This window comes from Thunnus maccoyii, chromosome 12, assembly GCF_910596095.1.
Source record: "Thunnus maccoyii chromosome 12, fThuMac1.1, whole genome shotgun sequence".
In the NCBI taxonomy this organism is placed as follows: Eukaryota; Metazoa; Chordata; class Actinopteri; order Scombriformes; family Scombridae; genus Thunnus; species Thunnus maccoyii.
In genome coordinates this window covers 9,990,566-10,275,022 of record NC_056544.1, presented here as the reverse complement: position 1 = coordinate 10,275,022, position 284,457 = coordinate 9,990,566, and the positions used below count along the sequence as shown (strand labels likewise).

Here is a 284,457-nt window from a genome sequence, read left to right as displayed (position 1 = left end):
TTTTGTTCAGCAGCCTACATTAAATGACGCAGAAACAGCAAAAGCCATAACATATCCCATGACTTACATATTAGCACACCTCAAAGCGTCAGTATCATGTCAGTTGATGCTAGCTTTTATTGGTGCAAATTTTCAATTAAATTAGCACAAACCAGTTGACCAATAGTAAGCCTGAAGCTGTGGGGCCCCAGGGCAGTTGCCTGGGAGTTAATCCAGGCTCTGCACAGCCAGACCACCTGTCAAGACAGACAAGCAAATAACAGTGCATGTGTCCCCCCAAAAGTAAGATTTCTTCAGGACTAATAGATTCCATGAAATAACTGATCAACATCAAACAAATTTTAAGTGATAAATGCCCAGAAGTACACCTGTTTCCTCAGTGATTGTGCTTATTATCTACAGGCAAGTATGGAAGTGTATTGCTGCCACCGAGACAAAAACAAGACTACGTCAAAACCTAGTATATGGCTGGACCATGTATGGTCAATGTGCAAAATTGTGGCCAATGTGTTACAGGGATAGTCAGTGGTAGTGTATATAATGTGAATAATTATATGAAATGCTCATCTGCAATTTTAGAGTTTTTAGATTTTTTAGAGTGTACTGAAGTAGCATATCACTTATATCTTGGGGTGTTTGATTTGAAAGAGAACTTATTTTAATTTTAATTATAACTACTCTAATTATCTGTTAACTCCCCCTGCTCTTTCATCTGTTTCACTCTGCAGATGTCTTTGTTTTTCACTCTGCATTGAGTGTTTTGTCAGTGATTGTTGTTTGCGGTGCTTTAACTGTGTGCTCTCCCTCATGCCTCTATGCTCCTTTTTTCTGCCTCTTTCCTGGTCGATGATCATGGAGGCTGTGGTAGAAACTGTAAATGAAAGTTTTGACATCATTTTGGGTGCAAATTCAGGAGGCTTATCTCCACCTGGTTACTGCAGTTACAGTCAGATCAAGCGCACCTGCACAGCAGCCGCCCCACACTGAACTGATATAACAGTTACATGAGTCAAGTTTTACCTGCAAGACTCATGTTTTAATGCTGTTGTTCATTGTTTGTGATGTGAAAACATCAGAGGGATAAAAAGCTTGCGTCCTGGTATAAGTTCAATTATAAAATCCAAACGCATGTTTATCTCTCCCACTGGCTGCTGACATTGCTGTCAGCCAGAGAGTCATCCGCTTCCATCATCTTACACTGATTCATTTTGAAAGAGCAACAGTCAATCATGGATGTATTATAGGAGCTGGATACCAGACTGAAAATGGCATCCATTCAGTCTAATAAAAATTGCTCGCCTGGCACATACGCCAAAAAAAGTTTCTAGCTTTTGCTAGCCAGGTTTGCCTCCGCATTGTGCGGCCCACTGAATATGTGCAGTGGTGTTTCTCTCGCTTGCCCTGCCCTCAAGTTCCTGCTTGGCCCATAGACTTTTACAAATATAAAACCTCTATGGATCAAAAATTTATGATAGGAAGAGTCATAATTAAGCTTGTTTGCAGTTGGAGGTGTCCTGTCAGAAGTTTGACAGATGTACAACTGGGAAAAATTGGCTGGAAGGTTGAGCAGCGGAGCCGTATCCAGCTCTTATAATACATCTATGCAGCCAATGGACCATATTCACATGGTGGCCATTTTCCTCTCACGTCATGCTCAGGGTGGGAAGCTGTCAAGTAAAACTGTCTGAGAATGGAGAGATGGTCGCTTGAACTTCATTTTTTATATGTAAAATTGAAGTGATAAGTGTTACATAGACCCACAGTTGTAGTTTTACAGGAGGAAAATGGCCACTGTGTGAATATGGTCCATCCATGCGGCAAATAGACCATATTCACATGGTGGCCATTTTTGGGACCACAGTTGTAGTTTTCTCAATTTCGAGAGTCTAAGTCATTATTTACTGTAGTCGTATAGTCATTATTATTATCAGAAGTTTCTCACTATAATGAAGCACAGCATCTTTTTTTCCATCACATTGGCTTCCATGAAACTCCAATACCGGCCGACCAATGGTGTAACATCATCACTCAGTGACTCAGTCATGGACAACCTGGTTATTGGGCTGGTCCAACCAAAAAAAGCTTGGTTTCTTGTTGAAATGAGAAGTTTCTCTTTTAACAGGATATTTTTCACATTATAACACTATAAGAAGTTTAAATGTATTGTTAAAACAAGAAATGTTTTCTTGTGAAAGTGGAAAATTTGTCATAACATGAAAAATATTGTTATAATGTAAAAAGGATCTTGTTAAAATGGGAAACCAATCAATATTTTTGTCATGGTGGCAGCAATACACTGTCATAGGGAAGAAATAAAGGGTGAAGAGAAATATATATTAATGTGCATCTACCCTTTTGGGTAGATTAGGAGAAATCAGAACCAGAGAGACAATCCTAAAATGGAGACTTCAATAAGCTCTGCCAGACACTGACATCCTGTTAAAGCTAATACAGGCTAATACAACCTGGGTACATTATAGGATGTTTTAACAATGGAAGATGCATCATGCTATTTAAATCATGTGTTTAGAATCGTAACTCATATTTGAGATTCAGCTAAGCCACTTTAAACTCCTCAAATAAATGTGTGCTTGTAGTCCACCATCAGCGAGCAGAAGAAACTCCCACAAAAAAAGAGATGAACACAGCAACCAACTTAAGGATTTTTATTTTTCAAAAAGCACTGGTATTTTCATGTCAAGCAAACAATGGAACCATTTAATATTAGTACTGTTCCATATCACAAAATGAGTTATGAAAAGAATAATTAAACCACACAAATGATACGTTTTTTTGTAATAAATTAATCAGCATAACAAAAGAAAATAAAACATGCTTGTACTTCGGTGTTGCACAGGAAATATTGAAACTCCCAATGCTCAAAATTTAAGACACCTGAGAATATAAATATCAAAACAGCTTGTTGCAGCAATTATTTAGTTCCACAGTTCCTCCTATTTTCCTTAACTAAAGCTTTGATAAGAGGATTAAAAAATTACATTAATGTAAAAATTAGGCATCAATTTAAAAAACATCCGTTTCTGTACAATGTGCATATCTGAATTAGTGTGGTGACAAGAGAAATTATCGCCATTTTTCTCAGCGAGGCAGCGCAATAAAAATTAAATCCAAAGTGGATAATGCTCGTCTGTCATCAAGCCACATTCAGTGATATGAACAAATAGATTTGGACTGAGCTCTTTCAATCGATATCTGCAGTGAAGTGACAACCTTTACATATCTTTACATTTTTGCTTTACATTTCAATACCCCTTTTAAAGCCTCTGTCCCATCCAGCAGAGACTCTTTCCCTTGGTGACCAAGTCCTGCTGGAATTTAAAGACAGGGGCTGTTGGTGCAAGATTTATCCAGTAGATTCATTTACCACCATCTATTAACAACAGAACTTCATTGAGGCAGGGGAAAGGAATTCTGTTACACAGGTAGTAGTGATGTTGCATAAAGACAAGATAAGGACAAGGGTACATAACAGACCATCTAGGTGCAGCTGATAATTACATATTTCTGAAATCCAAGGCTCAATGGCTTTATAAGAATTTCTGAAAGACAGGTTTGGATGGATTTTGTACAGACACCGCGGGAAAAAAGTGTGAGGTATGTTCTTATTGTGATATTATAGCTTTGAGACCCGGAAAGAGTCTGTGTGAGAAGACACTTCCATTTGTGAGAAGAGATGGAAGGAAAAGATTTCCATTTGAAAACGTAGAAAACAGGTACATTGTGTGAGTTCATTTGTTAAACAGTCCATGCGTTCAAGGTTACTGCCAGCAGCAACCAAAAACTGTCAACAGATCAGACCTCTGGAGAGGAACCGGTACAAATTTCAAAGCATTGCATTCACTCGGATGAGTACAGCTCCCATTAAAATACCCAACAGTGAAAAGATATATGAAGATGGACTACTGGTGGTTTGACATATAAATGAGGAAGACATCTGCAGTCGTTCTCTTCGATCTTAGTGTGGATGAAACAATGTCAACAGATGTGGGAACAGCGTTGAATTGTGTTCCGTCTGGAAAAATAATAATAATAAAAAAAAATACACAAATTCCACAACAACAGATGGCCTGGATGACTAAGCAAACACTAAAATCAACAAGAACGAATTCAAATCAACAACTAGCCAGTTCTTTTTATCACACTTTCTAAAGCACTTGGACAAAAGGCAGTTTTACAAACCATTGGTTATCAACACATTAGCAAAGTTCCACAGTGCTCACTTGGAGAAGTATAGTAACAGTGCAAGCCATTACACTATTTAGCCGAATACACCTGTAAGAAAAAAGTGCCATATTGCATAATGAGTATCTGTAATGAGCCTGCAAGAGGCTCCATATATACCTATACAATGATCCAACTGTAAACATGGTGCAAAGTAGTTATGACATAGTTTAAGGCTTTCAGAGTTTCCTGAAGAAGTGTTGTTCACTGAGATAAAGGAATATGTCCATGAGCTGGACAAACAGTGTGGAAACATTAAAAAAAAAGATTCAACCTCTCTAGAATCAGACCTGGATACTGTATGTACTCGAATAGATGTTAAATATCTAAATTACTTGAGGTTTGCTTGATTTCAATGTTATCTTTTTGAGTGATTCTTCCTGAAATACATGACTGTTACTTTTTTTTTCTGGCAAGATAGGAATATTTGGGTGCCAGATTGCTGAAATGTTCAAAACTTCCACCAAAATAGTGACATATTTATCACAGCAGACGTTTTGATTTTCACACAGGTTTAACTAATAACATTATTAATGGCTGCGTTCTACTTAGGAGTGACAGCGGCCTGATATTGTGCATGTTGGTTCAATGACACGCCAACATAGAATACAACCATCGTTAATGTTATTAGTTACACCTGTTTTTCCTGCTACAAAAGGTCATAAATATCCACTAAAATAAAATGTCCACTGGTATTAGCTTTCATGAATAGCAGCAGGCTGACAATGTTCTGTTTACTCGAATATTTTTACCCATAATGATTATGATTGATATAATTGGAATTATTTTTATTACTCAGCACTATCACATGAACGCTTCATGTAAGACTCTGGTTTCTCTGCTGCTGAAACTGTGTAAAAGATGCTGAAATGCGCTCTGCTGTCAAGCTCCACACCCCTGAAGAGTGAGCGAGTTTTTACTCTGAAGGCAGCAGGCTGAAAATCAAGCTTGTGTCATCTTTTTTTCCCCCAAATATTTTTGATATCACATACACACTTTTCCAAGTTCTGTCGCTAACAAAAACGCATACTAAAAAAAACAAACATACACACCGACACTCACAGGCAATGCCATCCTATCAAGCGTATACTGTTACCCCTAATATAAGGACTACAATTCAGTATTAATTCTGCTGCTAGTAGCATTACGATTTTTCTCTACATTAAAAGCTTAAAGCTTATATACATTTGCATCAGTATTAGACATAATAGTACTGTGTATTATATGTCAGCATTTCATGAGTGATAACTGATCTAGACTTAAGGATGGCGTGCAAACAGCTCTTCTACAGTGAAGCTTGATCCACTTTCTGGCAAAATTAATATTTGATCTATAGTTATATTGGATATACAAGAAAAAAATCGACAAATATCGCCTCAATGATGATGTTTACTAATGCAATAAAAAAATGAAGGAATGTGTCACCACTAAAACTTGAAGAATATGGAATCTGCAAAGCTAAAAAAAAAAAAAAAAAACCAAAGAAAGCTAAAAAAAAGCTTCTAGTCACTGCCTCGCTACCTAACATCACAATATTGTGCTACTCATGGTAAATAAATGGTACTCAACAACAATCTACAAATTAACCACAAGAACTGAGGAGTTTTGGCTGATGATGGGTGTGCTGATTTTTACAGAAAACGTGAAAAATCCCTGCAATTTGTGAAAGTGTTTTCAGTTTGAGAAAACGAGGTTATGTTTAGGGTTGGGTCAGTTTTATCAATTCAAATCTGCTTGTTGATTCCAACTCTTATCGAATCCTGAGTGAGAACAGAAACCAAAATGTGTTGAAAACAAAAACCACATTTATTTTCAGTAGATTTGTTCTACTGTAAACATCTGTCACAAATGACAAGGTATGCTGCAATTCTTTTTGGTTATAAGATAAAGAAAAATATTAATATTCTCTGTTGTGTCATTTAAAAGAAGAATGGATGCCGTTTTACATTCGTTTTCGCTCTCTGGCCTTATACGTGGTTGTATTAGGCATCGTTTCAAATCAGTGAGCAGGACTGCTTTACGGCAATATTGGTTTTACAGGACTTTTACATCAATGTGGTGAAATACCTTTGTTTGTCAGGTATTTCATTCAGCAGATTTACCAAAAACAGACTGGTTATTTTATCTGTAAAGAAATTTTCAGACCTTGGACATAAAAATACTGCATTATAATACCATTCTGTAGTAAATATATTGCCAAGTTAGCCAGACTTTCCTCCCTGACGCATATTTACTGATGCAGTGATTACATTTCACTGTATTATTACTATTTTTTTGTGAAGCTTAGCCATACTTTAGAAAGCTAGGTCCAATCCGCCATATTGTAAACACTTCACACGCGCTTTGATACACGTGTAATTGTTGATGTTAAATGGAAGTGCAATACATCCAAACCTTACATTCAGGAATCGATAAGTGGAATCGAAAAGCACATTTCTTATCAAATCCGCAGTTCTTATGGATTCGGAGCCGGTTCCAATTCAGTACCGGTTTTCAGTACCCAACCCTAGTTATGTTGAGCAGGTGGATAGTGGTCACATGACTCATCTGTGTGGATGGAGAGATGAGGCTACTTCCCCCTCACATCCAGCTCTGTGTGTGTTGGCTTGTGTACGTGTGTGTATGTGCACATTGTAGAGTACAACACAGCAATGCTAAATCCTAATCAGTGGATCTGATTGTAGCTGGTTAACTTGAAACCACTATGACCTTCTGTGCTCCTGTCGACCCCAGTACGCAGGAAACCCTGCCCCCCGAGCCAGACCATCTTAATGGTGTATGGCTGGGCTGGGAGAGGAGGATGTGCCCTTGCTGCGTCCCAACATGGAGGGCTGGAAGTCAGGATGGCGGCGGGCGTGCTTAATCAGATGGTCACTTCGCATGAAGCGTTTATCGCACAATGGGCACAGGAAGCGTTTCTCCCCTGTGTGGGTGCGGGTGTGACGGGCCAGCTCATCGGAGCGGGCGAACTTCTTCTCACAGTCGGGCCAGGTGCATGGGAAAGGCCTCTCACCTGCAGCATGGAGACAGAAGAGCAGCGAGAACCATTAAGCATCATATCACTTATCAATAACATAGCGTTGCATCAGTGCGGAACACTGATTAAACAGCAGCAAATATTTCTAATTATTTTCATTATTGATTAATCGTTTGGTAACCTCACTAAAGCCAAAGGTGACATCTAAATAGCTCGTTCTGTCCAATCAACAGTCTAAAACTCCAAAATATTCAATTTAGTATCACATAAGACAACGAGAAGCAGCAACCCCTCAAATTTGAGAAGCTGAAATGAGGGAATATGGGGCTTTACAAAAATCACTTCATTGATCGATTATCAAAATAGTTGCAGATTAATTTGGTATCAATCCACTAATCAATTAATTGACTGATCATTTCAGCTCTAATTTGTGCATTTGTGTGTGTGCAACAGCTGTGCAGCCCTTTTTTCTTTCATTGTAATATGTCTATAAATAAAAACCAAGAGTCTGGCTCAACTGTTCCAACAATAATAGTGATTTATTTTCATTATTTCAACAAAATGGCCTCTGACTTTGTGCAAGCATTTTATAGTAAAAGATTTTCCTTAAAGCCAATATAATAAGTGGCTTTCAACAGAACTATGAAGGACAGGATGGGTTTTCATTGCTTATCAGTTTTTGTTTGTAAATGCTGGTTGGCAATGTGTGGCTGCACCCCTACAGCAAACTTCAGCTTCAGCTGAGCACATTATACACCAATTTAGTGACACAAATCTACTGTCTGCAGTACTTTTATGGAATTTAAGTGGACAAAATATTAAACTCTGTACGTGACAAAACATATCTGGGATTTAGATACTCCAGATTAGTCTTCCTAAGCTACTACTATCCTTAATCGCCTACAGTCAACATGAGTCAACCCGGGATAAGCGAGTAGGATGCTCGGTGCCATTTTCAAGATCACAAAGCCAGGCCACGTTGTTGTTGCAGAACTCTTTGTGGGCGTTCCCACCACAGTTTCTTTGAGCCGTTTCCTGTCCTTAATCCGTTTGCGCCTGCTCCATGACCTGAACACACCGATTCCCCTCATTTTGCGAATTGAAAAAAATGGCATGCACATTTCAACTCAGTAGTAGAGTTTCGGTATCATTTTGACGAATTTGCCAATTTTCAACCACCTGTATCCTTTTACATAGTACCAACAGACGACTGAAAGTTCACACTTACAAAACGGTGATTAAAAAAATGTGTAATTATGAGACATAGGGGTAACGCATCCATTATCGGACGCCCCTCTCTCTGCAGCACTTCTTGGCCGTTTTATCAGTGAGTTACACATTGCAGACAATAGAGCACATAACAACCTGTCAGTGGACGCCAGGGAAGGGAGGTGATTCCCAGAGAAAAAAAAAAAAAAAACTAAATACCAAAACATCAAGCACTGACTGCTGCCATCAACAGGATAGGCTGCGTCCGACAATGAACTCTCCTCTGTCGACGCTACGGTTTCATCTTACGTTCATTTCATATGCAAATCCAGTCGAGAGGAAGACCTTCGTCACCGGTTTTAACGTCCAGCCCAGTTCTTTTGTTAGTTTACTTCTTTGTCAGAGTCTCTAAAGGGGAGTTTCTGTATTTCCCCCTTTGTTTGGGCCACATTATCGGACCAAGGAAGAAATACGCACCACCACGCTACTAGTGCGTAATCCCCCAAAGTACAAAAGAACACAACACTTCCCATATTTACTCGATATAATGGCAGTGACTGTAAGGACGTGCATGGCACCAAGTGAGCAGAAGTTATGCACAAAGTTTAGTTGGGGTCAGACATTAATGTACACAACATATGAAGTGCTGATGCAACCATATTGTTGTTGTCTTCATACCTGTGTGTGTCCGGATGTGCGCCTTCAGGTGGGACGACTTCCCGTAAACTCTGTCGCATCCGTCAAACGTGCACTGATGTCGCTTCACCGGGGACCGCGGGGCCCCCACGCCTCCTCCTCCTCCTCCTCCCCCCCTCAGCTGCTGCTGTTGCTGCTGCTGTCCGGGGACCGGGGTGGCGGAGGGGGTCATGGTTGGGGTAGTCGGGTCGGACAACGTGGTGTAACCGCTCTCCCCACCACACGAGGAGTTGCTGCTCTCCGAGTAGGCCGACATCGGGCGGAACTTGCCGTGCAGGTCGGTGAGGATACCGGCCACCGCCATCATGTTCGCCCCCTCCAGCCGCAGAGTCTCCCGCACCTCCCTGTCCTCGCTCGACCCGTCGGGCTCCCCGGGGAGCAGGCCCACCGTGGCCGACTGGCTGGCGGGGGCGACCGGGGTGGGTCTGTGCAGCACAGGACCGCTAGATATCGATACCAGACACTCGGCAGCGAAATAATCAGATGAAGCAGTCCACGACATTGTTATCTGTCTAGTTTTAGTTAGTTTAGCCTTAAAATAACGAAAAAAATCCGCCAGGAGGGGCTAACGTTAGTCTGATCCCGACCTCGTTTTCGTCAAACTCGACGACGCAACCGTTCCCAACTGAGCCTTGTTACCGCCATACAGTGTATCAACAGTTTCAAAAATGTCAAGTAAATCAAAGAAAAGGCACAATTTGGGAGTAATAATGTGCTAAAACCGTGCTAATACCTCCAGCCCAACATGCGTGCCCCTCACTGTCTGACGGTTCATTGTGTCTGAGCCTCCGAGAAGCCGGTCAAACCTACGCCCCCTGGCCCGGACTAAGGATGCGTTCACGGTCTATCGGTTCAAAATGTATTCGGATGTTTATGTGTTTGAATTAGTGTAAAAAGTCACCAGGTTTTCTATATTTTTTAGTTATAATAAGTGCATTATTGATTCGATAAGTCACACATTTAACTTGTTGTCTTACATAAAATCACAAATTTTATTACCAAACACAAATGTACAATCTAGCACCTAGACGTTTACTTCTATTATATGACACCTAAATTACACGCATAGTTGTTTCATATTTTATCATGTCAAAACACATTTGGCATATTTAATGTTTTTAAAAAAAGCTTCACTGCTACCATCATTTCATGATTTGAGAAGTGGGGTGAAAGGGGGTTAACGGGTTTTTTCAAATAAAGTTCTCAAATACCATGTTTTTCGTGTGCTTTGAATGTAACCTGAACTCGCAGCACGCAGTGACTGACGTCGCAGCACGGGCGTGGACCGCGGCGGCGGGTGCATCGTGGAAAGTAGGTGGCAGGCAGCTTGGGTAATGATGGGGGAAGGAGATGGGGATGAAAGGCGTGTTGGGTAATTTAGTCTCGGCCCAGTTTCAAGCTGAACGTGGCTGAGTGGTGGAGGGCTTTTCTTTTTGCAATTTGGGCCAATATAGTTCTATAAATGGCCATCATTGCCCCCCTTTAATCATTACTTTGTCAACTGTTTCTATCCAAGACACAGACACTAGATGTCTCTCTTCTCTTTGCACTTACCCCTCAAGTGTGGTCGCTCCTTCTCAAAGAAGTTTATGAACCAGCTTTCAATAGATTAAAGCCCACGCTGGTTGTGTGGCTTATTGATTATGGTCATATTGAAAGTGTGTATATATGTGTGTATCCTCAAATAATCTCCAAGCAAATATATAATGTAAAAGGAAGGGTACAATAACACAAACACTTGTTTGTGGCTCTGTTTTGTATGCTGTTCTATTATTTTATATTGTAAGGTGTTCTTGCTATTTTGTCCACCCCTTAATGAGATACCCAGGCCATCTCTGCAGAGAACCTGTCAGATAACTGTCTCACATCATACAATATGGTGCCAGTACACTAAACTGAATATTCTGTCCATATGTGGCTTGTGTCTAATGTTAGTCCAAGTTAATGGGGGAGGTTTAAGGAAACCTAATTTTTTGGTGGGGGCCGGTGTTGTGTCAAGTGATTGGCTCAGTGGATGTTTGTAGCTCCAGCTTGGAAGGTATTTCCTGATTGGTTGCTGTGAGCAGTATGGGTCACTGTGGAAGCCCCCATACAAGCGTGGTCATTCAGTGGCTGTGAACAGTGCTTGGTTTTCATCTCGCTTACATGTGGAAGCTCGGAGCCAGACAGACCTGCAGTGACTTGGGGTTGCTATAGCTATGTCCTTGCTTAATTGTCTACATGTTACATTCATTTTTCTCCTGCTACATGGTGAGTTTTATGGCTTTTGTTGTGAGTACTATTCATTCTTTGTGTGTCATTTCATTTGTCATTGAAAGAAAAGTGAAAGACTTGCTAAGAGTCAAGATGACATCCATGACTGCTGGTGTTCAGTATGAAAGTATAACAGGCTTTCTTTGAGAAAAGTTGTTCTTTTTTTGTCATTATCTGTGAGATTTTTTGACTTGACTTTCTGTGCAGTAGGTGATTGCTTTCAGACGGAGCCTAATCTCTGTGATTCAAGTTGTGCTGGTGAGAATTCAGTTTGTTACTTATTGTGCAACATCAAATTTGATGGATGCTTACTGAGAAACACTTTAATAATGATGCAAAACAGCAAATTACTACATCACAATAACTGCCTCACTGAAACACATTTTTCTTTGAATCTTCTTCTCATTTTTTTCATGTCTGTAGAGTTTCCTACCTCTGACTTGTCCTATCAGAGAGGGGTGAGGTATACTTACAGGTATAGCACAACAATTACCACAACGCTACATGGCTCCAACGCTGGCAGGAATGGACTGGCTTTGGACTGTGTGGTTGATATTGACGTAGTTTCCAAGTGTCATCTCATGATGCAGGTCAGCTTTCATGAAATTCTTTTTGAAAGAGAAAAAGCATTCTATACGAAGTAGTGCATAGATTATAATATGATAATTAATGATTTTGTTTCCTGCACATCTTTGCCGAACAGATTAGGAATCCACAGATAAAGCGGCTTTCTCCTCAGAAGGAACATTCAGTGCAGCGCTTAAAAAGCTTGAGGTAATATACAGTAGATTTCATACAGTTTGGTGTGTTTTCACAGTGAATAGTAAATTAATGAATGCTTGCTTATTTTGCATATGTGTCTTCTCTCTGTGTACAGCGCTCAAAACAAACATTTAGCCCAGATCATTTTGGAATGCTACAACTGTTTTTCCTATGAATGTGATACTCTGTTCAGATGCTTGACTTGTCTGCGTTCTCGGGTCTCGGGGGGCTCATCTGGTGTTTTTGTTTCCCAGGGAGTCACTGGAGAGAACACGCCTCAAGTTCTCCCTCCAGGGTGGAAAGGTCACGGCCCTCTGTCTCCAGGAGGGGGAGCAGGTGTGGGCCCTCAACATTAAAAGGGCCCTTCTGAGCATGCTCCAGACCTCCCGCACGGCCTCCAAACAGGAATTAGAAAAGGAGGTTAGGGTTGATGTTCCCTATAATACACATTCAAATTACAACAGTCTACAACATGAAGAGCTTTTGTACAAGTTTAGGCAGAAAAACAACAGTAAAGGCAACAGCAGCCACTTCCCTAGTCTGACTGGTACCGCCTTTACTTCTGCTACTAACAATAACTGTCATTAACACTGTCATGCCATTATATAGTGCATTCAGATGATATGATTATCTGACTTTGCTTTAATGCCTCTTCCTCAGACAGATGTGTACGGGACGTGCACCAGCAGGTATGAGAGACGAGGACCTGTGCTGCTGAAAACCAGGGATCTAAAACAGTGCCAGCAGTCCAGGCTGGCAAACTTCTGGCCCCATTCAGTAGCTCTAACTGATGATACAGTGAGTTTACCCCTATGTCTTCCTTGTTTAAAAATGTATTGAAATGTGGTTTAATGGTGCTGGATTCCCTTTTTATTTCTCTGGTATCTCAGTTAGAAAAAAAGAAGTAAAAAAGCAGTGATAACATCAATTGCCATCAAAACTGTCAGCAAAAACTAAGATAACATCAGTCAAATGGTTGATTCATGCTTTATGATAGGAGGTTGGTTTCTCTTCTGTCTTTGTCTCCAGTCGGTGCAGTCGGAGCTACACTGTGTTCAGCGCCATGGCTCTACAGTTATGGAAGAGGTCAACTGTACTGAAGTTGTTTCCATGGCAACGTGGTCCAGGACTGCAGGGCTGGTGAAGACCCAAACTGTGTCTACCCTGCTGCTGCTCAGAGCCCAGCCAGGGACACCTTCAGAAGCAGGTGAGGAGGGAGCAATTTTGCACTGTATCATATGATAATTACAGCGGATTCCTTTATGTTTGTTTCCCTTATTTCTCCTGCAGATTCCTTAGTTCTCGGTGTACTAACGGACCTGAAGTTTGAGGAGGAGGAGGGGCCGGCACGGCCAGGAAAAGCCAAACTGTCGACACCTCAGCAAGCCAGTCAAACTGTCAGGATGTTATGTAGCCTCACCTCAGACCCACAACTGGTAGGCCTCAAATACAACAGGTTCCACTCAACTTTTACCTGTATTATCTGTAAGAAGCACTCAATGTATGTTTCAGTTTAACTGTCCTACACTGAAGGTGCGGCAAAGTTAAAGCCCCCAGTCCCAAGTTTCAGCAATGAATATGATTCACTTTTAAGTAGCCCGTTCTCCGCCAGACCACTGTTGGCTTGTTTGTATTTGTAAGTTGTGGCTTGACTTCCCCTGAGGCTTTGCTGTGTATGAGCCAATTATTTTAATGTGTCTCTCACAAAGGAGTTCAGTCAAACCTAATCTGGCAACCTTCATCAGAGACTGTTTATGCAGGATGTGTTTAAAAGGAACCGTCAGACCTAGAACCTGACACACTCTGTGATATAATTAATATGTGGGGATCAGATGATTTAAGGGATGAGAAAGTATGTTCACAACTCTGTAGGAGTTCATTGGCAATCTGTGTGTTTGTCCTTTATCCACTCCTAGGTATCACAACAGTTCCTTCAACTGGCTTTCCAGCTCAGAGATCTGACTCTCTCACAACTCGAGACGCTGTGGCAAGAAGCCTCTTTCAAGTGCCGCAATGACTGGTCAGTGTTTCCTCTGCAGTGGCATGCGCTCCACAGTATTTTACATTAGAATATTTTTGGGCTTGTCCTTCATGGTATCTCAATCTGTCTCCAACTGTTTCAATTACACAGTTAAACACTCTGTGCTATAATTAATAAAATATACTTTGCTTTGCTACCATTAAATTGGATTAAAGCTGAAGGAACTCTTGTTTATGTGTTAAAATGAGAAAAATACACAGCCTCTGGCTAAAGCAACAAGTAAACAAAGGGTGGTCTGTGTAAGATAGTAGCCAACTTAATCAGACTGAGACAGATGACCCAACAGAGCAGGACTGTGTCCCCTCCTCAGTCCTTTAAGCATTGTTTACCACAGAATCCAGCAAATACACCTTTATCATAGTGAACATTTTGACTTGTCAAACACAGGTGTAACTAATAAGCTTTAGAGGTGTTGGTAGGCAGATTTTGTTACCGTCAGACAAAGCCAGGCTAACTGTTTTCCCCTGTTTCCAGTCTTTATGCTAAGTTAAAGTAATCGTCCCCATGGCTATAGTGTCATATGTAGCGTACAGACATGAGAGTTGTATGAATCTACTCATCTAACTATCAACAAGAATGGGAATAAGCATATTTCCCAAAATGCCATACTATTCATATCAAGTTATTAGTCACACTTGTGTTTGAGAGGTCAGCTATAAACTGTGAGAGAGAGAGGTTCATACTAAATACAGTATTTGAGCTCTGCCATAGAATACAATGAACATTGACAGGTTTCCCACATTTGAAGGCTTCATATTGATCTTAACGACATAATAATCCCCCCATTATACATACTGACAGCAGAGGTTGATGCTGATGATTATTAACTGTTTTGACAGGCAGCCTTTGTTGGATGCATTACCAGCCTGCGGATCTGAAAACTGCATCATACTACTGAACAACCTAATGAAGAACAAAGAGTTGGAGGAAGAGCAGGCTCACTCTTTCCTCACCACCATATCCCTCATCCCTCATCCATCGCCACAAATCATCAACTCCATCAATGTAGGAATCGCTGTGGTGCTTTGACATGAATGATAACTTGAAATTTCTCATCAAAACTACATCCCGTTTTTACTCATGACATAGATATATTAATGAAATTGATGTTGGCAAAGATCTCTTGCAGAGATCTGTAAGATAAGATAATCATTCCCTCTAGTTTTTGTGAAAGAAAACGTAGCACGGAACTCTGCTGTTTGTGTTAGGCTTTAGTGGAAGATCCAGAGCTGCGGTCCAAGGCTCTGTTGACTGGATCATCTCTGGTCTATCAACTCTGCCAGAGGTCCCCAACATACTGCAGCGACCTTCCTCAGGTACAGACCTTCATACAGATGTTAGAAGAAACCCTGAGGGATGGCTGCGAAGGAGAGGAACCCACTCAAGTGAGAGAGGTACAGTAAATGTAGAGTCAGTGATAATTTAATATACTTTTCTAAATCGCGGATGTTTTGGAACAATTTCACATAAAAAAATCCTAATATGCATTTATGTTGTTGTCCGACAGCTTGTTTATGCTCTGAAATCAGTGGGAAACACTGGTCTGTCTGCTTCATCCTTCATTCCTCTGCTGAACCGCTGTGTGCTTGGACACTCAGCTGCACTGGAGCTGAGACTCGCTGCCGTTCAGGCCTTCAGACGCTTTCCCTGCTCAGCTAATGTGAGTTGAAAGAATGAAGAGTGAAATAAACTTTGGTTAGCGGCAAGTAAATAATGCATTTTTTGTTTGATTTATGGGGAAAAAACAGACATTAGTACATTTTATATGTAAAAAAGCTAAATATCTGAATGAAGTGATAATTGATTCATGATGAGTTAAGGTGGAGGTGAAGAGGTGAGAAGGTGAGCAGGAGCCTGACATCAGTGACTGACAGCAGTTTCCTTCCCTTTAGAGGTCTGTGCTGTTGCAGCTGTACCGCTCCTCCCAGGAGGATCCGGAGGTCAGAATCGCTGCATACCAGCAGCTCATGCACTGCCCTGACCAGGACGTGTTCGAAGTGGTGAAGACGACTCTGAGGAGTGAGAGCTCCAGCCAAGGTCTGATTCAAACCGCTGTGTTGTAGGAGATGCTCTGGTTTTGTAGAAGGATTGCCCAAATTAGCTCCTTCTAGTGAAAATGTTCAGCAGTGGCAATGAGAGGACTACAGTGGGTAGACAAAAACCCCCATATATGTTATGTAACTGTCACATTTTTGTTGGTTAGCTTCAACTTCAGAATGCTGTTTTTTATCAATGAAGTTTGTCTGTCTGCAAAGTATCTTTGACCAATGCACCTGCAGTTTACACACAAATTATTTTACCTATTTGGAGCTTTATTTGTTGTCTTGTTTCACTCTAAAACTCACATATCAAAGTGCTGAATGATCTTTTTTTAGAACTGACAATTGCTGCTAACTGATTTCATTATTATTTTGTGTACATCCTGTGTGTTTTTGGGAGCCGAGTTTGTTTAAAACCCCATTTTTAAATGTATAATTACTTGAATCAGCTTGAAAATGTATGGATGGATAGAGTTTCTTGAGAGATCATTTTCAGACCCTTTTTTAAATGTTATCCTTGTTCTGTTTGATTTTGTTTTGTTTCTCTAGTGGGCTCATATGTGTGGAGTCACCTGACTAATGTCTTGAGGAGCGAGGACCCCATGAAACACGCTTTAATTGAGTCACTGCCTGATGACATTATCAGCAGAGACTTTGAAGCTGAATTTTTGAAATACTCCTCTTATTCAGACTACACTGTTGCCTCAGGTAATGATGGCTGCGCTTTCAAGCTAATAATAATTAATATAAATATCCATAATTACAGTCAAATAGACCATTTGTAGTACTGCTGCTGTAATTACATACAATAGAGGTGATGATGATGATGATGGTGGTGCATTTAAAGGTACAGTGTGTATACTGAAAGCAGCTTACAGCCCTGTTTCTTTTCCTGATTTTTTGATTGTGTCAGGCATGGGAATTACAAATGTGGAAACATCTTTGGTTTTTTCCCCCAAATCATTTCTACCGAGATCTGCCTCTGCCAACCTGACGGCATATTTTCATGGTAGAGCCCACAACCTTCTGGAAGTGAGTTTGATATCCATTTGGTTTTTATTCCTATGTCCTCTTAAAAAAACTACAGACACGTTCAATACATATTCTTTGATTCCCAATTTATAGGTGGATCTTCACATTGAAAATGCTGAACCACTTCTGAAGAGCATTTTTGGTCACCAGACCCCCAATTCTGATGCAGACTCCACTGCTCAAAGTCAAAAACATGCACAGTCCAAAGAGACAAAGAGGACAAGAAGAAAAACAGATGACGGCCGTAGAGGAGAAAAAGAAACATGTTTATCCACCACCAACAGTTATCTGGACCAGGCCAGGGCCATGGTGAGACCGCCAGTGAGCTCTATTAGGCTGCTGTCTTATCATAGGAGTGTCTGTTGTGTACTGACAGGGCAGCAGGTTTTAGCTTGGTCATGTGGGATAAGACCAGACAAAGACCAGTTCTGTTGTGGGGCAGGTTGGGGGTGTTAGCAATGGACTAGTAGCCGTTTATATTGCATTTTAGCTTTTAGGCTTAAGATCAATACTTATCTTAAATTATGCTCAGTGTATTTGTAAAATACTGATATACTTAAAGTAAATGCATGTATAGCCAGCATTTTACTTTTACTTTTAAAGAGAGCAAGGACGAACTCAGAGTCATTTCTAAGATATAAAATAAAATTAAAATAAAATCTGGACTAAAGAAGGTTTTTTAAAAATCTGATAAGAGTGAAAAATGTCCACATTTAAAACCCTGGAAATGTGCTGGAGGTGGTAATGTGGGATAATCCTATAGATGGATGAAGAGCGGAGTTTAATTTTTAACTTATGACAGATAAGGTTAACATAAGAGGACATTTTGGATTGTTTTGCATAATTAAGTATCTATTGCAAAGTATTTTGAATGCATTTAATGACAGGATTTTTGTTTATGTTAAAAATTTTAAGTTTTGCAATAAAAGAAGGTAGTTTCATTGATTAATAATCAGTTTCCACCGCATGTTTTTGCTTTGTCTTTTCCAGTTGTTTGGGAGGAGGAAAATGGAGGAGAACATGCCAAAGTGTTGGGTTGGGGTGAAGGTGTTTGGGAATGAGCTCAGTGTGTTTACCTGTGAAGATCTCTACAATCAAATCAACCAGCTGTCGCTGAGTGCGGCAGGACTGGCTGTCAAACTGCTCAAGGTATCACAGTGGTTGTCCTGTAGACTGTTGTCACAGTCTCTAAACTCTGTCTGACTGTTTCCTCTCTCTGTTTACCCTCCTCTCTCTTTCTAACACACACTTGTTTTTTCCTCTCACTCTCCCCTCCTCCCTCTTTGTCTTCCAGGGTCATGAGGTGCAGTTGAACCACAGGGCTGTGCTGATGACAGAGGAGCTAGTTTTGCCGTCTCTGTCTGGTTTGCCCATCAAACTGGGCATCAACATGACGTCCCTCCTTTCACTGCGTCTGAAGGGCAACGCCAACTACAGGGACACTTCTCACTTCTCCCTCACTGGATACATCAAACCTAAGTACATCCATATAACCCAGCTTAACAGCAGCTACAACATTTGATTACAAACTGTGTCCGTCCTTGTTGCTGTGACAGAAGAGAGTAACTAGTCTCTGTGTTCTCAGTGCCTATGTGGGCCTGTCAGCCAGGATGGGGGTGGATGGCGCCCTGGGTCAGGCTGCAGTGGACTGGATCTCTGATTTGAGGAGCTCCACCAGTCTGGATGGCAGCATTCAGCTGCAGGAGGGACAGGATCTCAGGGTCACACTTAACACCCCAGAGGATGTCATGGACATCATGTCTTTTGAGTAAGTGTGGGCATTTTAACTGATTACATCATCGCAAAGCATCAGTAAATAAATCATCTGTATTAGTGAACATGTATGTTTAGAAATTCTTATGGATCAGTGTCACTTCATTTAGTCAAAATCCTCTACTTACTGCAGTATATTACATGGGCAAAAACCTAAAATGTGAAGGTGGACAATGTTCTGTGTGTTTTAGACTGTCTACTACATCATGTAGGTCTATCAACTGCATTACAAAAAATTGGAGCTATGAAGAAAAAAACAAAATAGGTGTTTACAGTGTTGCAGTTTTGTGAGGTATTCTTTAAAAGTGTGTAATCTTTGTGTTCACCAGCTCCCGAGTATTTCAACTCAGTGGTGACCACAGAGAGGAGATAAAAGGGCCAAAGAGTCGAATCCAGAAGACCACCTGCACCCCAAAGACCTGTAAGCTTTCATACCCTGTGTATCTCATCTATGTCATACACAGAGATTATTGGTCAATTGTTACTGACTATTGACCCATTTAAAAAAAAAAATTGTATAAACAATAATCAGCCTTTTCCAGCTGTAGTATATCTGAGTCTCGATCAATCTTGATCTGCATTAATACTAAGTCTATGTCTGCGCTGTTGATTATTTGAATATTACTGTCATATACATTTTTAGGCTTGCATCTCACTTTGTATCTGTCTGAGTAGCTGTAACTGTTCAGTTTAGCCAAATTACAGCACTATTTCGCTCGTGTCCTATCTTTCCAAAGGGGAACTGAACCACTTTATTTGTTTTGTTGCATTATTAATAGCTGATATTGGTTGCTATTATTTCTAGTCCACGCTTGGATGACATCTTTTGGTAGGTGTTGTTGGTCCAGTGGTGTGTGTATGTGTGTGTGTGACTACAATGGTCATATTTTAGTAGTTAGATTCATGATAAAACATTGACACAGATGATCCGTGTCACCTCGCAGGGTCCAAGATGGTTGGCTGGCAGCTGTGCTCCAATGCCTCTTACCCGTTTGCTGCTGTTGGTATTTCACTTCCCCCCTCTGGACCCGTCCACCTCTCCCTCAGGCTGCTGAAGCTGGACAGAGGCCTCCATTACTACCTGCTGGAGGCTGCCTACTCACTGCTCCCACAGGTACAAGAATTGTTGAGTCTCCATTAATATCTATTCTCTCTTTGCACTGAGAGGCATAATATAATCTAAATGGTCTTCAAGGGCTTAAAAGAGCATGATGATAGACCTGTGTGTATGTTCTCTAGTTTCACAATGTCACACCTGTGTTTCAGAGAGGCACCTGGCTTCCCAGAGAGGCCTCCATCCATCTCCTCCTGGCCACCCCTCAGTCCTCCATCCCCAGGGACATGTCTCTTGACCTGGCCTTCAACCCTCACAGACTGCTGCTGAGGATCACACATCCTCTGAAAACCATCCTCATACAAGGTTTGTCCGAGAGGAAAACAATGAGTAAGATCCCAACTTGTGTTAGCGACTAATGCTGAAAATGTGTCATTTTTTCAGGACAATTTGAACAAGAGAGGAATATAAAGACAGGAAAACTGGAGCTCTTGATTGATAGCGCTCTTTATTACATCATGGCAAGTACTGTTATATTCCTGTTCTCTTCATTTTGATATTAAAATAATCACCAGCCCTAAAAGATGTTAATTATTTTGTCCATTATAGGGTTTGGTTGACACACAGACTCTCATGTCAGAGCAGAGGACACGGTACCACTTTGAAGCCAAAATGGCTGCAGATGGACATCCCATGATCCTCTCTGCTAATGTTACCCGTGGACTGGGCAGGAAGACCAGCTTCTCTGCCACTGTAAAGAATGTATTTAGAGAAACTGCATCAATCTCAGGTATTCAACTGACACGACCAATTAATACGAATTTATCATCTATAAACTAGTTTTACACTCAACTTTGCACTTTTACTTGTAATTTAGCTGTATTCATAATCTCCCACACCAGCTTTTAGCATTTAGGTTGTTGATGTTGCATTTGGCAAAAGACATATAAGTAATATTTGTCTTCAGTGGCCCTGGAGCGCAGACGGGACGGCAGCAGCAGGCAGTACTCTGTGGAGGTGGAGCTCCTCTTACCTGGTGTAGTCGGCAGCAGAATGCTGGGACTGATGGAGCAGAAGGGCTCACTGTGGAGCTCCGCGCTCCGGCTCAAATATGGTCTGGGAGGTCAGTGACTGATTGCACACCACCGTTTAAGGTGCTGCCCATATGAGTGAACTCCTGAATCACCTGAAAACAACAAAACCCTGTGAGCAGCCTTTTCCTCAAAGGAACAGTTCACCAGTTCATTTTCTATTCCTCCAGATTTTTCCTTCCCCACCCTCAGGAAGAATATGTAGTCAATAAATATTTCACCATCATCAGATTCACTTGACCTTTGACCCCTGTGCAGGTGATGCCCGGCACCTGCGTCAGGAGTGCCACACATCTCAGAGACTGCGTAGTGAGAGGGACGCAAACCTCACCTACATCATGAGAGTCGATCATGAGTTCTACTGCTCCAACGCTGCTCCCATCAACCACAAGGTAACTGCAGACACGAGCCCACAGTATGACACAGATATTTGATTTCTTAGATAACCTCATTTACACCGTTAAATTATGTATTTTTTGTATCCTTGTGCTTCTCCTTTCCATACTGAAACTGGTAACTATTACTGTGACTGAAAGGTCTGTGGTTTCTCTTTTCATTGTGTCCTTCTCAGATCCACCTCAGGCATGAGGAAAGCCCCAGTCACGTTAAATCATCCCTGGACATGAGCTACGGCAAACACTGGGATGAGCTGAACAACAAACGCACACTCCTCCTGAGCCAGTCTTTCAAAAACCAGTCCACAGAAAATCACACCAGCTACACACTGGAGGTAAACACACCTGGAGATATAGTTTGATCTGTCATCTATGGCTTAAATTACTCCTGTTATTCTTACATCATCTTTTCCTCTCTCATGGGATTCCAGTTCAGTCTTCAGGTTCCAGAGAAAAATTTAAACTACCGCACCCAGCTCCTGCACTCCCACCTGAGACAGCTCGGATCTGAGAGCAGCACTCACCTCAAAATCAACTACAACAACTTGATGCCACTTGTGGCTGGGTTACACTGGAAAAGCCCTCCGAAGAATGCCTTGCAGAAGAAATGGGAAGGTAAAAAAGATTTTTCATGCCTAATATGTGATTTTAAAATTTGCTGCGTGAGTATACACCTGTAATAAGACTCTGACCAGCATCATATCTTTTGGCTCAGGCATGTTTAACATGGACACACCGTGGCTGTACATCCACACCACTCACAAGCTGAGCCAGCACCAGCGCCACACATTGCAGCTCACGTCAGAGTTGACAGCCAGCAAGTGGCTGACCATCCGTAACCTCATCCTGGAGGCTTTCTACAGGGACAGAGGCAGGGAAAGGGAGGCTCGTCTGGAGCTCTACACACCAGCTGCCACCTACCTCCAAGTAAGGAGAGAAGAGGCATCTAAAAGTTCAGAGTATCACAATTTAGTTTTTGGCTTAGTGAAATACTTTTCTATATGCGCATGCCCTCTGTCCCACCAACTCCTCCTTCCATCTCCAGGCAGGAGGGTGGGGCACGGTGGGGAAGCGAAACATGAAGGCCTCCTGCTCCTTGAGCTCCTTGTGGACTGCTCCGCTGAGAGGAGACGTCTCTCTGGAGGCCTCGAAATTCAGCCACACCCTGCAGATGGCCTCCAGCTACGGCAAGCACAATGTCAGCCTCACAGCTGCCCTGAACATCGTGGACAAGGTGGGTGGCGACACTGGGCTGCATCTGTGGAATGGGTGTGTTAGATTAAACACTTTCAGCATATTATAGAATTAAATTGTTTGTTTATGTTCTTATGTTTTAATATTTCCTGGCTGTCAACTAAGAATTTGAAAAAGAGGCAAGTGATAGTGAAGATGAGCATGTCGGAGCCCAAGAGTCAGCCAACAGAGCTGGAGTTTGAGGGAACAGTCGAGGAGCTGAGGAAGGACAAGAAGATGTATCAGAAAACAGCAATGCTCCAGCTCAGGTCTGTTACCCAGTGTGATTCACTCGTCTTTAATCTGTCGATGTATTTTGTGATGATTTTGACAACAATGTTGCTGACTTTAAAAGCGACATCATCTCGCACAGACAGCCTTTTCAGACTTTTCCTCAGAGTCTCCTCCTCAGGGAGACTTTCACTGTCGACCTCCTCAAAGGCCTCTACATCCTGGAGTCTAGAGCTGGTTTCCACGGCAACAAAGAGGTCATTCATACCCTCACCCTCGGCTACCAACCACCGAGCCCTTTTGTAAGTTGAGAGTTAAATTGTAACACTTGAAGAGAAAGCGAAGGAGCTGTTGATTACTGTATTAAGTAATTTTCATGTTTTGTGTATTACTTCTCTCATATTTAGGTTTGCTCTGCACTGATTCATTTTTTCAGCTCTGACACTATTCCGTCAGACTCAGAAATCTGTGTGACCATATCCAGCAACCAGGTAAACAGTTTTTCTCACTGACAACACGATCTAAAAGAGAGATTAGATTTAATTTGACAGCAAAAATGAATGAAAACAAAATAAAAATGAATATCCTTAGTTCTGCAGACACTTTTTACATTTTTTTTGGACTCACAATTCTAGTCATTGTATTAAAGTTGCAAATGATTCTAAACATGTCAAATTTGCAAAGAAATTTATATGAAATATTACAGAATTTGCCATGTCATGTAATGCCACAGTCATCAAAATGATGTGTTGATCTGAATTTTTCATAATTGTTATCCAACTTATCCACCATAATTATTTAAGTGGATACTCAAAAGAAAATTCATTCATTCATGTAAAAAATAGTGTATTGGTACACTCTTCTACAGACCCAGAAAGACATATATGGGAAGTTACGGGTCGGTAGCAAGGAGCGGCTGACTTTCTTTGGACAAGTTCAGTTGAACCCTTTGCACTCAAGTCACCAAGCAATAAAAGTTAAAGCCAACCTCACCCATCAGCTCCAGGTAAACCAGTCTCTGTGCCCTGGAAAACAATGTTTCATTGATATAACTAAACTGTGTAAAGTGCTGTTTTGTGTGTGGTATTTGCAGTCAGTAGAGTATAAGTCCTCCAACAGTGTACAGTATAGTTTACAGTAGAAAAGGCCAAACTTGTGACCAGTTCAACTGTTATTGCTGTTACAGCTGCAGCTCCCCTCCTCTGCTATAGTGGAAGGTGATATATGTTGGAAACCCAGAAACAGCATGGACTTTGACTATGTGGCCAGAGGGAAACTGAGAATAGAGCGACAGGAGTGTCAAGTGAGTAAAACCAACTGTGCATTTTAATTATTGCTTGTTTTACAAGCTGCGTTTCTGATAAATGTTTGGTAACAAGGTGTTTTTCATTATAGCTTTCAGTACAGCTCAATGGAACAAAAGGCAGAGTCGGCCTGTATTCATCTCTCAGTCACCCCTTCAAATCAAAGATTCCCAAAACACTAGAGGTGGGCTGCTTTGGTCTTTTAACAAATTATATCATTCCATGTTCATAAAATAGAAAAATTCCCCAAAAATGTGTTTTATTCTTTGTCTTACAAGAAATTCAGGTTATGGATAACGTTGAAAATAATAACGTTGTCTTTATTTTAGCATCTAAGCTATCTTGTCATGCTGCTGTTTTTCAGGCAAAAGCCACTGCAGACATTTCTACAGGGTCTGGCATAGGGAGCACCTCAGTACGTGTGAGGGCTGATGGGAAGGACAGGGTGATGCTGGACGCCCAGATGTCTCACTCCCTCCAGCATGGAGACAGAGCCATGGGACTGAGGCTAAATTTATCCCAGAGTTTACTGCCTGCGGTCACTGACATGTATGTAAACATGGCTGCCAACATGTCCTCAGACAGGTCTGTACCACCGTCAAATTTATGATTTTGTATTTATCAGCAATACAGTAACAAATGTGAACTCATACTTACATTTCTGTTTTTTGCTTGGCTTCTGCTCCTCCAGTGTGTCTCTACATGGCTCCTATACACAAGGACATGAGGCTCTGCTGGCCCAGGTGAAAGGGTCTCTAAAAGACATCAGGGGTCTCCAGCTGGCTGTGTCAGGGGACTTGAGGCACTCTGTGACCAACCTCGCTTTTCTGCCTTCGGCCCTGGGATTAGATGGGGCGCTGGGACAGTCTGACACACTCATAGAAGGTAGAGGTTCATGTAGAAATGTTAATTACACTATAATTATACTAATAATTGTTGATTCACATAATTTATTTTACAACTGAAACAACCAATATCATAAGCAAACAATGTGAGTTCAGGATACTGGGAAACAGTCATTTATAATGTCTTTTTTTTGTATGACTTGCTAAAAATCTTGAATGAATTGGCTTCAGATGACATTTCAATGGTGTGTGTGTCTCTGTCTGTGTGTGTGATGCAGGACAGTTAAGAGTTAGAGTGATGGAGACACTGTACAGTGTGGAGCTGAGGCATCAGGAGGATCCTGGAGAGTCTCTGGGCAGAGAGGATGACGACAGCATGATGGGAAAGAAATCACACGTGACCCGTGACTGGCTGTGTGTTTGGTCCGGGGCGGAGAATTTGTGTGTGAATGTGAGCCGCCAAATGGGGGTTGAAGGGAGGGGTGAGGTCTACACCCAACTGTCTCACTCTTTCAACCTGCTCAATGCCACAGGTAATATTTACACTTCATTTAGGTGTAATAAACTTAAACTCTAACATTTTCATCAAATTGTCTCTCCATATTAGTCTCTTTATCTCTTTTATTTTCCTTCTGTCGGATGCTTGCTAGATGTAAGCTTGCTACTAAAGGTCACAGTATCTCATATGTGTCACTCCATTAGGCGTACCTGTCAGCAGTAGTGCCCAGCTGAGGTGGTTCCAGGATGGTGGTCGACTGTCAGTCCTAGCAGAGCTGCAGGCTGGACCTGAACATTTAAAAGCTGAGTTTAACAGAGGCAGGACAGACCCGCTCATTCCACGATGGGAGTTCCTCTCAAGGCTGCAGCACCAAGTCAAAGCCCTGCTGAAAAGAGGCATATCAAGCTCCGTACAAGCCAAAGCACATTACCAGGTACTGCACTATCATGACAGTCTGTTTTTTTCTATCCACAGCAACTTTCTATTTTATTAGGAATCTCAATATCATTTATGGATTCTCATGTTTATTTTTTGTATTTCTATGTGTTTATTCCCTCTGTTAGTTAGATACAGAGGGGCTGGACGCAGGACTGGTCCTTCACATGGAAGATGAGAGAATAGCTGACATCCTGTTTGCTGTTGGATCAAAAAACACCACCGCTATATTGGTAGTGTCTCTATGGCAACAGATGAAGTTGCTCCAGGGGCTCATACCTGCCTCTTTACTGGTAAATTGTGCATACTTTATATCATGTTCCTGCCTAAGACTATTACCACTTAAAATATGAATTTAGTCAATGTATCTTTACTTAGCCTTTATCTTCATTATCTTTACCTATAGAACTTTTTCAGTAAATCATTCTAAATCTGTAAAGTTGTGTCATCAGCATAACAGTGATAATTGCTTTTTTACATAAAGTCCACATAGAGGAATGTATACATTGAATAAAAAGGGGCCGAGGATTGACCCGTGTAGGATTTCACACCTTAACTTTTTTCTTGTTACTGTACGTCCTCAAATTAAATCATATTTTTACCCTGCATGTAGGATCTGAACCAGTTGAAGAAGTCAACTCACTTTTCCACATCTCCTAAAGTACACCATGATCCGAAGTATCAAATGAAGCATTTGGAATAAAACAGAAATACTGTTTCACCATCTTTGATAATCATGCTGTAATCTTGTTTCATAATCAGGGCTCAGATTAGCATGTTGGTGTACCACAAGATTTTATGCGCCTGGTTTAAAGTTCAGTATTCCTCTGAAAGTCTTCCATCTCCTTCTTCAGTTTTTCCTTTGAAAAACAAACTCTGCCAACAGGGGGTTTTGTTTTCACAGATGAACTGCACGGGGGACGCCACCGCAGACCGGCTCACAGCCCAGTGCTATGGAAATATGGCAGGCCGCCCTGTGGAGGTACGAGCCTTTCGCTCCTATAGACCACACAACAGGCTCTGCTATGGCCTGTCGCTCACTCACTTTAGCCTCAGTGCTCAAGCTAAAGGCTGTTTCAGTCCTAATGGTCAGAAGGAGCTCAGAGCAAACCTCACTCATTCTTCTGCACTACTGCTGACATTTCTGGGCGTGCCCACTAAATCTGGTCTCAGGCTCCTGCTCCGGCCTGGGCCTCAGAGGTGGGCCCTGGGGATTGGCTTGGTGGTTGGCCCATGGAGAATGGACTTGAATGTGGCACTGAGGGTGGAGAGGGCTGGGCTGTATGGCTGGCATGGGTTACTTGAGTACGGGAGCCGCAGTATTACAAACAAGGCTGAGATGACTGGTCGGATGAGGTTGGAAAGCTGGTGTCACATCTGGGCAGATGTCAGTGTGGCATGGGACTCAGTCAGCTCCACTTTGTTGGTGTCTGTCCGGTGTAACGGGGTGGGGAGGCTGGTTTGGGAGCAGGTCAGGAGAGTTGAGGGGGGCTTGCCACATAAAACCTCTCTAACAGTACATGGAAAGGCTGGAAAAGATGGACTCAGAGGATCTCTGGGTTTAGAAAACCAGCAGGACTCCCTCCACTGCCTCCTGTCTGTACTACTAAAGAACCATAAGGCAGAAGTGGGCTGGACTCTCCAGCACCACTGGGCCTCTGTTGCCTCCATCATCCCAAACAGAGTGGACCTCCAAGGTTCAGGTCAGCTCCATGACACCTCCCTCTCTGGAAGTGCTCGGGTCTCTTTCAACACCCAATCTGCTCAGCTAGACGTCACTGCTACCTGGGAGCCCTTCACCTCCTTCAGGGTCACACTTCAGCAAAACCTGGCCATTACTGGTGTACCAGGGGCGGTCACTGTTAGCATGTTGTCCACAGCTAGTCAAGCACAAGTTGAGGTGGAAAGTGACGTGTGCTCCGTGCTTCTCCTGGCAAATCAACAAAGGAGAGGAGCGGGCAAGATGATGAGCTGGAATGTTTTTGTCCATCAGCGGTGTGTCTTTTTGAAGGTTAGACAGGAAACAAGAAAAAGTGTCAGAAAACTTGTTTCCCAGCGAAAGGAAAGCAAAAGAGACATCTTCACATTGGAGATGACTCTTCTCTTTCCATCAGAGTATAAATAACAAGTCAATACTGTATGAAGCTGAAGGAGTGAAGGTTAGTTCTTGTTCTAATTTTCCTTTTTTCATTTTCCCTCTACAGTCTCTCCAGCTCCCACAATCCTCAGTCAATGTCTCCATCATCCATTCTGGCTGCTCCACAAATCTCAGTGCTGTTCTCCAGGCTGAGGATGAACAGAAAGTCAACCTTACTTTGTCCCTAGCTTGTCACCCCAGTCTTAGTCTGAAAGCATCAGTCCAGCACTCTATAGAGGCAATACAGACGGTGGGATTTCCTACCAATGGAGCGCTGATCCTTAATGTCTCAGCTGCACATGTGCCTGAGGTGGAGGTCGGCTTGGAGCTGGGACGCTGTTATTTTAGGGGAAAGACTACGTCTTCAGAAACAGAAACAGAGAGGAACCGGTCTTCTTACGCTGTAAATGTGACCAACTACTGTCCCGCTCTACAGGTAAGGAAGCCAATCAGTTTTCAAAGCATATGGAAACCTGAATAAACTAATATGTTTATGTTGTAAATATTGCTATTACCTCTAACTGTGGCAATACATTGTCATTTCTTTTATCACAGTTACAAAGAGTGGGATTTCCTACATGAATCACCCCTGTTCATGTTAACACAACCTACTTTGAAATACTTTTTTCAGCCATCAGGTCAAGCTACAGCTCATTTGGCACTAGCAGCAGAGCAGAACGACACCATATAGTAGATGAAACACCTTCCTGGCTAGATCAATAGCACCCCCATTGGTTTGGTAACACGACGGCAAGTGACCCAGAGAGCCGAACTCTTCTAAATGTTTATTTGCATCAGACTACCTCAAAGTCTGTGATGTGATATCATCAGTCAGGGTAGAGTCAGCTTTGCTGCAACCATTACATAAATAAAAAAACAGGAAAAAACTGTTTTCATGTCATTTTGTATTATTGATAGAACTCTCTTTTTTCTTTTTCTTTAAATGTGACACAAGTGTGACATAAAAAGGTAAGACATAAAGGTTTATGATAAGAAAACCATGAGAGAAAAGGAAGAAAAGAAAGGAGGAAAAAAACATGCAAACATCAAGAGAAAATAAAATAAAGTGTGCTGAATAAACTAAAGTGCTATTGAGAGGATATCAGAAATATGTGTTGTATACAGTACGTGTGCATAAAGGCATGTGATGTTAACTGTGTTGATATGCTTGACGAATGAGAATGTGACTTACTAGTTAATTACAAGGAAACAGTCTGAGTATCTTAACACTGATGACACATATAATTGACACATATATATTTCTTCCATAGGGAACAGTCCTCCCAGTGTCCCTGGTCCTTCGGGGCCTCCTGTCAGTCGACCCCTGCCTGCTGACTGTGACCTCTTTTCTGAGGGCAGACAACCAGAACCTCACTCTGGAGCTAGGTCAGTCCTGCAGGTCTCCACATCTCTCCGGGACCCTCACACACACCTTCCCTGGGCTGAGGAGCCGAGGTTTGCCCCAGACGATCACCGTAGAGGCCACTGGTCCCGGAGGCTCTGAGGAGGCTGGTGCTCTGTTAATCAAAGCAGGGACATGTCACATTAGAGCCAACAGAGTCATAGAGGCCAAAGGAAGGACAAAGTGGCTCTGGGCTCTGGAGTCGAAGTGCCCGATGTTACAGGTACAGCTTTACTAAACTAAATCAGTGATGTAGCTGAAAGTTGCATCAGGTTGTGTCTCTTTTTGAAGGGACTTCACATGAATAACTTGGCAGTTTTGCATTGTGGTTTGATGAGGTCATTTTCATTAGAAAGCCAGTCCTCTGAATAAAATGGAATTTGCTGCAAAGATTAAAAAAATATACCTTTACAAACTATCCTTGTTTCATTAGGCACTATAACAGACCCTTTTCCATGCAGACTTGTTGACATGTCATTAATTCAGACTGCATACTGGAACGCCCACTGAAACTGAGCCCTTTTAATGTTATTCGTTACACCTGTGCTTTTCCTGCAATGACAAGTTAAAATGTCTACTGTGAGAAAAGGCCATAACAGAAGAGCTTTTAACTCTTAATACAATGTCTTATACACTACTAGGGTTATTTTGATGAAATCTCGAAGGATGATGCATCTTTAGAGCATCATATTAGAAGGCAATGGGTTTGGGGTGACCTGAACATCATCAAATCCATACCTGACCCAACACATCCCTTACAAAGTACACAAAGAAACCTTTCTAACTTTATACCTAAATCAAACTGTTTCTAACTTATCCAGTCTGCAAATCTTTTCAGCGCCTCCATTTTTACTTTGAGTATAACACTGTCCGGCCTCCTGGAGATGCTATAATTACAGATATGTGAAAACACCAGTAGTTTATATTTTTCCTTCTCAGGCCCATTTGAATGGATCAGTGCAGCAGGAGGCTCAGGGTATCTGGGCAGCCATGGTGGACACCAGTCTGGGGAGCAAAAGGGGCTTCCTGAGGCTGAATGCAAGGGCCTGGCCAGAGTTGAGTCTGGAGGGTGAGCTCAATCACAACCTTCCTGCTCTCAGAAGTTTACCTGAACGCAGCAGACTGAGGGTGACAAGCAGAGCTGGAAAACAACGCTATGACACTGAAGCGCTCATTCAAATGGGCGAATGTGCCGTCAAAGCCATTGGAGCTGTGATGTCACATCCAGGCCTGCAGGGGTCACTGGTGTACTTCAATAACTGCACAGTGATTCAGGTAAAGTACATACTGTACATAGATAAAGCATTTATTTCATTACACAGAGTATTTGATAACAGACTAGTTAGTTGCTGCCTGTCAAACTGTCAAAGCGTCACATTTTCACAGGCTATTTGTGTTTTTTAGGAGTGGGGTAGTCCAGACAGGATACAGGCCTCTGGATCCTTGGTTGTCTCCCCAACTATTGCTGAATCTCATGTCTCCATGGCAATAGACAATACAGAGTTACAGGCTCTAGTGGCTCTTAAGAAAACTAAGGTGTGGAAAGACCATAAACATTAGATTTTACATTCATTCACATTTAAATATTTTACTTTTTCCCAATTAAAATGCAATAATTTGCAATAATTGTAATATGACACATATAACACAAAAATGTAGCTTTTCTGTTTTCAGAGATCAAGGGGTGTGAAGCCATGTTTTATGATTTTGTGCTTTTGTGTTTTTTTTAGGATAAAAATGAAGCATCACTTTATCTTAACCACACAGTGCCCCTGTTGAGGAAGCTGGGTCTCACTGCAAATGCTGCAATAACAATGAATTCCGGTTATCATGGCAATCGATCGCACTATTACCTGTTACGCAGCAGTGCAGGAAATCAAAAGGTTGGATGATTGATTTGGGATATTTGAAATGTGGCCAATTTAGAGTTTATAATGTCCAGGAAAAATAAATTATGTTTGCATAACCCCAAAATATTCTGATTACTACAGTTAAGCCAAGAGATGACAGTGGAAAAGACGTCTGAGACGGTCAGAGTGAAGAGTAATTTCAGACACACGCTAAACTACCTGAAGAAACTGGGAGTCCCTGGAAACAACAGCATCCAGGTTAGAAGTTAAAAAACATGCAGCCGATTCAACCAATCACCTATGAAGAACTGATCATTGATTGACTGATAATCAGTTAACTTGTCAGTATGCATTCAAGAGTCTCAGATAGTTAATGTCATAGTGACTGTGTGGGCAGGTGGAGGTTGGTTCTGCTGAAGGGAAGACTTTGACTTTACAATCCCAGTTTGGAGATCAGCAGGCGGGACTGATACTGAAGATGAAATGTTTTCCCATGACCAAAGAGATAACAGGAACCATGTGGCACAGCTGGTCCTGGCTACAGGACAGAGGAGTGCCACTTAATGTCGAGGTATTAAAAAATCCATATAACTATCAAATATAAATGTTCTTTACATTAACGATTCATTGAACTGGTGAGATACAGTAGCTGCCTCTGTCTCAAAACATATTCTGTGGTATTCATGAGGGTAGCAACAATCTTTTGATTTTATTTTTCTCGAAGGCCTTATGTTCCATCCAGGGGGCGTTTTCTCAGCTCCAGTCCAGAGTTCAGCTCACTGTGGACGGACACAAGCTGCTCGTCTCTGGCTTGAATGTCAGCGTGGCTGGTGGACGTCTGGCTGGGCTTCTCTCCTACTCTCCCCTGACTTCCAGTCAGACAGAGACTCAATTCAGTCTGGACACTGCTTTGACTGCTCAGTTCAAAGGTCAGATTGTATTAACAGCTTGGTTTAATATTTATGTTCTGTAGTCGACTGTTAATGTTATTTTCTGAAGTTTGAGATGCTTAAATATATGCGGTTGTTTCTCATTGTCATTTAAAGCTAAACAAGACAATGAATAATTCTGTATAATTCAAGGCCTGAATTATACAGGACATTGTTTTTAACTGTTTTTTTTTGGCACCATATAACAGAAGTTTGAATTTAATTTGACTAGCACTGTCATCTTAATCCTGTTTCAGGTCTGATTTTATTTTTCTATTCATGTGTCATGCAGCATAGTTGACTCTAAGAAAAGATCTCTCTTGGAATCCTTGCCACACTTGTAGGTCGTTTGAGTATTAGAGACATTTGCAGATGAAAAAATGCACATTGTCAAAGAGCCAGAGAGAGTTTTATTCAGGTAAGATTAGTTGTACATCAGACACTTTTATTGCTTTTCATGTGGCTACTTAAAGCTAATTATTCCCCGTTATTATCAAGCAATTATAAGTAATTGCAAACATCATAACTTAATTATAACAGCACACATCGGTCACACAACTAAACAGAACAGTAGCAAACAGATACTTTAACTATGAAACCAAACCAAGAATAGTCATCATATATATTCTGACATGTAACATGTGTTACTGTTTTTGTGTCAATGCATAAACAAAATTTTAAAGATGACAGTGGTGAGTTGGTTTACACTGTATTTTCTCTTTCTGTTTCATTGTGAGGTTATAAATGCAATAACTGGAGTTGGCCAGCAGATGTCACAAGTTGACCTTATCAATCACTTGGAGACATTTTCAGCACAACTGATTCTGATCAGTGTTTTTAAAGATTGGTTTCCTTTTCACTAATTCAAATAGATTTTTCAGTTTAGTTTTAAAGTGCAGACATTGTTGCAAAAACACAAATTTCTTTACTTTCATGATGGATATGAGGGTGTCTCATATTATTGCTTTAATCTTATACATCAGTGCTCTGATCCTCTCTGCAGGTCCTCTGCGGAGCGCCTCAGTAGACATTCACTGTGAGGACTGGAGGGTCCGAGTGATGGGGGACATCGGGGGCTGGGGCACGCATGCAGGGTCCAAGGAGGCCAAAGTTACACTTAAACACACTGTACAGGGTCAAACCAGCCCTGCCTTGCAAGTAAGAATAGCACACACTCACATTCTCACAGCGCCTTCAACGTCTCCAACTCAAATTCTTAGAAACTGGATTCAGAGAGTGCGGCTCAGGCCAAGCTCAGCAGGAGTTGAGGCAGAGTAGATTATGCTTGGCTTCTGGATATGTGATTTGTTTTTCTCTGCTGAGCAGCTCTGTACTGTTGATGTAGGTGGAGGCCTGGGGAAGACTTGCTGGGTCACAGCTTAGGTGCTCAATGGCTGTGAACCCTGAACTCAGCTCCTCACTAGCCCTCATCATCCAGGGACACCATCTGCCTCACAGGTACACACTCACACGCACAACACACTTCTGAAAATCTGAAAATATACATATACAACCATTTCTCCTGTAAATCACACACATACTTTAAGTGACAGAGGTTCTTTTGACCAGCAAGGACCTGATGGTGAAGGTGGTCCAGAATATCCCCAAGATGATGGTCTACCTGCCCTCTCAGCTCAATGTCAGGTCTCAGGTGGGTTCTGAAAAATTAGCAGCAGGCTGAACAATGATCTTAATCGTCTATTTTTGCCTGCTTATGTTTGTCTGTTGTGCAGCAACAACCTTGAGACGAATTAATCTTGTGTGGTATGAGAACAATTGGAGAGTTTTATTTGTATGACATGTCACAACAAGTATCACCATTTCTCTTTTCCCTCTCTCCAGCTGAACCAGTCCCAGTCCAGTGTTGCAGGTTTGGTGGAGGTGTCGTCAGGCAGGAGGAGGCTGTGGGCTCTGGGGGAAGTGGCAGCCATTGAGAGCGGATACAGACAGGCTCTAGAGCTCAAACACTCATATCCACAGGTATTATATAAAGTATATAACATGTACATTCAAGACTTTTTTATGTTCAGGCACAAATCACAACTTTGACGTTCTGCTTTGCAATGTTGTACTGTAATTCTGTTGTCAAGGATAATCACGCACAATTTGTGCCACCATCTACTAACAAACAGATTATATATTCCTCCAAATCCCTCTGCTTCTCTGATTGGACTATGGGTGCACTGCCCATATTTAGTCATGTGTCATTAAATACGTTATGTTTTATGCACCTTTATATATCAAAATAGAGCACATATTGTGCATGTGATATACTGAATTTTATGGCTTTTAAGGCTTTATGCTCAGATAAATTCTGTATTTTATGATGTGTGTTTGCCAGACCTAAAAAGTAGATTTTAATTATAATTAATAATATACAATTAAGAATAACAATAATTATTATTAATAATAATAATGATGATAATAATAAACTTTATTTACTTTTCAAAACACAGTCACAAAATGATTTACATGGAGAAATCAAGATAAAGCATATCAGCACAATAAAATTAAATGAAATCAGAAAGTCAAAATCAGTAGAATAAAATACCCAACAATAAAATAATATAAATGAGACAAAAAGGGTGAAATAATAAAATAGAACAGATAAAACATATTGGAACTATAGTAAAATGTGTTTTTAAGAAAGAAAAGTCAACATTATAAGATGTAATTTAAATGATGACACTGATTCAGGTCCTTGGCTCAATCTGTCTTTCCGCACCCTGGACATGACATGAAGATACACCCACATCCTAAATGTTACAGTGACTGTCTTTGTCCTGTAGTTGAAGCCACTCCCCAGGACTGTTGCAGTGAGGACAGTGTATGAAGCCAGGAACTGGAGCTACCAAGTCCAGCATGGAGCTGTCTGGGGCAATCAGGAGTTCAGCTTGTCCGGTCTTTACTCTGCACCTCCAGCACTGGAGATGGGGAACCAGACCCTGAAGGGTAAACTGTCACACAACCAGCTCTGCAGAGCCTCACAACTGTTAGATTTATATTGTATCTTTAAGTAAAAAAAAAAAGTAAAATCCCTCTAACCATCTAAGAATTGAGCTCGCTAGAGATTGTTGTCTCTTGTCCTTGGCTGTAGTTCAGATCACCTGCATTCCCCGTTGGACCAGTTTGGAGGTGACACTGGAGCGTTCCTTACTGGGTCGGCTGGACAGCGTTTCACTAGGCTGGACAAGGCATGGCCGACTGGAGCAGGTCAGAGTACACAAAGTGTGACATGACCCAGAGAACATGAAGGGCGTGATTCATGCAATCTTTTGTGATATCTTCTTTTGTCTCTGACTCAGTTTTTTGTCTCCTTTTGTGTCTCTTGGAGTATGAAACTGTCATATTCAATTGGCAATGCTCAAGCAAAGTTTAATGAAATTGTAATGACTGTATGTGAAACGAACCCCTAAAGGTTGTAGAATAGTCAAAGAAAAGAGTGAATGTCAAGCCTGATCATCTGTAAGGATTTCTATTCTTATTTCTTTGTTTCATAAACTATGGTTTGTTCAACTGAAGGTCAGAGCTCTCAGCTTGTGGAGTCGATCAGAGGAGATGAATGAGACCAAGCTGGAGCTGAAACAGCCCTTCTCCTCCACACTCAGCCATCTGTCCCTTCACACAGTCTCATACAGCTCACAGAGGGAAAAACGCAGCAGCCACCAGGTAGACCACACACACTTTACGCTATTAAAGTATCCATCTCAGCTAGTCATGTAACCAATAGATGAGTCTTGCTACTTTATGTCAGTGGATTTGGTACATTTGTCAAAATTAAAGCTCATGTTCCCAAAACACTGAAAACAACCATCAGTATAGACTCCCATGTTTTGAATTATGAAATGTGACCCCAAATCTATTAGTTCAGGTGGAGCATCCCTCTGTCTCAGATTTTCATATTAAAAACATTTAATGCATGAATTATTAAATCAGTTTCCCAATATCATCCAATACGTTTTAGTTTTTTATGCCTCCGCACCAGCAACAGCTGTGGCCAGCGCAGAGACATAAAATGCCTCCTCATCCAGCTAGAATTTCTTTAAATTTGGCACAAAGATCCACTTGGACTCAAAAATGAACTGATTAGATTTTGGCAGTCAAAGGTCATTGTAACCTCACAAAACACGTTTTTGGCCATAAATCAAGAATTCACACACTAATTATGACAAAGTTTCACATAAATGTCTAATAGAATAAAATTATGAGGTGATGATATTTTATATCCAAAAGGTCAAAGGTGAGCTTCACTGTGACATCATAATGTTCTACAAAAACACTTGCTGGTCATTATTCAACACGATAACTCAGAAACAGAAGGGCAGATTGTGACCATATTTCACATTTGGTCAGATACTGAATTGGTGACACTAATCTTGGGTCTTCACCTTGAAACTGTGGTGATTGTTTAGAACTTCTGAAGATGTGTGTGAAGAGTGTTTTAGTATTTGTAGCTTCTTTGCAGCAACATCCATATCTGAAGCATCGTCTACTGTCATGGCTACAACTTTGTGTTCTATCAGAATCAGCTTTATTAGCCAAACAAAAAAAAATAAAAAATGTGTGTAAAAAAAATACACTTAATACCTGTTATTAGATTCCTTCAAAGTCCACACTACAAATGTTATATAAGTCTGGACAGACATGGATGTAAACTGCAACTTGGTTAGTTGGAGGCATACAAACACAAGGTGGTACTTTTAGTTTCAGTATTTATTATTTTCAACATGAATCTGTCCACTCCAATAGACGCCATACAACAATGGTTTGCTACACATATTTTTGTTTGCATTAAATTAAACTACATTATTGTCTAAGAACAAAAATACATATTACATAAATATTTTACTAAACATAATTCTTACATCTTATTTAGCTTCATTTGGAATAAAAAATATTCCCAAAGTGCTGCGTGCATTGCCACATCCCTCCACCATTTTCAGTTTTTGATGAAATATATCAACAATGAACAACAACAATGACAGAATAATACTCATTCTCAAATAGGTCACATTTACACAAATTCACCCCATGGTGAATTTGGTGGTTTTGATATTGCATAAAACTTGTAGCAGCAATAGTAGTGTTGGTTTTGCAGTTGCAGCAAGTGTGTAGATTATTTTGAGAATATGATTACATGATTTTGTTTTTAAGTGTATGTATTTTTGGTTTTTTTACTTTTGTGCACTCAGACCCATCTGTCATGGGAGAGCGCAGTGCCTGTCAACGTCTCCCTCAGCCTGAACAAGCAGTGGCAGATCAACTCTAGCAGGGGGCAGGCGTGTGCTCTGTTCTCAACCCAGCAGGTAGTGCAGCTGCACCATCTGCAAATCTCAAGGATGTTTACATTTTTGTGGGATCAGTCTTTATTGAGTGCCCAATTATGTATTACTTGCTGTGTATACATATATATATATATATGTGTATATATGTGTGTGTGTGTGTGTGTGTGTGTGTGTGTGTGTGTGTGTGTGTGTGTGTAGATGGCAGTGTCTTCTGTTAAAGGTTGTGTGTCAGTGGGCCAGGAGGGAAACTCATATTCACAAAACGCAGAGCTAAGATGGGACAACAGGAGTGTCAAGCAAGGCATGAAGTACCAGGTACATACAACATTAGTGTGTTGTTTTTCATTGAGTTTCTGCGTATTAAACTCTCTCTTCATGTGGTAGCAGATGGCTGGAGTTTTAAAAAATCTCGGTTTGTGTTTGCTTGTGTGTGTGTGTGTGTGTGTGTGTGTGTGTTGTTGCTTGCAGAAGGGTCCACGGGGAATGCACAGCCTCCAAGTTAATGTCGGGCTGGACAAAGTGTCTCCTGCACCCTGTCCTTCACACACACTCCTGGCCAAGGTCCAAACCAACCTCAGGGATCGCTTTGAGCACACAGTGCTGCTGGGCCTCTGCCCACCACAGCCTGTGAGTCCACGCCTCTCTGTCCTTTTTTTGTTTTTTTTCTTCTTTAACTTGTCACACTCACCAGTTTGCTGATTTATTTCTTAACTGGTAATTCGTACACCCATAAATGTGTCACTATACATGAGTGATGCTGTGTCTGTCTGTTGGTTGCACTGCATGCTGGCGTAGTCTCTAGCTTTATGTGCCTGTGGGGAGTACTCAGCGTGACTCAGAGAATAAAATGTAACAGCATCTGGTCATATTTGTTATACCTAATCAGTAGTCCGCCTTAGTCTGAGAGGCTTCAAGTTAAACTATCTACCAGTGTTAGAAAAAAATCAGAAAATTACCGATCTAGTTACTGTTATAAACACATTTTAATTACATGTAACACACAGAGGATTCAGACATTTCTTTTTTAACTTGATAAGAGTTTGAATAAATTTCTTCTGTATGTTAAAAAACCATCACTTTCCCTGATGATCTGTTCAGACTCTGTCGTGGTCAGGATCCCACAGATTGAACTCAGGAGACGAGCTGTTTTACACACAGTCTCGCCTGTCGGTGACAGGACGGCCCCATCAGTGCAGCCTCACCCTCGCCCTGACCAACTCCTCTACCACTCAGGGCACCAACATGTCTCTCTTCTCTGAGGTAAACAACAAGAAAGATCCCTTGGTGTTCATTCAACAATAATATGTCTTAGTTAAGTTGATTGTCAAATGTTTAAAAGAAAACCTCTTAGTGAATTCAGTGAAACAGGGAACATGTCAACAGATTGTCAGTGATGACGTACATTTAATGGTTTAATTTAGTTATGTATAAGTCATGTCCCTTTTTTATATTATTGGATACAGATTTTCTTTTTCTACCAGTAATGGAATTACTGGTAGCACTTTATTGTTGTACATTGGATTAACTGCCATCTCTGTTTGTGTGCTCTTTTTTTTTGGAGAATATTTTTAAATTATTTTTTAAACATAAATAGACATGGGACAAAGAAAAAAAGGACTTATCAAAGTAAACAAATACAATACAGCCTGAACCATATCATATTATCCCCTTAACCTCACCTACACCCACCCATCCCCAGACTCCTCCAGGCAAAACATTACAAAATACTCGTAACAAACAGTAAGAGTTCATAACACATTAACATTTCATACTAAGAATTCATATCAGAGAGTAATCAACTATCATAGAAACACAAGACAAGAAAAGAAAGACAAAGGAAAAGAAGACAAAAAACAAAACAAAGCAAAACAAAACAAACAAACAAACAAAAAAACTCAAAACATGTACATATATATAACCATGTACATATGTGCATACACACATGCTTCTCTAACTGAAAATACAATATTGCTCCCAGAATGATGCATTTCTGCAAGCGTAACTCTTCCCTTCTAAGAAACTGTACTAAGGGATCCCATATTTCCTTAAATGCCTCCTGTTTGTTTGGCTGTATATATGTAATTTTTTTCTAATGCCATTTCAAATGTATTACTTATCTCTATTGGATCAAACATAATATTCCCTTTACTATCTTCAATACAGTGAATAGCACTATCTTGTTGCTGCTGTTTAATACACCAAGCTAGAAGTTTTCCATGTATTTCCTTTCATTCTATAAATAAGTAATTTCTGTTGTATCTCTGCGCTGTCTCCTAAATTTTGATATCATTTTTGTTCAACAAGATTTATTTTAGAGTCTAAGGTTGCGATGTCCCTATTGATTTCCCTAGAATTTGTACTAACGTAGCTCATGATCTGTCCTCTAATAACTGCTTTAAAGGCCTCACATCTAGTAGTTGTGGAGGTTTCAGTAGTATTCATTAGAAAAAACAAGTCTATTTGTTTCCCAAGAAATTCTATGAATGAGAGCTCCAGGAGTCACTTTAACTGAAATCGCCATTTTGGAGGGTCACAAATTAATTTAGAGTCTATGTAAGTCAAGGAAATACAGGCATGATCTGATATAATAATACTATTGTACTGGCAATTTTCTATTTTAGATATTAGCTGGGCAGAGATTAAGAAATAATCAATACACAAGTACGTATGATATCTATTTGAATAACAATAATTAAAATAATAATAAATAATAGGTTAATTAAAGTCTAATACCCTCCATAAATCTATTAAATGGAGTTCATCCATAAACTGAATAATTGTCTTTCTTTTGTTAATATGTGAATGATCAACTTGTGTTGAACGATCTTTAGCTGGGTATAAAGTACAACTGAGGTCGCCTGCAATAATATTCTGTCCAGAAAGACTGGAAACTATAAGGAATAACTTGGCATAAAATCCAGGATCATCATTATTTGGGCCATAAACATTTATCAGATTCAGTTTATCATCTTTAATTGTGCCTTGAACTACCAAAAATCTACCTCCTGGGTCTTTGATTACATTCTAGATCTGAAACAGTTATGAATAAGTATAATGACCCCTCTTGACGGGGAGGAAAATGATAAGAAAAAACCTGTCCTGGCCATCTCTTACTAATTAGAGACATCTCCTGTTTTAATCTGTTCATGATCTGTTTGATCTTAGTTAATTTCCTCAGACCTCTACAGTTCCATGAAAGAAGGGAAACTTTACTCGACTTTATAATTAATCAACCAAACTTAAGGACCTTGTCCTTGAGAGAGACATTTTATAATTTTGAGAGAAGCATATTACAAAATTAAATCCAAAATATATAACCCTTAACAAAACCCATTAAGTCCCTTAATATATCCATTCCCCTCAGACAATATACCCCCCCCCTCCAATCGCACAACTTACGCAACAGCAGATACACCCCTGAGCGGTTCTCACTCTTGGAATTAGTCTCGTAACTCTTGCTGGCTAGAAAAGGTTATCCCAATTACCCTTTAACTGAGATGTCTCTTAAACCTCATATGATAAAGAACCCCTCGCAGGAAAATTAATAAAAGAAAAGAAAGAAAAAAAGAAGGACAAAAAAGTATATAAGCTGTAAAAAATATTTATTGGCACTCCTTAATCTCCATAGTTAGGGTCTAGGGAATTCTTTTGCATCAGTGAGGGTCCTCATAAATATATAAGTACAAACATGTGTATGTATACACTCAACAGTCTAGGATGGGTAATTGGAGTGTGGAGGTGGGTGGCAGTGCCCTGTCTTGGCCCCAGGGATCTGGTCTCCAGGTGCAGGCCAGACTGGACCGCAGAGAAAAGATTTGGCTGAATGGCACAGTGGAGGGAAGATGTCTTCAGACCACGGCAGGCTACAAGAACGGTAAATACAGAATCATCTCTGGAAACGCTCACAAAAGTACCCCAAAATATTAAAACTAAGATTAAACAAGAATAAAAAGACATTTTTTACGCATCTGTTTATGTACAGGCTCAGGCCTGAACGAGGATGTTACTGTGTTGGCATGTTTGGGAACAAATCACGGTTTAAAGCTGGATGTGCAGAAAAGAGACGGCAGCAACAAACCTGAAACTTTGGGCAGCGTGTCTGTGGGAACAGCCAATCACAGGCTGATGCTGAGAGCAAGTGGCTGTTTGGAGAGTCTTACTGCGGTGGAGGTATCACCAACAGCAAAAAAGTATAGCCATATTTCAACTACCATACAGTATGAAGCCTTGAAGAACTGTATGTTGTTGTTTTCACAGGCACGTGTTCACTATTTAAGCTCCCAGATACGGAGGAAGCTGTTGGAAAGAATCAAGACAATACAGAATCTCCTCACTGAATTCAGACGACAGGTAACCACATCACACACACACTAGGATACTCAGTGTAAACAGATGCTGCAGTGGTTTAGACTTAGCCGCAAATTTAGGGCTCTAATCTGGGTTTCATTATGCAGTTTGTAACGAGCTGACAGCTTCTCTTCTCCGCATTCCTTCCAGTCCAGAGACAGTGCGTTGCTCCAGGAGCTGAGCGCTGTGCCTCTTCATGTTTCCCAGCGAGCGGAGGCTCTCTTGGGGCAGAGAGACAGAGGTTTGTCGGCTCTGTGGCAGAACAGCCCCCTTCGTCGCATCTGGACCGACAGCCTGCCTCGCTTTCTCGGGCTGCTGGCGCACACCTCGCTGCTGGGACAACAGGAGCTGAGGAGTGAGTCTAGAGAGATGACGCTAACCAGTGATGTCAGCCAAATGACAGCTCACAGTTTGTGTTATTGAAAAAAAAAACCAAAGGAGTATCTTTTGTTGCTCTCATATCTGGTCAACACCACCATTCCCCCTTTGATCAAATTTGGTGCTTTATCTTGTAAAAAGTCTAAATTTACATACTTATAATCTATAACAGGCACAGAATGGTGCGCTGTGGTTGTGTATAAACAGCAGATTTAGTTGCTTTAAATTTAGTAATGCCCTTTAGTTCTTGAGTCACGACCGTACAGCCGGTCCCTGCCTTTCCTCACAGGCAGAAATCTAATTTCTTTGAGAAACTCTGAATCATAAACTAATCCTCTCTTCCTTTACGTCATTATCTGAAGCATAAAAATAATCTTTTCTGTTTTCCATCATTACTTATGTTTTCTTCTTACATGATCACCAAAATTTTGTTTTGTCAGGGTACTCTGACCCCTGAGCTCCTCATCATTTTATTTCCTCAGTGATGTGAGAAAGGAAAATGTATCGCTGTTCCCTTTATTTTCAGTGCTCTCTCTGCTCCTTCCGCAGGGCCCTTGGCCACTCTGGCAGGTGTGTACCAGGATGTGAGGGGCCAGAGGCTGGACGCTCTGTGGAGGGAGGCTGTGTCGTTGTGGACTGACCGGCTGGTGGAGGTCCTGCCTACTCTGTTAGAAAACCCTCAGCTGAGGCCGCTGGCTCAGACCAGTGTGGCCACGCTCAGCGTCGCCCTGGATGTTGTGAGAAACCTGCACTCTGTCTTTTTGTTGAAGTGATTCCTAGTTTAGCTCCTTCAAAGCGTTATGTAGATATTTTTAGAGTGAGTGTGATTGTATTTGATCAGAGTTCATTAATGGTTGATGTTTTTTTGTAATTAGGCAGGCCAGCACACTTACCACTGGGTTGAAAGCAGGTTGGCAGTGGCTCTGTCAGGAGTCAGGAAACGATTGGCCTCTGTCTACAAATACTCCCCCAGGTACTGCACATGTCTGAGACCTTTATGCGGGACCCCCTAAAAACTTGGTATTTCACCCAGGGGCGGTGCCTTACGTCCTGCGTCACACAGAGTGTTACGTGCCTGATGCGCGTTCCTATCGACTTACATTGGGTCGTCTTGTCACGTTTTGGATAAACAAGGGAGACTTTCAGTTTCCAAATAATAATAATCTCAGTTTAAAAATAATAATAAACAAATTATAGAACACAAGTAGTATATTCTGTATGCATTTATGCATCAAATAAACTGATCCATATTGTATGCATGTATTATTCAGTCTAGTTTGCTCATTTTCAAGCTTTAGAAATAAAACTAGCCAAAAAACTTTGCCATTCAGTCAAACCAAAATAATTCAGGATTTTTGTTCTGCATTCTTACAAAGGTGCATGCAGGTTATCATTAGCCTACAATAAAACTAAGTACAATTTATTTTCATCATCCCCCAGGTCACAGACCAAACACACCCTACTTTCCTCACTTACCTACTTCCATTGCCAGGGGTAGGATACCTCGTCTCAGGTGGACATAGCGTAGGTTTCCACACCAAAAGGTTTCTGTTCTATCTATTTGAGGATCCTCAGCATGGAAAGATTTGGAAACTCCTCACCAAACTACATTTCAGTTGGTGCAATCACCAGAGGCAGTGCATGTTGCTCATAATTTGGATATATTAGTGTCTGTCAAAACATGTCAATAAAAGTAACTAAGGACCCTATCTTACATCCAGATGCTCAGCCCATATGGGTGTACAAGGCACAAACAAGAATTGTATCTATGTGCACAGATGTGAGACCAAATGTACAAATTATAGGAATACTTTAATAGAATATTGTGTATTATTCAGTGTAGTTTGTCTGATTAACCCCCCTCTCCCCAAGACCCCCCATATTTCACACCCTACCTGTATGAAGATTTCACTTTGTGTGTGTGAGTGTGTAAGCACATGTATATCTCTCTCTCTCATGCCGCTGCAGCATTTCACCCATCTGTGAGAGACTAAACAACAATACAATCCATTAATTTAATGAAAAAAAGTGAAGGAAAAAAGGCAGGTGGTCTGTGTGTATACATAAAGGTGAATTCACATTCTTATAGTCTTTTTCTTGGCACAGTGTTTTAGTACAGTTGGCTAACGTTAGCTCGCCAGTAAATTTCATACAGTATTGTCATGACACACACACATGACATGCTAATGTTAGCATGACTGGGTAGTGCAAATTAAAAGTAGTAACCTACATTATTTGTACAAAACTAACATAACTCACCCTCATTGTGGAAAACTCGTGAATGTGCACTCAAAGCAAGACGGTCATGGAGCTCACTGAAGCATGCACTGCTATGTCCTGCAAAACCACCTGCACCCGGGTGAAATGCCAAGTTTTTAGGGAGTCCCACCTCTCTGCACCCTTCCTTTCATAAAATCACTTAAGAGGTTAAAGAGAGGATATATTCTTCATTATGTTATAATATGACAGTCCCACCCAGTAACAACCAAGTCAGAACATGTTTTTTAGATGTCAAGGTTACATATAACTGTTGTTTGAACAGATTTTAAGTGATTTTTATCTCTTTTTGAAGCAGCTCCAAACTACATCATTGGCATGTTCCTGAAACAAAGGTTAAATGTAACCCAGACAAATTAATTTAGCACCGTGAACACTGATTTGACCTCAAGCTTCAAGGTTTTGCATTTGCTGTTAAATCGCCCAAATGTTGAGCCAGAGCAAAAAAAGATGTAAAGAAATGATTCCAATAAGATATTCTGAACCAAGTGGTCTTGGTTTTTCCAGTGAGTGTTCAGTGACTGTGTCAGTGCCGCTGCCAACACTCCCCCGGTCCAGGCTGGCCGAGGCTGGACTGGTAGAGATCCTTTTAGAAGACTGGCTCCTGAGGCCCCTGCAGACCCTCGCCTCTATCAGACCCACAGCTGAACTTTACCGCCTCAAGAGGAAGATCATGGATAGCCCCTTCATGCGTAAGAAAGACTCGCATTAAGTTTGTTAACAATAATAAAGGACAATAATTTTACATTCTGACCCTTTTTTCTGTCTTTGTTGTTCTGTTTCTCTCCATAAGACCAAGCTCTGTTGGTGGCAGATCAGTTTGTAGTGACGTTTGATGGAAACCTGTATGAGCTCCCAGCATCATGTCCACTTCTTCTCGCCCAAGACATCAGCGCGGACCCCTCATTCACACTGCTGCTCAGTTCAGACTTGCAGAACTTCCTCCTGCTGGGAATGAATAACAGCACCATCAACATTCAGCACAATGGACAGGTATTTGTGACTGCTGGTAACCCTGGTGACCCTGATTGCCTGTATGTGTGAGAAAAGCTATCACAGCAGTTTCGTTTGAATGCCTTCTTGCAAGGTATCTGAAAAATTACAAAAAGATTAAAGGAAAAAATAAATAAATCTTTGTCTCACAGGTAAAAGCCAACTGCAACACCGCTGTAATGCACACTTTTCACAGTGACAGTGGAGTGGCTGTCAGAAGAGGATCAAACGTTGTGCAGGTGTCCAATCAGAATGGAGTGTCCTTGTCATGTGACATAACGCTAGAGTTGTGCAGTTTTACTCTTGATGGATGGTTGCACGGTAAGAATCTTTATTATTGTTAGCTTCATGATCTTAAAGAATATTTTAATGTCCATGCTCCACCGAAGATACATGTTTTTCTGTACACAGGCACATCCACTGGTCTGTTGGGGTCCAATGACAATGAAGCAGGGAATGATTTTCCTTTACCTGATGGATCTCAAGCTGAAAACTTGGAGGATTTTTTCTACAGCTGGCAGGTAAGCTGGCAGTGTTTGTATACTGAGCACAGAGGAAAATCCTAAACTCTGGAGTCTATAAATGTCTACACATTCATGTCAGTGTCTGACAGTTCTCCACTGCAGTTTGACCATTTGTCTTCGTCTTCAGATGAAACCTGAGTGTATTAAACCTCCAGCTACAGCAGAGCGCCTCTCAAAAGTAGCTGTGAGCCCAGTGACCTGTGACTTCCTGTTCTCCTCTCCTGATTCTCCACTTAGCTCCTGCTTCAGGGTGGTGAGTGTAAAAGCAGAGCTGACATGCATGACCAGTTTCTTACCCAGCATGAACTTAGATTACAAGATTAATTAAGTGTAAGGTAAATCACTGAAAACAATTGTCTGGCACATTGCCCACCAGACAGCCCCCCCCACCACCACCTCCACCACAGACTCACACACACACCCTGTTGACCTCTAATGGACCTTTACATGATTAACGGCCAAGATAAAGACATTCATTAACTGGACATGTTCAAGTTCAAACATGGTACAACAGGCATGATCAACTGTACTTATTCACTCGTAGTACAGATGAAGGAATGATTATTCAGTGGAAAAATGTGCAAATATGATTTAATAGGCCTCAAAGGAAATGCTGCAAAATAAATGTGTATATTGTTATCTAAAGGAAATTGAACTAAATTTGAATTATGTCTATTAACATAAACTCAGGATTTGATGAAATAAGTATGTTCTGTCTTGTCCACTAAACGTGAAAATGTAGCTCATTTTTAGGCTGACACATGGCACTGTTTGTGATGGATTGTGAGCTGCATTTTTATAGCAGGGTGTCTGTGCCATCAGGTGGATCCTGGTCAGTTCTTGTTGGTGTGTGAGTTGAGCTCCTCCAGAGCCCCTTGCAGATTAGCATCTGCTTTTGTACATCTCTGCCAGCAGAACTACATACCACTGGAGGTCCCTGTCCAGTGCTGTAAGTTGAAGTGAAATATAACCAAGATGTGCATGATTAGATTCCCACTGTGTCCAATCAATAATACTGTGCTGTCAGGATGTGGCAGATGTTTTAAATTTATAAATCCAAAAAATTGATTTTGCATTTTTTTTTTACCCTCATTTTTCTTTTTCTTTCAGTGAAAGTATGAAGGATGGACGAGCTTGTGAAGAGCAAAGATGAGAGACTTATGACCTCTGTTAGCTGCTAAAACAGACATATTTACACTCTTATACCACTGGTTGTGCTACATTACTTATATCATTACATTTTATATTACATTTTGTACCCCACTGTATAGTTACACATGTTATTATACCTCCTGTAATGTACTATACACTGTTCTTGTGCCAATAATGTGAATAAGAACTTACTAACTATAGCATCTAGTTTATTATTAATCATAAGGCTTCTTTTTGTATTTTCTGTGATGTGTAGTACAAACACTGAAGATTATTGGTGACTGACTTTAGTGCAACCACAGTAACTTCTCCTCACAGCCGAACTTTCACCATGAAGAGATCAACAAATATTTTTATACAGTTTGATAAAGTACATTTATTAAATTGTACCATTGTATGTTAAATGTGGAACATGTTCCACTAGTTATTGTCTGATTATTTTGTTCCCTGGAAGATGGGTATGTAATTGTGTATCTTGGACTTCTGTCTCTGTGTGACACACTCAGCGATCCAGATGATGTTGCGACCTTCCTGCTCCTTCAGTTTGATGTAGGAGTAAAATACTCCAAAGTGGAACTGCTGCATGAAAGCAAGCGTGTTCAGCTTCACCTGAGAAAAGATAAGAGATGAAGAGTTGAAGCCACTCAGACAGGCAGAAAGGCAGTTAAATGAACACATATATACATTAATCACACTGAGAATATCACTTTCCTGTAGTTTCTTATTATGGGTGTACTATTTGTTGTTTCAGCTCAGCAAGTTCCCGTTGGTAAAAAAAATACTGACAGTATAAATTCTTTTTAGGTTCCCAGATTGTTACCCCTCAATCCAACTTCACATATTGTTCCCTTGTACCTACATGTATGTATTGCTATGTACTGTACTGTTACACCATTAGTACAAAAAATTAAACTGTAAATTGTGCATAATGAAGCTTTGCGTTGCAGGCTGTAATCTAAAGCATTACCCACATTCTTCACATTGTCAATTAAACCAGGACTGACACATACTGCCTGTACTTATAAAACTGAATTTTGAATCTCCTCAAGAATCAGAAGTGTGAAATGTGTTTGTTTGATCCAAATATTTTTAGAGGAATCACCTGGAGGCAACATCATTCCATGGGTTACTATGCTTTTTCTTAGGAGCATTAAAGTTATATTACCTCCTGTTCAAAGAATCTGTCCTCCAGAGTCTTAAAATCTGATCCCGGTTCAGGGTCATCAAAAATGATTTTATAGTCCTGCAGGGAGATTTAGGTTAAGGTTAAACACATGTCTGATTAAAGGTTATTGCAGTAAGAACACAGCAGCTTTCATAATGGAGCCCTTACAGTACAGATGAGGTCAGACTCACCGGGTAACAGTCGGCCACAGCTTTGACCTGTTCGTGGTCTTCTGCTTTTGTCAGCAGTAGCAGCCCTTCAGGGTAAAGTTTGCCACATGATGGATACAGCGCGCTCCTGTCTGCACCACTGAGATCTGTCCCGAAGGAGTTCACAGTGATTGTGAAGGCTCGTCTGTCTGCCTCAAACTGCAACAGATGCACATACGTGGAGTATTTACAGCAAAACCAGTCTCATACAGTATGTGAGGCTTCAGTGAAACCAGACAATATAGTGGAAATGATCACAGTACCTCCAGGAGAGGACACATTATATCCTTTGTGGCACCACCAGTGTTCTTACAGAAAGAGTGGAAAGACTCTAAATATGCCTGAAAAGAAAAAAACCCCATAAAGATCAAATCTCATTAAAAAGAGAATGTGCAGTTAACATGTTTGACAGTAGTAATCCCCAGAGCTTATATGTACACACACACATCCTCAGAAACAGACATCATGATAAATTACAGTAGTCATGACATCTTCTGTCACCTTATGCAGTTTGTTTCTCAGGATCTCAGCTTCCATCTCATCCAAGTTGGACTCAGATACAGCATCCTGGAAAAATGGAGCTATGACACAGATAACACAGTGGGCATCAGTTTGGTTATTAGTGTGCAGTTTATATCATTTTTTATCCAATAAAGCTTCCTCATCACTTCAGTATGGTAGCCTATTTCTTCAGGAAAAGAAAAATATATATAGATAACATGATAAAAGTAGTCATGGTAAGTCAAATTCTGACTTAATGTAATAATATTTAATGTTGGTCCACTACCTTCCTCAGACTGAAATATCTCAACAGCTATTGTATGAACTGCCATGACAACCATTCATAGTCTGACATTCATAGTCATTAATTCCTTAAACTGGCACCTACATTACCCACAATGCAACTCGACCTCAGGTGTGTTTTGCCAGTAGCAACTAATATGGCCTTGAGCTGCTAGACTCAAGCAGAGATGAGCTTCTCACTTCTTTCTAACACCACATCAAACAGTCTTCAGCCCCAAAGGAAATTGCTGATTTCACACAGCTTCCTCTGGAGCCACAAACGCTTTATATAACCTTTTCAACCAAATACCTGCAAAACTAATGACATTCCTGTCAGCCTCTGCTAAAATAACAGTCTCAAAGTGTGATGGTTTAACATGCTAACACGCTACACCAAGATGGTGAATATGGTAAACAGTATACCGGCTGAATATCAGCATGTTAGCATTGTCATAGTTTGCATGCTGACAATACAATTTAACTCAAAGCACTTCTGTGCCTAAATGAAGCCTCACAGAGCTGCTAGCATGGCTGTAGACTCTTAACCTTGTTTGTATTTAATGTCTAACTTTTCACCGTTTTTTTTTTCTTTTCCTGGTGAAAATGAGCTTCTGTACTCCAAAGAGATTTCAAAGGTGTTTCCTCTCCACTGTTTAGAAAAAATATATACTGTAATGTTAGATAGAGAATTCATTTCCATAGTAACCTGATTTTATTATCTCTGGTGATGTTAAAAACTTTGTAATGTATGTCTGCTCCAGCTTGTAAAGCCAAACAAACCACTGGAAGGGCATTGATAGTGTGTGTCTTTGGGAATGAGACACAGATTATTTGATGAGTCTACCTAGCGGTGTGTCAACCAGGATAGCTGAGTAGAGTTCAGTCGGTGTGCGGGCGATGCCCACTGCTGCCATTTGGTCGAAAGCTCCCAGTGGGTGACACCGCGGGAGCAGCTCTGCCACATCCCTCTGTTTCAGGGCCCCGGTGATCAGCATCACCACATTGTCGATCATGTAGCTGTAGCTATGGCAACACAGAGAACACAGTGAATGGATGTCCCTTCTGTTATATCCTTCTCATTAAGGACACATTTTCTCATAAATACGCCTTTCTTTTTAAAAACTGTGAAACTGGAAGCACATAGAGAAGGTTCAATGAAAGGAGGGTTTTCTTTGAATGTAATGGACTGTATTATAGGCTTTGTTGTGGTTTCTTTGGGGAGTTCTTTTATCTAAGGATTATCCTTTTTAGTAGCGTATTTCAATCAGTACAAGTATTGGATAAATAAAAAAAGGGGCATCCTCACAAAATGTATCTCTGTACCTAATCCATTGTTCTTTTTTTGGAGAGAAACATATTGAATGAATAGAGAACTACAGGAAGTAAGTAATGTGTGTATTTGCTCATCTTGTGCCCATAGTATTATTTATGATAAAGCAAATGTCATGTCATAGCGTACGTTATATAGTCAAGAAAGGTGGAGAGCGGCGGTAGGGCGTTGGAGCGAAGGCAGCTGAATTCAGTCACCAGGTTCTCCCTCAGCTTGCTGTCCACCAGAGACACAGTCAGGTCGTCTTCAGTCGAGGACAGCAGTTTGCCATAGTCTGTACTCTGTAGGTGCAGCTTCATGTCTGAAGAGAGGAGAGAAGAAGAGGGACCTAAAGGTTCTGCACTCAACCCACATCACATTGTAATTCTGCTCTCAAATTTTCCACACTTGCTTCCTGTTAGGTTGCCTTTACCAAAAATCAGGAAGAGGTGAATCATAGCACAGTGTTTAATTTGGCTACAGTGTTGCTATTTTCTGACCAGCTTGTTCAACATAGCAACATTAGACTGAGAAACAGTGAACAGTTTAACACACACTAAAAATATACAATTTTGGATTCTGTTTTTCAGTAAATTGTCTTGAAGACTCTCTGCAAGAACCATTTCCATACTAAGACAACCAGTGAGTGAACTTAAACATCTCATTGGTCTTCATCTTTACTGACTCGCACTTTGTGTCTTTCTCAGAAAGGAATGCCTGCTTCCTGGAGAGAAAATTCAGATTATCTCCTTGGTGAAATGGGATCCAGGTGAAGAAACTGGGTGGATAAGATGATCCCTGTTAGTACTCTTCTGCAGCTACTTATAAGACACACTCGCACACACATGTACAAACACAAGAAATACAAGTCTATAGCTGGAGGTGTAATACATTTCTGGGAAGACTTGCACAAAACTAAAATGTACCCAAGACAATGTACAGTGGGTTATATTATTCTTACCATCGAGTGTGTCACACTGGGCCAGATTGTGATAGTCAGTGCCAGTGAGAATCCCAGCCTTCATTCCTCTAACCAGACCCTCTAGATAGCCATGATCCACATTGAAACTGAGCTCCGCACACACTGCCATGATGCTAAATGGGTTGTCAACAAGGCTGGCTGCAGATAAAGTGATGTTTCCCCGGTGCAAATGTGCCTTTCTTTGTTGTTTTTTTTACAGTAACTTCTCTATTATTCTGTCTCTGACTAACATTCATGCAGTTATTTTCCCTTCCTCCTTGACACCAAAAAATTCCATAGCTGCCCTAAAAGTCTTTGCTGTCTCAGTTCCTGCTCTCAAGTCATTCGGTCTGACTATACAAGTTAATCACTCATATATTTTGGTACTAATAATACTACTAATACTACTGCCCAGAGAAATAAATGCCTTTTGAAGAAACAGTGTAACTAAATCAAAATGAATCAGAAATATATGGCCTTTGGTAACACATCATACACAAGAGGAGGAATGAAGCCGACCTTCCTACAAGACTAATTCTCTGTTTTAAGAATCAGCTTCACTGCTCTTCCTTCATGCAAGTACACATTTTTTCAGCAGAATCCAAACCAGTGTATTTATATATATTTTGTCATTTGTGAGCATGTGCCAAGTCAGGCAGCAGAAGACACATCAGGTGGTTAATTGAAGGAAGTAGATAACATGTTTGCTATTTATAATATTCTTTAGAGACACATTTATGTTCCAGATAATCACTGACCTTTCCTTGTGTCTTCCTCCTTGTAGGCACGTGACTATTTTGATTTAAGCACTTTGCCTTACATAATCACACTCTGTGCATGGCCCATCTGTGTTCAGCTCTATGAACTTACATAGATTAGTCCATCATAGATACATAACTCAAATGTTATTTAGGCCCTTTTCAGTAACTCTCCTCTGTCTTCATCTCCTCCGTGCTCATGGGTTTTGAAGACATACTTTTGCAGCTATCTGAACATATGATGAGCTCTATGAAATAGATTATCATTCAAAACATAACAGCTACTGTTGCATTATGTCAGATGTGCATATTTTTGCTATCATATACCCTTCCCTCTCTTCATTTTCTATCAGGGGAGGAGCAAACCATTTCCCAGACAAAGTAATACAGTACCACAGACTGCCTGAATAGGATTTAAGAGATGCAAAACTGCTTTATTTTTTCATTTAAAACAAACTTAACATCAATTGTGTCTATGCATGTCCCTCCTGGTTACACACTAGGCCCCCTACACATTTTAATTATCTCTGCTTTCCACTTAATCACTCCGGAAAAGAATACAAAGCAGGTTTAGTCTCAGTTTATAAGATAGCCGCCACAAGATAGCTGCCAGCAAACAGTTTTTTTGAGGGGGGGGGGGCGTTCTCTTGATCCCTTGTCTCATATTTCTTAAATGAAACATGGTATCCTCCCATAAATCCACACATAAACAACATTCTTAAACAACATTTAAGCATGTTGACATTAAGGATTCCACATTAAAATAAACTCTGAATGCCAAGAACCAGAACAAAAACACAAAGATGATATAGGCTTACAACATATTTATTCAATAGCAAAAATATAAACTAACTTTACTCATAACTTCACACATGAATAATTGATAATTCCATATTTGTTCTCCGGGGCATGATCAACCGGTACATAGGAGCAGAAAAATCTGTTTTTTAACTGTTGATGACCCAAAACAGATGATTGTTACATTTTACAGATTACATTTAATCTGTAAGGCAGTGAGTTTCAAAAAAGAAATTAATGTTCCCGTATAAAACCAGTTTAACATGGCAGGAGAGCAATAATAACAAAGATATAACAAGCAGCAACGGTGCAGGAAATGCCCGAGCCACAACACACAGTTTACACATGATTGTCTACTACGATCAGCACATCAAAAAACATATGTCACTCGTCCTTTGTTAAATCTGCATTCTTTATGTTGGGTATTTGGACATTTCTGATGTTTTTTATATATATTCATGTATCAGAAGACTGTAAACCTTCATGGCTTCCCTCCTTCATCCATATTTCCCCCTCTAACACTGAGCTGATAAAGCTATAGACAACAGAAAGAATTGAGACCTTCACTTTAATCTTAATCTGTTTTAAATTATTTTCAAGATGTTTCTAGTTTACTCTGCACCGTCATAATATTCTGTGAACTGCACCTGTGCTGTAACAGAGGCAAACCCACAGGCCAGAGCGCACTGCATGTATGTATAGGTGTGTGCATATATATATGTATCACTGCGTATGTCCAGTATGCTGCTTGTGTATGTGTATGCATATGTGTGTGTGTGCTCCATCTACGTCCTCTTTAAGCACAGGGGGTTCATCCTCCAGCAGTGGCAGATTGTGTTGAAGAGTCGACAGCGGCAGGAGGCGCAGGGGTCGCAGCATGGCACATGAGAGGAGCAGCTCTCCATCAAGCGGCTGCAGCGGCGCGCAGGGGTCATGAGCTCTGACTTGTGTCTCTGAAACAACACAAAAAGAGATTTGCAGAAACTGTCATGAAATGTCTCACAACTAAATGGAAAGGTAATGAAAATACTCCTTCACTGGTGCGTTGTGACAGACTCATGTTGTGTGGAAATGCATTGTTTAAACCCAAAAAACTAAACTTTAAAGCTGCACTAATCAATAATGTAATGTGAAAAGGGTCTCTTGCAGTGATGAACCCACAGAGAATTATCACCTGACTGCAGTATTTTGAAAGCTCATTATCTTACTTTCAAGGCCAGCTGTTTTAATTCAGTCTCACTGCTCAGTTTTGTTTCCAGATGCAGCAGCCAGCTGTTTTTAGCAAAACAAGCTCTAAAAAAATCTCACTGTACACTACCTTAATGGCAGACAGATTAAGTTAGTGACTAGCTGTTGAGCAGAGCAGGAATCATAATCAAGTAATATTAAATTTACGAAATGATTGCAACAATATTCCAACTCTGTATGAGAGCAGCAGGTGAGCAAACTGTGAGTCAGACATCAGACACACATCAGACATCAAAGCTACTCTAAGTCTTCAAATCTTATTAATGGAGCAATAATTTCCTAAATGACCACCAGCACACTTATTAGAGGGCCTGAATTTAGCGGTTGAGACCATAATGACTCATTGAAAAAAATTATTGAATTAGTTTTTCTAGACAGCCTCAAGTTGTGGTAGTTGACGCTTGGCCACAGCCACTACGTGTAGAAATTTCATAGCATCTGTCAACTTATTATTATGGTATTAGTATTTGTTTCTTGACAATGAGACAATTATGATAGAAATTGGTACACTCTGTATGTTGCTTTCCGCCCATTCAACTCATTGTCAGGTCATTGTGGGACGCACATTGCTGAAGGTAAATAAGTGTGTTTTTAACTTTGAAGCTCTTCAAGAGGAAAAATTGAGGGAACATTTGGATTAAAACTCACCAATGCAGACAAATGCACACACATGCAACAAATCCAAGATATCCACTGCCAGCTGCTCTCACAGTTTACACTCAAACACAGCCTTGAGTCAAACACTTGAAGCATGTATGAACATGCTGTACTGAAAAGTTAGTGACAATGACAGACTGAAAAAGACAGGGACGATTTGTGGCATAAAATGACAATTTGAAAAGAATTATAAAAACTTACTGGAATGTGACTTTCCTGTGGTGTAGAAATCTTCCGTCTTGCAAATAGTCGCCTTGTCTTCCCTTGGCTCCAAACTAGAGTTGGAAATAACAAAAGTATCACTGTTTAATCTCAATACACATTCAATAAATACATCTTTCTCAAGTTAATCTCTGCACTTTTTCAGTGAAGAGGTGAATTCAGTTTCCATGGCCAAGAAACAAAAAAACCTCCCCACACTCTCTTGAGAGCTATATTCCTGTCACGCATGGAGGAGAAGCAACAATGCAGCTTCTTGTTTATTTTCCTGCCTTTGTTCTGTCAGGGCAACACTTAGCATGACATGATTTGACTAAGAAGGAAAGTAAATGTATTAAATCCACTAATAGTGAGCTAAAACGTGAATTCCAAGGTGCAGCTCATTGGATTAGATCAACTCTGCTAACAGCTTTGAGTCTGAACCTTATTACTAGGTTCTTTTGTGAGCCTTCAATAGAATATTTGACTACTGAGGCATCTGTCTCAATAGCTACTTCCCAAGGTATTCCCAGGCAGGTGGGATATATTGTCCCTCCAGGGTGTTTGGGGTCTGCCCCAGGGTCTCCTTCCAGGCGGATGATCCTGATTAAATGTCAGAACTACTTACACTCATTCCTTTCAATGATAAGGAGCAGTTCTACTCAGAGCTCCTATCAGATGTTCAAGATCTTCACCTTGCCATCTACAAGAAATACCACCGCATTATGGGGAAGGGGTTTGTGTGTCCCTGTGACCCTGGGAACAGTAATGCCACATGCAGTTGCTCCTGGTAGGGTCTCCAAAGGTCAATAAGAGAGATTCAAGGATCCCTATGAATCAACCACTGATGGACAGATTAACATCACATGAAATAAGGAAAGCGGGGCCCCCTGCTGGGGGCGCTGGTAGCTGGGCCAGTCCAAAAATACAACACTAAGGTTTTTCACCATGGGCTCACCACCCAGAGGGAGGGAAGTAATAGTTTGCTTCACTGCCAGCTTGGTGGGGAGCAAATGCAGAGGACTTGGCATGCCGAACCCCTTTTACTTAAACTGGGTTTTGATAAGTGGAATTCATTGCACAGTAGATGCATAAACATTTTCCTATGAGCAAGCAAAAAAAAAACCCCCCAAAAAACAAAGACTCGTTTACAAGTTAGTCGACAGTTACAAGTTACAAAGTGCTTTACAATGAAAACAGATAATAAAAGTAAACAAGATCCAAAACTTAAGATATAAACAAGATAAAATAATTTAAATAGTTACAACAAATGCCATCAGTTAAAAAAACCTATGAGACAAAAGTGAGTCTTAAGAGGGGATTTAAAGGAGGATACTGAGTGTGCCTGCCTGAGATCTCCAGGCAGGGAGTTCCACAACTGAGGAGCCCAAACAGTAAAGACCGAGTCACCTTTAGTGACAAGTCGAGATTTTGGAACCATTTTTAGGGCCCTGCTGGAGGATCTCAGGCAGTGATCAGGTTCAGGCTAATAGGAAGTTAGCACATCACAGATATAGGCAGGTGCCTGACCATTCAAGACTTTAAAAACAAGCAGTAAAATCTTAAAGTCAGTTCTAAAACTCACAGGTAACTAGGGAAGGGCAACGAGGATTGGTGTAATGTGGTTGCTTCTCTTAGTACGTGTTAAAAGCCTGGCAGCAGCGTTTTGTATCAACTGCAGTCTTTCAATGTTTTGCCTGCTGATACCAGAATAAAGTGCATTGCAATAGTCAAGTCTGGAGGAGATAAAAGCTTGGATGACCTTTTCTAAATTTGCAGAGGAAAGAAATGACCTGATCTTGGTTTGCTGTCTCAGTTGGGCAAAGCAGGACTGCAACACTTTGGTCACCTGAGCATCAAAAAACAACTCTGAGTCAAAAATAACACCTAGGTTGTGGGTCTCTTTTCAAACATTATTAGATAAGGCACCCAGACTAGAGGAGACATTGTTAACACTGCTACTGCTGGGGCCAGAGGGGTGACTATAATCATTTCTGATTTGGAGCCATTCAACTGCAGAAAATGGAATGGAACCAGGTACCAGGCTTTAACCAGACATACAGTTAGGTGTCATCAGCATAGCAATGGAAATTGATGTCATGTATATGCATGATTTGCCCTAGGGGTAGCATGTATATAGTGAATAAGAGGGGACCCAAAATAGACCCCTGGAGAACCCCACAAAAGAGAGGAGCACAAGGAGAGGAGGCATCTCCAAGCATTACAGAGACAGACCTGTAGGACAGATAAAAGATGAACCAATGCAGAACCACATCACTGATACCAACATAGTTCTTTGGATGGCTGATTAAAATATTATGGTCCACTGTGTCAAAGGCTGAGCTGAGGTCAAGGAGAATTAAAATGGAGTACAGGCCTGTTTCGATTGCAAGCAGTAAGTCATTTGTGGCCTTGACCAGAGCAGTCTCTGGTGTGTGGGTAGCGGAAACCAGATTGGAAATTCAAAAATTTGATTCATTCTTTTCATAAGAGAGATCACTTGAGTGGAGACTTTTCTTAAATTGTCTATAAAAATGGCACCTTTGAGATGGGTCTAAAATTATTTAAAACAGATAGATCTAGAGAGGCCTTCTTTAAAAGGGGGTAAACAGTGGCATGTTTAAAATAGGAGGGGAAAATACCAGTAGACAGAGAGCAGTTAATAATGGCTAAAATGTCTGGACCAACTGACTGAAATACAGCTTTTAAAAACCAAGTGGGAATGCAGTCTGAAGGACAGGTGGATGACTCTGAAAGTTCAACAGTGTGTTCCAGGGTTGAGAGAGAGATTTCACTGGGTTAATGTTGAAGGTGGGCAGGAGTCAACATCGAACTTTGAATTCAGAGATTCTTCACATCTCTCTCAGGAAGATTCAACTGGCTGGATAAGTGGTGGACCAATCAAAGAATTTACGGTTTTAAAAAGGATTCTGGGATTATGACCCTATTTAGCTATCAGTTCAGAAAAACAGATGTTCCATGCTTCTTTGATTGTACACTGATAATTGAATATTAGATCTTTTAGAGGAGCAAGGGAGACACTGAGTTTATCCCTTTTCCATTTCTGACTTCTTGCATTGTCTCTTTAAAATCCTTAATTCTTCATTCACCCATGGCAGAGAGGAAGGTTTCAGCTTTTTATATCTGACTGGAGCCACAGAATCTAAATTATTGTAGAGGAGCTGTTAAAAACACTGACAAGGATCCTCTACAGTGAGGCCATGTTGTTCACTGGTATTAGAAAAAGGGGTTTGAGGCAGTAAAAGCTTGACAGAAGTATGGAAAAGAGAGTGAATTTAGGGGGGTGAGAGCAAATCAATGTGGTGAGTTTGGGGTTAGGAGAGAGGGGTGGAGTTCATATCATCCACACAGAAACCATGGGAGAGCACAAGGTCGAGTGGGTGCCCTTTGTCATGGCTGGGGTGTTCCACATATTAGGACAAATAAAAGAATCTAAAAGTTTGATAAAACCAGAAGCAACAAACATGGATATTGAAACCACCAAGAATAAGAACTCTGTCATATTGTAACATAATGACTGATCAAAGGTCTGAAAGGTCTGAAAATTCCTGAATAAAACCAGAAGTAAGTTTAGGGGGTCTGTGGATTAAAACACATAAAATGGACAATTTATTCTTTGAAATAAAACTAAGATTCTCAAAAATAGCCAAGCAAGACTGTAGAAAAACTAAAATCATCATTTCTGTGTATTATTGCAAGGCCTCCCACTCAGCTTGTCATTCTTGGCTGGTGGAAAAATAAATTCTCTGGATGTGGGGAGGGGCTGGGTGACTCAGTGAGAGGGACGTATTCATCAGGATTTATCCAGAACTCTGTGATAATAAACAGTCATGTTGGTCATGATAAAATCATAGACAGATTAAGGACTTATTAGCAGTGATCTTACATTGGATTAACAGAACTGAGCTGATTCAACAGCAGGAATTAAAAAAGTGGTTTTAACTGTGATGAAATTATTTCTGTGTGGACTTTGAGAAAACTTTGGTATTGCATATTGCCTTTCAGTGATCATAACAGGAATGAATGAATTGGGGGAAAAAACAGCACCAGCAGGACCTGCATTGTCTGGGACAGGGCACAGAGCCAGGATACTGGGCAGGGTCTTGCTGGGAAAACCATCAATTGAGGCTAAAAGCAATAAAGTTAATAAAATTACAAATCAATTTTCCTGTTCCTTTCCCGTTAGGATGCAACCCATCATATTTAAACAAGTCCCACTTGGTCCAGAAGGAACCAAAATGATTAATGAAACCAAGTCCAGTGGTAGTAGACAAATTTTGTATCTACAGGTGCAAACTAAAAAGACGGCTAAAACATTCAGAGCTCTTGGTCATAGTGTGAGTGGGACCAAACAGCGCACACCTCCTCTGCAGGCTTTCAACTGTGGAGGCTGGATACTCAAGTTCATAATGAAACTTAATGGACTGCCTGGACATGACCTCATTAGTGCCAAAGTAAACAATTACTCTGTCATCGGGTGGCTTGACCTTTGCAAGGCCTCCACTGAGTAAGAACAGTGGGTGAGTCTGTTCTTTCTTGGCTTCTGGGAATAAAAAGATGTTTGTTAAGGTTTTGGTTAAGTCCAACTTTATGTAACTACGAGAAAGACTTTAACAGTATATCAAATATTACTAGTGAGACAGTGGTACAATTGTCTTTATTGTGTTCTTGGGAACTGTCCTTTAACCTCTCTCTCTGTATCATTTGTCACCATGTTGGCAGGAAAATGTATCAATTATTGACTATCCCTATCTTTCCTCCATCCCAGCAAGAATCAGAGAGACAGTAACAGAGAGTCTTTGTTTTCTTCAACGGGGGGAAAAAATGGCTCATGCCTGTCATATAAATTTGAAATCCATTTTTCAGTATGTTAAAAGGGTTACATTTCAAGTTGACAGCTCTGCTGTTTCCATATTTTTCGGGATGATGTTATGCACAACTTTCTACTGATGTATCCATGTGTTAGTTAGTTACCGAGCAACAAGGCACATGTATGTTTTTTTTTACCCAAAAAATGACAATGAACAAAGCAAAAGTGATTAATAACAAAATTGGTCCCAAAAAGAGGTCAATAAAACTGAACTGTATTCAAAATACATCAAACAAACTGTGTAACAACTCAACAAACTGACCTAACTCAATGACACATGAGGCGAACATACAGTATGTATACTGGCTGGCCAAACAATTTAACAGATACAAGGAACGGACAAATCACAATAACTAAGTTAACTACAAATAAACACTAAACAGGCAGTTTGCTGACAACTCAATACAACTGTATAAATTAACAACAAACTTCCATTAACAAGAGAGAAATTGGCTGAGAAATGTACAGACAAGAAAAGAACACCCTCTCCCCAAACCTCCCTGGGTGCGGCAGGCATTTGGTTCAGTCATGGGTACAGCTGCAGCCATTTAACACTGCCTGTTGCATCAGTCACATCTTAATACAACCTAAAGAGGAGGAGGCCACATTCCAGTCCCAGCAGCAAGGTAATTCAAAGAGAAAATGATATTAATGCAACTTAAAACAGAAAGTAAGTGTTGACAATATAAAATTAACTAGATGTTCATTTAGAAGTTGTGTATGTCAAAAAATGCTAATAAATTTAATGCAAAATCAAACTGTGTTGATTGTTTTTTACTATGAAAATGATCTGTAACTGAATGTAAATCTGAATGAGAGAAAAGCCTGCTGATGCGGCCACCACACCACACACTAGCTGCGTGTCTCTATAGACAACGTTGATTTGTCTGTCCACCATTTCTGGTCCAGACGGAGATATCTCAACAACTATTAGATGGATTGCCATGAAATTTTTGTAATGATATTCATGATCCCCAGAGGATGAAGCCTACTGACCTCAACGATTCCCTGAATTTTCCCCTTCCGCCTCCATAAGGTTGACATTTGTGGTTTTGAGAGAAATGTCTCCATAACTGTTGGATGGATTACCATGAAATTTAGAACAGATATATCCATTGTGCCCAGAGTATGAACTTTAATAATTTTGGTCATCAGTTAAAAATGTTTTATTAGTCAAACACTTTGGTGTATCTATTATGTAAAGGGTTTATGACTGCACTCTTACAAATGCTTTAACATTGTAAAACTTTATGTTGTAAAACTAATGTAAGAGGTGAAGAAAATTAGTGATTTTCACAACTCATGTCGTTAGACATAAATTAAAGGTGTAAATACTATGATAATGGAGCATGACAGTTAATTCTTGACTTTTTTTTATCTAACAGCCGTGGTTACTGTCTTTTGAAATAATTCTTACTGACAGACAGCTGAGACATTGTTGTTAATCTGCAGATTTATTTTTCTTGGTTTAACTGAAGGAGGATTTACACAATGGTCTCCAGCTTGAGCTGAAGACAGCTCCAAACATTTTGAATGGATCGTGACTAATCAAGGGTTTTGTTTTGTACATCAACAATGCCAAGTAGTGCAAAGAACAGTATGTGGGATACAATAAGTAGAGTGTTTCTTTTTTTGCACCAAACCAGATTTACATCTGTACAAGACGACATGATTTACTATAATGTTTGCTTTGAAGTGTGTTGATATGTTTCCATAAACATATGGAGTTAGGTCAATATCTGAGAGTTATAGAGTTCTTTTTTCTATTTTTTCTTCTTCTTTACAAAAATAGAAATACCACAAGTTTGTCAGTGATCCAATGGAAATCAGAATTATTTGGCTCTGCACCTCCTCTTTGCTGGCCTGTGTGACTTTTTGGACTATCAATAAAACCACCTTCATCAAACACACCTACATCTACACACCTCAGACACCGGCACCTTCAACACACTCACCCTTGTGCCATAATGTGTCTTTTACAACCTGGATGCAATGCAAGTTCACAAAGGTTACAGATCAAAAATCCTCCTCCTTGGCTCCAATTTCTTTCCTTCTGCCTCATGCCTCTGCCTTCCCTTTCAACCCAGCACAACACCTTTGGGCTAATCTTTGACCAGATGTTAAGACTTTATCTGTTATTGTCAGAAAATTCTTTCATCCAGCTTGATGATGTTTCATGCCTCTCCTCCCGCTGATACTGAGGCTCTCGCCCACATTTTGATCTCCTGATGGATATCTCTAATTGTCTATTAGAAATATAGAATTTTCTGGGGAACTGCCTCATCAAATAGCAATAAAACACTTTTTCCCTCATGTTCTCCCATCTTGTTCATTTTTAAATCCCTCACCGAATTGTGTTTTGTGCACTTTTTCCTCTCCTTTCTTCTGATATAATGTATCTTAAAGCCCCTGACAGAAAACCACAAGCTCAATCACACAGACCAAAGTTCAAACTTCATTAAAAAGTAACATAACACCAAGCTCAAAGCTCTGTTTCACTGACCACTTCTGGATGATTTTTATGATTTGTCAGCTGGCCAGATACACATCCCCATAGCCCCAGGTCTACTAGATGTTTAAATAAGCAATGTGTTTGCCGTATAAACTTTATGAGGTGAGATATGTCAGTGTTTTGTTTACAGCTTGTTCTGCCTCCGCTAATTAGCCAAAAAAAAAAAAAAAAAATGAATGTAGTAAACCTGCATTCATTTATGTTTTTGGCTCCTTGCCACTGGAAGTGAGCCCAAACAAGACAGAGTTACAAAACAAGTAGCAAGACACAATAGCAAAAAGTTAACACAGCATGATGCCGTTAAAAGTTTGTTTACATCAACATTGTTTGCAGCAGTAAAACAGGCTTAATATACAACACAATGTATTTTTTGTCATTAAGTCAAGTTATACTTGTTGGCTTATTGCTCTTGCAATTCTCAGAGACAACAAACTCAACAAAGCTGCCCAACACTCAGGATTAAAAGATTTGGTTGATTTTTCAGTTGTCTTTCTATAATTTGCTTCAAAACGTTTAAACTGTAAATTATACCTTATATATTTGAGTGTTGGTTTGACACAGTGATATGAAAGATGTGTTAAAAGACAAAGGTAACATTTCAATTAGAAGATGTTAGATTCTGCAAATGTAGTTACCTCATGCTGTGATCAAACCAATTTATACAGCCTGTAGTGAAAGCTATGGACAGGGAACCAATAGATTTCAACAGCCATTTTTTCATTTAAAGTCTTAAAAGAAACTCTTAAAAGGAAAGTGTTGACTTGAGTTGAGGCATTTTTGAGGGGCAGGTAATCAATATTCTACAGGATCAGTCTGTAATATCCACATATTTATATATATTTAATCCCGTCATTCAAACTGCAGCATATTCAAGTGACGATGTAGCCTTTTACAGGTTCACATCACAGCAAAAATAAGAAAAGGAAAAAAAAAGAAAATAAAGAAAATCAGCCTGAATTTCTTCATAAATATCATAAAATGGTTGAATCCTCACCTGTGTTATTCTCAGTCTTCCTCATATCTTTCTTCGTGTCCTCTGCCCAGGACAGCGGGAAGGCGAGCAAGAAGAAGCACAACAAGTGTTTGGCCGTTATCTTCTTCATGATGATGAGACCTGTGGATGACATTCATAAAATAAATCCGGGACTGTCACAGGCTATGGAGAAAAAATGTATATATATATATATTATCCGCGACTCACGTACTTCTTCTCCTGTAAATGTTCACTTCAGCTCCCTCAGGTGCTTTGCTGGATGTGAGGAGGTAACTGCCTGCAGCACGCGCCGCCCCCACGTTACGAGCTCGAGACACTGCAGGAGATGAAGCATATAAAACATACTTTATTAATCCCGAGGGAAATTCAAGTGTCACAACAGCACACATCACACACGACAATAGAATAGAATAAAATAGTTAAATAGTTGAATAGAAAAGGTTGTTATCATATATTGTGCAGTATTATATATATATATAGTACATAATAAAATGAGAGTAGTGAGATAGATAAAAAGAATAGTTATTATGAATTGTAATAATTATATAATTAACAAGAGTATAATTATTATTATTATGCGATGTGCAATGGAAACATTGTTGTAATTATTATACATTGTGCACAATTCTTAGCCAGTTATGAGTTATTTGTGAGAAGAGGGAAGCTCTGGGCGGAAAGCTTTCAGCCTAATGCTGCTGCACACAGAGGGGAGGAGTTGTAGAGTTTGATGGCCGCCGGCAGAAATAACCTCCTGTGTCGCACATTTGGGGGAGATCAGTCTGTTGCTGAAGGTGTTCTTCTTTTTAATTAACAAGCCCGTCGTTTGGGGGATGGGAGGTGTTTTTTTAAGATGCCCAACAGCTTGGTTAGCATCCTCCTGAACGACGGTTGCCCTAGCAACAGACAACAAATCAGTCTCGAGGGTAGGAAATGAGTCAGTGCCAGCCATGGATGTATTATAAGAGCTTTTATAATACATCCACGGTGCCAACAAATTTAATAAAGACAGTTTAATTTTAATCATTCTTCAAATCTGCCTCTTGCACGTCCCCCAACATTATGGAAGCTTGTTAGGAGCTGATTTTAATGGATTTCTACAGTTTGTTTTTTAAAATTACTATTTATTTCCATGGATTATTTAAGCTATTCCTTTTTCCTGGGCTTCTTTGACATAAACTTCTTACTGGACCATCCAGTGGCGAAAAGCAACAAAGTATATTTACTGAAGTACTGTATTTTTTGAGGTAATTATACTTGGTTGTTATAAAAGACTGTGATGAAGGAAACACTATGAGGGCATTTTGTGAGTTATTGCAGAGAGTAGAAGAGTAACAACTTTATTTGCAGTAGGCCTGTTACATCTATCAGTACCACTTTATGATAAGGCACCATTTATACAGGGTTTATAAGCATTAATTACTGGTTAATAAATTATTTACTAATGCTTTATCATTATATTTATAAGACATTAATAAACATACTTTTTGGGTTGCCAAGTTGTGGGAAATCCCTCCTTTCTATACAACCATCATATTGCTTTATCTTATTCTGTTCAAACACTTACTGTCTGGAAAGAGCTACCCATTTATTAGCAATTTATTAACATTTATAACTGCAGACTTAAATTATTTTCATTAATGACTTATTAAATGTAACAGCAGACCTGGTGACTTAGAAAATGTGGTACCCATCTACTATAGTGTATCTAAAGCCATTAGTTAGCCCTTGCTGTTTGTCCCAGACAGTTATACCTTGCCTAATGGTGAAGTTCACTGCTGAATAAAGGCAACACATAATCAAGTTAGAACATATTTAAATATTCAGTAAAGTAACTAAGCATTAATATAAATGTACCACTGCCTATGTCAACAATAAAGTTCTATTTCTCTAAAAAGCTACTTACAATTTGCAGAATTAACATTAATTCAGATACAAACAAATCTATAAACTATAAAAGAAAATAAAGATGATATAAAACTCTATAATATAAAACATGGGAAATATTAAAATAATCTTTAACATTTTTTCAGTCAGTTTGACCAGGTTTGTTCCAAAAGTGAGTAAACTGGTACTGTAGCTTGACCCATCAGCATTGTTGCTATGGTTACCTGCAGTTTCCATAGCTTGCCTTGTATTTGTGTGTGTGTGTGTGTGTGTGTGTGTGTGTGTGTGTGTGTGTGTGTGTGTGTGTGTATTTGTGTATTTGTGTGTGTCTGCTCAGACTTGCAGCTGTTGAAAAAGCTCTAAGATGAAAGTAGGTGATGACATTTTAAATTGAGGTGGACATTTATAGAGCCGTCAGTTAATGTTATTAATAACACCTGCCTGCTCTTTTCCTACTTTGATGAGTCAAAATGTCTGCTGTGAAAAAAGCCTTTTGTCAGGCTAAATTCACTATAACCTGGATGAAAACAAGGCCACTAGTTTATTTCACACATTGATCGAATTAATTTTACTCTGACTAAACAAACATTGATCTTTCTATATGTGTATCTATCTTGAGTTAATTTCAAACAAAATGTTAACTTCTTTGAAAATATTGAACTAGAATCTTAAATCTTAACATGCACAGCCACAGACCATAAGAGCAGAGGTTATGAAAGGTTCTTACGAAGCCTGTGGAGCTGGACGGTGTTCAAAACTCAGCCATCAGAATCAGGACTCTTGGGTGCAGCTGTGGAAAACAACCAATTACATGAGGCTACATTACAGTTATATGGTGAAATTCTTAGCATTTAATAGATAGTGCGAGTTTCAAATGCTTGTTTGACAGCGCCTCACATACTATCAGTTACAGCCACAGCGGGGAAGATGGTCCAGTGTTCGTGGACTCCAGTGAGGTAATTGCTACTTTATTTTCCTTTTTAACATACTTCTTTATTATTATTCTCAGATGTTGTTGTGGTCCTGTTCAGGTTAATATTAACCAGAGATAAGCTACTGTATATTCAAAGCTGTAATGGTTATTTTACGTCTAAATAAACTCAAAATGTGAAACTGGTGATAAGCAGGAGCAAATACTGAATAAGTAATAGGGACAAGTTTTCTCATCTTCTTATGCAAGTGTTGCAGTGAGACTCACCCATAACAGATTTATAGTGTGTTTGAAGATGTAAATGAAAGCATCTAAAACCATCTGATTTATGTTTATAGTCGATAATGATCCCATATTTAGAATAACTTCTTCTGATCTCCCTGGTGAGTCTATTACAGCTGGAAATTTTATGTATTCTGGATCCTTTGAGTGGTGAAGATACAATAACTCATTTTAATGCAAGAATCAGTTTCTCATTTCATGGAAGATGTTCCCTTGCTAGACATTTGGAGACATATCTACCCAGATGGAGTCCAATATTTATGAACTCCAGCACATACGAGCCTTATTCTTGTACTGAGTAATTTTACTGTGTACAATTTAGAGGAAAAAAACAACAACTGGTAACTATTGTTGTTATATAAGATCCTGCTGCAGGATATTTGATTTACGGTGACTCACAATCATTCCTCCTGGTGCAGCTTAAGTGACTCTTCCAGCATCCGTCTTCTGTAGAATTTATATGAAAGCAAATTGATTGTTAATAAAATAGCATCAGACTTACTGAAACTAAAACAGACATAAGTAGACATATGGAGAAAGAACAAGGTGGCTTTTGGCCTGCTGTATAAAACAGTCCCACCTAGAAAGTAAAAAATTGGATAGAAGATTTTCTAAAACATCTAGCTCCGCACTCCAACCTGAGAGACTTATTATTGAATCAAATATCAGACAGAACTGATGCAGTTAAATTTGATGGCCTCCCTGTAGTGGAGGCAAATGTCTCCTCTATTTAAAATGTTTCAGGAGGTTGTTTTGTGAGGGAGTACTCCTCGCTTTACTTTGAGTACTACTGTACAGTGATACCAAAACCTGGACAGTGTCATACAAAGTGTGAAAACACCTGATTAATGTGGATATTATGATTCTGAATGAGGTTCTGGCAAAAAGACTCATGGAGCTGTGAAATTAGACAAATTTAACACCTGAGCGTATTGTAAAGTTATGAAGGGAACTCATTGTGTCTTCACTGACTTACTTCTTTGCTTTATGCTTTATTACTCTTAACTGAAAATCAACTGTCAGGACTTAAATTAGAGAGATCCTCTTGTTTGCCAGTGGAGAAAATGACATATACTGTACTGTTTTCATTATTTAGTCAGAAAAATCTCTTGCACACTGTTTGCTTCACTTCAAGTGAGCATCAGCAATGCAGTGCAAAGACGAGCGCTAATAAATTCAATTTAAATTCATGCAATATGAGCAGAGAGCAGAGAGCCGTGCGGTATTGCAGAAAGCATTAAAAGTGGGGTAATAATCCCTATAGGAAAATAAAATTAGTGATTCAATAGTGGAAACACACACAGTCCAATGTCACTAATCTAATTACATGGACCCACTATAAATCCTATTAAGACTTCCTGCTGTGGCTCCACTGACCTGCATCCAAATAGAAATTTTTCAAACAAATTTCCACCAGCACCAGACTCCATATCCGACCATTTAACAAGCAGTGAATCTGACACACTGAGAGGTGCAGTTTAAACTTTAGGGGGATATTGTGGCATCCAGAAAGGGATGTGAATGTCTGGAAAATGCAAACATGGAAAAACATTCATACTTTTTGGCTCATGTGCATGGTTTTCAGTGGAAACGGTGGGATCTTCAGCCTTCCTAACATGTAACTGTGTCAGTATCAGACAGATAAAGGGGCATTCAGCTTGAATATGGGTTATGCAGTCGATTTGACAGAGATCTCCAATGCACACGACCAGCTGCAACAAAAGAACATTACACTGAAACACAGTGCAAACCAGACTCCACATCAGCACCTCCAACACCGAATGCACATCAATCAACCAGAGTGGAGTATTTATCACCATAAAGTGGTGACCTCTTGGGGGATGTGGAGGTGTTTCTATACATATGTAGCCTTATCATCAAGTCAAGACTCTGGGAAAGTTTAAAGAGCATCTGGATATTTACTTTGATGACAACAGTAATTCCTAAATCCCAATTCAGCTGGGACATAAAAAAAACAGATGCTTGTTATAAATATCCACTGGCTCAACCATCTTCAATAAACACTTGCTTAAAAGCAGCAGCAATGCAGTTCCATAGATAAAATGTAAAATTCTACATTTGTTAGGCCACTTAAGTGTCTCAAGTTGTATTTTGGAGGTTGCATGAAGATGGAGTCAAAGCTTGATAAGGTGTTCTTGACCAAAAAAGACTCTTGGAAAACCTTGAAAGCCTCTCCAGCACAACCCATACTGGCTCTCTATAAGAACATGGAGTAAGGAAGTGGTCTATTTATGAGCATGTTAATATGACAGGGATGTCTTTGATGTCGTGTCAAGGTGAAGAATTTGTTAAAAAATAACTTTTTATGGGTGTAGTATGTGCCGCACAGCCTGCAGTTAATCTTAATGAAGATGAAACCCTGTGAAATCAGCAGCAAGTAGGTTGTTTCAAACTTTTTGTTCAGTTGACATAAATCAGTGGGGATGCATGAAGTATATGTATCCCCACAGACATACTCAGTATTTATTGTCAATTTTTCTTGTCCTCAGATGGTTGTTTTCCTTGAGGAGCGTTGATTCCATTTGCAGCTGTAGGAGATGATAAACTGAGGTTTAGGATGAAAAATTGAAATGCACAGGATGTGTTCCATCATCTTAAAGCTGGCTTTCCCCTCGTATACTAGTCAGCAACTGGCAGATAAAGTGAGTTACTGAGAGTCTGGCCCTCATTGAGTACAGGATTCCCTTCACACACTTCCTTAGCCGCACATGTTGGTGCTTCTTAAAGGTTATAACTATCAGTATATTCCCATGTCTTTTAATGCTTTAAATCCAGTTAAAGGCAGAACCAGTTGATCCAGATGTAAACAAAAAGGTAGCTCCACCCTGAACAAACAGAATTCTGCTGTCAGTGCCGAATGTATTTACAGGTATTAGATGGAAGAGCAACAACTGAATCTAAGTTATTTTATGTTTTAAAATAACTGCTGTTAAAAGTTTCTTTAAAAGAAAGGACAAAGGCAGTGTTTTGCAAGTCACATCTAAGTCTCACGTCTTGATTTGAAGTCCCAAGTGAGGTCCAAGCTCTAAACTAAGCATAATTTTTCATCTTTGGCCTTGACGAGGATATCACGTCAACCCCAGGCTCAAGTACAAGTGAAGTCATGAGTCTTTCAAAGTCGAGTTGCAAATCTTTTTTGTGTTTTGTCATCAGATTCATGAGTCAGGATCTGACTGGAGTCCATCATGTGACTCAGATCCACACCTCTGTTGTTTACATCAGTAATACTTGCAAACACATGGGTAAAGTAGTCTTAGAATACAATTATGATTAGTGGAGAAATGTAGAAATGCACATTTTTTATTTACAAAATTGACTCAATTATACAACTACAAGAGAGCCTCTAAGAAACAGAGCCTGATATAGAAGATTTGAGGGAAGGATTATGAATACGCATCCTGTCAGATACTGCACGATTCATCATCAGAGGACAATCTTGTGAGGCTCATGATCAAATCTTAAGATGCAAAATTCTTCCAAACACTGATATCAGAAGTTTTGTTTGCTTTATTTACAAATAATCTTATTATTATTATTATGGGATTTGGACAAATTTCAACACAGTCAATGATTCAGATAAAAATTTTGTCTCCTCTTTTATGGTTATGAAATGTATCGATTTCTATATCTGTTGCTTTATATTCCACTAGTTTGGTACCATAAGTGAAGTCATTGATGCTTTTGTACAGCTTTTCAAAAAATGGTCATTTTTTGTGCCTGTGAATGTCTTGTCCTTGTATGCTCATTTTTATTCTTGCTTCTGTAGTTGTTTATTTTTCACATCATGATTATACAACAGAAGAACAACATGTAAAATGGACGTTCTGTTTTTGTTCCTGTTGTATATTTTTATTGTACAATAGCCTACAAACAAAATTATGTATGAATGTGTTCAATATAACAGTATGAATGCAGCCTGGTTCCAGACCTCTGAATCACTGCCCACATCTGCTATTTGTTCAGTGATTCAAATAGAATGAATGAAGTGAAAAAAAAAAAGAATATTCAGTCTGATTTTCTGGCTAGTATGAATGTGGTTCTTCATGGATGGGTTTGAAGCTCTGACACAAACACACACACACACACATGCTTCATTCATTGATTGTTAACCTGATATTCATTGTTAGAGAGGGAAACATCTCTCCTCTGCATTCCATTCAAGAAAACCATGACAGCCCATTATCCAGGAGCACAGTGCACCGCGTTCAAGGTTCAGTGAAAAGCCCTTGAGAGTGCGCTGAGAACAGAACATCAAGTTCTGAATGTTCACTTCTCATTCATGTGCAGTGGCTTTCGTTTTGGATACTGTTATTACAGTGCCCTCTGCTGGTCGTATTTGTCTTTGGCCTCAAAATGCTTCAAAAACATAACACTACTGTTGATTAAAAAAAGGATGAATTAAATTATTAAATTAAACCTCAATAAATTAATAACAAAGTTCATAATTCACATTTGTGATGAGGATCAGATTATTTTCTCTTGAAAGCAAGATAATACTGGATAGTTTGAGGTATTTATACAACATGGCCATGCCAAAGAGAATTTACCTCTAGTATCCTCAAACAAATAGCCTCATATTGATACAAAAGGAAGGTACAGACATTCAATGCTGAATCATAATCAGACTCAACATGAAGCAGAAATCTGCAAGGTGTTGCATTAGACCAAACATGTCTGTCCATCCATTATTCTCCATAAATGGTTTTGTCACTGAGCTTGTGCATCTGAGTTGATGCAACAGAGTGTAATTTGCAATAGCTCATCATAGATTTCCTGTTTTGGTTTTCATGTGTCACTGGACTTTAAGATGCACCTGGGGAATTATTGTTGACCGCTGGGAGCTTCATGACCTTTTATCAGTGCATCAGACCATCACCTAGAGATAACAAAAAGAGAACAGCAAAGGTAAGAACATGATTAACACCAGCACAGAAGATAAATATTAAACTTTCAAGTAATTGTGCAAGAATAAAACTCTTTCCCATGTTATGTACGTCATTATCTTTATTATTTGTATTATATTTTCCTAGTTTTTATTGCTAATAAGGGTTAATATTACACTATAAAAATAAATTGTTGTTTTTATAACACTAATATAAAGTACATCTAGAGGGACAAGAGGGCTGTTTACCTATTGAGAATCCTCTGCCATCATCCACCTCTTCAGTCACATCTGTGTCTCCTTCTCTGTGCGTGTCTGTGGCTACAGTAGCTGGTGGCTCGCAAAGATGCTCAAAGCTCTCCGACGAGAGTGACAGCGATCTGTGTGAGAGGAAATGTAAATTGCTTATATACAACTTATAGTATATATAACACCTCTGCTGACAGTGTCTGTGAGTACAGATCACACATGATGATTTTTGTAACTGTGCAAAAGAAACATCCTTACATCCTGACTTTCTTTGCCAGGAGGCTGATGTGGTTCTCCCTCTCCTCCAGGGTTTTCTTCAAAGTGTCAACTTCTCTCTGTTTTTCCAAGAGTTCCCTCTGGAGACGATGGTTAGTTTCCTCCAGAGTCTCACAAAAAGCCTGCACAAACAATAGGGAGTCAACTGAAGTCAATAGAAATAGGGCTGAGATTGATCGTATTTTAATAAAATGAGAAATTGATCTGTTGATGTTTTGATTGGTGTTTTCCCAGATAGCATATGGAAGTGGGCCACTTCAGGCAATGATGCAGCACTGCAGGTCTTCTTCTGGCCGGGACAAAATGGATGTGAGCCTGAAATGGCCCACATTTAAAATGGCAAATATGGCCCAAATATCTCAAATCAAATGTGGGCCTTTTTTGGTAAAGATGTGGTGTATTCTGGATATGGGCCAGTTCTGGTTTATGTGGTTTGTTCTTGGTTGACATACGGCTTGCTTGTGGCTCAGATCTGGGAAACAGGAGCGGACTGCCCAAGTGCCATCATTCCATGCGGTATGCGGGCCAGATGAAAGTGCTGAAAGTGTCAGGTGTGGGCCAGATCTGGGCCACAGCAATTTTGCTATCTGAGTTCAGGCCTCTCTTTAGACATTAGCTTGTGTTGTAGACACTGTTTTCCATTTTGCAATATGTAGAAAGGACTCACTCTGCTTTCCTCCAGACTGTCAAATGGACTTGGAGGGTCAACCAAACACAGAAAGTGTCTGACAGCTCCGCTGGAAAACACAAAGATTAAAAGTCCAAATCAAACAAGGCTCAATGTGATCTCTGAAAAAGTGTTGAAATAAGTCTGACTTCTTTTCACCACAACACACACACACCTGCTGATGATGTCTTTGTGTACTGTCAAGTTCTGCAGAAATGTCTGCAGCCCGATCTGCCTCTCCTCCAGAAACTCCTCGTCGTAGTTGTCTTTGAACCAGCGCTTAGGGGGAAGGGCTAAGTGGAAGCCGGGGAACAGCTCTTTAAGCTGAACGAAAGGGTGAGAAAACAGACAAATAAAATAATTATGGCAACAATATAACATCAGTGAGATAGCTGAAAGTGGCGGTGGTTGGAGAACACACTGTGGTGTATAAAAATAGGAGATAGAAGATAGAATATGGGCTAATGTGCACTGGACTAAATATATATTTTTCAAGGCAGCAGACGGGTGTAACCCTGCTGATCTGTCCTTGAACAGATGAAGACAGTTCCTACCAGGTAACACTGTGCTTTGAACTTCATGTAGAAAAGCATAAATAGTGATAATTTTGCCAGTCAACATTTTATTGGGGTTAACTGTTTTCATCCTCATCCTTCAGCTACTCTGTAAATTTAATGATTTGTCATTTCACACACTAATGGGATCAATATTACTAAAAAGCATCGTCACCTTATCGTTGAGCCTGCAGAAGTCTGTGTATCTTCTGAAGATCACCCAGCTGTCAGCTTCACTCCCGGTCACCAGGATCTTATAAACCTACAACACAGATTCAAATGTGATGTGATGTCACACAGACAGTGTGTATTTAACAATGGGGAATTCTTAGGGAAAATACTGCTACAAAACATACTGACATGCTCACATATGTGACTGTGAATGTGTGATTCAACAGTATTGTGCAATCTTGCAGTCAACACACACACATTCCCGTACACACACACACACACACACGATGAGGAAGTCATCTGCTGCCAGTGTGACATCACATACATTGTCAGTCAAAGTCCATGTGTCTTTGCAAATTACATACATCCACTCATTCCGGAGTCCATCTGAAAATCTGTTTTTTTTTTAAGTTTTTACCAAAAATACTACTATGTAACTTTATACAAAGTTGTGGATGTTTGGCTAAATGTTCTTTTTTTCATTGATACTTTCTGCAGAAATCCTTACCGTGAACTTTGCCCTCTCCTCCAGGATTTCGTAGCCCAGCAGCGTCGGGGTGATGGGTCTCTCCACCCAGTTTTTCCAGAATCCCCCTTCACCCTCCAGCAGTGAGGGTGACCCATCCAACACGCCTCCTTGAGGTCTACTCTGGGACTCACCTGTGGTACCCCAGCGTCCAACTCCTCTAACCCAGGGAATACTCTCTAGAGGTGAGGGCTCACAGTCAGTGGATGAGGTGCTAGTATGTATGGGAGATCCCCTCTTGATCCAGGACCTGTATGCTGCAGTCCTGTCCACTGGGAAGGGGACTGGAACAAACGGGGCAGCCATCTGTGGTGGTCTTGGTGAGCTTTTGATGCTGCTGAAAGCACAGAAAGTTTTTAAAGATGAACACAGGAACACACACAGACATACAGTCACATGAGTTAACAGTGTCTGTCAGAGCTGAAGTTTCTCTGATTCATGTTTCTTGCCTGAGCTGTGCAGGGATTGTCTTGCTACGTGTTGCTGGATCATCAGAAACAGTGGGCACATTGTCCACGTAAGAAGCCGCTATAATGTGGTTACTGATTTGTTGACACCCTTTGCTTCACAGAGGTTTCAGATTACAACAGGAACAAGCAAACACAGTCATGTGCTTCAGTGTGTGTCCTATCTGCCACCACAGGAAGACCTCTTCCTGTTTCAATAAAGAAAAAATGACACATCAACAAATCATCGCACTCAATCTATTTGCTTATTTTATTTCAATCTTCTTCTTCTTCTTCTTCTTCTGGAATCTCCTTTTTGTGTTACAAGCTGAATTTGTAAAACGTAAGATTGTCTGTAAATTCTTTGGTAGGGTGTTTAAAACAAATGAAACACAGAATTAAACATACATTTTATTGCCATAAATAAACGTTGCGGGTGGAGATACTTGCTCTCGTTTCTCCTTTTTTAACTTTAATTTATTCACACGTCACATCAATATTTCACATCATGTTTGGTGGTGGGGAAAGCCCCATGTTTGGGAAAGTCCAGCATGTTTAAACCCTCATGAAGATTTCAGCCTATGCACAGAGAAGCTGTTTCCTCCCATATAGGGGGTGTGTCTCTGCCCCACCGAAACCGAAACAAAATTGAGAACTTGATGCATTAGATGTTTTAAAAAATATTTAGACATTTATAAACTTCCTATTCTCATATTTTTTCTTTTTTTTCTAACTTTATTAACAACACAGTAATGTTGCAATACAAACAATGGTATAGGAAGTAATCGAGAACAAATAAAATAGCAGAAACACACTTGTATGATGTCAAAAGATACATAATACAGGAATTAAGAGAGAAATAAATAAAATAAATAAATATAACTTTAAAAAGTGGATAAGCAATACTGCAACGTAAATCATCTGTCAGTGTTGTCCACAATGTTTCTCAAGTGATGAGATGTCTTTAAAGCTTTTGTTTGTTTGTTTGTTTGTTTTTAGATACTCTGCCGACAGAATCAGAGACTATCTGAACTTCAACAGAAACTGAAGAAATCTGGCCCAGTGAATATGAAGTTTGCCCAAAAGACACAGTAATTTTTATCAAGTGATCAATTTCTCTGTTGTTAGACTCTACATTCAAAAAATAACACCATATTTTCTGTAACAGGGACCCGATTAATACGGTAATTTGAGTCCAAAAGTTACTTGAATGAGTGCAGGCATAAAATAAAGAAAAAGACTCAACCTCCTCTTTGTAAAAGGAACAGAGAGAGGAAACACTGGGTGTAAAATTGTGAATGAATTCCCCTATCCTCACATTTTAAACTGCCTCTCTATTAAAGACATATATGAAAGCTGTGATGTGTTCAGCTCATACTGTGTGAAGCTCTGGAAACCTGTGTGCCATGAATGCACCTCTGTGTCGTCATTAGCAACAACAAACCCACCTGCCTTAAATACCAGCGGAGCTCAGAAGCTCCTGTTGTTGTTGTCCTTGCCGCTACCTCCCGCTACCCGGCCAAGCTGGCTGGCATGTCACATGAACAGACGGGCAAGTGTAAGCGTATACGTTTAATTGAGGCCGTTGGGTTCACGGTATTTCAGCAAACGGACGAGCCGTTTGTCGGTCGCTCTCTTTCAACTGTCCGCTAGCTTAGCTTGCTAACCACTCAGCGACACAGTTAATGGCATGCGTGTGAATTGGAGCGCTCTACCTCGTTGCGTTGACCAAAAAAGGGGGCAGTTCTGCTTTCTGTTTCTGACCTAGTGGATGATAAATCCTTCCGACTTCCCGTAAAAGGCACATAAACTGCTATGGAGCCGCAGGCGGCTGTGGGCTGTGTGAACATCGGCAGTCTGACCAGTACCTTGCCGGTGATCCCCTACCAGAAGCTGACAGACCTGTACTACCTGAGTAGAGGGGGCTTCGGCACCGTGTTCAAGGCGCAGCACTCCGACTGGAGGACCACTGTGGCCATCAAGTGCCTTAAGCTCGACTCTCCTGTGGGTGAAAGGTAGGGTGTGTTCATGTGGCCACCTGTTTTTTTGTCACTATTTAAACCATTGTGTGGCAGAGAGCTGAAATGCTGCTTGAAGATAAAATACCCTAAAATATCTAAAATCCACAGGCACTTAAAGCTGGAAACCAGAACATCAGCCTAAATTAATGTCAGTTCATTGACATTTTAATGAAATGTGAGACTTGCAGGTACATTTGAATCCGATGTAACCATATCTGAGTATCACGAGTGCTGTCATAATGTCACAGGACATGTTTCCTGTCAGTCGACTGTCTGCAGGGTTTTCTTGACACCTTGATGCCACTTAAAAATGTGTTTTTCTTCTTCTTACTTCAGTTGGATGTTTGAGCTTCACTGTGCAGAATGATGTATGAGCAGAGTTTGACAGTTGAAGGCTGTTTTCACATTCATCTGGTGAAAGTGGAAAGTTTCTCTGTGCTCATTGAAAATCTGAGTTTAAGCGGCGGGCCTACAAGCAGGATTTGTGACATTACAAATAGTTTGGAAGCTGATCCTGGCCCAATATGCAACTTACACAAGTGTGATGTGGAAACTTGAAGCCTCCAGTGCACAAACACAGAGAATTAAACTTTACGGCGAAGTAGGAAACATCTTGTGTCCAACAGTTAAACTTTGTAAATTAAAAATATTTACATATTCATTGATTGTGGATTTGTAATGAGTGACAAGGAGTAGATGTAATTTTAATAATTTCTAACCGGTTAATTGAACTTTTTTGTGTAAAAACCATATTAGACACACATTATTATTCAAAGAGTATTTTTATGTCTTAAAACATGTTTGGAGGGGATCTTTAAATTAATGTCATGTTTAATCAAATTCAATCTTTGCAGGCACATTTGAATCAAATGTAACCACGGCCCAGTATCACGAGCACTGCCATAATGTCACAAGAGTTGTTTCCTCTGTCTGTTGGCTATCGGCAGGGTTTTCTTGATGCCCTCTAACTGCAGTTACATTTAAGGAAAAAGATACTCAGATCCACACGTTTAAAACTGAGCGGCACATAAATGATTAAAAACAATACATTGTTTGTTCTTTCAGGGCACATTTATACTGTGACTACTACTACTACTCTTTGGTCTCTGATACAGATATATCTGTGAAAATCTGATATTTTGGCTCGGTCAACTTATCGGTCAAAGAGTGTGTCCCAGTATTGTAGTGTCCTGGGAGTTATTTCGGTCACAGGGTTTGTCTAGATGACACAATCACTCTTCCTGCAGTTGAGTTTCAAGAGAAACGTATCTACACATGTAAAACTAATCTGCACAAATTAATCATTCTTAGATATTTTACCCCTCACTCCTCTGTGATGTGATGACAGTCGGCGGTGGGGAATTTAATCATTTATTGAATTTCATTGAGATTTTATTGTGATGATAGGATTCATCATCATCATTATTATTATTATTATTATTATTATTATTATTATTATTGTTGTCTTTCTACATATTTCTGTGGACCAAATTATGATTCTCGGCAAGCTATAATTAAAAACTAACAAAATTAGTTAAGTGTTTTGTATGACATGTATAAAGAATATGGCCTCATGTTATGCAAAACGATGGGTTCTAAGTCTTTGTTTTGAACCACAATTTGATTATTTTATGTGATTTTTTTTTCCCATACATTTGTCACATTGTGATTATTCTATCAGTATCAATATAGATATTCTGATCAGTATTATGATTTCAGTCATGTTGCCCATCCCTGTTTACAGTTCACTTCCATGCCTCATTTCTTTGGCATTTTCCCCTTAACTCTGCATACACCAACAACGCTACCTCCAGTATTTCATCAGTGTTTTGGGGGGGGTAAAGACTGATCCGTGTCACTGGCTGTGTTTCAGAGAGAGGAACTGCCTGCTGAAGGAGGCCGAGGTTCTCCACAAAGCGAGATTCAACTACATCATCCAGATCTTTGGGATCTGCAACGAGCCGGAGTTCTTCTGCATAGTCACAGAGTTTATGAGCAATGGTTCCCTGGACCTGTTGCTCCATGAGGTAGCTATAAATCATCATTAGTCAGCTGTTTATTTGGTACAAGGTCTGCTACTTCAGCTCTTTTTAATGTCCTAATAAGATTTTTTAACATGTATATTTGTTTTATTCAATCGAGTGACAGTGTCACGACCACAAACGAAATATTGAGAACGTTTTTAACATTCCATAGTTCTTGTTTGTTCACTTGCGTTGTCAGAATACTTTAAGTGAATTAGCGTCTTTGTTTTTCTTGGCGAGTGGCTTGTCTTTTTCATAGTCCTATTATATGATATCGTCACTGTGACACAGTGAGCAAAAGTGAAACTTAGAGATTTTTACTGTGTCTGATGAAACTTTTAGGCAAGCAGGGGAAGAGAAGCTGAACAGTGAGGAAAGCTATTAAATGTAGTTTTGGGGAATTCCCTCCTGTCCTAGTGTATGACAGTGCTTTTGTAGTGTCCACACATCCTCTCTCTCTCTCTCTGCACTCACCTGATCACATGCATATCCTGACTCTGTTTTTATACCTGTGCCTACAGAAGGACATGTACCCTGTGCTTGCCTGGCCTTTGCGACTGAGGATCCTGTATGAGATCGCTCTGGGTGTCAACTTCCTTCATAACATGAACCCACCACTCTTACACCACGACCTAAAGACACAGAATATACTGTTGGATGGTGAATTTCACGTTAAGGTGTGTGAGTGATAGAGAGAGAGAGAGAGAGTTTTGTGTGGTATGAACGTTTGGGCGTATCACTGAGTGTTCTTACTCATAATTACCTGAAAGTGTGTGTGTGTGTGTGTGTGTGTGTGCTCGTGCATGCGTGAGAAACATAATGGTAAGGGACATGAACACAACTACTGTAGTTTTTTATACAAAGCCATCTTCAAAAATCTGTCTGTTATTTACTGAATCTATTACAGACATTCTTTAAGCTGGTCTGGGACTTTTTTTTTAGATAGAACAAAGTTATTATATAAGACAAGATGAAACTTTATTGATCCCACAAAAGGAAAGTTAGGCATTAAAGGAGCAAGCCACAAGTAAGAATCAGACAACATACACAACATAAGAGCACAACATAAGAACAATAACAATAAACAATGCGCACAAACAACAAACAAATAGCAGCTAAAAGTGTAAGACCTGAGATGTAACTACTTCAAAGAGACAAGTGCAAGAACTTGCAGTTCCTTTGAATAATGTAAGATCACACTGTTACTTTTATAGAAAAAGTGCTCCACAACATATAAGGGGGAAAAAATTCCTGAAATTCTTTTAAAAAAAAAAACCTCATCATAAATCTTTCAGTAATATCTTTCTAATCCCCGTCAAAGTACTCTCCTTGAGATGTGATACACTTGTCCCAGCACCTCTTCCATTCCTGGAAATATTTCCTGTAGTCATCTTTTGTCATTGTGTCCAGGAGCCTCCTGGGATTCATCCTGGATTTCCTCCAAGGTGGCGAATCTTTTCCCTTTCAGTCCCAGTTTTAGTTCCACCAAGCTGTAGACGTACGCTACCTAGCGGCACATCTGATAACTACACCCTACTCCTGTGCTCTCGGTGGGAATTTTTGGATAGCTTGTAGCTAATATTCTTGGAGCAACAGAGGTCTTTAATTGATGAAAGAGAAACAGAATAGTAAAAATGTGTGTAGAAATAATGACAATACATTTTCTAACGCTAATCTTGCTAATCTTCTGTCTAGATTGCAGACTTTGGTCTTTCAAAGTGGCGGCAGCTGTCTGTCAGTAAAGGCTCAGGGTCGATGCCCACAGAGATGGGGGGCACGGTGATCTACATGCCCCCCGAGGAGTACGAACCATCCAAGAGCCGCCGGGCCGACGTGAAACACGACATGTACAGGTGAGACACTAAAGTATATGAAACGTCATTTTTCACATTTCTGATAAAACTGTTTTTTAAATTTTTTTTCCTTTTATGTTCTCCTTCCATCTGGTTATAAGTTTTGTATCTGTGACATGTGCTGCATTTAAATATGTTTTATATACATGATGGTCCAAGTATTAGGCAGAATTTGTGAATGAGTGAACAGACTGTTTCTAGTCTCTCATTGAGTAAATGTTTAACCAACACAATCAGCAGTATAGGGAAGTGAGCTTTTCTTGGCGGACCAGGTGAGGTAATGTGCCAGCGTGCGGTTGGATTGTCAGCATACCAAAACAGACCACTGTGGAGAGATTTGTGCCAAAGACTAAATAAAAGGCAACTTGTCTGATTTCAGGAAACTGTCAGGAACAGGAAGTTGTCACTATAACTGAAGCTCGAGAAACTCTCTTTTCTCTGTGGCTCAACATGTTTGAAATGCTGCAAAAGGGTCAATCTGTCATGGCCCTTCCTCAAAGTGGCCCGTCTGGCTTAACTGTGTTTACTGTAAAGTCCCTCAGCTCTGAAGGGAAATGCCAGTTGAAAAGGATGATGTAATGCTAATTTACATAAGTGTTTCTCTTTTTGCTTTTTACATTATAGTTATGCCATCATTATGTGGGAGGTGCTGTCCAGGCAGATTCCATATGAAGGTAACAGATTTTTTTATTTTTACTATTTTGCACTTCAGCTTTTTTTTTTTAAATTAATTTTATACCCAAGATTGATCTGTCATTCTCTTATTTTGTTCACTTGCTCTCTGAGAAAGTTTTCATCAATGTGTGTGTTTGTGTGTGTCAGAGGTGACCAACCCCATGCAGATTATGTTCAGTGTGCTGCGTGGGATGCGTCCTGACACGAGCCTGGACAGCCTGCCCGCTGAGATTCCCAGCAGAGGGACCCTCATCAGCTTAATGACCTGTGGCTGGACCAGTAACCCCGATGAGCGACCTTCCTTCCTCAGTAAGTACACACCCCTAACCGTGCTGCAGAAGGTCATCTCTGGCAGAGGGTTCACACTGACTCTGCACGCTGCTGTAACTGTAACTCCTTTCCCTTCAGTTAGTTTGGGACAACATCTTCGCTCATGTTGAGCAACAGGCAAATCTACCTTGTCACAGCTGAATTTTACCCTGACTTAGCAGTGACTAAATATCAGCTTCCTGTCATGTCATTGAAATTTTCCTCTTCTCTCTTCATGGAAACACAGTGTGTTTTTATATATTTCATAAACAAGCATGTGCTCGCATTACATCCCAGGTTGATTGTCAGCTCTATACATTAAAATGGTAAAGTGGGGCGTTATGGCTGAAAAAATTTATCTTGATATTTTTAAGTATAGGTTCACAATTTTTCAAGTCTGCCCTAAAACAATAGTCAGGTACCCAAGTGAACATTGAAACAGATTTTGCTCACTGTAATCATTCCTCCTGTTCATAATGCGCTTTCAACAGAAGTGATGGGAGGCAAAATCCACATTCCTCATTCTGACCAAAATGTATTTAAAAGTTTATCAGATGCTAATATGATGAAGTAAAGTGGATATATTCCACTGTTGCAGTCTTTTTGGTCAAAAATTCCCTCATTATGTCTCACCAGAAAGTGTTTTCCTGTTCAGCTGCAGTGGAGGGATCATAATAAAAAGAGGGAATTTGGCACTAAAAAGACTTGATGAAACAAGTTTTTCTAATCAGAACAATGAATGAGACTCGCAGCCTTTGATAAATGCTGATAGATTTGCACAGACCAGTGAAAACATTATTTACATCATTTTTAAGCATTTAAAACATACATTTTAGACAAAATTAAAATCATTTTACAAATTTGAGGGGAAAAAAACACATTCTGGCCAAATAGCTTCATGTCACTTTAACTTTAGAATAACCATTTTTTGATAATCAGATCGAGCAGTTCTATGAAATCGTCATCTCATTCCCTAAACAAACTACCACTGATGACATGATTGCACAACAATTTTCATACCAAGCATTTTTGCTTTAGTAATGTTTAGTATTTTTAAAGCATAAATGCCAAACATTGGTCAGGTTTTCAAATGTGAGAACTGACTGCTTTTCTTGGTATTACATTATAGTAAATTAAATATCTTTGTGTTTTAGACGTTTGGTTACACAAAACAAGACATTTCAAGACCTTCACCTTGGAGTTGGCAATTTCTTTTTTTACAGTTTACTTATATTTTATAGACCAAACAATTTAATTGAGAGAAATCATAATGAAAATAATCATTAGTTGGAGTCCTACAGTAATGTGGCCTGAATAAATGTCCAGTTATGTATAAAAGGAAAATCACCAGCAAATGTTTGGAAGTTTGTGACCTCGATAAACCAGCCACAGGCACTGTGGTAAAACTCACTACAGTATGTGGACTAGATTTACTGGTGTCATAAACAGTAACAGTGTGGTATGTTTATTGCCATTTCAGAGTGTTTGATTGAGCTGGAGCCAATGGTGAGGCGGTTTGATGAAATTGACTTCCTGGAGGCCGTGTTGGAGATCAAGAGGTCAAAGGTCAGTTTGACTTGCTCACTTTTTGCCATTTTGAATTGGGCAAGAAAACCTTAGCTGGGAAAATCAATTAGAATGTTTGTTTTTTTTCACTAGTATTTTTAGATATTTTTTTTATTAATAAAACATAATAGCAAATACCCATCACAAGTTATCAGAGCGGAAAGTGATAAGATTACTTAGTTTAACAGCCACATTTTTCAGTCGTTTCAATTTGTTAATTAATAAACTCATTGTTTTAGTGTTATCTATTTTACTGTAAGTGTTCTCTTATCTATCACAGCCAGCTACACAGCATTTTTGTGTGCAGCCAATGTAGTATTGTAATTGTATGGAAAGTGTAAATGTGTGTACGTCTAAGAGAGAAGCAGAACTGTGTTCTCAGTTGGTTCTTCCTGGATACATGATTAAATGATTTTAAAACTAATAATTATCACATAACCTAAACACCTGTTTGCTTTTCTATCATGTCTCAGTGATGTGAAGTTGTACTATTCTAAATAAAGGCAGTGTTTCCAGGAATATAACCAGCTTAGCACATAAGATGAGTCTTATATGTGATCTGTGTGTAATTTGGGACAGAGTTGAACTGTGACCAAACTTTTACTTCATAATGTTCCATTAACATATCCTTCCTCTTTTCAATAGTGCTTGCATGTGCACACATGAGTTGGACAATTGTTTCAATTCAAAACTACAAGTTCCTATGAAACGTTTGTGTGAAAGTCAAGTTGGATCAGGGCCAAGTAGGTTATCCAGGTGATTCAATAATCAGGAAAAAACAACTGTTGTGTTAGAATTTTGTCAAGAAACATCAGTGAAGTTTTGTTCATATTACACAGCAGGTCAGCTCAGTCTTTTTTTTTTTTTTTTTTTTTGTTACCTTACTATTTATGACACAAGTACACTATAATCACATATAATAACGACTTTTAATACTAGTCGTAAAGACAAACTCCCAAGTAGTCATGAAATTATCCTAGCTTGCTTAAACTGAACATAAAGTCACTGTAGCTAGCAGTATTTTTGGAAAAGTTTTGTTTAAATTGTCAGATATATACAGCAATTTTTTGATGAAATGATTTAAATATACTAAACTCAATCAAGTATACACATTATTTGAATATTCTTCTCTGTGGTTTATAATTTGTAACTGATAAGAACTGGGAAGTGGTATTCAGTGTGTGGCCTTTAAACTCAGATATTCAGAAGGATGGTTCAGTGTGAGCAACACTTAAAGGCAGCAGGGAAAATGTCAGAATTAGTGAGGTGAATATTTTCTTAGTTGGTCAGATACATCAAAACATTTCATACTAGACAAGCAAGTTTATGGACATTTTCTCTTTTTTTTAATTGTGTGTTGTGCTCTTTGTTTTCACTTATAGGAGGGTTAGTAAATAACAAGTCTTGTTTTTGGGCTAACAACATATTTATTAGCTTAGATTTTGGCACATTCGGTTTAAAATATTCTTAACATTTGGTTGTTCTTTACTAATCTTTCCTGCCAGTATGACTCATTCCCCTCTTCTTCTTTGTCATCCACAACTTCTTGTTCCCTCCACAGTTGATGCAGAGATCAGGCTGCTGTTCAGCCCCGCCAGTGAATGAGAAGAGTAGTGAGGAGGGATCCCTGAATATGCTGAAGGACAGGCCCAACATCTGGCTGGTCAGTATCCACAGATTCTCATCTGCATTTAATATTAAGTGGAAGCAAACAGCTGTTAAACAGTGTACTTAGCTGAAATGTCTGTGGAAATAACCTCAGTACCCTGCTGTGTAATAAACAGTGAGGCTTCTACATTTGAGCTTTTTGTGCTTTTAATGTTATGGTCACAGTGTGCGCAGGGAAATGTAAATCAATCATTTCTGTTCTGCAACAGGAGACTTCCACGTCGGGCTCAGGGTCTTGTTCCTCCCAGGAAACAGAAATATCTCTACCAGGCGCCCTCACTAGCAGCAATGCAGCGCCCTCTAAAGGTAATAAAAACAGTACTGTCTGTTTACATAGTAAGTTTCTTTTGCCAGCTTGGTACATCATGCCTCTTCTTCTACTCTTTCTGTTGTAGAGGGGCTTCCGTCGTCATTAATAGCTCATGGAGCTCTGGAGTCTCCTGGGTCTCTGAAGGACCACTGTGTAGCCAACAATCTGCACAGCTACCAGAGTGCCAGGCCCATGAATGATTTGAACATACCCATCAAACCTGGCCCGCCCATGACTGAGTATGAGACACGACTGGATAACCTCACTCTCAATGCAAAGCCTCAGAAACAAGGTACAAGCAGATGAAACATAATAGATGAAATGAATAATACTGAGGCAAGTTCAGTCGAACTAAATGTTTTATACCAAATGTTACCCCAGAAATCTGAACTCTTCCTCTCTCTCTCTCCTCCCTCACAGCTGATTACACCCCTCCGTTGCGCAATGCGTCTCCCACAGAAGGCCCCATCACCCAGTGGATTGCGATGCGGCGTGAAGAGATTGTCTCCCAGATGACCGAGGCCTGCCTTAACCAGAGCCTGGACGCCCTGCTGGCACGCTCCATGCTGATGCGGGAGGATTACGAACTGGTGGTGAACCAGCCCACCCGCACAGCCAAGGTGCGCCAGCTCTTGGACAACTGTCACAGGCACAACGAAGACTTCTGCCGCATTGTAGTCCGCAAGCTGCATGACAACAAGCAGATGGGCCTGCAGCCGTACCCGGCTGAAATCAGCTCCCCCACCACAAACCTGGTCCCCAGCGCACCACAGCTGTCCATGTCCTACAATACCATCAGGAACATGTAGCAGCAGTCGCAAGCAATGGAAACTCTCCAGATTATAGATGGTGCCAACTTTACACTACACTTAACTTTTGGTGGTTCCGTTGTCATCAAGATTGTCATCGTGGTTCCTGTAAGTCTTTCCCTTAAAAAGACAGAGGAAGGGCTGATTGAGTAAAAAGAGTTGCAGGTGTAAAAGCTAAGCTATTGGCTTCAAAGTTACCCACTTGTCAGCTAGTGAAAAAGCTTAAGTTTTATTCTGTATAATCAGAATCAAAAAATTTCGACTGAATCAGTGATTTTATGTACTAAGTTCTGGATTGGATCATTTATAGTGCTTTCATTCTGAGTGGATGCATTGCAGGGTTTCACTCCTTTTGGTATGATACGCTTTTTGTCTCCAGAATCCAGTTAGTATTAAGTAAAAGCATATTTATGTAGCCCTTTTTTTGTGTGCGTGTGTGTAGCCTCACTCAGTTGATCTGAGTAAGTTATAGGAGGACTGTTAGATGCTGGAAAACCTACAGCAAAAAAAAAAAAAGGTTTAAAGTATCATGAATTCAATATCTGGATAATGTTTACCACCAAATGAAGTGAGTATGTGGCCCTCTCTGCTACAAAGAGTGTCTTTGTGTTGAAGCACATCCAGTAACCTACATTAAATCAGTGAGAAAATGCACGGTAAAGGGAGAAGGGGGGAATTTAGAGCTAATAATATCAATCTAACCTTGTTGTCTTGAACGTTAACAGGTTCAAGTAACTCAGTTGAAGTGCTGGAATGAGTTGTGATTTTGGAAAGCTGTGTTTATGTGACTGTATGGAAAATTTGGGCTCTTTTCCTTCCCCAGTTTCACTGCTGTTAAATCGAGTCACTGGGACATGGAGTAAAGGGGAAGTAGAGATGGTAACATAACACCCAGAATGAGAGGGATGTGCGCGCGTCTGCATGTCTGTGTTTAGATTAAAAGTGGACAAAAGTGATCTGCCCTCAGATTTCTTTTGGGCTCATGTATTATTAGTATGTTCACTTCAAAAAATACCTGGAAACTTCCAGAGCTACAGTTCTTCCATGGACTCTGAGCAGAGATTAAAGGATAAATTTCAGCGAGCTGCTCTGTAGAGGTGTAGGATAACTGCAACACACGACTGGAGAAAATCAAACCGGCCTTGCTTGTAGCAGCGCTTCAGTGTACCTGCGCTATATGGTACAGTTTAAGTAGTTAATTGTTTATGACTCGTTCAACTTTTTCTACTGTAGCTGCGCTGCCTCACCTGCTCAATGACAGTAACGCCTGTTTATAAAATAACTTTCTCTGTCAGTTCCTTGTAGACAGATCAGTAGCATTCAAGGCATAATCCTGCTACAAGCAAGAAGATACAAATACACGTCACACCTGTTCAGTTACTACAGTCATACATACAGTGTATATATATATATATATATATATATTCTTTGTGCCAAAAAAGCATTACAGTCAAACACTGATTTGGAGCACCACAGTAGCTAAATGGTTACCACGGATGCCACATAACCACAACGTTCCTGGTTGGATTCCAGATAGGGAAATGTGTTGCTTGTCACACCCATCTCTTTCTCTCTCCCCTCGTTTCCTGTCTGCCTCTTCGCTGCTCACTGTCCAAATTAGGAAAAAAAAAAAGAAACAAATGATTTCTGCTTCCATGACACAGTTATCACTTTCAATCTTTCTTACGTGTGTATGTGTGTGTGTGTATGTGTGTGTTATTAGAGCTGCATTATTTATTTTCTCGATTTGATCTATAAAATGTCTAAAAACTGTGAAAAAAATCATCACTTCAAAGTGACATCTTCAGATTGTTTGAATTGTCCAACTGACATTTTAAAAGCCAAAGATATCCAATTTACTATCATAGAAGACAAAGAAAACGGCTAATATTTTCATTTAAAAAGATGATGGAAAAAACTTTTTTTTTAAAAATTCTTGCTTAAAACTAACTTAAGCAGTTGTTTATCAAAATTGTAACAGTTGTTGATCCACTACTGATGAATCAACTTATCGTTTCAGCTCTAGTGTGTATGTTGTGTGCACGTGTGTGTGTGAACAGTTTCTCATTAACACTGCCTCCACTTCCTCAAAATGGGTGCTGAAATGACAGTATTGTAGGTGTGGCATTAACAGTCTGCACATCTATGAATTCAACACTGAAGAACATTTATTTTGTTCACATTTCTTCTTCTTCTAAATCTCCTCATTTTAAGGATGCACAGTTTTCCCATCAAAAGGTCCAGAGTAAATTGCAATTCAGTGACGAACTTTTGGGAAGTGAGCCAGAGCAGGCAGTTCTTGGTAAAGAACACATTCTTTCAAGAAGTCATGTAATGTCACTTAGCAGCGGCCCACAGGAAGGCCGAGCGAGGTCAATATGCTTCCATATTGCCTTGTCTATGACAACTGTGCCTCATATTCTGCTTTCGGCCTCAACTATAATCAACATGCAAAAGCCTTTTTACACACATATCAAGCAACGTTGAGTGAAAAAATGCGACAAATTTGATAGCCTGAATATGTTGTAACATATTTTGTACTGTAGATGATTGTTTCATCTTTTTTTATATATATATATATATATATATTATTTTTTTCTGTGATCTCATTTGTTGTATCCGTAGAAATGCCTTCTGCAAAATACCTGCATAATTTAGTGCTCATTATCATTATCAGTGTCAGTTCATCAAACAATTATACAAAGTATTGCATAAAGTTTGGTTGATGTGTAACTGTGGTTTTAACAGAAACAAAGGATTTTTTCAAATATTGTATCAAAGTCTTCAATAAAATGAGTTCACTGTTTTTACTTCTGGCTCATTTATTCTTGATTTCTTTTTATGTAACACTAATCCAAGGGCAGTTTAAGTACACAGTTAGCACAGTTAGCTCATATAATGTTATCATCTATATAAAGCTGCTGATTGGGATGCAAAGAACAAAGATAAATAATGTACAGCAAGTGAGTGACTGGTAGAGTAGCAGCTATTAGGTTGATCACAATGTACTATGTTGACCCAGAAGCAGCTGGGCCTCCTCTGTCTTCGCTCCCTGGGGGCAGGGACGAGGTCTGCTCGTCTCTGAAAATAGCACGGGGGGGAACACGAGAGTACGGTTCGCCTGGCGCTGGAAAAACACTGGTTGTGGTTGTGCGGGGCAGCAGGGATTGCAACATCGACCGTCTTGTTGCTACTTCTCAGATGTGATCTCACCAATGTTTCACTGCTCGCCTGGTTCAGAGAAGCCACAGTGACTTGAGAAAGACTCTACATGTTCAGAGGGACAAACACACCTGTTGATCTTTGAAATAAGGTAAGCTCACTTTTATATTCTTGTCATCAATTACTGCATCTGATAAGTATGTTTATTTTCATGTCTGGAGGCATAAAAAGTGGACTGTGTTGATAAATGTGGGTGTATATGTGATATTTGGAGTTGTTTACTTACATTATAAACTAGAAGAATCATGTCATTTGTTTGGAATCAAACAAACTTGTAATAATCTTTACTTGCTCTATGATCCTCCACTTCAGCACTGCTGGACTAATGGGGGATCTGCGGCAAAAGATGGGGATCATGTCCCAGACCATTTGTGCAAGATCACGGACTCCATCTGAAGAAGACTTGAAGGCCCCAACTGGTGGGAAAGGAGAGAAAATGCATTTGAAGAGAGAAATCTCCCTCATCAATGGGATCTGTCTCATCGTGGGCAACATGATTGGCTCTGGGATCTTTGTCTCACCAAAGGGGGTACTGATACACAGCGCCTCTTACGGCCTATCCTTGGTGATTTGGGCTATTGGAGGTATCTTCTCCGTGTTTGGGGCTTTGTGCTATGCAGAGCTTGGCACCACCATCACCAAGTCTGGAGCCAGTTACGCCTACATCCTGGAGTCGTTTGGTGGCTTTCTGGCTTTCATCCGTCTGTGGACGTCCATCCTGCTGATCGAGCCAGCCAGCCAGGCTATAATTTCACTGACCTTCGCCAGCTACCTGTTGGAGTCTTTCTACCCAACCTGCCAGCCGCCGTATGATGCTGTCCGCCTTATTGCTGCGGCCTGCCTCTGTAAGAAACGCGCCTGTGTTTGAATGAGTTTGTGAGATGAGGTTCATCACCGAGAAAAACAGACTGCAAACAAAATTAGTGTGATTAATTGACAATCTCAAACTTATTAAACTCATCAAAATGTTTGCATGCATTCGGTACAATGAAAAACATCAATCAATGCCATTATTTTGACTTGTGTAGAAAAAAACAAGCAGAAAATCGCCATCTACCCTTCTGCCATCTAGTGAAATGTACACTCCACTGCTCAGTTTGGTCTCAGTCCAGCTCCGGATGTCAGCTTGACCCCAAGGAGTATTTTTCACTACTCTGCTGCAGGCAGAGATTGAAACAAAACACTCTTAAAGTTATAATTCTCAGATCATGAAATCAAACCCCATTTTTAATAGTATTTATGATCTGCATTTCTTCAACAATAGCCATTCAATGTATTTAAATTCTGTTATTACCTTCTTTATATAATAGTTTCCATTGTAAGTGGCAGAGTCTGACATTCCCACACTGGATTAAAATTGCCTTCACAGCTCTAGCCAAACGATGCAGCATGTAATGCAGCGACACTGTGTGTAATTTTATCTCACTGATATTAGCCTCGCTGTTTACTGTTCACTCTGCTAACCCGACATTTCCTCCTGCTGCTGCTGCTGCTTCACATTGAAAGCATGCAACTGTTGCTTTTATCACAAAGGAGTCACAGGAAATGCAATGTATTTGTTAGTGTAGACATAAAAATTAGATTTTTAAAAAAAAAGAGCTTTAGTGCTACCTATGTATGATGACATGGGCAAAACATCTGTTCAACCCGGTTACAGCCTCAGTAACCTTGTGTGAGACTGGCATCAGCTATAGTTAGACTGTCTGTGCTGTAGAAATATCACAGCCTGGCTTTGTGCTGTGAAGAATGCAGTTCTCAGGGTTGGTATTTGGGTGAGAGAGCAGCAATGCCAGTCATGAGCTGGTCTACAAAGAACTGAGTTTCTCTTTCTGTATCAAATACAACATGCGACCCATATGACACAGAGAGAACTTGGTCAATGGTCTCGTGTGGCCCAAACGCAACTAAACATGAAAGCAGAAGCTGTATCAGAAACTACATCAGGCCTCGTTCAGTGATCACATTGTCTCATTTCTCTGGTTTATCCAGGTATACTCATCTTCATCAACTGTGCCTACGTGAAATGGGGGACTCTGGTCCAGGACATCTTCACTTATGCCAAACTCATGGCACTTCTCCTCATCATTGTTGTGGGACTCCTGAAGATAGCTAGTGGTAAGATGAAACAAAATGTATGAATGCATCAGTGGAAACAAGATAAAGTGTGTAAAACCTTAATTTCTCTCTGCGAAGGAGAAACAAAGACCTTCGAGAGTCCATTTGAGGACTCCTCCACAGATCCCGGTTCCATTGCTTTGGCCCTCTACTCAGCTCTGTTCTCCTACTGTGGCTGGGACACACTCAACTTTGTCACAGAGGAGATTAAGAATCCAGAGAAGTAACACACACACACACACACACACACACACACACACACACACACACACACACACACACACACACACAAGTCCATGTGGACATGTTTCCTGCTTTTGGTTCACTAACAAGAATTCTGCTCAGTTCTAATTTTGGACGGCGACGCTACTAAGTTGGAGATTAATGGTGCTTCTGAGCAGATTAAATAGAGTCACTGTATGTTACAGTAAAAGGTGAAAGTTTATGAGACGCTCATTCATGAGCACTGATGGGATGACTGATTATACTGTGTAGTATCATTTTATCCCAAATTACAGTTAGTCACACATTTATTTATCCTTTATTTAACCAGGAAGTCTCTTGAGGTAAAATATCTCTTTTATAAGACTTGTAGCAGCACGGCCAGATACAATTCTTCAGCTCATTGATCTTCATCCTTGTTACTGTTTGTATTGCTCAGGTGTAGCTGATATGACTAGTGCAGTTTTAACAGAAACACATAGCTGGACGGAATGAAAATGGTCATTGTGTGTATTTTTTTTTCATACTTTTTTAATACTTTTACTGCAGGTTTTCAATTAGTCATTAACCTCTTTGTCTGTGTGTTTATCTTCACTGTCTTTGTAGGAATCTGCCCCTGGCCATCGCTATTTCCATGCCCATAGTGACCATCATCTACCTGCTGACCAACGTGGCGTACTATGTCGTTCTGGACATGCCGTCTCTGCTGGCCAGTGATGCCGTTGCTGTGGTGAGGCCACAACAGTCACTTGAGTGAGATCTCTGCTGCTAAATATAAATATAGTTGACCCAAGCAGTTTTTCACCCTGAGATGAAAACAAGACTAAAGTGGAAGTTGCTTTTGTGGTGTGAGGCATTAATGTGCTGTTTTGATCAAATTTCTTGACCCAGAGCGAGAAGTTTGTAATTGACCAATCTGATCCCGCAGACATTTGGGAATGAAGTCCTGGGCCCTTTCAAATGGATCATCCCCGTTTCAGTGGCCATGTCCTGCTACGGAGGACTCAATGCTTCTGTCATTGCCGCCTCACGGTAATCACAAAAATACTGTGCAGGCACCTGATTTTATGTTTATATCATGATGAAACTGTAGGAGAATTTTCCCAGTCAATCTTTCCTTGTTCCCATCTTGTACCCATCATGCAGCTTGTTTTTCGTCGGAGCCAGAGAGGGCCACCTCCCTGACAGCCTCAGTCTGATCCACCTGGAGCGCTACACACCAATACCTGCGCTGCTGTTCAATGTGAGGAGCCTTTACTTCACTCTTCAATTCAAATCAACATCAAATACCACAAATGCATACACATCTGTGTCAGTTGAAAGGCTGCCACGATGTGCAGAAACACGCTGATATATTAATGAATGTTCTGTTAGAATGATAAGTAACTGCTCATCGTGCTGTGTGGCTGCAGGGCGTAATGGGTCTGATCTTTCTGTGCGTGGAGGACGTGTTCCAGCTCATCAACTATTTCAGCTTCAGCTACTGGTTCTTTGTGGGTCTGTCTGTTGCCGGCCTCATCTACATGCGCATCACTCAGCCAGACAGACACAGGCCTGTGAAGGTGCTGCTTTATTCACTCTTCAGATTCTTATTAAATATATTTACATGCATATGGTGTGTATATATATATGTGAATACATATATATATATATATATATATATATATATATTATTGCACTTCCTGTAAGTGTTTCAAATATTGGTGTAGTTTGAAGTAACAGAATTTCTGCAATAATATCAAAAGTCCACTTTGAGCCCCATTTTTGTCTGTGTTACAATTAGATTAAATATTAAAGTTTAAAAGGTTTCATTGGTCACATGCTCATACAGTGTTCTCAGTGAAATGCAGAGCAGTATAGTGTTAAGGTTGTGCTTTAACGGTGAGTTTATAAAGGATAATAATTACAATAAGAGTAAAAATAAAGTAGTAGTAGTAATAGTAGAAATATAAATGATAAAATTCGAAGATAAAGATTATAAATATATATAATATAAGTATCAAAATGTTGAAGTGTATGGCCAGGTGTGTATGTAGGCTGTGCAAATTTTCTGTATATAAAAATGTAAAATGTACATATGTTGTGAGGCAAACTATACAACAATATATTGTATACACACAAAGGGACAATGTGCTAAACAAGGCTGAGGTTGTACAAAGGTCAGAGTTCACCATCTTGATGATCTGAAGGAAGAAGCTTTTTTTTTTTTTTTTTTTTTAAATCGTCTTCAATTGACTTTGCTTGTTAGACGTTCATGTACATCCTAACATCAGCTGCCTGTTTTTCTCCACCATTTCACAAGCTAATCAAATGTGTCTTCTTCTCTCCACAGTTGACCTTGTTCTTCCCCTTCATCTACTGTCTGTGCAGTGTGTTCTTAGTCATCGTCCCTCTCTACGGAGACACCATCAATTCTCTCATAGGAATTGCTATTGCACTTTCTGGTGTGCCAGTCTATTATGTGGCCATTTACCTGCCTGAGGAGAGGAGGCCCACATTCATGCGCAAGTTAAACGGTAAGGTTTAGACTTAAATGTCTCACAGATCACAATGTAATATTTCTGTGCAGTAGGGTGTGTATTAAATCTGTTAAATTCTGTCCTGTGTTTGATGAGTCATGCTAAAACATCAGAAAAGGAAGAAACCAAAGTGCTTAGTCATATCTTTTCTCCAAGAGTACATGAGTCATGAGATGACTGTGTTCATCTTTATGCACTCTTTACCCAGTTTGTTATCTGCTCCTCCTGATTTGAAATCACTTTCGAAATACAGCATTAATCATCAGCTGTGATCAGAGTCAGCTGTATCTGACCCCTCTACTCCCTCTGTCTTTTCCCATCACCTCCCACATCTTTCCTCCTCTCCCAGCATTGGCCACCAGATACACCCAGAAGGTGCTCTACTGCTGCCTGACCGAATTTGACATTGAGACAGAAACACAAGCAGGTGGTAAAACACAATGAGCTGCAGACATCGCCCGTCCTTTACTAGCCTGCTTTTGGCCTCAGTCCCAACCGTGTGCCTGCGTTCTTGCTCCCGGAATGCAGAAAAACAAGGCCTTGCATGGACAGAGTGGCAGAGCACACGCTCACAACATTTGTGAGGATAACTTCTGCGAGGTCAAGTTAAAAAAAGGCCTGGCATCTCAAATGACTTACCAAGAACAAGCAGGCACTTAACAAACTGTTGCTTTCGTCTGTAAATGTGATATAATGTACTACAGAGATGAAGGGATATCTTCTGTGAGGACTGAAACAAAATAGCTGAAAGATGATTGCAGATATGCAACTTGTTTTTTAGACTTGTGAGAAGAAGTAAACTCATCACTTTTTTATTGTCTCACATTGTTTGATGAAGCATCAAATATGATTGAATTTTATCCTCTGATTGTCCTTATTTTCAATAGTTTGACATATTGTGTTTCATAAATGTAACCTTGAGTGTATTTCAGTATTGCTGTTTTTAAGTAAATGCAGCACGGTGGCTCACTGGTTGGCACTGTTGCCTCACAGCAAGAAGGTCCTGGGTTTGAACCCTGGCCATCTCAAGTCTTTTCTGTTTGGGTTTCCACTGTGTGCTCCGGCTTCCTCCCACCATCAAAGACATGTATGTCAGGGTTAATACTCGTGTCAGTGTCCCTGATTGAGGCAAAAGAACTGGAGCTGGTCCCTGGACACTGCACTGTGGCTGCCCATTGTGTGTGTGTGTGTGTGTGTGTGTGTGTGTGTGTGTGTGTGTGTGTGTGTGTGTGTATAGGATGGGTCAAATGCAGAGGATCAATTTCCCCATGGGGATCAATAAAGCACTCTTCTTCTTCTTTTTCTATTTTGACAATTTTAATGAAGCTTTTCACCAAATCTTACAACAACACACACCCCACAGACATTACAGTGGATTATCTGACTAACCTAAACTGTCTGCCTGTGGTTTGTCTGCACACACTGAGTCATGCAAGCTGTTATCTGAGATACTTTTATTAGAGGTAAAGCACCTTGTAGAACTGAGTTGTAACTCACAAACTACCAATTCACCTTTAGCAAGCTGCAAATTCTCCACAAGAGGGTGCTGTTTCATCATTGTAAGCTCAGTTATTCATATTGCAGCCATCAGTCCTTCTGAAACATTAAAGCTTGTTCCTGCTCGGGGTTTAATTTCCATAACTTTGGACAAATTGGCATCCCCTACTTTATTTTTTTTTAAAGGAAACATTCATGATTTTAACAAAGTTAAACAATGATACATTTATTGGCAAACAAAAAAACTGCAGCTCCAATGAAGATTTACAGGCACAGACGATGACTTACATCATCATAACTTGGTGTTATCAATTTCCATAATATTCACAAACATTTTTCAAAAATGTTCCAACCTTTTAGCTGTAATGTCTGCTGGTGACCATCCTTATCTACACATATGGAGTAAACAACATGACATATTGATGAGTAAGGGTTTGTTCCAGCCATCGTTACAAATGTCAGTGGGATGTTAAATGAGAAGTTTGGGTTTCACTTTGGCTCTCTGTAGCATGTAGCTACTACTCTGTGTTTTTGTGCCTCATGTAAACAAATCAAACTTGGATTAGGGTTAGGGGTTACATTTGATACAACTTTCTCTTAATTTCAGCATATAAACAGTAATTCTGGTTTAAAGCACTTTAGCTGCTTTCCAAATAGATTTTATTTTTATTTCATTACTTTTTCTAAGAACAGACTGCTCACAATCACCAATATTTAAATACTATTCAAGTAAAGTCTGTGAGCACTGGTGGTTTAAGAATGTAAAAGTCTTTGTCACTAGTAACTGATTTGCAGCTGGTTTCGGAGAAAATACAGTTGAGTTGAATATTTTTTTAATGCATGTTATAAGAAAAGGATAACACTTGAATAAAAAAAACAATGATGCACATGGGAACAAAAGGGAAAGCAAAATACACTCTTAAGAACCAATCCTTTCAGAGCTGTTAATTCTGCATATGAAGTGACATTTGGAGTCAGGAAGATGTACGTTATAAGGTGCAGTTGGCCGTATCAAACCCAGGACAGATCCACTTGTTGCTAAACTCTTTGTATCCCTCAGCATCGACCAGTTTACTTCCTGAACAGGGAAAAGCACACACACACACACACACACACACATTGTTATCATGATATCCTGGTAATGAAACCTGAGGTCACCAGCATAGTCCACTTTTGTGGCATCCACGTCTTATCTAAAGAGAGATGATACTCACCTGACATCAGGTTCTGGAGGCTGCAAAAGTTGGTGCTGTTATCAGCAGGATCTTTGGTGAACTCGGACACGGCTTCTCCCTGCACGTTAGAAACATCAGAAGATGTTTTTCATGAAGCACCAAAAGGGAAACAGTATGTCTGAGAGGAATGTCTGTGACCAAAGCTGATTAACCCTCTGAACTCTGATTTCTCCCTTTAAATTGCTTTTAGTCAGGAAAATAACATTTTTCCTCGCTGTATCACAACATCACACACATACACTGTCTGCTTGTTTCATCATTTTATTAAAACTATATGACACTTGGTCAGATATTCGAACCCCAAATTCAGTGTGTTTATGATAAACAAAATTGACACAATTGGTCAAAAGTCGGCCGGACATATTTTTGTAAATTTTGGGATCTAAATTTGGAATTCACTTGAATTAAATCCTGAGGTCTTTAGTAAAGCTTGTTGTGAGTCAGAGTTGAGGAGGATTAAAAGGATTGCTTTAGAGTGAGGGCACAGTTTAGGTTTTGTAAGAGCTGCATCTCATCATGTCTGTTTTGCTGATTCAGAAAGGTCACACTTACAGTCACTTTGCAGATGGTAGACTGCTCCAGAAGGAACTCAAGGTCGCTCACTCTCCTCGTGCTCGGAGACGTGTGCGTGGCTTTGATCACGTAAGGAATTGATGACACAAGCTGCAGCACATTTCAGATTCAGAAAAGGCTGACAGGAACACTGTATATTGAACTTTTTGAACAATTACATTCTGTGGATCATGTACTGCTGTTTATGGTTAAAACCATAATGCCTGTCAGCCACTTGCCAAGATTAGGGGGCTTTAGTGGTTCCAGTTTAGCCCCAAGCCAAAGTTATTAAATTGTTTTGTCATATCACGTTAGGACCACCACTAAAGACAGAGAAACCTAAAAAATGTCATTTAAAAGGCAAAAGAAGCTGGGAAGGATCCTTCTGTAGGCAGCATGAACACAAACAGATCCAAAATATAAATAAAATCAAAATAAGGGCAAGAACAAAAAATCAAGAGGAACGTTACATAATGTATCAATAAGCACTGAGGTACAAAAGCTACTTTCAAGAAGAGGAAGATGGTGTGTTCACTGAGAAAAACTGGAAAAAACACATTGTACTGTTTAATATCTCATAAACACATGTGTGTCATTGGCATATGAAAGGATAAAAGGTGTTTTCAGTGTTTTCTTCACCTGCTAACAGACACTATCGACAGCAAGTGTCCAAAAGTTGTGATGGTCTATTAAAAACCACTGCACTGTGGACTGTGTACATAATTTATTAAAGATGTTTATATAATACACAATAACTGTCTTTGCTAATGTCCCTTATAAATTAATGCTGAAAATGTTTTTACACACAAAAAAGCACTTTTTTTTCTGGCTCCTAATGAAATAATTATTAATTATTAATTCAACAATATGTTAGTTGACTGAGATGTTCTGACCTCATATGAGCACCTCTCTCCTGCATATAGACAGCTCTGCCTGATCTGCCAGGCCTTGATCTGGCTCACCAGAGATCCTTGGACAGTTTCGCACGGGATGCCGAACAACCTGCAGAGCAGAGCAGTGAGTGTAAGATGTGTTACTGTAATGTTATTCATAAACAGTTAAGGGCTCCAGTATTCAAAAACACCACAAAAATATTCGATTAATAAATAACTTCACTTATCAGAAAATGCTCCGGCTTTATATTCTTTCAATCATCAAAATTTCAGTTTCTCTGCATTGATACGACTAATGTGAGTCTTGTGAGTCCTGTAGTCTCCACATATCCAAGATAACAAGCGTGAGAAATCACACTGCACAGAACTTCAAATTCATCTACTTCATCTAACAAGCATTTGACCCTTTTATGCCATGATGGCGGTGTATTTCAAGAAATCCAAACACCATCATAAAGCATTTTCTATGTCTTGCTGGTCACATGATGCTGCATCTGCTCTGTGAGCATTAATAGCAGAAACACCAGCTGCAGCAGGGACATTAATAGTCAACTAAAATAGTTTTACATTTTAGAAAAATACAGAAAATTCACTTAAAGTTTCCATAAAAGCCATAAAAGCATAAAAAGTGAATTAAATCTGTAAATAAAAGTACTTTAACTGCTTCTGTATCAGTGCTCACTACACATAAATGCTCAAAATTAATCTACATTACCATTTGACTTTGCAATGTGAGGTGCGGTCTGCCAGTGAGATGGTGAGTGTGGCCCCCAGAACGAGAGCTGAAGCTATCAACAGGTATCTCAGGTCCATACTGAAGGCAGGTGGGTTTCAGGCTTGTATCCAGTGTGTGCTCAAGTGTGCGGACTTCTTCTGAATGTCGGCTCAAATGGCCTCGAGAGCTTAAAAGGGAAACGCATGGGTCATGTGGAAAACTGGAAAAGAGGACAGCGCAACATTGATTAACACAGACCATGGCATGAGAAAGGAAGAGACGAGAGGACACTGGCAGAAAATCTCAATATTGAGTCTTTCTACAGAAAACATTACACATAGAGAAAGCTATTTTTACGAGAGTTAGAACCCTTAAATCCTTCAAATTGATTAACACTTCATCACAGAAGCAGCCATTTCTTTCCACCATGTGTTCCATATTTTCTCACTCACTTATCTCTAGTGGTATCTTCCCGCTAAGATAGTTTTGGTTACATTTTGTCTAAGTTTTGTCTCAGACTATGGAGGTGAATAAGATTTTGTTGTGGTGCACATGGCATCAAAAATTACATTTCAGAAAATAAACAGCTACGCCTTTTTCTACAAACAGTTTCCCTCAGGGTGCAAAATGAATTTTTTTGTACACCAGCCAAATGTCAAGTGAATGTTCAAATTTTACCAGCCACTCAATAGATTACCATTGTTTTGTTTTTTTGGCTGGTGAGAACCTACCAGCCACTTGCATATTTTACCAGTATTTGGCTGGTGGCTGGTGCTGATTTTGTGTCCTGGTTTCCCTGTAACTCTGGAAAATCTGCTAACTTTTTGTCAGGACTATTTCTTTGGTAGAAAGAATTTCTGATGAAAACTTTATGAACATTTAGTTTGTATGTGTCTGTAAGTTTGATGCACAGTGATAGAAAAATCCATGCATTAGTTAAGGGAACACTATGATAGTCATACAGACATCATGGTCATCATGTGGAAGGGAGAGCTCTGTAAAGCTTTGTCTAGGTCTGTTAAAGGTGCCTCCCAAGGGCATCAAGGCCGTTAATATATACTAGTGACTTTCCTTTGTCTTGTCAGAATTCTCCACGGAGACTCTGCGGACTCTCCGCGTCTGCAACATATGTTCTGTTTGAATTAAAGAGACGCTTGACTTCAACCAACCTCAGTCTATTGATAATTTATCCATCACACAGTAATGAAAAATGTATAAATTAAATTTTAAGTATTTACATCTAAATCATGGTTGATGAGTAAAATCAGCTTTGAATTGTGTCCTTTCTCAGATGTTTTTTTTTGCTGGTACCACCTTAAGTCCAAGTCTTAAAATCAGTGAGCAGAAATACCAGAAATAGAAACAGAGTCTCGTCTGTCCTTTCCATTTGCACGCTTTTTGTTATATAAATTTGTTCATGCAACAGTAACTCTATTTCCACATGTTACGTGTGAAATGATTACTGAGAAGCTCTTCATTCCTGAGAGGAGAAATGAACAAGATAAAAGAAACCTCATCGACATATATTGGAGGCAGCCCTCAGAAGATGACTGTAGGGGACGTCAGGTGGACGTCATTAATTTGAAAGAAGTGACTGTTAACCAGGTGGTGTGGGTGTACTCAAAAGATGCTGCTGAGCTGCATCATGGGAAATAAAGGATTCAGCATTTTTGGAGCTTAAGTGCTTCGATTTTGATCACATTTTTCTCAGATCTGTCTCTTGTGTGTCTCCCAGCATTATGGAAGTGCAATTAATAAGTGTGGAATATTCCTTTATTCATGTGTTTTTATTTCTTTTGTGTCTTTCTCTCCACTTTGTTCTTGCATCAAACAAGTCTTGAACTAGTCTGAGATTTACAGGTACAATACACTGGAAGTATTGTGCATAACACACTGAGTCAGCTTTTTTTTAAAAACAGGCAAAGAAAGGCAGTTAAAAGAACAGCATAAAAAATAGATAAATAATATATAAACCCTATATAAAAAAAATACTATGAATAAATGCACACTGTATTAAAAAATACACAATAAATTCTTGCACAAAACAAAAACAACCCAGTGGACCACTGGACTGGTGAAAAACTCTGTATGACAGAGACCTGGAGAGTGAGGGGGGGTGAAGTAGCTGAATACTAAATCTGAGTCCATATGTTATGTGTTCATGGTGTGAATGATGTGGGGTTGGGGGTGGGGGGTATTTCCTTCCTGCCTTAATGTCCTTTGCAATTATTCTGACAGTGGCTGGAAAAAAGCTGTTGTGGCAGCACGTCCTGTGAGTGGTGATGCTCTCTGTGGCCTGTGATGTCTCACGTCGTATCCTTGAACAGAGAGTGAGCTGGTTGCTGTAAATCACTGAGGATGCTCTGTGCTTTTCTCCTGCAGCGCTGTGTCTAGAGTGCATCTGTGGTTATGTGTTTGATGACTCTTTGAAGAGATTTCCTCTCAGCCTGGGTGGTGTTTCCAGACCAAACAGTGATGCCGTTGGTGAAAACACACTCAATGAGTCCTCTGTAGGCCTGGGTGAGGGGCTGACATCTGAGTCCGCCTTCTTCAGCAGCCTAATGAAGCAAAGCTGCTGCTGTGCTTTCTTCACTGTTGTCACAGAGTTTATGGCCCAGCTCAGGTTTTTTGACATATGAGGGCCTAGAAACACAGCCTGCTCCACCTCAGTCCCCTTGATGGTGAGAGGCTCCTCTTGAAGTCCAGAATTAGTTCTTTGGTTTTCTCTATGTTAAGAACAAGGTCGTTGTCCTCTCCATAAACTATGATTTTGTTTACCTATTCCCTGTATGATGACTCATCTCTACGCTTGATGAGGCAGAGGATGGTCGTGCCATCTGCGTATTTTATAATGATACTGTTGTTCTGGGTGGAAACACAGTCATAAGTGTACAGGGCGTAGAGTTTAGGACTGAGGCAACAGCCCTGGGGGGTTTCTGTGCTGACTGTAAGCCCAGCAGAGGCCTTATTTCACACCCTCACCACCTGTGGTCTGTCTGTAAGGAAATGATGTTTATGAAACATGCTTGTTGATTTATCATCATCCTAGTATCATCCTGTAATTCTTGTGCAGTGTTGTGAGAATGATCAATTACTTATTCATTATTCTAAATCGATTAATCCATCAAACTTTATTTGTGCTGCACCTTTCATACAGGTTAGTGAAATTCAAAGTGCTTCAGAGATGACAACAAATGTAAACTTTTAACTATTATACTATAAACTACATGAGAAACAAATTATGAATTAATTGATATAATTTATTTAAATTAATTAAATAAAAATACAAAAAAGCTAAACAAATAATATCCATAAAACATCTTAATGAAAAACACTTAGGCTGGAGTGTAACTGTTGTAGTAATGACTGCAGTCAATTTAAGTTGTTGTTTTAACACCATGACATTGATTCAGTTCAACTCAAACTGCATTTGTGAAGGAGCAGGACACATCACTGTCCTCAGAGAAATATTTCCTTTTGAAGAGCACAGAGAGGCTTGATGCTATAAACTAAAGAAAATGAAACTGTGCAAACAAAACACATTGATTTAGGTGTTGAGTGGTGTTGAGGTGTCATGAGAGCAGGATGAGGGTGAGTAGCTGAATCAGAGGAACAGGCTCCCTCTACTGGCTGAAAGTGTAACTGTAGAAAAGAGATACAACATGCCTTTGAAAATACTTTGTAATTCTTTATTTTTTTTATAAGTACCATGATATTTGCAGGTAAATTCATTGTCTCATTAATCTAAAAGGAAAAGTTCTGATGTTTAACCCTGACATCTTCCACTCCCTTTACATTGTATTAATATCGTACATTACATAAACACAAAACATTTTTATTCACTGCATCACACACACACAAGCACACACACACACACACACAGTCTGTCCTCTTTGATTATCACACAGGCTGATGGTCTGTTTTTCTTCATTGTCCAACATCTCCACTGTAACATTATCCTCCTTTCAATTTCATCTACAGTCTCTTTTGTTAGCAGGCTGTGACAGTTTCTCCTGTTTCTCCTCCCTCGCTCTCGGCTTTAGACTGTGGTCATGTCTCGTCAACATTGTGGTTTCACTGTCAAGCACTTCCTGGCAAGAACAAAGTTGGCTCGAAAAAAAAAAGAAAAAAACTAAAAGTGAATATTTGTGTAGCCAAAACAGTTTTTATTGATATTAGATGTATTTTTTTCTGCTGATTCATCATGATCTTCTCTTTTATTTTACAACAACCTAGTAATCACAGGTTTGAAAATGTCATATAAGAAAACACAAAACATAACATTAGCAATTAAATCTATCAGTACTGGAAATATACTATATAATGGTATATATAATAATATACAAATATACCAGTTAAAGTTTATGTACAAAAGATGTGCACAAAGCTGTTACTAATGTTAAATTTAAAGGGGCACTGGTCTTTAAGTTTATACGTTTTAAATATAAAAATATTGCATATAAAAGAACACATTACTTTTGTGTTTTTTGTACTTAATGGCACACTTGTTTTACACTCACTACAGATTATGTCACTCAGCTTTCAAGCTTAAGTTGTAGACATACAGATGAGATGTTTGAAATCTGTTTTGACACTTCAAATTTGATTCCAGCTGTTCTCATTTTACAGGACCTCTCTTTGATAAATTAAAGCAACGTAAATAAGCATTTGCGTGAATTATCTTCTGATTAACATTTCCACATAGAAACTGTACCTTTTATGAAATTAGAACATTATAAAATCAAGACTTCCTCTATTTCAGTCTCTTTATCAAAGACCAATTAAGACTCATATTTTGTCCTGGTTTCATTTTGTCTCATTCATATAAATCCATTTCACAGATAAAAATCATTAACAAATATCACACAGTCTTTCTCGAGCAGTAAAAAAATAATAATAATAAGGATACATAAATTAACTCCAGTGAGGCTGCTGATTATCCTCTTAAAAATCAAATGTTAACAAAACACACAGAGCTGTGTGAGCTGTGGCGCTTTCAGACTTTGGTGATGCTCCTGACAGTTAGAGTAAAATCCAGATCTGGTTTGAGTTGCTGGATGATGTCATGGAGCTGAAAGACACAAATCATTTTAAATGGATCGTATTCAGATCCTGGGCCACAGTATGATATTAGATTGTGAACAGCACATGTTACATTAGATAGAAAAAAAACCTGAACTTTTTAAATGAATGACTGGTGAGTTACCTTTTTTAAATCTGGAGCGACTGTTGTTTCATTTAGCTCACGATAGGACTGAACAGCTGTCTGAAGGATTGCTACAACTGTGGGAAAACATTTAAAACCATCAAAATCACGCTCGACTTCAAGCTGAATTATATTCTGTGTGAAAGTTTAAAATGAACTTACCATTATCCGATGTATCAGGTGAGGGCAGGACAGATGTTACCTGGAATGGTTGTGTGAAAGAAGTAGTTGTCATGGTTGACATCGACGTGGTAGAGGAGGGAAAGGACGCTGGGGAAACATTTGAAATGAATTAGATGACATTTGTAATCTAGAGCTTGACTTTTTCTTTTGAGTGAATGTTTTATTTCACACCTTGAAAAACTTTCTTTCAGCTGTATTCACAAGTCCCATCACAAAAGGACATCTGCAGATATTCTACTAAAAACTTAGACATTCAAGAGATTTACTTATAGTATACATATTTAAAAAAAAAAGAATCTCCTTTAACTTTTCCAATGATTTCTGTCTGTGTACTTACTTGTCTGTGCAGTACACGAGACCAAACACGCAGCAAACAGGATCAGCAGCAGCATGTTGAAGCTTTATTTCAGAAGAGAGAATCTGTTGTGGGAAAGTGTGCAGTCTGCTGTAACTGAGCCTCTGGCTACTTTTGTTCTGTATAAGGAAGTGACACCCTCATTAAGGTGTGGCATAAAAACAACAGTAATACATCATTTCTTCCAATGCAGTGACCCAAGTCGGTAACTATAGTCTAAACAAAACACAGTGAAATATGAGAAGGCACTGCATCTTTTCAGCTTCTGAGTTGTTATTTGCTTTATTATAAACCTGGTGGAAGTCAAAGTCCACCACTAGTTAAGTAGTCAAATACATTTTTGGAATCCCACAACACCACAATAGTGCAAAACTATTTCCTAACCTGTAAATTATCCAGAGATCATCCATCTCGGAAAAATTTGAGGGAGAAAAATCATGGCAACTAATGCTGATTTATGCCTACAATAGTTCCATGATTTTCTCCTACTTTTTATTAAGAAGTCTTTGAGCCAAAACTGGAAGAAAAAAAAAAAAACAAGAACAGAAAAAAACAAGGATTGTGTTTTTTCTTTTATTGAAAGGGGGAAATATCTGCTCAGATTGTTACTGTCACAAACTACAGTCTATCTACACAGTGAGGGCACATCAAATCAAATCAGGCTACATTCGATTTACATAAATAAATATAACAGCAGGGTAAAGTGAACAAAGTCTACAAATAACACAAATCAAAACACACATTCCAGCACTTTATCCATCCTGTGATGAAACAGTGATTCAGTGCAACTACAACTAACTATAAGTAACTATAAAGCTCAGCAGCCATCAGTCAGCAGAGCAGCACATTAAGGGTTCTTTAACTTGCTGCTGGTGCTGCTGGTGCTGCTTGCAGAACTGGAGCGTTTGGAGGTGGAGGGAGGAGGGGAGGTTACAGGTAGATCCAGGCCCAGTTCCACAGTCTTCAGTACGGGGGAATGAGACGAAGAGGACCTGGGGCTGCTGCTGGCTGAAGATGTGGAACACCTACAGCACAGAGAACAATACCTTCATATAGTGGCAGAAATAAAACTAAAAACCTCTAATCTTCTCTGTGAAATGCATTGCTTGACAATCAAAGTGTGGAGTGTCCCAGTGAAGGCCTCAGATAACTGGTTATGTTGCATAAACAAAAGTTTTATTAATGTACTTTAGTATATAGTTTGTTACAAATGTGAGCTAGGAGCAGTCTGACCTGAGAGAGGCAGAGCTGCGGGTAGAGCTCGTCTTGGAGCTTCGTTGGCTGCTAGGAGTGGAGGACGGAGACGGAAGAGACAGATTGGCCTGAGAGAGACAGCACAATAATCCACTTTAACACTGGAAACTCTTCATATTTTCACTTCAGAAAATCCCCTGAATGACTCCACTGAAAGTAAATCACTGTCTCTCAAGGCTAAATGCTTCATGAATCTTGTTTTATACCTGCAGGAAGTATTTCTCCAGCACTGATCTGAGGTCTGGTTTGTCCTCCATGGCCTCATTCAGCATCTTGTCAACACTCTTGTTGAATTCTTTCAGTTGCCTCAGCTTGATGTCCTTCTCCTCAAAAGTCTCTGCTTTGGTTTGGTTTGCTGAGCGGATCTCTTTGGTCAGTTTGGAGCACTAGTAAATAGTAGAGTAATGCAAAAGTGAAATATGATAATGTCACCTGCTAATAAATGTTTGTATCGCTGGATACCTTTTGTGCCAAAACAGTGTAAAGAAATCAGGATGATATCCAAGCAATTTACTTGAGAAGAAAGTATCAAATGTGTGCAGGAAAAGTGGTGGGGGGTGAACATCAAACCTGTTTTGTGGCTCTGTCAATTTTCTCTTGCTGAGAAGCGATTTCTTTGTTCAGTTTGCTGATGAGTGTCTGTTTGTGTTCTATCTTATCTTTCTCCATCTGCTCCTCTTGCAGCAGACTCTCTAGTGTATTGTTCATGTCCTGGAAACGGAGAGCAGTTGTCAAAAACACACACACAACACAAAAGCAAAGGCATAGAGGCGTGCAAACACATACACACCAGTTCATGCCAGGTTAGTTTGACTGGATGACTCAGATAGACAGAGTAGTTGAGCAAGTTTTTTTTAATTTTTTTTTTTATACCAATTATTCTATGAGGGACTCAACTAAATATTACAATAAGTCATAATAGTGAGGGGGAATAAGAATGGAGGACAAGTGAACACAGGAATGAAGACAGAGTGCCTTATAAAAGGAAAAAAAATAGTTTGGAGTATACAATGCAGGAAATGCTGAAGATAATTTCCTAGTATTATTATAGTATCATGCTATATTAAGATAGCTCTCAAGAGACAAAAACATTCATGCTGCAACTGAGCTGGATTGTCATGAATTTTTTTTAAAAAAACCAGCATGAGCACACTTCTTCCTGCGTGTATAACATGACTATTTATATTTGTTGCTTCAACCCATATATAATGCTGAACAAGAGTCTTAGTCTTGGTTTGTTAGCATGCTAACATTTGCTAATTAGCACTAAACACAACTGAGGCTGATAGGAATGTCATTAGTTTTACAGGTATTTGATCATAAAACTAAATATTGAACCATTTAAAATTTAAAAAAGACCTGATGGTGGCAGAAGATGAAAAGTGAAGTTATTACGATTCATCCTGAGGGGGACATGAGTGTCTGTACCAGATTTCATGGCAATCCATTGAATAGTTGTTGAGATATTTTACTCTGAACCACAAATATTGACCTCATGGTGGCGCCAGAGGAGAAGTCAGGGGATCACCAGAGTTATGAGGATTCATCCTTTAGAAACCACAAATCTGTACAAACATTCTGTGTTGTTTCATCCGATAGTTGATTGACAGATCAACATTATTGTCATGCCACCAGCGCAGGTAAGAATCTATTATATGAGCTGAGTTATTTTGTTTTTATGTGAGCTCAATTATGATTTTTGACTGTCATTATATAAAGCAGGTTGACTATTACACTAATTGGCAACAGTAAAAGGAAAGAGAAACAAATTCTTGACAATTGGCCGACCTTTGGAGGAAGTATTCTAAACACACAAACAAGTTACGTCTCTGAATATTATAATGGGGTATGTAATTAAGGATGACATATGCAGTACTCTGCTCAGCACTATGGCTATAAATAGAAATAACCTGCAAGTCCTGTTGGAACTCTTGGACCAGTTTCTTCTTGTAATTGAGCATGTCTTCAGCGACCCCCAACTGCTCTTCCAGCTTCTGCTTTTCCTGGTACTCTGGACCTGAAACAAACAGAGCTCAAGAATGAGAAATCAGTTTCCATTTGAAATTTTGTGCTATCTTTCAAAATAGATAAATGAAAAATTAATGAATGAATAACTAATTGGAGAGATTTTTCATCTTCCTCAAAAGGACAGGAAGCCAGCTGGGTTGTTTCATTCAGTCCACCTCGTCATACGTACTGGATTCACTGACTCTGTTGAGGGATTTGCGAAATGCAGAGTTACTGTTGTTGAACAATTGAATAGTGTTCTCCAGAGCTCGATTTTCCAGCGCCATCTTGCTGATTCTGGCATCCAGACTGTCTCCCTTCTGCCTGAGCTCCTCTCTCTCTTGTGCAGCCTGGTGAAAAGCACACAGCGGTGATTCAAAATGCTAGTGCATAACAGACGAACAAATGTAACCTTGTTCTACTTTAACAGGCTCTGTTTGTGACACCTGATGGTGTGTTTGAGGTCCTCTCACCTTTGTGATGTAGTAAGCCTGCGATTTCTCCTCCTCCCCCTCAGGGGCTGCCAGTAAAAGGGTCACGACCTCGAAACGTTTTTTCATCATGTCAATCTTGGACAGTTTCTCGTTCAATTCAGCACTGACAGATAATCAAAGTTAAATGAAATTATCCTTTTTTTCAAAATTAAATGAAACAAAACTGAAAGAAAAGTTAGAACTGTTTGAACATTTCGTCAAGGCTCCAGGAAAGTGAGATTTGGGGTCACGGCTGAGGTTTTTACCTGAGTTTCTGCCTCTCCTGCTCGCTGATCTTCAGCTGCTGGCTGAGCATTTCTCTGTAGACTTTGATCTCATCCTCCCGCTCTTTTATGGCTTTCTGCAGGTCTTGTTTCCTCCTCTCCAAAGACAGCATGCTGTCCGCCTTGTTGTACAGCAGATCCCTCATACGCTTGACCTCTATCTTCAGGATGTTGTGCTCCACCATGTTGTCCTGACGAGGGACAGGTGAGGTCAGCAACATACAGTATGTGTTTGCAGGGGTTTGTTATATATGCAGTTGGTGAATTTTTTCAGATACATTACATTATATCTGCTGTTCATTTATTTATTTATTTTTTATGTGAAACCCTTCTAATGTCATCAGTTGATTGATAGTCAATAACTTCCGCCAGCTATTCCACCAACTTTTAGGTGTATTTTTTCTGCATCTATTTCCATGTGCTTAAAGACAAAGGAAGGTTTTCATCACAGCTCTTTTAGATGCATTAGAAGCAGATCTTTTAACTTTGTATGAAAGTGATGTGTGGAATGTATGTAGTTCATTGTAGTGGTAGAGAAAACCAAAAAATCACTAAACTACTGTGGTGTCTTTACTGTATGTACAGCTGATTCCTGTAAATTAAGTGCTGGCATGTTTGTGTTAACTTGTCAAAGGGGAAGAATTAGAGTTACAATTAAAGATTATTCAATTATCTACTGATTACTTTTTCATTTAGTCTATAAAATGTCAAAATGTTAATATCTCAAGTGCTGAAACGTCAAATTATTGATTTTTAAGTTTAAAATTAAGCAAAAATCCCAAACAAATGCTGGATGTCTGCTGTTTTACATCACTATAACCTGAAAATCTTTGAGATTTGGGCTGTTGGTCTGACAAAATCAGACATCTGAAAACGGCCACAGCTCTGGGAAACTGTGACAAAGATTTTGCTCTATTTTCTGGATGAATCGAATAATAAAAAATGTAGTGTCTGTAGTACAGTGATGTGAAAGATAAAATGTTCTAACAGTTAAGAAGCTGTAACCACTTAATGTTTTCTGTCAATAAACTCCCAAGATAGATATAATTTCCCAAGAAACACTTAATCTCCTCAACACAATTTGAACGCAGGAAGACCTTCAGATTTTCATTCTCAATTCATGATACTTGCCATGACATCAGTTAGTTACCTGTTTCTTGACCCTGAGACTCTTCAGGTCCTTTTCATTGGTGTTTTGAAGCGCAATTAGCTCCTTTACTTTGTCAGTCAGATCTCTCTTCTGAACTCCTGATTTCTCCATCTCTTTCCTCAAATAGCGAATATCATCCTGTCCGAGACAAAGATACATGTGAGATGGGATTATTTGTGAAAAATGCAGAAGAGTACACTGAGGTAACAAACATGCAGTCTGACCTCAGACTCCTTGAGCGTGTTAGTAAGCATTTTGGCCGTCTTCTTCTTCCCATCTAGGGCCTCAGTCAGCTCAGCGATCTTCGTTTCTATCACTAGTTTTTCATCTAAGTGAACATCACCTTGCAGCCGTGCCAGTTTTCTACCCAGGCACACGATCTGGGAGTCCTACACAAGGTGGATAAGTGAAAGGAAAAATCTGAATACATGAATGAGAAAGCTGTGTAGTGTAGCTGTAAATGGGCACATTTTTGCGTGCATGTTTTTTGGTAAGCGTGCCTGTCCACTCATGGTCATCTGCTGTCTAATTAACTCCTTCTCCAGTTTCCTGAGTTGACTGTCCAGACCGGTGATGGTGGATTTGCTCCTTGACACATGGGCAATAGAATCCTTCTCTTTTGTCTTGACGGCCTGTAAATGCTCTTTGCGACGAAACAGCTCCTCCCTGCAGTCATGCAGCTGGACGTCCAGCTCCTATTGAAAGGCACAAAACAGGGTTACACAGTATATAGTTTACAGTATCACAGCCCAAGGCTATGTCATTTTCTTATTAGTGCATTTTGAGCTCAAACTGCAAATGAATAACAGCCTCTAGAATCACTGACAATGTCTATCAAGGTTACAGGTTTGGTTTCCAGAGTGCGGGACACACAATGGATTGAAAGGGTTCAACAGAAAATCTTCTATTTCTTGTATTTATATCAATATTAAATCAATCTTGCAAATATTACCTTACCACATGATAGAGCAACAAAAAAATGTAATGACATTTGCTATATAGCAATGGTTAAAATTGTATTTAGTTTCACCGGTAGATATTTTTCACATTTTCACATTTATGCTTATCTTTGATTGAAGTTCACTTCTAGAGGTTTTTTGTTCGCTACTTTTAGAGAATATTAACTGTAAATAGCAATATGTTTGTTTGTTTTTCCCTGAGTAGTTGGTGTAGCTCTTCGTCTCAGGCCACATGCAGAACCAATAACCTCCACCTGTAGCCTGTGAGGTGAAACCCAGGGCAAAACCCCCCCAAACAAACAAGAAAAAACACTTGCAGCTGCACATTAAAGGTGCAGTGTGTAGAATTTAGGTGCATCTAGAACAGACTTGGCTGAAATGGAATATAATATCCATAAGTATGTTTTAATTAGTGTCTAATCACCTGAAAATAAGAATCGTATCACTGCTAGATGCCACTAAATCCAACACACTGCACCTTTAAGATTATTGCTGTGAATGCATGGTAATAACTGAATGGTACCTTAAATGTATTTTTAAACTTTTATCAAGTGATGTAATCTAGATTACAGCTACTGGACATGATGATGTTCAAAACCATTTTAGTGAGTAAATCACTCTTAAACTGTAAAAGTGAGGTGGACCCGCCCTCCATCCCTGGTGGAAAATACACCCTTCACACTTTGGGGTAAAAAAAAGGACACTTTTACTCTATTTCATCTCTATTATTGTACAACTCTAATGTTAAAACTGCATTTGAAGTTTGTATCTCTTCCTCATGCATGACGTTACCATATCAGGTTGCAAAATAAGATTAAACTAAGATGCTGTAGAGAGACACTATTCACTTAAATTTGATTTTGCAGGTGTCCTGATGTCTTAAAATTCATGACAAAACAAACCAAGCTATAAGCAAAAATGATAATGAAAGATTTTATTGAGACGCAAAAGGTTCCTGAGATGAACAACTGAAAATAAAGGTTAAGTTAAGACATGTACTGTAAGTTCTCTTCCTGTCATTGCACATTAATAGTTTGTGTGGCTGCTCACCTTGATGTCCTGCTCCTCTTCCTTGAGGAACTGGTCCATCTGGGCGGCTCGCTCCTCTTCATTAAGGGAAGTCTGTGTCACAACTTTCAACTTCTCCTCCAGCGCAGCATTGTAGGTCCCGGCCTGCTTGAGTCTTCAACGCACACACACACACACACACACACACACACACACACACACGCAAACTCATTGATAAATAGTCAGTTAGCTTGTATATTAAAGCACTACAGCAGTTACTTATTGATGAAGACATATTGTAAGATTTCACCGACTTGTCATTGTTATCCTGGATGTCTTTCTTCATCCTGGACATGTGGGACGTCACAGAGTCCACATCAGAGGTTGCTCTGTCCAGTGAGCATTTGCAACTATCCAGCTGTGGACACATGAGACTCAAGTCAATCACTCTTACAAGATAAAGCTGGATTATAGATGAGGTTTCTGATTGATTAACATCCTTTGAACACACATTCAGCTACATCCATGACTGAAAATATTTGTTAACATGATTCTCTAGTGACTAGTTTTTCGCGTTGAGCTGCTCAGAGATGCTGACCTCATCCTTCAGCCTGCTGCAGTTATTCTCCTGCTCCTTCAGATCTTGCTGCAGTTTTGCAGCCTGTCGGTTGGTTACAGTTATCTTCCTCTCAGTTTCCTTGTTGTTGTTCCTCTGAGTGTCAAGCAAGTGCTTCCTCTCTGTAATGGTGGCATTCCTTTCCCTGATATTCTGGTTGGCTTGGGCAAGTTGCTAGAATGACGAAGGAACGAGAGAGGAATACAAACCTTTGGTGTTACTCAAACTGTACCGTTCTGTGTGTTTTCACATATTGGTGTCTTTTATTGTTTAGGAGTTCTTTGGTTTGAGTCAGCATGTCTGCCGTAATAGGCAGCACTGTAATGTTTACCAGCGCACACTGCTGCATCTCAGTGTCTCGTTGCTTCATATGCTTGATGGTGTTTTCCCACTGGTGGATGAGCTGCTGTGTTTCCAGGTGGGCCTGCTGCAAATTCTCTGTAGTCTTGTCCAAAGCAATCTGACAGGAAAGCAGAAGAAAAAAGTTGTTCTCTGTGACACCCCGTGGTTAACAGATTTCAAAATACCTCCCACAGGAGTGATATCAAGAACATGGTGTAATGCCTAATTTATATTTAAGCAATTAAATGTCATCTGACATGCTGTGAGACATAAACATTGCAAAGCCAAATGTTTTGATGTCAAAACAACATAAATTATTCTGAAACAATAATCTGCCTGGTGCCAGTTGCATGGTGATTAATGTTTATATCAATGCAATAGACCTCAAATTGGTTCCCTTTTCGGCTTGACAAGTGAGTATTTTTGTATGGTTTTTCTATTTAGGGGACATAAAGACAACCTTCTTGTCTTCCTTCATCCACTCATGTGAAAATTTCCTCTTTAAAATATCTGCGCTCAGCAAGAATCAGCCATATACACAGCGAGAACATGTGTTTTCTTACAGTACCTGTGCAGATAAAGTCTCAGTCAATTCCTTGTCGAGTGCTTTGCGCTTTTCACTGGCCTCCAGAGTCTTCTTCTCTATCGCCAGAGTGAGTGACTGTACCAAGATAGATTATAAAGCTCAGTATGAGTCACAGTGAGCAAGTAACAGCAGCTCAGTTTGTATGTAATGGCTGCTGCAGATCTATGTACAGATGTTTTTCTCATTACCTTGATCCTCTGCTCATCTTGCTGGGCGTACTTGATGATGGCCATCGTGTCCTCATCTTTGCGTTGTGACTCCTCTAAAAAAGCATTCATGGTCTGCTGGTCCCAGTTCATCTGGTTCCTAAATTCCTCTAGCTTCTGTTTGGCCTTGAAGATATGGTTCTGAGGATATGAACAAAAGTTAAGTTGCACATTTTGGCACCAACAGTTACTGTATAGTTGATTCTATAGTTAAGGTATACATGCTGTGGATGTTATAGACCTCTAGCATGTTTCCCCTCTCTGCTAAAGATCTGAGCTTGTTGTCAATCTTAGCAGTCTCCTGTGCCAGGCGACCTGACTCTCTCTCTGCGAGGGCTGTGAAGTGCATTTCCATCTCTTCTTCTCTTTCCTTGGCCTTGCACAGAGCCTATGTGCAGAAAAATCAAAATGAGAAATGAACAGCACAGCCTGACACTGTAATCTGGTGTTTACTATCCACTATTCAAGTAAACTCTGCGAGCTTATTAACATATCATTTTCAGACACATACAGTACATAAAGATAAAGTTTTGTTCTGTACCTTAGTATTTTCCAGCTCCTGTTTGGCATTTTTGAGGAATTCAGTGAAGATCTGCATTTGATCTTTGTTTTTCTCCAATTTGATATCCAGTTGCACCATCTCTTTTTCTTTCTTATGAATCTGTAGTTGAAATCACAAGCGTACAATATGTGATCATCTGCAGCATGTTTGTTCTTGTGAGACGTCTCAAAATGTTGTCACTACATGCAGTTACAAACATTTTGTGATCAGATATGGATTTATCATTTATCCAGAACACTTTGTCAGTTGTCCACTGTGTATTCACGTAAAACTTTTAACTTTTAAACCCAGGTATTTGGCCATGCGGTCCATGTTGCAAGATTTTCATATTGATTTTACTTTCAAATAGGCAAAACTGAACATGCATTAGTTCATTACAAAATAACTGAGACACATGACTGCTAGAAATATAGAGAGAATCACTCAGTAATTAGAAATAAACAAACTATACAACGGTATAGTTAAGTTCAAGCCCCTGAGTCATGTGATCTAATTTCTTAATGCTGAATTATGTTCAATATATTTCTAAGAAACAAACTACATTTCATATACCATATCAATCAGTGATGGAAAGTAACTAAGTACATTTACTCAAGTTATGTACTTAAGTACAATTTTGAGGTACTTGTATTTTACTTGAGTATTTCCATTTGATGCTACTTTATATTTCCACTCCACTACATTTCAGAGGGAAATATTGTACTTCCTACTCCACTACATTTATTTGACAGCTTTAGTTTTCAGATGAAGATTTGACACAATGGACAATATAACAAGCTTTTAAAATACAACACATTGTTAAAGATGAAACCAGTGGTTTACAACCTTTTTGGCTTTTGACGTCTTACAAAAAGCAGTGTGTAGTTGGGGTCACATTTCAGATGTCTATGAGTTGTTAACAGCTCCACCAAATAATGATTTTTCCCTCTAAACTTCTCACATGGTTTCATTTCAATAAATGTTCAAATGATCCAATATTTCACCAAAAATCAAAGATTAGTGAGAAAGTCCAAAAACTGAAAACAGATTTGTGTATCAGAACTTTGTTTTCTCTTCTTTTCTCTCCCATTAATCATCTCACGACCCCTCAGATTTATCTGGTGACCCTTTGGAGGGGCCCAACCCCTAGGTTGGGAACCACTGGACTAAACTAGCTGACTGTATATAAAGTAGTTGAAACTAGCTCCACCTCCAGCAGCTACAACAGTATCATGCTGCTTACACACTGATGCTTCAGCAGTAATAATCTAATGATGTCATACATAGTAATATATCAGTCAGAGGGACCAAATCACTACTGTTACTGCAATACTTTAACTACATCAAGCTGATAATACTTATGTACTTTATATTAAGTAGGATTTTTCATGCAGGACATTTACTTGCAATGGAGTATTTTTTACATCGCTGTATTGGTACTTTTACTTAAGTAAAGGATCTGAATACTTCGTCCATCTCTGATATCGATGCAGTAATATTCTTAGATATGAGTCCTTAGGTCACATGACCTTAAAGCTACTGATTTTTATCCTTTAAAAAGTAGCTTTTACATACTATTTAAATTTATTATGCCATATGACTGAACTGACAGGCCATTTTCATAAAATGTACTCCCTGACAATTACCAGAATTAACCATTTTATCATTGGTGTAATGAACAAATACTGGTTAACTTCCCCACACTCACCTCTTCCATCAGAGCCTTGTTTTCAGCGTTCAGCTCGGGGATGGCAAAGCGCTCATCCCAGATGATCTCAGATAAATCTGCAGACATTTTACACCACCGCTTAACTCAATAAAACAACAGAAGAATAGATCTGAAGTGATATTTTGTTCCGCTACAATATTATCAGCTCCCGCTCACGGTTTCTCCCTCCAGTTTGTGGTGTCTGTTGTCAGTCGCCCTTAGCAACCACACGTTGTCACCAGTGGGAGGCAGCGCGAGGCCGTCACAGGAAGTGCCGTGAACGTCTCAAATCAGCTTTAAAATGTACAAAAATAAAACAGCATTCAAATAATATTCAGTGAAATATTATAAAATAAATACAGGCATATAAACAGAGGCGGGCTCAGGCTGTCTGAGACAAAATATAAAGGGCCCCTGATACATTCAATGGCCCCCATCAGCAGAGAACAATGATACATGGCTGGTAAAAAGGCTACATTCCCAATCAAGATTAACATTTTATAGGGTGACTCAGAATATAAGGAAACAACATCTCTGTGTTAAAAAGGATTTACTTTGCAAACATCTCTGTAGTAAAATACAGGGAATGGGTAACATTTTAATGTTTATTTCTCAAACACATCTGTAGTAAAATCATCAAACTATTAACATTTTTAGAATTAGCTGTTTTGAGCATCTTGTCAGGGAAGCAAGCTTGGTGAAATCAAAGGAGAAATCTTTTGGCCATGAGTTTGTAAATGTTAATGACCTTGTGGTAAATTGGGATGTCGCTCTCAATGGACAAAGGCAGAAGATCTGAGAGTGTCTGTTTCTAAGCTCCGTCTTGACCAGCTTCAGTTTGGAGAATGATCAGTCGACTGATGCAGTATTCTCTGGCAATGTAACATATATTTGGAGGAGTTTTGTCTGTTAGCAGGGCTACTCAAAAGGTTCCCTTCCAGATTTCATGACAGGATACATTTTTAAACTTTTTAACATGCCTAGGCACAAGTTTTATCTCTGCTAGGCATCCCATCTAATTGCTAATGGCTAATGCAAACACACCTTTATCTCTCTCATCTTCTCCCTTGGTATTGTCTTCAGTTTTCTGTCTCTTCTTGGCATTCTGTCATTATAGGGTAACCCAATGCTAATCTCCCCCTCTATAAGTGCAAGGTAATAAAAGCTTAAGGGTTGTAACTGCATTTTCAGAAAAGAATACTCTGAATTCCTTTTAGGGTTTTACTACATCACAAGGTTGATTTCCAGTTTGTACCAAATATTTAGTATAGAGATGGCTAAGTATGTATCTAGCTAGCGACTATCCATCTAGCATATTGTTTAGGAAGTTATAGAGCGTTGGACAGGCCTAAACATAAAACCAACTTTAAAAATACAGTATACATACATTAGTAATGCATCCTTAATAATATTTAATTCATACACTTGTTTTAATTTTTTAAAAAAGCCTTGCTATGTGACCTATGTCACAAATTAGTGGTAGCATGAAGGTACAGCTTAGACTGCACTGACCCAGAGACAACAGAACAATCTAAAGAGGTGTGACTGAGCAAACTAGTGAGTAAATACTGTGCCAAATCTACTGAATGGGATAACGTCAGCTTCAACAACTACGTTTTAAAGGTATTTTATTTTCCTACTCGTCAGCCAACATAAAACACACATTTTTTCTACAATAATGGCCATGTACTCCATCACGAGGGAATCTTATAGGGCACTGGAAGGGCACTTCACCATGTTTGTTTGTTTTTTAATTCACTAGAAGGGCACCGCTACAGAACCTCCATCTCACCCCATTACAACAGCAACTCATAGGGCACTGCATTAAGTCTTGTGGGGGTACTTTACTGGGCGCCATCATGTTTTCTTCTTAGAGGCACTCTGTACAGTTCATCTTCCTGTTTTACCAATAATGAAGATCAAGATCATTATTTCCCTGTCAATATTACAGAATTTTTGTGTATTATATCATGAGGTACTTCTTTGGTTTTGTTTGTAATACAGCAGTGTCTACAAACTTATCCAAGTTGAAAAGAAAATATTAAAAGGATGAATTACCTCCAACTAGAGGAACAAAGACCTCTTCTATTTTAGCTCACATTTGACCTAATTTAACTCAAAACGTCCCTCTGATTTATGAAAGAACTCATACAAACCCTAAATCATAACAACCCATTCATTAACCAGGGGCTACTGAGAATAACTATTTACACAGAAACGCACTGAGGTCCGGCAGCTTTAAAGATACCAAATTGAAACATTTATTTTACTTTATACATTTGTGTTTAAAGAAACAGCATTATGCTTAAAAAATTACAATCAATGTTTTATACTGACTTGTCACACAAATGTATCATAAAACAAATCAAAATCAGGAATGCACACAAGAGTATTAAAATTCAATTCAATATTTAAAGAACAACATCCCCTGGTAAACCCTCGTGTTTAGATTACAATTCAAAAGTGTGTCTATCTACCTGCTTTTGAGCAGAGCCAACCACATCAATGAACCAGGTGGGCCAAGATGGTGACTCCTCTCTAGTTGGCTTGAGCGCACACAAAAAAGCCCAATACTTTAGATAAAAGTTCCAAACCACCACAAGTTGACCAACAAAGTGATATGCCTTTTTTTTATATATGTACATACACATACACACATATATAAAGTCTCTGCTGTGTAAAATATTTCAGTCCTGAGGGTTGAAAAGGCAACATAGTTCTCAGCTCAGTGCGGTCCACTCTCTGCATTCACGGCGCTCTCGTTTTCATAGAAACCTCACATGGATGTTCCTTCACAGAGGAGCCCTTAAACCGCCGTGCTTTTGGTCCCGATGTGTGGCCGTGCAAACTCCACAAAGTCATCAATAAGGACAGGCCATGCTCCTGTTGAACAAACAGAAAGTGTTAAATAATTTGACTTTGCACAACATGTATGAAGACATGATGGCTGTTAAATGTGATATTTTAATATTGTTAAACCATACTAGGCCTGTGTGAAGCAGGGTAGTAGAGCATCTACCTCATCTATAAAATTTTGAGGGAACAATTACGGGTCATAGATGCATCTCGTCATGCGTCCACACAGTGGGTATATTTTCAATTCAGAGTAAACTCTATACAAACCTTCCTCATCATAATTTGACATGTCATCTGTGATCATTGTGCTGAAATCTAGTAAGAGGTTCCAAGTGTCCTTAGGAATCGATCTTTTGTGGTGCTCCTGTAATACAAAGCATAGGGAAAAGCTCAAGCAACTTAAAGGAGAAATGATAATACTTGCATCTTGAAAATACTCTTGTCCAAATGTACACACAGTGTGTTATTAACTTACAACTAAAAATGTGTTCCACAGGTCCAGGAACTTGAATCTTCCAGCCAGTACTAAATTCCAATATGCAATTGCCATTTCTAAATCTATAACATAAAAAAAAAAGGTAAAAAATGTATTCAACAACATTTTTGAGTTAATATGATGAGCCACAAAAGATTCTTACCCAAACCTTTCTGGCCAGGATTCTTTGCAAAATTAAATGTAAACTGGTAAAAGTCCTTAAATCTCCCTTGGTCCTTTAACTCTTGCTCCATCTTTGGCAGCTGAGCTTTTAGCTTCTCTATACTGTCACATCTGGGAAAACATAAAGCACACTTTTACAGTCGGGTAGACCAAGAGACCATTTTTTCAAGTGCATTACACTGAATCTGGATGTTTTTTACATAATAAAAATAATTATAACACAATACATATGTATATATAAATGATTTACCAGACATAAAATTAACTAATTGGCTTATTTGTGATGTCAACCAGACAAGACCTGGAACCTTTAAACTGGTATTTAGTTTTGGCAGCAAATGGTATGAATTTACATACAATATTTCTACATTCAAATGAATACAATGGAGTTAATACTCTAGATATGAACCTGAATATGATCATCAAGTAAATGAATATAATATGAAACAAGTATTTTATTTTAGACATATATGCACCATGATCTAAGTCCCATTCACATAGAGCAATTTCAGGATTTCCCTTCTGGATGACATCACAGTTTGTTCTCTCTTGTTTTGTACCACTGAAAAAAAACTCAAAAAAAAAAAAAAAGACATCCTCACCCCTGCTCTGCCATGCCGTCCATGAACTCCTGTTTTGAGAACTCGCACTGTGTCGCTGCCCTGAACTTCCAGGCTATGAGGAGAACACTTATACTGGCTGGGTCCAAACCCAGGTCGTCACAGAACTGCTGGATCCCGTCGATGCCGATCTTGTTGTCATCGTGAGGATCTAAGTATAAGAGTGTGAGTGAAGAGTGGTTTTATTGATTATTTATTTGCAGCAAATGGAAAAATGTGTTCAGTGAATAGCACTCATTTCATGCAGTGTTGCACTATGTGCTATATTCATCTACTATCCATAACATCTGTAATTGCAGTGGTGCTGGCTTTCCATACCTCTGTATCTGTTGTACAGCTGCTCAAGCTTCTTCTTGTCTAAGGCCCCCTTTAGATTTGAAACATAGAGCTCTGGATTTTGGAAAAACTTGTCCGTGGCAACATCTAGTTTCCAGTCATTCTGTGCCAGACAGGTCAGTGCAGTCTTCTCGTTGGATTGAGTGAAAATCATGAACTGACGAACTTTATCCTTCTGTGAGGACTTCAGCTTGTTCTGCATAGATAATAAGAATACACTGTTAGACCAATATCAGGAACAGCAATGGCAACAAACTAAACACATTTCACTGATGCAATAACTGCATCTGTCAATTGTAAACCCTGAACATTTCAACAACAACCTGTATACCACTATAGGATTCTTCCCATCCAAAATTTCACACAATAACCACGAAGGGTAGGCTAACTGTTAGCTGCATCAACACTGAACCAGGGAGAAACACATCTGAATATCAGCCATACGAGAACTAGCAATAACATGCTATCCTGACAGCTCTGACCGACTTCCAATGTGTTGACTGTCATTTGGCTAATATAGTTATATTTATGATAACACCAAACAAACAATCTAGTCTCAAATCCTGTCGACAATACTTAATAGCTACCGTTGCTGTAGAGTGTCATTTTCTTGGTCAGTTGGTCTTAAAAGCTAGCTAGTAAGCTTAGCTGGCTAACTAGACGGGCTGGCTAACGTACTGTTGCCGTGAGCTAGTTAGCTCATGCTAACGCGGAGAGCTACGTTTGTTTGTATTTTATAAAGGCGATTTAAGGCTATTAGCACAGGAACTTGACTATATTACTCACCCCCAACATAACAATGTATGTATGTAAGCACCGTATACATTTGCATCGCCGCACCAGAACAAAAAGAGACATTTCTTACCATGTTTGTCTTCGCCCGACTCCCCTTCCTCCCATCCAGCTGGCTAACTGCGTGTAAAGTTTTCACGAGTCACGCAAAAAGTCTTTCCGGCTGAGCTATCGTTCTTCAGAGTAAAAGTACACATTTACTCGTTCTTTGGGTATGTAATGTTATATAAATATGTTAAAATATTAAATATTTATTATTGGCGTAACATAAACACTTATGGTAAAGCATGTCTCATTAAATTTTGAGAGTTCGGCCACACATTTGGAAATATTAATAAGTGTCTTGCTTATTTTGAAGCGACTTGTCGGAAGTGACTGGAGGATTGATGAAGATAAGCTAATTCCTTCATGTCAGAGCTATCAAACATCGCTCTGAATGTTTAGAGCAGCTCTAAAAAGATTTCGGAACATATGGAAGTCGTACCGACACAGATTTGTGCCTTGGGTCGTATTGAACATTTCTAAAAATGAGAAAACTCTTCGGCAAGTGACGGACCGCTGCGAGGACAAGCTCCTTTCAGATGAAGAGGTTTCAGAGAGCCTGCTGAAGCTCTTCAGAGTCCTGCGAAGGGCTGATCATGGGCAGCAGCTCCGAACAGTCCAGACTCACTTCCTCAGGCAGGTAACAAGTGATGAAGAGCAGTGTGGAGGAAACCCAGCGTGTGCACATGATGCCATGTTACAATCTCTGGGATTTTGTATTGACAGGAAGCCTAGCACGTTGCACTTTGCAGGAACAGGAGTGTTTGTCACCAGGGGATTTGTACCAAAAGGAACTACAGTTGCCATGTATCCTGGCACAGTGTACCAGGCCTATGAGCCCATACTTCTCCAGTCAATCAGAAACCCCTTTGTCTTCAGATGTATTGATGGCGTCCTGATTGATGGAAATGACAAAGGCATCTCCAAAATGGTGTACAAGTCATGCAGTGGCAGGGACCGAATAGGCCCCTTCATGATGAGTGACACCAGCTGGCTGACTGTCAGTCCCCAAAACCCACTTGCCATGGGTCAGTATGTGAACAACTGCTCCAACGAGTGGCCTGCCAACGTGTGTTACCAGGAGTATGACGTGCCTGACAAGTTTCCCATTGAGCTCCGCCAGTATCTTCCTAATATCAACTACAGCCAGGACACACAGAGACCTCTACGTTGTGTTGTCCTGGTGTCACTCAGAGACATTACAGCCGGGGAGGAACTATTTTCCAACTACTTCACCATTGTGCGTTAGAGTCAAAATACACTCCAGTGTTCTGCTGTGATGTCAGAGCGGAAGAAAAAACACATTTTCTAAATTCAAACTATATTTTGAGAATCATCATCTGACTTTGTAAAAAAGTTACACCTCTCTTTGTATAGTGAGAATTGGAATGAAGGCCCAAACTGGCTAGTATGGTTTAACAAACAATAAATTATATGCACAAGAAACAACTGGTCTTATTTCACATAACATTTAGGGGTATACATTGTAGGAATAGTGTATAAAGATGGATGCAAGATGGGCAACTGTCAGATCTGCATGTCCAAGACCAAAGGACAGTGGTGAGAGTGGTATTTAGATCCCGTACTTAAGTGAAAGCTTCAATACTGCAATGTAAAAACACTCGATTACACGTTAAAATCCTGCAGTCAAAATGTTACCAAATGTCACCAACAAAATGTACTAAAGTATCAAAATTAAAAATATTCATTATTCAGAACAGCCATTTCAATAGTGTTCTGTTGTACTGATAATATGAAAACAGTGTGCCAGCTGTCCAAGGTGGAGCTCATTTTGACGGCTTATACGACAGGTGCTCTTTAGTGAGGCAGGTCAAAGTACAAACCACAAAATCCAGGAAGTCTTGCTTGATATGTGTCCTTAAATGATGCAGACAACCATGGAAAAAAACTAAGGCACTCCATCTTCAGGTCAGACAAATGTGTTTGTCAGACCCTGATGAAGACTTAGAGTCTGGCTTAGAGTTGGTCTATTTGGATGACTATGTACTCAAAGAATAAATTCACAATATTATTTCACCTGAAGACGGAGTGCCTTAGTTTTTTTCGTGGTTGTCTGCCCCACTTAAGGACAAATATCAAGCAAGACTTCCTGGATTTTGTTTCTTGTACCTTAAAGGAAGTATAAGTGCTTTACTTGAAAACAGCAACAGTATTGAACAAATGCTTACATTAAAGTTCAGTTCAAACAGTGTACAAACTTTGATATTTTCTAACGTATGCACACAATTAGCAAAAGAATCAAAGTGAAGATGGAATGTATAGAGGCATGTACAATAAAGGGGACAATCTATAGACACCCGTAGTTAAAAAGGCTCTAAAGAAAGGGGAGCAGGTCATAGTATCATGAATGAATCAGAAGCCAACGCTCTCCAATAGGTGGTATTTGACCAACAGGCAACATAGATCTGAGAGGCACTGAAGGTTGGATCTTAGAAAACAAGGCAATCTAAAAAAGGCCATAGTGGACTAACTTACTGTATGTACTTCACATGACAAGGAAACACAAGGAAGGTCTATGGATACCGGGACACAGATACAAGACAACATGTTGGTAATTAGTGTAATCAGGATCATTCCACTCTGTAGTGGAAATGTAGCAGTACTGCTCACTGCTCCCTAATATACCACAAAGTTGGATAAGTTCAGTCATCAATGCAAGGTAAAAGAAAAAGGGAAAAATCAAACGTAAATGCCCTGCTGGCTGAAATCTCTCTTCTAAACTCCCTGCTAATTAAAACTGTTAAACAATGATGTGGCTGAACATCTTCTCCTTCAGTCTGTCAATTTTTTTCTTACTGAACTACAGTTCACTTTATTTCTTCAAAGTTCCCCTCCACTCAAAAACATATTTTTCTTGTTCTTTCAGTTGGATGTTTGAACTTCACTGTGCAGAATGATGTATGTGCAGAATTTGACACTTGCAGGCTGTTTTCACATTCATCTGCTGAAAGTGGAAAGTTTATGCTCATTGAAAATCTAATTTTAAGGGACGGGCCTATGAGCATGATTTGTGACATCACAAGTAGTTTGGAGCCAATTTTTTAATGAGGGAGGAGATGTCATTTTAAGGATTTTAACAAGATAATTCAACTTTTTTGTGGAAAAAACGTATCAGACACAAACTGTCAATCAAAGAACAGTATTTTATATACATCTTAAACTATGTCTGCAGGGGATATTTAACTATACGTGCATCGGCACTTGCATTCTCCAAAATGTTGCACAATCTTGTCAGGATGAATTTTGACCCGTCCGAGCCACTGTAGCAGCCCAAGTACACTCTATTACTGCAATATCCTTCCGCTGAGAAATATAGTGTTGAACAATTGTCATATTTTTTTATCGATTGCCGAAATATATCTGTACTTACACAAGATAGTAGATAAATGTACTGTGATCCAAATAGTACGCCAGTCAACGTAGACTATATTGTCAACGAAATCGAGAATTGAAGTTCATCGGCGAAAGTAGTCCGGCTGCATAAAGGCAGTTGGCGTCGCCATCAGCGGTCTTTCCAGTCGCATGCTGAAGTTGGGTACAGATCATGTCTAGCGATTCTGCTGATTACAACAGGTAAAAACACACATTTTGAACATTTGTTTGCAACAGTACGCGATGTTAGGTCTACTAAAAGCGTTTTACGCCGGTGTTTACTCTGATGCCGTATTAGTTATTATCTAGCTACCAAGGCCTCAACCGTTGCCAAGGTAGTTAGCTTTTTGACGTTAGCTGCTCCGCTAAACCGCAGTTCCAAATAGCCGTTACAAGCCACTCTGACAGGATGTGTTTAATCTTTCATAAAATCAAATGTTAACATTTTAAGCATGGTATTTATTCTGTCACAACCGTTTTGTTGCCCGTGACCAGTGTTTGTCTGAGTGTAAGCAGCTTTCGGGCCAGGCCGAACTGCGGCCTGGTCCTCAGGCAGCACAGGCCCGACTGTCCGACATGTTGGCTAACCGCGAGAGAGGCACAGCTCCATATTGAGAAACACCGAAAAGTGTGCAGACGTGACTTTTTTTTAATGGCTTTTGATACACAAGTTAACATGAAAAATATGAGTGAGCTGGTGTGAAACCGTTTGAGGTTACATAATCGGGAGTTTTTGAGTGGCAGTTAGTTGATACCTGCGTGTGGAGTTTGACACGAGTCCCGGACTATGAAACAAGATATTCTGGGCGTAACCCGGACCATCTGTAGACCCGATCACTAACGTTACACATCTCACGTAGCTTGTCCAGTTTGAATTACTTCAAGTACGCTTAAAATGGGCGAGCTTTTCTTAAGGCGCGACTTTACATGCTGACAAGTGTTAATAGCAGCCCTCTCGTGACACGACACGTGGTAGGAATGACCTTTCCATCTTTTAAAAAATGTATTGACAAATAATATGACTTACAACAAATACTGTACATACCTACATAAATGCACACATATATATCTGGGGTCACACGTAATATGGCCAAAACCACCCCTGGCCGTCAGTCTAGACAGGATATATCATGACCAAAAGAACCAATTTAATACCCCAAATACATCATCATATACATCTACACAAATGTCCTACACATGTAGTTAAAGTATTAGAATATGTACATCTTTCTTTATATCCCTATTAGCACCAGCATGGGCTATTCTTCCAGGGGTCCATCCATACATACGCACTATAAACACAAACAAAACAGCTCATCTCATTGAATCAAAAATTTGAGTACATAATACAGAAGAGAAACTAAGTAGGCATTTTTAATGGACATAATCCTTGTCTGATGACATTCTTGAATTATATACTTCTGTTCTGCACTTTCATTTAATCCAAGACGGATATGAAAATACATTACTCATTATCTCCATATAGGCGATATCTACTTTCAGGTTTACATTTTATTTCTCACACCCTTTCCTCCCCTCCCCTCGTTTACATTTGGTACAATTTGCGTGTCCTTACAGTTGCACGTGCTTAGTAATCTATCATAGCAGTTTTTTATGATGGTAATACAATGACTAAATTAACTTCAAGTTAAATTTGACTGGTGTCTCTTCTCTCAACAGCTCAAGAGATAGAGACCATGGGGGGCCCGACGGAATGGAGCCTGATGGTGTCATCGAGGTAAACCATGATGCGACGACATTTCTCTCTTTACAGCTGACAAAACTCATTCAGAATGAAAGTTGTGCACTTGCTTTCACTCTAACTTTTTATTTATTTATTTTTTAATCCAGAGCAACTGGAATGAGATTACGGACAACTTTGATGATATGAACCTGAAGGAGACTCTTCTCAGGGGAATATATGCATATGGTTTTGAAAAGCCATCTGCCATTCAACAGAGGGCAATTATTCCTTGCATCAAAGGTACAGAAAGTACATTTAACAATTAAATGTATTTATGATTGAGTGAAATGATGCTTAACCATCTTTCGGGACTTACCCAATAATGGTGATATCTTTTTTTCTCACTGATCACTCAACACTGTTAACTTCATTCATCAATAATAACTCAGTAGTTATATCAGAAATGCTCCTTACAGCAGTGAGGTAATCTCACTCATACTGTTAGACTTCTTGTACAGGCCAATTTTAAACCTGAGTTCTAATTTCTTGCATTCTGCATTTGAAATCTCTTCTTACAGCAAACAACAAATAATCTTTTGTCTTTTGCCATTAGGCTACGATGTCATTGCCCAAGCCCAGTCAGGCACTGGCAAGACGGCCACGTTTGCCATCTCTATCTTGCAGCAGCTGGACATAGAGCAGAAGGAGACTCAGGCTCTGGTGTTGGCTCCCACCAGAGAGCTGGCTCAGCAGGTATGCTGTTCCTGAGGTCACGATTACCTCAGTCTCAGACCTAGGCAGCATATTGAGGACACTGATTCGATTTAAGGTACCCTTTCTTAAATTTGTCAAAATTCTGAATGTAAAACAAAACATCCTCTTAAGATTGGTGTAGTCTCTGTCCATGGCTGCATTGGTCTAAAAGGTGATCTGGCTTCATTGAATTCATTGTGTTTGGAAATATTAATGTGTTGCTGTGGAAAACTGGGTGATATGATGGCATACCATCTTTCGGGACTGACTCTTGAAATGGAGAGTTCTTATTTTTTATACTGATCACTTTGAACAGTTATTCTACACTCTTGTGTTTGGATGTCCTGCCATGCCATCTGCACCACACCGCACTGAAGTAGTGTTTTTGTTTTGTTGTTTGGTTCCTGTCTCCACTCATTAGATCCAGAAGGTAATTCTGGCTCTGGGTGACTACATGGGGGCAGCCTGCCATGCCTGCATCGGAGGGACCAATCTCCGTAGCGAAATACAGAAGCTCCAGGCTGAGGCCCCTCACATAGTGGTGGGCACACCAGGACGTGTTTACGACATGCTTAACAGGAGACATCTGTGTAAGTATCGCAGGTCCTGTTCAGCAGGAAAGCTCTTATTTGTGAAATGAATTCCCACAGTTTGAGAATGTTTATCTAACGCCACATTTCTGCGCAGCCCCAAAATGGATCAAGATGTTTGTTCTGGATGAAGCTGATGAGATGTTGAGTCGAGGTTTCAAAGATCAGATCTATGAGATCTTCCAGAAACTGAGCACAAACATTCAAGTGAGTATCTTTTTGGATGCAGGCAAAGCTTCTGAGAATTTTACATTGACAGTAGATAAAGTTTACTATAATGTTCTTCTGCATTAACAGAAGTCTGCTATAATTGTGTGATTCAGATTGATCTGTTTCATGCAATAATGCTAGCAGAGTATTGCGCGGAAGGAGATTGTGCGCTGTGCTGAAAATGAGATGTGGTCGAACCTCTTTCTTAATGTTCGTTGGCCTCTGTCTCAAGGCTTAGTGCTACAATTTTCTACATTTAAATTTACTTTTGATGCTTATTTTTTTTTTCTTTAAAGTTGGTGAAGTCTCTTAAGGTAACATGCAATGTGTCATCTTCAGGTGGTCCTGCTCTCTGCCACCATGCCAGCAGATGTGTTGGAGGTGACCAAGAAGTTCATGCGTGACCCCATCCGCATCTTGGTGAAGAAAGAAGAGCTTACCCTCGAGGGTATTAAGCAATTCTACATAAATGTTGAGCGAGAGGTAGGTTTACTTATATGTAACAGACATCAGTGCTCTGGTCAGAGATGCTTTAGCAAGCTTAGTTTTTAGTGTAATATCCTACTGCTATGAACATAGACGTCCCTTCTCTCCAAAGCACCCTGCTAAAACTGCAGGAGCCAAGCCTCACAGGTTTAGCTCATGTGGCCGTGTAAGCATGGGTACACCAGGGAAGGAGATAAAAGACACAGTGTCGGAAATGAGGCTTGGGGGGGGACCTCTTTCTTAATGTCCAGTGTCCTTCGTCTCAAGATCCTGTGTCACATGTCAGCTGCTGCTTTTCTAATGTGGAGTTTAATAGATGCTGATAATAACTGGCATTGTTGCAGGCTTGTATTACTACTTTGTTCGGTTGACGATGTGTTACTTGACATAACTTGTTTTTTTTCATTTATCCAGGAGTGGAAGCTGGACACCCTGTGTGATCTCTATGAAACTCTGACAATCACCCAGGCTGTCATCTTCCTCAACACCAGGAGAAAAGTCGACTGGTTGACTGAGAAGATGCACGCTAGAGACTTCACCGTCTCTGCTCTGGTAGGATCTGTTCTCACTGCTTGACTCTACAGCTGTGATGCTTCATCAATACGCTATTTTGCTTTTCAAGTAACTAAAACTAAAGTATTTTCTATTCACAGCATGGTGACATGGACCAGAAGGAGCGTGATGTGATTATGAGGGAGTTTAGGTCTGGATCAAGCAGAGTGTTGATCACTACTGATCTTCTGGTTAGTATGAGATAATGTGGTGTCTGTGTGGGGAGTAGGGAAATATTTAAACAATGTCAACTGATTCAATATACAACAGCAACATGTTTTGGTTTTTTGACCTTGTATCAAGTGAAATGAAAACCCAAAATGTATGTAATCCTGCAACAGTCTTGAAATGACCAAGCAGTCTAAACTTTTGGGATATTAGGGCTCGTTCTCCACAATGGTTTCCTCTAAAGTAGGAATCTGTTACTTATTAACGAGCGACATTATTGTTCCAGCCATCTGTTTCTTAGACATAAATATAATTGAATTGTCTTTAATTTTTTTTATTTTTTTCCCCCGTTAGGCTCGTGGGATTGATGTTCAGCAGGTTTCCCTGGTCATTAATTATGACCTTCCTACAAACCGAGAGAACTACATTCACAGGTAAGTTGAATCATGAATCGCAGAGAAATACACACACATCAGTCTCCCGCATGAGTCTTAACTTTGCTCATCTTTTGCTCTCGCCAGGATTGGCCGTGGTGGCCGTTTTGGCAGAAAAGGAGTTGCTATCAACTTCGTCACTGAAGAGGACAAGAGGATTCTTCGGGACATCGAGACGTTTTACAATACAACAGTGGAGGAGATGCCTATGAATGTGGCTGACCTGATTTGAGCCCTGAGATATTTTTTTTTTATTTTAAATGCAGTGATAGCGATCGTCCACTTGCATTGTGCTTATATTATTCGAGGGGGGAAAAAAAAAACTTCTCAATGCTAAACCTTGGATCAGAATTTTGGTATGTGTTAAAAGCGAGGTGACTTCTATGGTCGTCCCTCTCTCGGACAGTTGTAGATTCTGACCTTGACAGCCGGCTGGTTGGAGCTACAAAGCCATGGGGTCTGTAAACATTAAGGTCCTTATCAGGTATTTCTTTCCATCTTCAATTAAGATGCGTATATTCGATGTTCTCCACCATTTAGTAACTTACTTGTGGACTAAAAGGTATAAATGCTGTATAAAGTCTGCAAATTATGTTATGCTAACATATGTGCGATGTATTGTGGGCCTGCTTAATAGAGGCACTTGTCATGTTATACTGTAGATTCACTTGCTTTTTGTTATCTTTTGTGAATGTGTTTATTTAAATGTACCATATTTTTTATCCCACTTGCTCTATCAGAATTCCTCACTGGTTGGCCATGTTTTGCTGACATGTGGTTTTACCCTACCAGATTATATTGCTATTTCCCCCCCTTGACCTCTTTTCAGATTTCCTCCTCCCCAGAATTGTATGAATGTCTTAATAAACGGAAATTGCTGTTAAGTAAACTTGCCTTTTGTCTGTTATGTAGAGCTAGCATTCACATTTTGGTAATACTTAATAGTAGATGGAGTTAAAAAGTGTTCGTAGTCTCTGGCTTGAGTGACCCTGAGAACATCCCAAGTCTCTTTTTTTTTGATCTTTCCTCAAACCTCGCTTGAATCTGAAGTCGTCCTGGTCCGCCATCTTGAAGGCCATCCCAAAGCTCTGAGGAGCCATGAGCGAGGATGCACGAGAGCAGCCTGCGCATAAGTCTTTTACCGGCCGACACGCCCCCTTATTGTCTATCAGTTATTGATTGGAGGCTGCAACTGATCGGACTGGTCATCATTGAGTGGAGACAGATTAGAGATTCAACTCGAGTATTTGTTTTCTGATTCACCATCTAATTAAAAATCTGTTAAATGTAGGTCTGATCAAAAGAACCATAAATAACTTTACTTTTATACATAACAGTTAATGGAAATAACAGCTCATGAAAAGGAAAATCTAATAAAAGAAAGGAAGAGTATCTGTCAGCAAGAAACACTTTAAACACATTCATATTTTACATAATTTCCATTTAGTCACGTGAGGCTGTAAATTCCTGAGCGTCAGGTTTGTTATGAATCATTACAATTTTCCCCCGAAACATTTAGCCCAATAAATCACTTCCAGTGTTCAAAAGACACCCTTCTCGTATTCTGGGTTATTAAACAATGAATTCACAATCGGAATATCAATAAATACAGACGTAAAAATGAATACAAAGACGCATTCTGCCAGTAGAAATGGATCTTGTGCCTCTGAGCAGGACAAAGTTTTATTTTTTATTCATGTGTCGGTGTTTGTTGCTGCAGAGAGAAAACAGCTGCTCTGGCAGTGCTAACTGTGAACCTTTATTAGTATTAGCACAGTGTACATGTGTATAGATACAACCTCCATCAAAACTCTCTACAGCTGTTAAAGCCGATTGACAGCTGATCCAGCTGTTATCCGCTGCCGCCATCATCAGAAACGTATGTCGCTTCACGTGACGCTTTATAGGAAAGGACGTCTCATTTCTCTAAAATTACATTTCCTCGTTTCCTCTCTCCTCGCATGGTTTCCTTGCGTCTGTCCATGCATCCTTGGTACAGACTCCTGCGAGGACGCACCGGACCACTGAACGCTCCGGCCGGTGAGTGACGTACTGCGAGTTAGGCGGTGCTTGGTTTTTGCTCTGCCGTTTTCAACATGGCGGCCGCATTACAAACTTTTTCATTTTGCAGCTAAACAGTACACTAAAGTTTGTTTCCGAAAACATTTGAGGCGATACAGTAACAGAATTTTGATTCATATTTGATCAGCACTGCGTAGTTTGACAGTTTGATCTAAGTTTTGCAAGCCGGCTGCATTGCACTGGACGGACCTCATTTGCATAAAGTTGAGGTCCAATCGTGATTATGCAAATTCAGGTACTGCTGTTGGTCCGTCAAATCGCTGTGCCGTATCCATCATGCACCGCATCGTGCTCTCCATAGAAAATTAATGTGATCTGTCGACTTGACATCCATCAACCGATTTGATGTGTCTGCACCTTTAATGCTTGAAGCAGCGGGGAGACATTAACTGGTTGAGCTGTACAAGTTTTGTGGCATAGTACCACCTACTGGCAAGCAAATGGTATAACCTGACTACAGAAGTCAGGATATTGGGCCAGACTTAAAATATCTGGAGATATTGTGAAGAGGAGACACCTATAGAAAAAAAAGTATGCTCCTGTGAAGTGTTTTACTATTTTATCTTACTTATTATCAATTTGGCAGAATAAAATCGTCTTGTGTTAAAGTGTGAGAGAACATGTCGAGTGGCACTAAATGGAAGTTGTATGATACGACGACATAGACCGGAAATTACACACTGTGTAATACAATCAACATTTTTGGTAGTTTAAACTTTGTACCATCGCTGGCCTGTTATGGTAGCAGCTGTAGAGGGAAGTGTGTGGTCTAGTGTGCAATACTGAACATGTCCCAAGTGTGCATGCAAATCCAACCTAAAACTTCACATTCACAACTCACAAACACTGCTTAAAGGCATACTACGCAGGATTTGTCAGTTGGTGTTTGTAAACACTCAGTATACAAAGTCGACCCCTCCTCCCCTGCCCAACAAGAGAGAGAGAGAGAGTGGTCGAGCGAGCTAGAGAGTGAATGAAAAGAGGGAGCGGCGCTGGTGAGAACAAAGCCGTGAATCAGATGAATAAAACATTATTTTCTTGATTGTTTCATGGCGGTTACATTCTAAAGCACAAATAAACACACCCACACCTCTGCACAACCCTGCAGGAAAGTGCCGTATTGCCGGATTTTTTGTGAATGCAGAGCTTCATCCGCTCCGCTGTGGCCTCTCTGCTCTGTGTGTGTGTCGCTCAGCCCCGCCCTCCGTCAAGCAGACACACAGACCTGCAACTCTGTATACATCCATGACACAGAGACAGAGAGCAGAGCGGAGCAGAGGAAAGAGACGGAGACAGCGATGTAACCTGGTCGCTATGCTACGAGTCTCGATCTCACACCTGTGCCTGTTATTGGCTGGTAGCTACACACCCACTGCCCAAAGGTTGACGCCCAGAAGCGTCCAGAAAACAGCAAAATAATAAGAAAATACAGGCAGAGGGCAGAGTCTCTGCAGATAAATACAGTGCAACACACTTCTAGTGGGTCATAAGTGATAATTGAGAGGAATTACTTCTGTATGAGTCTGTGCATTGTTTTTTTTTTTTTGGAAAATCCTGCATAGTATACCTACAATTTACAATTACAATTTACAATTTCATTTAGCAGATGCTTTAATCCAAAGTAACATACATCTTAGAGCTGATACAACACAAGCAGGGATCTAGTCAGGAGAGAACAACATGAGTAAGTGCCATAAAGCTAAGTTTGAGTCCAAGAGGACATAGATGCCAACAGGCAGTGCATAGAGGCAATGCATAGTGTGCATAGATTGCATAGAAGCAGATTTTTTTTTTTTGTATTTTTGTTTTTTCTCTTCCTTCAGGCCGTCAAGTGCAGAGGTATTCGCGAAAAAAAGCTGGGTCTATAGTCTTTTCTTAAAGATTGAGAGGGACTCTGCAGAGTAAGTAATAAGCAGCAGGTTTACAGTTATGTTGGTTAAGCAGAAAACCAGGATCACCAAATATCTTAACTTTTGTTTGTTTTCTTTTCTAATTTATTTGTTCCCTCTCCAAATGTCTTAAATAATGACTAAGTTCAGACATGTCTGTGGGGGGTCTATATTTGACCTCTGCAACTGTATGTTTCCAGAGCTCATTTCGAAAGATTTCGTCAGCCCAATCCTCTCTACTCTACCCAGCAGGTTTCAGTATATGCAGAATTATTTACTCTGTGAGACCTCATGTAAGCTGAATGCATTCATATTCTGGCACAAAAAATGGATTCCTATCTTGTTATTGTGTGGTTGTCTTTGTTGACGCATCTGTTTTCCTTGTCTGAACGGGAAAACAGAACTGGTTTGAGTTTCAAAACAATAGTCACTGGGTTTGTAGAAGTTACGAAGGGTATTGCGTATGTCCTGTGGATAAAAACAAAGCATTTTACTTCTGCACAGTGTGTCCTGGTTTAGGCCTGTACTCTTTTGCAGAAAAGTTATTTTCTGCAAAAATGTTATTTTAAAATATATACAATCAGAAATGTATGTACAGAAAGGACATTTATCCTCTGAGCTTAAAAGTATAACAGAACCAACATGGAATGATGGTCTTTCTTGTTAAATATTAATATTTCAGTTAGATTTGCATTATGGTTATTTTTTGCACTGTACACCTTCATCTTCCAATATCTTTCACTCTTCTTAAAAAATACTCTGTCCTCCTTGATTTCCAAAACATGTATACATATAGTATGTGCCAATTTCTAAAACTAAACTTCATGTAATACATAGAGGAGAGTAAAAGTCCAGCTCATCTCTCCATAATGGTGTATAATGTAGCCTGAATAATCTTTTAGATTTTGTCTATCAGTATTGCAGCTAAGAATAGTGAATGAGTTATCTATAACTGATTCCAATTCATTATTTTACATATAATTCTTCCATTGTCTTCTAATTTAATCTGTAGAATAATTAAAATGTAAACAAAAGGTCTCATAAACATAAGAAAGGATTTTTTTTTGCACGGGCTGTGTAAGAATAGAGCGACATGTTTGGAACCTGTATGGTTTGTTTTTTTTAAATAAAATGTCATATTTGGAAGTAATGGACAATCTATTCTGTCTTACAGCCCCCAAAAGACTGCTGTATTAATCCTCCATAGCCTTTAGAAAGCTGGCCCAGACCCTTTTCCTGTCAGTGACACCAAATTCTGACATGAAGGAGGGAAATCTGTTGATGAGCTGTAGACGTGCTGACAGGCAGATTGTGTTACTTTTGTACAGAGAGCCAGGCTAGCTGTTTCCCCCTGTTTCCAGTCTTTATGCTAAACTAAGCTAACCAGCTGCTGGTTGTAGCTTCATATTTAATCTGTTAATTTGTTACATGTATCTAATGTATTTGAAGCAATACAATTATTCTCAAGCTCCAGTTTTCTCATAACTTACAAGTCACCAGTAAGCAACATTTCCTAGAGTCCATGTCAATTCATGTGTTTAGCCTCTGATTCACCAACTCATACATATACCTGAATAATAAACCTGTACTGTATGTTTGGGACTCCTAGATCACCTTGTACCTTCAAGGAATAGTTTCACATTTTGGGAAGTACATCTATTCGCTTCCTTGTTGAGAGTTACCACAGCCAGCAGACTGTTAGCTTAGCTTAGCATTATAACAAGGGGGTTTTGACTATTTCTTGGCTGGCTGCAGTGACTTCCTCTAAAACTATAACTTTTTTTTGTATAGAGTGCTAATAAATTAGCCCTGAAGGCACCAGTAGGCAGCCAGCCTAGCTGTTGCCCTCCTGCCAGATAAATTGTTTCTTATCTATATTGGCATAAAAGCTGTTCAGAAGTCAAATGGGCAACATCTGCAACATCAGTAGCCTACATCAACCTATGAAATGTATTTAGCACTGTTACTCTGTTTAACAAAGAAACACAGACTTCTCCACCTGTGTAAATCATCTTCGATAGTTGTTGCCATTTTCCACAGAGAGGCGCCAATTCTTATTCCAAGATAGATTACCTCTTAAAATAATTTTTTATTGGCTACAGTAAAGCCTCCCTGTGGGGGACTGTACTCAACTGGGGCACTGATGAACATAGTCTGCAACTATATTTAGCATGTCAACTTTGTCAACACAATTATTTTGCTAAAACACCATTTGGGAGGCAATTAAAGATTAGCTTCATTGTTCTGTGTGACTCTACATGGACTGATTCCCTGTCACAATCATTGGAGTAAATCTAAAAATAACAAACCAGTTCCCATCTCCCAGGGAAATTAGACCAAACAGCTTGCACATTGTACATGACATTATCAGATTTCCTAATTTAAATGAACATAATTGGAATATTTATTCACCTTTAAGTAGACAACCAAATATTTAACCATGGGCAATTTTAAAAACAGTCAGTTACCTCAGTTTAGTAAACAGATATAGGCAGCTGGTCGTGTTTTTAGACCTGCCTAAATCCTTTGTGTGAGTATTCTCCTTTATATGTTGCTTGGAAACAGAGCAGCTGTTTGGAGAACAACTAATCCAGGCAACATCACGTTTCTGTATGAGGTGCTGTAAATAAACATATAGACAATTCACAACGAGTCGAGGTGAAGTGAGCAGAGGGTCACATTTTCATGACCTTAAACTGGCAGTCACTCGGACATTATATAAGAAATATGGATACTTATTGAGATGAAATTTGGTGAAAATTCTTATTGAGAAATCTTGGCTGTCACTGCAGCAGAGATGATAATATACCATATTGTGGGGAATGAACAATACAGATAAATATAAGAAGCATTTCCTGACATAACAGATAAATAACTGCATTTTCATACAATTCCATTGATCTGTGAATGTTAGAATTTAAATTCTGTCTTGGCTTATTGTTGCAAGATATTGTTTTCATGAATGGTATTTTCCCCAGGCCTGATTAAATCAGTCACACAACTGAAAAATGACCACCATTTATGTTTGTCTGTGAAGGTTTACGACATTATTTAACTCATGTCTGTTGACCAGTGACACAGGACCAGCTTCAGTTATTGCTGTTAGCAGTGTGCCAGATGCCTCAGTGGATCAGACACTCTGGGGTTATTTTTGGCTCATCACATGTCAGATGGTAAACAGCTAAAACAAAATCATAGTGAGCAGCATTCCAGTACACACACTCCTGTACACAAAGCCCATTCCTTCCCTTATAAAGACGTGATTTTTGTAGTATATTGTGGTGTGGTTTCATACAAGATGTTTGCACTTCCACTCTAATGAGGCTTGTGTATCACATACACTCATCCTGCTGCTTAGCAAACTGTTGCTATGGGGAAGAAGAGAAAACACATGGAGGGATCCAGTCTTCAGGTTGATTTGTGTGGTGCTTGGCTTCTTAAAACCAAATGGTGTCAGAGCATTTGTCTGAATGCATGTACATCTGCACTGCACAGTGGTTGATTGTTTCCTGCCTAAACTGACTGTGGAATATTATTTTTTACATTTCACAGTAATCTGGGCACTTCGTCTTGTGACAGATTTTAAAAGATACATATTAGTTTTGTATTAATTGTATGCTCTGCTTAACTGGTCAACTGTAAATAACTCTTTTACACAAGATTGTTTTATCTTGACTTTTTTAGTAATTTTAGACATTTTGGAAAAACACTGTCTCTGTTGTGTCTGTACTGTATTTTGAAGTTTCCATCTGCAAAAAAAATGTACATAATTTCCTAAAAGCAAATGTTTGAACGTTGAAGTGTGCTCTCTAGTGACCACTTGTACCTTCTCTGTAAAAAAATCCAGATTGAAGGAACAGTGTGACATTCTGAGAAATACGCTTAATCGCTTACCTGTGCAGAGTCTTCTTTGAATCCTGTTTAGTCCGCTCTGTTTACTCCTGGTATTAAATACGTCTTGGGTGATCCGATCACAAGCGGGCAGTTGTTAGTATAGGTGTGAATGCACCCAAGACACATTGAGAACGCATTTAGATCCGATTGCTCAGACCTCATTTGCAGGTGGTGTGGGCTGCATATGGCCACATTGTTTTAGTAGTGTGTATGCAATGTGTCTTGGGCTACATTGAACGATCACCTACTCAACTGATGTCCCCTTTGTAAGTGGAAGTACGCACTCATTCACGTGCAAACAACGAGAAATGAATGACAGTGTAGTGCAGTTGTTGCTGTCTGTCTCTCCTCTGCTCCGCTCCGTGTATGTGGAGCCAGAGAGGCTGAGCCCTGCCCCTAGTCAAACACTGAGAGCAGAGGAGAGCAGAGAAATAAATGACAGCAAAACACAGTTTATGTTATTTACCCAATTTATGTGCACTTGTTTAATTTCAGCTCAGTTTGAGTCTCTACTGTGTTTTGCTGTTATTTATGGTCGCACTACTCTCCTCTACTCTCTGTGTTTCACTGAGGGTGGGGCTCAGCCCCTCCGGCTCCACACACACTGGGCGGAGCAGAGGAGAGACAGGCAGTGACAACTCATTATGTTACTGTAAGTGCAATAAAAGCTCTGCGAGTCAAAAGCCAAGAAGAGTAATTTATTATTATAACATGCTGTCTGATTTCCATTTGGGCCAAAGGGTTTGGATTTTATCCGTGCACCAAGGTCCTTGCAAACTTCTTTTAATTTCAGACAAGACAAGGCATGGGAAGTGCATTGCTGCCTCCTGTCAGTTGAAAATAACAATGCATTTGGTCTTTGCAAACAGAAATGATATACGTGTTTATTTGCATATAGAGCAGGGAAGTGAGATCTGATCACAAGTGGTCACTTACAATGCATGTGGAGACGCATTCTAATCCCAGGTGTGAACTGACGTACTTAGAGCTGTCCACTTGTGTTCGGATCACCCAAAATGCATGTTAATGCCAGATGTGAACAGGGCTTCCACTGGTTGCCTGGCAACCACACAAGCTCCATGAAGTTACTGCTACTGAGCTATTACATGCTAATTAGTGAGCTTTTAGAGGTGCTAGTATGTAGACTTTGTTACCTCTAAACAGAACCAGGCTAGCTGTTTCTCCTTGTTTCAAGTCTTTATGCTAAGCTAAGCTAACCAGCTGCTGGTTGTAGCTTCATATTTAGGGTACAGACATGAGAGTGGGATCAATTTTCACAGCTACCTCTCAACAAGAAAGCAAATAAACAAATTTCCCAAAATGTCAAACCATTGCTTTTACAGAAACAATTTACAGAATTTTCAAGTCTCTTTAAAATGATCTCTGGGTGGAGTCCAGCTTGGATTTATAGGATCTTAGTATATCTAAGATCCTAGCTATGGCCTGGGATCCAGTGTTTTTGGTGATTGATGCAAATTAGTGACAAAAACTCAGGATGTCTGCCTCTGCTGCATCAATTCGACAATTCTTTTCTTAATCTGGTTCCTACTATTGACACAACTTTATGGCAGTGAAACATTAAAATGCAATATTTCACCTTTAAATAAGTCTTGAAAGAGTACTCCACATTAGCATTGCACTTGTAGTTGTATAATATTGTCAGAGAGATCAGAATCGATGCAGATAGACCACTTTTTTTTATGTCTTTAATTCCATGTATTGTTCTTCCTTGCATAGGCGCCTGGTTATGTTTTAAAATGGGGGAGCAAACTTGGAAAGATACATAATTGGTGAGAGGGGTCTGGGGCCCTCCCCCAGAAAATTTTTTTTAGTTTAAAACTAATTTCCTGCCTTTCTACAGCACCTAACCACTTGGATTAAGTCAAGAAACAGCCACCTGCACTAGTCTAGATTAGTTAGATTGAGGGTGCTATGAAAACCAGGAATGGATCAAGAACAATATATAATAGAGTGGATGAGGACAGGAAATGATTATTGGAAGAATGGCTATTTCATATTTGAAATTATATTTATAAAAACATTATGTAGCCTAAAATGGCAGTAGGTTGCAGACTACTAGGTCATCTTCAAGGTTAAACAAGGACAAACAACTATCTAATTCCAATCCAAAAGCAGATTATTTTAATTTACATTAACTCAAATCAAGGACTATTTTAATCCACAACACAGAATGTGACTTTTGCACCTCAAGGTTCCATTTTAGTTGAGGACTAGGCCTTACTGCCCCTTATAGTACACTTGCAGCTTTTATTTACCCTGTATGAGAAAATGAGAGGATAATCATAATATTGAGAGCACAGCACAGAGCAGACAGATGACAAATCATCACTTGGAGTGATGGGTCATCATATTTAAAAATAATTCCATCCAAAATCAGACTAAAACTGAAACTAAAGCAGAGTATCCTGTAGGAGTCTAAATAAGTCACTTTCCACTGCTGAACATTGGACTGTTTGTTAATTCAGACACTTTGGCGCTGTGAGGAAAAGCTCTGCTCTGCTCTGTCTGTCTGTCTCTCTCTCACGAGAGGTTGGACTGAACCAACTCCAGGGTGGTCTAAAATTGTCTAATTTTTTCATTACTTTTTTTGTCAGCTGCTGAAAATAGTAAAATGACCATTGATATAGGCTACTTAAATATAATCACCTGATTGTGGGGATTGTATGATGATAAGTTTATTTTTAAAAACACAAAAAGTCAGGTAGCAAAACCATAACTTTGCTCCCCTGAATAGAATAATGGGGGTGCATTTGCTCCACTTGCTCAGGTGCCTATGCTTGCTTGTCAAAACCTGGTGCCTACATTACCCACAATGCAACTTGACCACTGACAGTTTGGTCAGAGATTCAGGTGTGTTATGCTAGTGAGTTAGTGTAGCCTCGAGCTGCTAGCCTCAAGCAGAGTGGGCTACAGTTGGTCACTTCTTTCTAACTCCACACCCTTGCCTCAAGTTGCACCACTTGAGGAAATTTACCAAACTTTTGGCAGCTCCCTCTGGAGCTAAAAAAGGCCTTTTTTCTCACCTCTGCAGTAGCACTCCCAAAGACCTGTAGACAGACTTTGATGTGTAAAATCAGTAGTTCCCCTTTGATAAAGAGGAAACGTAGTGATACTACAGACTAGACAGCTTTCCCTTTTCTCACCTCGTAGCACATTAGAGCATCCAAGCCACCTGATTTGAATATCTCTGTGGAAATAAACCTCATTCAACTGAAATGGCAGGGTGCAGAATCAAACCTTTCCTCACCACAGAGCCACATATCACAAATAATGAAATCATTAGTGAAAAAAACAAAGATCCTGCTGCTGTGTTGTGATATTCTGACATGTATTGGAGCGCTGAAGTTGTATTGAAAAAGCTAAAAGTTGTGCAGTCAAACAGGTAAAATCTTCAGCTGTTCCCAAGTGTATTAACAGAAGTTTCCTGAGCTCATGTTTCCTGGCCAACAAAATAACATGACTGATGACAACTACTAACAATAATAAAGAAGCACTTTGACAATATTTGAAACTCTTTTACACCACTGAGAACAGAGTGGAGATTTTATTTAATTAAAAAACATGTTTCACAATTTCAGTTACATAAAAAAGATGAATTTTATGAAGTTCAATGAAGTTCAATTTAGAACCCACACTTCATCATTATAATTTTGAACACAGGAACTGTTTCTAAAGCCTGTTCAATTACACATCTATTCTACAGTTTATCTCACTGTTTGGAATTTTACACTTCATGACGTGTGGACATTTTTAGATCTGACAGGTCACTGACCGACTATATATTTTGACTCACATAAGGAAGTCCAAATGTGTTACTTCTGCTTTGCGTCATTATTTTAGAACCATCCTGTAAGTATATAGATAGTTTGAATAAAGTAATTCAACAGGTATTTGCCGGTGATAGAGGTGGCATTCATGATAGGAAAATGTTTTTGCAACTGTTTTGTGTATCACAGCAGTGGAAATCCAAGATAGGGAGGAAGTACTCTCTGAATTGACTGACTGACATGCAAAAACAAATGAGTTAGTTGATTTAAAATCCCATTTGTGAGTGAGGTTGGGACAATATCTTTTCAGGACCTATTTTCAACACATTCTGCTGTCAATGCAAAGCCAGTGTTGTCACATTACTAAACGCCCAAGGCCAGAGGTCAGTGATGCGTTGGTGATCTCACACTAACAGTATCAGACATCAATCGTCTGGTCTCTTTGTGTCTCGCAACACCCAACACACACTCCAGTGTTCTGACAGACATGGGTGTCCGACTGAAAGGACTGAGGTAATATTCGCAGCGATGATCCTTACTTCATTATGATTGATGACACATGCGCTCTCTCTCTTTCAAACACTGACACACACAAACCTGAATAATACTACAAAAAGGCTGCCTTGCAGGGGTAGGTGTTGAAATAGTAGGGTTTACAAAGCAGTGCCATTTTCACAGCTGTGCAGTACAGCCTCCCTATGAGTCCAGAGGTCCTCTGTTTCACCTGCGGGTGTGTCGCCGCCTTCCACAGGTCATAGATATCCTCCACATGACCATGTGACGTCATCATCTGGTCATAGATACACAGGTGGTAGGGCGCCTTGCCCTCCCCTGAGAAATAGAGGTGCTCCTGCGGTGACACACCGATAGCATTGGCACAGATACCCATAAACACATCATCTATGTAAAGGGAGGCGTTCAGGGTCAGCGTGGCTTGATAGATTTTGTCCGCTACGTCCCTGGAGACCACGTACCCCGCCCCAGCTGTGTAGTCAGGGTAAGACAACCACTGGTACATCTCAAAGGACACATAATACTTGCTGTCCTTGCTGCGGATTGGTGGCGCCCCTCTGTGCACTCGACCAATCCAAAAGTCTGTGACTCCTCTGCTGCTCATGTCCTGCAGGTAGCTCACCAGGTTGGGCATGTGAACGAAGATGTCGTCGTCAGCGGTCATGAGGAAGCGGGCGTGGGCGCAGCGGCTGTGCATCCAGTGGAACTGCAGGATCAGCTTCAGTGTCAGGTTGTGGAAGGAGTCTAAAAAGTCTTGTTGGATCAAATCGCCATGGAGACCGTCCTCGTGGATGAGCTGCTCCTGAAAACCGACCCTGCTCCTCTTGCTCAAGGAGGGCTCGTCTTTTTTGGTCTGAGGCGCTCCCAAGGCGAACACCACCTTCACTGTCACTCCCAGGGAGTTTTGGATGTAGGTCTCATTACCCCAGGTGGATCTGATGGCTTTACGCCTCTCAATGTTCTCTGGGGATGTTTTGACAAAGAGCAGCAAGAGGACGTCCTTGCCGGTGCACTTATCTGGATGGTCCAGCAGGTAACGGAAATTGCTGAAGCTCCGGGCCTGCTCACGTGGGATGGTGAGGCTCTTGTTGATGTAGGCGAAGCGGTTCACCAGGTAGCGGTAGGAGTAGGACTTGACATGGCTGACGACACTGTTGTCGAGCTGCTCCCAGCAAACCATCACCACTGACAGTACCAGGCAGGTGGTCATCAGCTGCACACACTGGCATTTTCGTATCCGGCGGAAATTCACAAACATCCTGGAATCTTGTCACCCGGTGGCGGTGGTCCCTGTCTGGTTGGTGATGGTGGTGAAGCAGCTGGTTTTATCAGCGTGTGAGGAGGAGGCAATGTGGCAGAGGTGGTGGAGGTTCAGAGTGTTGTTCCAGTGCCTCAGTGCAGCACTTGGTGGGTCTTCCATCCTAGGCTTTCCACATTCAGCAGGAGGCATAAGGTGGTGGTGGGAGTCACTGGATCTGCTGGGAAACGTCCTCCATCGCAGAAGAATCCCTCACACGCTCACAGTCACCCAGCGGCTGGACATTCATCTTTCACCCATGAGGCTGTCACTTCGAAGCTCTGAGAAAAGAGAACACATTTGCTGTGGTGACACAGTTTCATGACGACTGATGACTGATGAAACCAAATGTGGAAGAGAGTAGAACCTCAGCTTCTTTTTCTTCCAAAAGGGGGAATTGAAAATGTAAAAAAAACCCACCATACTTTCTCAATTGCTGCTTAACCAATACCTTCCCTATTTGCTCCATCTGGTCTCATGCTGGGTCATGATTTTCTTAATTTTTCTTGATGTGTTGTCTAGTGCAGCATTCTGTGATGACTATTAATAAATCTGATGATCTGCAATCAACTTAAGACATGAATCAACTCTGGATGTCATTGACATTTTTGATTCAATTAAATATGTTTCTCACAGTAAAAGAGGACCACACTTTTGTTTATCAGTCAGAAAGAGAAAGCATGTGCTCCTGCTTATGTGCAGGAGTAGTAACGTTAGCTGAAAAGTCAAAAGTTAGTGGGTGGGTGTGGGGGTGGGGTGGGGTGTACTGAATGCAAAAGCTAACACAGCAAATGTTGCAATACAAGCTGGTCCATAATGGAGGGGTTTAAGGTGCGGACCCACTGAAATCGCTGAGAGTCATGGAAAGCATTCGGACACAATGGACAGCGCCAGAATAGCTCTGCAGCACAATGCGGGACGAGAATAGCCTGCTTCCGCCCGGGCCTGGGCTAAAACCAAGGGGGGATCATGATGGGCCCGGGGCCTGGGACTCCCACCGCACCCCGAGAGCTTTTTAAACATCATTGGATGGCCTGTGCCTAATGGGGTCACTGGCTCAGAATGGCTCTCTTTTCTGTCAGCCTGATAATGAGAAACTCTGCTTCACCTCTGGTTCACATTAGCCTCCTGCTCAATTACTGTATACACCCAGTACTTTGTTATGTAGTACACTCTTCCCTGCAAGGCCAAATACCTTAATTTACAGACTGGCTTTAATAAAGGATCTATCTGTTATATATGCTTACTCTTGTCAGCAATTTGATAGAGGGTGATGGACTTTCAAAGGCCAGTAAGGAGATAAGAACACATACCTGAACTGTGACCCACGCATGTATGAATATGAGAGTATAAGGGAGGATTTCTGATTATGTTATTGATGCAGGTTTACTCACCCAATTTACACTTACCTCTGGAGGTAACTAACAACATAGTGAGTTTGGGTAGGTTTCTGCCTTCACTCTGAACACAACATGGTTCTCACAGCATTGAAAAATTACATTAAAAACCACAGCTTTCAGCTTTCTAGGAACAGTATCCCTGTTACTCTGGATAAACTAGAGTACATATTTCAAACTGTTTCATACACAGGACTTATTCTTCAGTAGGAAGTAGTTGCAAAGAATATTGACACAGTTTCCAGAAAAACAAGTTGCTGTTGACTGTTTTTGCTACACCTACTTTTTGAAAGCTTTAAGTGCCTCCATAGTATTGGGAAGCAGAAAACTGAAAAGAACAGAATAAATTAAACCAAAACTACCTGATCGTGCAGATATACTATATAGGTTAACATAAGTTAGGGAGAAAAATATTTTTTGGTTGAACCGGCCCTTTAAGAATGAGGCATAACCAGCTGTCCAGCCCCATAACATGCCTTCATGTGTCTGCTGTTTGTATAATAACATACACAGATAAGAATATAGTACAGTAGAAAAGCTAATAGGTTCCATCCACTCTAAGATACACACACTACCACTATTTCTATTATTACTATATTTTATAACATATATGTTTTTGAGTTATATACTTTATACTCTTAACAACAGCTTGACAAACCAACGCTGAGGCGGGACTCATTTGCTCAATAAGAAAAAGAAAAGACACAATAGATTGCAAACTGAACTGTTTGATTCAGATCCCCATAGAGACAGGACTCGTGTGACAGGTGCACAATCATCATTCAACAATGAGACTGTGCTTAATTGATAAGACCTTTTTTCCAGCCTAAGGTATTGTGTGCGAGACAGTATTATTTTAAAAAATGTAGCCTTCTTTCAATATTCCTCTAGTTTTCTTTTGAAGCGGTGAATTCATTCATTCTTGTGTTTGCTTATAGACTCAATTCACTTAGATTATTGACTTAAGGTGTTGCCACGTTCATGCTGTCCTGCTGTCATTTGTCACACTCTATCTGACTGCTTTAATATATAACACAAAGAGCACAGGAATGAGCCCAAATGCAACCCTTCAAGTGTTGATCTTGCATCTAAAACAAGCACTGTGTAAGTGAATCACCCCACTAGCATATTTCTAAAGTCACCGTTTGTAAAAATAGATTTGAAATGCACACAGGGAGGGAAGGAGGGAGGGGCAAGCACACCATCACTTGACTGAGAAGCAACACTTACCGGAAAAATAAAATATCTGTGTGTGAATCCAAGACAGAGAGGCAGCGACAGTCTTCTTTTCTCTCCGAGTTGTCCTCTCTGCTCCACAGATCCTCTTCTCTGGTTGAAGTTACCCGTTTACTTTTCCTTCAGGGGACAGGAGGTGAAAAGCTCCTTAATTAAACAGTCAAAGCCTCCGCGTGGAGTGTCTCAGTAAGAATATCTGTGAGGGCGTGATAGAGTGTTTTTTTATCTGATCCTTCCTCTGCCCTGAGTGTGTAGACAGTAAGTTGCTTGTAAATGTGCTGGTTGCCTTGGTTCTTCTGTGTGGGGGTGGCCTGTAGTCTGTGTGTGTGTGGTAATGGGTGGGGGGTGGGAAGACCTGCCCTCTGTGCCTCATCTTTGTGCAAAAGGGAGGATGACAGAAGATCTGACTCAATTCATCATCTGATAGGAATTGCTGTTTTCAAAAATGATGTGTTGGTTGTTTTAGCTCCCTGTTGCAATACTGGTTTCGTTTCACATCACGTAGAAGTTTTTCTGACCTTTAAGCATTCGTTCAACCATTGAATGAAGTCACTGAATGAGTGATTTGAATATATTTGCTTACTTACTGTTGGTGGAAAATAAGACATCCTCCATTTCACTACGTTGAATTTCTGTGCTTGTGAGGGGATATCACCAACATAAGGAAATATACTATATGCTTCAGACCAACTATCAGATAATACTTAAGAATCACATCTCTTCACTGTTGAGTGATTTAGTTAAATAAATGGGCTGTCCCCACGAAGCAATCAGCACTTTGGGTGCTGAGCTGCAACAGTTGACCCTTTCACGAGTTAACATGCAATTCTGTACAACCAGATTACTGAGAAAAAACAATTTATAGAGGGGCTTTGACTGAAATGTTTACATCCTTCACGGAATGAGTGATTTCTTCAACAACCACAGCTAACATGTTTAGGCATTTTATGTCTTCATAGTGACAGTAGAGATGACAGGAAACAAGATGAGAGATGGAACAATATGCAAAAAGGCTCCACTGCCAGAATCAAACTGTGGACATTGTGTTTATGTTGCCTGTGCCTTAACCAGTAGGAGATAACCAGAGATATATTTAAACCCAAATAAACATTCTTTTTTTTTTCTGTACACTTTATTCATCCTATTTGTTTGTTTTATGCTAACACAGTTTTTGTATGTCCCGCTGACATGATGTGTATTGACTAAAAGAATTGTAGTATACCGATTGTGTCTCAGTTAGCCCTGTAATTAGTACATAATTACTTTTCCATGAAACCCTCCTAAGAATTGAGTTAAATATCTGTGTTCCTTTCTTACACATTACTTTGGCCATGTGATGTTGTCCCTAAAATCCACTTTTTTCTTCCCACAACTCCCAGACATGCTGCTGTTTGTTTAAGTCATACTTTTTGTGTCCAGTTTCAAAATGAAATGAATGAGTTTGAGACAGACTTACCAGTATGTCTACACAAGCCACAGTGATTTCAAAACTGATAAGCATTCACACATGGTATTATTTAGACTAGATCAACCAGATGTTTGGGTGCTTTAATGTGGTTATTTGAATTGTTAACATGTATGTAAAGAATGTGAGGACACTCAGATTTCAAAATTAGTAAAACTTGTTCTAGCAGAAACTTTTGTCTGGGTTGTGTAAGATGCAAAGAAAACAGAACTATAGACAAACAACAGACTAAAAAAAACGTGGACGTAGTCACCGTGACGTTACCCATTGGTTTGTGGACTGCCGTTTTGAGTTTTGAGGCCTCGACTTTAGCGATTTGACCGTCGCCATCTTTGAGTTTTGGAGCCAGAAGCAAGAAGACATTGGGACGAGAGAGTGGAGCTGACCATAGCACTAGCTGCTAGCTTGGTTAGCACTGTGCATTTACAGTCTATGGTTAACTGTGATAATGCTAATGCTAATTTTCGCTAGCGAAAAACAGGCTTAAAACCATTAAACAAAACTTACTTACCGAAAAAGCTAAACAGCAGAGTCCTTAGAGGGTCCTTATCACAATACACAACAAACGCTGAACAAGCGTTTTTTTAAGTGACCAAAATGTAACAATTAACTTTCATGAACTGAAAACATACTGTGAAATAGCAGCGCCCATACTCCGTCAATCTGGGGTTACGCCCTGATTACCTTACGTAATCAACGTTGTCGCCAATCACAACCACAACGTAGCCACGCCCTAAAGCATACCTACTTTATCGTCTATTTTACTCTAAATTGGACCATCATTTACAAAATGAACATCATGATGCATTGAAGAAGACTTGAAACTAGTGATTGAGACCATAAACTCATTAGGAAAGTGTTTAGTGAGATAATAAATCAAGTGAGAAGTAGGGTCATTTTCTCATAGACTTCTTTCTGCAACCAGTGGAGTCGCCCCCTGCTGGCCATTAGAGAGAATGCAGGTTTAAGTCACTTCTGCATTGGCTTCACATTTCAGACCGGCAGCTACCTGCTTGAGACAAACCAAAAACACCCACACCAAATATAATTACACCGATTTATTTTTCATTTTGGCTTGTACTTTTTATCACCCAAACAACGTTGCTTTTTTATTCAAACAGAGACTTATAATGTTGTCGTCAAAATGGCAGTCATGGTTTAGGACAAACAAGCAACCTCCAAACTGTCAAACCACTTTCAAAGCAGCTTCTCAGAATATCACCTGAGAGTTTGGCAACCGACTGGTACAGTAGATGGATGTCTAAAAATATACAGAATGACCTGATTAGAAGAAATGCTTGTCAGGAGGTCACAGATGTAGAAGACTAAGGTCGTGCTGAGCACATGACTGAATGCATGATGGGATTTTTCAAGTGTATTAATAAAGGACAGGTTCAGATTTTTGTAAGTCTATCTAATAAAAAAAACGTACATCACATATGTACATTAAAAAGGCATTGAAAAGATAATTTCCTAACGCAACTGCACTGTAGGAGATTGACGACAAAATCTTCATTCTGTACAAAAAGGAATTCTATGGTTAAACAGAAGTGAATATCTGAGGCAGTGTTTCCCTGGACACTACCTGCTGAACTGCAATGGATACAGAAAGAGGACATTTTGAACTAAAAAGACTGGACACAAATGTTGGCATCAATAAAACAGAAATACTAACATATTAGCTAATACTACCTACTGTACCTAACAAACTATTTGCTAACAAAGTACGCTACGTGTTAGCTAGAATTAAGTATGTCAACAAGTAATATTACCTAGCTAATAAATAATTTGCTAATGCACTCTTATTAACAGCTAACAATGAGTGTAATTTAAACAATGAATGAATGATGTCAAGCAACAGCTGAATAGTGAGAGAAATCCTGTGCATAGTCAATATAACACTGTAGTAATTAATGTAGCTTTTACAGGATAGGTCTTGTGATATTTTATATTTCTATTGTGGTCAAATCCCATGAAAAGACCAACTTAATCCTACTAACAAGTATTGGGCTGTGTAGCTAATGCCTGATAGCTTATTCTTCTGTAGCTATAGTCCCTGTTGTCCAAAAACTATTGTATTATTGTATTGTATAGGGTGATATATTCCGTCTTTACAATGAACATGGCACTGTAGTTTATTTTCTCTGAAATGTGCCTTAAAATTAGATTTTATGTGTTCAAATAGCGTTTATCAGGTATTTAAACCCTGATAGCAGCAGAAGCCATTGCCAGTCATTACAAATCCTGCATGGTCAAACACTGTTCAAACCTACAAAGCTTTATTTTAGATTCAAAAGCCTGTTGATTCTTACTAAAGACATAGTGTCAACTTTACAGAGGGCTAAATAATTTCTTTAACAGCTGGGCACCATAGGTGCCATCCTGTGTTTTTACAACAGCAAGACAGTGAATGTGGGATTGACTCAAAATAAACTACAGTGCCATGTTTATCGTGGTGAAGGAACATATCACCCAGTGCAAAGATGCGCCTCACTCATGTGTTTTTAGTAGTTTTTGGACAAAAATGTAGGTCTATGGCACAGAAGTATAAATATATCAGGATTTGGTTACACAGACTAATATTTTGTCAGTAGGATCAGTTTATTGTTGGTTTTCTTATTTTCACTGGATTTGACACAAATATAGAAGATCACCAGATTCATCTTAAAAAGTACAAACAAATGTATGAATACCTGTGGTGACAGCTGGTGTTTTTGTTTTCTCTGTGCACACTGGCGTAATTTTTTCCTATGATATACAATTTGAATAGCATTTGAATTGGAAAACCTCATGTGGCTGATTCTATACAGACTATCAGGAAGGAAGTACTGTTATTGCAGTTCAAGCATTAGATTCAAATTTCACACTGCTAGTGTGACACTCTTGATAGCTAACAACAGGAGCAGTGATGGCAACGGTCAAGAGAACTCAGTGGAAAATGGGAACAAAAAAAGAGAACAAGGGAGAGTCTAATATCTCTTGTCAGTTCTTTATAGGGCTGGTTGCTTGTGGCAAAAATCATAATCACAATTATTTTAGTCAATATTGAGATCACGATTATTTAACACGATTAGTCATTGACTTTGGAAACATCATGCATTTGTTGAACTTTTTAATAAAATTTTTCAACAGTGGGTTTCCTTGAACTTTACATATAATTCAACTGAAAAACCAATAAAAAATGTAAAAAAAAAAAAAAAAAAAAAATTAGATAAATAAAATAAATAAATATATATATATATATATATATATATATATATATATATATATATATATATATAATAAAATAAATTAGATCAAAATAAGTAAGATCTATGTTGTAGTGCACTTCCACAACCTACTGAAAACTACTCAACATATCATATATAAAAATAATAAATAAATACATACATAAGACCAAAATAGCTGAAATATTATTATACTGATTGTTGAGATGCATGTCATGTGGAGAGTGATCAATACTAAAATGATCATTCGTCATGGTACTTTGAGAAGCAAGATGTTTGACATCATTTGAAATCATTGACTTGTTTTGTCATTCAGTGTATTAACATACATTTGAGTCATCATGTTACAGTCAGTTTTCTCCAGAAAGCTGATTACTTAACTGCCACATGAACGAGAAACCTGCTTTCTGTAATCGGAGTATATTATTAGAGAATCATGCTTTCCACGGGTAGATTGTTGCTCCCTGGAGAATTTCGATTTCTCTGCCCTGTATACGCGTAACCTATCTAATAATTTTTGAATCAGTTTTGTACAAGTAATCGTGCACAATAACAGACTGCAGAAAGAAAGCGCGGCGCTGAGCGGCTGGAAGACACGTTGGCTCTGTGAGGAAGACCACGCTCTGCTTTTCTTTTACTGTCCGGCTGCTCCGACACACGATGCTCTGGATTTATAACAAGACAAAAACGGAATGCGGCACAATAATAGTTTTATCTCGATTATCTCGTTGTCATAATCGTTGGACGCCGTAAACTTAATTGAAAATAAAATTCAATTAATCGCAGGGTCGTTGTTTCAGCGAAAACCAGGGCATTGCAATGTGACATGACGTCAGAAATACTCAGTCGCTGCGTCAGAAATCACATACTATGCACTACATACTCAATATTTGTACTATCGTTCAGCATACGTCTGTGTGAATTAACAGTAGTATCTATCTCTTCGGACGCACTAAGCCGTAATTATCACGTCACTTCCTGACAGCCTCCTTGCCGGTTGAAGACGCGTAACCATGGTAACCGTGCCAAACATAAAGTCTGAACTAATTTTAAAAAATGTACTACACCTAGCAAAGTGAAACCCTACTTAAAGTGAAGCGTTACTGACATTACGCCAGAATTGCCCTGTTCGCTCTCCGCCCCTGTCTGTTATGTCGTTATTGTCGTCGTCACTACTGCATTGCATTGTGGGATATGTATGCCGGCGTAGTGTCCAGTGCTTTCATATTGTAATATTTCCCCGGAAAAAGTATGCACTTCACGTACTATTGGTTTCATACTAAGGTTTCGAACATACTAAAAACATTCACATACTGTTAGCATACTAAATAGCATGTTAATATGGAGGTTCGGTTACCTAAAACTTTTCAAACTTTTAAAACTATTTAAAAGCCGAGTCCCTTTTACTGGCCGGGTATACCTACACATTTTGATAAATAAAGGCCAGTCTCAATTAGAAGCCGGGTCTAAATTAATTAGGGCCGAGCACCTAGCGGTGCGAAGGCCCTATTGTAATTCAAGGAATTATTATTATTATTATTATTATTATTATTATTACACTCCATGAAGAAAAGCATTTTTGAGCGGCTAATGGTGCTCGAAAACTAATGAAATTTTGCACATTCATCAAAAGTGGTGAAAAATTTAATATTTTATAGGTCTCGAGCATGGGCACTGGAAAATGGCTCGATGGCGCCTCCTAGAAAATCTCAAATTTGAACCCCTCCTTTCAGTTTCATGTAGATGAACAAAATTCACTGGGCACATGTAAGACACAAATTATTGTGCTTGGCCCTAAACACCTTAGAAACACATTATCTAATGATTTAGCTAATCTAGATGGCGTTGCCATCTAGAAAAGGAATCTGGGAGTTATTTTTGATCATGATATGTTCTTCAACTCCCACATAAAACAAAATTCAAGGACTGCCTTTTATTTTAACAAACTCCTCCTAGAGATTTAACCCCACCAACTTCAAATTTTGTCAGTTTCATCTTAAGACCTTTGTGATGAAAAGTTATCAAGATCTTAAGCTTTCGCTGAGTGCCCTTGCCATGGCGACGCGGCAAACTTTGATGTTTCCCCATGAAACAGGAAGTCCTTATAACTCCGATATATATTGTCCAATCTGCACCAAATTTCTCATGTTTCATGAGGGTCCCATCCTGAATACATCTCTTGTCAATATTGAGACATATTCATAGCGCCACCTACTGGCGACAGGAAGTTACATGTTCAGTACTTTTATGAGTTGTACCAAGCAGGAGGAACAGATCCATCTTAAATTTGGTCAGAAAAACCTTAAGTCTTTGATGATTCCATATAGTGAAAATGGTGAGTTTTCACCAGATGCCTTTGCTATGGTGGCGCGGCGAATTTCGATGTTTCGCCATGAACAAAGAAAGTGTCATAACTTGACTCTGCATGACCAGATCTTTTCCAAATTTCCCATGCTTGATAAGGGTCCCGGTATGAAAGGCAAGTACAGGCTCATATTGAGTCATAGCCATAGCGCCACCTACTGGCAACAGGAAGTCGTAAGTGCCATTCTTTTGCTAACTACTCCTAACAGGTTAGCCAGAAATAAATAATTTGGTCAGCCGAGGTGTAAGACCTTGATGATGATAACTTTTGAAGCTTTTGAGTTTTCATCAGAAGCTGTTGCCATGGCAACAAATTGTTTGCCACAAAATACGAAGCTGTTTTTAAGGAGCTAGACATGCTTGAAAACTCACAAAACTTTGCACACACGACAGGTCTTAATGGGTGTGGCAGAATGGCTCGACAGCGCCCTCTACAATATTTCAACAAAGCAACCCCAGTGTCATGTTAAACCTACATGTACGAAAATTGGTACACACATGTATCATGCCAGGCCGCACAAAAATGTCTCTTGAACCCATAGCTTAAACCAAACAGGAAGTTGGCCAATTTGAATTTTGTGGTCAATTTTGACGATTTTGCACGTCTTGTATTTTAATGAACTTCTCCTACAGCATTCATCATAATGACATGTGTAATGTAGAATAGATTGTGATCAAATGTTATCAAAATCTTGAGTTTTCACTGAATACCCTTGCTGTGGCAACGCGGCAAACTTAGACGTTTCACCATGAGGCAGGAAGTTGCTAATGTACATCGTCCAACCTGCACCAAATGCCTCATGCTTGATAAGAATCCTATTCTGAACACATCTACATGACAATATTGAGTCGTAGTCATAGCGCCACCTACTGACAACAGGAAATCAGCCTTATATGACAAACATCATCTGATTCACATGAATTTTTCAAGGTGTGGTCTACAGTTGATATACAGCAACATGATGTTTACTTAATGGGTATTCTCCAGCACCACATAGGACACAGGAAATGATATTTAACTCTCGTCCAGTGTTCGATGAGTCCGGTCCTGAACACATCTGCATGCCTGCAATAAAAGCCCTTCGGCTGAGCCACGCCCCGACGTGCGTAAGGGTGCGAGGGCCCAATCATTGCTGCTTGCAGCTTTAATTATTACTATTATTATTATTATTATTATTATTATTATTATTATTATTGTTGTTGTTGTTGTTGTTACCACAGATGCAGTTTTTTCTTTTACTCATCATTTGCAATCGTAAGTCAGTAATGAGCAAAACTCGGAAACGCAGCAGCGCGACAAATCTCCATGAACCCTCTTGCTCTCTGAATTCAATTAAATAAACAGTGCTTTACTTGCATGGAAGTTTCAAGAATGATGATGCCAAAGCATAAAAGTACAATTTGTCCAAATATTTGGACGGTACACAATAACAGTAATGTGAACATTTTGCGCAATAGCTCCATTTCCGTAGCTCTTGTCTCCACCCCGCCCATCTCTCTCAGCATGATAATGTAACCCATCTACCAGACACCCATACAACATAGACTACACACAGCAATCATCCATAATTTAACACCGCCCTCCATCATCACAACAATACTTTCTAACACATGTTAGCCAACTACAAAAATACAACGCACCTGCATAACAATTTACTCACCATACACTGAGTGAAACTTCATCACAGCTCCTTTCCTCCCAACTGCTTTCTGTCTATCTCTCTCTCCCTCAGTACGTGAGGTTGGTCAGTCTGTTTTAAACCTTTATGTGTTCCCAACCCGGACTGCTGCAGCTGTAGGCTCGATTGTTAGCCGCCTGGCTAGCAGCTGCTCAGGAGCAACAGCTTGCAACACCGCCCACTTGACTACACTGACATTTCACATGTTGTAGATACATATTTACGTTTTGTGAAAAAAACATCTATCTTTATTTACCCAGGGGAGATTTGTTGAGCATAAATAATCAATTTTCAGGCAATGTGAGTGAAATTAGTTTCTTCTTCCTCTTTTAACGGATTCCAAGGTTTGGCAGCTGCCATACTTGTCATACCCCACCTGACGCCAATGATTAATCGCATTCACAAAGGCTGATAAAAGCAACTTTATCCTATTGAACATTTAAGCGACTCATACCACAGTATATTACATCAGAGGACATAGTTGTTTCCGCTTGCACAATATTTTAAGAAGACCCTGCTGTGTGAGAGGCTTTTAGACACAGGGCTGCTTTGAGCTAAATGCTAATGTCAGCATTCTAACATGCTGATGTTTAGTAGCTATATAGTTTACTATTTCACCAACTTAGTTTAGCATGTTAGCATGCTAACATATGTTAATTGAGTACAGCTGCTGGGAATGTCATCGGTTTTGCAGGTATTTGGTAAAAAACCAAACTCTAACCAAACAAAATTTTGACGTGACAATGGCGCTAGAGGGGGAGGGGATCACCAGAGTTATTACAATTCATCTTTAGGGGGATATGAATGTGTGATTCATACCTTGTTGATGAGACAAATTCTATGGCACTTCATTCAATAGTTGGTGAAACATTTCACAATTAAAAGTACTGCCTCAGTATTGTTGTATGCCTCTGCTAACCAGTCAAGTTGCAGTTTTCATCCAGGTGTGTCCAGACTCATAATATTTGTAGTGAAGACTCTGAAGGAATCTAATAAAAGGTATCAAGTGTATTTTCCTTATAAGTGTTCACATGCTTGGCTAATAAAGCTGATTCTGATAGAACACAAAGTTTTAGCCATGACAGTAGATGATCCTTCAGATGTGGATGTTATTGCAAAGAAGCTACAAATTCTAAAACGTGGATGCTTCCTTGAGTCCAAATGGATGTTTGTGCCAAATTTGAAGAAATTCACTACAGGCTTTTCTGAGATATTGTGGTCACAAGAATGGGATGGATATGAGGTCACAGTAACCTTGACCTTTGGCCATCTAAATCTAATTAGATCATCCTTGATTTTAACTTAATCCAATTTTTTAATTTATATAGCGCCAAATCACAACAGAAGTTATCTCACAGCACTTTTCACACAGAGAGGACTGTACTCTCTATTTTAAAGAGTATAGTTAATACGTTCAAGTGGACGTTTGTGTCAAGTTTGAAGAAATTCCATCAGGGTGTTTCTAAGATATCACATTCATGAGAATTGGATAGACGGACAACCTGAAAACATAATGCCTCCGGCCACAGCTGTCACTGGCGCAGAGGGATAAATAACAAAAAATGTCAACCTTAGAAAACGCAAATGCGAACCTCAAGGCACTAAAAGAAAGGTCAGGGGCATCTGTAGGATCAGTTTCATGGAAATCCATGCAGTAATTGCAGAGATATTTAATCTGGACCAAAGCGATGCACAGACAGATATTTAGTGATTCCTAGTGCCGAGCCACTAGCATGGCTTAAAACAGAAATTGTTAATTAGAGTTTGGTTGCTGTGTATGCGTGACATATCACACACAGTTTATATTGATTTATGAGCCCCACAGAGACATTCACTCAAGAACTCCTTTAGTAAAGAAACAGTTAATGCATCAGTGTGGAAATAAAAAGCAAACAAGCAAACACATTGATATTATCAAAATAGATTTTATTCTAGACCTTGTGATCTGAGTGATATTACAACAGTCAGATCAGGAGGCTGCGGGCTGCAACCATGCGAGTGAGAGAGAAAGAGAGTACAACGTAGGTGAGGGCAAAGACAACACAACAAAGAAAAAAAAATCTGTAAATTGGTATTTACATGTTCTGTGTTATAATACATCAACAATTAAATCCAGATTTTATTTTTTATTTTTGTTCATTTTGAGTACGTAGCTACAAATAAAATCAGAATTACAAAAGTTTTGAGAAGTACAAAACCTTCAAGGGCTCTCAAACATAGCAAAGATAGAATTAACGTTAGTACTTTCGATAGGAACAAAAAATAGCAAACACACTTGAATGCAGTGTAAAAAGCTTATCATCTAAAAACAAACCATTATAAAATACCATTCCACTGTCATAGACATCATTTGAAATAGTGTCTTTGTGGTACAGTCCAATCACTGTCGACTGTATTAAAGCAAACTTCAAAATAGTCTTTAGCATCAGTACAAAATTTTTTTTTCATAACAAGTAACATTCTGAACAAAACCTCTGAAATGTCTGACATGTGTATGTGTGTGTGTGTGTGTGTGTGTATCAAGCCGTTAGGTGTTAGTTATGGCTGCGAGATGAGACCTGGAATGCCATGAAGTTGGCTTGGTTCGACTTTGACGTACCCCGAGGAGTCAGACAAGACACTATTCACCCTTTAATCCCACTGGAACGCTGCACGCTTTCTGCATCAATTCTGATTCATCTTTAAAGAGCATTTTAGCATTAGATGTGTCGACGATGGCTTGAATAAACACACCTCCCTGTTTCTCCATTTTTAAAGTGCAAAAAAAAAAAAAAACCTTCAATGGGCTGCTCTTTTAATTTCGCTATGACTGTTTAATGGTATTTTATAAAAAAGAAAACATTCCTCATGGTCACGACCCCTGGTGATGCACGAGAACATCACGCACGCGCTATATTTCAAGCGTTGTTAAAATCCACCCTTAGCATACGAGTGGCATACAAAAGAATCCCCTGTGATAGCACAGATATACTCATATATATTATATGCAGATACCATGTTACATCAAGTCATATGCTGCAAGTCTGCATTTTAACAAGCACAGACTTGCCTCAATACGCCAACTCTGAACACTACAAACAAAAGCGCTGTCTATCCGTGCATAGGCCAGAACATAGCCTGTCTCCAGAGAGAGAGTGTGTGTGTATGTGTATATGTGTGTGTGTGTGTGTGTGTGTGTGTGTGTTAATGCTGGGCAACAACTGCCTGACAACAGCAAACTAAAGCAGGGACTGCAGTGTGTACTAAAAGTCGACACTGGACAAGAAAGGTGCACACCGACAGCGACGAGTGAAAGTGGACGTTTGAAGCTGACTGAACGTTTTAAACTCAAACTGTGATATGAAGTCCAGTGTCGTCAATCAGCCGTTTCACATGTGATGTGAGGCGAATGCTCAGCCATGTTTAACATGGTGCGATCAAAAAACCCTGCTCCCGCAGAGGAAGTGATACTCCAGATAATGTCCTGATGTTTAATGACCGATCATGGAAACAGGACACAATTAGAACGGTTTAGTCTGATTATCATTCAGCATTGGTTCACAATGAGCCATGGATTGAGGAAACAAACACAATTATGACTATTGTTTACGTCAAATGGATACAAGCGGTTACGGGCCTAATTTCCCGGACCTACCCGCCCACCTTCCCCCTTTCTTTTTCTCTCTCTCTCTCTCTCTCTCTCTCTGTCTCTCTCTCTCTCCCTCCCCAGACGCTGCACTGACGCCAGAAAACAAGCTACTGCTGTGCCATGTTGCCTCACTAATGACACGAAAGCACAGCCATCTATTCGTAAGCTTAAGACACAGTTCCGGGACGAGCTCAGTTTCAGTGACGGGAACCTGAGGCTGACTGCAGCGTTGATGTCTTTCTGCCCAGCACACTGTTAGAACATGGAGATTGACACGGTGTTTAACAGCTAAAGAGATTATATCTCAGCCTTGAGGTTTCGATTTCTTTAGAGCTCTATATTAACCTGATGAATTGTGAACACCTGAAAACCATTTCTGAGGAGCTGCAAACAAAGGACAGTTCATCCTTTGATTAAACTGTTACATTTTGTTAAAAAATGGCAAAAAATGGAACACACCTATTGGATAAAAATAGACTGAAAAAAAAACAAACCATTTCATCTTCTGAGCTATACATCTGCATTATTGAACCTTAAAGAGCGCCAAGAAATAGATGAATGGATCTCCCAATGAACAGATTTGAACACCCATTTGTAAAAGACAAACAACTCTCAACCCTCCCCCCTCTCCTCTCATCTCTCCCACCCCACATGTGATATAAAACCTACAGAGATCGGTAAAATCCAAATTCAAAACAACAATGTCCACAGGACACCAAATGCTGACATATGCAATATGCACACACCAACAGAGAACAAAAAAATCATTAAAATTCTGGTACAAAGGATAAAAAGAGGAAAGCAAGAAGGAATCCTGGTGTTTTGGTTTGCATGTGATGGGTCCAACGAGTTTGTACAGAGTGAAGAGATGCTTTCTTCCTGCAGGTCTGTGTGAGAGCAACACAAGTGTCCATACAGACCTTTTGATGCATGTACATAAGAACTGTATGTGGCGAAATTGTGGTCCTTAAATGTGTGTGTACATATGAGGGGAGGGGGGAGCGCTCCGTTTGGTTGTAATGGTGGGCCATGGCATCAGGTGGGACTACAGCAGTGTGGTGGACAGGCAGGGACAGTCAGTCATTTTGGCTATGTACACATTCGTAGTCGGTCCATGGCTCCCCCAAACGAGTGTCATTTCCTCAGGTCTAATACACAAACCTAGAAACAAGAAGGAGCAGATGGTCACTACAGTTTCAGTTCCTGTCACGTCAGGTCTGTCACTAAAACAGGCAGGTCAGATGCTTCGTTTCTCATCAATACCTTAAACGGGACATATCATGCTTTTTGTGTGTCTGTTATGATGTCGGATATCTATGCTCAACATGGTCAAAGTTCCAAAACTTGAGGTGAACGTATGTAGAAATGCTCCCTGCAAGTCAAAAGCCAGGGCCTCAACCTGCCCTGAACGCTTTCGTTTCAATGTTGATTTTTTTTTTCTACCTTGTTGACGGGCTGATGTCAAATCGTCATGCATACTCATAAGTAGCTGTCTGTTCTGTAGCCTTTGTTGCTAAGGGTTGTTGCTAAGGTTTTTCCATGTGTTTGCATTGTCCACTTGCATATTTTGGATCGGATTTCAACCAGAGCATGTACAGATGTATTTGAGGAGTTGACATTTCGAAAAATAAAAAGTAGTAAAATCCTACTAATATAGTGTTTTTGACATAGCCACCGGAACCAGCATCAGTCTCCTGAGAGACCAAGAGCTGACAAATCAGAGCACAGTGGGCTTATCGGGAGGGGGGCCTTAAAGAGACAGGAGCTAAAACGGCCTGTTTCAGACAGAGGCTGAACTGAGGGGCTGCATAAAGGGCCAGTATGAGTTGACTTTTTAACTGTAAATCATGCAAAAATATTCCACTAGAGCCTCAGATTAAAAATATAGACCTGTAAATGTGCATAATATGTCCCCTTTAAATATTTTAGTCCCTTTCACACATAAAAGCTTCATCCAGGTCTCTTCTGGAAATTCTGAGTTTGGGTCACATGTGAATTAAATCTGATTTCCTCTATGCTTGAATTTCATGTGTTAAGAGAAATTCTTCCTGTAGTCTTCTGTAACACAAGTGTATGCAAAACACAGAAGATTGGACGCAAATGCTTTTATGAGCATCTCATTAACCAGAAATAAGCAATACCTCTATATACAGGTATTAACATGTAGAATGATGGCCCAATAATAAAACAATAAAGTAATAATACTGTGTTATTAATCAAATACTTCTATAACAAGTTTATAATGCTGTTTATCACAGGATGCCAGTTTACCACACTCATGTGGAGTGATTGGTCATTAACCTCTTACAGGTGGTTCATTGAGTGAGCAGTAACTCATTTTCAGGCACTGATGGCTCTATCTAGTGTTAGCCGACGGCACTGCAGCATCACCTGTCACAGTTTCACCTCCCACTAACATCACAGCTTCAGAGAGCACAGATGTCACTGTAATTCACTCAGTTTCTTTACTATTAAATCTTGGTGTTGAAAACTATTTATTATAAACTAGAAATGTTGCCATTGCTGTGTGTCAGTTTTGTAAACAATCCTCCTATTGCTGACAGTATGCTGAGAATCAGTCAACAATGTCATGTGACTGGTCCTTTGAGCTACATGTACATACAACACTGATGAAACAAGGAAACCTGATGTCAAAAGCACTGAACTTTTATCTCCAGCAGAGCAAAGTTTGACCTCAGCGTCAACTCTGATTCTGACCAGAAGCATTTTATGACGTAATCTTACCTGGGTCAAACTTTTAATACACATTGTTGACCCTGAAACGTCTCGGGTCAGAAGGCTGGTGTGAAGGTTGTACACAGAGGCCTGGGTGCAGTGATTATGATGTGTATGACAAAAAATTCTCAGGCAGCGAAACTTACAGATCCATCTGATGCGCTGGCTCCTACTTTGTCCCCTGTGGCATTCCAGCACACCTCGAAGATCCCTCCTGTCCCTCGGTAGCTGTGGACTAAAGCACCCGTCTGAAAAAACACACACACACACACACGTTAGCAATGACAGTCAGCAGCTTTATCGTAATTATGCCATAAAGTTTGTAGTTATAATAGCTAGTGACGTTAAACTAATTTTGAAAAACACCTTACAACTATGTTTATTAGTGCGTGTGTGTGTGTGTGTGTGTGTAGTCACTGATTATCATCCCAGACCTGAGTGTTCCAGATGTGGACACATTTATCGAAGGAGCCGCTGGCGAGGTGTCTGCCATCAGGGCTGAAGGCCACGCTGTAGACGGGCTCCTGGTGGCGGGTCAGTGTGTGGATACACACCCCGCGCTCCACGTCCCACAGGCGCACTGTTGAGTCAAATGATGCGCTGGAGAGGGGGGAACAAGTGTGGGAAGGAAAGTGTCAAAGCGTCATGTTGCATAAAAATGCACTGCCATGTACCACATCATGAACTACTCAATCGCTATTGTCATTTTTCCTCCTGTTATGCATAAACTATCTCCTAACTCTGAGGGATGAATCACTACAATCAGGCAGAGATGACGTGTGATCCCAGAGGCCAACAAGACACAGCTGTTTTTCCATCTCTCACTAAGATAAAAGTTGTAAAACTATCGTGTTTCAGTAACATACTCAGACACATTATGACTGTAGGGTTGTTAGATGGTAAACCTTCTCAGATCATCCTGTTATTTTTCCAGGATCTGGTGAGTCACTGTGGTATCTTTCACAAACATGTCTGAAAAGCATTCAAGATGACCATGTGGGGACTCACAACACACTCAGGCAACAGCTACATAACACAAATGACTGCAACTGAGGCATCTCAGTCTGTTTAGCTGATCAAGATCATCAAGAGTCTAGACTAAACTTTTTATGGCAAATTGAACATGAATAATGCACTAGTAGAAACCCTGAAGTCCTTGCTGGTGTTATCAAAGAACTGCTGCTCAAATTTGATCAAAGCAGTGGACGGAGAACTTGAGCATGTCATTAAAGATTTCATACACTTCGTTCCCCTTGAAACAGTGAACTGTCTCCTGGCAGCTGAGTTTTGAACATGGTGCAGACAGACAGGAGGAAGATTTTTACTCCTACTGAACAGGGCATTACAGGTGTAGCTTTGCAGTCTCACCTGGCCAGCATGAGGTTGGCGCTGGGGTTGTTGGTCCCGGGGCCTGTGGGGCTCCACTTGATGGTGTAGATTTCTTTACTGTGGGCCTGGAGGTCGTGGACACACGAGTCCTGCTTCATACTCCAGATCTACAAGGAAAAAGAAGTGATCATATGAAATCAGCTGTTAGATTGGCAATTAACACTATAAACATGCTTAATCAGGAATGTGTCTGATTAAAGCTTATATTTGAGCTTTTCTTCAGGTGAAATTCATAACATTTCCATGTTGTATGGACTGACCTTCAGTGTCATGTCATCAGAGCAGGAGGCCAACAAGCTGCCAGTGGGATCCCACTTGATGGCGTTCACCTCATTCTACAGCAAGTAATATGAGAGTTAGAAAACAAAACTCAAACAGCAAATGTGACTGATGTACACAGGCAGAAATACTGTACACGTATGTAGATACTCATACAAATACATCTCAAGGAATTTCAGTAAACGGTTTGTAAACCAATGTCCTAATTTATCATAGTTTGTCACATCAATGAGGGGGATTTTCCACTGAAATCTGGAAGTTGTTAGAACAATAGACAAGAACAATAAACCTCAGATCATAAGCTACAGTGAGCCAGTGCCAGGACTTGTATGAGCTATCCTATAATGCTTCATTGTATTTGGTGGGTGGATGGTTTTCATTTCCCTCCCTGTGAGAAAGCAGCATCCACACAGGACTCTGTCTTACCGTGTGTCCCTGGAAGGTCTTGACAGGTCTGTCCTGACCCAGCTTACACACATGGATGCACATGTCTGTGCTGCAGGAGGCAAACGTGTTGTTGCTCTGCCAGTCTACGTCCAGAGCAGGTGCTGTTGGGAGGCAGAGAGAGAGAGAGGGAGAGAGAGCTTAGGGCTGCTGCAGCAGTGAGGTGTGCAGATAAAACAGGAGAGACAACAACATGAATATGATGGGCAGAGTATCTTTAGAAATTTCTGAATGCCACATTAAATCTGATTATTAAACGCGCCTTTCAAACTCTTCAAACATACAGCTAAGGTGTATCTTATTATATGTACACACTACCAAGAGTTGCTTCTGAACATACTCTCAACATATTTAAGGGTCTAGCCAGTCACTGTCACACAAAACAATGTCAAACATAGTGCAGAATGTTTAAAAAAAAAAGAGTAAAAAATGTCGGTCACAGTGTGAGAAAGGATTTGATGACATAAAAAATTCTATTTGTTATCACTTTTGTCTCAGTGCAGTTCAGCAAAAGGTAACATCTGTCTACAAACGGAAAGACTCTTGCATGAAAAGTCATGTGGAACAATACAGCTGACTCCTGTCACTCACCCGAGTGGAAAGGAAATTGTTGCTTTGCCTCTCCTGTGTGAGCGTCCCAGATAATTGTGGTCTGTGTGAAGAAGATTTCCATTATTTATACTAAACTGGCATCGCTCGTGTCAGGAAATCAATAATAGCGCCACATAAAACATAGAAAAGGTGTTCTTTTTCTCATCTTGAAAACGTTGAAAATGACACTCAGTTGACCTGAATAATGTGCACAAGCACTTCAGTGAAGATACACAGGGAAGATAATACATCACACACCTAAAGCATTTTTATATCACCATGTCAGCAGTGCTTGGGCATTAATGTGCACGCTGAAGGTGAAACTGTGCATGTCATTATACTTAAAGAACACTAGATGGCAATGTTGAACAATGTCCAAAACTAGTTGTTTGTTGCTTTTTTGTGACAGAAAGTGAGTCTTCAGACTTTTGGTGAAAAGACACCTCATGCACATATCAGTCCATCACATTTTTTAATGGTGTGCAGATCCTGACATGCAGTTATACTGAGGACAGTGCATCATATCTGCACAGACCTCTCTTTTACCTACATGCACACACCATTCACATGTAATGATTAGTCAATCAACAGAGAATGAATTGACAACTACTTTAATTATCAAATAATAATTTTAGTAATTTTTTCCAAGCAAAAATATTTGGTGGTTACAGCTCCTTAAACGTGATGAAGTTAAGTTTTTCTGTGTCAAGCATGATAGTAAACTGAGTGTCTCTGGATTTTATATAGCAAGACATTTGAAGATGTCACCATAGACTCTAAACAGTAAAAATTCTTCAGACATTTTATTGACAAAACGATTTATCGAGAAAATAATCTGCAGATTAATGAAAACAATTGTAAGTAGTTTCAGAATACAGCTCTTTGATGCCCATTAGCTGTTTCCTTTCAAAATAAAGTAAGTTCTGCTAGACCTTTTCCAACTCTCTAATCTTCAAGAGCAAATAGTGACCAAACTAAACAGACTTCCCTTTGTTGCCCTCTCTGGGAAACTGTCATTCTGGATCATGTTTGAAATAACTGTTCTTACTTGTTAATGTTATCCCCTAGATTGGTGTGTTTTATAGATCCATAAATGCTTACTACAGGAAATACATCACAGTAAGACAGTGAGGTATTATTTCAAGGGGGCTTTAAAGTGGTAACTCTAATTAAAATGTCAGGAAACATTTGCATAGTACAAGAAACATTTATCACCCTTATTCAACGCAAAAAATACAAAGCTAAAATCAATTTGCCTCACCTTGTCTACACCAGCACTAAGGATGAAGTTTCCTTTCTTATTCCACTTGAGTGCAAATATAGGACCTTTGTGCTGGCCCAGAGTACTGGCCAGGTTACCTGAAAATAGAAAAGCCCAATTAGAAAGGGAGAGGGCAAATATACACACATCCTTATAAAGCTGTGATGTAGTAGAAAGCTGAGCAGCTTACCGTCTTTTGTCCATATTCTAGCAAAGCCATCATATGAGCCTGTCGCTAGCAACGTACCCTCACTCTGAAACAGAGAGAATTCTCATTAGCATGCAGTCAGCTGCATAAAATCATTCTCATTTACATATTTTGGCACACAACTGTGCTTTAATTCAGCGGTATATTCCAATTTCTTAATTAGAAAGACTCACACTGAGGACCAAGTGTTTAATGGCATAAAATATTAGTGCTGATTTGGCGTTAGGCATTCACTTTTACTACTCAGGGGAAAACAGTCTGCAGCTGAGCAGCATAAAAGGCTTGTGGGAGTGACTCGCCCCCATATATCTGGCTGGAAGGAATGCCTTTAGCAGAAGTAGTGGTCACAGGCATGCACACATACACACACAAATAGATTAGATTACTAAAAACTGCAGTCAGTGGAACAGACGCACACACAATCACACACTCACATTCCAGTCTAGTGAGGTGACGTCTTTGTTGCTGGGTACGTCCTGGCCCCCTTCCCGTATGCAGTGCCTCAGAACCAGCTGGGTGGATCCGCCTGTGCTGTTCTCACTCAGGTTCCAGATCCGTGCTGTAGAGTCCCCGGACCTGCACGAGTTAAAAAAATAAAAAAAACACACATACACATATATACACACACACAAAAGCATGAAACACGGCTTTGACTGTTAAAATCAGTATAAATGGTATAAAACTGACTAGTGTTGGTCTTGAGTAAGGTTGGGGTTTGAAAGCATTTTATTGAACCTGAACCCAATATCAAATCTGAAATCTTTTTATATCCCTATCAAACCTTTTCACATCATCTGTTGGGGAAAAGGAGAAGGAACATTTTAAAAAGCACAAAGCATCTTAACTCTTACGTGGGTGTTGAGGATATTTGCCGTTTACGCAGTGCCTCTTAAATTACAGGACCATGAGGTAACTGCATTTTTCTCCATTTTCAGTTAATTATAAGAGGGGTGCTCATGCTTACCAGCAGGACTATGGTATACAGGACACAAACCCAGCTCGCCTCTATTGGATTGGCTACTTTTATAAATGAACACTAAATTGTTGAATTTAAAAACCAGTGTGGTCCTTGGGTTCAATCATTTATTCCTGCTAACAAAGGCTTCAATCCAAGCACTATGAAAATTACACTTAACTGTTTATTATGACTCATTTCACGGTTGGACATTTAGCTTATTTTCCATCTGGCTGCCAAACACACTTGGAAGTAGGGGTGGAGGTGTAAACATATGACATCAATGAAGGAAATAGTTGATTCACTGAGTGGATTTGTTTGATTTTGAGATTAACAAATCTGTGTTTTTCAAACTCTGATCTTAAAATTGAAGTGTGTAATGCAATATTTGTGGGTTGGCCATATCAACTAAGGATCGCATAATGTTAACAGAACCCAACCCTACTCTTGAGGCCGTGTGTCTGGTTTTTACTAAAGCCAAACAACAAGTGATGCAGACTGCCCAATGTGGTAAATCTGTATCAGATTTCCTGGTTGGCCACGCAGTGTTTCGATCCCAACATTAACCCATCAAAACTGTACAAGACTACATGACTTGCGAAAGATCTTACATCATAAGGCTCCTCTGAGTCGACTGAGGTGTCACTGGAGTCTTGGTTGACTAATAACTGCTTAGACGATTAGTTGTTCTTTATGGGCAATAAGCCCTTCGTCATTAGTCCTTACTGGAAACCACTTCACATTTCCAGCATCGCAGTAATAATCTGAAATATGCTTTGCTCTTCAATAAACACTCGACTGTAAGGGATTCTTCTGCATGATTGCGTTTATCTAGAGGGATAATGACACTGGATAAACAATGACTTTATTCAACAAAGATTTGTTTAGTGGTGATAAATGTGAAAGGACTTATGAAAAGACGCTCACTCCTCTCATGTGCCCTGAAACCCCTTTGAGAAATGTTTATCACCCTCTGAGACTTAGACTTAAATCCTACTCTTGGCCACAAACAGAACCAAAGGGACCTTTTTAGAACAAACACTGCTGTGCATTTCAAAATCAATGTGTCTGACGGCTGTTATTAAAATGGCATTTCTATTAATTGTATGGTAACGTAGAAACTGCATACTGACCCAGAGGCGAGGAGGTCGTTCACTGGGTTCCAGGCACAGATAAAAACTTCGGATTCGTGGCCCCTCAGGACAACGGCTTTACTCTGGGGGATCTCCACGTCCCGGTCCACTTCCATCATCTCTGAGTGGTGATCTGCAGGAAAGACAGTAAGAAACAAAAACAAACCCTTTAAATAAAAAAAACGGTATTTATAAAGTACTGTCTTACTGTTCCAAAGGTAAGGAGGACACAGTTGCAATTTTCGGTGGTAATGGAACATAAATAAGATGTAATGAATCACTGCTTCCAGTAAAATAGCCTATTACTTTTGAAATGAATAACTGCTGTTTCCCACGACGCAGCCTTAACTTGGGTGATCTGGGAAAGTATATTAAAAGCCAGCCAAGTAAACTGCAACCAACTTGAACACTTTTTTTTTACTGGATAGCTGATAGAATAGCTACAAACAGGACAGAGATCAATCTTGCTCTCATTAGCAAGTTTTATTCAGATGCACAGTGTGTTACTGTGATTGAAACATGTTGGGGGAAGCAGGAAGCTTTGAGGGACAACAACTGGGCAGACCAGACCACATTTTCAGAGGTATGAGGAAAACACCAGCCGCTTTATGTAATACAATGTGAGCCACAGACATCTTACACAAAGCAAAATCCCAGAGCTCTACCACAGCTGGTATGAGAGAGGGGGAGTGAACACACACATACACACACACCCCAGGAAATTGGAGGTCGTAAGCATTAACTTTTCAATGATTTTTAAAATACTATAATTAACGATGGTCATACTGCCCAGCATTAATCTATCTGCAGGATAAAAAATAACATCCCTGACAAAAAGCATCCCTGTCAGACACATGGAAGTCAAAGTGGACAGAATCACAATAACATAACAAGAATCCCATACAACTTACACAACATCAATCAGACCATGTCAAGGCATTTAACACAAGAATAACATCCTGCATAAGATCATAAAATATGTCCACAATGTGGTCCACCAGTTTTTTTTTTTCACCCAAAACACAAGAAAACACAGCTGTTTGTGTTAGGGAGCTGATCCAGAGATTGTTTACAGCTGTGAGCTCACTTACTGGCTAAGGCGTGGGATCCGTTCTCCTCCCCGTTGGCGGCGCCCTCTCCATTCTTGGTGCTTCCCTGGGGCCCTGTGCCGCTGCCACTGCCTGCTGCCGCCTGTTGCTGCTGCTGGGCCAGCTTGTCCCTGTAGGCCTGCTGTCTGGTCTGGACAACATCTGGCATCACGGCATCAATCAGAGACAGCGACTCGATGGGCCGCCCATCGAATAAGGTCCCGTCCTACACACAAAAAACATCCAACTTCATATATTTGCATTTTTATTATGTAAATAGAGAAATGTATTGTTAACAAAGGACCTTATTTTAGATCACCAAATAAACTAGAGCTGCCATGATTATCACATTACGGCAGTAACGCATTCACGTCACACCCACCGCTAGGTCAAGATGATCGGCGCTTCACCACTGAGTGAGCGGCTCAAGTGATGGGACATTAGTTAATCTCTCAAGCTTGACATAAAGAAAGACTTGCCTGCCGAAATATTCCTGCTGCAAAGTTAGCGTCTTAATGACAACACTGGACTACTACAGTAATAAATGCATTCAAAACGTTTACAGGGTTTTCTCTGCCTATCTAACTCAAAGGTGGGCTGCCTTTGTATTACTGGCTGCCGCCTTTGTTGAAAATTCCACCATGTAATGTTGACAGAGAGAAAAAGGCGTAACTTAACTGTGTGCGGTGCAGCACCCTGACAGTGTACAGCACACACACGCTAGTTATCTTGTAGATCATCTTCAACACAGGCAGCGGTTGCAAGCATGTTTTGATTTAAGGACTAAACAATTACATTTGTGAGACGAACGTGAAGTTTATTGTGAACTTTCTACACTGTCACTCAGAGACTAATGTTAGCGGAACGGAGCAGTGAACTCCAGCAGTAACAAACGAGATCGGCTGACCAACACACACTACAGCATTAAACAACGTAAAACAACTCTGAGGTGAAGAAAATAACTCGGTGCTCAGTCTGTCTCACCTCAAAAACCCTGCACCCTCTTAGCGTCGGAGCTAACGGTGCAGCAGAGAGGCTGCTCTCCACTGCTGGAGACATGATGTTAATAACACAGTGGAGCACTCTGCCTCCCCCTCAGTTTGTTATTCTCATACAGGCAGGAGACTGTAAGATGCTTTCACATTAATTAATTAATTCATTAATGCAGTTGGCTTTTTAAAATATAAAAAGGCTATAGACCATTAATCTTATCTGTCAGTTCTCTTTCATATTGTATTAAGGACACCAGTGATTGTTTTGGCACACAGTATACTGGAGCAAGAGACTGAAAATAGTGCCCCTTTTTTTATTCATTCAATAGAGTTTTGAATCAAGAATCGATTCTGAAACAAATTGGCACCCAGGTTACCTGATAGTATCGAATTGGGAGATAAGCATATTATCCCAAATCAACACGATCATTTGTCACAACCTTTATTAATTAAAAGAAACGTGATTTTTTCACTTAAGTGACTGACACTCTAAAGGTGCGTGACTGCGCACACAAACTGTGTATGCTGCACCACACACATTCTCCAGCCTTTACCACCTTTGTCTCAAAACAAATCCAGGGAAAACTCTGGTTTACCGAATTAGTCTGAATATAAGGCATTTTTTCCCCCTGAAAATATGTCTGAAAAAGCGGGGCCATCTTATATTCGGTGTCTGGACAATTACGTGTTCACAACATCAGATATTCTTTTTGAATAGATAAAGTAGTGGTGTGAAACCAACTCCTACACGGAGTGTTGCATTATGTGTTGCTTGTAGCTTTAATGTTGCTAGGCTAGCCAGTGTCTTTAAGTCTGTTAAGTGAGTGAGTTAAAGTTAGTCAGCCCTAAAAGTGTTTCATAGTCCAGTTTAACCTGCAGGAGTTTGTGAAGGCTTGTGTAACATGTTTTTCTGTCACAGAAGAAATAAGTTCATGAAGAGTGAAAACCAGTCCAAAGCGTCTTCTGACGTCTCAACTGCAGAAACGGAACATATCAAGCTGCCAAATACCACTGTCACAGATGATAAGGAGCTCAAAAAGACAAACAGACAGTCTTATAAATGCTAACTGCTGGAGAAAATACTTTTGACCACTCCCAAGAGCCTGGTAGGATAGTGTGTGAGTATGTAACTACACTATGATGTAAGTTATATTCAAAAAGTATTTTCCTAAAAACAGGTGTTGGAAAAGGGGAGGCTGTCTTATAATTGGAGTCACCTTGTGTTCGGGCAAATACGGTATTTAGGAACAAATTATTTTACAACATCGGAAGTTGAATTTTTTCTTTTTTTTTTTTAATGGCGGTAACTGCAACAGTTTGAATGGCTTCACTAATTTGTGCAGTAAGAAATCAATCAATACCGTGACAGCTCTATAAACAACCAAATACACTACAGTGTAAACAACAGACACACTTAATGCTGACATTGCAGCATACCTGCCAGTACACTGCAAGGTTACACCAATTAGTAGCTGCCGATGTGAAGGTGGTGACTGACCTCATTGATGCTGACTTCAGCCTCCACATACTGCAGGCCCTTCTGGATGATGGAGATGAGGGCAGCAGGGGGCACCAGGGCTCCATTGATGTTGGATTGGCTGATGTGGCTCTCTATGCCAAAGGTGAACGCTGAGTGGGAGAAGCCTGGAGGAGACAAAAATAATTTGGAAAGTAGGATGGAGTTTAATTACAGAGAGTCAAGAGCAGCAGTTTATAATATTACATTTGAATGAATGTTTTTAAATTAGTGAAACCACCATAACTGCATGCAACGAGTTCTTTACCAGAGTGCATTTCTGTCCGACCTACCTGACTCTTGCAGGTATCTGTAAACCAGGAAATTGACTTCATCACTGCTTATGCTCATTTTTAGTCCTGGTGATTAAACCATTGGGTCAGCACAGGATAGGAGCCTGTGAAAGCAAACCGCAGAGCAGAGAGTCTTGCTTACTCAGAGTTGGTGGTATTACACATCATAGAATTGGGCTGAAAGAAAGTTTTATTTGTATCTTCATCATACATGTGCATTAACACCCCCCAGAAACATAAATGGATGGTAAAATGTGACATGACATGTCGGAGCACTGAGCCAGGTGTAAGAGAGAGCTGTCACACAGCGAGGATGGTGTTACACTACACGCTAACGACGTAACTCACTACCAAACTGGCACACATGATGAAAACAGAGAACAGGAAGAGGTTGAAGAAATAACACATCACCTCGCTTGACCTAGATCGCGCAACTTCAAAACAGTGAAGTAGACAAACACAAGCTGTGTTCTGCCATTTGATAAATAATGATGTTTTGTTCTTGTCTACTTCTGGTGGCAGCAGAAGCCTCCAGGCTCCAGGCAGGGCACCCGTTTCCATTCATTAACCTACAACTGGAAATAATTACAAGCCGTCTTCACGAGCCAGGCAGGGTACTTTGGACTAAAACATCTGGAATAGAAGGACTTTAAACCTCAGCAAAAACAGATCCTACAGTGCTTGCGTCCGGGCTCCATATTTATTCATGCACAACCCGCACTGTTTAAATGGGACTATGGAAATAAACAGGGGGTCTGGATGAAGGACAGAACCTCCAGTGTTTCCATCATGCCAGCCTGCTGAAAGAGTCAACATGTCTCCTGTCGCATCCCGGAGGCAGAGATCCAAGACCAACTGAACCAAGAGGCCTGGAATCTAGTAGAAGCCCTTCGGCAATCCCTGACAAGGTGGTCACAAAGTCCTGATGGTTAAAAGTTTCTCACACTGAAGCGCTATTACAACAACTCAACAAATGGCTGCAAGAAATCAGATTATGTCACAGCTGACTAATGCTCTGTTAAGGATGCACTAACTATGAAAAACAGCATAAATTGAACACAAAATATGCTTTTTCCACAGCACTTTTATAAATTGTGTATATATGATCTTATGGTGCATTGTGTTTTTCCATTACATTTTGGTTTAGGTGCACTAAAAGCATGTTTTGTTATAGCACTCTTGCTTACATGACACTACCCTGCTTTCAAAGGGTGCTGGCAAAATGTCATCACCATGCAAGTGACGCAGGAGCAGTGAATGGGGTCAGAGCTCAGTTACGAGATCAGGTCGACCAATTTATCTGGCTGACATAATGTCGGCCGTGTTATGAACATCAGTACTGATCAATCTCTCTATCTATATCTTTTTCTATTTAAAGACAAAATGGAGTGTATTTCTCCAGGGGAGTGATCTAGCTGCTAACTGGACACAGTAATTACACATGATCAATCATTTATGTTCAAGTCTATTTTAAAGTTTATCAACTTAATACTTCAGAATAGCAACTCTGCAATATTCAGGGCTATGAAGTAGCTGCCTGACAAACCAAGATTAGCTCAAGTAGCTAGAATGCAGAGCTCTCGAAGATACAGTTTACATACCAGTACTAAACTCACTGACATTAGTCTCACATTACCAGACTTATGTCCACACTACATTTGCACTGTGCCAATGTAGGTCTGGCACTGAGAACGTCTGCATTTCTTGCACACATAACTGACTGAGGAGGATGCTGGGTACAACCTTGTCTAAGCGGCAGTTAAATTAGTTAGAAGGTTCACTCGTCCAGCAGGAAGATTTTCTTGTTACTGACTAACATTAGTGTAAAGGTTGTAATCTTTATGATTCTGAATACATTTTAAAGATGTTTAACAGAGTATCAAGTGTATGTTTCAGGGTCCGAAATTAACACCCACCAAGCGCCAAATGTGGGTAGATTTTCCGTTTGGCGATTAAATCTCAGAAGGCTATCCGCCACGCTGGCGGCTGAATGTTTGGACCAAAATAGTCATGTAATAAAATATCTGGCATGACAGCTCAAAGGAAATTACTCATGTTTGTCCCTATACAGTGTAGACATGCACACTGTATGTGTTTTTTACGCACGTCTACACAGTGTGTGTAACTGTAGGAGCACTCGAGATGGTTGTGGGAACACCAGCCACACACTGTCTCGAGCGCTCCTAGTTTTGCGGCACTGTTTGCCGTTGAAATCAGCTACTTGACAACGCAGCTTTCTGCTAAACTTTCACTGTCTGCTGCTAGCTACCATTAATTAAATAGCTATTACGTGGCGACATTTACAAGGAGTAAGTATAAGTGACACAAAAAGGCAATTTATTATTTTAGCTGGTGAAAAATACGCTTGGCCGGTGGATTTTTTTCATCTATTAGTCCCCTTGGCAGGTGAGTCAATAAGTTAATTTCAGACACTATATGTTTTGAATTCTTAGTATGTGATTTTGCATGCAATTTCACAGGAATTTTGAAAAGAGTAATTTCAAAATAACAATTACGTAAAAAACAATCACAATTTGACTGCATTTCTTAAATTAAGAAAAAGGGGGGTTCACATTTACAAATGAGTCAACTGGAAAAACTCAGACGTTAGCCAGAGACAAATGCATCCACACTCATTTACAGTATGCAGGATATCTCTGTAAACAGCAATCAGATTTGTGAAGATATTCTATAAATGCTTTGCTGCGAGCTCATCCAATATAAAATATGGTTTCAAGCTGTTTCACAACTGCAGTATTCAACAGATTTCAACATGCTCCCATATGATACAAATTTCAACTGAAAGCCAAAGTGTGCTGAATCAGTGCCACACTCCAGTGCCAAACCTTGTCCAGACCCACCAGATGTACAATACAGCAATTGTGCAGTGAAACCACCAAACTAATAACACAACTCCCATCAATCCCACATTTCCAAAACAGCGATGAAATACCACCAGTGTTCTGCTGCCTTTTTAATAAGTGTCAGTCCATGTTGATTATTTGTGTTCTAACAGGCTACAGTCCTATAAGATCAAGTAAGTTAAAGCCAGTAACCTAATCTCCACTTACTGAAGCCACAATAACCCCTTCTCCTATGTATACTGTACCCCCAGCTCATTGTTGAAACAACTAGATATTCAGGATATTCATTACATTTATATGAATGCTAATAGTTCCACTGACAACCGATTACAGCAAGGCTCCTGATTACTGCAACTGTAACACATTAACTAGGTTACATTAGTAATATTAAGGTGCTTTCAGACAGCAAGCAGTGCTGCTGTGACTGCCGCCAGCCAGTGTCAGGGTTCTGTATTTTGAATTGGCGGTAGGAGGGTGCAACGCCAATGCAGCTAAATAAATCAGGTGCAAAAGAGAGGCAACTGTTAGTAATATGACACAAATCAAAGTTTTGCGAACTAATAATGTTTTTCTTTTGTTTATTGGCCCAAACCAGATAATAAAACTTTTAAGCTGATGTTGCTCCAAGACCATTTCTCCTCATTTATATGTTTGTTCACTGATGGTGGAGAGATGTATGAATCAAACTTGGATACCTATAAAATTAGCTCCTGTATCATTTCCCTCATTGTAGTTTCTATGGCTGTGATGGTCACACGCTAAGCCGCTACGTCAAGTTTAAAAAACATCATCAACTCCAACAACAGTGGCAAATAACCATTTTTAGTGGAAACAACGGAGGGTGCAGCATCAACTGCTCACTGTCTGAAAGCACCTTTAAGATGAAAATTGGAGTGAGCATATCTCAATTAACAAACAGACATGTTAATGATGTGTCCCAAGATTTTCTTGTGACGTCTTTAATATGAGGTGTAAAGCTTTATTTATACTCCCGAATGGACATGTACACAGACTGCTGCGGACACCACGGACGAGTAGTTGTTCTGTTTATACTACCTTCCGGGGTCTGCTTGGGGGACGCGTTCCACACATGCGCAGTAGATCAGCATTGTGACCGCGCGCACTGGTGCAGACAGGTCTGTGCGGACACAACAAATTGCAGGCGCAGATGTCCGCACAGAGCCTACATGTGCACTCGCTGATGACGAAATTTACGTCACGCAGACCCTCGCAGACACGGAAAGTATAATGTCAGCTTTAGTCTTAAGTCACTCCTGTAGTGTTCACTGTCCTCCCGCTAGTTGGATACAAAGCAATCATCTTCTCTTTATGACTCCTGACACATGACCATGGGGGACCAGATAGCAGAATAAACATCAAGCAAGAAGAAGAAGAAGCAAAATAAGACCTATACAGGTGAATTAAAAAACAATAAAAACTGCGATACACTACCCATGTGATCAAGATATCTTCAGATGCGCATCATTGCTCTGTTGTCCTCAGCAAGAACTCTCAGCCCCTGAGAGAAAGAGAAAAGAAAATGACCATCTCTTCCAGCTCCAGAAAAATATTTAACATCAGATTAACGATAAAAATTTCAGTGTTTCTTCAGAGTGAAATCACCTGCATTCAGACTACTAGAAAAAAATTCTAACATAGTGTAACTAAATTTTCAATTATTTTAACTAATATCCCTATGAATATATCAATACACAAGAGAAGCAATCATTCATTTCTCTCAGTTTTCTCCTTGGCATGCCTTTTTACACATTAGAAAACCTCCTAGCATATACCTTGGTAATCTGCCTCGACTTTTAATGCTGAAGTAACGTTTTTTGCATTTAAATACATACATTATTATACATATTGCTCAATCAGCATGAGAAACATACAGGAAGCGCGATACAATCACAGAAGATGGGATTTCCCTTTCAGCACTGAGACAAGTGACTTTGATTAAATGGACATTTTAGCAGAGGTGTGTCAGAGTAGGTGAAAAGGCAGCCAGAGGAAAGTGTTATGTACAATGGGGTGTGTCACCAATCAATGACAGAAACTGGGTCAGCATTGTAGAAAGCCAAACAGCCAGTGTATATCTGTGCTGTGCACAGTGTAACTATCTCAGCAGGACTGTAATTAAAGGGGAAGTATGCTTATGTGTTATATAAAGGAAATGAAACACAGACGTGGCATTATTAATCTAATTTAAAAGACACATTTTAGACGCCTTCAATATTACCCAACAAGCTCACTTCTGTTAACAAATCACCAACATGGATAAAGGATTGTGGTGTTTTACTCCCATTTTAAATAGCTACATTCAACTGCGTCATTCAGATTTTGTTTTGCCGCGTTTACGGTAGAAAAGTCGTCTGTGTGTCTGCAGGCCTGGTTCTGTTGTTCCTCTTAAGCTCAAGTTGATTTCGTGTTCAAGTTATGTCACCATGCTGATATACCGGCAGCTAAATGAACAAGACAGCATGGCATGTTAGTTACTTGCCCATCCCCCACATACGGTGGCGAGTGAATGGGCTGAACAAATTACAGTGTGTGTACATTAACCGACACGCTAGTTGTGGTGTGTAGCGTTAGTCACCAGCTCCGGTTTATACCAATGAATGACTCAAATGCACTTTATTCCTTTTAAGACAACCGTGAATAAAATACCACCTCTACTAATAATAGAAAAGTAACGCAGCAGCATATTTATGCAGTAACTCGTTACTGATGTGTCCACATGTCATGGGTCACTAGTGAGTGGATGTACGGAGAAATGGGAACGGGCTTTATCGGCGCTTGCCTTCTTAGTAATTGTTAAGTAAACACGCATTACTTTCGTCCTCTTGTTATTTACTTTACTAATTGGTGTAATTAGTAGTTTATTATTTACAACCCATGTAGCGGTGTCCAGACTGTGAGCTAAGTAACATTAGCCAGTCAGGCAAGGCGGTCTCACATTTGCATCATTTGGTGTGGGTCACCAACAGTTAAGTTAGCTACCAAACTAACCCCATTAAGGCTATACATGTAAGCGTTATATTTTAATTATTTTACAACGCACTTGGCTGCAATACCGTTAAAGTTAGCTTTCTTTAGTTAAAAAGCATTTAAAATAAAAAACCGTCAGCTCGCTATCATTCTAACCTGCTAACAAGCTAGCGAGCTAGCTAACACTACCATGCTATGCTAATGACAGTGTCGCTACAATCTCGTACCTACTTGGGTTAAACCTTTCAATAGACGATATCTTCCACAGCTCGTGTGTTCAAATCAGACAGTGTTATCTCTTTAATCGATTGGAAGACTGATCGTTTTCGCACATAACGTTACATCAACTATCGTGAGGTTATAATATTAAAGCTGAAGCCAGGCGGTAAGAAGCCAGCAACGGCTATTCGACACAGCGGACTGACTCGACATGCACAAATGAGCTGCCTGTAAATACTGTTATTTCACTGAAGCTCAATGTAAAGCTTAACCCGTGACGGCGGCAATTTATTCGATCTCCTCGGTAGAAAACTGTAACGAATATCTTATGTAAGCATCGTGGCTTTTAGATCCATGTTGATCGACAGCATTTAATTCCTATTTGCTAGCGAGCGGAACTATGATATATCGCTACATCGGTAACTAACCTATTTTCGAAAAGCATCAAACACCACCTCGTGGTATGAAAAAAGATGAAAGCCGTCCTTCAGCGTTGATTAAATATTAGATCCTGGTCCGTTTGACAGGTTCACAGAAAAATGGAGCCACATTTCCTCGTTGAAACCGACCAATGAGATGAAAAAGAAAAAAAAAATACCGAGGCCTCTGGAAGTTTGTCCCGCAGCCAAGGACCAGTCATAACAACAGAGCCCTCGCCCATCCCCCACTACACCTCATTTTTGCTTGTCTGGTCACCACTAGCCATGGATTAATGACACCCCACCCCCCTATCCTTTGCTCAGTCATTCAGACTGGGAAAGTCAACAACAAGCTTACATCATCATTGCAATCTGTGTTTTACACAGATTTTTTTTTTTTTTTTTTTTTTTTTTTTTTTTTTTTTTTTTAGCTGGACACATAATCCATAATCATATTCATTTCCCCAATGTCCCCAATGAAGATTATTGCCTGAAAATATTCATGCTGTACCCTGATAATTAAAGATTTATGAAATATCAGTGATTCACTTTACCAAAAATTGGCTGCTGACCTTCAGGATTCAATATAATGTATCCTCTGTCACAATGTAACTTGTGCAAATGTGATTAAGTGACTGCCCCCCATGTAAGTGGCTGCCTCCGCCTTTCCTATGTGGGATGATGACATATCATGAAATGCTTTATCGGGGACCATTACATTAGTCGTACAACCGCAGCAACTGTGCAGCATATTCAGTACATCTTTTGTTGCAGTGTTGTTGTTGTTCTTATTGTTGTTGTTTTTGTTACTACAAATGTAAGAATCTCTGCTGGGAACACAGATGCACTTCCAACATCCCCTCTTTATCTCTCACCCCCTGTGCATCTTCACAAACACAAGAAAACCAGAGAACAACCACAACATCAAAATAATGTGGGTAATTATATGCGACAAATAATGTATCATCGTAAAAACATGGTTTTGCATATCCTCTTACGCTAAGTCAACATTGATAATATTGCAGGAGTACAGTATTTGCATGCAATCAGATAGTAAAAGTCGAAAAGGTTCAAATTTGTTTGTATATCCGCTCTGTGATCTAGTCTACACACAGTGTTGTTGAGTGATGGATTTGACTGTAGCATGAGCTACAGTCCACATATTTTTTTCCTTGCTACCTCCCAGGCCCTGAGCTGTTTGATCCTCCCACTCAATTATTTCAGTGCTCATCTGGCCCTTTGTCAACATTCTTGCAACTCGTCCACCAGAGACCTCCCAGTCTAATATCCTGTGCCACACAATCACAAATATGGAAGAGTGATAGGGTATCGCAATGCATTGTAACCTTCTTCACACAGAACGAAAACTGGGAGGACGGTTTTGACAGCACATACGTTGACACTTATAAGGTTTGGATTTTGATAGGCTAAATCAGTGCAAACAAAATAAGTACAAAAGCGGTTTCAGTTTTATTGCTGTTTTCCTCTATTAGCTCAATTAAGTGTGATTTCCTACATTCTGCCTCGCTTCTTTCTCCTCAAGCCAGAAGAAACTGAAATATGTGCTCCATCGCTCCCACTGTGTGAGGGAGTTTTGGCTGCCAGAAAAGAAATGCGAGGCAAATTCCTCCTTTCCGATGCCAGGCTTTACACAATTTATGATTCACTCTAGGGGCAAATATTGTGAATTGAATCACCTCTTCTTGTGTGACTGAAAATTCTACTCATCCATTTTTACATACACATACAGTACATGCACATACTGTATACCATACATAAAAAATAGAAAATACATCTCTGCCTGAATTCCTAAATCTTTAAGTTAGGTTTGTGCTGCCGTAGTAGCTCTATCATTCTCAATAGATCATAGACATAAAAATGAGATTAGCACAGTTTCCCTCCATAAATGTGAGAGTAGAAGGAGTACAGCAGTATGGTATCTATGTGGAGGTGGGGAACTAATCTGTATGAGGTTGCTAGGGATGCGAGCACAGCGGCAACACTGATAAATATGTGCTGGACCTGTTGGCATTGTGTAATTGCTTGGATACAGCCACACAAGTGGCAGCAAGCTTTATCAACTGCCTTAGCAACAGCAGCATTGCCTATTCATTTTCATGTGTGCTTGTTTGTGTGTGTACAGAAGAAGAAAGGAAATGAACTGGAGATTACTGTAGAGGCTATATCTGAGATATCTGAGATCTGGGCAGGTGGTGTAAGATCTTCAAGGCAACGCCTAATTTTCTTGGAAAAAAAATGTCATGCTATCAATATTAACAGGATATCGGTGATTCTTTTTTTTAATGTGTAAACCCCTTTGAATATGTAACGCCTGCTTTTGGGATTCTCTGTTGCAAGTGTGCATGCACAGAATACAAACTCCGACAGGCTGATGATTTGTTTTTTCCTCATTGAGGGTGCAGATGTTTACGAGAGCATCTAATGAAAGATCAGAAGCACGATGAAAAACATGTACACTGGAGAGTCCCAGCCTTCCACTCTATTATATCTTCCAGCAGACTGATAAACAGCAGCACTGGTGACACTGCACTCAGTCACCGCATAAATATTAATAACTCTCCCCGCTATGCAATTCATTATAACATCAATTCATATTGAACGAGACTAGCTTGACCTAATAACTGTAACACGTCTAACTTAAAATTCATCTCGCATGCATCATTAGCACGAGATGGTGAGCGACAGAAAAAGAGGAAAAGGGAGCAAGAGAAGGGACTGCATCTTGGCTTTAGTTGCCTGCTCAGCAAGAGCTATTTTTAGATCAGGAGAAACAAAGAAACAGAATCGCCTTTCATCCCCCCTGTAACAACATCGTTTCACCTCCAAATGTGGCATTCGAAGACAGTCTGCACTTCTTTGTAGCTATGTTTAGGCCTAACCTCAAATAAATACTAATGCCTTACCATGTGCCCTTGAGTCTTTTTTTTCTTCTCATCCTGCTATATTTGTGCATGTGTTTTCCTGCTGACTTACTGTATGCAATGGGAATGTTATTTTTTTAAGGCTAAATCAGTGACCAGGGTATAATTAAAAGGGAACATATCTGAGCTAAGAGGCAGGAAGGAGGTCTGGAGTTCTTTGGGGAGATGGTCTTCTAATACACTGTATTCTCTGGTCAGCAGCTGGATGGAGCTCACAGGAAGTAAAGTGATGAGCAGTGTGCACCTTCTTACACAATCTGATCTGCTGTTGCTGCTGCTATAAGGGACATACTTTCCTAATCACACACATACACACACACACACACACACACACACACACACACACACACACACACACACACACACTAAGGGGAATGAGTAATGACTGCAGCCAAGATGGCTCATCAGCTAGGGTCTGCGAGGGAAAATCCCCCAGCTGGTCAGACCAGTACTGTCCTGGAAATGAGTCCTACAGAGAGGACATACTGAAGCATTGCGAAACAATATATTACCTCCATAGATTCAATTTGCTTGTAAAATGTGTCATATTATATATTTTTGTCATGGTAAAAAAAATTACCTATGAATTGCTTCTTCTGCTTTTCTGACCCTGAGAAGTTGTCCAGTCTCTGGAGACCCCTGGACACTACCACCATTTACAGTGTTCATCTGCTCTAGATCATCTAAAAATGAATGTTTCTGCAGATCCTGTGCATCTTTAAAAAAAAAAGAAAGATATAACAAAAGACATTTATGACCAATGTGTTGATCAGATTGGTCCTCCCAAGCAGATTCCCACCAAATTTCACACGTTTACTTGTCTTTTCATCTAAATAAAACATTCACCACAGAATATCCAGGCAATCCATGAGTTGTTCCTGTTTATCAGGCATTGACCTCTAAAAGAGGGAACACCCCCACCCCCAATTTATCTTTCTCTAGTTTCTGAGGTTGCAGAGACACCTTGTGGCCAAATGTAGCCAAATTTTCTTTTCACAGTGTTTGAAGTGGTTGCCTATACATAGGCTACTGTACTTTTGTGACACGGCAAGGCAGAGGTGTTTGAAATAACTGGCCCTGGATTCCTCTGTGGATGTGCAGCAGTGCCTGTAACAAACATAGCAACGGGCCCACGCTGCAGCCTGTCAGAGCCAGTTATTTGGAGGTACAGTGGAGATTCATTGTGCTGGGACCAACTCATTTTAAGCATGACAGCATTGTACAGGGAACTCATATTACGCACACAGGTATGGCAGGCATCCTGTTCGCTTGGGGGTAAGAGTTTAAATAAGAGGTAGCCATCTGCTGTCCCTGGGAGCCCAGACCATGTTGGAGAGCCACTGCTGACAGTTGTAGCCAAAAGTCTGGATTATCATAACAGCCCCAGCGACAAGAGGTAGGACCTGACAGATTGGACATATTATCACTGCTATTTCAACTTAGCACATGTTAGTCACACACAAAAGCTGGGGCTTATTACAGTTTGGATGTGCAAAGAAAGAGATTATTACAGGCACCAGTGAGACACACTGAGACTGTGAACACAGATATCACAGACCATGTGGTTCAAAATGATCCAGCACACAATAGAGAGTCAACACACAGCACTCAGCTGGCAATACAAAGGATTTTATACTTACTGCTCGCATACATGTGGAATTGATTTATAAGAGCTCTGATTTAGCTATGTGTGGAGCTACAAAAAATGTATTTTGTGATTAACTTGCTGTATAATATAACTACTGCAAATTTTAAAATTTTATTTAGAGGTTCCCTGATCAATCTCAAATGCCTGTTTGAGGAACAACGAGGAAGTAAACGACTGAAAAATACACTTCATTCAATTATGTATGGATGACTGGGTTTTGACAGCGCTTTGTGTGCAAAAATATTAATGGCATGTACAGAATGCTTATTGAGACATGCAGTTTATTATGTCTTGCACTGTTCACACTATTGTTGCACTTCAGGTAAGTGTTTACTGCTCTATGGGGTGCCGCACAGTAGAGCTCATGACTTTTTCAAAGGCACCAAACACTAAGGCACCTGACAGGGAAGCAATAATCACTGGAAGGACAAGGCAAAAAATATATCTTGAGACATTCTTCATCAAAGAGCGTGTTGAAAGCAGGCGACGCTCTGAATGCCACAGTGCTAAGCACGCAAAGTGGGAGTAAACACCTCCTAAATCAAAAGTTGCAGGATCAAAGATCAGCGATTAGACATGTAAAGAAAAAACTTCAACCTTAAGCTAGACTCTATTTTTTCCATTTATTTCACTTTTGTGATATCAAAAAAAAAAGGAAGATACAAATAAGCAGATACACCTGCTCTACAATTATGTAGTCTGCCACATGCCATTTTGGTTCATCATTCATTCACTCAAGCTTTCAACATAGGGAAGAGGCAGCTGGAAGAAATATGAACCAAGGACACACCCATAAAGAATATACAGCGAGGTTGGCTGATCCTATCTGCCTCTGGCTCAGCATACGTAGTTCATTAAACTGATAATAGGAAAATCTGAACAATCCATTCCCGCTGGTGTAAGCAGTTTCAAACATTACCGGGCCTTGGAGCATCTTCTCAGACACACAAAAACTGTCTCCCTCCACTGCTTCATGTGGTGACGCTGCAGACTCAGTAGCTTTTTAAATAAGCAGTGATGATATGAGCGAGGAGGCAAAATTATTTAAACTACATTTTTCAAATTTTTCAGACAATTGGACATTCAGAGAACCACTTTCATTCGATGATGATCATACTATTTATGATAAAAAATGTCTTTTTAGTCATTGCACTTACTTTATACTTTCAGATTTTAAGGCAAAATTAACATACTTTTTTACTGCCTCAAGTGGATAAAATTTCCATCACTGTCAGCTTTGATAACTGAGAAAATGTTATTGTGTAAGAAAATTACAGGAAACACTTAAATAACACCCATCTGGAGTGTGGAAAATGTGTATTTCACATTTTGAGCTTTTTTCTTGAATGTTTTAAGTTCGTTTCCCTAATTTGGAGGCAACTTGGGAGGGCTTGCAAGGTCAGCCGAGACTGCCTTCCCCATAAATCATTATAGACAGCGTCACCGCCATTCCTTATAAGTTATTTGGTAGGAAGTCACCTGCCACAGTAAGTCCAGCCTCTGTGGAGCATGAGGCACAGCTTCCAACTAATGAACCGCTCTTAAAAGCCTTTAAAAGCCTTTAGCTCAACTGTAAAGTTGATACAAGCAGTAAAAGGTGGTCATTCTCAAAGTGTGTGTGTGTGTCCATGTTTAGCTGAAATCAATACAGTTATGTGTGGAACTTGAAGCACTCGGGAGGCAGTGGCCAGCGTGCTCATACGGAGGAGAAAAGTTGTAAGACAGAGCATAAAATTCATGTAAGTGTGACTCTTTGGGGCGGGTATGCATGTAAAAGGGTATGGAATGTTTAGAGGAAGACATACGTGTAGATAATATTTATGGTTTCCTTCAGATGTCTTGTGTCACACTGGGGTTGTCTCTCAGCAACATTTCCCCTAAGCAGCTGGGAATGTAATACAAAGAGGAAATTACTCATCTGACAGGAACTTGTTGGCTTGTTTTCTAACTATTTGGCTCCCAACACTCAAGGCAAGGTTTTTATCCCCCGCAAAAATGAAAAGAGCCTGCTTATTCTGCTCACATGTTAGCAGACTGAATGATCCATTCTGCACTGATTATTCTGCATGTGAGTTGGAATAAATAAACAATAGGATTTCATTTTTAACTTGACTATTTTTGTCACATTTTAGATTTTGAGCAAAAGAATTGATAATATGACTACACAGAACTACTAACGTGCCTGTGTAAATACATTTGTTCTAAATGATGTTTTTAAATAAACGCCTGGCAATCTCGAGAGTGGGTTTGCATCGACCCTCACCTCAACATTAATACTCATTCGACCCAGAACTAATAACTCATAATGTCTCAGTTGTCCATTCATTTGCATCCAAATCAAGGAAAATGTTATTTATAGGACTAAAGCTGCAATGTGTTGCTTTGAAAGCTGTGTTTTCTCCAAATGATAGGATCTGCAGAGAATGAGAGGTGCCACATGCAAGGTGTTGTTGTTGTGCCGAGAGAGGAACCAATGACTTTGTGTTGACAGCAGAAGTGTTCAGGATACAGCGGGTAGGTTTTTCATGCAGCGCCTCATCAGCATTAACACCTTTCATCTGTGGCTATCTGTCATCTTGTTTACCCTTTTGCAGCGTTGCTTTGTGTTCAAAATGAGATGTTTACCTGGTGGCTGTGACCAGGAAGTCCACTATATCAGGGGTGCTTTCTGCCCCAACACATCATAATACAGTGATAATGAGGAGCTGCTGTTTGCAGGGTCATTAGGAGAAGCATATACTTGCTATTTCTTTTCTAAAAAACTGTACATAATTGCAGAGTTTGGCAGCAAATATGCACCAAAGGTACAGTATGATTTGTTGTTCACTTTTCTCAAAATTTTGCCTTGTGCTGTGGGAGGTGACTTGGGATTTCTGTTAGTGAACGATGTATTTCAGTGTTACAAACTTAAATCCTTCAGGACAGCTAAACATAAAACTGGCTATAACTCTTCACAGGTCGTTTCGGCAATCTTTCCATTCTGCTTCAGCAAGCAGAGGAGGACGAGGATCATCAGGAAAGATGTTCTTCGTGGCAGGGGCCAAAAATACGGCCGGATCAAGCAGAGGAAATGAAAGGAGGTAAAAATTGGCTTAAAATACTGCAGAGGGGGAATAAAGCTCCAGTGGTCTATAGAGAGAAACTCTTTCAACTATCAAGCACTTTTATTTTCATGTCATAATATTATAGTGGCTATATCATACTGTGGCTATTATAGTATTTGTACTGTGGCTTCTAAGTAATGACGCGAGTCCTCTTCATCTGTTCTTCCATCATCAGATCGATTTACCAGAAATTCCGTGAGGTAGATTTATTGGACAAGAAGAAGACAGTGACAGCCCTAAAGCCCGGTGAAGATCGGGCCATTCTTCTGGGTCTTGGAATGATCCTCTCCTCCATCATGATGTACTTTGTCCTGGGGATCACCATTTTACGCTCCTACGCAGACAGGTACAGGCCTGTTGTCTTTTTCTTGTTTTTTTTGAAAGCCCTGTGAAGGAGTTAACTTTGATAATCCTGTCAGAAGTATGTTTTATTCATCAGATATGCTTGTTGACAAACTGCTCCACTGCTCTCTCAACCTGAAAATTGCAAAAAAAATAAATACAGATTTTCAGGAGCAAATTATACCCCAAGGCGAGTTGATTTCATACTCTGAGATCCCCAAATTGTTTTTCTGCCTTTTTTTTTTTTTTTTGCATTAAATTGGGTCTCCATTTAAATGTCAAAACAGTGTATGGACAGAGGAGGGTGTGTGTGTTGTTCTCAACTCCACGGTCACAGCAGACATGAACTGTTCCTACAACTGTGCGTCAGACTGCTGGAGAGTCTCCAAATACCCCTGTCTGCAGGTCTACGTGAGCGTCAATAACACGGGCCGTGTCAGCCGTTTATCTCACAATGAAGAGACCCAGGACGCCAGCTCTGAAGTGAGTACAGTGCCAGAGGGAAAATACTGGGAATTACTGGACCGTTTCAAATGTTGACAACGGCTGTCAGATGTTGGCCTTTTTGTAGACTTCCAATTCGGGAAATGTTAGTCGATACTATTTGTAATTTTTCTGGGTCAAGCTGAAATGCCAGAGATGTGATACATGGAGGGAGATGTATCCAGTGTTGTGAATAAAAGAAATTTCACCCCCATCAAAGAAACAAAAAGTATGCCTGCTTAATTGACCCCTGTAGATAACCTCAGCGTCCTTCAATCCTATCCTTGCAGTGTTTCTATGTGCCCAGGTGCCAGAAGGACAGCGCCGCCATGTACGCCATGATCATGAATATCTCTGATCATCTGAAGGTGAACCAGCAGGTCCCCTGTTACTACGACCCCAGCGAGCAGCAGGAGACCGTACTCCTGACCCGGCTGTACGACCACAGCGTCGTCTTCCACTCGCTGCTCTGGCCCTCCTGCATGCTCACAGGAGGGACCCTCATCATAGTGATGGTTAAGCTCACACAGTACCTCTCCAGGCTGTGTGAAGAGATAGGGAAGATCAAGAGGTGAAATACGTGCAGCAACTGTCAAAGCCCAGCATATGGCGGTTTGGTGATGGACACGCGACATGAAAGGGATTGTTTTAACCAAATGACCTCACCGTGACCTCTTGCAAACTTTCCTCTTTGGCTGAGACATTCGGAACAGCTGACTTTCACTCCGGATCGAGGATGTGACTGTTTATAAAAGTGGACTGAATGTTCCACGGCGGAAAGTGTCAAGACTTGTAACTGGCTGTTACAGGGAAAACTATGACCGGATTTTGCATGGTGTTATGGCATTATAAAATGTTTTGAGGGTACTTGTTTACAAGAAAGTTTTTCCTGCCTGTAAGTTTTAAATATAGTGTATTATGAGTGTGTGTTTGCTATGTCACATGATATATATGACAACACCACTGTATAATCTAAACAGACAGAGCAAAACACTTCTTTCTTTCCAAAAATGTCCTGTTTGTGGTCGTTTGTGCTGACAAATAATATTCAGCACTTTCTCAAACTTTCCTATTTTTTGATTACCATATATGACTGTTTGCTGAATAATGATGCTTTTTTTTTTTATCCCAGCGACCAAATAATAAGCAGTTGGTCTGATTAAAAAATGTAGTCTTTTATGACTGAACATGAGGTGCACATATTCACATCATTTTTGCTATTCTTTGACGATGTTGAAGAAAGTGTTCTGATCATTTAGCTCACCAACCACAGTGAACTTATAAAACTTAACACCTCTACATGTATTTGAAATTTTATGCAGTCTTTGCCATCTGCAAGTCTGCTACTTACAGATTTATATTTTAAAAAATCTTGACTATGCCTATCAAGCAAAGCTAAAGTTAAACATTTTTTTAAATTCCAGATTCCAAGTTCACAAGTTCACTCTTCAACACAACACCTCCTCACAAATAAAATCAGCACTTTGTGGTGGTTTTGAAGTGGTACTATACTAAGCAATATGAATCTTTGAGGTCACACACACACCATGCCTGTACAGCTGTAATAAATGATTATCTCCCCAGGATATTCTTGCACTAGGAAGCACACAGAGAGCACATACCTCTGGCAAGGCTGCAAGATAGAAACTTTTGATCTGCATCCAGACTTGCATCAAAACACACAGTGATGTACAACAGTAATGTTGACTGACTGATGGTGGCTATGCCTTTTTGGACAAAGGCTTCGTTTGTGCAAGAGGGCGGATGTGAATAATCTAGTTAGTCCGAGCAGGAGCATTAACATATATTATGTTGCTAATTGTTCCTCTGTCCATCACTGAAATATGACGTAGTTTTGGAGATGTTTTATAACAAGCATTTAAAATATATTGTCAGAGATGAGGGTTATAGGGCAATAAAACACAGAATGAAATGAAATACATGAATCATAACTCTAAATACGTTTTTTTAAAAAAAAAATCATAAGTCCCCCAGGGCCTCTATTTACGCACATGCTGGAAAACTTTGTTTTGTTTTGGGATCTGCATATGACTGTCCGTAGCAACACAATAACAACAACAACAACAACTTTGGCACTTTTTTCCCCTCATGTGGCATCTCTAAAGAGGCATTTCATTTCCCATCGCAGAGAACAGTGAACAAGCGGTTTCCCACAGACTCATCTCATGACAAACCGCTTGCTCCACCGTGTAACTAAATTCTGCGTGTGTGTGTGTGTGTGTGTGTGTGTGTGTGTGTGTGTGTGTGTGTGTGTGTGTGTGTGCGTGCGTGCGTGTGTGCCCGCGCGCGCGCGCGCGTGTGTATTTGTGTGTGGGAGGGCGGTCCATTACGATGAGCCGCTTTAGCACCAGCACTCGGCAAGGCTAGCTCAGCGGAGCTAGCGTGCTACCAAAACTGTGCGGTTCATTTTCGGGAGAGCACGATGAAGAACATCATGAAGTATTACAGACTTATTCCACCACAACATATTGACAACAACACCGGGAATTAGGGGCGTCTTTCCACAGAAGCTGGACTGTCCCTACCCCTCACGATCACTGTTTGGATGGACTAACGTTAGAGCTAGCACCGCTGGTTGAGACTTCACGAATGGGATTTACTCAGCTAGCCGCTGCTAATGATTGTGCTGGCTGACTAGCTCCGCGGCTAACCGGTCGGCGTTAGCTCTGACACAGGTAGCTTCATATTTGTTTTTTTCTCATGTTTTTAGTGTTAACTGTTGCTGTTAACCAAAACAACTACGCAGTCATTCACACGACAAAACGGCCGTGTTGCACCCATTTTATTGCTGTAGACGTACTTGATGACAAATGACATTGATCTGCTTAGTGAACTTGGCTAGCACGATTAGCCTGCTAGCCAGCTAAGAAACAACACCTAACAGCTAACGTTAACTCACCGAGTAGCAGCAAACACAAACTAGTCGAGCTGACTGTCAAGCCTGGGCTACAAGCTCAATCCTAGCAGCGTTAGCCGCACCTAACGCTAAGTAATGTGTGGGAGTATACCTTGTTTACTAACAAGTTTGTTTATACATTATCGCTCAAGTAATTTCATTCGACATCACTGGACATTTATCAGTTCATTGCTTCTCTTTTTGAGTGAATGTGAGTTATTTTATTCCTAACTTGCTAAAGCGAAGGTTTTTAAAAAACACATTATCCATCACTGATGTGTTGACATCCAAATGATGTCAATGTCAGGTTAGTTGTCACAATGGTGAGAAGAAAACGCAGTAACGTCTTCAGTTATTGCAAGCTACATAGTTAACATTAGATATCTTTGTTGTTATTAATGTGTTGCCATCACTTTCACTTTAGCTAATAGCTATATGGTGAGCCTAAACACAAGGGAGCAGCAATTATTTATTTATAGGTTTTCCTCTGACTACAGACTGTTTATCGAATGTTTTGCATCCAGTGTTAAAGTGGAATATGAAGTATGTGTTAAGCATCTTTATATGCTGTTCCTATGCAACTCCGTCATCGCTGAAGTCAAATATTTACCACAAGCGTTTTGCATGATTGTACACAGGTCAGTGATTCTTATATAATCCTCTGTTTCCTTCTTTCTCTCAGTTGCTTGACATCACTCATCCCATAATTACCAGGCTCTGAAAAGAGCGGATTTGCTGGCACAACCATGCCTCCCAGGCCGTCCTCAGGAGAACTATGGGGGATGCACTTGATGCCCCCTAGCATCCTTGTGGACTGCCTTCTGCCAAATGGCATGATTCTCACGTTGGAGTGCCTCCGGGAGGCTACACTGATCACAGTCAAGCATGAGCTTTTCAAAGAGGCCAGGAAGTACCCTCTTCACCATCTGCTGCAGGAGGAGAGCTCTTACATCTTTGTCAGTGTCACCCAGGAGGCAGAGCGGGAGGAGTTTTACGATGAGACCAGGAGGTTGTGTGATCTTAGGCTCTTCCAGGCCTTCCTCAAAGTCATTGAGCCAGTAGGCAACAGAGAAGAGAAAATTCTCAATAGGGAGATAGGTATGGTCTTTGACTCATAATGCAGTTACAAAACAACCCACTGCACTATTAAAGGTGCAGTGTGTAGAATTTAGTGGCATCTAGCAGAACGGACTTGGCAGAAATGGAATATAATATTCATAAGTATGTTTTAATTAGTTTATAATCACTTGACAATAAGAATTTTTGCATTTTTGTTACCTTAGAATGAGCCCTTTATATCTACATAGGGAGCAGGTCCTCTTCCACGGAGCCCACCATGTTGCACCGCCATGTTTCTACAGTAGCCCAGAGCAGACAAACCAAACACTGCACTTGCATTTTTCGCTAGTTTCGTGGCCACCGTTGGTTCTCCTTCACACTTGAGAGGGGAGTCGTATTCAGTTGTTTTCAATCTGCAAACTCACCGCTAGATGCCACTAAATTCTACACACTGGTCCTTTAAGTAATGGTACTGTGACATCCATTGGCCTTGGGAATGTCATTACTCACAGTAAGGGGGATTAACTAGTATTGTGTTATGTGTTGCGCTGTATTATGATGAGGCATATGCCAACTGTTTATGTCTTTTTATATGTCTAAAAACATTTTGAGGTCATTTGAATTAAGCACTTGTCTTTCCTTGTAGGTTTTGCTATTGGGATGCCTATATGTGAGTTTGATTTGGTGAAAGACCCAGAAGTACAGGACTTCAGAAGGAACATTTTGAACGTTTGCAAAGAAGCTGTGGACCTCAGAGACAGTAACGGACCCCACAGTAGAGCTTTGTACGTCTATCCTCCCAATGTAGAATCCTCAGCAGAACTTCCCAGGCACATCTATAACAAGCTAGATAAAGGTAAGAAGTTTTACTCTCGGCAGCAGATTTTTATATCCAAAATATATTTTGCAAACATTCACATTTTTGATCCATTTAATTTTCTTTCCCTCAGGTCAAATAATCGTGGTCATATGGGTTATTGTGTCACCCAGCAATGACAAACAGAAGTATACCCTGAAGATCAACCATGACTACGTGCCAGAGCAGGTGATCGCTGAGGCCATCCGTAAGAAGACACGTAGCATGCTGCTCTCTCAGGAGCAGTTAAAGATGTGTGTGCAGGAGTATCAAGGAAAGTACATCCTCAAAGTCTGCGGCTGTGACGAGTACTTACTGGAGAAATACCCTCTGAGTCAGTACAAGGTAATCTAATTTAATCTTAGGCTAGCTGCATCTGATGCTGTTGTACTTAGAGGGAAAGAGATTGACTTCACATCAAATTATCATCCATATGAATGTGTTTGGCATTCACAACATGAATTGAGAGTTACGTGAAAATCTTTTGCCTGGAAAATGTGCTGATTCGAGACTAGACTATAAACATCAAGGTATATAAATACAATGCGCTGAATGTTCCAGTTATTGCTGTCTTGTAACCCAATAATCAATATGTTGATAATGTAGAAATGGTATGAATGCCTTCAAAATGTCAAACAGTATGAATAGCTTCAAAATGCCACAATCGCTACTACTTCAAAATGTCACATTGTCTGTCCTCGACAGTACGTGCGCAGCTGTATCATGCTGGGACGGATGCCAAACTTGATGCTAATGGCAAAAGACAGCCTGTATTCCCAGCTGCCCATAGACAACTTCACCATGCCGTCATATGCAAGGCGAATATCCACAGCAACACCCTACATGAACGGGGAAACAGCCACCAAGCCTCTATGGACTATCAATGGGACGCTGAGGATCAGGATACTGTGCGCCACTTACGTCAATGTAAACATCAGAGACATTGACAAGGTATAAATGCAGTACATCGATGTGGTTACCTCATCTTGTTTTTCTTTAAAGATTCTGACAAAAAAAAATTCTGACTGTCATGTCACTTTTAGTGGTCTTGCACATCTCCACTCCACTTCGTGTGGTCAGAAAAGCAGTGAAATATATCGCTCCCCACCTGATGGAGTAGTTTATAAATCTGTTGTTCTTGTTGCTGCTCTAGATTTACGTCAGGACTGGGATATACCACGGTGGAGAGCAGCTGTGTGACAATGTCAACACCCAGCGCGTGCCCTGTTCGAACCCCAGGTAGCGCACAATGAAGAATAGTGTCCCATACTGTGGTGTTGCTCTGGGATTTCACTCAGCTTTACAACATTAATGTGATTGATTATTCGAGTGTTTTTTATCTTTGTGTATTCCAGGTGGAACGAGTGGCTGAACTACGACATGTACATTCCAGACATCCCCCGTGCGGCCCGACTCTGTCTCTCCATCTGCTCTGTGAAAGGGAGGAAGGGAGCTAAAGAGGTTAGCGGAGAAATGCTACATTAAAGTTATAATACCTAAGATTTGAGTCCTGGTTGATTTGGTTACTGGTGGTAGCAATACGTGCAGTTTAATACTTCAGTTCTCCTGCAACAGCTACTCTGTCAGAGATACAACAGAAGAGCAACTAATCGGTGTATCTGTTTACAGTGCAACCAAACAAACTCGAGTTGTTTTTCATAAAGAAGTCAGTAAACAGTTTGCCTTTTTCCATCTGCCATGAACAACCACGATCTGACTTCATGCTGCACATGGCGCAAGTAGTTTTTCACACAACAGCAGGGCACCTCCTGCTGAGGAGTTGGAGGTGTGCGGCCGGTTGCCTGCAGCTCTATCTAACAGCTCACTGTGGCTGCTTCTTGCTCTATTGCTATAATGAAACTAAAAGCCACCCTGTGTTTTGCCTATTGAACGCTTTTAATGTGATGCAGCAGCAGTAGAAAAAGTGAGGTTTGCATTTTACAGTAACTTAATATAGCTCTGATACAGCCGTGGGAAAGTGAACAATAAACAGTGAGGCTGATATCAGTGAGGTTAGGCTGGAGTACATGCATGCATCGTTTTCCTGTGTAGGTAGGTAATTCGAATCCAGTGAGAGAATAGCACTATTGCTGAAAAAACATTACCATTTTTAAAATGGAAAAAAAAAAACAAAAACAGGTTTGATTTCATGAAAAATTCTAACCGTAAATGTTACACTTAAATTTTTAATAATTCTTTTTCAAGTCCAATCTTGTTTGAATCAAAGTGGGTAATAAAGGCGGTTAATGTCGGCATGGGAACTAAACAGCTTCCCTGTGATCTGCACTGCACCTGTCTGTTCCATAGCCTCGAGCTGTTGCCTTTCTAATCATTTTCATATGCATCATCTTACTGGTATTTTCCTGTAGGAGCATTGTCCCCTAGCCTGGGGCAACATCAACCTGTTTGACTACACCCACACACTAGTAGCAGGGAAGATGGCTCTCAACCTATGGCCTGTCCCACATGGCTTGGAAGACCTGCTCAACCCTATCGGCGTCACAGGCTCTAACCCCAACAAGGTGAACAGCAAACGTCAACATTGTGAACATAATGCTGACGCTTTATTTGTGCTTCCAACACTGTCTCTTTTTTTTTTTTTTTTTTTTTTTACAGAGCAAATTTTGGTCTAGTGAAGATATTTAAAATGTAAAAAGATGTTGCTCTCCTCTTTTCTTGTTTTTTGTTTGTTAGAAAATATATTTTTGCAAACAAACCACAAAACTGTGCATGCCAAAAAAAAACTGAATTTAAAATACTCAAGCTGTCAAAGTAGATTGCTCTCAGTTACACGGACAAGATCAGCATTGTTGTGTCGCCTCTATTATCATGAAACACTAAGAAGATGGAATAACATTGCACAAACTTTGATCCATTAAGCTTTTCAGATATGTGTTATGCTTGCGTCTGCTACTGACCTTTAAGCCTTATGACCTAGTTTTAACGGAGCTGGTGACAACCTGCAGAGTTTCAGAGCTGGATTTAAGCCTCCTCGATTTAAGCAACCAAGCTTCTTATCCCAATTAATTAATTACTCATTGATACATCGGGCCTCTGGAAAGGCGCCTTTCTTTGATTACACCTTGAATGACCTTTCCCCTTCCACCGCTCTCTAAACATGCAGGAAACCCCATGTCTGGAGCTGGAGTTTGACCATTTCAGTTGCCCAGTCAAGTTCCCTGATATGACCACCATTGAGGACCATGCAAACTGGAATATATCCAGAGAGCTTGGCTTTAATTACTGCCACACCGGTTTGGTAAGATAACATTTGCTTTTTTTATTACGTGTATTGTTTCACTTATCAGATTCATCATGAGATCTGATTTTCATTCTGGGCAGATCACTTTAAACAGCTGCCCCATTGTAGTTGTCTCACAAGTTCTCTCAAGTGTTATGTTACTCATCTTATTATAGACCCCATGTAGTGCTGATATTGTTGCTCAGTTTATTTGAGTAAACTGTGTGTTCTGTGGTGTAATAGAGTAACAGAGTGGCGCGGGACAACCCCTTCACGGACACCGACAATGAGCAGCTTCGCCAGGTGTGTAACAGGGACCCACTCTCTGAAATCACTGAGCAGGAGAAAGACTTTGTATGGAGGCACAGGTAATGTGTGTACGCTGGTTTACCATTATATTGGTTTTTGAGGGTGTGTGTAGGGTCTTTCGCCTTATGATTCTATTTTGACCATCTCCTCATCACACTCATGGTATTTTACGCTAAAAGGTATTTTGCACATCGGGCTCATCTAGATGTTATAAAAAATATCACATGTTCTCTTCTCAAACTATTGTAGACATTACTGCGTCAACATCCCAGAGATCCTTCCCAAGATCCTCTTAGCTGTGAAGTGGAACTCCAGAGATGAGGTTGCACAGGTAAGCTCAGGTTTCTACTGCTGACACGCCTTTATTTTGAAGGACATTAGATGGAGAAATAGATACCTCTGCCTAGCTCACTTGTTGTACTAATGCAACTCAGCTGATTTTTACATGGATAGCGCTAGGGCTGTGTACGATATGACCAAAATCTCATATCCCAATATAGGTAATTTCATATCTAGATAACAATTCATATCACAGCATAGCCCGTTTTCTGTAAATTCATTTTCTGGTCCTTGTCAGACTTTTCATTACCTAAACCACGTCCGTAGACAGAAGCAGCCCCTCTTTTAGGTACGAGCTAAAAGAGGGGCTACCCCTGCCCGGAATTACCCCGTTCTATGTCACGTTCACTCTCCTCCATGTTTGTTTGCGTTGCCTTCACGCAAAGTTCCTGCCTGCATCCGTGCTGTGCTGAAGAACACAAAGAGTTGTCCAAATGATGAAAAATGTTGATCTGAAACGATAGATGTTTTTCTATCGTCACACGATATATATCGTCATATCGCACAGCCCTAGATAGCGCACACTAACACACTGTCTCATGCATTGTTTAAAATAGCAAGAATGCTAGAAATATGTATTTGTAGTCAGTGAATGTTTTTTTCCTTTCTACCCAGATGTATTGCCTTCTGAAGGACTGGCCCGCTATCAAGCCAGAACAAGCCATGGAGTTGCTGGATTGCAACTTCCCCGATCCTATGATCAGAGACTTTGCCGTAAAGTGCCTTGATAAATACCTAACTGATGACAAACTCTCACAGTACCTCATTCAACTGGTTCAGGTAGGTTGTTGTAAATATGTGTAAAGTAAATCGCGTGACACTTGATCATTATAACCATTGACTGTATATAAATATGGACGTCATGACAGCTCCCGAAAAGTGAAGCCAAAACATGTTGATCGCTCTTTGGTGGCTGGCTGCAGTATAGGTCATAAATCCCGCCCCCTCCATTTGTGGATGGGACATGAGCCAAACTAAAAAAAAATCAAAGTTCACGTCAAATAAATTTTTCCCAAAGATGGTTTCTGTCATTTTAGGTAGTTCTTATCACGCTGATGTTTGTCCAAGTGCTCGTTTTTCCTGATAAGTTTGTTTTTAACTAGTTATTTGACGATATAAAAAGGGGGTGTGACATCATGATCGACTGCTGTGACAGCCGCTCTCAAACCTCCGTCAGGTGGCGGGATGGCTGACGGGGGCAAGCAAGATGGCAGCTCCCGGAAAGGAGTTATTTTGGCTTCACTTTTGCATAGCGGCAGGAAGTGGAGACGCTTCGTCTATATTTATATACAGTCAATGATTATATCACGTTACTATGATTAGAAAGTGGATGTCTCACTCCATACGCTGCTGTAATGTTTTGGGAAATAACAATGCTTTCATGATATTTGTATGTTTTCTGTGTCTGTGCCCAGGTTCTAAAGTATGAGCAGTACCTTGATAATCCACTTGCACGCTTTCTGCTGAAAAAGGCATTAACCAATCAGAGGATAGGACATTTCTTCTTCTGGCATTTAAAGTGAGTTCATTTAAACTGTTAGCATGTGACTTCAAATGTTAAATTGTTGCCTGATTGAACTCAACTATCTTGTCTCAAATTTAAATTCTGTGAAAATAAAGCTGATGTCAGTCAATGTTTTGGGATACTGTGTGTGTGTGTGTGTGTGTGTGTGTGTGTGTGTGTGTGTGTGTGTGTGTGTGTGTGTGTGTGTGTGTGTGTGTGTGTGTGTGTGTGTGTGTGTGTGTGTGTGTGTGTGTAGGGGCTTGCCCACATTTTCCATTAGGACATAAACAACCACTTTTTTTCTTTTTTCTTTCCTACATGTGTTCAGGTCAGAGATGCACAACAAGACAGTCAGCCAGCGGTTTGGCCTTCTGCTGGAGTCATACTGCCGGGCCTGTGGCATGTACCTGAAGCACCTGAGCAGACAGGTGGAGGCCATGGAGAAACTCATCAATCTCACTGACCTCCTCAAACAGGAGAAAAAAGATGAGGCACAGAAGGTAATCCGACTGCTGGCAGCTGTTAATGGTGATCTGCTGAATTGTTGAGGTTAATCTTGTTGACATCTGGACCAAATGTCCGCAGAGAGGTCATTATATTGTATAGTAGAGTGATACAGTTTGTTCAGTGCTGAATATATTTCAACCAAACAAGGATAAGACATCTCAAAAATGCATAGATTCATAGAGTAATAGCTAAAGATAAATGTGGAAAATTCTCAAATAAAAGTTGTTCTCAATCAAAAGTTGCTCCCAAGCAAAGACCAATGAAAAAAACAAGGAAATTATGAATGAATTGCGGAATCCTTAATTATATAGTTAACATGATACTTTTAACATTATCTCTGCATTTGCACAACATTCATCAGTATCAGTTTCTCTTGAGTTTCTTTTAATAGAAATATAGTCCTCATGTGCAGTTAGTTTTTTATTGATTTTACTATGTAGTGTGCTAATGAATGAATTTCAATGCTTTCTGTGGCTGTTTAATAATTAAAGCATCTTAGGGAAGTGAAAAGATGTATTCCCCCCTGAACAGCTGGAGCTGCTTTAATGTGAAATGGTCAAAGTAAGTGTTGAGATTGAATTAAAAGAAAACAGCAGCAAAAGCAAATTAATGCAGATCAGAGAAAAAAAAGGGCTGCTTCTTAATAAACTGAGTTCATTTTCTGCCCATCTGTATACTGAGAGCCTGATCTGCTCTTCACTTGAACATAAACTGGACAATATTTAAGAATTCACTGTATTAAAATAATTCTTTAGATGTGTAACAGTCTTATTTGTTGTAATCTGAAAACAAAATATCTTTTTTTTTTAAAACCGTGTTAGGTAGCTACTGAACAAGTTAAGCAATGTAAGTAAAGTTAAATTTGATGTACTGTATAGTTATTGGCTACCACAGGTTCTACTGTGCTGGTTATACTGGTGATGAGTGTCAAAGCAGATGGGTTGGTTTGATAGCTAATTAGCAAACAAACACAATGAAATCCAAACACAACATTATCAAATCAGTTATTGGCTGGATTTGTGATGAAATGACCAGTGCTCATCCACACAGCAGAAAAAAGGTCTGCTATGTGCTTTTTAGATCAGTCATAGCTTTCAAAATCCCATCAGCTTCTCTCAGTTGGTAATGCCACGAGCTGTGGTCGTCCAGCACAGCCACCAGAGGGTGCTTATCATCACCCAAAAGCCCCCCACCCCTCCCCCGTGAAGCAGCATTACCTCATTGTGAAAGGTTAATAATTTTCGTGAGGAAAAGCAGCAGCAAGCTGAATCTACTTATATTCACCGCGCTGACTGACTCCTCCAGCTGTGTGTTATTAACTGATCCGTTTGTTTCTCTCCTTTAAGGTTCAAATGAAGTTTCTGGTGGAGCAGATGAGAAGGCCCGACTACATGGACGCACTGCAGAGCTTCACCTCTCCACTCAATCCAGCACATCAGCTGGGAAACCTCCGGTACATCAACAGTCTTTCTTACTGAACTCTGGCTCCTCTTGAACTCAAGCTTGTGTCATTTATTGCTCATTTCCTCTGCAGATGTTGCTTTTGCCTTTTTTTCCTTTTTTGGACATAAAATATTGATATTTTCTCATCATATGTAACACAAAATGGCTGTTTGGTGAGTGGATTAAGTACATATAAGGATATAATATAGTTACTGCTCTCCTCATCCCTTATTTTACAGTAACTGCAGTCCACATAACCAAGTTGGGATGATATATATTGTTTTGAGTCAGGACTTGTGAGCACAGCCCCATTATTTTTCTTCCTCTCTTTAACATATCCCTCTCTCTGTTTCAGCCTGGAGGAATGCAGGATGATGTCATCAGCCAAGCGACCTCTGTGGCTTAACTGGGAAAACCCAGATATGATGTCGGAGCTTCTTTTTCAGAACAATGAAATCATCTTCAAAAATGGAGATGGTGAGTTCTGTCTCAGCTTCTTTCCCCCTTGTATCTCTCTTACCGCTCCCGTCTCTCTTTATCCATCCTTGCACACGCGGACTTGAAAATGCTCCAGCTGAGCGTGCAGCATAAGTCGGTCCGAGCCTGCAGGGCATATCATGGTACACAAACACAATCTCATCTATGCTCTTTACACAGAATTCAGAAGGAACAAGTCAAGTTATTTGAATCACACTTCGCCGCAGCTGCTTGAGCGTTTTGCTGCACCATCTGTGACCAAAACTGACTTTGACAGCTCTGCTCCATAATGCATCACGTAGTTGATCAAAGAGCAGCTAAGCAGCTGATATTCACCTCACTGTCATCCACCTCCTTGTCTCCCTGTGCCTCCGCAGATCTGAGGCAGGACATGCTGACGCTGCAGATCATTAGGATAATGGAGAACATCTGGCAGAACCAAGGCCTTGATCTCAGGTAGGCTCCTCACTTCACCATGACAGCAGGGATGCAGGTACACATTAACAGGCTCGGGGTACCTTTCATATTCAATGCCTGAATGCAGATAAGTGGCAGCACCTGCCAGCCACCTCAGGTCATTTAATATAAAGTCCATCACTACTGTGGTCGAGCACAGAGAATCCATTAAATTAGAATGCGTGTTGACACGGTTGTCTCTCATCTTTGTTGTTATCTGTGTCATCATTTTTTTTTCTGCCTTTCTTTATGTTTTGTGTCCTTCTATCACAGGATGCTGCCTTATGGTTGTCTGTCAATTGGAGACTGTGTGGGTTTGATCGAGGTGGTAAGAAACTCTCACACCATCATGCAGATCCAGTGTAAAGGAGGCCTAAAGGGGGCGCTGCAGTTCAACAGCCACACACTGCACCAGTGGCTCAAGGATAAGAACAAGGGAGAGATGTGAGTGGTTAAAACAGTGATTTATAAGGCTTTTCTGGTCCTCTGTAAGGACTAGTGGTGGTGTTATACATAATATGTAGACTTGGTGTCTAAAAACCTCACTTTTCTTTTCTTTGTTGTGAGAATAATTGGACACACTTACTGAATCCTTTCTTGAGTATTTTCTGTTTGTTTGTTTTTTTTTTTTTAGGTATGACCAGGCCATTGATCTGTTCACACGCTCATGTGCAGGCTACTGTGTAGCCACATTTATCCTGGGCATAGGGGACCGACACAATAGCAACATTATGGTCAAAGATGATGGACAGGTAAAGACTATTTTGACATCCTTTCTATGTTTCAGTATTTCTTTGTTAAATTGTTATATAATTTATTTCATTTCATAATGTTTTCACAGCTGTTCCACATAGATTTTGGCCATTTCCTCGACCACAAAAAGAAGAAGTTTGGGTACAAGAGAGAACGTGTGCCCTTTGTGCTAACACAAGACTTCTTGATCGTCATTAGCAAAGGAACTCAAGAGTGCACAAAAACAAGGGAGTTTGAAAGGTAACAGCAGCGCTCAAAATTTAAAAAAATTTAAAATGCACAAGAGCCAAAACAGTTGGAATTTGACCTACTTTCATGCCATTATTAGATCGAGCTGATTATTAGAATCTCCCATTTGTCGCAGCTTCTCTGTAATTGTTTTCTCTCCCCCCACTTTTATTCCCTTCTTGTAATTTTCTTTCCTTCTGCCCCTCAGGTTCCAGGAGATGTGTTACAAAGCATACCTGGCAATCCGGCAGCACGCCAACCTCTTCATCAACCTCTTCTCCATGATGCTGGGCTCAGGAATGCCCGAGCTGCAGTCATTCGACGACATTGCTTACATTCGGAAGACCCTGGCCCTGGACAAGTCAGAGCAGGAGGCCCTGGACTACTTCATGAAGCAGATGAATGACGCTCACCACGGCGGCTGGACTACCAAAATGGACTGGATCTTCCACACAATCCGCCAGCACGCCATGAACTGAAATGGCAACCAGGAGGGTTGAGCAACGGACTGTGGCAACAACTGCACACTAAGAACCAAAAGAGTAGTGAGAAATGGCAAAGTATTTTGCCATACACACTAAGGCCTGGTCAATATTTCTGCCAGCGTGTGACTCTGAAACATTACCTGCCAGCGCACCATAAAATAACGGTGCTAAGAAGAGCCTATATCAGGGACGTAATGCCTAAAAGCTCCTGTTTCTACAGGTGTCTGAATTGCTTCTCCCTGCATTATGAACTTAAGAAGGCGGGATGGAGTTATATTTCATCCGTCTTCTTCATAGGAACTGAACAAGTGTAATGGACCTCAACAAATTTGGCCTTCCTCATGTGAACAAACTATAGACATATTTTTTTTTTTCTTATTTTTTTATTCCTTTCAGTACATCTTCAACCATCAGCATTAAGAAAGGAACGTCATCATGAAGTGGTAAACCATGAGCACAGCTGGATTTTTCTAGTGAACTGAGAAGAGTTTAACGACATTATTTCCACTACCTATTTTTGAACTAATGAAGACTTGGGAAGATATCGGTGCACACAGTCACGCTGGTGTTTATCAGCTGAGAAGGACACCCTGAAGCCTGATGGGTGCCCACAAAATCATGGTTACCCCTTACAATCATAAAAAAAATAATCATTAATACTCTAAGTACAAGACTGACGGAGGAAGTGTTGTTGAAAACACTTAACTAGCATTTAATACGTTTGGAGCATAAAGTTTGCTTCAACTGAAATAATGACTATTTGTAGCCTACATATGATGAGTTCTCAGTTTAGCAATCATGTCACACCAGATAACTGAATTTGACACTTTTTGTACAGCAGTGTATCCATAGACTTGTATGCATACGGTGCACATATTCCTTTTTGAGTCTATTTTCTACTGAGCCAAAGTACTAGATGTGTAACCCCACTACTCAGCAGTCTTATTGTAAAAAAAAAAAAAAAAAAAAAAAAGAAAGAAAATAGTCGCTACTATTCCAAGTCTCATGTGTACTCATAGCACTGATCTCTGCAGTATTTGTTTTGTTTTGTCTATCAGTATTATTCTGCGTCAGATGTTGAGGCACACGTGTCTGTCATCCACCCCGCGCAGTTGGAACGCAGATGGGACTGGAGAGAAGCTTTCTAATGGCCAGCTGCATAAAATGTTATGAATTGGTCTTTGTTAGTCAGCTGAATTACATTTGAAAAGGCAAGAAACGCAGGGGAGGGGGTGGGGGGGGGGGGAGGATGTGCAGTATTCCTTTTGTGTGCTGTGCTGTTACACTATGCAAGTTGTGATCTTTTAATATGTACTGTATACCGCATAAAAAAAAAAAAAAAGTTGATGTCAGAGTAAGGCAGAGAGAGAGAGAAATGCATCTCCCCGTCATGCAGAAGACAAATGTGTCAGTGAACTTCGTACAGACAGTACATGGAGGAAAGAAAATGCACAATGCTGCACTGTAACAGTATCGTCTACTTCTTCCCAGCAAGCTGAAAAAGAACTGTGAGAAACGCCTTTTTTTTTTTTTTTTTTTTTTTAAACCCTGCCTTTTGCTTCTCCTTACCAGGTTTCTATTTGGAGCTTCAGTCTAGCCATCGTGTAAGATGTTTTGCTTCTGTCCTTGTTCTCAATCACACGTATGACAGATCATTTTAAAGCAGACTCTCTCCTCACATTTGCCATATGATCCCAGATTGTGACATCCAGGTAAAGAAAAGTAACCGAAGTGAATTTTTTTTAATTTTCTTTTGTTTTTCTTTTGTTTTTCGAAATCTTCCAAGTGTCTTCTTCCCTCCTCTTTCCTATGATTGTTGCCCTTATGTGTGGAAGAATAGTCTATGCAGGTCTGCTCACTGCACAGACACATACGTAAGAGGTCAGTAAATGTTCTAGCTTTACCAAAAGACACACACACACACACACACACACACAGGGGCGGTTTCCTGGACACTCAAGTCTGTCAAAGTCCAATTTTTGTGTTTTCTGTACGTGGACTTCAAAAATGTTCAGGAAACCGATCCTACTGAGATGCATGTGCTTCTGTACGGGATACAGAGCAGTGGGCCGGACCCATTTAAACTGAGAAAACTAGACCCCCATACGTATATACTTTACAGAAGAACTCTAATGATGCTCTTTCCCTTTGTACTTGTTGGTTGTTTTCTGTTTCTCACATTGCATTATGCATGAGGTCCTCAAATATCTACTTTTTGTTTTGACCTGATGTTGTTTACTTGAATTTCATGTATAGGAATGACCTTGTTACTTGTGTGAGGTACAACAAAGTCACAATGAAGGTAACAGATACTGATACTGCTACTACATGTGCAAATGCTTTCCTTGAATAACTACAGAGGTAATATATTTTTGTATTTTTAAAATGTAAGCAAACTCATATGTAACTGCTAACCAAAAGAAGAAAAAAAAAAAAAAAAAAAAGGAGGAATCATGCATAACGTGCACCATCCTCATACAAACCTAGTAGACAGCTTCTAGTTGTTGAAACGATATGAATGACAAAGCAGAGGTGAATTGTTGGAATGAAGGACAAGGACTTGATGCTGTTGTCAGAGTACGATTTTCACGCCTAAGTGAAGCCCGAAGTGGAAGTCTGTAAGCACAATAAGGAGGAAGAAGCTACCCTGCATGTTTTTAAAAAAAGATTCATATGTTAGTTATCTATCCATCTGTATATATATCATAAATACTTCAAATACTTGTTTTAGTCATCCCCATATGACTGTCTGATACGAAACTGTAAGCATTCATTTATTGTACTGTTGAATAAAACATTTCTCCCTATCTAAATACATTTTTACGATTGAGAATTTTTTATTACATTGTGTAAATACACTTTGCACACATTCAGTATTTGTATAATCTACAAGGCACTTTTGCGTTGTTGTGCTTCATGATAAAATTTGACAATGTAGGACAAGGCTTCAATCAGATAACCTTAGATTTGGGTAAAAAAAGGTTCTCTCAATCTTCCCCTAGAAATCAACACGAGACTCTTTACTGGGTAAACTGAGCTGATATGTATACATTTGCAAAGAAATTGTTTTGGGAATAGTCCCAAATAAATTCTTAGTAAAAAAGTAGGACTTAGTAGACACCTAAAGTAACTTGAGTACAATCATATCGACCTAAAATTTCCTCCCACAAGCACTGAATTCAGCTAATAGCAGCTTCATACACGCCTTGTCATGATGAAAGTTAAAGGATAGGTTCACAATTTTTCAAGTCTGTCTTAAAACAATAGTCAGGTACAACATGAACAATGAAACAGGTTTTTCTTGCTGTAATCATTCCTCCTGTTCATACTGGCCACTTAAAGATCCTTTCCTAATGCACTTTCAATGTAAGTGATAGGGGACGAAATCCACATCCCTCTTTTTGTGCAAAAGTGTATTTAAAATTTTATCTGAAACTGATATGAAGCTGTCCAAACTAGTCAAATCAAGTGGATATCCCTCAAAGTTAGTCTTTTTAGTACCAAAGTCCCATTTTTCCCATTTTCCCAAATTCCCATTTTTGTTATGATCCTTCCACTGCAGCTGAGACAGAGTGAATTATATATTAAAAAGAAGATATACACTTGATTTGACTAACTCAGACTACTGAAGCGTCATATTAGCTTCATATAAACTTTTGAAAACATTTTTGCATGAAAGGAGGAGGAGGGTTGTGGATTTTGTCCCTCATCACTTACACTGACGGCGCATTAGGAAAGGATCTCTTAATGGTCAGTATGAACAGCAGGAAAACCCAGTTTAATGTTAATATGGGAACCTGACTATGGTTTTAAGACAGACTTGAAAAACTGTGAACTTATCCTTTAAGACTACTCGTCATTCATTGTATCCAACCTTATATATGCTTGAATAATATTGAAGCACTCAAGAACAAAGCTTATATAAAATATTTCCCTCTACAGTTATTTTGACAACATCATGTAAGATATTTAGGATATTATTCCTAAAAAAAAAAGTAACACCAGGCTGAAAAGTTGTGTTTCACTGTCCTTTCTGGTTGAAAGTTTTGAGTCTGGTTCACCAGTGTGCTCTCTTGCACCTGTAACCACACCGAGCAGTGATGTCACAGTGTACTGAAACACCCTGGAGTACATTTCTACATCACTGCAGCAAGGTGAGGAGTTAAACTTAAGACTGGAGATCAGCAAAACAAGATTTTCAGATGGTGTTAGGTTAGTCTTAAAAGAAGTCAGAGAAGGATATAGTAATCATTTGAAGTGAAAACTTCTATGGATGTTTGCAGGTTTCTGCATGACAATGATTGTTAATTGTAAGAATAACAGCAAAATTTAATTTTGATGCGCTTAAGACCAAAATTTTATTCTTTTATACATACTGGCCCTAGTTAACAGTATGTACCAGTTACATGATAACAATCTGTATTTTTGGCTTGTTGCTACAGTCCTTGGCAACAGTAACACTGGTTATCTCATGAGGGAGACTGCACACTGGACCTCTGCATAAGTTTGTACAGGTTGCCCTGGGTGTGTCTTGAAGTCAGCTTGTTTCCTGCAGTCTCACTGCACATCTCAGGGGACAGCTGAGCTAGGTACTGTGTCAGCTTCACAAGGCCCACCAGCAGAGCTCCGCCACCCAGCATCAAACCAGGCCACGTCAATGCAAACAAGGTCTTCCTCAAAGTGTACTTCCTGCTCAGGATGACGTCATTTGGGTGCCTTGTGAGGTCAACAAAACATGATGATTTGCTCCCTAGGTGAGCGTCCAAGCTCTTTTTTACTCTCTGGACTTCATCTTGAAGTTCTGTCCGATCCATCCGACATTTGGGTATGTAGAAACACTGTGGAAAAAAGGATATGATTCAAGTGTCATTTTTATCAAGTGACCTGCTTGTCACAGTTGGAAGTGCTGATTGCAATCAGCAAGACAAGCTGCAAGGTTCTTTTTTGATTCAGTTTTTTGTCTGTTAAAGATTGAACAGTCCCTCTTTGCTTCCATGCTGCACTGATACTGAAAATTGTTTCATACAATTCCTCTGAATGGAGCAGGAGTTCAGCATGAGAGCAGCAAGCATCTTCCAATAATGTCTGCTGGCTTATTCACAAGCACACATGAATCATGAGCACTGCTACTTTTTCATCCCGTGAGCTTGTTCACTGAAGTTTTTTACCTTTATTACTTTCACAGGTATAAGTCCCTGCTATGGCTATGGCTATAATATGAAAACTAGGATGTCCTGAGTCCTGAGTAGCAGAATTTAGAGCTACTGTGCCTAGTGGTCCTACATGTCAGTTGTACATAGACATAAAGCCCTAAAGCTCTTATCCACTCGAGGGTTACTATCTTGCAGGCGTTCTTCCCTGACAGTCGACAATCCACACCTGGTGTGAAGTAGATCCAAACCTGACGCCAATAAAGCTCTAAGGTAAGACCTAAAACCTGGAATTTGCTTCCATAAATCCCCACCTCAGGAGCGAGAAGAACCGACTCCTCGTCAAAGTGTAGAGAAGCCGTCTTATTGGAGTCTGTGAGGTTAACCGTCACATCGAGGCACGGCACAGTGCTCACACCCCTGCAGTCCACCCACTCCTGCAGGATTTCTGTCTTCAGCAGCACACAGCTGGCCTCCTTCCAGTTACTGGAAGACAAGAGCCAGGAAAAGTTCAAGGTACCGAATCCACGTATCCCCCAACACATGCAAATAAACTCACACCAGAAAGACAACTGATGTTTCTTATTAGATCTCTGATGATAGGTGAAATGGAAACTTATACCCTTATGTTGTGGTCTTAGGATTATGTTATACTGCCTTTATTGCCCAAAGCACATTATAAGACTTTGTCTCACTGCTGCCTGTGTGAAGATGTTCCCAACAGGTACCATCAAAGGTGAGCTGTGGGACTTGGTCACTGTTACTTTACTGCTCATTAGACAGAGGCAGAGGAGGAAACTTCTTAGGGAGGAAAGGCAGATAAGGATTCAGCTTTCAACTTTTAATTCTCAGGAGACGAAAGAAACTCCCTACAGAGACGGTGAATTAATTAAAAGGAACCTATTAGGGTGACGAATATGGGATGATAATGACGCATGTGGCTGTGTGTACAAATACTGACACTGAACTTCATACAGTATCTCTTCAGCATAGCAAACTGGGGGATCCGCATATGCAAATGTGAACTGGTTACTGCAATGAAACTGTGAAAGACAACTTGCTCTCTGTGAATTCATCTTTAAATTTCCCTGACAATAGGCCTTATGGAAGCTCATCTCTGCCAGGAGAATAAAAAGATGAAAACGTGTGCATAATAAAACAAACAAACAAAAAATCAAATCAAAACTATGAGGTATTTACTATCTCATAATTTTGACTTTATTTTTTATTTCGTCTCGGCAGTTTGGCCGTTTCTCTTTTTCACTTACTTCTGCTTGATCTGGAGAGGAGTTTCTCCATAATATCTAAACTGTGAGTCATAAAATGACTTTATTCAGACAGAATTCGAATCATCAGTTTTGATGATTGAAAAAAACCCAGAAAAACTAATATTTGCTGGTTCCAGCTTCACAAATGTAAAACTTTGCTACAGTTTTGGACTGTTGGTCAGGCATTTTTAGAAATGATTTCTCAATCAATCAAAAGATAAAAAATGTAAATCTACCACCGTTACCTTTATGAAGCCATTTGCATGAGTAAACCAATGTGTAATAACATCTCTACTATAATCCTTCATATTACTGTGTTATATACAGTACCCTCTAGCAGGAACAGACTACAGTGTACCTGTTAACATAAGGTTTGATTATAGCGATGCCGACCACAAACAACATGAGCACTGAGAAGGCCATCATGGTGAAGCCCAGCAGGATAGCTCTGTCCTCCCCGACACTTGACACCAGCAAGGTACGAGCTCGCTGACCCCCACGTCCACCCACACCTCTGCTCCACTCCTGCTCCTGTGCTCCCACTGTGTGGATGAACTCCCTGTGTCTTTCATACACACACACACACACACACACACACACACACACATACACACACACACAAATTCAAAAACTTCAAATATTTGAACAGATCCAGTCAGATTTATATTTAAGTAAAAAAACATGTATGCCTAACACCAACACCAAGGTCATTTTCAAGGTCAAACTTTTGCATCTCAATATCTCCATATGATATTTTCAACATCTTCCTGGATAGATCATGTAAATGACCAAACCACAAAAATAAAAAAACTATTCAACAAAAAAACTATAACTAACTACATTCTTCCTTTAGCATTTCCTCTTTATATTTAGCTTTGCACAACAGAGAACTCATTAAACATTTAGCCAGTCAAAACTAGTGCTTTTTACGACATTTCTTAGCAGTATAAACACAAGTCAATAGGTAAAGTTTCAATGACAAGACACACTTTAAAGGGGCACTCCAGAAATGTAGTGTTATACTACCACCTGAATTGTGAGAGACAGACTTAAAAAAAAAAAGAATGATCAAAATCGAAGCAGCAGAGACCAAGATATCTGTCTTCCAGCTCTAAAAACACCGGACCCTACATTTCCCATAATGCAACAATGTGACAGCATCTTTCATTGGACCCTCTAAGCCTGGTAAATACACACATCATCAATTCCACAACCCCAGTTCATAACACAGGCTCTCTGGAAGATTTAAGACTTCAAGCCCAATGTAAGATTATTTTCTCAGAGAGCTCCAGGGAGCCGCAGAAGACATTTTACAACTATTTACAATCTCTTCATGACAAGTAAACTGAACTTAAGGTGTAAAATCAACGGGATATTAATTTGTTTTTTTACAACCCTAACATACGTATGTACAATCATGGATACTCATATATGCTCAAGCTCAGTTAGAAATCTGAATGTGAAGCTTTATTAAACAATGTTTTTCCTTCACAATAAACTACTTCCATCAGTAGTCTCAAAGCCTTGCCGGCTGACCCAGTCGATTGCCCTCTTACCGTGTCTGCCGCCTGCGAGCACCCTGCAGGTTGATGTTAATGGGGATACTGAACGACCTCCGGGGAGAAGCTGTGTTCAAGAACATGCCCACTCCTATCTCAGTCACCACCCAGCCCCAAGTATCTGTATCCACCTAACAAGCTCTTCTCTCTCTATCTGAAAGTCAAATGTCCCTCTGTCAGCAGCTGATCATTTCGTATCTCCGTCAGGCTCCAGTGCAGTGAACGCAGTGACTGACTGAGTGGACTAGATTGCAGTTTATTCTTAGGGGAACACCTTGTTGTTTACCAAGGCTCAAAGGTGAGTGCAAAAACACCTTCCACCCTCTTGTCTGTTTCTATAGAAACCAACACAGGTAAGCCAGGTAGGATGCTAATGGCCTTTCAGTGGGCCCGTGAGATTCAGCTACATGCAGCAGTTGATGGAAAAGTCACGGAAAAGCAGAGTTGCATGAATCCTTTCTCGATTATTAACTTTTAAAACAGAATAAAACAGCATGATTACACTGTTCAGAGTCAGAAAATATTCTCTGTGAAGTCAGCTTTAATGGGCATTAAGTAGCAATTGTGTGCCAAATCAATAATCTTTACACACACTCACATTCACACACCACAGAAGACGTACTGACCCAAACACATGAGTCCTACGACATCCCATTATGCCGTTGGCCTGTTAAGCGTGAAACCTCTCGGACCCGGCAGTCCCGACGCTGTGTGATATGAGAGGAAGATGCTGAGCGAGTTTATATGTGTTATTCAAACAATCGAAACTTCTTGTATTATTCATGGGTTGCAGGAAAAACATATGGAGGTATTGTGACATTTCTGTTTAATATAACATGCCCAAGGCTAGGAACACCACAGCAGGTTGAAAATGGAGCCAACCATTCAATAACACGGACAGCACTGTCATACCAATTTATTCAGTATTGAATACAATACAAGTGTTATTTTGAATATTTTCCATACACCCTGGTGTTAAAGCTTCATATTCTCAGAAATGTACTTTGGTTTATCCAATATATTATATTACTTGTATGTTTTCATGACTTGTATTTATTTATTGTATTTGTGGCAAATGGAGTCTCTTTTTTTTGTAAAACAGCAAAGTTATTCATACCTGTAACCTACTAGAGGGCAGATAAGCCTGGCACATTTCACCCCAGCGTCTCCTCAGGGTTGCGGGAGAATCAAGTGCTTTTGATGAAACTGAAGAAAACAAGATTAAATATGTATAGAGCTCAGTGTACTTTACCTCAACCTGGTAACCTGAGACATTGCCTTGACCGTGAGGCTCACGGCTTGGTGCTGCAATGCGGACGTGACTCTACTAGAACATAACATAAATGCCTAATGCAAACGGACTACTGCAATCATTTCAGGCTGCACTGTTTTCTTTCCAACGCTGATTTGAATTATTCTGCCCTGTGTCGCCCCTGCTGAGCCTCCTCTATAGGAGAAACCTCACATGATCTCTGTTTTCCACTTCTAAGAAGTTCTGAGATGACCTTGTACAATGGTGCGACAAATTCCTCTGATTATCCGGACTAGCAGTTGTAATTGGACGCACAGTGTCTCTTGTTATCTGATTATGCCACTGAACAACATTTCGGAACAACATGCGCAGACAGAGGTCGGTGTATAAAAGGCAGCAAGTCACTGAGCAAAATGGATAATCACCAAAAGAAGAATCTAACTTTTCTAACCATTGGACTGATATTTATGCTGAGCGGCATAGAGTACGGTAAGTTCATTATGACAGCTTTATAGACTTGAAGACATGAGATAATGGTCTCATTAGAGCAGACTGGAATAAGAATCTGCCCGGCATTTTTGGCTGTGTGCTCACATCACAGAGGATATCGCATCAGATTTAATTGAAATATATTTTGCTGTGGGTAAATGAGGCATGTCATTTTCTCCCCTCCCTCCCCCCTGGTTTTCTTTCCTCCACACTTATCCTCCTCCATCCATTTCTGATGGTCTCAGCTGTCATTCTGCCAACAATATGGAGGTATCTCCAGATTTTGGAGGCCCCTCCATACTTCCTGGGTCTGGGTCTGTCTGCGTTCAGTCTGAGCGGACTGCTCACGGGCCCGCTGTTTGGGGTCTGGTCAGACCGGAGCAAAACTACGAAGTCCATCATCCTGTTCTCCAATTTCTTTGAGATTGTCGGTGAGTCGCCGAACCACAAGACAAATCACATGACAAAAAGGGTCAGATTTTAGAAGACACTGGCATGACTGTATGTTTGTCTGTTATGTGAAAGTCTGTAGCTCCTATTTGGGCTTCGTCAGAAATTATTCACTTACTTATTTACTATTCACTCCATACCATAATGGTAAGTCAATGAAGAGGATTATAAATGGCTCTAGATGGCAAAATAAAAACAATGTCAGGTCATTTCTTTCATCTGGCAGCCTGAGCAAGACATGATAGTGGTTACCTTTCACCTACAACAACACTACAACAGCCAGGAGCACTAACGAACCAAGTGGTATCTATAACCTTGATAACGACCCCACAGAGGTTAAATATCTGCAACTCCCTACCAGTCAGTTAGAACTGAAGAAGCCCCTTGAATGAGGGCTGAAACATCTTCATCTTCAACCAAGTCCAGTTACCCTCAATAACTGATAATCTTCACATAGTTACCTTTCAGTTAGTGACCATGAATTCTACACTGTATACTTTTTTTTTTTTTTCTTTTTTTACAATACATTGTAGAGATAAATTGAGGTTAAAAAAAGAAGACATAATGCTTACAAGACATTTGGGCAACACTACAGCTTAGCAAACACACCAGTAGACTAAAGTTAGTAACAAGAGTCTACAGCCATGCTAGCAGCTCTGTGAGGCTATATTATATCATGGATGTATTAAAAAAACTGGATTCAGCAACGCCACTCAGCCTTGCAGCCAATTTTTTTCCAATTTTTTCCCTCAAACTGCATATAAGATGAATTATTACTCTTTTTATGATGAATTTTCAATCCATGAAGGTTTTTTGTTTGTAAAACTTTCCTGGAGCCTAGAAAAGCTTGCTGCACATATTCAGTGGGCTGCACAACTGGGAAGGAAACCAGGAAGCTAGAAAACTTTTTTGGCTTATGTGCCAGGCAAATGATTGAACACGTCTGACATCCAGTTCCTATAATACATACATTAGCTATACTTAGACATGTTGGTGTTTGCTAAATGCAAATGCCAGCATGCTAACACCCTAACACTGACGATGCTAACATGCTGATGTGTAGCAGCTATAGTTTTTACTGTGGTCACCATCAAGTTTAGCAATTTAGCATACTAACATTTGGTAATTAACACTAAATAAAGGCATAAATGGAAATATTGGTCAAATTAAAAATTTGACCTGATGGTGGCAGTAGATGAAAAGTTAAGGGGTCCCCATAGTTATCACTGTTCATCCTGAGGGAGACATGAGTGTGTGTACATAATTTCATAACAATCCATCCAATTGTTTTGTTGAAATATTTCAGTCTGGACCAAATCAGTGGACCCACTTGTTGGACCGTCACGCCGCCAGCATTGCTAAAAACAATTTTTGGATACAACCTTCAAGTCAAGCATTTGTTTCACACCTGAGAAGCATTTTGTTTCCCAAACATGATTTTCATTTTTATTTGTCCTCAGGAAACTTCATGTATTTTCTTGGATATTCAAAGTGGCTGTTGTTGTGCAGTCGGCTTGTAGCAGGTAACACACACACACACACACACACACACACACACACACACACACACACACATACACACACACACACATACATACATGCATGCATGCAGTGAAATAACACCCAAACATGCACTATATCAGCATGTGTGGAAGGTGTGAAGGTGAAACAGAAGGATGCTGTTTTCCTCTCAGGTATCGGTGCAGGAGCGGGCTCCTCCATCTTTGGTTTCCTGACTCGGAGCACTCGGCCAGAGGAGCGAGCGGGTATCTTCGCAGCCATCATGGCGTGTCGACAAGCCGGCCTCCTTGTCGGTCAGTGAGACTGGTGTCATTTCTCTACCTCCTCTGGCTTCTGAAAAATATCAGACACCAAGAATTTTGGAAGAATTTTGTGATGTCCTCTTTGATGTTTAGTTTCAACTGTGAGCAGGAGACACTCAATAAAATCACTAAGGTGGAGGCTACTGTATCCACATCTTCTGTTTTTATTCCATCTCCTCTTCAAAGTGCTTCCTCCTGTCTCTCCAGGGCCGGCGTTCAACCTGTTCCTGAGGCTGTGTGATTTCAAACTGGGGCCCTTTGTTGTGAACAAGTATACGTCTCCTGGGGTAACAGCATCCAGATAATCAGTAATCTAAGGTTCTCCGAAAGCCTCATGAATACAGAAACAATCTTCAGAAATAGTCGCTCCTCTTTCTGCACTCATGTATTTTTTTCTTTGTTCTCTTCAGAGTAAGAGGAATACAAAACACCTGCAGCGATACTCAGGCCCGTAACAACCTGTATCGATCTATTTCCGTCTCATGAGTCTTTCTGAATAAAACACCTGTAGCACGGATGTAGCTTAAATGAGATATAACAAAGCAACTCTACGCCTACTTCCATTTTCCACATAATTTGACACTGCACGTCTCTCTTGATTTCACTGTGGCAGGTTATATTATTCTTTGAGCACTCATAGTCTCTCTCTCCAGATAGTTTTCTGGTATTTTGATATTGTAAAAAGAACTTTCTTTTTTTGGCTGTTAACTTATAAAATATTTAAGGGCACTTTTTTTTCTCAGATCTTCATGTGCCTGTTGTGGGTGCTGCTCCAGTTTGCTGTCCTGGCTATGTACTGGGATGTACCACCCATCAGCTCCACAGAGGGGGGAGCGGCGATGATGGAGATGAAACAGGAGGAGGATGAGGAGGAGATGCCGCTGATGGGGTCCGACGAAGAGCCGGTGCACACCTACAGAGCTGTCATCTCCGACCAATCGGAGACCTCCGCCTCATCTGAAATGCAGCCCTTCCACGGCGCCTCGGCGGTTTCAAACCCTTTCAAAAACTTCAGCGCCAGCAGAGGTGAGTGAGGAGGTTTGACTGCCTGTCCTAAGCAATGATTGTCAGCTTTCCTCTGCCCTGTTTGTGGGATTCAGGTAGGATGAGGTGTCACTGCCAATGCACATGTTTCGTATCTGCTCTATTGATTTTCTCGCATGCACACACACACTGTCAATGCTCCAGGTCTCTCTGTGGATTGGTGTGTGGCATGTCAGATCAGATTCCCCATGTATTGATTGGACCTGTGTGTATATGTCTGTTTTATGTCAGATTGTGTGTATATATGTGATGTCAGATGTCTTATTGGATTAGTGTCATAGTAAATTTACATAGGATGCAAGCAGTGATTGTGTGCCGCTATTGACTGACTTTTTCTGTACTTTGTTAGTCTCCAAACTGTGTGTGTGTGTGTTTGTGTGCACGTGTCAAACCTTGGTATCGATTCTCTCACTCTTTGAAGATGTGGCAAAGGGATGGATAACAGACTTCCTTTTTTATTGACTTGCTTGCTGTGGTTGACTTGTGGATGAAATGGAGACAGAATTGGTAATGTGGCCAACATTCGTCTTATTGATTCCTTTTTGTTTTGAAGAAAATCTACAACACCAGAAACTCCAGAGCAAAACTGGAGGATGTCTGCAGCTCTTGCACATACTGTAGCGGTGTCTGTTGGCTGTTAGCAGTGTGCCTGGTATTCGCTTTCCTGAATTATTGATCTTCCCTGACTTTTTGTGTATCGGTGAGGAACCTTTGAAACTCAAGCAGATCTTTCACTTTCTTTCATTCAGTTTTTTCTATTCCTGATCAGAGCACAAAAAAACACAAGTAAAAGCTGTGAGATTTTTTTTTATTTTTTATTTTTGGGAAGGAAGGAGAATTATACAAGTGTGTCAAATGTTTTTTTCCCTCTACCCCTATTTTTCTCAGTTGAAAGTCACACTGTTGCCAAAGCGTTGGGTCTGAGTTGGGTCAGTATTTCTTATTAGCATTAATAAGTATACAAACAATTAATAATGGTTTAAAGGAACAGTCTGACATTTTAGGAAATACACTAGGTAGATTTTTTAACCGCTGACAGAGCCAGGCTAGCTGATTCCCCCTGTTTCCAGTCTTTGTGCTAAGCTAAGCTAACCGGCTCTTGACTGTAGCTTCATATTTAACCGACTCATATGAGTGTGGTATCAAAATTCTCATCTAATTTTCAGAATGAAAGTGAGTGAGAATATTTTCCAAAATGTTGAATTGTTCCTTTAATGAATGCTTTTTTTAAGTAAAACATAATTCTTATCATATGTAATGAAAGGTGGTTTCAACACATTTATGAATGGTTTTAAACCTGCCATTTGTACATGTGTACAGTTAATAATGCTTTAAATAACACACTGTAAAATTGTTTTTAGCCACTATACAAATTTCTTTTTAATGGGTTATACAAAAAATATTTTGAAGTTAAAAGTGTTACTCCACCAGTTTTACAGATGAAGATTAGATTACTTTTCATGAGGTGTACTGCTCAGTTCTGGAGGAGCCTTCAGTGTTGGAGTTACACATTTTTAACAGAAAGTCTGAATTACAAACTAGGGGCATGGAGTTGTGGGTGTTTACCAGGCAGGGAGGATCTGAAGAAAATACTCTGGGAAATATAGGACCCAGTCTTTTTGGAGCTTGACCAATTTCTAGACGCTAAAAGTCAGGATATCTCAGCCTCTGCTTTGTTTTTCTTCTAATCTGTCTCTGCAAGGCCTCCAACTTTAAGGAAATACAATACTAAATTATTTGAGGTCCCCTTTAAACCCATATAATAAATATTAAAACACATAACCTTTATTTACCTTCAAAGAACATGTCCACGGGCCTCTGTATTTATGCACACATGCGCATGCAGTGGCTTACTAAAATTAAATCTCATAAATAATAGTGCACCACACTAATAACTGAACCATAGTAGATCACACACTGATAACTGAACCATAGAAGATCACACACTGTAATATTGAGCCATTCCTCCAGCCATCTGGCACATACTTCCAAATTTAGCAGCAAGCCCAGCTCATTTTTCCTCCTCTCCAAGTCCATAATGGAGATTTTGTTCCAGAAAAAAGCTGGTATCAAAATTTGGAATTCATTAAAAAAAAATTTTTTCTGTGTTATCATGTTTTGAACATAAGAAAAAAGCAGAACTCTCACTTATCTCTTCCAAAAGAAATAGACAGTTTATTGAACCAGAGGATCAACATGACCAACCAGCCAGGATTCGTCACACCTCCCTCTTTCAATCTTGACATTACTTTCAGATAGTCCAAGTTTTCATTTCTCTTTAAACTTCTTTATCTCAACATAGCTTGCCAGTTGAAACTTTCAATTTATTGGTGCCACTTGAGCTCGTTTTATGGGTTTTCTCTTTGGTTTTCTGGTTTTATCCAGTATATCTCTCTGTCTTTCACTCTGTAGAGTTCCTGAGAGAGGAGGTGGTTGTACTCCTCACGGCTCAGTTCATCACTCTCTTCAATCAGACAGCGCTGGAGGTGAGAGCAGCCACCGTTGAGATCCATCAGCCAGAGTTTCCAAACATTTCACACAATGTCAAACTATTTTACCCTGGATTTCTTCCACACTGCATCAATCTGGGCCTTACCTGGAAAGACCTGCTCTGTTAGAATATAATCAAGTATCATTTAATACTCAGGGTAAAACTGATGTAACAAGTGAACCTAATCAGTCTCTGTGTCCTGAACATGAAGAGTGAAGACACCTTCTCTCCTCTCATTAAATCGTGGTGACTGGATAGTCGCACAGTGCTGACCTGGATTGTAAAATCACTTTAATATCAAAACAGAACAATTCTTTTGATCTGGCCTGAGTGAAACATTTGAAGGACTTAAAAAGGTGCTCATTTCAGCTCTAATAAGAGTCTCTCCTCTTCTACCACTGACTGAATCACTTTATCTAACTGACTGACCTTGCAAACATCTTTCTAAAACCCCCCAGACCATGGTGACTCCTCTGACGCAGCGCTACTTCAGCTTTAGTGAGCTGGGCAACAGCCTGATGTACAGCTTGTGTGGGGTGGAGGTCATCCTGGGCTTCTTCTTTGTGCGCTGGCTGAGCAGGAAGGTGGCGGACCGCGTCGTGCTGGCCGTGGGCCTGGTCATCTGCTGCGCCGCCTGTATCTGGTGCCTCATCTTCCTCTGCAAACCTCGAGGTGCTACCCTGCCCGGGACACATACAAACACACAAACAGACACACTCATGCAAAGGTACACACAGGCTCAAAAACGCATCAATTTCTGTGCCAGATCCTTTCTGTGAGGCTGGTGTTGGTGTATAGAGCACAGCGGAGCCAATATTGGGTTACACACTGGCTGAATTGACTGTGCTCTGTAAATGATATCGCTTAGCTCTCGCAGGCCAGCAGGAGATCATACAGGCAAACTGGATCCTGTATGTTCATGTTGGCCTGCGTCTGTTGCAGCTCGTCACGTTTATCGCTCTGATTACAAGTGACAGGTGCTGGAGCCAGGGAGTGCCTGAGTACATATAAAAGGATTACAGTAATCTAATTAGACAAAAATGCTATTTGTTAAAGCATATCCTACATTTGTTTGCTATTTGTTACAGTTACAGTTAAAACAGCCAAACAAAGAAACAAAACCTAAAAGGGGAGATACCTGCAAAAAATTATTTTCATTTGGACCACTAAGAAACATGTTTGATTGGTGAAATTGCATTTTGATAATAAGATTATAGGCTTCCAGCTTAGACGGGAACATCCAACATTTTGAGTGGGCACAAATTCACACAAACATGTGCATGATGCAAAGCAGCAGAGAACAAAAATCTAGTGGCTGCCAGCTTGGCAGTGGTTTCGTCTTCAGATAGAGCTATCTTTGGTGGTGCCAACTCATTTGTGGAAGGAACTTAAAAACCAAGAGAAGAGAGGCTTGATAACTGAAGTATGATCTGTCACATATACTCTGATACATTATCATTATGTACCATAAATAAAAAGCAACAAAAACTAATTGAATAGCTGTGTTTTACCAAATATATGAATCTTATGAATCTTAATCATATGTGAGAGATTGGGTTAGATGACAGTCTGTAAATATCATTGTGCAGTGTTGTAATCCATATAATTTTGGGGCAAACTATTGTGATTCAGTAAAACCTCAGTATTATCTTTCGGTCCCTGCCAGGTGGTTATGGATGGGAGCTGTCGGCCTTCATCATCGGAGTGTTTCTGCAGCTGTTGGGGCTTCCCTTTGTGGCCGTGTCTCAGGTGTCTCTCTTCTCCAAAGTCACTGCAGAAAAAACACAAGGTTGGCTCATTTTATCATGGCACCTTTTGCATGTTTCAACATATTAAAACAACAGACTGCTATTTGATATAAAGAAACGGTTATACATACAGTACTTTGAAACCATATTTTAATGTTTGGACATGAGGGAAATAAGCTTTAATTCTTTGTGATGTGTCACCAAAAGGATTCAGCCAAGGTGTCAGACGCTCAGTTGGGGGCTTGGCCACCATCTTGGGTCCTCTGTGGGCTGGAGGATTGACCAATAATTTATACATAATGCTGGGCATGATGCTAGCTCTCCTCATAATGATCACAGTGAGTAGAATACAGCTCATTATATTATTTCATAGCATCAAACAGATAGAAAATTGCTAACATGAATTAAAGGTATTGTTTGAAATATTGGGGAACATGATTATTTGCTTTCTTGCTGTCCAAAGGTAACAAAATCAGACTGCCACACCTCTAAAGCTCATTATTAAGCTTATATCTTGTTTTTTAATCCGAACAAAAAACCAAATGTAAAGATGAAAAGCTAGAGTTCTGTCATCAATGTAAAATTGTTATTTTTACATTTTGCCTTTTCTACAGATAAAACAACCCAGATGTAATATGTTATTTAGTGAGCTTTAGAGGTGCTGATAGTCTGGTTTTACTTCTCAGACAGAGCCAGACTCGCTGTTTCTCTCTGATTCCAGTCTTTTTGCTATACTAAGCTAAGCCAATCATCTCCTGGCCATGGCCTCATATTTAACAGACAGATATGACAGTGGTATTGAATCTTCTCATCTAACTTTCAGCAAGAAAGTAAATAGGGGAGAACTGGGTCGAAAGTAACACAGTAATTTTCTCAGAGCCCATACAAGTTTGATATGTCTAACTGTGTCAGCACGCAACACTTACCAGAACCGCAAAAAATCATGTGGATACTTTCACAGAGTTTTACCTGATGACGGTAAGTAAATTCACTCGTGGTGAATTTTTTTAAATGACAAGTTGTGTTTATTGTTTCATGTGTCACAGTCATGATTTTAACAGGTGTCTCTTTAGTCCCTCTACAGTAGCAATGTCATCTTCATCATCGACGGGGTCGAAAGTAACAATGTGCAAGTTCCAGTCAAAGTCAAATTATACCGAAGTTGTTCCACATTTGTACAAAATAGCACCTGTCTGTAATGTTAAAAATGACGTTTATCTGAAAAGTATTACTTTTGTCCTGGTTCTCCCCTAAGTGTATTTCTCAAAATATTTAACTATTGAGTTAATTTTAATAGTGTGAAGAAGCTGGAACTGACATAATTAAAACATTATCTCAATGCTTCTACTTTTCTACCCTATAAGTACATTTTCTATTAGAAACCAATCAAAACTGGCTTAAGAAAACTGATTTTTCCCCCATTCCCAAATTGAAAAATAGTAGCTTCAGGGGTGCGCTTGCTTATAAAATCCTTAAAAGTATACTATGCAGGATTTTCCTAAAAAACAATGTACAGACTCATACAAAAATAATCCCTCTCAATCATCACTTATGACCCACTAGAATTGTGTGGTGGTGTATTTATCTGAAGAAACCCTTCCCTCTGCCTGTATTTTCTTATTATTTAAGTATTCAGGACATCTTCTTGGCATCAACCTTTGGGCAGTGGGTGTGTAGCCTCTAGCTAATAACAGCACGCAGGTGTGAGGTCGGGACTCGTAGCATAGAGACCAGGTTACATCACTGTCTCCGTCTCTCTCCTCTGCTCCGCTCTGCCCTCTGTCTCTGTGTCACGGATGTATAAAGAGCTGCAGGTCTGTGTGTCTGCTTGACGGAAGGCGAGGCTGAGCGACACACACACAGAGCAGAGAGGCCACAGGATGAAGCTCTAAATTCACACAAAATCCAGCAATACGGCACCTTCCTGCAGGGTTGTGCGGAGATGTGGGCGTATTTATTTGTGCTTTAGAATGTAACCACCATGAAACAATAAGAAAATAATGTTTTATTTATCTGATTCACGGCTTTGTTCTCGCCAGTGCTGCTCCCTCTCTTCATTCACTCTCTAGCTCGCTCGACCACCACTGTGCTCTCTCTCTCTCTCTCTGTCTCTCGCTCGCTTGTTGAGCCGGGGAGGAGAGGCCAACTTTACAAACACACAGCATTCAAACTGACAAATCCTGCATAGTATTCCTTTAACTCAGCACGCCTTTGATGGCCTCTTCTTATTGCTTGGAGCTCTCTATTCTCTAAAGCGATATCATGCTGTACATTTTACAGGTTATGACGGTGCTGTCCTACGACCGTCTGACTGAGCCCAGGGCAGTGCAGTGCGCCCAGAGCTGTGACAACGGAGGATAGAGCTGCAGTTTGTCTGAAGAGCCGGAGAGGCTAAAGACAGACAGCATGAATGCCCTTCACTTCTGAGAGAATCAGTATAAGTTTACTGCAGAGGAAAGAGTACGACTGTGGAATAAAAATGTTCAGATAACATATGTACCTCAGAGCCTGTCATAGAGGGGATCTTCAGATTTTATTAGAATCTATCATGTATGCACATCACTATTAGACTATTAATTATATTTTACACAAGGGGGCACCATTGCTCTCATATTGAATATTCAGAGGCGTAATTGAAGATGAAAGCCATTATTTTTAAACTAAACTATTTATACTCCCAGGTGTTGATGAAAAGATAAGAGAGCAGATTCTTCCATGTGACCTGTGTATCAAATTTTCATTTCTTGTCCCTCATCTTTCTTTCTCCAGAAAAAACAAACAAACAAACAAACAAAAAAAAACACATGCTGACAATGAAACAGTTGACACAATGAGTGCAGAAGTGGAGTTGTCAACATTTTAGCAGCTCCATGTCAGTGGAGCTGATAGAAGAAGAAGGTGAAAGAGAGTGATGAAATACATATTTGGAGATATTTATTTGTACAGTGTTGGAGACTAAATGCATTTACATGGTTCAAATAAAACCCTTGCGTGTGTCTAATCCGTTCCCCATATAATGTGTGCAAATGAGAAACTCCTGAATTAAAACCAAATTTAAAAAATGTTAATTTGTAATCTCTATTGTTTGTTTTTTTAAAAATCTTTTTAAAGTTTAATCACCTGCATTGATAATACAAAACATGACGAGGTGTGACTTGTGTATAGTCAGCTGTTCTAGCCTGTATTCTCCTGTAGGATGTGCTGTATGCTACACATCTGCATCTGAGAGGAGAATGCTGTAAGCAACATCAATGCATTGTAGATTCCCTTTGTACCAATGAATATGGGTTTGGCCAATCTCTGTGTTTTTGCATAATTGCAGATAAGGCTCAGTAACCTTTCCAGTTTTCTACACTCAGCATGTGATGTTTGGCTTTCCAGAGGCTTTTTCGCCTGAAATGGAAATTCTAATCTCTAGGACTGAAGGACATAATATTTATAAGTACTTTCATGCCCTGATCAGCGTATTCAGGTACTTGACATTTTAAGGGAGATAACAGGGTGTATAGAATCAGGTCAAACCTGAATTCACTCTCTTTGAACTAGCTCGCTTTTTCAGCATGATTCCAGCTGCTTTGTGTTCGTGAGGAAATGCCTATACAACAACCCCCTGAAAACTCAGATTTAAATCTTGAGTATTTCTCTATAACATTAAATATTAATGGATAAATAAGCATCATTCAAAGTTAAAGTTAAAAAACACAGCATTAGTTAATATTTATTAATGGTTTAACACTCAAAATGTCATCTTACCTGCTTCATTAGGACTATGTAGGTGTGATTTGAACAGATTCTAGGTGAACTGAGTGCAGAAGTAAATCAGCTGCAATCACTGTGGTAACATCTCTGTTTAAACCTATGTGATAAAATGATATAAAAGAAGTTTATTTCTAAAGGCTTTTGTCAAGAAATTTGACCACGTGTAGAAATTGTTGCTTGTTGAAAACATGGTTGTCAAAATGACATTGAAATGAAGGTTATAATTTAAAACACTTAGAACAGGAAATTTAGTCCAATTTTAAAGGAGAGGTTCACAATTCTTCAAGTCTGTCTTTAAACAACGGTCAGGAGCCCAAATGAGCATTGAAACAGATTTTTCTTGCTGTAATCATTCTTCATACTGACCATTAGAAGATCCCCTCGAAAATTATTTTAAACGTTTATCTGAAGCTAATATGAGGCTTCAGTCGACCACATTAGTCAGAATAAGTGGATATCTTCCAAAGTGTTTTTAGTATAAAACTCCCTCATCATGTTTCCATGGACAGTGTTTCTCTGTTGAGTGGCAGTGAGAGGATAGTAATAAAAAGAGGGAAATTTGCAAGTATAAAGGTGGTAACTTTGGAACATGTCCACTTGATTCTACTAGTTTGGACCACCAAAGCTTCACATTAGCTTCTGATTAACTTTCAAATACATTTTTGTACAAAACAAGGACTTTGAATTTTGGCCCCCATCACTTACATTGAAGTCACATTAAGAATGGATCTTTTAATGGTCAGTATGAACAAGAGGAATGATTACAGCAAGCAAAACCACTTTCAATGTTCATTCTGGCACCTGACTATCATTTTAAGACAAACTTGGGAAATTGTGAACCTATCCTTTAATAGCTGCTAGGCCTCTGCTATATGAAATTAATTTCAATTTAATTTAACTCCATTATATCCTCACTTTAGCATTTTGAGCAACATGTTGACAATGAGCCGATCAGACACTGCTAAACACAGATGTCTCTGATCTCTTGCTAGCTGAGTTCATCCTGTTTTTTGTTAAAACTTCCACTACATGTGTTTCCGATTTTTTATTAAATGATATATTGCATCAGATTACAACACAAGAAATAATGGATTGCAAGCTTGTTGATTTATGACCATAAGCTAGCCGGTAATGTTGGCCAGGTTTAATTACTACACAGCGCTTTCACATCCTCCCCAAGGAGCTCGGAGCATTTTTTTCCCCCAAAGCTATCACAATCGATTTCAAACTAGTGATCTGAGACTGAAAAACTTCCACCATTACTTGGGTCCATGGCTAATTTCATTTATCAGGGGGGGTGATCGCTGACTGCAGTCAATCCAAACTTATTTCAGAGTCAGTTTGATTGTGCCACTGCAGTAATGGTGGCATCACTAGAGAGCACAACACTTAAAGATGACCTCCAGACATGCTTTAAGAAGTGTAAAAAATACTCTGCTTGGAAAAATTATGTGTTTCTGACATAGTTTTTCTACAAAAAAAGTTGAATAACCTTGTTAAAATCCTTAAAATCACATCTACTCTGTCTCCATCATTGAAACATCCAGAATCTATGAATATGCAAATATTGTTTGTTTCAGAAGTTTAACTGCTGGACTCAAGTTGTCTCCTACCTCACTGTAAAGTCTCAGTGTTTTTGCACTGGAGGCTTTGAATTTCCACATCACACTTGTGAATGTTATATACTGGACCATGACTGGCTTTCAAAACAGGTTGTGATGTCACAAATCGTGCTCTATGGTACACGTGTTAAACTGAGATTCAAGGAGAGCCCAGAGAAACTTTCCCTCTTCAGCAGATGAAAGTGAAATCAGCCTTCTAGTGTCAAACTCGGCATATAAATCATTCTGCACAGTGAAGCTCAAACATCAGATTGAAGGAACAAGAATAAAAATATATTTTCGAGTGGAAGGGGGACTTTAAACTTTAAATTCGTCTACAGACTGAGCTGGCCACATATAGCAAACAACCCCACAACTATCACTATCACATTTGGATTCAAATGTTTCTAAACTCTGATTGGTGCACAGAAGTACATTACATCAACTTTTTCCAGTTGAGCCCCACCCACTTAAAGCCAATAAGAAAAGCAAGAACAAAAACGCAAATACAGAAATCTTTCACTTTAAATAACCAAAACTGTTCTAAGTTTGGCAGAAAATAGTGTGTTCATGTGGGACCCCATCACTCAGAGTGAGGAGCTGATTGAGAAAATATGTTTTCTGGCCTCTAAATGTATAGTCTCATTAATATAATTCAAAATAACTGATCAGATGTGGCACCAGCATATGAGGCACAAACCAAGACAAAGTGCTTGTGTTCTGTATAGTGCTTCTCCTGATTTCATACAAAGATTGTCTGGATCGGTGCATCAACTCATCCTCTGTAACGGCCTATAGAGGTGGCACACAACCCCCCCGAGGACATAAATAGAAAAGTCACAGGCCTTGGGCTTTTATGTTAAATATACCAAAGGTAGGCACAGACGCACAAGTTATGAAATTTTAAAGATACACAGAACAACCATTTGATGCAGGAGGCAACAATTATTTCTGTGAACCATGGACGAGGGTCTGTCGCTATGGAGATGGGATTTTGTGAGGTAAGTAAAAGCCAGAGATAAAATAATGTTATGTAATTGAAGAGTGGAAACCCTGGTTGCTCTCGTGTGGAGCCGGTCGAGGAACAGATGCAGGTGTAGAGGAAGGATGTGCAAGTTGTACTACTATGTGACTATAAATGACTCAATCCGCTTTCCGTACACTACGATATTTTCATGCCAGGTTGAGGAAGAATAACTCGGCTGCTGCCAGTGGTTATTTTAGTTATTCAGTAGAGTGTGAAAATATGTTGGTAGCCTTAACCATAATTAAGTGTTTACTATTTTTGTGTTGCTGCGTATGTGCAATGAACTGAACTGTAAACAGTGAAGTAACTACAGTTCAGAGGTGGTCCAGCTCACTCACCACTTAAGTGGCTTATCTTTAATAAATATCCTCTTTTTATCAAAGGGAAATTTACCAGAGGCTGTTTTCACTTATTTGCATTGACCAGCTCTGAAGGCAAATTGATGCTGTCATCTAACAAAGATAAAGGTAATTGGTTGCAAAGAGAAAAACAGCATTTGACTGGAGCCAATGTATAACAATTATGTTAGCGGCAGCAGAGGGGCAGAGTGGCTCTTCTCTTCCTGATGGTATTAGCTGGATTGAAGATGGTTGTTAATGGCTCGTAGATGATAGATGAGTTATAGTCTGGCGAAAAACATGAAGGGGGGTGAAATCAGGCCAGCTATATTCATTCCATGATTCATTTTCCTCTGCTGCTATCTATATTTTGTGCGGAAAGATTTGTCCTTACAAATCATTTATTAAGAGATTTAATTTTACAAGAATATATTTATTCAGGGTGTCATTTTGTTTCCGCGGTTAAGGCGATTCATTAAAAAAATCTTTTAAATAGATGTCAGGGGTTGGTCAACAGCCAGCTCGGTCAAAGATTTACTGTTTCACCGTCATTGTTGCTGACTTAAGAACCTGACTTCTGGATGTCTTTGCCAGGGTGTGGCTCCAGTCCAATGATGCGCATGTGTGTGTGTGTGTGTGTGTGTGTGTGAGAGAGATTTAGAGGAACTGCTTGTCACATACACGGAGAGAAATTTGTGACCAATTATGTGAAAGTTTTTCTTGATCTAATTCACGGTGTTATAAGTGCGAGCAGGCATAATTGGATGAGGGTTTGGATAACTACACCTTATAGCAATATCGAGATGGGCTACTAATGAGCTGACAGGGGAGTGGGGGGAAAAAAGAGAAGGAGAGGAGAGGGGACAGTGTGTGCTCATGGCTCGCTATTGGTAATACAAATCACAATTTTTCATGTCTCTTTCTTATAAGCAGTTTCAGATTCAAAAACAGGACTCGCTGGTGGGAAGGCAAATGATTTGATTTATTGCATGTGAAGCCGGCGCTCAGGGGTTTGTGTATGTGCAGAGGCAACAGTCGCTCAGGTAGCCCCCTTCTTGCATTTCTTATAGCTCCCATGACTGTGTGTTTGTATTCCGCACGGCTGGCATCGCCTCAGATACATTGAATCAATTGCCTCCACCCACACCGACCATCCACCCCCGTACTCATATATGAGCCTTGGTGAAATGAATGCCTTTGGGACACACACATACACGTAGTTTAAGGCAGCCTCGCTCATTGATTGGAGCCCATTGTAATATCAATGGAAATATATTCAGATAATTATCAGGCTCATTTAGATATGTGGCTGAACCTTGTGTTGCTTTGTGCAGACACACAGAGAGAGTTTCTTTTTGTAGCAGCAGCAGCAGCAGCAGCAGCAGCAGCAGCAGAGAGCCTCAGAGCTGACAGTAAATTTGCTCATCAACCAGTTTCGTTCCAGTGTGAGGTAAAATTATCCAATATTTCACGGTCTGGCCCTTTTGAAGGTGGTGTTACTCAGCAAAGCTCGATTTGCTATGAAGCCAATAAATAGTGCTCCAACCAACACTTTATTTTCATGGGTAGATGCAGGCCTGTCCATCCTGCCGGCGGTAAACAAATCAAGTAAACAGCTAATCCTCATGTTTCACTTCACCCTCCTTCATCCTCCTTTCATCCTCCTGTGGCTGTAAAAAGCTCGGTCATGCTTGTTGTCTGACAGCGTTAAGGTCAAGGTTTATCTGTGGATGGACCTGTGGGAGCCCACTGATCTCATTAACAGTATGTGTGAAGAATATTATAAAATGATGAGAACTTCATAGGAGGTCAGCCAAGGATCAATATTAAATCCTATCTCATTTATAATCCTGCTGAGCAGAGGCTCTGCGGGGCTTAGCTGCTTAAAGAAGACAGCATTTGACAATTTACTTTAATGCTCATATGAATAGATGTAATGACACACAAATGCTTTGAGATGGATTTTTTTATTGTCTGTTTGCAGGCACTTTAGTACTGTTCAATTGTCATCAAATGCACTATAAATACACTGATGGATGATGGAGAAGCTTGACCACGGAGTGCACACACACGCACACACACACACACACACGCACGCACACACACACACACACATACACACACACACACACACACAGAACACACAACACACAACACAGACACACAAACAAATATGATCAAGGAAAGTATTGACATAATGTAGCAGCAATTTGAAATTAAAATCAATTCATTAGATGTTTGTTACATCTGCTGCCATCTATTTTTAAGGAGATTTGGCTGCTCTTATCTGTTATCTCCACCCTCTTAGACACAGAATCTTCAGATCAAGGATTAAGCTTCTCATTATACATATCACTTAGAGGATTAACCCTTTCGCACACTCTCATCTCCCCAAGTTATGAATCTGACCACTGATGGATGCAAAATTTGATGGGGGAGGGTTGATTTTGAGGCAAATACCAGCAGCAGGCAACTGCAAAGAAACTTTTTCACCCGCTTCTCTCCCAAAATCTAGAGAATTTAACCTTTGATTTTGTATGTTTCTGAGCCAATTAAGCTGTGAGATTTGTTTGAAGTCGTGGATTGAAAGGAAAGCTCGCCGGTTGCAGGACGAAACAGTGAAGGGAGACCACAGGGGTCCAGGTTCCCAGAGCCTGCATGTGTAATCCAGTCTAACATGCATGCAAATCTCATCTGTGCCCGCACACAATGGCCTGTCTGTGTGGAGGAGGGAGCGAGGGAAGGGGAAGCACAGAGAGAGATGAAAAAGCTGTAAGTGTGTGTCCACTGTGCCAGAGCATATGCCATGATAGATCTTGGGAGACAGCGCACACACAAAGTAAGGTTCACAGACTAGTAGTGTTTAGTGGGGTTGATATTTAAACATCTGCATAATTAATCCAATATCTGCGAAGCTCTCTGAGGAGACAAAACACAGCATCGCCTGTGGTAAAGAGAGCATTGTAAATTCCTGGCACTGCTCTGAGTGTAGTTCTACTTCTCCGCCACGTAAAAACAAAAGTTGGCAACCCAGATCTCAGGGGAAATTAAAAATCTTTGTCTTATCCAGCCAATTAAATGAAATACACTTTCTGTACATGGCTGGAGCTGGCCCCCGGAATCTATTTATGACTGTGTTGTGGTTACCACTTCTACTACGCTCTTCACCGCACAGTTTCACTTCACTTCACAACGCAGGGGGTGAGGTATACAAGCTGGAAATCAGGGGTTTGGGTGAGAGGTGTGGGGTATTTTTTTTTTTTTTTTCCCAGAGGCAGAGACAGAGAACTTACTTTCCATCTGTCTCAATCATATAGATTTATAGGATTAGGCCAAATGCTGTTTTAGTCCTCAGCAGAGGCTCAACTCTTTCATGTGAAACATTGGATTAGATAGCAAGGGAGCCTTTGTGTGTGTTGTCTCTGCTTCTTCCAATGGCTCCTTTTTTCTCTGGCATCTTATCATTGTGTGCGAGGGTCTTTCTGTATGCACGCCACGCCTTGAACTTTATTACATTTCGATAACTTTATACATGTGTGTGTGTGTGTGTGTGTCTTTATTCTCCCAAGCTAGCACCTCTGCTCTATTGGGACCCCAGTGGGCAGACCATAGCTCAGCAGGGGGCCTTCACTCCAATTTGCCATCGTTTGTCACCATTTGTTCGTCCTGACAAACAAAATGTTGGCCCTCGCTCCCCTCCCGTCGGCCACATTCGCACATGAGATCAGCTGCTCTCCTCTTCTCATGGCTCTATCGCCTCTCTTTTACTGAATAACTGGGCTCCACATGCTAGCAGGGCAGACGTGCTTAAAATAGTTTCCCCCCCGTCTAATTACCTCATTTCATCTGACATTAATATTGTAGCATGTTACTGTTGCATTATTGATACAGTGTTTGTCTTGGTCTTGGAGATGTTAATTAAAAGATAAACTGGAGCTGCGGCTGTATGACAGTTTCTTTTCTCTAACCCTGTCTCCTCAGTCTATTGTTGATGCAGTCAGATGTCTCCTCTAGACTCAGCGTCATTGTGCACTCGGTGAATATCTCTATTACAGAGCCCTTAGATTCCAAGGTAATTGCATAATGCAATTTAAAGCCAGTTTTATGATAAACTACAGCTGGACAGGCCTGCATGCACAACAGGCCAGCTGGGCTGAGCACTGACAAATGTGGTCGAGATGTTTTGGGCTGATACCGGCTCTGTGTAGCAGACCATCTCCGCGGTCAGATAGCTGATGCTGATTTCAAGCCTCATGTCACATCTTGCATCTTAGCCGGTGTAGCAGAGAAACTAAAACATGTTAAATTGCTCCCCAGCTCCATAAAAACACAGGAAGGTCAAGCAGTTAAGGAGCTTTCTGAAGCTTCCTGGGAGAGTAGAGCCTCTCTTTGGATTGCTTGCAAATGGACAGGCAATAAACTTTAGGTGACTTTACGGTGTTAACAGCGAGGAGTGAATCCAGTCAGGGATTTGGTTTCACTCTCCCTCCTCCTCCTCTTCCACCGCTCCTCTCTGATGTTCAGTGTCGTAAGGTTTTAGCTGTGAGTTGCGAGATGAACCGACAGATGACCGTACCATTAGGCTGAGTGGCTGGCTGGTTCTCTGGTCAATGAGGCCACAGTGACAAATATGTTGGCAAAGATTTAGACAGAGGCTCCTTGGCACCAAGGCCCTGGCTGCTTCTTTTTTCGGCCCAATGAGGGACGAAGAACAGATGTCTGGTTTAAAGCCACAGAGTTTCTCTTTAGCTGCAAATTTTGTCTTGTTTGAAGTGAGCCCCGAGGCATATCTCATTTTCAGCCCTTGTACCAAATCATATGCATACCTTTATTCACATCTTGAAGACTCTCATTACGTGAAATGAAGAGTGTCAGATATGGAGGAAGCTATTAAGGAAGAGCAGCGAGCCCAGTGGTCTGTCGTAATTGGAGACACTAGTGTTGAGATGAGCTTTATATTACCAACGCCAGAGTAAATACTGACCTTGCTGTTTTCATGTTTGTAGCCTCGAGGGCGTTTTTAGTCTCTAGTTGTGATTCATGGAAAAGTAATAGTGAAACATAAATTCAGTCTCAGGAAAATACAAGAGCAAATATGTTGGCTTTGGCCAAACAGAACAAAAAGATGTCTTGATCATTAAAAGGATTTATGTATTAGAAACTCACCACGCTCAGAGGATAAATCTGGTGGTATGTATTTTGTTATTGTCAACAATTCCCACGAAAAGATCAAAACCAAGAATGTATTCATCTACTAACAAGTATTGTCTGTGTCGCCAGAGCCTGATATATGTTATTCCTCTGTGTCACAGAGCTCCGTTGTTGTCCAAAAACTATTAAAATCACATCAATGAGCCACACTATCGCACTAACTGACATGTTCCTTCATTACGATGAACATAGTTTATTTCACACATGCACTGTTCTCCTGCTGTAAATACTCACTTAGAGCGCCAAATGTGTATTAATCGCCAGCTGAAAATGATTATTAAAAAATGCACTATTTACTCCTGCTTAAGTCAAATATGCTAAAAAGTACAGTGCCCAGCTGTTTTAGGAAATTACTGAGGCTTTTTTAACCAGACTAAAGCCTCATTCGGACTGGATTACCAGCAAGGAGGACCAGCGAGTTCCCCACAAAACAGTAGATCATTTCAGCTGTAATTATCACCGACCCACACACGTGCTCCGGACTTTAGGAAATGCATTCAAAACCAAGATCCTCAATATGATCATTACCCTCTGTAGGAGCATTTGTTCCATATGGCTTTACCATTTTAATCCTTCAGTTATTGAATTAAATAGCAACAATAAAGTCTCATCAGCAGATTCATTTTAACTGACAGAAACAAGGGGATAGTTTTGTCCCGCTTCAGCTGATTTATGTTTTAGGTGGGTTTTTATTGGCGTTGAAATACACCCTAGGGGCATTAATGTGAAATGATCTCCATTTATAAATTCTCTTTTCACTTAACCCTCCTCCACAGGGAGGGTCAGAGGTCTGAGTCCATATTCGGACTCAGTGTTTTGCTCTCCAACAGAGGATTGAAAGTGCTTTGTCTCCTCTCTGTTCAGTGCACCACACTGCGGCCACAACATCCATATATCATCAATCTGATGTAAGTTGATGCAATGTTGGTAAAAAGCAACCACTCCTGAAATAGGCGAGCACAGTTCTCAGAGTGTTGATACTTTTTTTTAAAAAGTAGATGAATGATTTTGAGGTTGTATAAATGCTTGTAATGTAAATTATAAGTTAATACTTGTTGGTGTCGGTGTTAAAGGGTCTGTTTTAGGAGAAGTGCAATCAGTGACTGTAGTACAAAACACTTCCAACTTCAATTAACAGAGGTATTCTAGCCTACATTTCATAACTATGCACCATTTTCTAATCAAATCGCTTTCATCAGGAGCTCATCTAGTTGTTGTAAACTATGTTAATGTGTTAAAATGAGCAGAGGATTCACCAGTGCAGTTGCAATCAGCACAGACTTTCATTACTGTATGTTAGAAAATAATGGGAAGGCACAGCCGAGGAAAAACAAGACGATTATGAGTAGCAGCGGGAAAAAATCTTCCTCCTAATTAAATCAAGTGTGCCCTTCACTAAACTTTCATATCTTGTTTTGATCGTGCAGTGACTGCCGGTAACCTGCACGGGACATTTGAAAAATAAAGTCTCGGCTTTAAGCTTTCAGAATGAGGTTAAACTCTGGTGCTTGCTGTATTCATCAGCATCCTCAAATGGAAATCGCTCAAGAAGAAGGTGTGTTTTGTGTCGACAGAAGGTCGCTTCATCTTGGACCTCTAACTGGCAGCTATAAGACACAGACTTCAAATAGAGGCTTAACCACTGCATTTCAAAAGGGGCTTAAAAAGAAATTGATTAATCTTTTTCAATGTTTTCTTCTTCACTCACAGCAAACACCAGGATAGTTCACATTCAATTATAGATATATAATACATCACATTATTAGAACTGTGTTGGGATACATTTAATGAAACTTCTGTCCTCTAAACGGCTGCACATCTTGCTATGAAGTGTATTTGCATATTGGGGAATATGCATTGCATGCCAAGTGAATTGTTTTGCAGGACTTCATCTGCAGAATATGGTCATGATTTCAAATTATGGTATCACTTTTCTTATTTACTGATGCTATAAACACCAATATTGTGAGTCATTCAAACACAACAGCTTGGCTTGTTTGAAGTTATAAATATATAAGTGATTAATAATTATAATAATTATGAATTGTTAATAATAGTATAGTGTCATTCATTCAACACTCTTAGTAAATGCATACATTCAAATACCACGTGTCCGATTGTAAAGCAGGTTTTTCTTATTCATTTGTAGCCTCCAAGCTCAAGCAGATACCCTGATGACATCACTATGACATCATCCGGGCTGTTTTCTAAGCCTTGTATTTTGTATTTATGTATTTATTGGGACCATGTACAGTGTTAAACATAAATGTTACAATTTGTTGTACTGTACCAGAGTTAGCTTATAGCTAATTTTCATCTGCAGTCCCTTCAGCAGGTCATGATTAAAACATATAACAGCACAATAACAAACAGTACAAAGCAAAAAACACACAGGACACAGTCCTGACAAAGCTCCTCCAGAGACGACGTTATACAACTGTTTTCACAAACCGATTCGTTCTTGTGGCCTTTAAGTTGACTTGGAAGGATCGATATACAGTAATACAACATTATCATGTGACTGTAGAGGTCGAAATGTTGTTTATGATTATTTACTGTGTGAAAACAGCTTCACCTTCTATATGCATCCTCTTTATATTAACACACATCTGCACACGCACCACAAACATCTCTCTTGCGTTTTCTCTCAGCTGCCTGATTGTTTATACTAAAACCAGCAGGAAAGTATCTTTCTCAACAGTCTCCCTAAAATCAGATTACAGGCAGTCTGAATTCCTGCCTTTGATGACCAGGACACGATGAAGACATGAAGATTTACACAAAAACATCTTTTCTTAGAACTTCATGGAAACAGAAAATGTATTTAGCTACACTGAGTTTAACTTGGTAAATAAAAAAAAGGGTCAATATCTGTTTTCAGCAACATGGCAAATAAAAGCTTGCAGGCTATCAGCAGTCAGCATCAAGAGGGCAGCGCTGTTGTCCTTCAGAGTGACCGTCATTTATAGATCCAGTACAGGAAGTGGTAAGTATGAGCAACAAGCTTTGCTGCCAAAGAGAAGCATCTGTCAGTGTAACATTAACAACACTCTGACTATAAATAATTCATCTTAAAGAGTTAAATTAGTTTAATTATGTCAGACAGATGACAGATTTAACAGGTTTTCTAGCATAGTGCTAATTGAGATTACTTCTATATAAGAGGAAATTGGATTATAAAGTGTGAGCATGTCATGCATTGTACAGTTTCTGAAATATTTTTCATTTAGAGGACTGATTGGATTAACTATTTGACCGCAGCTACAGTAAGATGTCAGCAGCTGTGTGATTAGTGTGTCTGCAAAATGAAGATGAATATTAAAAAGACTATTCTTTTGAGAGTTTAGAAATCTATTTGGGCATATATTATATTTCTTCTTGACCGAGTGCGTGCCATGATGATTTATTTGTTTGTCAATAAGTTGGGTTTCAATGGATAAATCACTAAATAAGTCTAAAGGGACACATTATGCTACATACTGCATGATCCTGTCAGACAGATGACTGAAAAATAACAAACAAAACGCTGACACAAATGTAATGATTATAATTATCATGATCATAGTGTGTGACATGTGAAAGCATCTGTGTGTAACAACTACACTGCAACATCTGTCAGAAAAAAACACCAATCACACAATTAAGGCGATCATCACTAAGAAAAAAAATTAAAAAAAATAAATAAATAAATATATATATACACTGAATGAAACCTGCCCAGCTGAAAATAAACTATGACAAACACATTTGCACAGATTTGTGTTCAGTGGAAAGACATGAAGACTCCCTGTGGACACACACAGACAAATTCACTTTATTTAACTGTTTCTACTTTGCCTTCTGGCTGTACTTTTTATTTTATTTTATTTTTTTGAACATTTACATTTTCATTAGCATAGCAAAAAGCTCATTTACATGTTTTTAGTGAAGTCAGCTTTCAAGTTTGTTGTGTTCGTTCACTTAGCTGCAGCAGTTGTGTCAGTCTGGCTGAGATCCTGAAATCATATTTACTCTCCTTCACTGAACAAAATGTGCAAATGATGTTTTCTGTCTTATGAAATGCCCAGTGCGATTCCATAGCTTGATTTTAACAGAAGAGATTTACCATTTAGCTGTAAATCATGTACTGCTCTCCATGGAAATTGGAGGTTTAAGGGCTGCTACAACACTTGCTGGACAACATGTTGTTCAGCGAAGAACAAGTCCTGCAGTCCTCATGCTGAATCTCCCATCTTCTCCTGACTTTTCATTATCCTTACAAATCTCCCAGTGTGCTAACAAGCCGCTACGCTCACTGAGTGAACAGACGGAGCTAAGGGGGGAGAAGAGGATCAGAGAGACTTGGAGCTCTTGGGTTGGTGTGTGCTTAGAGATTCACATCTCTCTTTTTTTTGAACATACAGCTGGGGCTCAATTAGTGTCCATTTTTACTAATTAAGTACACTCTGCCTGAATCAGTGGTGCAAAAACTAACGTTGTTTGTCAAATCATACGCTGTATCCGGCTTGCTGCCCCTGAGGCAGGCTGGAGGCCCTTCTACTGTACGTTGCTCTTCCTCTTCCTCCTTTCTCTCTCTGCTCATGTGTTCAGAGACAAATAGGGGAAATAAAGGATTCCCAGCGGTTTTCCATAGCTAGTAAGTCTTTTTTTTTCAATCTTGTTTACACAAAGTCCTGCTTGCAAGGAGTGCACTTTTAACAAATAAGGGAAGAACTAGAGTGTCGATATTTAATTTGTGGCCTTATGTGACTCTGCCCGTTTAAAAACTTGAGTCCCTGATGTTGAACATCTATTTCTGCATGAGAACCGTTTTGTAGCACCGTGCTAAAGCACAGCTAAAGGCATGGTAGTGGAGTTTTGTGCATATTTTCATAACAATGTTAAACAGGGTAAGCTTGGCACAGCAGATAAATCCTAAAGGACTTGAAGAAGAGACCCACAGTCACAGACATTTACAGTGTGAAAATACCCTCACTAGTGTCTGAAGTTAACACTTTGTAGTATGATATGTGTTAAATTGCTCCCACAGGGAGAAGTGGGTCCGAGACTGTCAATCTCTACACACCATCTGCGTATGGTATTAATTTCCCAGACAAGACGACGGTCCTTCTGCAGAAGGGTCAGACTTCTCCAAAATGATCTGTCAACCCCTTCATCCCCTGTCGCACTCTTATCAGTGCCGCACACTCTCCACTGTTGCCATGGCTACGGTTTGGCAGGGATGAGTGGTATCAAAAGCGCCCTGGAGTTTAGCGAAGACTCCTCTCCACACTTACCTCTGTTATGTAGCTCTAATCCCTTCCTTTTGATCTTCTTTTGATGGAGACATTAAACCTGGAGGAATTCAGGATGTACCTTAGAAAACCTTATGCTACTGTTTGACTGGATGAGACGCCGATTCTCCTCGGACTGATGCTCTGGTCCGGCTGGGCTGCTCTCCACCGGCTACCAGATACCGTCTCATTATCTGCAGTCCACAGCTAGGGAACCTCACAGCAGCCAGGAGCACCGCTTTCTTCTACTCCACTCTTTGAAGCGGAAGCAAAAACAATGAACTTCAAAATTCCAGCTCAACGAAACCTTTAAAAAGCAGAACTCTTTGTGCCAAATTATGACTTTAAAAATACAGGCTTTGGGAAAAAGTCTGACACCTTGATGTAAGCAAGACTAAGATTCTACAGCCATGCCAGCTGCTCTGTCAGGTTGTGTTTTGAGCTAAATTTTAAATGTTAGCATGCTAATGTGCTGATGTTTATCAAGTACAATATTAACAATGTTCACCATCTTAACATATAGATGCTGACATTTGCTAATGTCAGCATCTATAACACACAAAGTACAGCTGATGTTATTTGATGCTATTAGTTTTACAAGAATTTGGTCATGAACCAAAGTACGGAACAAACTGAAATTTTGACCTGATGATGGCGCTTGATGAAAAGTTACGGAAGTTAGTTGTAAGTTATTAGAAATAATTATGAATGGAGCATGAATGTGTGTACCAGATTTCCTGATAATCCAACCAATAGTTGTTGAGACATTGAAATCCACAAATGTCAACTTCATGGTGGTGCTAGAGGAGAAGTCAGAGGACCACCAAAGTCAGTAGGATTCATCCTCTGGAGAACATGAACATCTGCAGAATATGTTACAGTAATACTTCCAATAGTTGTTGAGATATTTCAGTCTGGACTAAAGTGATGGACTGATCGACTGACAGACTGTTATTGCCATCGCTAGAGCCATGCTGCTAGCATTGCTAACAAGTGGTTGAATGTAACTTAGTACTGTACTTTAGGTACTGCACTTAAAATGGCTATAATCAATATTTTTAATAATAACAATATATCAAATGACAATACTTAATGTGAGAGATGCTACTTGAACTGATGAACCTACAGAGAATTACCACCCGACTCTGCAGCTCTGCTCGGCTTTACGGAGCTTTATAACAAGTTTCAGCTCATTGTTGAGCGGTCTGGCTGCAGCGTTACTGTTTTGGTTCACTCTCACTACTCTCATAGCGTCATTATTGGCCGCAGCAGGCAGCTGTTTTCGGAGAAAAAACTGTAAAAACCCACTGTACACTACCTACTCAGCATCAAACGGCAAACAGACACAGTTCGCGGATTGCTGGTGAACATAGTGGAGCATTTAACAGCTAAAGAGACAGATAATTCCCTCAGGAGTCGGTAGAGAGCAAAAACAGAGAACTAAAAGAGAGTGAATATTGGATTTACACTCACCAGGTAGACAGAAACACAACTCCCAATGAATGTTAATGTTTCTCTGTAACTGCTGAATGTGTAAATAAGCATGTTTGCTAACAGGTTTAAAGGGTTATGATGTGTTGTATTTACACCTTTTTTCTGCTGCTCCAAGTGGCCAATAAACAGTTAATGCAAGTTTAAGCACAATTTTGACATACTTATACTTGAGTATTCTCATTTTCTTGTACTTCATATGCTACTGTTGACTCCACTACATTTATTTGACAGCCGTAGTTACTTTGTGGATTATGATATAGATTAATATACCCAACACATATATATTATAGAGTAATTTAACTGCCAAAGTTGTGTACTTGTGTACTTTTCCTTAAGCTTTGAATGCAAGACTTTTACTTGTGCCTGAGTATTTCTATATGTGTGCTCTCACCACTGACTAAAACTGATTGCAGTCCAGTATCAAACCTCAGGTCTCTATATGCGTCCCCAGACTCAGTGTGAAGGAGTGATGAGAAGATGTGTATGACTACATCCACAAATATTTCCTCACTCCTTTCCTTCATCCTGAGCCCTGTAGCCCTTGCTGAGAAACATCAATATCACTGACAGATGGTTGAAGCACAGCGAAAGAAAAAATAACAGCACCAGCACAGTACCTACAGTAGGACTATTTGTGCTATGTGTGCAACCTTATCTAATTTAAAACCAAAGAATTTCCATTTTGTGTTAATGCTAAATGAGGCTCTGATTCCTGAATATTCATCTACCGGTGCTGCACGCTCGAGCGGCTGATAGAAACTATAGCATCTCATTAGAGTCAATGTCATCTTCACAAATTCACTTTCACCTGTCACATTAACGTTAATGACTGACAATTATTGTTGAGGATGCTGCATGATGCAACATGACACACGCACCTCCAAGCAAACGCACACACACGCAGCCTAGCTCTTTGATTCTGAGTGCATCATCATGCGCAGACATGTTTTGTGTGGCTATTTGTCAGCAGCGGGTATAAAAACTTGACTGTGTGACTTGTTGTTGTGAATATGCTGGAGTTTATATGGGCTGCATGATGAATAGCTGGTGTCAGGTGTTACCATGGGGATGATTACTTGAAAGCAGCCAAGGCAGTATAAGCATTTGGGATTTCTAGCCAACCCATCAAATGCTTGGCAGGCCATTTATTTCAAATATACAGGTAGTTTCAGGCGATAAGAATATGCGTGTGTGTGTGTTTGTGTCTCTTTGTGATATAGACAAAAAGAGATCAGGCTGTATTTCAGTCAAACAGCCTCCTCCTATTTAATTACAAACCTACGGTGAAACATATCACTGTCAACATGAGTGCGATTGACCCCGGTAACACGACTAGACAGTGTGACATACTGGCTCGCCGCTGCTCTCAGCTCGGACGGTGAGGAAGTGTTTTTGTTCCCTGTCTCTCCTCATCTTTCCAGCGAACTGTAAAGCCCTCCACATGTAGAGGAGAGTCCCTGAAGCCAGCCAGCCAGCCTTCTCACTCACGGCCTTGTTGCTAACACGCCCCACGGGCCACAACAAAAGGGCCTCTGAAAACAACCTCTCAAAACTTTGACTGGCAGCCTGGCGATGCGATCCGCCCCAACGCTCCACACAGATACTTTGCAGATTTAGGAGGATAGGAGTTAAGCTCGGGATCCACCAATCCCTTTGGTCTTCTTTTCTTTTCTTTGCCAATTTGGGACATCTGCTCTGAGACCACAGCATCATACACCCCCACTACGTTTACTCAAAAGCCTAAAGTCTGTCTCTTCCTGCTCTTCTCTATCCATGGCCTTTCCCCTCCCCTGGTGGGGATTTGTGATTCAAACTGGGTTGAGGGACCTAAACCCCTCTATCTCATCAGCAAACATACAAATGCATAATCTGTTCTTTCTTTCCAGCCCCATTCACATGCATGCTAATGATCTCTGTTGGCCCCTCTTTTCACCAAGAGCTCAACGCTTTGGTGCTTTGAAACACACCCAGGTCTTTTAGATGCTCCCTCAGACTAGATTCTGTTATATTTTACAGTGTCCAATAGACAATGTCATGTCTGTTTTCTGATTTTTCACTTCATGGCAACATGACAGCATAGTCATGACGAACACACACAGAGCTCAGCAGTGAAATGTCACATCCTCACCCTGTCCAAGTCACAATTACCAGCTGCCAATTAAAGGAATAGTTCAATATTTTGGGAAATACACTTACCAGCTTTCTCACTGAAAGTTAGATGAAATGATAGATACCATTTTCATGTCTGTATGGTAAATATGTGGCTATAGAGGCAGCAGATTAGCTTAAACTTAGCGAAAAAACTGGAAAGACAGGGAAACAGCTAGCTAAAAAAATCCAGCACCTCTAAAGTTCACTACTTAACACATTATATCTCGATTGTTTAATCCTTACAAAAACTGTTATGTAAAAAATGACAATTCAGTATTTTACAAGGGGTTATGTGCCAGACTATTTCCTGGCCAGGACCAGGAAGTTAATGGCTCCAGCCAAGAAATAGTCCAACACATTCCTTTAAACCTGTAAAATGCGAACATCATTTTTACACTTTGGGTTTTGTACGAAAGTGTAAAAACACCAGAATAACTGTTCCCTTGTTTCCAGTCATTGTGCTAAGGTAAGCTAAGCTAAGCTAAGCTAATCAAGTGCTGGCTGTAGCTTCTTATTTACTGTACAGACATAAGAGTGGCATCAATCTTTTCATCTAACATCCAGCAGTGTAATAAGCATATTTCTAGAGATGTCCAACTATTCTTTTAATTGGCTGCTGCTAATCGTGACTTGGACAGAGTGAGGATGTGACATTTCACTGCTGAGCTGTGTGTGTGTGTGTTTTCGACTGGGATGCCATGGTTACGCTGTCATGTTGCCATGAGGTGAAAAGTCAGAAATCTTTGTCCTTGTACACTGTAAAATATAACAAAATCTACAGACACGATTGAGTTGCATCAATCTTCCCATCTAACTCCTGGCAAGAAGGCCAATTAGCATATTTCCCAAAACTATTCCTTTAACAGTGATTTATCCTCAATCTCTCATCTTTACATTTATACCCCTCTCCTCCGTCCTCCCTCACTCCCTTCCTCCTGCCCTCATTTGCTGTCCTGTCCCTGCTGATTCTCCTCAAACTGTGGGTGGCTGTGGCCCAGAGATCAGCCACCCTGGCAGCAACAGTGTATCAGGGGTGGTGGTGGTGGTGGTGGCGAGGGTGGGGGGTTAGCAGCTAGTAGCCACTTTTCTGATGCACAGCGCACCATCCTTCAAACCCAACAGGGTACTGACACCCGTTAATCAATGGCTGGGGCTTCAGAGGCCATTTAATGGATCACACACACTGCAGAGATGCAGCCAGAGACGGCAGAGGTGGGGAAGCCTCTCTGAGCACAAAGTGCACTGTCATGCTAATCATCAGTCCCTGCAACACTAAAGGCTTTCAGGAGGAAAGTGCTGCGAGGTAAAGGCGAAATTGGGAAGCATTATTTACCACAGCAGACATGTGTGTGTGTGTGTATATGTGTGTGTGCGTTTGAGGGTGTTTCTGTGTTGCGGCTTTTTTAATTAAATGTGAACAAATCATTTGAGGGGAAAATTGAGTATTTCTGTAATGAGATGTTTTGCAGCTCTCCATTTATATTTTTCATTAGAGGTGATGCTGCAGAAAAGATTACAGTGGCATTCAGTGGTAGCTGCTCTACTGAAATATATTCAGATATAATACTTGAAGACCAGGGTTATGGAGTAACGGATTATCTTTAACAAGATTACAATAATCTGGTTACAAGAAATGGTAAATGTAATCCATTAATTTGGATTAAAAAAGAAGAATGTCTCAGAACTTGTGGCTTTATTCTGAATTGAGTTAAATGTAAAATTATGGATAAATTAGAAAATTATACACCATTTTCTAAAGATTCATATTGCTTAATTAGTGTCTGTGAAAATGGATGCCTTTAGTGGGAATAAGTAAGTGCTGTAATAGATTACAGTACATAATTGAGCATATTTTTTGTCAGATATCATATAGCACAACTGCAGTAATTAATGTTTTATGCCATGTTGAGTGCAGAAAATGATCCTGTAAATGTTGCGTTCTATGATACTTCTTCTCATTCTGGCGCATATCATCAAATATATGAATATGCATGAATAAAATCTGGGTTTTATAAACTTTACTGACAATATAGCTAACACCTTTCAAAAAACAAAAAAAGATAAACTCAAAAATGCATAACTGTCAAGGTCAAAGCCAAGCTGCTTTTAATAAAACAATAAAAAATCACATCTGATTTAAAGATAAAAGGTTTCACCTCTTGTCTGTTTGCAGCGTTTCTTTCATTTGCTGCCTTCCCACCATGACACTCCTGTACAGCGTCTCAGAATATTCCATTAAAACACAGACAGTTTTACATAAAAATTATTGCTGAAAAGACTTTGATTTCCATTTGTGCTTGCGGTGCAGAGATGCAGAAATTCCTCCACACACAGTATGAAAAAGAGCCGGTACCGACTCGTTAAAAGCCTGATATTTTTGTGTCTCTCCTCACGGTTTCGGCTTAGTGCTGCATGCGCTTTACCATAAAGAGGGTAGTTTTCCATTGATGAGCCGGCACAGGCAGCTTCAGCACCACCAGCAGCAAATCACTACTCTGTTAAAAGGCCCTGATGCGTAGCAAACTCTCCTGCCAAGCCTCCTCGCTCCAAATCTGCCTGCTTGCAGACCCCCTGTAATTGGAGGCATTAAACTTGCTTTGGACAGGATGGCAAATGAATGCTTTGAGCTTGGAAGAAAACTGACTGGTGCATTCAGAAGGGGTACACAAGTAGATGCAGCTAAATCTGACAAATCACTGCCAATCCACCAGATCTGTGCGTGAAGTGGGGAGGGGTGGGAGGGGGGTTACTAGTGTGTATAGTTATGCATATGAATATGCATTTGTATATGCAGTGCGCCTATGTGTCTTTTTTCCTGTGTGCCCTGTCTTGGCTGGTGTTTGTGTGTGATTATGTACATCCAGTATAACGGCCCAGCTGCTGCTAATCTTGCAGTAATCGTGGGGATCACTCTGGTGATGTAGGGATTTGACGTGGAACCGCAAACTGTCTGGTCACTGAGGAGCAACCAGCAGCCATGAAATAAAAACTGTGTCATCCTGTCATCACATCCTCACTTTTCCCTCCACCGAGCACGCTCATTAAATTCTCTGTGAGAAACTGTCGCAGCTGATTTCTCATCGCTTAATGGTCTGTAATACGATAATGAGATATTTTCCTTTAGGTTTGCTGCCATTTTGCATCATCTTTAGGATGCCGTGGTGTAAAATATTACATATCTGGCTCGACTGCGAACGTTTTCTCTGGTGAGCAGAGAGCCAGATGCTGGAAAAGCTTCAAATGTTTAATGGTAAACAGGATGCAACACTTCACTTTTGACATTGTGTCAATGAAAAATGCCAAGCAAACATTTAAAAATAGGCTCCCCTTGGTGTTTTTGGACTTGATTAAAAGCTGGGCTCCCTTCAAAATATGTCTTTTGCAGCTTTTCACTGGAAGACTTCCTCCTCAGCAGACTTGTATGCAGAATATTACTCTCCAAGGTCAAGCACATCTTCTTTTTTACATCAAGGAAAGAGCAGCTAAACCACCACAGAGCATTTATCTGCTGCCTATCTGCAAAGCTTTTGGCACACATGATAAATGCCACGCTTCGCAGGTCACCCGATGATGTTACATTCAGCGGCTCCGTGTCTGCATATATTGCGCGTTTCGATCTGTGTGCTTCTGAGGGCCTTTGTGTTCACCTGGTGTGTATAACATCCTGTGAGAGCGACAGAGATGATTAAGGAACATACAGAGAACACGACACCAGCAGCGCTCCCTTTGGTGGCTGATCATGCAGCCGTTGTCTGAGCAGCGAGTCAAAAATGGTTAAGTATGAACCCAGCGAGCCCCCCTCCCGATAGTTGAGCTTCCTCACAGTCAATAAAAACAGGAGGTGACAGCTCCACTCATCTGCATTCTCATCTGAGAGAGACCGTGTATGTGTCCCGTCTGACAGATTAAAGCCAAACAACACTGACATTTGGTGTGAAGCCAGATTAACTTTGCCTCCTTGAAGCCTCTCATGCAACAGAGGCTGAAATCCCCAGAATAGTCCTGTGGTCTCGCTAATTGGCGAGCTGCGTGGACCAGTCTTTGATTAATCTTAAAACTTAATGAGTCCATCCAAAGCTGCTGTGATATTCCGACTGAGGAGGTAAAACACACTCCCTTTTTTTTTCATCCTTTGGCTGGATGAGAGGAGACCTGGAACTTCAGCCTGGTGAACCCGCCGAGAAATCAAAGAGAATACCAGAGATCCGTTTAATAATTTATTTGCATATGATTATCGTAAAAATACTGAAACAGAAATGCTTATTTTTGTTCTAGTTTTCTGGCATTTTTTTTACAATCTAATACACCTTTAATTGCACAGGAAAAAGTCTGCCCTAACAGACACACATTTTCTTATTTCATTGTGACATATAGTTTCAGATATGTAATGACTGGACTGTAATTTCTCTCATTGTTTGCTCGTCAACAATAAACAAACAAGCATATAAACCAGGGTCATACTGTAGAGAGGCCAAAGTCAGGTCAGATAGTTGTAAATGCTGAGCGGATTGGTCTAATAGAAGTATAGTGTTATATACAAGCAGTCGTTTAAATAGGAACTGCATTGACAGCTGGCGTGCTGAAGAAAACACGTCAGGAGAAATGAACCAATGAGTGATTTGTTTTTACATTAATGTTTGTAGGTCAGGTCGATATTAAGGTCGCAAAGCCACCATCGGGATAGTGACCTTTTTAATTCCCACTGATCTGCAACACATTCGCCAAAGTAAAAATATACAACACGGCACTACCACGGGCGCTTTTCTTTTTTTTTTTTTAAAAAAAAAGGCCAAAGAACAATCTGGACAAAGTCTTCTCGGTGTTTTTAAAAGGTAATTATTCTGTCTGAGCAGAACTTCTCCTGCTAATCTCACTCATTCATGTCTGTCTGGTTTGTTAATGACTGAAAAAAGCAAACAAACATTATAATAAAAAAGTTAAGCCCCGGCACTTGTAAAAAAAACACAAAAAACACCTCTTTGCGATAATAGATAATAACTTAGCATTCAAAACAATGCGTATATGAATCAAACAAGGTTAAGAAAACGTGGACATTAAAAGTCCTTACAGCAAACGCCACCGAAGCAACAGTTAATGTGGAACTTATTGGTACGTTTGCTTGTTTTTCTCATGAAGAAGTTTCCACTTTGGCATGCACATGACGTGTCCCGCACAGTGTCAGTGACGTCTCTCCTCTGGCAGAGAGACGACGTGAAGACTCGGATGCTTTGTACAGAATTGTAACACGTATGTCTCCCAGTACATGTGGAAGACAGTATTTAAGAGGAAGCGGATGAAAGTGTTTTTTTTTTTTTCTTTTTTTGTCTTGGTTCCAAAAAAAATGTAAAACAGTAAAAGAATAGTTGGTTGGGTTAAAAAAAAAAAAAAAAAAAAAAAAAGATTGATTGGATTGAAGGTCTACAGATGTGTGGCTGTCTTAAAGGAGTAAGTTTTAAGCAAACATTTGCTTGGTCTTGGCACTGTTGTATCTTTCTAGACACTGAATCCTATCATCTGTGTGAGCTCTCTCGTCCTCAGTGTGAGGAACCGGGCGAAGCGAAGAAAAAGACTGATTCCCAACCAGCAGAAAAACACATGCAGACATGCAAACACAACCTGAGAGGGGGGGCAACAGGAAGTTTGGCTTTATGTCAACAGTCACAAATCCACAAAGTGTCAAGTAATGAACACACACACTTGCGATGGGAAGTTCTCTTTTAACGGACATTAAATCCCCCAGTCGCTCACGGAAAGAAACGTCCGTAACGGTCCTCTCGCTGTAGCTGTAGCTTCCTTCTTTTTATTTTCTTCTTTTTATTTTACATTGAGCTCTTCACGTCAGAGTTTCTAGGTAGTTTTAAATCTGTATCCTCCAGGTTGGCAGCGGCTCACACTCTGATGGGGAGAGTTTGGCTCATCTGTTGCCGAATGACTTCCTGACTGCTGTCCGGACTCTTCCTGTTGTGTCCTGGCAGCGTGCCTCCCAGCCGCAGCAGGTCCCTGCAAACACAAAACCACACAGGTCAGCGGCAGGTTCACAGCCACTTTAAACAAAACATGCAGCTCATTGTTACTCCTCTAAGTGCTTCCAACCAGCGGATAAAGGTCTAATCCATCTTAGTGTTATATATCCCGCATAAACCTAAAACCTTGTGGCTACAAACAATAAAATGCCAAATCTATTCATCACATTTTTAGTTTTAATAAAAGTTCAACATATTTCTCAGCTGTCTTGGAGAGAGCGCCACAGCATCTGACTGTCCTTTGTTCCTCAGCCAGTGTCCTTGTTTTTAAGGCCCTCATAGCTGAAGATACTTTACAGATAGCAGTGCATCTCATATCCTCTCTCTCTCTCCGCTATCTGCCCTAACATCATTGAGCAGCCAATGGCAGGTGAGGAGCAGCGGCGATATGTGAGCGTTCGCACACGCAAACACCGGGGACGCTCTCTAAATCATGCTCTGACAACATGATCCTTTCTCTTTCCCTCTCCTCCTCCTCCTCCTCCTGCTCCTTTTCTGTCTATCTCTCGCTGTTGCATACAGATGAGGCCATAAATTAATCATTGGCATGTCAGCGACACGAAGCATAACATGCATACACACACAAGCATCACACACACACACACACCCTTCTCCTATTCGCCCATCACAGCATTGGGCGCGCCCTCCCCCGATGCATTAAAAAGCTCATTAGCAACCTAATTAAACACATTCCTCTCTTTTAGCTTCTCCTCAATCTCCCTTATTACTCACACTTCATCACCTCCTGCTTTTCCACATCAGCAGCTCTGGCTGCTGTCTGTCCTATCACCTACATTCCAGCATCCAGCCAAGTATAGGGGGAATTAAACCGAGGTCAGCCATTACATTTCCACACACAATTAGCTTCACTGAGCCCAAATCCTGGCATAGGAATTGCCCTTGGGGCTCGGTGTTAGAGTGAAACTGTAAGCCAAGGAGCTGGCACAAGACCTGGATACTGTACATATGAATTCTGTCTTTTGTGCCGGTTGGAAACAGGAAACTATCGCATAGGCAGAGCCACACACTTTGAGGATGTGCGCTTGGTTCATAACACATCCCAACAGTCTGAGGATCTTGCATCTAAACCAACAGCAATCATACTGTTGACTGAGTGCCAGGATAACAAAATTCAGAACAAACACGTCAGTAAGAATGGCTGGAATATTTGGAGTCACCGCGCTCAAAGCTGAAAAACAACTTTTCAGTGTGAGGACAGCTACCTATGAATAAGTCAACTTCTATACTTCCAAGGGAAGTGTCAGTGGAAAAGAGGCAGACGTCTGTCTGGCAGCGAAACCCTTCAGCTCAAAGAGGTATCCTCCCAAATCAACCAGAAGCATACAACAAGCCAAATCCAACAACCATGAACCTTGTTGTGCCTGTCTTTAGGCCAGCCATAATTTTTTTACTGTGACATCTTATTCCAGCAACCCAGCGGCGCAGCTCTGCTCGTCTCTCCGCGAGCAGGAGTCTTCATCCTGCACTTCACAGGCGCCATACACAATACAGGAGGACGATTTCACACAAGGTGAGAGAGAAGGAATTGCATCACCTCTTTTTTATGTTTGCACTACTCTGCTGCTGCCGTGGAAAAACCTCAAAAGCATTATGCATATATTTTCCACAACTGTAGCTGCCAAGTCAGCCAACAGCACAACAAACTGCAACGAATACTGACTTTCTGTTTAGGCTTCCTGTGAATTTGTTAACAAATACAACAAAATGTCTACCACTGGAGTCTGCATTTAAAGCCTGGTTGCTGTTGTAACTGCTGAAGACACACTCCATGTGATGTATGCTCCTCTAAAAAAACCAAAATGACCAGATGTTGCAAGATAATTTTGCACTAATTTCCATATCTATTTAGTGCAATCCTCTATAGAATATAAACTCAGTCAGATTTAAAGCTGCAGCTATTTAGAAAATAAACTCAGCAACTAAGTCTGTAAATTTGCTAAATCTTGCAACAGACATGCCAAGGTGTCATCAGTGAAATTCCTAAAAAGAGCTGAGATATAACACGGCAGAGACTTGCCATCCACCTTGCAACTTCTCTACATTCACTTCAACGTAAGAGAGGCAGTTCTGATTCAAGGCTTGTTCCTGTGTGTCAACTCACCCTGAGTAGGTGCTGGTCACCACCTTGAGGCTGGCGGCGTTGCGGAGCAGCTTGTCCAGGGTGCTGACGATGCGGGAGAACTTGGGCCTTAGGTTTCTCTCCTTCATCCAGCACTCCAGCATCAGCTGGTGCAGCACCATGGGACAGTCCATGGGCGGGGGCAGCCGGTAGTCCTGCTCTACTGCCGTCATCACCTGAGGGACAGGAAGTCATTGTTAAAAACATGGAATTAATAGAAAATATATATATATAAGTATTGACCCAGAATATAGTCCACACAAGGGTTTAAGCAGATTTCATGTGTGTGTGTTAACATTTGGCTCTGACTCATTTGTATTATGTTCATTCTGTTTGGCCTTTGTTAACGCGGTGGAAAAATAATCCCCAGTTACTGTATTATGGATTACATTAGACAGTTTCTCGGCCCATGCTGTCACATATTCCAATCTTCCTTTCAGTATCTGTACGAAACCATAAAAACAATATTCTCAAGTATTCTCAAACTTGTCACTTCAAAACCGGCGTGATTGATGGGAGAGACAATAAGTGGAGGATGGAAACGTTTGCTCATTGATTTGATTTCGCCTAGCAACTGCATTTCTATCCATAAGCTCCGTATGGGTTTTAACTCCCCACAACAATAAAAAAACGCCATTTGGGAACAATAAAGCATTTCTGCTGCACTCCTCTTCTCCTGCTGCTCGTCCTTTGATTTTGATGTCGTGCTTCTCGTCGGCGAGTACCTCTGTTTATATCTTGTATTTGTTGGCTCTGTTGCTTATTGAGCGATGACTGTGGCACAAAGGCTATTGGGAACAATAGAGGGCCTCCACTTTGATGCTTTCATTACTGCATGTGGGTTTTGTTATGAAAGTTATACATACATTACTGGCATTTTTCATTCTGGCTCCTCTTTGCTTTATTGCTATCAGCGTTCCAACTCTCTTTTTGAAGCACAATACAGAGCAGCTATTCCACAGAGAATAAAGTGGAGGTGTACACATTGCTTCAGTACTTTGTTCAGGGAGGAGGAACCAAGAGATTTCTTTCTCTTTCCTGCGAGCTCACTGCTGTAGTTACGATGTCTGTGCAGTGCAGATAGCCTACAGGTAACAACATCCGTAAAAAAAACCTTTTCCTGAGTATGCCTTTGTGTGTATGTCTGTGAGTGTGTCAGGAGGGAGCTTTGCAGTATGGATTTGTAGGGGGTGGGCAGGCTAGGGCTGTAAATAAGGTGGTAAAAACTAGAACACAGGCACACAGCTGCACCAGCATCTGCTGTGAGGAGATAAAGACAGCAGAGCAGGCCCAGGTCCAACATGTCACGCTGGAAATCAAAGCCACAACGGCTCAGCTGAAACTCCCAGCTAGCCCTAAACTTAGACATAAAACTCCCCGCATGAGCATTTGGTCTATAGATATGTGTTTGTAGCATGTTTGCTCATGAGGCTGTCGGGTTAACTCACATCCTGGTTGCTCATATCCCAGTAAGGCCTCTCTCCATACGACACCACCTCCCACATGACGATGCCGTAACTCCAGACGTCACTGGCAGAGGTGAACTTCCTGAAGGCGATGGCCTCTGGCGCCGTCCACCGAATGGGAATCTTCCCTCCCTGCTCACACACATACGAACACACAAACACAAAGAGGGGGATGGTATCAACACCCTGGGAGACACTGCAGTCACATAACAACACACACTTGCAGAAGCTAATGCAAATTTCACAGACGGTCTTGCGTGCTAACGCAAATATTGGCACACATGAGCAGTCACACATGCATCCATATGCACATGTGAAACAACTGAACGAGATCAAATTAACAAGCTCAATTAAACTTGCGCAGAGTATGCAAACACAGAGCAGAGTTAGCACACAAACACACACTCAAACACACACACATTACTAACCAGGGAGCTTGTGTACGTGGGGTCAGCCGAAGTGTCGTCCAGAAAACGTGACAGGCCAAAGTCAGAGACCTTGCAGACCAAGTTACTGTTGACCAGGATATTCCGGGCAGCGAGGTCTCTGTGAACATAGTTCATGTCCGACAGGTATTTCATCCCTGCAGCGATGCCACGCAGCATCCCGACCAGCTGTGTCATCGTGAAACGCCCGTCGTTCAGCTACAAAAACACAGCCAAAGCGGGAGGGAGAGAGGATAAGAAAAGACAGTTAATGAACATAGAGGAAAACGAAGGAGTGAAAAATGATAAAGAGAATAAAAAATGTGTTGAAATATGAAGAAGTAGAAAATAGGAGAGCATGTATGAGATAAGGGGAGGGAGAAAGCACCAGAGACGGCCAATCAGTCACTGAGGCCACATAAACATGACATCTGTCATAATGCTTCATGGCTGTTCCTGACAGTCAGTGACAGCTGACCTTTTCATGCATGCTGTCCAATTAGCTGATTAATTAGACTCTTTACTGTTGTACTAAAGCCATTAAGGCCCAATATTGAACCCAGATGAAAACAGAGAAGGAGCTCCAACCCTCAAATCAAAAACAGACAACAGCAGTTATTTTTTTCTCTCTAAAACTAGTTGCAGGTACTGGCAGTGCACGGTTGTTAACATGACTTCCTCAGGCGAAAAGCTTTGTTTGCATTTTTTTTTTTTGTTTGTGAACATTAAAGCAAAACTGGCCCGTTGACTGAATAAGAATGGCATGTTGCTCAAAGCTCATTTTCCCATTTGAAAGCCCTCGATTTGCAGAATTTTCCCTTTTGTGTTAACATTCGAGAAGCATGAAACAAATCTGAGATTAGGGCTTTCAGGGTTTAATTTACAATTCTCTACATTTATGAAGCGTGCCACAGTAGGATAAACTCTAGATCGTAATAAATCAGCACTCCAACCTGTGAGGGCATGTGAAACCTGAGGTGTGTGAATTAAACTAATCAATGCCAAGTCAATACACAATTAAGGGCTGGAAAAAAATGTGGAAAATTTCTGCAAAGCTGAGACTACAGTGAGCTTCTATTTCTTGACCTGAATACTTAATTCAAGTAGGATTTGGAAGAGAAAAAAAAAACAGTTTTCAACATAATCAATCCCTTCTTTGACTCCACAAAAAGAAAGCAAAGAATTCAAGACGTGACATGACAAAACCATAAACATTCGGCTTTGTAGTCTGCACACTCCAATGAAGTCTGACAGCAAAATAAGCCGGGATAGATGGATGTATAAACAACCATGATTCATAGCAGGCCTTCAGAGCCATGGTGGTGTGTACGCATGAGTGTGTATCTGTTATGTTTCTACATGTGCATATGTCGTGTGTGTGTGTGTAAGTGTGTCCGTGTCTCCGGGGAGCTGAAGTACGAGCTCTCCTGTGTGTGTGACACACATGAACAGTTTGTGTGAGTCTCTAAAGTCTCCTCATTAGACCAGAACTCCGATTCCCTGTGAGTCACAGGCAGCGTGTCAGTGGCGGGAGCGGGGGTGAGTACAGCACAGTACTGGACAGGCCGTGGAGTTGTTTGTAGGACAGCTGACTGAGAGGAGTGAGTGAGAAGGAGGGAAGAGGCTCAGACTGGACACTCAAATGTAGGTCTGCAACAAATGATTGTTTTCATTATCATTTGATCTACTGATTATTTTCTAAATTAATTGTTTAAAAAATGTCAGCAAATAGAGAAAAATGCGGACTGAGAAAATATTCACTTTTGAGAAGCAGGAACCAGTCAGTTTTCCACATTTTTTGCTTAAAAACTACTCAAACAACCAATTGTCTATCAAAAATGCTGATGATGAATTTTACTGTAATCAACAAATTGTTTCAGCTGGAATTGTTATCATTACCAATTAATCAGTTGATTGTTTTTTCAATTAATTGATAAATTATTTGGTCTATAAAATGGCAGAAAGTAGTAGAAATGACCCACAAATTCCCAGTGCTCAAGGTGACGTCTAAAAATCACTTATTTTGTCGGAGCAAAACCCAAAGATATTCAACCTTCAAAGCTGACTAAAGCAGCAAATTGGTAAGCCATCGAGATCCCCTCAAGACATGTTTTAAAACATTTAAAAATACTCTGCTTGTAGTAATTAATTGTGTCTGATATGGTTTTTCCACAAAAAATGCTCAATATTTTGTTAAAATCCTTAAAATTACATCTACTCCTTTTAAAAATCCAGACTCTATGAATATGTAATTATTTTAAGTTTCAAAAGTTTAACCACTGAACAAACATATGTGCACTGGAGGCTTCAAGTTTCCACATCGCACTTTCTGCAAATTGCATACTGGACCACGATTGGCTACAAACTAGTTGTGATGTCAGAAATCCTGCTCGTAGGTACATGCCTTAAACTCTGATTTTCCGTGAGAACAGAGAAACTTTCCACTTTCAGCAGATGAATGTGAAAACAGACTTCTAGTATCAAACTCTGCACATACATCATTCTGCACAGTGAAACCTAAAAATTCAAGTCAAGTAACTATAAGCAAAACACATTTTTGAGTGGAGGGGGACTTTAATAAATTACTTAAATAATCAAACATTTGCCAAAATGTGTCTGCAGCCACAAGAATCAACAGCTGTCAAGTACCAAAAGTTAAAACTGAATGTCTGGTCAGATTTGTAGTTTTGTTTACTTATAATTTAATCGTATATTCACTGATTTGCTTTTTTGTAATGACTGAAATGTGTTAGTGGCACTGAGTTCTGATTTCGAGAATCAGGCTCATAATCTCTTGTGTTCTTTCTTTATTTTATTTAGCCACACTTGTAAAACTACTTGTGTTTTGACAACATTTAACATTTGAGAAGTTTGATAAAAAGCAATAGTATTGAAAATTTCAAACAATACCCAGCCCTACAAAATGATCAAAGGTCCAATCATTTATATAAAATTTCTCGGTAATTTTTTCCTTAATGTGTACCAACAGACAGGAAACATGGTCACTCACTAAAGCAAAGAGATATTAGGACAAGATGATCATTGTCAAGGCTCATCAGTTTTATTGAAAACACTACCCAAAATTCCTCATCATCTCTGGTAACAATCAGCTGTACTGTCACTGAAACAACAACTGTGTTTAAAGGACTAGTGCAGTGCCCGTTCAAAAGGTGCCTATTCAAAACGGGGTGATTGCTTATTATTTCTCAAGAACTATACATATATATATATATATATATATATATATATATATATATGTGTGTGTATATGTATATAAATGTGATAAATGTATCAATTACAACGATAAGGATTTAATAAATTAGATGGTTTTTATCCAGACAGACACTTAACCAGTGAGACTAAACAGAGGTTGAACCATAGAAACAGTTTACGGCCTTCCATTGGTTGATTCTGCTGCCAATCAAACGTATCTGCGTATCTGGGTAGTTTTACTGTCTCCGGCAGTTTAACTGAGTGGGGCTCATGCCTTTGTCCTGCTCACCCTCTCTCTCTCTCTTTTTCTCGTCTTTTTTAAAATGAGTCGGGAAACCCACAACAAATCCTAACTTTTAACGTTATCAAACAAAGAGAAGTGGTGTCCCCTCATATCTCTCATGGCAGGGTTGTACAGCTCTGATCATGACATGCAGTCGCAGAGCCCAGAGGCCCCGCCCAGCTGCTGCAGAGCAAAGTCTGATTGCTTTTTTATTCAGAGTTAAACTTTATTAATATTAATCATGCCGCATTTCCAAATTGCCCCCAAAGTCGACACTGCACTCCCTTTGTTCCCCAGCAATGCACCCGCCAAGTGTGGAGTTGATTGGATGAACAGTTCAAGACACAGGTGAAGGACATACAGACAGAGATTCCTTCCTTTAGTAGATAGATATGGCTGGCAATTTTTTCTATTTTTGTTTTTGTCAACAAATCTCAAACCAACAATGAATGTACATGAATTTACTTTGTGCTACATTGTATATTGCTTAAATAACTTTGGTGTAAAGTCCAGACGTTGTGATATGTAACACAACAAGATGGAAGAGCGTTCCCATGCATGCACAATGGCGTCTGCCTTACACAGAACTACTCTCCAGAGACTGAAAACATGATCGCTGTTATAAGTCTTTGAAGCCGTTTCTAAACAAACATGCCCACACACACACAATACGTGTAAGTAGGATGAGTTCATTGTTGGTTTGGCTTTGCACATGATATTTGTTGACAATAATGAAAACATAGAAAATCACCAGCCATATCCTTTAAGACCAGCAACATTGCATTGATTCAGCACAGGCATTAAAGGCATACTATGCAGGATTTGTCGGTTGGCATTTGTAAACACAGTATTCAAAGTTGGCCCCTCCTCCCTGGCTCAACAAGCGGGAGAGAGAGAGAGAGCAGGGGTGGTCGAGTGAGCTAGAGAGTGAATGAAGAGATGGAGTGGCACTGGTGAAAACAAAGCCGTGAATCAGAGAAATAAAACGTTATTTTCTGATTGTTTCACGTCGGTTACGTTCTAAAGCATCAATAAACATGCCCACACCTCTGCACCATCTTGTGGGACGGTGCAGAATTAAATGAATGCAGTGCTTCATCCTGTCCGCTGTGGCCTCTCTGCTCTGCGTGTGTGTAGCTCAGCCCCGCCCTCAGGACACAGGGAGCAGAGTGGAGCAGAGGAGAGAGACAGAGACAGCGATGTAACCTGGTTGCTACACTATGAGTCTCGACCTCACACCCTGCATGCTGTTACTGGCTGCAGGCTGCACACCCATACAGGCAGCGGGCAGGGTCTCTGCAGATAAATACAGTGCCACACACCTTCACTGGGTCATTATTTTCATTATTTTTGTATGAGTCTAAACATTGTTTTTTTAGGAAAATCCTGCATAGTATACTTTTAAGTAACCTCATCCAGCCTAACAGCTACATTAACTAGACTTCTTCACAGTGTAGCCATGCAAGAAAACACATTTTATTAAATGTAATTGACATGTAATAGCCCCCACACAGCTGAGGAAGTACTGTGTGACACCTCATTTCTCATCTTGCCTTTGTTCAGCGTTTTGTGTAGGTGTTGTGTGGTGGTGGTCTAAACCGAAAACTCTGATCAGTAATGTATTCTGTAGTCATACAAAGACGCTCTAATACACTGAAGCAAACCTATCCAAAGGTCTGGTGTGTGACAGTTTTCCACTAGGAGTTTGTACATTTGAAAACCTGTCAGCATCAGTCAGTCACGTCAAGCCGAGACACTATGCCTGTCTCCAGGCGTTATATTGCACATTTAATCTCCATCACTCAGCAAGTGAGCGCCTCGGGGTGTTTTACAGAGAGTAAAACATTCCGATAACCCAGAGGTGTCGTGATCGTGAATGACTGTCAGTGTGTGTGTTCCTCTCATCTTTGATACAAACAGAAAGTAATCTTCTCTGTCAGAGGTGTTGCAGCACGCTCCTCCTGCCATACTTACCCTGAGGAAGGAATCGAGTGCTCCATTCTCCATGAATTCAGTGATGATGAGGACAGGGCAACTTCGCGTCAGGACACCTTCCAGCCGGATCACGTTTGGGTGGTCAAACTGGCCCATGATTGAGGCCTCGGCGAGGAAATCCCGCCTCTGGCGCTCAGTGTAGCCGGCTTTCAGTGTCTTAATCGCCACCACCATCTCCCTGCGGCCAGGTTGCTTGAGCCGTCCGCGGCACACCTCGCCGAATTCACCTGGGGTAAGACAACAGGGTGGGGGGGAGGGGAAGGGGAGGGGGGTGAGGGTGATGGGGGAGAGGGGTTGAGTGAGCAGAGGAAAGAAGAGGAGGGGTGGAGGGAAAGAGGAGGTTGGGGAAAGTGCAGGGAGAGGGAACATTACTGGTCGGATTCGGGAGTGAGGGAGCTGATTTGAAAGAGTCGGGGTCGGCTTCAACTGTGGAGGAGGATTAGAAAAGAGGAGAGGAAAGACCGACAGGCAGGAGGTCAAGGGTCAAAGATGTTGGGGAGAGAGGGAGTGACTGGTATCGATCGAGTGAACAACCTCGGAGCAGTGGAGGGAGAGAGAGGATGGGCGAGGAACCTGGGGGTTTTGCATTTGGTGCCTGAGTACAAATGTTTACGAGGGAGAGAGAAAGAGAAAGAAAGACAGAAAAGACAGGGAGGGAGGAAGGTTGAACGAGCAGGAGCAGACTGTCATTTGAGGTGAAGTTAGGACACAACATGCCACTGGAGAGAAAAAAAAACAGACTAGAGGGGAAGAGCTACAGAGAAGATTTTCACTTCAGTCCTTCCCACCCGCAGCTCTCAAGCACACTCTGAATCCTAACCCTTTTCTCCCAGAGAAGACTCTCTTACAGAGCAGACCTCGGGGCTTGATGGCACACTCCTGTTCAAATAAATGATTAATTAACCTGAATCCTTCTCCGTCCCCTTGGACAAAAACAACGTCTGTGTTTACCTGCACCAATGACTTCTTCTATTTTCACGCAGGAGATGTCTATTTCTTTGGCAAACTCGTGGATGGCGTCGTTGGGGTCCTCGTAGGTGAATGGGTCGATGTACACTTTGACCCCTGGAGAAACTGAGGCAGAAAGGGAAAAGTGCCTTTATAATATGGCTGAAATCAATGTCACAATATTAACAAATCTTATCATATCAACCTACATCATAATATGGCAAACAAATTACTATAAATGATCATAAAAAAATTACACATGAAATACTTAAAACTGATGTTCAATAAGAACAGCAGCCAGTTAGCTTAGCTTAGCATAGAGACTGGGAACAGGGGGAAACAGCTAGCCCAAAGCTCACTAATTAACAAGTTCTAGCCATACAAAAACTTATACGCAAAAACAACAATTTGTGTTTTTGCAGGGCATTATGTGCCAGTCTGTTTCTGGGCTGGAGTCTGAGCTGGTTGGCTGGTGACGGTGAAAACAAGACTACCAGTGCCTGGCAACTTCATTTTATTTAATGACTTAAATAAATGAGATACGTGATAATTAGTGAGTTTAAGAGGTGCTGGTGGGCTGATTTTTTATCTTCGGACAGAGCCAGGTTAGCTGTTGTCCAGTTTCCAGGCTTTATGCTAAGCTAACCATCTGGTGGCTATAGCTTCATATAAATATGAGAAGGGTACTGATCTTCACGCAGCAAGAAAACAAATAAGTATATCTCCCAAAATGTTGAATTATTTCTTTAATTGCAACAGAGTTTTGTACAATTTAACATGATACAATCATATCAGCCTGATGCAATTCCATAGAAAGTTGATATAGAGTAATCTATATGTGTCTTCTTTTTTCTTCTTTTACAACTGATATAATCTGTTTGATCTTAAATTCATCTATTTTTGAATTTCATTAGTTTACTGATCAGGGGCAATGCTCACGAAGGAATGTTACAAAGACACTCTAAACAACATATCTTATACACAACATATAAAAAAGGATTGTGTGGACAACATGGTCACGGCTTCCTCTGAGCAAACACAGAAATGGTTTCCTGCCTCAATCAGGTGATTGGATAATTGATTGAATCAGTTGGTTAACTGTACTGGCGTGACCAACAGACTGCAGAGGAGACGGTTCCCAAGGAGAACACATAAACTTACTGTATTGCTGCAGCTTCTCAGTGTACTCCAGCTCGGAGCCGCTGCGCTGCTTCCTGTAAACAAGCAGCACATAAACAAAGTCACATTCACATAATCAGTCTTGACCCTTTCAAGGTACAGCGAATCAAACTAATATCTAACATTACTATCAGATGAATCCACATACTGCCAGGGAAAGAACACACAGAGCAGTTCTGTTTCTTTTTTCTTCCAAAGCTCCTTTTTGAAGCTTAAGAGTAAGTATACACCCTTTGAAAGCATGTAAAAATTTAATGAGCCTCTTTGTTCAGACTCTAACTAACAAAATGAAACATGTAGTTCAGGCTGTCAGTAATAAAAATCAAACACTTACTTAAGGCAGACAACAGCGATTACCACCAAGGCAACAATGACCACCAGACCTGCGGAGGCCGAGCCGATGATGAGAGGCAGCTGGTCCTGCACTGACTTCTGAGGGTCACCTGGACCAGATAACACACACAGACACAAATGAGTAAATAACAGCTGAAAAACGACTTGAGGGATTAGAGGGTAGCCTGTGCTGCATGGGTAATGGCTACCAATTAAGGCAGCCATAAAAACTATTAAGTCTGAACCCTCATCAAGAAAACTGTAGCAGCAGATCATCAAGAACAGAAGCAGAGAGGTTGTCCATACTGTGTAGGCTGGTGCTGAAATCCATGGGGTTGCTGTAGCGTCCGTATCCAGCAACAGTGCGAGCTCGGACCTGCACCACGTAGGGTGTGGCGGCCCTCAGCCCCTCCACCCTGGCTGAGCTGCGCTGGGATGTTACAGTGTGCGACATCGCCTGGCCCTGAAATACAACAATAGACCTTTATAAAGTAGCAATTGTCAAGTTCTTCCTGATAATTTTCAGATGCCACATGTGAGGAATACAGCTTTTGGTTCTCAGTTAACATCATGATAAAAAACTAAACTGGGCCACTGCTGACAATGAATAAATGACCCTTTTTTAGCCTAAAGCTGAATGTTTTGCTTGCTAGCAAGACAATGTAACTATATAGTTAAAAGTTGAATTCATAAAACGCACCTTTGCTCTTTTCAATACACACAGGGGTTTTGCTGCTACAGCCTCAATTGGTCTGGTATGAGAGGTAGCTTATGTTAGCTTATGCTAGCTAACATAGGTTACTGCTGAGTAACTGATATTACTGAGTCACTTTGCTGATCATATGACTCCTCTCTACTTGTGTGACTGACTACATTTTGGAATTAGCCGTTATCCGGTAATTGTCACTTGTGGCCACAGTGGTTGCTGTTTAACATAAGTTACACTGACTATATTTACATGCACAAAATATTCCAGTTTTTGCCCTTATTCTGAAAAAGACAATATTCCTACTAAGCTGTTTACATGGTTAATGAAAATGAATATTCCATTAATATTTCCGTTTACACGCAGAGGGTTTTCAGGGTTTCCCTCTGCTCCAGTGGGAACTGGATTCACAAGATCTCCACAGGCAGTTAAGTAAACCAGCGAGGTGGAAAACATTAGTGAGCTGCTGCCAGATATTTATAAGTGATATTGATATGAGTGATATAAATTTATAGTTACAGGCACATCCAGTACCAAGGTTATCCCATGATGTTTACTTCACTGCTGAGTGTTTTTGGTGCATCACACCGAGTCGTCACTGTCAGTCTGTGGTTGCATGTCAGGATAATAACCAATCCCCTCCGTCCCCGTCATGGAGAAGGTACGCTTTGTTTTTCCAGCCCGCCCTGAACAGCTCTCTGCTCTCCTCTCATTCCTGTCCTCTGTCTGCCTTCCCACTCCAGTGCAGAAGTGCTTTACACAGCCAGCCCGTCATGCATCTCTATCCCAGACTCCCCAACTAACTGTTGGCTAGTTGGTTTGTTTACAACGCACGGGGCTGATCGCAAACAGGCAAGAGGCAGTGTGTCAAAAACTGCGGTTAAAACCCCAAGTGAGACACATATTCTGAATGTGCTGTATACATGTCCAAAGAATGCTCCTAAAACCCGAATAATATTGGCTTATCCCATGTGTACTACATTCTGAATAAGGCCAATTCGGAATATCTAAACGTAATATGCTGTTTACATGATCCATATCAAATTCGGAATATTCTTATATTCGGAATAATAGTGGAATATTATTGTGCATGTAAATGTAGACACTGTCTAAGTATACAGCTATGTAGCTTTTCAAAAAATAAATAACACAGTAATCCTCAAACAAAGAAAAAGTTTAATTCATAAGCAATAAAACACAACTTCTTCATTTCATTAGACTCAGTTTCTTTTGATGGCTAACCTTAGTTAACGTTAGCTAACTCTAGTTAACGTTAGCTAACTTGTAATAGATATTGATAACCAACACAACTGAGTCAGTTTGATTTTATGATGCTTCTCAACTTGTGCAACTGCTACACTACGTTTTAGCATATAGCCATTATCCCATATTTATAGCTTGTGACAACAGTGGTTTAGGAAAGTAAAATATTTTAAGGTAAAAGCCATGTTCAGACAGAAATTAGCAGAGCGAAAAACACAGCTCCCTTCGATTCAAAGCAGCATAATCTGGAAACACACTGTTGGCCAATCACGTCCTGTTAGACTTTACTTTTACCATCAAAGGTACTAAAATGGCCATATGTATCTGCAGGGCATTACTAGGACATTTGATCAATATCAATGACTCGACACTCACACCAGTGGCTGAAACTGACCAGTACATACTCCAACAATAGAAACTTGTACATTCCCCCAATCTCCCACACAAATCATTTCAAAATTACATTTCTCAGCATCTACAAAAATGTTGCCCTCTGCACAAGGCTGGAAAAGTAGATTTTCAAATTCAATAAGCCGCACTGTCACCTCCATTAAGGCAACAGCTAAAAAGTCAGTGCTTACCCTCTCATGGTATTTAATCTCATAGTCGAGGATGACCCCGTTGGGTTTCTCAGGGGGCAGCCACGACAGGCTGAGGGTGTCTGAGGTGGAGCGCATCAGATGGACGGTCGGCACTGCTGAAGGTGCTGCGGGTAGACATCAAAGAGGGGACAAATTTACATTTTACTGTTAGGCACCAGAAAGCTACTTCACCTACGAGTGTTGGGATTGTCACTTCAAGTTCTGAGTCGCCAGGATCTTCTCTTATTCACAAACCATCACAGTAAGATAATCATTATTCAAAATTCTCCAACCGGAGTGGTTTTAGAAAAACGGTACATGTTTCACCTTCACTGTTCTGCAGTTTATTGATTTGTGAGGCCTGAAAGTGACTCAATTGACAGTCATTGTCCTGGGTCCATAAACTGCAGTAAGGTGGATTAAGTGCAGGTTAACTGGGAGAGTAATTATAGTCTATGAAAGGTGCTGAGCAGTTTGGTTGATGATGACGCTGCAAATATTAAGAGGAGATGTTCAAAGGTGACATTGTCAAGATGCCTGGTTGACAATGTGCTGAATGCTGACGGTGGAGATAAAAAGTATACTTTGCGTTTTATCTGCCTGTCTCAGAAAAGCAGAGAATTTTTTTTCCATCTGTTGCTCCCACTGAGCTTGTTCAACAATCTTTTTTGCTAGTGTTAATACCACTCTGGATACTGAGAGCTCATTAAGACACTCACTAACATTGACTGAATGTAGGATCCACTAACCAGCCTGTTTCATCGTGATGTTAAGTGGTATTGATCAGGGTAAGCTATATGAATTAACTTTGGTTTGTGGACACATTCAATGTCATTGACAGATCTTCTACTGACCGGCTTGGTTAGTGGTGATGTTGACTGTGGAGTAGCTGGGTGAGGTGGGGTTCTTCCCGGAGACTCCGTTGACAGCCTGCACTTCGAAGCTGTAGCGGGTATGAGCCTGCAGATTCCTCACCACCACCTTCCTCTGCCTCAGCCCCAGCCTGCGAGGAGCGATGTCCACATTGTCGTCGCAGCGCGTGCAGGGACTCCGGTCTCGCAGACATTTCTTACACACCACGTTATACACCAGGTCGCTCCTCCCACCTGTGTCCTCGGGTTCCTCCCACTCCAAGGACAGCGAGGTCTCATTCACGCTGGATATAACGTTGCGAGGCGCTGAGGGGATAGCTGCACAAACACACACACACACGTTAAAGAAGGTGGGCAGAGTAAAGAAACATACAACATAGGCTTTAGTCATGCTCCCTATGCAGTGCTTACATTATCTTCCCTCCACAATGATGATAGAGAAAAGCTTAATACCTATATAAGAAGGCAACAAGGCGTAGTACTTAATGTACAGAAATAGGCAAATATCATAATCCTCTTCTGTTTATAGAGGCCTTTTGCACAAATAAAATGCTCCACACAAATCCTCAAGATGCAGCAACGCACGTGGATACATGTAAAACACCACAATAGGGAAAAATCTTTTCATGGTGCAAATAAATAAATCAACACATTCAGAAACAGGAGGATAAATACAACTTGTCATGCACAAACAGAACACCACTCATCATCATTTAGTAATGTTCCTTAAAGAAAAGCAGAATCCTGTGCAGCTCTGCAGTGTGACCATTTCTATGCATAAACCTTCTCGGTGCTTGTGGAACTGGGCTAATCCACTCTGATAGAAAGTCATGTTCTTATATCAGTATAACCCAAGGCCACCGCGTTTCAATAAGCAGTGCCGCGTTTTGAGTGACAAGTGTTTGAAACCTGGATAAAGTACGATAACTACAGAGGGAGGCAACAAAGATTGCTTCTGCAAACGCGCTTTTCATCCTATTACAGCGAAAAAAAAAGAGAAGGGCTCTCTCTCTCTGAGCTTCCAGTGGCAGAAAGTCTAACCTGTCTCGAAGCAAAGAGAGAGAGAGAGAGAGAGAGAGAGAGAGGGAAGGGAAAGCTCTCAGGGCATCGGCTCTTCTCGGCCAAATATGCCTGTCCGCTGAATTCAGCCCCTCAGCCGGCTTGCTCTGAGCCGCAATTCCACTCGCCCTGTCCTTTCTAATTAGGCAGAATCAGTTCAGAGTGGAGGCTCTTCTAATTGGACACCCATCTAAAACACACGCTGAGCCCAAGCTGCCGGCCATTGACTGGCTGAGCCTCGCTTGTGCAACACACCGCTTCCAACACAAAGCACAGGCTGCCTGGCACAAGCTCTGACAGACCGCAGGGACAGAACTGTCAGGCCTGTGTGTGTGTATGTATGTGTGTGTGTGTGTGTGTGTGTGTGTGTTTAGTTGGAGGTGGTGCTTGTGTCCCTGCCCAGCCTGTCTGTGCGCGCTGGTCAATGTCAGAGTCCACACTGTTCCTGTGACGAGGATCTGGGGAAGACAGTCGCGGACTGCGTGTGTCATTTAATGCGGCGAAAAGCCCCTAGGGGGTGATTTTACACAGTCAAGGCAGCACATCGCTCTCCATCAGCACAACTGCTGGGACTTCTCTTAAAGGTCTGGACAGGCTGGTCAACACCAGACCGGCTTAGTTACCACATATCCATTTGAAACATGCAGCTGCAGATTTGTCATTTTAAACAAAATGACAGCGAGAACCTGGCGCTGATAACCTAGTACATTACTGGAGTCCTTGTCTTACTTTTCAAAAAAAGACTCAGCACTAAAAAACCTGAGGATTTTTTCAGTCTGTGCAGCAGAGGATGACTTACTGGTGCAGGCAGAGTCAGGGGGGTCACTGTCAGCACGGTAGAAACCATTCTGGCAGGGGCAAATATTGGCTCCTCGGGCGCTGGTGCGACTGTTGGAAGGGCAGGGAGCACAGGATCCCTCCCCGAATTTGGATTTGAAAGTCCCAGGGATGCAAGCTGGATGAAAGGGAGAGAAAATAAAAAAAGACAATAAGGACAAAAAAATAAAAACTTAACAAAGCTGTCACTCGTGTAAAAGACAAGCAGCTATCACATCTGTCACGGATCAAAAAATGTACAGACGGAGCCCAATATTTATGGAGAAAATGTTGATACGTAAGTGAGGAATGGCGAACACATGAGCATAAGGTCTTATCTATACATTTGCATCTGCTCTCTCATTTTCACACTCCACTCCAGGTGACATTAATCTCCCACCAAAAAGAGCACCGGGGTGACAGCAAAGTTTCATGTTGAAGAGGAGGAAAAGGAGGATAAAGATGGAGATAGACTGCTGACAGGAGATTGCTGTTGTCAGACAAACAGGGATGGAGAATGCTTCTGAGAAAAGGGATACACCCTAAACCCATCAATCAGTGTCTGTTCAGTCCTCAGCTCTCCAAACCACACCGCTGCATACAAACAAGGCCTCTAAATGCATGCAGAGCAGCTCCATAATAAGCCAATAAATCAATTCAAATGAAGGGACATCAGACCAGACATAAATTAGCTGAGATGAGTTATTAGAAAAATATACAAAGTACGGTAATCTTAGACGATGTGTCCAAGCATTTCATTTGAATTCCAAAGTGTCACGCAGAAGGTTGGCTGATATCAAGTCTAAAGGATAAACCAGCATAAGCCGAGACTAAAGAAGGATTCAGATAAAGGGGATTAGCAGCAAAAGGTTTGGATATATCAGCCTCCAGAGCCCCGCGTTTTACTGTTTGCCACATTCCTAACTGATGGTGTAAAAGTGGGGTCTCTGGCAAACATCTGTCCTGTCAGCGTGAGGGCTCATAAAACGCAGTCAGTGAGAGAGAAAGTGTGTGATTAACTAGTTGGGCTAAGTGGTCTTTCCATCCTAATTCCCAACAATGGCACTTTTAGGAAAATCAGCGCAGCTAATGGCCCCCGCATTGTAGCTCTAAAACCGTGCAATAAATAGCAAAAGAAGATAAGATGAAAATGTACTCTTTTTTTTTTTCTCTCATAATGCACCGAGACCTTTAGGCCCTACACTCTCTGATCTGATTTATTTTTCTTCTATTACACAGTGCATCATCATTATATTTTATTTGTTTGTTTTCCTCGCTTCTTTCGAGAGGGTGCTGAATCACCCCCACTGTCTTGCTTCAATCCATTAACCTCTTTGGAGGGCACGATGATTTCCCTGTTTTTGATACACTAATGTTTCCCTCTCTTCTAATGTCGGTCTCTCTTCCGCTCCTCTTTTCTCCTCTGCTCTTCTTCTCTGCCTTCTCTCCATCTCATGCGGCGTTTGGCTCCGAGCGGCGGCGGGACTGAGGTAAGAAATGAAATGTCTCAGTGATTAATGTTAGCGTGGCAGTGTTGGCTCACGTTGGTCTGAATGGTGTTAATGAGTGTGGCCGCCTGTAGATTAACTAACGGGAGGCCGCGGAGGAAATTACACTTCCTCATCGCAACCGCTGGCTGAGGCCCTAGAGAGCTTTTTATCAGGCATTGGCGGCAAGCTTTTAACCTTGAGCCGCCAAATGGCAACGAATGAGCTCTCCAGCGCGTGTTAGACACTATTTCTCACGCCCAGGTGAGAGAAGGCTTTGCTTGTCTGTCTTTGACTTCCTGCAGCCCTCCTCCCTTTTCATTCTTCCTCTTTCTGCAGCTGTTTCCGTCCCATCCTTGGCAATGTGCACCTTTTAACTCGCGCTATCTCTCTTTCTCTGTTAATATCTCTTTTCTCTGGGCTCCAAACGCCTATCCCTCCTATTATCTGCATTTTCCTCGCGCAAATCTATTGGCTCTCCATTTTGTGCCTTCCCACTATCTTTCTCTCCCTTCTGTCCTGCTCTCACAATATTTGTATGCTGCTCCTCTCTGCAACACCTCATTAATTCATACTCTCCTCCACCCTCCTTCACCCCCTTTCAGGAGCCACACAATAAATGCAGAGAAGAGGGCACAGACGGAGGTGACTTGCACTGAGCATATAAAGGAGGTTTGGTTAAATAAAAGTCCAAATGTCTGTTAAATACACATACCCTGGCACTGAGTGCTGTCTGCAGAAGGTTCGAAGCCAGCGACGCAGGTGCACGAGCCCACGGGAACCATCCACTCGCCGTCCCCATTGCAGTACAGTTTCAGAGGGACAGACACCTCCATGGCATTGGTCACACAGGCCCCCGGAGCAATCACTAAGGAAGTAGCTTCTGCACCTGTAGCAGTCTCAGGGAAGACGGCGAAATTGGCAATGGTGGTGGAGCACTTCTTGAAGAAAACCCTGACTGAGATGAGTGACATGCAGGCGCCGAGGTCCTGGAATGCCAGGTAGAAGCCAGCCTTAGAGAGCGGACCGAAGCTGCGTACTTTGGTGTTGATCCTTCCCGCTTCCAGAAGAGAGAAACTCTCATCTGGGGCTATAGTATCCACCTTCACATATGGGTTCTCCCTCCACAGAGGGCTGGTGTCTGTAGCTGTGTCCCCTTCTGACTCATAGTAAAACAGATTAAAGGTCTCTTTACAGGAGCCCGGGATGTTGGGGATGCTGGCGCAGTCACGGACGGAAAACTTGAGCTCCACGTAGACACGCAGCACGCCCTTGCGGGGGATAAAGTCTGTCCTCAGCCAGTTGTTCTGGTTGGGCTGTCGGACATTACACACCTGGTAGGTTCTGATTGGGCTCATGGAGTCATCATAGCCACTAACCTCCTCCCACTGTGGAAACAACAGAGACATACTGTGACACAAGAGGATATGACAGCAGGGAAATTCAGAATCTGAAAGACAACTGATGGAGGCAATGAGTAGAATAAAGTTAAGCGCATTTTAATTGATAATCTAATGTTTTTTTCTTAATGCGATAACAGTCCTACTTCTCATTGAGAAACAACTGAACTCACTTATCTAATATGTTGTTAATTAATAGTGAGTAATGTTAAATGCAGAGCAACAGAATGGAAACCATTCAAGCATACAGGGCATTAAAAACAGTAAAGTGAAATCTGATATACACATAATATAAAAATGCAACACACACATATTCCCACAGTGTGATGTGTATGTGCGGCCTGTGAGGAATCATTTGCAGCTAAAATGTTTCTAATTGCATGAATCATTCAGAAAATTCCAATCATTACGGACTATTAATAGAAAACATTTCCCCATTAAAACACATTTCACGCATTATGCCTATTTGACTAACAGTTATGATGCTGATCACGTGTCAGCAGTTTGGAGGTTGTTTTGCATCGAGGATCATCATAAATATATTGGTGAGGGCTTTATCTACCTGTAAAAGCTATGAAATAAACCACAGACGCGTCTATAGGAAACAGCTATTATGTGTATAACTGCTGCAGAACAGATCGAAACAGACTCAAAAGGAGATTTGGTGTCTATAACATATAAATTTGTTATCTGCACTAAGAGATGAGAGTATAAAACTGTACATCCTCATATATCTATAATACAAACAGTGAGTTATTTATTAAAATGGCCATCTAAATGCAATGCTGTGAGTGTGATTGCACCATGGCAGCACTCCTGAGCACTTCAGGTTATACAGATCATATTATAGTTATTTTCTCATGCCCACACATATAGTCTGAGTGCAGGTATTTGCATCTGTTGTGTTTAATATACCAGGTAGATTGATGTCTTTTTACCTCATGTAGCTTTCACTTTAGTAATTTAATCATTGATTGATTGATTTTTTTAATATGTGTCAATATCAAAAGATCGGAACCATGGATAGTTTTATATGGTGGTAACAGTGGTCTTGGTAACTAACATTACAGTCTATGATAAATGGTCCAATTGGTCAATAAATTTAGTCCATTAGGAAATAACCTTGTGAGAAGTCAATCTTTTTTGATTTTTTTCCTAATTCCCCCATGGACTGAATGCTTCGTTTCCATAACAAATGAGGTTCCTAGAAATTGATTATTTCAACTGGAAGAAAATAATGCATAACTCATCTCACGTCTCTGAGCTCCTGTGCAATTTATTCCCAAACGATGAGCCCAAGAGTCAGCATTAGATGTCGTAAATCACCGGCAACACGTTGATGCACTACCTGACAAATATGATAATTGCCGGCCCCCGAACGTATGGGCTTGTCAGGCATGAGGAGAGGGGCTGCCTCACCAGTCGTGACATATGACTTCATGGATGCTAGGACATTCAGACTCGGCCCTTGTAGGGAAAGGAAAGAGCCGGGGCTGCCGAAGATCGTTTCCATGGAAACCCACCATTTCCATTGACTGACTTTGCGCTCACGTAGCGAAGACAAATTACACTGGCCGGGAGTGGGGGAGGTCTGTCAGGCTGTTAGCCCTGGGGTCAAATTCATGTTGTTTTATTTTCTCACCATTCCTATAGGGGGTATCAACTGAAAACCTTAATTTCTGCCTGTAATGCGCTCTTGGGCCCATATTATAAAAGACACAGACACATGCTTTCAATTATCAGGCTCTCTATCCTGGGGAGGCGTGCAAGGTGGAGCCTACCTAATAGTCCTCACACACTGGGGGATTTTCTTTTTGTATCTGCATGTTTGCTCACTTGTTTGTTTAGATTCTTTGCAGTTCATCAAGCATTTTACATTTTGCTAAATACTGAAAATCTACTGAAAAAATTTCTTCCCCCACAATGTCACACAGTGTGTTTCTCATTTGTTTTTTAGTATCCAAGAAAGCAAACATACACTGCAAAAACAAAGATATAAAACAGTAGGAGGTGAGCTGTTCAAGGAAGACTGGGCTCTATTAACTAGCAAATGGAACAAACGTTATTAAAGAAAAAAAGGGCAGACAAAAGAAACCAAACACACACACGCACACACTTACTCACCCCGCTCTCTGGAAATGTGGTCCAGGCTAGCTCTGTGGTTGCCCACCGACTGTCCATAAGGGTTTCTGCAAATTAAGAGTAGGAGGAAGGTTGACAAACTGGTATTAAATGGTGTGAAGAGGGAAAAGCAAATTGCTGTACAGCATTAAAGACCACACACACACACACACACACACACACACACACACACACACACACACACACACACACACACAGACACACAAGTTCCCTCCCTCTGCTTGACAAAGGATGCAGGTAAAACTTCCTCTCCCTCTCTTTCATAACCTCCACCCACATGCACTCAGATTTTGAAAGCCTCGCTACTCTGACAATCACGGCATATCTGTGATGCCGCCTAATTAAGGCTTTCTCTCTCTGAAAAATAAAAATGTGTATTTGGCACACGCAAATGCACTTCTTTCAATGTTCCTTTGTGGAGATAAGAACAAAGCATCCTCAAAAGATGCCTTCAGAGGGTTCAGAGAGGTCATATAAGCACCGGGGCATAAATCTGACACCTGAAATTCGACTTAAGACGTTATCTCAGAGGTCGTTTTCTTCACCTACGGCTGTTTACGACTTTGCGAGGAGGTGAGAGCAGGACAGACAATCAGAGGACAGATGAAGAATAAACAGCAGGATCAATGGGCATTGTTGTCAGCTTGCCAATCAGTTGTCGCATGGTCCAGTGAGTTCACTACACCTCAGAAGAACCAACCTCTCAATGTTCTCAACATACAGCTGTTGCCGTGTTGACTCCCATTGTTATGTTGCTGTTAGCACATAATTACTGAAACAATTACACTTTCTTCATGGAGACTCAATGACACGACGCCTGCTGTGCACCATTTGCTCACAAGTCGTTGATAACGGCGCTAAAGGAGGGTGTGAGAGGGTAAACAAATAACATGTCCTGTGTAGAAAAACAGTAACATGGCAGTAAAATGAAGCTGCGCTCTTTCCAAGAAATGTGGCTTTTTGTTCCGGGCCCATACTGTTGGTTGATGTTTTTGTTTCAAAGGTAGAAGACAATGCAGTTAAAAGTACAATGTGTCCTTGGCTTTGTGTGTCAATAATAGACGTTGTTTGATTGAGTGAATAGATCACTGGTCCATCTGTAGCTGCTGAGCTGGAGATTGCACAGTGTTTACAGTCTGTGCTGCAGTGTTCATTAGAGAAACCACAATGGCTTATTTTTCCTTTTAGAAGACTGAGGGATAATGAATAGTGATCTGTGCATCCAACAAGATAGATTACATCTGAGGGATTCAACTGAGTCAACAGTGTATTTGAATCCTAACCAAAGACTGTAGAAAGATGCAGGTAGTGAGAGAAGTAAATACAGTTCTCTGTCCTCGTTTTACATCTCTGTATGGTGAAACTCACACTGCAGTCATAGAGGAAAAACTAGTAAGATTTGTTTCTATGCAAATTTGCCTGCTTTGTGTGTTAATGGAAGCACGAGTTGAAAACTAGTATCTGATGTACAGGGATAAACTACTTGTGTAATGCTCTCAGAACCATTTGTTCCTCTTGAAAACAATGGTTAGTTTGGCAGATCATAGTCCAAGGTTGGGAACACTTAACAAGAAGGGTACAAAACAGATGCTACAGTAATGCATAACTAAAGCATGATTCATGAGGATTTAATGCATGAATTAACGTGAATTCCTGTTGCTCACCATTAAAAAATGAGCAAGTCAAAATTAGTTTACGTGATTTGTTCACACAATTACCATCAGTGACCACTGGGTCATGCAGCAGCATATAGATGTTTGTAGAACTGCAACGATTAGTCGATTAATCAATTAGTTGCCAACCATTAAATTAATCGCCAACTATTTTGACAATCGATTAATCTTTTTGAGTCATTTTTTTAAGAAAATAAAAGTCCAAATTCCCTGATTCCAGCTTCTCAAATGTGAATATTTTCTGGTTTCTTTGGTCCTCTTCTATGACAGTAAACTAAATATTTTTGGGTTGTGGACTGTTGGGACAAAAGAAGATATTTGAGGATGTCATCACCTTGGGCTTTGGGAAATGTGATCAACATTTTTCACTTTCACCACTTACATTTTATACACCAAACAACTTCCAGAAAAATCGAGAAAATAATCAACAGATTAATCAATGATGAAAATGATCATTAGTTGCAGCCCTAGATGTTTGTATTTGACCACCGCTTTGATAAAAAAAACAGCTTCATATTTCTATTAAAACAGGTACTGCTCTGCTTTCATAAAGGCTGATCAAATGCACGGATCTGAAATGCTTTTTTCTATGTAACTGGATTCCAGTTAATTTGATGGCATATAAATCAAAGTAACTGTGAAAAAACAATCATTAATAGATGGTTCATTAAGCATTAACTAAACATAAACACTAGTCTCAGTCATGACACATCCTGCATTAATTCATGCATTAAATCACCATAAATCAGGCTTAAGTCATGTATAGAATGCAATATTTCAAGAAATGAAAAGTGAGTGGGTAGGTTTGAATAAACAGATGAATAGCACTGCATAAAGTAAAAATCGTTCAATTTAAAAAGAAATAAGTGGCTCAGTCTTTGTGGACGGTGGGGATCACATTTATCTCTGCATGACATTTAATAACTAATAATCATGCACAAAAGAAATTTGGCACTACAATAACTGACAGGGCTTTAAATACAAAAGCAAAGTCTTGTAGCTCGTTTCTAAAAGACTTCTCAGTCTTCTAAAGACATGAACGACAGCAGTTAATAACTTCAGTTGTCGAGTTTAAATACACGATTGGGAACAAAGTTGTTTTACTGATTAGCACGACTTGAGCCGGAGAGGAGGAACTAATCAGTACAACTAATCAGTGAATCAGCGGCTGTTGTGTTTGCTTGGCTACACTCGGCCCTCGGTGGCACACAGCTGACTGCTGCTGGACTACACGCTGCTGATCCATGTATCACACTCGTCCCTTGAGTGTCTGATCCAGCTAACCACCGGTCTGACCTGATGCTCCTTTAAACAGGCTTCACCTCACACTATGCACATACAGGGGCAGCAGGGTGACCATCCTGCATCTGTAAAAGCTAGGTTCAAGCCCCCATGAAAGCAGGATTTTACCCTGCTGAAGCATCCAACATCCCTAGCAGCTCCAGAGGTGTCCTCCCTGTGCAAGAGAAGTAAGGAATCCTGGTATTGTTACAAAAACTATTGTTACCCAGCAGGAGTGGATGACACTGTATATCCTCAAGCTTGACATTTAAGTTCAGGCTCGCTGTAATACACTAAAATTTCAGTACAATACAAAGGTTTTTGTTCATGCTATCGTCAACTCACTCAATCCTAGAAACCGGTTAAGATTGAAAAAGATCCCATTTGTTCCACAGCTCCCCCCTCTCTGTTAAATTTACAATGCCTTTGAGATTGCCTCGCTGCCATAACTCAAATCCAGAAATCTCCCCCCTCTCCCATAAAACTACAGCAGCGGTGGAGTCACTCTGCTCCTGGGTAAAGAAAACAATGCTGCAGTGGCAACTTTAGAGCATCACCACCCGTGGCATTTTGATCACCAGAGCCAAAATGCCACACATCTCTGAATTCTCAGTGCGCTTTGGGAGCTCACACATGCTTATGTTTTATTCACTTTGTGAGAGCGGGTGCATCATGAAAGGGAGGCCTCGCCTCGTACTACACTGACACTCGCTGCCAACAAGCAAACATATGAAATATTAACAGCCAAACATCATCATCAGTGATCGGAGGATGATCAAATGTGTGGATATAAATAGGTGAAGAAAATCTGAGGTTTGGGCTCAAACATTCGACTCCTGGACTCACACGGAGCAACGGTTCATTTGTACATAAGTGCATGTTTCTCTGTATAGAATCTCAGCGAGTGTGATGCTTCATTTGTCACTTGATGAGGAGTTTTTGAACAAGTCAAGCTGACCTAATTCCATCTCTCTTCCGGGCTGCTTACATCTGCCTTTACAGGTCAACAAATAATTATTCTTGCTGATATTCTGATTTATAGAAAGCAGGGAAATGTGAATAAAGCTCTCTTTCAACGTGAAAATTATCTAATGATTCTTCTACAGTACATACATCCTTTAGATTATTTCATAAATACTTTCTGAGTGGTCATCCGTCTAGTTTACGAGCTTTTAAAATAACAGTAAACACCGACTGTAAATGAGAGTAATACAGCATAAAAATGTCACAGTTGCTGAGGCTTTTACTGCAGTCTGTTGGTGCGAGCTGGAGATAACTCATCACTTGGAGCTTTTGTAAATAAGCACACACTTCAAGTTGCAGTCCAGCTTGCATCATCCATGCGCAAACACTTGCCAATCTGAAAAAACAAATTCCAGATTCCAGCCATGTGTTGAAATCTACCGAGTAAGCAGCTAAATAACGGCAGGCAACCCGCTGAAAAAGGCCTCCCTTTTCCACTCATTTAAACCCATCCGACGATCTGCCCTTCATGTTTATCCTCAGAGGACAAACATTAGTTAACCCCTGAGCCTTGAGTAACAGTAAGTGGCCGGGTTGGGAAACGGGCTGATCATCTCTGCGTGAGAGTCCACTGGGACTCGGAGGGCTGCTGCCGCTGCATTGATTTACTTGCTGACACCAGAATTGATGAGGGATCAGGCTGGCCATGGTCCAGGAGAGGCAGATTGGACGGGGAGGAAAAAGGAGGCAAAGCAGAGAAATGTAGCTACAGCTCAGAGAGGAGGAGCCGGGTGGGTGGGTGGGTAGCGGAGCAGGCAGAGGGTGGGCTTCTCCCCGGAGCAACAATCCCTCGGTGATGGAGAGAGCTTCGGGGGCTGCAGCATACTTGTTAAGCCATTGACCTTTAATTCACACTTGTCATCTAATATGTTTCACATGTGTGTCCCTGTGGCGCTTCAGGGGGGCCGGGATTGATCCGCTCTGGTCTGTGTTTAAGCGTCCACAGCACTGATTGGTAGTGGGTGAACCCAACCAGCAGGTTTTAAACCTTTTGGCGTGCATCATATGAGCAGTGTATTTCTATTTTACAGTGGCAGCAGAGGAAAAACCCACTCTGCTGTCTCTGTGGGCTGAATGGAACCTCTGTGGGGCTGTGGGGGGAGGAAAGGTGGGGCAGGTGGGCACCCTCACACTTAGCTTGTGGGTGTGACAACAACAGGGACAATAGCAACAGGGCAGTCCTTCAGCCGCAATGGGAACACTGGGATGTCATCACACACATACACACACACACACACACACACACACACACACACACACACACACACCAAACACACCACACACAGAGGGAACGGGACGTGCTGATACATGTGTACATGGATTAGAATCAGCAAGCAAATTGATACTCAGCATAATTGCCTATTTAACAGAGCGGGACCCGCATGATATTAACAGCTTTAATTAACCAAAACATGAAGGGAGTCTTGCTTACAGATCTGATTCCACCTATAGAAACATGCATAAATGACTGATGTGGTGATTAAACTGACGGGATGGACTGACCCAAATATGATTTAAATGATCAGATGTATACACACAGTCTCTACTTTTTCTCTCTGTGCATTGTATATCTTGTATGTTGTGTTTTTATTGCCAAATTCAGATCCAGCTTAACAGTCCATTGTTCATCAGCGGGAGAAAAAAAAAAAAAAGTAGTGATCAAAATATAAAGCGACATACCTTCTACAGCCAGCACCACAGGAACAATGAGGCTGCACACCCACAGCAAGTAATCCATTGTCATAAAACTGGCTTTTGCAACATGAATAAAGGTGTGTAGACTGGACCCTTCGGATGGATGGAGACTCAAACACAGACCACCGCAGCCGAGCTTTTTGTTCCTCTCCCAATTCTCATGTCTTCAGTTACCAGGAGGGCTCTCATCGCCCCATTTCTACCACAAAAATCCACACAAAATAAGCAAACGCGTCTTTTTTTTTCTCCCCCATTCAACCAGGTCCCGTTATTCCTCCGGAGTTGTGAATGCGATGGTACAGGAGCGCTACACTGCGTCCTTTCTCAGTCTCATTCTCTTTATCTGACTTTACGGACACCGAGCCTCTGTCCAGGGGCGCATCTCTCGGCTGCTGCCCTCCCCGAGCAGAGGATGGAAACCTGGATCTGAGACCGTCTCTGTCCGCAGGGGGGGATGCAGTGTATGTACTTTGTATGTGTAAAGTCCACTTTGACCAAGCTGTTGCTCCTCTCCGAGGGATGTGCGTCGGAATGGCAGCACTGGGACAGAGACACAGAAGGGGGCTGGGGGCTCAGGCGGGGTCAAGACAGAAACAATGAACAGCCCGCTTCCAGTTAAGATTTTCAAAATGATAGCACACATTACTTTATTTATCAGGGGCAGCATCGATATGGTGTAAATGTGCCAGACTTAACCGAAAAACAGCATTGTCACTTTTTTAGTACCATTATAATGACAGTAAATGTAAAAGGGAAAATAATGTATAATGGTCTGTTGTATTATATTACAACCTCCTTGTCTCCTTAATTTATTGTGTCTTTTTATTGTGTGAATTCACTTCATAGTTAGAAACTATTTATGTTTGGTGCAGTCCATATAATATTCATTACTTTGTTATTATTGTTTTTGCATAAATCATTTGATTGTATGCAGTATTCTTCTTTATAGGCCTATAATATTCTACATCTGCCACTATAGCACTTTGATTTTCCTGCATGGGATCTTTATCTTATCTCATCTCAACAGAAAAGTCTGATTTCTATGTTTGATGTAGAATGTAGATAATCTTTACAAACAGCTGTGTTGCTTCTTTGATTGCAATTTACTTTCCCCCTCTATTTTATAGCAGTCATCCTTCTTTATTATTCTATGTTGTGATGTTAATCACACATTTTCTGTGCCAAAGCAGTAATCACAGATTAGTTTAGTTATAATATATGCTAACAGACAATATAAATGAATGAATTGGGAATTTATTTCTTAAGGCTATTTTTGTTCAGACCAGCAACTTATATCTTAGCCCAGTGGTTCTCATACTTTTTCACGTCAAGGACCCCTAAACGTTATTACACCTTATTACAGAGAGTATATGAAATCCATGATCAAAATAGTCATACATTCTGTCATTATTACTTATAGAGGGAATGACAGTGAAAATAAATTATTCACCTTTTGCTGGGCCCCCCCTGGAACCCTCTCAAGGGCCCACTTTGAAAACCACTGCTTCAGTCTATCTATTAGGCACTTTCTCATCACAAAATTCCAGTTTTTTTTTTCACAATACAGTAAACTTCTGAACCATTGTTCATTGTTTCACCTCATATTAATTAGATAGCAATTCAGCAGCTGTCCAAAGATGACCTCATCCTAAATGGTGATGTCATGGCAGATGTTTTCCATCACCTGTCTAATTACCTTGCTCTGACATCACTGGTTGGAGGTGACGTAATTCATCGCTAATTCATTCCATCAATCATCTATTCCCCCCAAATATTGTTTATCACAAAGCATATTTAACCTTCTATTGTGAAGTCAAAACAGCCACACTTCCGGCTTTCCTCCGGATGTCTCTGCTTCACTTGACGAAGCTGGCGGAGGATGAGGGGGTGAGGAGGAGGAGGAGGAGGAGGGTGAGGAGGAGGAGGAGGAGGCTTGTTGGCCAGCAGACTGAGGCGGCCACCAGCCCGCAGTGTTTGTCCGTCCTGGCAGCAGCTATCACCGGCCTGGACGCTCCGCTCACCGCCGTTAAGCGTCGATCAATTCTGTTATTAAATGGCTTGTGGTCGCACTGACGGAGAACGTCAATACGAGCGCTGATAACAATGGATAGACAGCGCCTCCCGCGGGTTATTGAATAGCCTTTGAGGCTGATACTGCATAATAACCATCTGTGGGTTGAGTTGCACATGGTGATTTAACAAAAGCAAATTCACAGATCTGACTCTGTCTTACCAAATCAATCAGGATGATGGAAATCATAGTAAATATTAGAGGATTATGCTATTTGATTAATTTCACAATAACGTAGACCTACAATAAGGCCACTGAAGCCTCATTATTGAGTAGCACAGACACGCTGAAGCCCATAGACATACAGTCTACACAGACGGGGTTTCCTTTGGGGATTTTAAGAAAGGAGGTAAAGTTTACTACTCGTCAAAGTGATATCTTCAATGCAAAAGCAATGTCTTGACAGTCTGCCTCCCCTCGTTAGTTCATGTCATACTTTGACCTTTTGCAGTCTCTGTCTCACAGTCTCTCCTTTTAGGTCCCTCTCCACCGGACCCACCCAGTCTTTTGTCCCTCCGCGGGCTCCAGCAGAGAGTATGTGAGTGCTGGCTGGTAGTAGCTCTCAGCTCAGGGACAAGGCTCCCCTTCACACTGCTAATTCATCTGTCTGTACCCCCCCTCCCTCCCCTCCCTCCCACTGCTTCAACCCCCTCCCCTGCTGTACCCCTACACACAGGATCACACACACACACACACAAACACACACACACACACACACACAAAGTTTCCCCCCAAAAGTCTCTCTGTCTTACGAACTCAAGATCCCCCACCTAACCCCCCTCTCTCCCAAATCTTCACCCTCTCCGCTCCCCCCAAAGTTTCTTTGTCCCCCCGGCTTTGTGCACTAATTAACTACAGTTCAGTTCCCAGCAGGCTTGGGTCAGCCTGCACTACTGAAACCAGTGATGGACAGCTTCCTTTAACCAGCTATATTCAAACTAAGACAAAAAAAAAGGACAGACAGTGTCCTTCATGGCAGCATCGGTACAGTCGTTATAAACAGGTCATGTAAATAATGACGTACAGAAAGTGCAGAAATCAGCTGCTGCTGCTGTATTTGTTAAATATCCCTCATTGACTGCAGTTTGCTTATTTATGTGTATTTTCTAAGAAGCTCCTTTGAGACTAAAGAGAGTGTTTTGACAAAATTCTGCTTGTGAATTCAGCCTCGCGACAGTCCTTGAATTCCCCCAGTATCCTAAAGCATACAGTGCAGGGAGGAATTTCAACCTGTTAATGGATTTTAAAAAAATCCAATATCACTGCCATGTTTTGCTATTACTATGAAATATCCTGACAAGCAAACATTTGACTGATGGGGATTGCAGAGTGTACAAAGCCGATTAAATTTGATGTCCTTTTGTGGGGGGAAAAAAGTGTCCAACTTTATCTCTCTGACTACAGAGGGACCCCATGTAGTCATGCCTTCAAGTTCATCCGTGCTGTATCTTCAGGTGTTGTTCCACTGCAGACTCTGACCTCCTCAGATATGATGAACTGGCAGTCAAATCCCGAGCTTTACAGTTGCTGACTGGACTGGGATTGTGTGTGCTTCAGTTGTTGCTGTGACAGGTGGAATAAAGAATTGCTGCTCTGGAGAGTCTTTCCATCCTGCTGCAGATGAGAAATCAGTTCTTTACCTCAGGGGGAAAAATACATATTTTACAGAGCATGGAGAGGAGACATGAAGAGCCAAGGATGAGGTGGAGGGAATGAAAACTAGCTCTGTGGGACAACAGTGTTAAGCTGACAAGATGGGATGACAGAACATCTCCACAAAGCCAGACTGTCTCCTGCAAACTACTCGTGAATTATGGAGTCTGTCCAGCACACCATACTGTGTGTGTGTGTGTGTGTGTGTGTGTGTGTGTGTGTGTGTGTGTGTGTGTGTGTGTGTGTGTGTGTGTGTGTGTGTTATAAACATGCACAAGCACATATAACTTGTGTGCATGTTGTACTTGTGGATTTGTGTTAGACACATGCAGCCATTTTCCTTAGTGATGTTTTAGGCTTATGCTCTATGTATGTTATATGTTTCTGTCTTCTGCAAAACATCTATCGTGTGAATTTTAAAAAATCAAACACACAAAAACAATCTTTATTCATACTTATTCATTTATTCATGATGTTCTTCCTACAGGCATAATTTACAATAATATACAGCAGGGAGCACATGGCTATGTGAACTAGTCATTGACAAGTGGAATCTTTCAAATAAAATCTGTTTAAATCCAACAAAGAATATCAATAACTTCTGGTTATTTGTAATGTTAAACTGCAATCTGTTCCACCAAAAAAATTTAAATTAACCTTGAACATAAAAAATTCAGCACAAGGTCTGGAGCTTTTGATCATATCCCCTGATTTTCATCAGCAGATGGAGTTTGCACAGTTGTAATGAAATTGTTGAAGGGTTACTAAATGCTGAGATTGTTTTCTGTTGTTTTCTGCCAAACTTTGAACTTCGGTTGAACATAAAAGTTTAGATACGCTTGCAGCAAGCCAGTAAAACATGACCTGCAACTATAAACAGCTATAAACAGCTATGTGAATGGTTTCTTTCTTAGTGATGGACTCAAAGAGAATAATCACCTGACTTTGCAGATATACGTAGCCCTAATGTGCGTCTTTCATGCATTAGCATTACTTTCGAGTCACAGAGCTACAAGCATCTGATTTGCCAAAAATAAACACCTTGTAATCTTTGAAAAACACTAACAATCTGGATGAATGAATATTCTGCCTGCTGCACAAAAATACTGATTTTTCATAATAGAAACAAAGATGTTAGCTGGAAATGTTCGATTTTTATAATGGGAACCAAAATTAAACTTTATTATCAGTTATACTGGTATATACTGATGTTTTCCCCCCAATCATTGCCAGGTATTTATTTTTCAGAAAATTGGATGCCTGGCTCAGTAAATCTGTATTGGCAATAATACAAAACTGCGGCTAAACTCTCTGAGCTTTTTTTTTTTTTTTTTTTTTTTTACTGTTTTCATCTCTTAGTTTTGGATTTCTGGCTTGCACCAGCAGCTGTTTTCAGTGAAAGCTCTTAAAACTCAAAGTATGCTACCTGCACAACCAAAAGGCAGACAGACAAAATAATAACTAGCTACCTGGTGAACAGAGTGGAGCTTTAGCAGCTGAAGAGACAGATATATCCCTCAGGAGTTGGTGGGCTACAAATAAAACTAGAAGGAGAGTGAATATCAGACTTACATTCAGCAGGTCACCAGATGTGACTTCAAATGAATGCTAATGTCTCTCCGTATCTGCTGGAGGTGGAAATAAGCACCTGTTTGCTAACACTATATCAACATATTAAAATACAGGTATTTCAGGTTTAAATACAGCAAATATTTAATCTGCTTAATCCTCTATGTCACAATAAAAATATAAGCACAACTGTGGCAAAGCTGCTAAAAAGCCAGGCTATAAAACACTTTCAATTCTCTCTTTTCACGACAAAAAACTTTCAGATGATCTGTTTTCTTCGGGGCTGCTGATGTGAGAAAACCAGAAAATGATCTGTCAACAAAACACTGGGGGACAAAGTTAATGGGGAACAACAGTGACAGATAATGAGGGAGAAACAATCAGGAAAAGATTCTCTCACATAATCCTGCATCTATTTGAATGTTTGTCATTGTCTGTCTGAGCTCCTTGTTTGCTAACAAGGCCAAAATAAAGAGCTCGGAGTCCTCACAAGTGCTGCTAAAATGAGACATGAAGTGGTGCAGGAGTGGCGTTTTGCTCCATTGATTGGAAAAGTAATGATTCATGATTATGTTCAGACAGGTAGCTGGCTGTTAGCTGGTGCTTAAGGGCACGGGCGATGCTGGGCTGTTCACAAACTGCTGTCAGTGTGTTGTTCCGTGCAAAGCTGATTGACTGAATATGTATCCGTGTTGGTTTTGGGTGAGCTCGACATGTTTGTCTCACCGAAAACTGCTCCAGAATCGACACTTCTTGTGATGCTGCGAGTGTCAGCCACAGCTCCGGGTTGGGGTATGCAGAGAGCTCCACCACATACCGGCTGCACTTCCTCTGACTCCCCCAAACTTCACAGCTAATCAGAGGAAAGCTGTCAGTTATTTCATAGGAACTTGAATAATGGGGGATTTCAGCGGGAGATTTCAGGATTGCAGGTAATCTAAGCTGAAAATGAGCGGAGCCTGCTTGTGAAATAATGAGTGCTCATCCAGAGAGTGAGGCAACACACAGCAAAAACTAATTAAGAACAATTCCATTTTAGTGGGCACTAAAATGTTTTTCAGCAGAAGTCTTTTTCCTTCAGAATTATTCACAGGAGGTGTTATTGATGATTCGCCACATTCGGCAATTTTCCCACCATTCTCCTCCTCCATTATTCATCCACCTCTACTTTTTAATCTCCTGTGAGCTGACTCAGAACTCCACTTCCATTTGCAGACTGTTCCTCCTCTATGCTCATGTCTGCAGCATTGATTAAATGGACCCCAGTGGGCTGGGGATTACATCGGGGTCTATTTGAAATGGCATTTCTACAGTGTTTTTCCATTACTGAGCATAGTATTGGAATTTAGATAAACTGGGTATAGGTTTGTTTATTTCTGAGTTTATTTGGCTGGTTCACATGGGGTCCATTTGCTGCAATTTAACAATTACTGGCTTTAGCGTGTTTGCTAATTCTCTATGTTCATGTCCCTCACCAGTCCAGAGCGCAGCCAACTGGGCTCCCACAGGAAGACACAGGAGAGGAGAAGGGAATAGCGGAGGCAGAAAATGAATACAGACAATTGTTTTCCATCAGCTGAGATGGAGCAGGGACACGATCAAACAGGAATGAGACAAATTAGATAAGAGATGACTGGGAGTGAAAGACAGCATGTCTACTGTTTCTGCTGCTGGTTCTATCTTGTAAACATATTTTTGGTTTTAACTATGAGCTCAACGCTGGTTGTTATTGGATGATTGGCTCCCACATACTTTCAAATGGAGAAATAGTTTCACTACTTGCTGCCACAACAGGTCAAAGTGAAGTAGCCCAGTGGTCATTACATGTGCGTCAGTTCACTCTGTTTACTCACACTGTACACAACTAAATGCATATATGTTCACGAGAGCAGGCCCGTCATGTAATTCATTTTCTGGTCATGTTGCATATCTGAGTCTCTCATGCTGAGGAACGTGACATCCACAGCTTTTTCTACATCTATTATTAACACTTGCTAATGATCAGTATCCAAGAAACCCGAAGGTGTTTGACCCCTTTATCACAGATGATTTTCCCTGACAAAGTGTCCAGTTAAGCTGTGTCTGCCACACTATCCGACAGCTTCTCCACTCCCACCACAGGTGGAGTAATTGGTGTCAGATGGTTTCCACACTTTAACAGAGTATTTCCTCACCCTGCACAGACTGCAAAATGATTTGAGTAAGGCAGCATCCTCCACTTCAGTTTCTACTCAAGCACAAAAATGATCATGCAGGCTGAGCAGATTGCTGCAGAGCCGGCTCGTGTGTTCCCTGAGGCTAAACTCAGCCGATACAAGAGGTTATGTCTCCTTGACTGTTAGAGCCGTGGACACATGACAAGCAGGTCAATCCCAAAATGCCACACAATGTAATGTATCATAAGTTCTTATGATGATTCCTGTAATTTTTATTGGTCAGCACAGGGCACATAGTGGTCAAATATCATGTACTTATGTTTTCTTTAATACAGCTGATAGTGTATTTTCAAAGCTTCTTTGCGGGAACATAAAAAATAAACTGAACATGTCACATAATGCTTTATGATGCTCTGTTATTCTTTCCCATGAATACAAATCAGATATGGTTTGTTTTTATGGAGTCCCAAAGTGTTCAATATAATTTAAATACATATAACATTATGAAATAAACATTCATATGAATAAATAGAAACTATATGAAACAACTACACAACAAGTTGTAAAATAACATACTCAGCACATTACAATGATTTTTTTTCAGCAATAATTTCAGTTTTATTGGAGTTGTTGTTTCTTTACAGAATTTCTTATTTCAAAATGCCATTTTTCAAACATATCATTTTTTCCTAATGACACTTTCATTTCATATTGTGACTTTTCATGACAGCGGTGTTGCCACCTTTCAGCAAATCACATGTCCTCAGCTAGACAACCAGCTAGCTCCTGTTGGCTAAAACAACCAAAGAGAAAGACTCTGTGTGTTTATGCTCTTCACAAAATTGTGTCTTTCTCTGAGGAACATTTTTAGAATCAAAACGCTGCCGAGGTAACTCTAAATTAGCTGGTCCCACTAGAATTACTTTGTTGTAGCTCTGCCCAACTGGCTAAATTTGGTAGGATGTGTTGAGCTTGCTAAAAGAGGCTGATCGGCCGCTATGAGAAAAAAACCTGAAACATTTGTAAAGGACATTCTGAAATTAATATATATGTGGCGGTATAAAAATGAACTCCCAGTAAACTATATCTATTTCTGACTCTATTCATATATTCATATGATGATTTATTTCATGAAGTCTTGTTTATTGATTTGATATTGAACAGTTGGGGCTCCATATGTTTTATCTTCCATAAACTCGTATTGTGTTTGCCCCCATAGAGCAAGACTTTTAGTCCCTCCATCAACAGCAGGAGCTGTGTATCAAACATCACTTTCCCCCTGGAGACCCACCTGACCTCATGATCCTCATCTTGGAGGAAGAAGCAGAGGAGTTGATCTGTGGGTCGAAGGCTGTCTGAAACCTTTTCATAATGAGGTCAGGGTGATGCCGTGTGCCCCATGTGTGTATGAGTCAAACGCCTTGAGAACGGTTTATTTCATGTTTGAGTGGATTAGCCAGGCGAGACCCCCTGGGAGAAACGTGGGTTGCAATAACTTACACGTGGCAGCAATGACTCCACAGCCAGATATAAAGCTAGTGGTGATGATGATGAGCACTTCTGACTGTCTGCCCCCTCTGAGCCTCCCACTTCCTTTCATACCTGCGACGGGTGGTGACACAGAACGAGGGGAGGGAGAAGTCTTGTTACGCAAACTGAAATTTGGGTTGGGACTCGGTAATTTTATCTGGCATGAGGACACAGGGAATATTACATCATGATGCAACCTGCTGTATGCTTCAGTAGGTCTGCATATGCCTCATGCCTTCAGCGGATGATTGTTCACTCATGGACCATGAGCGCCTCCTACTGTCACACAAGTTAAGTGCAATAACTAAACTCCATAATACAAACTCATTCTAAGCTGGATTTGAATGAACAGAGGGTGAAGTCAGTATCAGTACATAATAAATCTGTGTGATTTTTGAGTGTAGTGTTGATTATGTTATGTTGCAGATTACATTTTGCATGCAAGGTGCTTTATTGTTTATACAAACATCATGCATCATTGATAAAAAAAAACCAACAACATAATAATGAAAACTAAAGAAACACAAAATACATAATAAGTAAAAATTAAATTTGGCTGCATCTATATACAGCCTCACAGAGCTGCTAGCATGGTTGTAGACTTTTATTTATGTTACCTTATGGATGTTATGGTCATTTTATACTGTTGTTTCATATATGTGTGATTGTCTTCTGTACTGGAAAGCTCCTTGTTTAAAAAGTGTTATATAAGATAACAAATAGTTTCAGCATCATTTATGAAATTGTGACACAGCTTCATTAATTGATGGAGACTGAAGGGCAAAGTAAATACAGATTTTTTTTAAAAATTACATGTGATGCGAATATGGTGTCTTTTTATGTTCAGCCTCACAATGAAAAGACCAAGAGGACTTTGTTTCTTTTTGTGTGAAGTCACAGGCTTGCAGGCTTGCCTTCAGTGCTCGTCCCATGAGAAGTGGGCCTGTAAACAAAGCTGTCATGTTATTGTAAAGGCTATAGTACAAAGGGGCTACTGAACCCTGCTCTGTAATGTTGGAGGAAGAATCAAAAGCTCATTTTAAGGGTAACAACTGAATCCTCCCCATGTGGCAGTGAAACAAAGGCATATAAACAAAACAGGGACCAGCAGGGCGCTCTGAGTCGTGCAATTATGCTCCAGGTGACAGTAAGTCTAACACACCCATCATATCTCCTGGCATTGATTTGGTAGTCTATTTAAAGGCCTTCATGCTCACATTGTGAATGTGAGAGAGCTTGTGAGAAACTTGTGCTTCCCTGTTGCCCCTTTCACCCGGATATCCTCACTGGAACAGGGTCTTCATCGCTCTATTATTTCCCACAGGGAGATCATTTATGAAGCTGCTTGCATGTTGTTTATCACAGTGTATTCAATACTGTCACGCAATGTTAACACAACTGAAAGCATCTGTAAAAGCAGAAGCACACCATCAAGTCACACTATACCGTCGCCTGATTTTGTGAATGATCCCTGGCAGGCCTTTCTGAAGAATTTCCTTAAGAACCAATCATGAGAGTGTTTGAAGTGAGTGAATATCTGGCACCCAGGCAACATACTCTTTTGTAAACTGTGGCTGATTCTAAAAAAAGCTCATACCCAAGTTTGGAGAAGCAATAGTATGGCAGTATCACTGCTGCCCTTTCTATTCAAGTCAGTAGCGATGACAGAAAGTCTTACATCCTCTGCAAAAGGGGGGATAAACATAATTATGGATTACACAGTTTTGAGCTGTTGAAGCAGACAGATAGCTGAATTGCACCAGCAGTATGCCGCACTGAGTAAATTATCTAGCATACATACCCTGCATGATTCTGAGGTTATGTCAGGTCACCCTGAAATCTGCCTGTTCACTGTCATGCAATGTTTTCTGTTTGTGAAGACACCTGTTGGCGTTCAGTCTTCATTCAAATCTTTCTGCTTAATGAACCAACTCGTAAGACCCATCATGAATTTATTCAACTCCAGCAGCGTTTTGCACTTTCAGACTAGCAGTCTATCAGCATGACATAAATATATAATTTAAACTCTAATATACATATTCTAGCTGTTGAGTTGAATCCTTGTGTGCATGTTTTTCTTTGTTATTGTTGTAGTCAGGAACCAAGGCAGTGGTGCAGTTTTCAGCTTGAATGGCATAAGCAGTGATAGGCGTTCAAATTGGGGCTTATATAAGTACAAGGGTTATTGACATTTTATAATAACCAACGGTAAGTGGTTCTTCAAAAGAAGTTAAACAATAAAGTTCCCCATTACCAGTAAAAAATAAACCACTTGTATTAAAATTCTCTTTTATAAAAGGATCTTAAAGTTTTTTGTCTTTTCATCACTATCATCAGGTTGACACATGGCCGCAGTGTGTGAACATGTGTGCATTTAAGAAAATGGACTGACTGAAGGCTTGAATCTAAAAAAAACACTGACTCATGCAAGACCCTGGATATTGAAGGTCCTCTTGTATTTTGTTCAGTAGCACATTTGCCACATTTATGTCAATTGTTACATACATGTCTATTTGTATAAGTAATATGAAATAATTGAACAAACTGCTGTGGTGAAATAATTCTGCATTCATATGCATAACGCTATTTGTGGTGTATTGCAGATGCTATAGCTACCTCTAAGCTGGCACTGATTAAAGGCCTGTGAAGGAAACACACATTGTTATGATTGTTGGGTAACATTCACCGAAAATGATCAAATTGAGTGTTTGTCATTTGTGAAATTATTTAACTCTGCTGCTTTGATTTTGACCGTTATTTTAAAAATGTCTCTTGTGAGTCCTCCTAATTTCTGGAGTACCTCTTAAAGTCAGTCAGAATCATGAATCATGTTTGTTGCACGTGTATTATGTTAATGTTGGTAAAAAAAAAAAAAAAAAAAAGAGAGAGAAGAAAAAAGAAAGCCCACTGCTTCAAGCCCCCTTGCAATGAAAATCCAGCCACTAAACAAGAAAATCATGAAATACAACAAACGTTTTCCAATGTCCCCTCAGAATGTCAATGTCA

The 284,457-nt window shown here is 40.4% G+C and overlaps 18 protein-coding genes, 1 long non-coding RNA gene and 4 other non-coding genes across 40 annotated transcripts; 12 read left to right on the top strand and 11 right to left on the bottom strand.

Moving 5' to 3' along the window:
* Window positions 1-2,651: 2,651 nt before the first annotated feature.
* zgc:153115 (uncharacterized protein LOC768186 homolog) lies at window positions 2,652-10,180 on the bottom strand. The gene is made up of 2 exons (XM_042428078.1): window positions 9,107-10,180; window positions 2,652-7,255 (listed from the first exon to the last, which is right to left on the bottom strand). The coding sequence occupies exons 1-2, from the start codon at window positions 9,624-9,626 to the stop codon at window positions 7,011-7,013; spliced, it is 765 nt and encodes a 254-aa protein (XP_042284012.1). The 5' UTR covers window positions 9,627-10,180; the 3' UTR covers window positions 2,652-7,010.
* A 225-nt stretch (window positions 10,181-10,405) lies between these two features.
* Window positions 10,406-47,789, top strand: LOC121908222. 3 transcript variants are annotated; one of them, XM_042428076.1, is made up of 74 exons: window positions 10,406-10,435; window positions 11,585-11,635; window positions 11,801-11,967; window positions 12,081-12,151; window positions 12,394-12,559; window positions 12,800-12,937; window positions 13,169-13,346; window positions 13,430-13,575; window positions 14,056-14,159; window positions 15,020-15,185; window positions 15,389-15,574; window positions 15,688-15,840; window positions 16,073-16,217; window positions 16,769-16,927; window positions 17,133-17,251; window positions 17,345-17,572; window positions 18,242-18,400; window positions 18,546-18,730; window positions 18,837-19,019; window positions 19,354-19,445; window positions 19,969-20,138; window positions 20,291-20,444; window positions 20,523-20,599; window positions 20,688-20,868; window positions 21,046-21,201; window positions 21,428-21,561; window positions 21,741-21,899; window positions 21,996-22,179; window positions 22,280-22,491; window positions 22,610-22,798; window positions 22,924-23,066; window positions 23,171-23,330; window positions 23,436-23,519; window positions 23,897-24,034; window positions 24,215-24,331; window positions 24,424-24,516; window positions 24,697-24,917; window positions 25,024-25,217; window positions 25,456-25,710; window positions 25,880-26,109; window positions 26,240-26,404; window positions 27,016-27,093; window positions 28,316-28,684; window positions 29,520-29,873; window positions 30,590-30,925; window positions 31,055-31,186; window positions 31,381-31,533; window positions 31,642-31,758; window positions 31,898-32,071; window positions 32,225-32,429; window positions 33,433-33,587; window positions 33,775-33,887; window positions 33,999-34,080; window positions 34,272-34,409; window positions 35,219-35,381; window positions 35,527-35,642; window positions 35,952-36,098; window positions 37,622-37,735; window positions 37,913-38,029; window positions 38,183-38,341; window positions 38,813-38,974; window positions 41,426-41,588; window positions 41,697-41,884; window positions 41,972-42,064; window positions 42,212-42,416; window positions 42,989-43,176; window positions 43,315-43,412; window positions 45,224-45,408; window positions 45,510-45,709; window positions 45,862-46,030; window positions 46,121-46,230; window positions 46,361-46,486; window positions 47,056-47,182; window positions 47,344-47,789. In XM_042428076.1, exons 3-74 carry the CDS (start codon window positions 11,959-11,961, stop codon window positions 47,352-47,354), a joined length of 11,250 nt encoding a protein of 3,749 aa, XP_042284010.1. In that variant the 5' UTR covers window positions 10,406-10,435; window positions 11,585-11,635; window positions 11,801-11,958; the 3' UTR covers window positions 47,355-47,789. The 3 variants fall into 3 exon arrangements, with proteins under 3 accessions (XP_042284010.1, XP_042284009.1, XP_042284008.1); XM_042428075.1 differs by lacking the exon at window positions 10,406-10,435 and adding an exon at window positions 10,450-11,374 and having other exon boundaries at window positions 17,345-17,560; XM_042428074.1 differs by lacking the exon at window positions 10,406-10,435 and adding an exon at window positions 10,450-11,374.
* Window positions 47,790-47,807: 18 nt separating this feature from the next.
* Window positions 47,808-51,942, bottom strand: LOC121908223 (V-type proton ATPase subunit d 1-like). The gene is made up of 8 exons (XM_042428077.1): window positions 51,813-51,942; window positions 51,002-51,173; window positions 50,387-50,565; window positions 49,261-49,340; window positions 49,023-49,100; window positions 48,742-48,918; window positions 48,551-48,628; window positions 47,808-47,994 (listed from the first exon to the last, which is right to left on the bottom strand). Exons 1-8 carry the CDS (start codon window positions 51,940-51,942, stop codon window positions 47,821-47,823), a joined length of 1,068 nt encoding a protein of 355 aa, XP_042284011.1. The 3' UTR covers window positions 47,808-47,820.
* A 1,437-nt stretch (window positions 51,943-53,379) lies between these two features.
* On the bottom strand, window positions 53,380-64,671 carry asip2b (agouti signaling protein, nonagouti homolog (mouse) 2b). 2 transcript variants are annotated; one of them, XM_042428421.1, is made up of 5 exons: window positions 64,631-64,671; window positions 64,080-64,184; window positions 63,869-63,988; window positions 55,475-55,548; window positions 53,380-54,321 (listed from the first exon to the last, which is right to left on the bottom strand). In XM_042428421.1, the coding sequence occupies exons 3-5, from the start codon at window positions 63,975-63,977 to the stop codon at window positions 54,154-54,156; spliced, it is 351 nt and encodes a 116-aa protein (XP_042284355.1). In that variant the 5' UTR covers window positions 63,978-63,988; window positions 64,080-64,184; window positions 64,631-64,671; the 3' UTR covers window positions 53,380-54,153. The 2 variants fall into 2 exon arrangements, with proteins under 2 accessions (XP_042284355.1, XP_042284354.1); XM_042428420.1 differs by having other exon boundaries at window positions 64,617-64,647.
* A 6,400-nt stretch (window positions 64,672-71,071) lies between these two features.
* LOC121908419 (sorting nexin-16-like) lies at window positions 71,072-76,288 on the bottom strand. Of its 5 annotated transcripts, none has more exons than XM_042428414.1 (9): window positions 76,206-76,288; window positions 74,761-74,966; window positions 74,294-74,648; window positions 73,790-73,876; window positions 73,236-73,384; window positions 73,061-73,130; window positions 72,376-72,515; window positions 72,118-72,248; window positions 71,072-71,862 (listed from the first exon to the last, which is right to left on the bottom strand). In XM_042428414.1, exons 3-9 carry the CDS (start codon window positions 74,615-74,617, stop codon window positions 71,843-71,845), a joined length of 921 nt encoding a protein of 306 aa, XP_042284348.1. In that variant the 5' UTR covers window positions 74,618-74,648; window positions 74,761-74,966; window positions 76,206-76,288; the 3' UTR covers window positions 71,072-71,842. The 5 variants fall into 5 exon arrangements, with proteins under 5 accessions (XP_042284348.1, XP_042284350.1, XP_042284349.1 ...); XM_042428416.1 differs by having other exon boundaries at window positions 74,294-74,645; XM_042428415.1 differs by lacking the exon at window positions 76,206-76,288 and adding an exon at window positions 75,166-75,430.
* Window positions 76,222-86,407, top strand: LOC121908417 (receptor-interacting serine/threonine-protein kinase 2-like). The gene is made up of 11 exons (XM_042428412.1): window positions 76,222-76,772; window positions 78,652-78,805; window positions 79,324-79,479; window positions 80,498-80,655; window positions 81,280-81,329; window positions 81,478-81,639; window positions 83,120-83,205; window positions 84,767-84,868; window positions 85,083-85,179; window positions 85,269-85,475; window positions 85,604-86,407. Exons 1-11 carry the CDS (start codon window positions 76,573-76,575, stop codon window positions 85,990-85,992), a joined length of 1,761 nt encoding a protein of 586 aa, XP_042284346.1. The 5' UTR covers window positions 76,222-76,572; the 3' UTR covers window positions 85,993-86,407.
* A 2,713-nt stretch (window positions 86,408-89,120) lies between these two features.
* Window positions 89,121-95,374, top strand: LOC121908418 (Y+L amino acid transporter 2). The gene is made up of 10 exons (XM_042428413.1): window positions 89,121-89,305; window positions 89,527-90,059; window positions 91,204-91,329; window positions 91,408-91,552; window positions 92,158-92,281; window positions 92,480-92,583; window positions 92,698-92,794; window positions 92,964-93,113; window positions 93,884-94,067; window positions 94,420-95,374. Exons 2-10 carry the CDS (start codon window positions 89,540-89,542, stop codon window positions 94,512-94,514), a joined length of 1,545 nt encoding a protein of 514 aa, XP_042284347.1. The 5' UTR covers window positions 89,121-89,305; window positions 89,527-89,539; the 3' UTR covers window positions 94,515-95,374.
* A 994-nt stretch (window positions 95,375-96,368) lies between these two features.
* Window positions 96,369-97,490, bottom strand: LOC121909301. The gene is made up of 3 exons (XR_006099405.1): window positions 97,355-97,490; window positions 96,782-96,860; window positions 96,369-96,645 (listed from the first exon to the last, which is right to left on the bottom strand). It is a non-coding gene; the product is annotated as an uncharacterized LOC121909301 (long non-coding RNA).
* Window positions 97,491-105,265: 7,775 nt separating this feature from the next.
* ccdc39 (coiled-coil domain containing 39) lies at window positions 105,266-116,125 on the bottom strand. Of its 2 annotated transcripts, XM_042428917.1 has the most exons (21): window positions 116,018-116,125; window positions 115,841-115,917; window positions 114,133-114,252; window positions 113,833-113,979; window positions 113,574-113,732; window positions 113,368-113,460; window positions 112,789-112,917; window positions 112,440-112,631; window positions 112,156-112,259; window positions 111,884-112,016; window positions 110,375-110,569; window positions 110,099-110,263; window positions 109,875-110,012; window positions 108,707-108,915; window positions 108,441-108,564; window positions 108,158-108,317; window positions 107,871-107,977; window positions 106,531-106,671; window positions 106,167-106,346; window positions 105,940-106,028; window positions 105,266-105,731 (listed from the first exon to the last, which is right to left on the bottom strand). In XM_042428917.1, exons 2-21 carry the CDS (start codon window positions 115,847-115,849, stop codon window positions 105,554-105,556), a joined length of 2,772 nt encoding a protein of 923 aa, XP_042284851.1. In that variant the 5' UTR covers window positions 115,850-115,917; window positions 116,018-116,125; the 3' UTR covers window positions 105,266-105,553. The 2 variants fall into 2 exon arrangements, with proteins under 2 accessions (XP_042284851.1, XP_042284850.1); XM_042428916.1 differs by having other exon boundaries at window positions 115,841-116,125.
* A 2,178-nt stretch (window positions 116,126-118,303) lies between these two features.
* Window positions 118,304-121,282, bottom strand: dcun1d1 (DCN1, defective in cullin neddylation 1, domain containing 1 (S. cerevisiae)). Of its 2 annotated transcripts, XM_042429839.1 has the most exons (7): window positions 121,176-121,282; window positions 120,293-120,506; window positions 119,957-120,125; window positions 119,335-119,465; window positions 119,172-119,254; window positions 118,964-119,060; window positions 118,304-118,723 (listed from the first exon to the last, which is right to left on the bottom strand). In XM_042429839.1, the coding sequence occupies exons 1-7, from the start codon at window positions 121,176-121,178 to the stop codon at window positions 118,647-118,649; spliced, it is 774 nt and encodes a 257-aa protein (XP_042285773.1). In that variant the 5' UTR covers window positions 121,179-121,282; the 3' UTR covers window positions 118,304-118,646. The 2 variants fall into 2 exon arrangements, with proteins under 2 accessions (XP_042285773.1, XP_042285772.1); XM_042429838.1 differs by lacking the exon at window positions 121,176-121,282 and having other exon boundaries at window positions 120,293-120,512.
* A 363-nt stretch (window positions 121,283-121,645) lies between these two features.
* On the top strand, window positions 121,646-122,834 carry setd9 (SET domain containing 9). Its single transcript, XM_042429836.1, has 2 exons — window positions 121,646-121,784; window positions 121,871-122,834. The coding sequence occupies exons 1-2, from the start codon at window positions 121,741-121,743 to the stop codon at window positions 122,391-122,393; spliced, it is 567 nt and encodes a 188-aa protein (XP_042285770.1). The 5' UTR covers window positions 121,646-121,740; the 3' UTR covers window positions 122,394-122,834.
* A 1,796-nt stretch (window positions 122,835-124,630) lies between these two features.
* Window positions 124,631-130,303, top strand: eif4a2 (eukaryotic translation initiation factor 4A). The gene is made up of 11 exons (XM_042429713.1): window positions 124,631-124,738; window positions 126,218-126,275; window positions 126,389-126,521; window positions 126,835-126,974; window positions 127,396-127,564; window positions 127,662-127,771; window positions 128,114-128,257; window positions 128,675-128,812; window positions 128,914-129,003; window positions 129,335-129,414; window positions 129,502-130,303. Exons 1-11 carry the CDS (start codon window positions 124,710-124,712, stop codon window positions 129,644-129,646), a joined length of 1,236 nt encoding a protein of 411 aa, XP_042285647.1. The 5' UTR covers window positions 124,631-124,709; the 3' UTR covers window positions 129,647-130,303.
* Window positions 126,562-126,635, top strand: LOC121909512. Its single transcript, XR_006099470.1, has one exon. It is a non-coding gene; the product is annotated as a small nucleolar RNA SNORD2 (small nucleolar RNA).
* On the top strand, window positions 127,208-127,283 carry LOC121909511. The gene has a single exon (XR_006099469.1). It is a non-coding gene; the product is annotated as a small nucleolar RNA SNORD2 (small nucleolar RNA).
* LOC121909510 lies at window positions 127,845-128,022 on the top strand. The gene has a single exon (XR_006099468.1). It is a non-coding gene; the product is annotated as a small nucleolar RNA SNORA81 (small nucleolar RNA).
* LOC121909509 lies at window positions 128,358-128,543 on the top strand. Its single transcript, XR_006099467.1, has one exon. It is a non-coding gene; the product is annotated as a small nucleolar RNA SNORA81 (small nucleolar RNA).
* Window positions 130,304-140,804: 10,501 nt separating the features above from the next.
* On the bottom strand, window positions 140,805-154,580 carry b3gnt5b (UDP-GlcNAc:betaGal beta-1,3-N-acetylglucosaminyltransferase 5b). Of its 4 annotated transcripts, none has more exons than XM_042429751.1 (3): window positions 154,502-154,580; window positions 145,505-145,630; window positions 140,805-143,158 (listed from the first exon to the last, which is right to left on the bottom strand). In XM_042429751.1, exon 3 carries the CDS (start codon window positions 142,836-142,838, stop codon window positions 141,675-141,677), a length of 1,164 nt encoding a protein of 387 aa, XP_042285685.1. In that variant the 5' UTR covers window positions 142,839-143,158; window positions 145,505-145,630; window positions 154,502-154,580; the 3' UTR covers window positions 140,805-141,674. The 4 variants fall into 4 exon arrangements, with proteins under 4 accessions (XP_042285685.1, XP_042285684.1, XP_042285683.1 ...); XM_042429750.1 differs by lacking the exon at window positions 154,502-154,580 and adding an exon at window positions 154,228-154,485; XM_042429749.1 differs by lacking the exon at window positions 154,502-154,580 and adding an exon at window positions 147,487-147,643.
* A 1,574-nt stretch (window positions 154,581-156,154) lies between these two features.
* LOC121908648 (F-box-like/WD repeat-containing protein TBL1XR1) lies at window positions 156,155-177,491 on the bottom strand. Of its 4 annotated transcripts, none has more exons than XM_042428834.1 (16): window positions 177,258-177,491; window positions 175,075-175,141; window positions 170,759-170,862; window positions 170,448-170,593; window positions 167,961-168,183; window positions 166,870-167,014; window positions 165,216-165,357; window positions 164,764-164,827; window positions 164,574-164,671; window positions 163,313-163,373; window positions 162,704-162,825; window positions 162,259-162,333; window positions 161,978-162,105; window positions 161,044-161,209; window positions 160,756-160,857; window positions 156,155-159,034 (listed from the first exon to the last, which is right to left on the bottom strand). In XM_042428834.1, exons 3-16 carry the CDS (start codon window positions 170,814-170,816, stop codon window positions 159,008-159,010), a joined length of 1,557 nt encoding a protein of 518 aa, XP_042284768.1. In that variant the 5' UTR covers window positions 170,817-170,862; window positions 175,075-175,141; window positions 177,258-177,491; the 3' UTR covers window positions 156,155-159,007. The 4 variants fall into 4 exon arrangements, with proteins under 4 accessions (XP_042284768.1, XP_042284767.1, XP_042284766.1 ...); XM_042428833.1 differs by lacking the exon at window positions 177,258-177,491 and adding an exon at window positions 176,838-177,053; XM_042428832.1 differs by lacking the exon at window positions 177,258-177,491 and adding an exon at window positions 176,842-177,053.
* Window positions 177,492-184,210: 6,719 nt separating this feature from the next.
* On the top strand, window positions 184,211-186,894 carry LOC121909081 (calcium-activated potassium channel subunit beta-2-like). 2 transcript variants are annotated; one of them, XM_042429474.1, is made up of 5 exons: window positions 184,211-184,352; window positions 184,796-184,918; window positions 185,118-185,288; window positions 185,572-185,767; window positions 186,058-186,894. In XM_042429474.1, exons 2-5 carry the CDS (start codon window positions 184,860-184,862, stop codon window positions 186,340-186,342), a joined length of 711 nt encoding a protein of 236 aa, XP_042285408.1. In that variant the 5' UTR covers window positions 184,211-184,352; window positions 184,796-184,859; the 3' UTR covers window positions 186,343-186,894. The 2 variants fall into 2 exon arrangements, with proteins under 2 accessions (XP_042285408.1, XP_042285409.1); XM_042429475.1 differs by lacking the exon at window positions 184,211-184,352 and having other exon boundaries at window positions 184,753-184,918.
* Window positions 186,895-188,090: 1,196 nt separating this feature from the next.
* Window positions 188,091-203,158, top strand: LOC121908978 (phosphatidylinositol 4,5-bisphosphate 3-kinase catalytic subunit alpha isoform). Its single transcript, XM_042429316.1, has 21 exons — window positions 188,091-188,463; window positions 189,367-189,782; window positions 190,390-190,599; window positions 190,694-190,944; window positions 191,305-191,550; window positions 191,753-191,838; window positions 191,955-192,060; window positions 192,969-193,121; window positions 193,724-193,858; window positions 194,084-194,208; window positions 194,399-194,480; window positions 195,104-195,268; window positions 195,904-196,007; window positions 196,321-196,492; window positions 197,846-197,952; window positions 198,298-198,419; window positions 198,797-198,875; window positions 199,149-199,319; window positions 199,510-199,627; window positions 199,717-199,868; window positions 200,065-203,158. The coding sequence occupies exons 2-21, from the start codon at window positions 189,431-189,433 to the stop codon at window positions 200,333-200,335; spliced, it is 3,207 nt and encodes a 1,068-aa protein (XP_042285250.1). The 5' UTR covers window positions 188,091-188,463; window positions 189,367-189,430; the 3' UTR covers window positions 200,336-203,158.
* A 1,525-nt stretch (window positions 203,159-204,683) lies between these two features.
* On the bottom strand, window positions 204,684-209,042 carry LOC121907999 (calcium-activated potassium channel subunit beta-3). 2 transcript variants are annotated; one of them, XM_042427628.1, is made up of 4 exons: window positions 208,945-209,042; window positions 207,118-207,324; window positions 205,806-205,977; window positions 204,684-205,179 (listed from the first exon to the last, which is right to left on the bottom strand). In XM_042427628.1, exons 1-4 carry the CDS (start codon window positions 208,971-208,973, stop codon window positions 204,811-204,813), a joined length of 777 nt encoding a protein of 258 aa, XP_042283562.1. In that variant the 5' UTR covers window positions 208,974-209,042; the 3' UTR covers window positions 204,684-204,810. The 2 variants fall into 2 exon arrangements, with proteins under 2 accessions (XP_042283562.1, XP_042283561.1); XM_042427627.1 differs by lacking the exon at window positions 208,945-209,042 and adding an exon at window positions 208,316-208,435.
* A 918-nt stretch (window positions 209,043-209,960) lies between these two features.
* mfsd8l2 (major facilitator superfamily domain containing 8-like 2) lies at window positions 209,961-220,693 on the top strand. The gene is made up of 11 exons (XM_042427626.1): window positions 209,961-210,059; window positions 210,305-210,490; window positions 211,970-212,032; window positions 212,204-212,323; window positions 212,540-212,619; window positions 213,076-213,358; window positions 215,789-215,862; window positions 216,326-216,539; window positions 217,534-217,656; window positions 217,823-217,953; window positions 219,896-220,693. The coding sequence occupies exons 1-11, from the start codon at window positions 209,984-209,986 to the stop codon at window positions 219,974-219,976; spliced, it is 1,431 nt and encodes a 476-aa protein (XP_042283560.1). The 5' UTR covers window positions 209,961-209,983; the 3' UTR covers window positions 219,977-220,693.
* A 21,980-nt stretch (window positions 220,694-242,673) lies between these two features.
* On the bottom strand, window positions 242,674-272,741 carry ephb3a (eph receptor B3a). Its single transcript, XM_042428748.1, has 15 exons — window positions 272,458-272,741; window positions 266,783-266,847; window positions 263,974-264,646; window positions 261,755-261,910; window positions 259,879-260,214; window positions 259,025-259,149; window positions 256,781-256,937; window positions 256,476-256,584; window positions 256,124-256,176; window positions 254,966-255,088; window positions 253,994-254,241; window positions 248,527-248,742; window positions 248,081-248,230; window positions 246,615-246,808; window positions 242,674-244,469 (listed from the first exon to the last, which is right to left on the bottom strand). The coding sequence occupies exons 1-15, from the start codon at window positions 272,519-272,521 to the stop codon at window positions 244,358-244,360; spliced, it is 2,781 nt and encodes a 926-aa protein (XP_042284682.1). The 5' UTR covers window positions 272,522-272,741; the 3' UTR covers window positions 242,674-244,357.
* Between the last annotated feature and the right edge of the window lie 11,716 nt (window positions 272,742-284,457).

Excerpts from the sequence above, each read along its gene's own strand:
- LOC121908648 (XM_042428834.1), bottom strand. The coding sequence starts at position 170,816 with ATGAGCATAAGCAGTGATGAAGTCAATTTCCTGGTTTACAGATACCTG. Across the intron at positions 170,594-170,758 it reads CAGATACCTGCAAGAGTCAG|GCTTCTCCCACTCAGCGTTC; the intron begins GTAGGTCGGACA and ends TGTCTCCTCCAG. Across the intron at positions 168,184-170,447 it reads CTGAAGTCAGCATCAATGAG|GACGGGACCTTATTCGATGG; the intron begins GTCAGTCACCAC and ends TTTTGTGTGTAG.
- eif4a2 (XM_042429713.1), top strand. The coding sequence starts at position 124,710 with ATGTCTAGCGATTCTGCTGATTACAACAG. Across the intron at positions 126,975-127,395 it reads CCAGAGAGCTGGCTCAGCAG|ATCCAGAAGGTAATTCTGGC; the intron begins GTATGCTGTTCC and ends TCCACTCATTAG. Across the intron at positions 129,004-129,334 it reads TGATCACTACTGATCTTCTG|GCTCGTGGGATTGATGTTCA; the intron begins GTTAGTATGAGA and ends TTCCCCCGTTAG.
- LOC121908223 (XM_042428077.1), bottom strand. The coding sequence starts at position 51,942 with ATGGCAGTGTGTGCGGAGCTCAGTTTCAATGTGGATCATGGCTATCTA. Across the intron at positions 51,174-51,812 it reads CCAGTGTGACACACTCGATG|ACATGAAGCTGCACCTACAG; the intron begins GTAAGAATAATA and ends TCCTCTCTTCAG. Across the intron at positions 48,629-48,741 it reads CTGTGGCCGACTGTTACCCG|GACTATAAAATCATTTTTGA; the intron begins GTGAGTCTGACC and ends ATCTCCCTGCAG.
- ccdc39 (XM_042428916.1), bottom strand. The coding sequence starts at position 115,927 with ATGTCTGCAGATTTATCTGAGATCATCTGGGATGAGCGCTTTGCCATC. Across the intron at positions 112,260-112,439 it reads GCAGCAGGCTGAAGGATGAG|CTGGATAGTTGCAAATGCTC; the intron begins GTCAGCATCTCT and ends ATGTGTCCACAG. Across the intron at positions 107,978-108,157 it reads CAACAGAGTCAGTGAATCCA|GTCCAGAGTACCAGGAAAAG; the intron begins GTACGTATGACG and ends TGTTTGTTTCAG.
- LOC121908418 (XM_042428413.1), top strand. The coding sequence starts at position 89,540 with ATGGGGGATCTGCGGCAAAAGATGGGGATCATGTCCCAGACCATTTGT. Across the intron at positions 91,330-91,407 it reads ACTCCTGAAGATAGCTAGTG|GAGAAACAAAGACCTTCGAG; the intron begins GTAAGATGAAAC and ends CTCTCTGCGAAG. Across the intron at positions 92,584-92,697 it reads TCTGTCATTGCCGCCTCACG|CTTGTTTTTCGTCGGAGCCA; the intron begins GTAATCACAAAA and ends CCCATCATGCAG.
- LOC121908978 (XM_042429316.1), top strand. The coding sequence starts at position 189,431 with ATGCCTCCCAGGCCGTCCTCAGGAGAACTATGGGGGATGCACTTGATG. Across the intron at positions 189,783-190,389 it reads AATTCTCAATAGGGAGATAG|GTTTTGCTATTGGGATGCCT; the intron begins GTATGGTCTTTG and ends CTTTCCTTGTAG. Across the intron at positions 196,008-196,320 it reads TTCTTCTTCTGGCATTTAAA|GTCAGAGATGCACAACAAGA; the intron begins GTGAGTTCATTT and ends ACATGTGTTCAG.
- asip2b (XM_042428420.1), bottom strand. Across the intron at positions 55,549-63,868 it reads GAAGACTGAGAATAACACAG|TTTGGAGCCAAGGGAAGACA; the intron begins GTGAGGATTCAA and ends TTCCAACTCTAG. Across the intron at positions 54,322-55,474 it reads CACAGGAAAGTCACATTCCA|AGACACAAGTCAGAGCTCAT; the intron begins GTAAGTTTTTAT and ends GTGTTGTTTCAG.
- b3gnt5b (XM_042429751.1), bottom strand. The coding sequence starts at position 142,838 with ATGTTTGTGAATTTCCGCCGGATACGAAAATGCCAGTGTGTGCAGCTG.
- dcun1d1 (XM_042429838.1), bottom strand. The coding sequence starts at position 120,512 with ATGCAGAACAAGCTGAAGTCCTCACAGAAGGATAAAGTTCGTCAGTTC. Across the intron at positions 120,126-120,292 it reads GCTGTACAACAGATACAGAG|ATCCTCACGATGACAACAAG; the intron begins GTATGGAAAGCC and ends TCTTATACTTAG. Across the intron at positions 119,255-119,334 it reads TCCTGGCCAGAAAGGTTTGG|ATTTAGAAATGGCAATTGCA; the intron begins GTAAGAATCTTT and ends TTTATGTTATAG.
- ephb3a (XM_042428748.1), bottom strand. The coding sequence starts at position 272,521 with ATGACAATGGATTACTTGCTGTGGGTGTGCAGCCTCATTGTTCCTGTG. Across the intron at positions 261,911-263,973 it reads AGACAGCACTCAGTGCCAGG|CTTGCATCCCTGGGACTTTC; the intron begins GTATGTGTATTT and ends CCTTTCATCCAG. Across the intron at positions 246,809-248,080 it reads GGGATATGAGCAACCAGGAT|GTGATGACGGCAGTAGAGCA; the intron begins GTGAGTTAACCC and ends CCTGTCCCTCAG.
- setd9 (XM_042429836.1), top strand. The coding sequence starts at position 121,741 with ATGGGCAGCAGCTCCGAACAGTCCAGACTCACTTCCTCAGGCAG. Across the intron at positions 121,785-121,870 it reads AGACTCACTTCCTCAGGCAG|GAAGCCTAGCACGTTGCACT; the intron begins GTAACAAGTGAT and ends TTGTATTGACAG.
- LOC121909081 (XM_042429474.1), top strand. The coding sequence starts at position 184,860 with ATGTTCTTCGTGGCAGGGGCCAAAAATACGGCCGGATCAAGCAGAGGA. Across the intron at positions 184,919-185,117 it reads AGCAGAGGAAATGAAAGGAG|ATCGATTTACCAGAAATTCC; the intron begins GTAAAAATTGGC and ends TTCCATCATCAG. Across the intron at positions 185,289-185,571 it reads TTACGCTCCTACGCAGACAG|TGTATGGACAGAGGAGGGTG; the intron begins GTACAGGCCTGT and ends ATGTCAAAACAG.
- zgc:153115 (XM_042428078.1), bottom strand. The coding sequence starts at position 9,626 with ATGTCGTGGACTGCTTCATCTGATTATTTCGCTGCCGAGTGTCTGGTA. Across the intron at positions 7,256-9,106 it reads GCACATCCGGACACACACAG|GTGAGAGGCCTTTCCCATGC; the intron begins GTATGAAGACAA and ends TCCATGCTGCAG.
- LOC121908419 (XM_042428414.1), bottom strand. The coding sequence starts at position 74,617 with ATGGCTGCCCCGTTTGTTCCAGTCCCCTTCCCAGTGGACAGGACTGCA. Across the intron at positions 72,249-72,375 it reads CTGGCAAAGAAAGTCAGGAT|ATCGCTGTCACTCTCGTCGG; the intron begins GTAAGGATGTTT and ends CCTCTCACACAG. Across the intron at positions 71,863-72,117 it reads TGGCAGAGGATTCTCAATAG|GTGATGGTCTGATGCACTGA; the intron begins GTAAACAGCCCT and ends TGTTATCTCTAG.
- LOC121907999 (XM_042427627.1), bottom strand. The coding sequence starts at position 208,401 with ATGTTCTTGAACACAGCTTCTCCCCGGAGGTCGTTCAGTATCCCCATT. Across the intron at positions 207,325-208,315 it reads GCTCGCAGGCGGCAGACACG|ACACAGGGAGTTCATCCACA; the intron begins GTAAGAGGGCAA and ends TGTGTATGAAAG. Across the intron at positions 205,180-205,805 it reads CGGTTCTTCTCGCTCCTGAG|TGTTTCTACATACCCAAATG; the intron begins GTGGGGATTTAT and ends TTTTTTCCACAG.
- LOC121908417 (XM_042428412.1), top strand. The coding sequence starts at position 76,573 with ATGGAGCCGCAGGCGGCTGTGGGCTGTGTGAACATCGGCAGTCTGACC. Across the intron at positions 78,806-79,323 it reads TGGACCTGTTGCTCCATGAG|AAGGACATGTACCCTGTGCT; the intron begins GTAGCTATAAAT and ends CTGTGCCTACAG. Across the intron at positions 85,180-85,268 it reads CAATGCAGCGCCCTCTAAAG|AGGGGCTTCCGTCGTCATTA; the intron begins GTAATAAAAACA and ends TTTCTGTTGTAG.
- LOC121908222 (XM_042428074.1), top strand. The coding sequence starts at position 11,323 with ATGTCCTTGCTTAATTGTCTACATGTTACATTCATTTTTCTCCTGCTA. Across the intron at positions 32,430-33,432 it reads TTTGACTGCTCAGTTCAAAG|GTCCTCTGCGGAGCGCCTCA; the intron begins GTCAGATTGTAT and ends TCCTCTCTGCAG. Across the intron at positions 37,736-37,912 it reads CTCTGTTCTCAACCCAGCAG|ATGGCAGTGTCTTCTGTTAA; the intron begins GTAGTGCAGCTG and ends GTGTGTGTGTAG.
- mfsd8l2 (XM_042427626.1), top strand. The coding sequence starts at position 209,984 with ATGGATAATCACCAAAAGAAGAATCTAACTTTTCTAACCATTGGACTG. Across the intron at positions 215,863-216,325 it reads TCAATCAGACAGCGCTGGAG|ACCATGGTGACTCCTCTGAC; the intron begins GTGAGAGCAGCC and ends AAAACCCCCCAG. Across the intron at positions 217,954-219,895 it reads CTCTCCTCATAATGATCACA|GTTATGACGGTGCTGTCCTA; the intron begins GTGAGTAGAATA and ends TACATTTTACAG.